General features: G+C 42.2%; 3 protein-coding genes and 1 non-coding gene across 24 annotated transcripts in view; 2 read left to right on the top strand and 2 right to left on the bottom strand.

The window, feature by feature from the left end:
- The first annotated feature begins 64,111 nt into the window (after positions 1-64,111).
- IKZF1 (IKAROS family zinc finger 1) lies at positions 64,112-165,115 on the top strand. Of its 16 annotated transcripts, none has more exons than XM_034964082.3 (9): positions 64,112-64,163; positions 79,084-79,137; positions 87,699-87,818; positions 128,035-128,094; positions 136,563-136,823; positions 142,564-142,731; positions 147,360-147,485; positions 151,742-151,876; positions 159,931-165,115. In XM_034964082.3, the coding sequence occupies exons 2-9, from the start codon at positions 79,098-79,100 to the stop codon at positions 160,638-160,640; spliced, it is 1,620 nt and encodes a 539-aa protein (XP_034819973.1). In that variant the 5' UTR covers positions 64,112-64,163; positions 79,084-79,097; the 3' UTR covers positions 160,641-165,115. The 16 variants fall into 16 exon arrangements, with proteins under 16 accessions (XP_034819973.1, XP_063462301.1, XP_057158855.1 ...); XM_055115939.2 differs by lacking the exon at positions 64,112-64,163 and adding an exon at positions 64,286-64,408; XM_057302871.2 differs by lacking the exon at positions 64,112-64,163 and adding an exon at positions 64,668-64,971 and having other exon boundaries at positions 151,742-151,846.
- A 30,262-nt stretch (positions 165,116-195,377) lies between these two features.
- Positions 195,378-195,484, top strand: LOC112440650 (U6 spliceosomal RNA). Its single transcript, XR_003028659.1, has one exon. It is a non-coding gene; the product is annotated as a U6 spliceosomal RNA (small nuclear RNA).
- Positions 195,485-204,152: 8,668 nt separating this feature from the next.
- Positions 204,153-210,421, bottom strand: FIGNL1 (fidgetin like 1). Of its 2 annotated transcripts, none has more exons than XM_008962885.5 (3): positions 210,325-210,421; positions 208,202-208,310; positions 204,153-207,319 (listed from the first exon to the last, which is right to left on the bottom strand). In XM_008962885.5, the coding sequence occupies exon 3, from the start codon at positions 207,307-207,309 to the stop codon at positions 205,285-205,287; it is 2,025 nt and encodes a 674-aa protein (XP_008961133.1). In that variant the 5' UTR covers positions 207,310-207,319; positions 208,202-208,310; positions 210,325-210,421; the 3' UTR covers positions 204,153-205,284. The 2 variants fall into 2 exon arrangements, with proteins under 2 accessions (XP_008961133.1, XP_063462305.1); XM_063606235.1 differs by having other exon boundaries at positions 208,202-209,747; positions 210,325-210,396.
- Positions 210,422-218,459: 8,038 nt separating this feature from the next.
- The window catches only part of DDC (dopa decarboxylase), a 100,570-nt gene continuing 30,671 nt past the window's right edge, over positions 218,460-288,358 (bottom strand). For 3 of the 5 annotated variants that reach the window (XM_003810535.4, XM_055115942.2, XM_055115941.2), the window contains 11 exons: positions 287,090-287,224; positions 286,019-286,162; positions 261,863-261,929; positions 257,026-257,120; positions 253,198-253,265; positions 237,617-237,693; positions 234,446-234,465; positions 227,889-227,987; positions 225,043-225,144; positions 221,038-221,256; positions 218,460-218,868 (listed from right to left, as the gene is read on the bottom strand). In XM_003810535.4, coding sequence (XP_003810583.1) covers positions 221,056-221,256; positions 225,043-225,144; positions 227,889-227,987; positions 234,446-234,465; positions 237,617-237,693; positions 253,198-253,265; positions 257,026-257,120; positions 261,863-261,929; positions 286,019-286,162; positions 287,090-287,224 — 1,008 coding nt within the window. In that variant the 3' untranslated portion in view covers positions 218,460-218,868; positions 221,038-221,055. Of the gene's footprint in view, positions 218,869-221,037; positions 221,257-225,042; positions 225,145-227,888; positions 227,988-234,445; positions 234,466-237,616; positions 237,694-250,485; positions 250,848-253,197; positions 253,266-257,025; positions 257,121-261,862; positions 261,930-286,018; positions 286,163-287,089; positions 287,225-288,358 lie in introns of those variants that run through there. The other 2 variants (XM_057302876.2, XM_057302877.1) reach the window with 2 other exon arrangements.

The raw sequence follows: 288,358 nt of genomic DNA on the forward strand, positions 1-288,358 counted from the left end.
AACAAGTGAAAACACAGCCCATGCTCATGGATAGAGAGAATCAATATTGTGGAAATGACCGCACTGCCCAAAGCAATCTACAGATTCAATGCAATGCCCATCAAAATACCATCATCATTCTTTGCAAAACTAGAAAAAAAATTACTAAAATTCATATGGAACCAAAAAAGAACTCACATAGTCAAAGCAATACTAAGCAAAAAGAACAAATCTGGAGGCATCACATTACTGGATTTCAAATTATATTACGAGGCTACCATTACCAAAACAGCATGGTACTGATATAAAAATAGGAACTTAGACCAATGGAGCAGAATAGAGAACCCAGAAATAAACAGAGTAGAGAACCCAGAAATAAACAAAATACTGATCTTTAATGAAGTATACAAACACATAAATTGGGGAAAGGACACCCTATTAAATAAATGGTGCTGGGAAACTGGTAAGCCACATATAGAAGAATGAAACTGGATTGCCATCTCTCACCCTATACAAAAATCAACTCAAGATTGAGCAAAGAGTTAAATTTAAGACTTGAAACCACAAAAATTCTAGAAGATAACATTGGGAAAACTCTTCTGGACATTGGCTTAGGCAAAGAATTCATGACTAAGACTCCAAAAGCAAATGCCAAAAAATTAATAAATACATGTGGCCTAATTAAACTAAAGAGCTTCTGTACAGCAAAAGAAACAATCAGCAGAGTAAACACATAATCCAGAGTGGGAGAAAATATTCACAAAGTATGCCTCCAACAAAGGACTAGTATCAAGAATCTACAAAGAACTCAAACAAATCAGCAAGAGAAAAACAAATAATTTCATCAAAAAGTGGGCAAAGGACATGAATAGACAATTCTCAAAAGAGGATATACAAACAGCCCACAAACACATGAAAAAATGCTTAACATCACTAATCATCAAACAAATGCAAATTAAAACCACAATGAGACACCACCTTACTCCTGCAAGAATAGTCATAATTAAAAAGTCAAAAAACAATAGATGTTGGCCTGGATGTGGTGAAAAGGCAATACTTTTATATTGCTGGAGGGAATGTAAATTAGTACAACCTCTATGGAAAACAGTATGAAGATTCCTTAAAGAACTAAAAGTAGAACTACCATTCAATCCAGCAATCCCACAACTGGGTAGCTACTCAATGGAAATGAAGCCATTATGTGAAAAACAAACATGCACATTCATGTTTGTGGCAGCACAACTCACAATTGCAAGGATATTGTACCAACCTAAGTGCCCATTGACCAGCTAGTGGATTTTTAAAAATGTGGTATATTGACACCATGGAATACTATTCAGACTACTCAGCCATAAAAAAAGGTACAAAATAATGTCTTTTTCAGCAACTTGGATGGAACTGGAGGCCATTATTCTAAGTGAGTAACTTAGGAATTAAAAACCAGATACCACATGTTCTCACTTGTAAGTGGAAGATAAGCTATGAGGATGCAAAGACATACAGAGTGATACAATGGACTTTGAGGACTTGGGACATGGGGAGGATGGGAGGCGGTTGAGGAATAAAATACTACATATTGGCTACAGTGTACACTGCTCAGGTGACAGGTGCACTAAAATCTTAGAACTCACCACTAAAGAACTCATCCATGTAACCAAAAACCACCTGTACCCCAAAAACTATTTAAATAAAAATAAATAAATAAAATATTATCATTAAAATCCCAGGAGTACAGGTATGATTTAATATCAGAAAATTTATAATGCAATCTGCAATCTTAATATACTAAGAAAAAAATATAATTATTTCAATAAATGGAGAAAAATAGCCTTTAGATAGAACAGAGCTTCATTAATTTTATTAAAAAAAACAATTTAGAGTAAACATCTACTTGATGAAGGAAATGTGGATGTATTTTATTTAAATTGGCAACAGAAAATAATAGCCATAACCATCATTACCATTTAACCTGGTTTTGGTGTAGGACTGGGAGAGAAGACATAATGGTATGCTTATTTTTGTATAACATGATTACTTTATGCAGGAATTGCAACAGAATTATCAAAGAAACTATTAAGACTAAAAATAGTATTTGCCAACTTTTCTGTAGACAAACTTAATCTGAAAAATTCAATAGTGTTTCTAAACACTAGCAAAAACCAATTACTTATACAGTCAATTGTCATTATTCATAGTAGTTCTGTTCAATAAAAGGAAGGAAGGAAGGAAGGAAGGGAGGGAAGGAAGGAAGGAAGGAAGGAAAGAAGGAAGGAAGGAAGGAAAAAAGAAAGAAAGAAAGAGAGAGAGAGAAAGAAAGAGAAAAAGAAGGAAAGAAAGAAAGAGAGGAAGGAAGGGAGGAGGAGAGAAAGAGGAAGGAAGGGAGGAGGAGAGAAAGGGAGAAAGAGAAAGAGGGGGAGGAAGGGAGAAAGAATGAAAGAACAAAAGGAAAGGAAAGGAGAAAGAAAGAGAAAGAGGGAAAGAAAGAGATTTACATAAACACAGAAATATTACACCACACTACAAATTCTACAAATCCATGAAGGGTAAGCAAAATAATAGAAACCTAGACCAATGGCACAGAATAGAGTTCAGAGGGAGACCAACGTGTGTATGGTCAATAAAGGTAGTATACAAAAATAAGTGGGAGATTTTTTAGAAGATAGTTTTGGGAAAACTGATCCATGACATAAAGAAAAATAAACTAGCTCTCTAAAATGAGTGCTTTAGGTCAATGTTACCCGATAGAAATATAAAGTGAGAGGTAGATGTAACTGTAAATTTTCTAATTGTCATATTTTAAAAAGTAAAAAGAAACAGGTGTACTAACTTTAGTAATATATTTTATTTAACCCAATGTGTCCAAAATATTATTATTTAAACATGTAATCAATATTTTAAAACTTATTGATACATTTTACCTCCTTTTATTCTAAGACTTCAAAATATGGTGTGTATTCTACACTTACAACCCATTTTGATCCATCTCTAAATCTCACTGGAAACAATTTATCTATGTTAGATTTCAGAAAATTTACAGTTGAAATTTACAGTTGATTCACATATCCAAGCTGTTCTAAACATACTTAATAAATTTTCAACAATTAAATTGTGCATGAAATAAAAATCACTTTTGTTTAATGTTTGAATCCACATTGGTAAAATTAATCCACTTATTTTTTAAAAATCGATTTAACTTGAAGAAAAAGCATATTGGTACCAATAGTATGTCTGTCCAAGTTAAATAATTTCACTAACTCATGTATCAGTAAGCATCATTAACATAAAATCAAAGAGCTTATTGTACCATAATTATCTATATCAACAAAGCATACTCCAAACTTTTCCTGTACGCTTTGCAGCCATTTTACATTATGCTGTAGATTGCAATTCTACATTCATAATACCTTTAACAGAAGTTAAAAGCTTCATGAAACTAAACAAAAGTATTTTCAATACTTACATACTGTGGAATGAAGCAATAAAGGAAATATCAGTCTCTCATTTTAAAATTCTAGTGAATCCAGATTTTCGACCTAACATAGCTGGAATACTCTGTTGTGATAGAAATTGACTTTTTCATATCTATCTGAAATCCTTCTTTGAAAAATTCAAAAGATTCAACAGTATTTATATCACAAGTTTAAATTTTTAGATTGTGAATTGGTAGTATTTCTACATAAATTTGGTAGTTTTTTGAGACAAAATATATTCAAAGCATTAGTTGAGTAGCATCTCATATCACAAGATGCATCCAGAGGTACTGACAGTTTTTAAAATGTTGAATCAGTTAATCTTTGATATTGTGAGAAAGGTATTGCACTTTATGGGCAAATTTTCTGTGGCTTAGCTACAGGTCTTTTGCTTACAGTAAAATATCTTTTTTAGTCTTTTTCTTACAACTTTCTAACAAATTTTTCATAAATTAATCATGATTTTTGCCGTCTTTCTGACTAAAAATGATTTTCCCTGTTCAAGAATTTAATTCAGTTTATAGCTAGCCAAAGTTATAAGCCCAGTTTCTGATGAAAATCATTTAAAAGTTTTGTGTTGATCATTTAATTCTGATTTCAGTTAATTATTGTCAATGCTTTTTTGACTATTGAGAGGAAGCATCTTATTAAATTCACTATGTATGTGCTGAAAACATCTGTTAATATTATCTACCTTATTATCTTTAAAACTTGCTTTTTTTACTAATACAACAATTTGTAATTGTTATTTATTATGAAATTTGTGACATACTTTTTTCCAATCTTTGTCTTTTTAAAAATGTTTCCCATTGTATTACACACATCTGCATCTGCATTTGAATCTGTAGCAGTAGTGTGATTTTATTTTAAATGTAAAAATTTGTTAATATTATTTTTACACCAAAAAAGCAAACTAAATATATCAAATAATAATATAATTTTTAATGTAATTACTGATTATAATTTACTTAGGCATCACTCTAAGTCTTGATGGCTTTGCAATATATTAAAATAAACAATCTACAATGTTACATCAGCACATAGAGAAAATCATTTGGACTAAAAAAATTGTTTGATGCCAATTATATTGGTAATGTTTATGTCTACCAACAGAAATAATGCATGTGCCCAGCACATACACCACAATAAAGCAATATCTTACATGGTGCAATAGTTAAACTCAAAACAATACATTATGTATGATTTTACACTGATTAAGTTTTTAAGTTTAAAGTAATTAAAACCAAACAAAATTAAAATTTAGTTTCTTAGTTGTACTAGCTACCTTCAAGTGTTTGGTAGCTACATGTGACTCTTGGCTAGTAAGTGAATAGCCCAGATTGAGCTGAATTAAAGATTTAAATGTAAAAGAAGAAACAACAAAGTCTGACTAAGAAAAATGTACAGCAGTATCTTAGTGATCTAGAAGGGTAACAAAAGCATAAACCTTAAGTAAAGAAAACTGCCAATGGAGCATACAAAAGCTAAATATTTCTGTTCAGTAGCAGGAACCGGGGACAAGACTTATAGGTAACAAAATTAGAAAGCAAGATAGAGTAAAGCATTTGGAGATTATGTGGAATACACATCCTCTCTTGCATGGCTTGTGGAGGTATAGACTGACTTTAGTGATTGCAGAGAGCAATCTGGTACCATTAGTTAAATTAAGTATAATCATACCCCAGATATAACCCAGGAATTCTCAACAGCACAAGTATCAAGATGTTCCCTATAGCTTTCACTATGGCGGCACAAGAAAATATACAGTTGAATACCACAATGAAATTTATGCAAGAAGAATGGATCAGTAAAATGTGGTGGGTATTTGCAATGGAGCATTACTTAACAGTTAGAAGAAACAGATTAGATGTACATAGGCAGACACAGAGAAATCTTTAAAAATAGCACTTACTACAAAAAAGTAATAAAGAAAATGAGATTATATTATAACATGTGTGTGATGCACCTGTTACCATGCACACAGTTAGCAATGCACATTTTGAAAGAACACCTCCAAAATACATGTTGAACACATGATGTTGATTGTCTACATGAGGAGAACAATGACAATGGGGTGGACTAATGGTTATAGTGTATCATAAACTTGGAAGTGTGATTAAATATTCAATTTTTGAGGTCCATGAAAATTGCTTTTAAAAACTGAATTCCATTTCTGGCATTATGGTAGAATGTCCTGAGATACTCTCCCATGGAACAAACAAAATACAATATAAAACATATTTTAAAATATATTTAATGTATTTCTCAAAATCAAATAAATAAATGAAAAAAGAATCCAATGACATAAGCAAGTACTTAAGCTGTCTTTTTCCCAGAAGCATCAGTTGAATCCTACTGAAGTGAAGTTAACTTTCTGGTTTCATGTCTACACTTGGAGCACAAGGAACAAGAAATAAGCCTAGTACTTTCCCAAGTTGGGGCACCAAAGAGATGTCTACTTAAAGTCAAAAGACAGAAGGATAGGGCAATTTAGAAACAAAATTACCTCATTTAAGGACACAAAAGTAAAAGTTGCCTACCTTGACAATGACACTATGTAAAAGGATAAATATCTCTACTGAGATTTCATTGTTCCTAGATGACATTCACATGCATTTTCAAACTCAAATTCTGGCTATCTCTATTGCCTGAAAAATTTAAAGCCAGGAATTCAAGCTGTCTCAGATTAATAGTACCCATAATTTCCTAGAAGGAAACACAAATTCTTTCCAAGAAAACCCATTTCAATTCATTTCTCCCTGAATTTTCCCACAGATAAATGTCAAAGGAACATCAAAAGCAAAAGGAAATAGGGTATCATGAGTAACAACCAGTGATATGAAAATATGATTAGGCATGTTAGAAAATAAAAGTATATCAAACTTCTAAAAATTTCTTAAAGTATGTCAATTTGAAGTACAATAGACAACAAATTATATATAGCTGAATAATTATTTATCTGATACTTAAATCTTAAGAAATTACTTAGACTATGCACATAAAGAAAATGAGATGCTAAATATAAAGAGAGGTTATTAAGAGACATGGAAAATAGATTATGATGGTCTAACATTCATTCAGATTCTAGTAGGAGAGAAATAGGACAATATCTTTTGTGGTAATGGTTGAAAATATTCAAGAGCTGATTATTCGATGTTTCTCTTAACATTCAGGTAGCCCAGATAATCTCAAACAAAATAAATAAAATAAAATTCCTACCTAGATACAAAGTGCTGATGTTTCAGAACACCAAAGACAAAGTAAAGATCTGAAAATTAGTCAAAGAAAAGACAAAAACCTGAAATTAAATGGCAATTCCACTGACAGCTGACTTTGCAACAGCAGTAATGGAAACCAGAAGACAATGGAATAATATCACGGAGGTGCTGGCAGAAAGATCTATCTAGAGTTGTACACCTAGTAAAACTCTAGAATACAGAGGAAAAATAGAAAATGTTCTCAGATAAACAAAAATGGATCTATAGACACCAACTGAAGAGAAATTCTAAAGGTGTTTTTTTAAATAAGAAATATGAACTCAGATGGAAAATCTAACCTGTAAGAAAAAATAATAAGTAAATACATTAGTAAATCTGATGGGTAAATCTAAATAACTATTGACTGTATGAAAAATAATAGTAGAAATAATAACAACATTTAATTTTTGGTGTTAGAAACAAGCAAATCTTAAGTACAGACATGAATGCAATTTATTTAAAAAATAACTGAAATATATATAACCTGTGAAATTTAAATTACACTTCCAAATAACTCCTCTATTGAAGAATATATAACTTTTGGAACATTATTAAATTGTTAAATAAACATTACTTCAAAAACTACATATCAAAACACATAGGCACATCACACCCATCAAGATGACCAATATCAAAAATAATAATAATAGCAAGTGTTGGTGAGGATGTGAAGATTTGGTACTCTTGTGCTGGTGGGAATGTCAAGTAGTATAGCCACTGTGAAAAACAATATGCCAGTTCTTCAAAAAAATTAAAAATAGAATTACCATATGATTTAGAAATCCTACTTCTGGGTTATACTCAAAAGAACTGAAAGTAGAATCTCAAAGAGATCTCTGTACATCCATGTCCATAGCAGCACTATTCACAATTGCTAAAACTTAGGAGTAACCCATGTCCATCCATAGGTGAAGGTATAAACACATGGTCTTTACATGCAATGAAATGTTATTCAGCCTTCAAAAGGAAGGAAATTCTGACATGTACTACAACACGGATGAATCTTAAGGATATTTTGCTAAGTAAAAGAAACTAGTCACAAAAAGATAACGTAGTTAGAGTACTCAAAATTTTAGCGACAGAAAGTAGAGCAGTGAATTCCATGGACTGAGGAGTGGGGAGAATGGAGAGCTGTTGTTTAATAGGGACAGAGTTTTAGTTTTACAAGATCAAAAAAATTCTGAGGATGGTTGGTGGTGATGGTTGCACAACAATGTTAATGCACTTAATACCACTGAACTACTGTATACTTTTAAAAAAGGTAAGGCAGTAAGTTTTATGTTCTGTGCATTTTATTGTAATAAAAAATTGGAAAAAAATCACATAGGATTTACCTAAAATAGCACTTAATAGAAAATGTATAGAAGTAAAACCAAGAAAGAAAAGAAAGAAGAAAGAGAGAGGAGAGAAAGAAAGAAAGAAAGAGAGAGAGAGAAAGAAAGAAGGAAAGAAGAAAGAAAGAAAGAAAGAAAGAAAGAAAGAAAGAAAGAAAGAAAGAAAAAGAAAGTAAGAGAGAGAAGGAAGGAAGGGAGGAAGGAAAGAAAGGAAGAAAGAAAGGAGGGAGGGAGGCAGGAAGGGAAGGGAAGGAAGGCAAGGGAAGGCAAGGGAAGGGAAGAGAAAGGAAGGGAAGGAGAAGAGGAAGGAGAAGGAAAGAAAGAAAGAAAAAAAAGAAAGAGAAAGAAAGAAAGAAGAAAGAAAGGAAAGAAAAAAAGAAAGCAAGAAAGAGAAAGAGAGAGGGAGAGAGAAAGGGAATCATCCTATTTTAATTGCAGAGAATAAACCCAAAGACAGTACACAGGGCAAAATGGTAAAGATAAAAACAGAAGTTAATAAAATACAGAACTAAAATATGACAGATTAGAAAAACAAAACAACAGGTTTATTTTAAATCTCATGAAATTAAGAAATCTCTAATGAAAATTTTCACATTATGAAGAGAATGCACAGAAGCAACTTCTGAAAAGGAAAATAAATTCAAACTATAGATGCTTCAAGAAATAAAAAGATGAGTATACTGAGTACAACCTGATGGCAATTTAATATGTAAACCAAACTAGAATGAACAAATTTCTAGAAAAAAAATAACTTAATGAATAACTCAAGGAGAGTTAAAAAAAAATCAAACAGTCCAACATCCATTAAATCTGTTGAATCAGTAGCATAAAATCTTTTGAGAAAAGAAAATATCATGCCTGATAATTGTACAAGTAAATTCCTGCACAATTTATTCAAAAAATTCTAACCTTATACAAACTTTTTTAGAGTACAGAGGAAAAGAATACTATTTAGTTGAGTTTATGAAGTTAATTTGCTCCAAATACTAAAACCAGATAAGAATAAACAGGTGAAAAAAAAAAAGCATAGGCCAATCTCATTCATCTGCAAAGAACAAGAGAAAGAACATGTGCATGAAATCTAACATGTATAGAATGTTATGGTTATGTAGGGTTTCATCTTATAACTACATGGTTTAGCATCAGAAAACTCATTAATAGATAAAAATATTTATATATAAATGGGGAAAAATGAGAAAAAGCGACTTAATAGCATTCATTATTCATGAAAGTATTGCTCAGAATAGTAGGAAATTAAGAAAACTTACTTAAACTGATAGAAGGAGGCTACTAAAATCCTAGGAAAAACATTGTATTTAATGGTGGGCTGTTAAAAGCCTCCCGTTTAAAATGAGTTGCATGACGACGATTCCTAATATCACACTTTCCTTCAACAATATATCTGAGACTGTAGCCAGTAATCAAATACAAGAAGAGGATACAAAATAAGAGAATGGCTCTTAAATGACTAGAACATCTAAATGACATGTAAGATGTCAAAATAAGAGAATGACATCTTAAATGAATAGAACAAAGCCATAATTATTTGCAGATAATATGATGTTCTGTAGAAAATCCAAATGAATCTGCTGATGAATTATTAGAATTAAATAATGGAATTTTAAAAGAATGTGTGATACAAAATAAATAGAGAAAAGTTAATTGCATTTGTATACCTCAGCCAAAAGTATTTACAGTGTGGAAATTTAATATTAAGTAATATGAAATTTACAATAGAAACCAAAATTGTAATTACCTAGGAATAAACATAATATTAATAGATGTACAAATTTAGAAGACCTAAACAAAAAAATTAGATATCTGTATAGGAAGACTTAATATATTAAGATGTTAATTATCTTCAAATTCATCCTTCTATTCAAGAAAAATCCAAATTTCCAGCAGGTAATTGGTTACATCAAGCTAGCTCTAAAATTTATATGTAAGAGCCAACAGTCAAAAATGAGCATTGCTGAAGGGAAGAATACATTGGAAGGATGGACCTTATCACATATCAAGACATACTATAAAAATATGATCATTGAGATATGTTTTATTTGTATAGAGATAAACAAATATACTTACAGAACAGAATAGAGTACCCAGAAACAGACTTAACAAAAAAATAGAAACCCAGTTATGACAGCTAGCATTGAAGAACATGGGAAAATGGACAGCAACAATTACTTTTACATAGGGAAGAAAATGAACAAGGATTCCTATCTCACATAATACACTAAAATCGTTTCAAGGTAAATTTATGACATAAATGTTAAAAGCAAAACTATAAAAGTTTTGAAAGGCAATGTAGTAGACTATTACCATGAATGGGGAAAACTTTCTTAAAGAGTCGAAAAACACATTCGCGGAAATGATTGACCAATTGGTCTGAAAATTGAGGTACAATGAAGACGTGAACAGATGATACACATCGGAATAAAATATTTGCAACACAGATCACTGAGCAAGTATTTTTTAAAACATATAAAAGAGTCCCAATATATAGATACAAAAACGACAATTCGATGGAGAAGTGAACAAATTACTTCAATGGGTACTTCATGCAAGAGAAAAATAAAATATGAAAAAGATGCTCAATCTCATTAGTAAGCAGGGGAATTCCAATCAAAGCCACAATTATATTACAGTGTCAAGAAGCTTAAAGATTGACAATATCAAGTGCCTAGGACATTGTGGGACAGAGGAGTAGTGAGTACTTTCTGTGCCTAACACACAGGAGGGCGGTTGTGTAACCAGTGTTACAAAGGGTGTTCCTTGACCATGAAAAGCAAGTCCAACAAAAGAGTGAAGAAGCCAAGTGGTTTTAAGTGCAAATCAAAGTCCCTCAAGTTAAAGCAAAACCAGTCACTCTGACTATATTTTCAATGTATTCATTCAGTGCACCTAAAATCCATTCAGTGTCCAAAACTCTGATGATCAAATTAATTCAAATAACAATATCACAAAATCATGGTAATGTGCAAACCAGCTGCGATTTTTGTAGCCATAGTGAGAGATTATATTTTAGATGACGATAAAATAGTCGCTAAAATGATTTTTAAATTGTTAAACTATTACAAGCATAGTCAGTACTTATTATGCTTTATTATGATCTGAAAGTCACACAAGTTTGTAAACTATCATTATTATAAGAACTGTTTTAAAACAGATGACAGGGGTTGTGTTTTTTCATTATTGTTGTTTTATTGTTTTCTGTCTTTTAAGACATTTTCTGTGAAGCAATAGATTCATGAAGGAGAGAGAACAGCATTGATAGGAAGTAACTAAAGCTTCATTTCATTCAGCTTGTGCACATGTACCCTAAAACTTAAAGTATAATAAAAAAAAGTTAATAGATCCTCCATGAGCTTTAATATCCAATGTCCTCATTGTGAAGTTGCCTCAATTACGTGTGCTACAATTTGCAAACCAGTTAAAAATAAAAATGATAAATTGCAACTAAGTTCAGCCAGTCCTGGAATTCTAAAATTCTAGGATACACCATTGATTACTGGTAAAAATACGAAGATTCTCCATCATCTTGAATTTTATAATTCTGACAGCTTTATGGAAGGAACATATTCTGCCATTGTCCTGGGCATCACTCTACAAGCTTTCTTGCTTGTAAGTAGATCTGAGCCAAGTGCCAGGGCTGCAGAAGCAAGTTCTAGGGCTTTGGAGTCAGACAGCATTGGATTCCCACTGAATTAAGTACTGTGCTTCTCCGCCTAGCCTCAGGTTTACTATGTATAAATGAAGTCTAAATACCCACCTGGTGGGCTAGTGCAAGTATTAAGCACAATAATGCCTCTGAAAGGCCCAGGACATTCTTGGAACAGAGAAGCTCTGTTTCTGCTCAGCCTGTCTCCATTCCTGCCTGATTAGCTCAGGACGCCACAGAGAGCAGGAGGGGCAGCCACAGAACAGGTTGGGGGGTGTGTCCATTGGACCAGCTTGCATATCATCTCACCTCTGACTGCACTGTCACTGCCCCTCATGTGCTCTCCCTTCTTTGTCTGCTAAGACCCTCCCAATAGTTTGCTGTTGACATCCAACCTCAGCTCTGTTCCCTAGACTCCGATGCACATCTCTCCTCTCCAGAACCTGCCTCTATGGAATGGCATTAAACATCTGCCATCCTGAGCCCTCGCTGGTATGGTCCCAAGACCTCCCACAAATGTCACCAGTACCACCAGACACCTGAAACATTCTTTCCCCAACTCTTGTCAGAATGTCCCAACCATAGGCTCTCAGCTTCAGTTCTGCCTGCCTGGTGACATGCCGGCCTGAGGCAGTAGGACAGCCTTGCATGTTTGGCAATAGAGCTGTGCTTCTCTGAATGATTTAGGAATGATCTGGGTATATTAAAAAACTAAAAATCCAAGGTGTCTATTATGATACATGATTGCCAAATCTGCCACTCTTTATCTCCCAGTTGTTCCTTGTCCCATTACAATTTGGTTTAGAATTAACCATTCCCTCCAACCGTTCTTGCTGGCTTGTAATTGTAATATGTATGCAATGGACACAAAATCTGAAGCATCTCTTCCTCAGTCCCGGTCTGCCTCTAACTTGCTTTGTAAATAGTCACTCTGTCTGTTTAAAGTGTCTCCACCCTCTTCCTTCTATCTTCTGTTAAGCTACAGGAATGCTGTTTTCTAAAATGCCATCCTTTATGGAAAGATCATGACATTCCTTTCCATAAAATCCTAAAATGTCAAACATAAGAATCATTTGGTTCTTTGTAATATGGCTCTAGCTTTACCTCCCACTATTTTTTCAAAACCTAATATGTACCTTATATTTATTTCTTCATGTATCTTACATTACAAACATATAGACCCATGTGCAATTTTCCAAATTGATCATATTCTTTCTTTTTACACTCATGTTTTCTGGAAACAATCTCAAATTTAGAGATAAGTTTCAAGAACACTACTAAAAAGTTTGTACCTTCAAATCATTGATGGCAGGTTGTGGACATAATGCTCAATCTATCCCAAACTAGAGTACATTTTCTAAAAACAAATAAATTACCCAAAAACATATTCCATAAGTCTATCAAAATGCAAAACTAAAATTGTTATATGACTGCCATTCAATCCACAAACCCAATTCAAGTATCGCCATTTGGTCCAAAATATCCTTTATAGCAAAGGGATCAAGTTTAGAAACATGCATTGCTTTTAGTTATAATTTCTCTTTAGTCTTCTTCAACCTGAAAAAGTTACTCAGTATCTCCTTGACTTTCATGTTCTTGACAGGTTTGAAGAATACAGGCCAGGTGTTTTAGGAATTTCTCCCAATTTGGATTTGCCTGGTGTCTCCTCATGATTTGCTCTGCTGTGATTTGTCTTGCTGTGTCCTATCAAGTGAAACACAGTTTTGATTTGTTTCATTACTAGTGATGTTGACTTTGATTGCTTAAAGTGGTAAGTGTCATGTTTCTTCACTGTAAAATTGTTTTTTTCCTTTTTAATTGAGGGTTTTATGGGTAGCTGCTTTGAGAGACTATGCAAATATCCCATGCCTCATTAAAGTTATAATTTGTTCACTTATTTATTGTCTGTATCACTATGAACTATTGGTTCCCTATTAAATTCAGTGGATTACAATCCATTACTATACTGATGTATTTTAATGTTTAAATTCTTCTAGATTTGAACAGTGGGACCCTCTTCAAGTTTTCTTCTGTGTCCTTTTAGTGTGTTCCTTTTCAAACCTTAACAACTTTCTTACTTTATCACATCAAAATATTCCAAGCTCATGTCATATTTTCTCTGTTCTAGCTTTGGAATCAACCATTATTCCAAAGATCCATGGTTCCCATTTGGTGGAAATGGTATTGCAAAACCAAGAGCTGGATCTAGGTGTACTCATTGCTATTGAATGTTGCTGTTTCTACTATTTCTTGGAGACAGAGCTAGGGCATATCATTGTATAAATACCTACACATAGGTGATATATGGACAAATCTACAGATAGCTTCAATTTCAATTCAGAACCATAGTTTTAGTTTGGTTCCTTTATATTTCTAACATCCTTCTCCAACAATAAGAAACTAGCTCTCATTATTCTTAATATTTATTTGATTAATCTCCTTGGCCATAACCAATCTCCCTCTCCTGCACTGATGCCTCTTTAATCCCAGTTGGCCCAGACACCTCACATCAGGCTGCATGGCACACATCCAGGTCTTGTTGCAAGCTAAAAGCCTACCAAGAAAAAGGACAACACTTACCCTATATTGTGTCTTCTTCTGAGTATCAACTCCACTGTGGCATCTGCCTATGTTCATTCACCCCGGTGCCTTCAGGTTATATTTTTGGGTTTTGTCCAGGGTTTTTAGCTGGTCTCTGGGAGGTTTGGTCCAGCAGAAGCTAACACAGCCATAGCAGAAGCTGCCATAGGATTTTGTTTATTTTATTTTCCTTCTGTTTTGTATTTGTGAATTTTCTTTATAAGATTAAGAAAGGATTCCTGGCCGGACGCGGTGGCTCACGCCTGTAATCCCAGCTCTTTCGGAGGCCAAGACGGGCAGATCACGAGGTCAGGAGATCGAGACCATCCTGGCTAACACGGTGAAACCCCATCTCTACTAAAAATACAAAAAATTAGCCAGGCGTGGTGGCGGGCACCTGTAGTCCCATCTACTAGGGAGGCTGAGGCAAGAGAATGGCCTGAACCTGGGAGGCGGAACTTGCAGTGAGCCGAGATAGTGCCACTGCACTCCGGCCTGAGCGAGAGCGAGACTCCATCTCAAAAAAAAAAAAAAAAAAAAAGATTCCTAGTTTCCTAAGAATTTTTATCATGAATCGGTATTCAATTGTATCTCATGATTTTTCCTCATTTATGGAGATAATCGTAAGATGTTTCTCCTTAATCTGTAAATGTGGAAAATTACATTGGTTAATGTTCCAATATTAAGCAAAATTAGACTTTTTGGAGTAATCCCATTTTAGTTGTCTGTATTGCTGTTTATTATATTACTGGATTTTGTTAATATTTTGATTAGGGGTTTTGTATCTGTGTTCATGAAAATAATTTGGCTGCTAATTTTCCTTTATTGTGATGTTCTTTGAAGGTTTTATATCCAGGGTATGCTACCATTATAAAAATAAATTGAAAGGTTCTTATTTTTCTATTGTTTGGAAGTGTTTGGAAAAAGTCACCAAAAAGGCCAATTAGAAAGGAGTTCTCTTTAGCGGAAGAATTTCATGACAGATTCAATATCTTCATTAGATAGAGGATTATTCAAATATTCAATTTCTTATTGTGTCAATTTTAGAAAGTTGTATTTTCCAGGGATTTTGACATTTTATCTGAATTGTCAAATTTATTGACATAAAGCTTTTAATAATATCCTAATATTAGCTTTTTAATGTCCATAGCTTCTTTATAAATGTCCTCTTTTTATCCCTAATGTTGATAATGTACGTGTTTCTCATTATTCTTTTATCTGTCTGGCCAGAGATTTATCAATCTGATTGGCTTTTTCAAAAAATAACTTCCAAGCTCTCTGCGTCCTTATACCTAAGGTATAAGTCTTATTTTTTTAAACTTTAAATTCAGACTGACAATCATAGTCCTTTTATTTGAAATATTATCAATTTTCATTATCACTACTTTTATATTTAGATTTAAATCTACTATCTTGCAATTCATTTTCTATTTGTTGCACTTGTTCTGAGCTTCATTTTTTCCTTCCTTTTTTTTATTCTGTCCTAATTAAACTTTAAAAAAATTCCTTCCATTTTTCCCTCCATTTACTTAATGGTTAAACTTTTAAACTTTTGAGATAATTGTACATTCACATGCAGTTGCAAGAAATAATGGACCCTGTCTCCTTATGCTAACATCTTGCAAAACTACAGAACAATATCACAACCATTGACATTGACATTGACACAATCCACTGATCTTATTCAGATTTCCTCCATTTCACTCATACTTGAGGGTGTGCTTGTGTATCTAGTTGTATCAATTTTATTCCATGTGTAGGTCCATGTATCCACCATAGCAGTCAAGGTAAAGAGGCATTCCATCACCACGAGGATCCCTCAGGCTGTGCTTTCATAGCACCTTCCACTTTGTCCTTCTGCCCACCCCATTCCACTCCTAACCCCTGGAAACGTAGATCTAGCCTCTACTTCTAAATTTTGTCATCCTGATTTACTTATAGTGTTTATATTTATTGGTATGGTTTTCTTAGCGGTGGCCCTGGGTATTACAATATGCGTAAGTGACATCACAATCTACTGGCATCCAAGCATATTATCAGTTTTATATTTGGTAAGTTTGGTAAAGGGTTATAGTTACCTGTTATGGTTTTTAGCATGGAAGTTCTTAGAGACAATAATATTCTAATATGTACCATCAATATCCATGATAATGACTTGATGTGTAGCATTTCATAAGGTTATTTGTTCTGAAAACCTTCATTTTTAATAGTTCAGTTAATATCTCAGGGAACTTGTATCCTGTGGATGCCACTCAAAATGTTTCAACATATCTTTTCATTAAAAAGATATGTAGTACTGGTTTTAACCATTGGCAAATGAAATCCCCATCTTGAAAATCCATCATATATTATATTTTATATTTTTTCTGGTATTTTATATATGTATAAGATAAATTATTATTTAGTTTTTGTATATCAATTATGTCGCTTCATATTTTAACTATTTATAAACTCTAGATATAAGTTTTAGTCTAGATTATCAATTGTGTTTAAGTGTTTCTAGGCTATGGAAATACAAGGGTGCCATGAAAGTGGCATATGAGTATTCATACCTGTGCACCTGAGGCAGGCTTTACAGATAGACCACAGGAAATACCACTAATCAATCACAGCACCCTTTCACTTCGAGCCGGGTGTAGCCTCAGAATCCTTCACAATTCTGCTTTCTAGGTAGCCATGGAAACAGGTCAGAATTCATATACAAGATAGGAATTTACTCTGCAGTAATGCTCATTTATATGACTGTTATTAAATTATTTTATTTTCAGTTTCAGAAATGACATTAACCTTGTATTCAACTTGAAACCAATCTTAAAATACTTAATTTTTACCTCTAATCCTTTGATATTTTAACTTTCCTATTCTATATTGATTAAATTTTGATCCATTTCTTGGATCTGTTTTTCAGATGTTCAAAGAAAATGTACCACTTATATCACTGTTATTTAATAATGGCAGTTATTGGCATCTAATAATGGCAGTTATGCCATTATTAAATATAAGAGATACATTTTCTTTGAATATCTGAAAAATGCTTTTTTCTAGCCCTTATATTAGAACAGAAATTTGGTGGTGTATCACATTCCTGAGCCAAACATTTTGTACTAAAATCCCCGTAGATGCTGTTTCTGCCTTTTCTTCCCAGAAGTACTGTTACAGAGGAAAGCTGTGAGATGATGATGATGATAGTTATTATGCATTTGTGTATAATCAATTTCCTCACTTTTTTCTTGAAGCTTATAACAGATTTTTTGTTACTATTATCTTTGTATTTGAAAAATGTTGCCAAGGCAGTTCTAGTGCACTCCTTATCACTTATTTTGCTTTGATTTCAGGGCACTTTGTTATTAGCTCAGGAATGTTTTAATCAGTCTTGATTTTATTTATTGTTTCAATTCTAATTTGCTTGTTTTCTTCTTGTGGAATACCTATAATGCTGGGTTAGTCTTTTGTCTCAATCCTTCAGAACAACCATCTTCTCTTTCATCTTTTTTACTTTTGTCCCTATACTTAGAAAGATAGTACAGTTTCTTTCTTCTACTTTTCACTTCACATTTTTTGTTTAATTTTCAACTGTGTAAGACCTGTTTTTTACTGATATAACCAATTTTTTAGAATAAGTCAATTTAACTAGATACAAAATTTAATTAGGCCTAAACCCTACCTTCAAGATATTGTTAGAAATATACATGCAACTTGGCCAATAGATTTAACAAATGGAGAGTCTCAATAAAGAAATTTAAATTCTTTCTAAAGAACCCAGTGGAAATCCTGGAGTTTAAAAGAATAAAACTGAAATGAAAAATTCTCTAAAGAGCTCGTCTGCGTATTTGAGATGGCAGAAGGAAGATTCAGTAACATTAAAAATATATATCAATATAAATTATTTAATATGAAAAACAAAGAGAAATGATTTAATAAAAATGAACAAAGCCTCAGAGACCCATGGTTCAATATCAAGTCTATCAATATATGGGTAATGGGAAACCCCAGAAGAATAAGAGAGAGCAAAAAGAAAATAAAAATTATTTGAAAAAATAGCGACTGAAAACTTCCCAAATTTGATAAAAAAAATAATAATCTACGGATCCAAGAAGCTTACTGACACCAACTTGGACAAACACTAAGAGATCCACACCTAGACACATCTTAGATAAATTTTAAAGCATGAAGAGAAAATCTTGAAAGCTTCAAGAGAAAAAACAGCCATCAGGTACAAACAATATAATTAATTCTGTCTTCTCATAGGAAACAATGGAGGCCAGAAGGCAATGGAATCACTTATTCAAACTGCTAAAAGAAGACTACCAAACAATAATTATACATCCAGTAAAACTATCCATCAGGAATGAAGGAGAAATGAAAACATTCCTAGGTAAACAAATACTGAAAGGATATGTTTGTAGCAGATCTGCTTTATAAGAAATACTTCAGGCTAAAAGGAAGTTGCACCAGAAGGTAACTAAACTCCACGGGATGACAAAAATGAGCACTAGAAATGATAAATATGTGGATAAATAGAAAACACTCTATAAAGATACTTTTCTCATTTCTTTCCTTAACTTTAAAAAACACAGGATTGTGTAAAATAATAATTATAATGCTGTATTCTTACATTAATTACCTCTGCAGACATAATATATATGGCAATTACAGCTCAAAGGAGTGGTAAGGAAAAGGAGGAAAATTTCTCTCTAAAGTTGATGTTAATAAGTTGTGTATTGAAATCTCTAACACGACTACTAAGAAAAATTTTTTTAATATAGTAAAAAAATGAATTCATATAGTGCACTAAAAATATTTACTTAACATTAAAAAAGCAGCAAAGGAGGACCAGAAGAACAATAAAAGACATGAGACAAATGGAAAACAGATTTTAAAAACCGATAATCATAAATTCATCCATATCAATAATTATATTAAATGTAAATACACTAAACACCCCATTCAAAAACTATAGATTGTCAGACTGGATAGAAAAGTAAGACCTACCTGCAGTTGGCCCTTGGTATATGTGAGTTTCACATCAGTGGATTCAACCAACTGTGGATAAAAAAATTTTTTTTAAACTGTGTCTGTAGTGAATGTGTATAGACCTTTTTCTTTTTATTATTTCCTAAACAATACAATATAACAATAGCATTTACATGGTGTTAGATATTGCAAGTAATCTAAAGATAATTTAAATTATACAGGAGGATGTGCATAAGTTATAGACAAATACTTCACCACTTTATATCAGGGACTGAACATCTACAGATTTTAGTAGTCACAGTCGGTCCTGAAGCAATTCCCCACAAAAACAGAGGGACAATTCAATATGCTATCACCAGGAAATACAGCTTAGATTTAAAGATACAATTGTTGAAATTAAAAAGACAAGAAAGATATACCATGCAAACAATAACCATGAGAGAACAGGAATGGCTGTACAAATAGCAGGTAAAATAGACTTTAAGACAAAAAAAAATATTATAGGAGACAATGACAGACACTTCACAATGACAAAAGGGTCAACACATCAGGAAGATATATAATTTAAGTGCATATGCACTTAAAAACAGCCAAAAAATACATGAAGCAAAAACTGAATTGAAAGGAGAAATATGTATTTCATCAATAATAGTTGAAAACTGTAATACCCTCTTCAATAACTGACAGACCAACTAGTCAGAAAATAGCAGGAATATAGAAGACTCGAACAACATCTCCCCCAGCTCAACTTAACTGACTTTTGTAGAACACTCCACCCACTGACATATTCTTCTCAACTGAATGTGGAACAGTCTTCATCAAATAAATCATATGCTGGGTCACAAAATATTCTCAATAAATCTAAGAGACTGAACTCATATAAAATATATTCTCTACCATAATGGAATTAAATGAGAGATCCACAATAGGAAGAAATCTGGAAAAACCCCAAGTAATTGGAAATTAAGCAGCACGTTACCAAATTAACCAGTGGGTCAAAGGAAAAAAATCATGTGGGAAATTGTAAAATATTTTAAATGGAATTAAAATGAAAACACAACATACCAAAATTTATAGGACACAGTTCAAATAGAGCTTACAGGGAAATTTACATCTTTAACATGCATACCAGAAAATAACAATGTCTTAGAGCAACAACTGAGGCTTTCAGCTTTCGGCTTTCAGATACTAGAAAAAGCAAACTAAAGCTAAAGAGAGCAGAAGAAAGAGCATATATTTTGTGCTAACACTATACAGGGCATTGGACACTCTTGCAGTACAATGTAGAATGGTACATAGAATAGAAATCAAGAAACATTTCTTCACAGGACCAAATAGTAAATAGTTCAGGCTTTCTGAGCCATAAAATCTCTGTAGCAGCCACTCAACTCCGCAATTATAGCATGAAAAAGACAGACATTGAGTATGAATGCATATGACTGTATGTCCAAGAAGTTTTATTTATGAGCACCGAAATTTGAGTTTTCTATAATTTCTACATGTCAGGAAATAGTATGCTTGTTTGGAGGTTTTTGCAACCATTTAAAAAAATGTAAAAACCATTCTTAGTTCACAATTGAATACTAACAGGGACTAGCCCAAATGTGGTCCATTGCCATAGTTTGCTCATCCCTACCTGATTGATAGAGTCAAAAAAAAAGAAAGAAAGAAAGAAGAAAAAGGAAGAAAGAAACCATAAGCATTGATCCCCACTGAGGAAGGGACTGTATCTTTTTAGTTCTGTATCTTCAGCCAGTTAATACATGAGATAACAGAGTTTAGGAGAAGTGGTGGCATCCCATGGAATCTCTAAGATGAAAGAGAAGTAGCTGGACTGACTTGCTGGTACAGTTTATAGAAATAGGATTACTTAGTTCTGGTAAATCTTTAGAGGGAAGGAACTAAAGATGAAATCTAACATAGTAAAATTTCATTCATAGTAAGTACCTAATATGTTTATTTTATTTAATCATCACAAACCTTCCATTTTACGGTATTCCGCCTCAAGATCCCATAAGTATTAAATGGCCAAAGCAGGAATAGAAGAGGCTGGTAGCTTAAAGCTCAATTCTTTTTCCAGGAAGCCGAAAATAAATGGTGGTCATGAGCTCATCCTCTGCTGTCTCCATGCTTCTCTTTCAGTATTAACACATAGAGATCACAGTTAGGAAAGCATGAGCCTGGATCCCAGCAACAGCCCTGGGCTACTTCTTGCAGATCCTCATCACTGCCACTTAATGTGTTTGAGCCTCAAAATTCCCTGGCTGTGTCATGGCAATGATAATGACTCTACCTATATCCCTGATAATTAGGAAGATCAAGTAAGATAATGAGAGTGAGAGTGTTTTGAAAAGTACAAAATATGATACAAGTAGATGGTGGAACTTTTTTGTTCATTCTTGATTGAGTTGGGCCTTATTTTTTTTTTCCAGAATGGACACATCTTTGTGAATCAATCACTGTGCTTTATAAGCATGTGTCAGCTTTTTCTACATGTGATGCGTGCCTGGATGCAGCCCTTGTTTATGGGCAGGCCTCAGTGTGGGAGAGATCTGTATCTGTGGGTATTCAGATAACTAGGACACCCTGTTCTGTTTACAAGTCAATCTTTTACTGATGGGATTTTGACTTTTTCCCTCCTAGTAGCATATTATGGACAATATTCGTTACTGGCATGACTAACTATAAAGTTAGAATACTCAGCACCCTCTTCCTAAATTATAGCAGCAATGATGGTAGAAAACACTCTTTTACAAAAGAGATATCTGACTTTCTCTGGTTTTGAATCTAATGAACATCAGAATGCTTGAAGTTTAAGGTTAGATAAGTATCAAGAAGCTGAATGCTTATCTGGAAACTTTGAACTTTCAGTGCCTATTTGGGTAGAAAATGTCATGATTATACTTTGTTGCCTGATTTCCATAACTTCCTGAATTTGAAGGGGCCAGAAATTCTTTGAAAAAAGAAAAACCACGGTGGAGTCCGACTGCCTCTGATGGCAAATAGAGTGAACCAAACAGAAGTGTTCAGGAACCATCTCAGCTTTCCATCTCCACCTAACCCTACCCCATAGATAACCCTGCACTTCCTAGATTTTAAACAATGGGTAGTTGGATGGCAGGGAGTTGCAGGATTTCTGTTTTTCATTTGTACCTGGCAGTTTTACCTCTCTGTGGAGTCGGGATAGTACAGCAGGCCACCACCCAGACCTTCCACTCACTGTCTCAAACTCCTCATCTGAAGATGTGAACAGAGATCGCCATTTCACAAGGTTCTCATGGGAACCGGTAAGCCAACGTACATTTCCTGGCACACCTCAGGCTCTGAAAATGCCCATCTCCCTCCCCTTCTTCTTCTGCCTTCCACTGGGGGGACTTGTTCTGGTAATGGGACTGCCCTCCCCACCCACAAAAAAAATAGGTTATATAATCCACCATGTGTGTTATTGCACCATATGATGAAGAACTAAACAGACAACCTGTGAATTTCTATTGAGAGCTTGCACCCCAAGATGGAGTCAAGGTTTGAGAAGGCCATGCAGGAGGAGGGAGACTACACTCACCACACCACTTCTCTCTGGAATAGAGAGAAGGCCCCAAAGAGGTCACTCCCGTCTGGTTGATTAACCTTGCTTTAAGTCAATTAACAAACTTTTTCTTTGAAAATTTCCAAGCATAATTGTGATTATCCCTGACTACAACACATTGATTCAAAAGCACAATGGGAAAAGAGGAAGAAAAGGTCCCTCCCACCTCTGTCTCTTGCCTTTCCTAGATTAGGTGAGTGAACACAGTACTGAGTCATCACTGGACTTGATTCTCATTCAGTAGCCTCAAACCCAATGAAGTTGGACAAAACAGGAAATGATCTGAAAGAGAAGATCTACAGGGGCCAATATGAAATGGCAGGGTGCTCTCCTCCCAGAGGAACTCTATATTAAACTGTGGAAGTTAACCAGATAATTGCCAACTCAGGATATTTCAGAATAGCAAATCTGATCTTTCTTTTTCAAACTGAAAATCCAGTAAGAAATGTTTTCTTACACTATTGTTTTATATTATCTTTATCCTTTTCACTTATCTCTATCCTAAATGTCTATTAAATTTGAATTAATCTCTCCTTTGATACAGTTTCTCTCTTACTATCTGGTCTGTAAGAATTTAAGGCATAGACTATGTATATCTTTGTTCACCAGCATCGTTGGTGCTGGCATAGTTCCCAGCATAGTGGAGAAACAAAATCACAATATAATGCACTTTTTACTGTGGATTAAAGCCAAAAAGATTGTAAGTGCTTGAAGAAAAAAAATCTCTCTTTTGCTTCATATGCATCCCCCTCTACAAGGCTGAGCATCTCACCTTCCACATAACAAGTATTTATTACCAAATAAATGAATGAATGAACAAAAGTATTAAACATTTATTCAGAACCTTCTGGAGGGCAAGCTAAAAAGAAACGTAATGGAAGACAGGTTCCCTGTCCTTTATGAGGATAAAATTTAGTTGGGAAGGGATGATATAGATACAGAGAGTTAGATAACATTGTCAAGTAAATTTAAGTTACCTATGATGTGTGCAGACATGGAACATGGAAGAAAATTTACTAAAGACATAATCACAGGCAGTTAGGAATGCCTTCTGGGAGATACACAGACTGGAAGCAGCTCTTACAAGAAGGACTGTAGAAAATGGAAGATGTAGGTAAGGAAACTAAAATGTTGCCATGTGTTTGATGCATATTTTCTTATTTCATCTTCACATGTCATCAAAGAGGGGGAAAAAATAAGAGCCCATGCATAGTAAATAGTGGGTCAGGATCTGAATCCAAAGCTATCTGACTCTCTGAAGAATATTTTCATTCTTCATGGGAATACCTCTCACCTGAAAATAGGAAGAAGGAATTAAATGAAGGGAGAATGGCATGAGAAAGGACCTGGAATTGGGGGGCATGCCTGGTTGCAACTGAAGCTGAAATGTTAAGATGGAGTGGAGTTAGTTTCCAGGGAGGCAATGCTAGAAACATAGATAGAAGCCAGATGAAAGCAATAGTCAAAAGCATGCTCCGCAGCTTGGACTTTGTTCTGTGCTTTGAATGGAAAACTTTTCAAAGATGTTAAAAGGTAATAAGTATTCCAGGAAAATTAGTCAAGCTCTTATATAAGGTAAAGTAAAATGGGAGGACTCAGAGGCAGAGAGTGAGAGCTATTGCAAGCGCCCAGCGGAATGATGCTGACAGACTTGGGTAAAGTGAGTTATTCATTCATTCATTCAGTCCCTTAAGTATTCTCAAGTATCTCAAGAAATACAGCAAAAGAACAGGGCAGGTGCAATGCTTTTTCTAATGGCACCTACTTTCTAGTGGGGAAGAGAGACAGTTAAGAGGAAAAAAAAATGAATATTGTTAGAGAGGAACAGCATCATGAAAAATCATCAGGATAGTGGGGTGAAGGGTCAGATAGAGGGGCTGGTGATGTGCGAGGTTGAGTGGACAGGGAAGGCCTCAGGAGGGCAGAACAAGCCCCAGGACCAGAAAGACCAGGCAGCAGAGTGGGGAGGGAGCCTGGCTCAGGGAAAGTCTGCAGAGAGGACAGAGGTCTGATGATGCAGGGTTCATATTGAATGAGGGAAGAAAAACATGAATGAAAGACACACTAGGAAGATAGGTTCTGTTGTAGGTTCTGTGTGTCTTTGAACATGGGGGTAAGGAAGAACTTCAGGGTGATTTCAGATTTGTGATTCTCTAGGACAAAGAGGTGACAAGGAGAGGTGAGGGTTTGGCTTGAGGGGAAGGGGAAGTTTTCGGTTTTATGAAAAAGAGCAGTAGGAGATAGAGGTAGCCCATGACTCATTTGTGGCTTGAAACCTCTTTCTTATAAGAGCAAAACTATTTTCTTTCATACCATTGTGGAATTTCCGAAGCTGGAATTGCTGACTACATCACAGAACTCATTTGCTCAGCTGAGAATGTTGTGTGCCTTGGGAAAGGTGGTCACACCTACCTCTACCTACAACGTGTGAATGTGGAGTGTGCAAAAATGCCAAAGGGGCAGGACTCCAGGCATTTTTCTATCAAAACACATTTCACTAGTTTTAAATTTGGTTATGAATAGCTCTCCCAATTTTGAAATTGTTTTAAAGTTGGCTCAGAGTTAAAAAAAACAGCCACATTAAGAATGAAATCAGGGAGCATGAAATATAAAGGAGTGAAGATGGTGGAGGGTATAAAGAAAAACCTCTGTTGAGAGTTGAGGGATGGAAGATAACATACACAGAAGCTTAGAAACTGATTGAGGCCTTGACTCTGAGCTTCCTTGGCTTGTCTAAGTCAGGACAAAATAGGAAAACTCCAGTTTGCACGATTCACGGTCTGGTCACAGTGGATCTTGCTGCTTTTCAGGAAAAATCACATTCCTTGGCCCCGTGCTTTAGAAAGGTATATATGCATAGGATGCAAAATTATCAATAACATCCCTGTTTTTTTAAAAAAAATGGCCACAATAACAATTATTCCATGTGGCTGTTTCTTTCAACAATCCTTAGTGGAAAATCTAAGTCTGAAAAGCTTTGTGGCATCGTCTTGAGAGGCAGAGAATTGGGTCCAGGTATGTACATTTCTGGAGGTCTGGCTTAGTCCTGGGATAAAGATTGGATAATCTTGATGAAAAGGCCATCACTACAGCCTAGGGTGTCCTGGGTAAGTGGCATCTCTGAAGGTGGTGGGTCTCGCCTAGCAGACAGGCACTGTACCTGCAGCCTGAGGGAGAGGCTCTTGCTCTGGTCAGAGAGGGTGTTATGTTGAGAGGGTCACAGAGCTGGGCTTGTGCTGGAGCACAGGGCAGGAGGGGTAGGGGGCAGGGCTGTACTGCCTTTACTGGTCTTCACCTCCTCCCTTCTGGTGGGCTCCACCAACTCTTCTTCCTGCCCCAAGTGTGTGGTCTGCATCACCCAACACTTGTGACTTTCCTGTCATTCTTTGCCCCTGTGCAATGCTACTTTGCTCCTGAGAGTCTAGGCTTTTTGCTGGGAAAGATCATCACAGCTCATCTTCCTGGAGAAACCAGAGACTATTGCCTCCCGCCCTGACTTCCCAGTATGTCAGCTTGGATAAGTGCTTCAGAGGGGGTGAATGACACTTTACACTTTGAAATCAGGAGTGTCTGTTCTCAGGCTGACCCAGAGCCGCAAGGCCACCTGTGGCACCCCTTCTCCATGCCCAGGTGACTCTTCTGAGCTGTCTCTACCCCAGGCACTTCTGCAGTCCTGCCCCTCCACCTTCATTGCCTTGGCTTGTCCTAATTAAAATTTGTAATTTAAAAAAAAAAGAAAAATCAAAAGCTGGTAATCGCGAGCCTTCCTTGTAAAAAACACAGCTTATTTCTATCATTAGCAACCTGTGCTGCAACAGAGCCCCTGACACGTGCATTTCAGGAGCAATTAGGAATCGCTGGCTGCATTTACATAACATTAAAATCACTGTCTACATATGCAAAATAAAATGAATCTCTTCCCATTGCTCCCACAGGCACTGGCCTGAGGTAGATTTCTATCTGTTTTTGCATTTTAGCCACATGGATTTATTTGATCTGCCCATTATTTGCTTTCCTGGTAACGGGAGGTTTCCCTCCACTCTAACTGCCTGGCCAGGAGCAGCAGGCTGGGCACACCCGCGCCAAACCACTCGGGAAGAGGGGGTGAGGCGGGGCCGCGGCCTATCTCATCTCCCCTCCCCAGCATGCCTTGCAGCTGCAGGAAGCCACCCACCCATATTTCAGAAACCACAGGCTCCTGTGGGTTCCAAGAGCCTCTGTCCTGGGTGTGCTTTGAAACATGCACACAGTTTAATGTCTTGTTAGTCACCTTCTTTTACATTGCTCAACTGGAACTGGGAAGGAGCACCAATTACTGTGAACCACACATGGTTTGATCTTCAGTCTTCCCCTTCCCTCAAGAGCAGCCATTCTGGTAGCAATGCCCCACTACTGCATGATAGAGTTCTAGCTCAGCTGGTGTGTAGAAAGGAGGAGGCTGTTTCTTGTTATGAACACCTTCCCACCACACAACAACGAGCTCTAAGCAAAACCAAGATGTTTTTAGCTGCCACCTGTCATATCAGAACCCAGGATGCTTCACTATGGAATGAGGAAGAAAAGCCCACCTAGTTGGAACCACGATTGAGAGTTGCTTCTCCCCTACTCCTGTGCCCCTGCAGTCTCTCTTTCCATCCAGAGCCCCTCTTCCCTCTCTCACCTGCCTACTCCCTTATTTTAGACTCAGCCCAGGGCCTGAAATGCACACTTTCCCCTCGAGCTTCTTCAGGACTTTCCTCTGGCTCCCGAGGCCCCTGCATTTCACTGCTGTAGCCTGTGGTCTGAGCCCCTGGGGGACACAGCAATGTCTATCCCCCATCCCTGGAGCTCAGCAAAGAATCTGGCTGCAGGATGCACTCAGAAGATGCTCCTCAGCTTGAAGTCAAGAAGACCCTGGTTTGCCTAGCTGAGGCCTACCTGGTTGCAGAACAGTTAAAGAAGGAATATGCTAGATCAGAGGTAGCCAGCCGAGGCCAGCAGTAGACTCTGCAGCTGACACCTTTAGGCCTGCCTGAGGCTGCAGTGAGCACCTCAGCTGACCACATTCAGCCTTCCTGACTGCAAGACTGGAGAGGCCAGCATGCCTTTGCAGCTGCAACTCCAGAGCCAATCAATCAATTGCCCAGGGTAGGAACCCCTCCCAAGGCAGTGCCCTCCAGTTTATGAGGCCTCTGCACTCTGTGACTTCTCCATCCTCACAATGCCCTGTTACATGGGCAGTGATTAGCCACAATGCACAGATGAGGAAACTGAGGTTCAGAGAGGTTACACCACTTTTTCAAGATCACATAACTCATAAAGACCAGACATATGAACCTACAAATGTTGATAAATCCAAGTCACTGTGTTTTTGGTTGTTTTCTTTTCCCTAGCCACCCACTAAGCCTGGTGACAGGAGCAGCTTCATGGGCCTGCGAGCAGTGCAGTCTCTCCGGGTTTTACAGTTAATGCTCTGTGGTTGCAGTCTTGAAACTGAATAAATTTACCTTGAATTTGTGTTTTGTCCGTGAAGTCTGACGAAGCAATGGAGCATGCATTGGGGACTCGGAGACTCTGCTCATGTGGGGCTCCCTTCCAGGTGCCTCCCCCTCCCAGGGATGGGTTCTCAGCTACCTGCCCAAGCAACCCCCAGCAACCACTGCCATCTGCTGGGAGGGGACCTGAGCCTGTGCATGGGAATGGTTGGGCCTACACAGTTGTGAACAGGGCCCTGGGTACCTGTGAGTGTCTGCAATCTCCCCATGAGTATTCCTGTGTCCAAGGGATGTGACATTAAATAGCAAGTAAAAAACACCATGACAAGAGAGAGACCTAGAAAGAAGGAAGAAATGTTTTTCCTGCCATTTGAGCAAGGGATCCCCTAATTTCAGTTTGCACTGGGCCCTACAAATTATGTAGCAGCCCTGTCTGGCAGAGGTGTGCCAGGTAACCCTACGTGTCCGCTACCTTGCAAGATGGATGGTGGGCAATTGGCCCTTCCAGTGCCCCACAGGGCCTAGTATCTTAGATTGTAGTTATTCTTAAGGAATAGGATGAAAGGAGGAACAGCAGCAAAATGCCACCTTCATGACGTGCTCCAGAGACTGACCTCCTTCCACCTCTCTCTCAAAATTCATGCTCTGCTAAGCCAAGGGCCTCATTGGCCAACAAGTTGAGTTCAGGCCACCTCCTGCTCAAAGGAGAGGATAAAAAGTATTGTTGAATATCTAAGAGCTATATTTTTAACACTTGTGTCTAAAACAAGGTCGCGATTTTGCATCTGCAATAATTTATGCCTGGAAATAAGGAAGTGAAATTCCCACCTACTGGAAAGACAGTTAGGAGGGCTGTTCCATGGGGCAAGTGTGGTTTAGAGCTGTGCAAACACACATAGCAGGTGCAGGGAGACTCAGGAGCCATGAACAAGCAGCTGCCATGAGCACTACTGCTGGATACCAGAGAGGGACCAGCCTTCTTTCCTCATTTGAAATGCGGGAAAGGGCAAGAGCGCATACTTTACAGGGGACAGGCAAGGTTTGAAGGAGACCAGACCAGAGCAGGATTTGTCTGTGTGAGATGTGTGTCCCCAGAAGGGCAGTCTGCACTGCCTGGCATTCCATCCCAGGATTCTCACTGCCTTAAGATGCTTGCAATCCTCCCCTGTTAGGCTCTACATAAAACTATGTAACTTTTTTCTGTCCTGCACATGCTGGTTTCCTCTACTGGGCATCCCTCATGTACTCTTCAGCCTTCACCTCTGCTGGAATTTCTTTCAGAAATCTCTGAGCTGAGATATGATTGGTACTGACTCCTCCACCAGCTTAGGAGTGGCCATGAGGGCTGACACCCATCCTGGTATCACACTACCTTGGCCTGTACAGGGTTAGGATCCAATCAGAGGCAAGGATATTTGCTAGGGCCTTGGAGAAAAAGAAGTTTGTCTTGTGGGAGACCTTCAAGGGCAAACATCATCCTTTTCTCTGAATGGTAGGGCATGAGAATACAAGGTCTGGATGTGAGGGCTGAGATGATCCAAGGTCCACCAAGTGCAGTCCACCAGGCTGGCACTGCAGAAGGCAGACCACAAAAGTAGAGAGAAACTGAGCCATTCATTTCACTGCCGATCCATTCACTGGATCCTGCCCCTGGCATCTGCTCTCAGCTTTTAAAATTGGAGCTGATACATTTCCCATATCATTTAGACAAGTTTCAGGTTTTTTTAATTAAAAAATTTTTACTCATGTCATAGACATTAAATTATATATCGATGTTCAATTTGCATTTTCATAAAGTAATGAGGTTAACTCTTAATTTTACCTCTTCTTGACCACATGGCACAGGAAAGCATCTCAAAGTCCTTACCAGGATAACTCTGTGGACTGGGTGATTGATGCACCCCAATGCGAGCCTAGAGCTTGCATTGTGCTCATTCTATGGAAAAACAGTCAATCTAAAGAGCATGGCAGAGTGGGCTATGGAGACTGTGGTGGGCAGAATTCTCAGACAGCCCCAGTGACCCTCACCCTTGTATAGTCTCCTCCCCTTGGGTGTGAGCAGAACCTGTTGAATGTGTTGAGATAGCCACTCCTGTGCTTATATTACAGTTCATGGCAAATGGGGTTTTGCAGATGGAATTAAGGTCAGTAATCAGTTGACTTTATCAAGAGAGATATCATCTTGTTGAACAAGAGCCCTTTTCATCCGTCTCTAGTGGTCAGAGATGGGAAGTGAGATGCTCAAAGCATGAGAGAGATAAGACGTGAGGGAGATTCTCTGTGGCTGGCTTTGAACATGGAGGGGACCACCTGGCAAGGAACATGGGCAGCAGTGTGAGCTGACAGCAGTCCCTGCTAAGAGCCAACGAGGAAACAGGGCCCAGCCTTACAACCCAGAGGAACTGAATCTTCCAATAACCTGAATTATCTGAGAAGGCGGTTCTTTCCCAGAGTTTCTGGATTGAGGACTCAGCCCAGTGAGCATCTCAATTTCAGCCTCAGGAGACCCTAAGCAGAAAGCCCAGTCACGTTGTAACCAGCCTTCTACCCACAGAATTGTGAGGTGATAACTGGGAATTGTTTGAAGCCACTAATTTCATGATAATTTGTTATGCATCAATAGGAAAGTAACACAGAGGGACAGACCACAGCAGCTGTCTGAAGTCTCACCCAAAGCTACAAGGCTATTTGTACCCTGGCCTTCACAGTTATTTGGAAAATTAGAGTCCTTTTTCGCCTAAGTTTATTTAAATTCAATTTCCATTCTTGGTGACCAAAAGCCTCCCAACATAGTTCTTAAGTTCTTATAATATCTTTTAATTTATATTTTATAATATGCTGCAAAGAATAGGACTACCTGGACCAGGGATATTCAGATTTTTAGCAACCTTGCTGAGAATTTTTAATTGTTTTCCGAAAGAGTAATGTCAATATATCCTGCCACCAAAAAAAAAACAAAAAAAAAAACTATGAATTTACCAACAGCAGCATAAATCTACCATTATCACTCCTCTTGTATTATTTGGTTAAAAGGTGATATTAATTTGTACCTGCATTTTGTTTTGTTTTTTAGCTTTCAAACTTAATATGTGTAATCAATTTGTGTGAACTCTCTGTTCATTAATTATGATCAACTTTCTATTGGAGTGCTGGTTTTTTTCTTACCATTTTTCAATGAGAATACCTATTAATTTTCTGTCATACTTAAACCATTTCTGTTTGGTTTTTTTTTTGAATTTTATTTCTATTAGGTATATTATACTTGTTTGGTAGAAGTCTCTTATTTTTATGTTTCATATCTGTTGTTTCCTTTAAGATTTCGTATATTGGCCCAAGATTTTGGAATCATAAAAACCTTCTGATATACACTTTACTTCTCTTTACTTCTATATTCATTTCCAGGATTTGTCCATGTCATTTATTTCTTCAAATACTCACGTCTTAGATTTATTTATCTATTTTGTTTTTGTGTGTTTTCTATTTTTTTCTTTTATCACATTTTTAAGGTGGCCTCAGTTGCCAGATACAGAAACTCAATTCAAATCAGCATGAACAACACTTGATGATTTATTTAAAAGACATTTGGGTAGTTCACAGATTCGAAGGCCAAGATGAAGAGTGACGAGGGTGGAGGAGGCCTAAGAGGGAAAACTGCCTTCCTCTCTTTTTCTCTCCTAACTCCAGGAGCTCAGACTATTATTTTTTCCATTGGCCTAAATTTTGCCCTGCTGAAGAGAACAGGACAGCTCAGGCCTGAAGTTCTGCAGCTCCATCACTCAAGGCAATGATGAGCCCTCTTCCAGAAGCACCCAGTAAAGTCCAGGGAAGGGCCCAACTGGCCCAGCTTGGGACCCCTGCTGGCCCAGCAGATGGAATCCTATAACAGCTGGTGAGTGTTGCCTCTAGAAGACACTTCTTCATTCTCACCTAGTGAGAAGGCACTAAAACTCAACATTGGTTTTGAGCTCTTCATGGTACAAAGCCTCCTAGAAGTCTGAACCAGGCAAAAGGCTGACCTCCAAAGTCAGGCAGTGGTCTCATCATTAAGAGGTGCTGGGAAGCTTCCTGATGACCCCTCTTCCCGCCATGCCCTGCGTTCTCCCGGAAATGACCGTGAGCACCTGCTACTGCTGGAGAGCAGGGATTTCCCAGGCTGCTGTAGGACGCAGGCTCCCAAGGAATCTCACATCTACCATTCATCTTTGGAAAGAGATTCTCTAAATCAGGACTCCTTGGTTTTATTTGACCAAATTGAAAAGCTTTTGGATCGAGCTTTCCTTTGTTATTATAACAAGAGTAGGAAGACCAAGAAAGCAGTATTCTTTACAGAATACTCTACTTTGCCTGAATATCATGGTCTGCTCATGCTATTTACTACATAGTAATGTAACAAATTTCCTGGGCTCCCTTCTTAAATAAGTATGCTTTTTTAGTAATTCACTCCTCATTGGATACCACATTGCAATACCTAATGATAACTTTTAAGACACATTCTTGGAGGGGAGGGTAACAGGCTTCTCTCTGCTCTCTTATATACTTCTGTTTCTCCAGTTCATGTTGGTTAATTTTATTTGCATCATTTGGAGCTTTGATTTTAGTCAGCATTATTAATAATTTACTCTTTGACTTAATGGGGCTGCTGAGGGGATGAGACAGGTCTGGTTGAAGCAGTGTGAGCTCCCTGGTATGGACAGCTATGGGCATCGTGTGTGTTGCCAAGTGCATTACAGAGTAATAAATGTATAACGAGTTGGGCCGTCTGGGTGTGCTAAAAATGAACTCTGAGTTAAGTAAGAGAAGCATTTCCATTGTGCTGCCTGTGCTACTAAGGAGCCCTTTCTGTGAACTGTCCTGAGCTACAGACTTGTTCAGAATCCACTTCTGAGAATGGGTGCAGTGTGTTTAAATGACTAGCCTTTATGCCTGTAAACCCTGAATTATTTTAGAAGTTGGTTCTAATTATTTAGAACTGTGTCTAAATAAGTTACTTTACTCAGGAGAGATCTGTATCCCTGTTCCTAACCATGCACCATGGAACAGGTCTTTGGGTGCTACTCAAAATCTCTCCTTTCATTTATTTAGTTAGGCGTGGCCTAAACTGCACCAGTATAGCTTGTGGATGTGAAATGGTTAAACAGTAAAACCTCAAATGTGTGCAGCTGTGGGTTGGGAGAGCTGGAGTCTTCACCAGCTGGACACAGACAATGTGGGAGAGAGAACCACATTCACAATGGGGGAGAGTTTGTTGTCTATACTCTAGACAAGTCTGGTTTCCCTCACACTAAATCCAGAGTAGTCTTCAGATTGGAGGGAGAAAACTCATGTCCAGGTAACAATACAGAATATTCTAGAAAGACTAAGCTAGAGGAAAGACTCTCCCTTACATTCAGTGGCAACCAAACAGATTTAAACACAGGAGTGGGTGACTGTCCTTAAGATATAAGTGTCAATCAGTTGCAGAGAGAGGCTGAGAATCTTTTCAGCTGGGGTGAGAAACTCCAGTCAAGAAACAGCCCCTTTGTCATGGACAAGGTGTGGAGCAGGAACAGGGGTGCTCCAAAGGGACTCAACAATGATGAAGACCTGAGAATTCCAGACAATGACAAAAAATAGGACCAACAGCAGTCCCTCCACTGCACTCAGCTGAGAGCTTCACCAGCAGAGGGGGAGTGAAGGCTAATGTCAGACACATTGAGCAATTAACTAGTTATTTTTATACACATAATCATAAGAACCCCTGAGTTACAGTCATCTATTGCAATCCAAATCGGTAGACCATCACCAAAAACTCAGTCTGCATGGAGTGCCCTGATGTCATACTTAATGACAACTTTTTAGACATATTTTTTTAAATCAAGCTTTTCTCTATTATTTTAAGAAGAATAAGGAGACCAGGAAAGCAGGTTTCTTTGCAGAATTTTGCCTGAAAGTCACTGTCTGTGCTATTTAATTTATTACAGAAATATATTACAGGATTTCCAAATTTTTAAAAAGGTGAAGCAGAATTAGCTTTGGATTAAATTTTCTGCTATTTCTATATACTTCTAGGATTTCATTGTATTCAACACAGTACTTCACCAGCAGGTAGGAAGGAAAGGGACATTTAGCCCAGCCCTCTCTGCTCTCCGCTCTTGACTAACTCCATCCGTTAGAGTGGGAATGGGTCGTGTCTTCAATGCAGCTTGCTCAGGAGGAAGTGGGCAGGAAGATCAGTCACCATTGCAGCTATCCCCTCAGCAGCAAGGCAGGAGTTCTCCTCTGGCCACAAACCCCGTGGACACTGAGGAACGGCAGCCCTCTTCACCGTGTGGGGCCGCAGTGATGAGATCAACCCATGGGCCCCTCCTGCCGATTCTGCCACAAAGGGGCCCAAGTGGCAGCCTGTGAGTGCCAAGGACAGAATTAGCCACCATCCTGGAATAGGGACCCTATCTTTGTTTGTTCATCCAGTCAACATGTATTGAGCATCTATCATGAGTCTAGATACCAGAAGGAAGCTCCAGATCCTGCTTTTGAAATCGCACACATCATGTTCACAAAATCTTGGGCATATACAGCAAGGATAGGGAGGAGATCTAAGCAGCTCCATCTTGGAAGGACGATGGGGTCCTGAAAGGGATTTCTGAAACTTACTCTTCTCATCCTGCAGAGCAAAGTTTAAACATTTGTCTGAAGAAACAGAGAAAAAAAGAACAGCTGTGCAGAATAAACCCATTAAGTTCTTACAGAACAACCTATTTAATTAAGTGCTTGACATGTGCCAGGTATCATTCTAATTACTCTACACACCTATTTAATCATCACTTTACACTGCCTTAGGCCTGTGTACCAGGCATATCTCTGTGTACTTTAAAATATGAAATAATTCAATTCTCTAAGCAATCTTATGAAGGGTACTGTTACTATCCCGATTTTACAGATGAGAAAATTGAGACACAGAGAAGCTAAATAATTTGCCTAGGGACACACAGCAAGTAAGAGGAAGAGCCAGGATTCAAACACAGGCAATCTCACCATGGACTCCATGCTTCTAACTCCAGTGCCTTATCCCAGGTAGAGAAGCAGCAAATGTCAGGCACAGCAGCAGGACTGGAGGTGTCTGTTTCAGTAAGAACCCATCCCTATTACCAGATATTCAAACAGGGAGACAGTTGTAGTACCTTCCACTGGGCTGTGGGGTTGAGGGGAGAGCTTATAATGGAAAAGGAAAAGTAAATTCATACCAGACGTGGGATTTCAAATCTTAGCTTCACAAACTACCAGCTGTTCTGAGTCTCAGTTTTACCCATCTGCAAAATGGGGATAATGATGTCTGCCTCGTAGAAGCATGATGAGAACTCAGTGATGCATGAATAACTATTCACACAGTGTCTAGCACAAATTTGGTGAGTAGAAAATACTCTCACTTCTATAGCCCAGGTCACGCCTTCCTGGATGGAGATTTACTGTGAAGCCGGATCAGGCAACGCTCCTTCCTCAAGTGTCCCCAGCGTACCTGTGGCACCTGGAAAGCTGCCGCTAACAGCTTCTGCTGAACACGCAGACACAGAGGCTGTTCAGACCACAGTGATGTGACCAGGTAAGATCTGAGGCTCTTTCTGGTTCAAACAGTTTATGCTCCAGGAATCAAGATTATCATAATTACGGTAATTATCCATAATTATGATATAATCCATAATCCATAATTGGTATAATCCATGTGGTATAATCCATAATTATCCTCTTGTCATTATCATTGACAAGCTAATCAATAATCACAGAATAAAAATATATTGACATTGGAAAATTAGTTGAAGACTATCTTGGGCAAACTTCCTTTGCCTTTGATGTAACATATTAGCAGGAAACTAATAAAGTGAATGCAATACACTTGTTGAAATACAAGGAAAAATGTGTCATTACTCAATTCCAATAAAGTCCAGAAATAAAAAGAAATAATAACTTGTGAAAAAACTAGTAGTGATGTTGGGGAAAGGAGAATCTTACTTGTTTAATGTCACCTTGTAAGACTGAAATTTTTACAAAATGCAGTAGAAGATTCAAAATTTTCAGAATGTCTAAACAGAAAACTTTATTTTAGTATTTTCTGTCTAAAACTAAAAAAAAAAAAGTTTTAGACAGGAAAAAAATACATTGTTGCTGTCCGGATAGTGACAAATGGTGTCAAATGTTAATACCTAGCAGCTACTACCACTACATGTAAACCTGCTTTAATAGTCACTATGGAAGATTATGTAAGTAAAGTGATTGGGAGAGGAGAAAGAAAAAAAAGAGGAAGGGAAGGTGAGGCAAGAGATGATACGTTTTTCTAGTCTGATTTTACAATGGCTCAATTACTCTCTTTTACACTTCATTTACTCTATGCTTCTAAATTTATACAGCTAATGAATGGGCCCCACCTCCCCTGGAATATTGCCCAACAGACTCCATATCTTAAAACACCACACCTCTGGCAGAGCTCCTGACCTTCTTTAGTGGTTGAGCTGATTGATCTCATTAATTGGCAAAAATCTATTTATTTCTTCCCTAATAAATACTTCCTATTAATTCGATTAATCTCCTTCCTAGAACATATGCTAAATTTAGAGAAGGTTCTTCAACCGCAGAGGTACCATGATGCAGGAATATTTCCGTAATAGCAAATTCATTCTTTCCAGAACATTAGCCCAGAATTTTTAATAACCTTAGGAGCTATCAGATTTGAACACCATGACAATGGCTAAGTCTCCAACCCAATTTATCCTCTTACTCAGATACCCACTTTAACTAATTCTCGTGCTAGAAATGTATCCATTTTAAACTGGGAATTTAGAGGTCTCCTTGATAGAAAGCAGTAAAATAGTACGCTCTAATTTCAGGCATGTCTAATGGAAGTCTTATTCCTAAACTGTTATTAAATTACTGGGATATTGTGCTTGTGGTTTATGTGACCCGTTACATATGGCAACATCTCTATTTAAATGTCATCTTGGGCCATCTTTTCAAAGACACATCAAAAAAATAACAAGAGCTATCGCTAATAAAGAAACTCATTTCTTAACAGTTCTCAATCAAATAAATTCTTTCCTTATTGGACGGTCAACAAATTAAATAATCAACAAATGTTCACTAAGCATCACAGGGGCAGGAGGGCCTATATATATATACTCCAATCAACTCACCCTGGCCCTCCTGGCAGAGATGGACTGAAAAAGAACTTTACACCTCCTCTTCCTTTCCCTTCTCATCCCTTTGTACATCCAATCCTTGGCTCCCGCATTATCTAATTATGTTCAATAACCATACAGAAAATGCAGCTCCTGAGTTTTGCAGGGAAAAAAGAAAAACATACTAAATTTGCTTATAACAGAATTCCGTGTGAGAGAAATTTGCATCTGGGCAGCGACTGGGTAGTAACAGAAGTTTTAGCAAAACCGAAGGACCCACTACTATGGGGGATTAAGGGGCACACAGAAAGTCTTTGGTGTTTTGGAACCAACCTGTATTCCAAAAGAAGAATCAGCCTCACAGAATGAATACTCACCCCTCTCCCATCTCACCCTCTGCCGTCTGATTCCCAACCTTTCCTTTTCTCTTGCACATTAGTTTAGCTGTCTCCTTTCTGGGCTAATCTTTGACCACACCAATGTCCTTGGCATCAAATCTTCACATGGGTTTCTTGTTTTGTTAAACAAAGACACTTTCTTTGTTTTATTTTTTTTAATTATTAAGATGCCTCAAAATTGTGTTGCATGAGAATAGCCAAAAATTGAGGAAGAAAACTCTTAAATTTACATCAATAGGGAAATAATTAAATAAAAAAGATGTATCCATTCAATGTAACACTATGCATTTTAAAAATAATGATATAGAATTGTATGTTTGAAGTTCAAAATTGTTCATGAGATTATAATTTTTTCTTAACTACTGAGTAGACACAATATTATAAAATATACACAAAGTATAATGATTAGTCATGCAACAGTCATGAACTCAGCACTTGAGAAAATACTCATCATCCTTACTCTGAAGTCCTGGGGATGTCTCTAATCTTATTCTCTTCTGTACCTACTCAGAAAAAATCATTATCCTGAATCTTAGGTTTATTTCCTTATGTTCTTCAGAAAATTATTGTTATTTTCCAACATCTATTAAATAATATATTTTGATTTTTATGTCTTTGGACTTTATAGGAATGGAAGTATAACTTTTATATTCTTTTGTGATTTGCTTTTTCCACTGAAGACTAAGTTCCTGACATTCATCTGTATTGACGTGTAGCGTAGAGTCAGCTCACTTCACCTGCTTTGTGGCCTCCCATTATAAGCATACATCACAATTTTTAAAAATATTCACTTCCCAGTGGACCTTCTGGTTTCTTAAATCTTTTGTTATTACAAAGGGTGCTACTAGAAATAATATTCTTAAATACTTCAATTTTTGCTAATTTGATAATATTCTAATACAGTTTTAATTTGCATTTCTCTAATTATGAATGAGATTAAGCATCTTTTTATGTGCTTATAAGTCATTTATGTTTCTCCTAGACCCCTTCCTTACACCTTATACAAAAATTAACTCAAGATAGATTAAAGACTTAAATGTAAAGCCCAAAACCATAAAAACCCTAGAAGAAAACACAGGCAATACCATTCAGGACACAGGCATAGGCAAGACTTCATGACTAAAACACCAAAAGCAATTGCAACAAAAGCCAAAATTGACGAATGGAACCTAATCAAATTACAGAGCTTCTGCACAGCAAAATAAACTATCATTAGAATGAACAGACAAACCAGAGAACAGGAGAAAATTTTTGCAAGCTACCCATCTGACAAAGGTCTAATATCCAGAATCTACAAGGAACTTAAACCAATTTACAAGAAAAAAAACAAACACCCCATCAAAAAGTGGGCAAAGGATATGAACAGACACTTCTCAAAAGAAGACATTTATGTGGCCAAAAAACATATGAAAAAAAGCTCATCATCACTGGTTATTAGAGAAATGCAAATCAAAACCACCATGAGATACCAACTCACGCCAGTTAGAATGGTGATTATTAAAAAGTCAGGAAACAACAGATGCTGGTGAGGCTGTGGAGAAATAAGAATGCTTTTACATTGTTGGTGGCAGTGTAAATTAGTTCAATCACTGTGGAAGATAGTGTGGTGATTCCTCAAGGATCTAGAACCAGAAATATCATTTGACCCAGCAATCCCATTACTGGGTGTATACCCAAAGGATTATAAATCATTCTACTGTAAAGACACATTCACATGTATGTTTATTGCAGCACTACTTACCATAGCAAAGACATGGAATCAACCTAGATGCCCATCAATGGTGGACTGGATAAAGAAAATATGACCTATATATACCATGGAATACTATGCAGCCATTAAAAAGAATGAGTTCATGTCCTTTGCAGGGACATGGATGAAGCTGAAAGCCATCATTCTCAGCAAACTAACACAGAAGCAGAAAAACCAGACACCGCATGTTCTCACTCATAAGTGGGAATTGAAAAATGAGAACACATGGACACAAGGAGGGGAACGTCACATACCAGAGCCGGTTGGGGGTTAGGGGGCAGGGGGAGGGAGAGTATTAGGACAAATACCTAATGCATGTGGGGCTTAAAACCTAGATGATAGGTTGATGGGTGCAGCAAGCCACCCATGGCACATGTATACCTATGTAACAAACCTGCACGTTCTGCACATGTATCCCAGAACTTAAAGTAAAATTTAAAAAAATTAAAATAAGTCATTTATGTTTCTTTTTTGTAAGTGTCTATTCAAGCCTTTTGTCCATTTTGCTATTATTTTTATTATCAATTTTAAAAATCTGAGTTGGAGGGTAGATTTTTTTCTAAAGCAAATGTTTGGTAGTTCACAATTTTATCTGTAATAATTTTATTTTAGAGAAATGGACTGAGAAAAGATTTAACTTTCATTTTTTTCCTGTGTGGATAACAAACTAGTCATACCACATAGGTATGAGTGTGTTTCTAGGCTCTCTATTCTGTTCCATTGATCTGTTTAATTTCAATACCAGACCATCTTAATCACTGTTATTCATAATATTTCTTGTTGGCTGTTAAGGCATATGGCCCCACATTTTTAAGGATTTTCTTAGCTATCCTTAACTCTTGGAGCTTCTGACATACATATTAAAATTATCTTGTCAAGCTCTTTAAAAAGAGGATGTTTGATTGGGATTGTATTGAATTTCTAAATCAATTTGAAAAAAATAACATCTTTAAAATATCAAGTTTTTTGATCTATGAACATGGTAGGTATATCTATTTAAGTGTATGATAGTACATTTACCTATATTTCCATCTTGACTTGTGTGTCCTTTTCTGTTTCTATATTATGAGGTGATTTCTTAGTTTAAAAGCTTGGAATAATTATATTTTTCTGATCAGGTTGTAATGATTCTCTTATTTTTTTCATAATATCCTTTACCTTAGAGTCTCTTTTGTTTAATAGGAATAAAGCTGCACCTGTTTTTATTTGTTTCTTTGTTGTTGGTTTTTTGTTTGTTTTTGTTTGTTATTTTGGTCTCTATTTGGCTATGATATGTTTACCCACAGTTTCACTTTTAATCCTTCTGATAACTTGTATTATATGTCTATTGTAAAAGGTACATAGCTTGCTTTGTGTTTAAAATCCACTGCAAATCTAGTTCAATCTCAACTACAGAATTTGGCCTACTGAAATTTCTTTCAAGTAAGGACATATTCTAATTTATTTCTTTTACTTTATGTTTTCTATTGGTACTGCTTTTTATTTTTTTACTCTTGCTTCCTTTTGGATTTAGTGTTTTTTCTTCACTACTGGTTTGGAAGTTATCTACCTTATTCCTGTTTTTTAGTGGTCACCATAGAAGTGTTAACATGCATACTTAATATGAAAAGTTAATAAATATTTTTACCTCAATCCAAATCATGTTGAGACCTGAGAATATCTCTGCTTCAGACCTTTTCCTCCTAATCCTGACTTATATGCCTATTGCCACAGCTGCAACTCAACAAAGACTGGCCAGTGCCTTAGATTTCATCTAGATGGTACTTTTCCTGAAGCTGAAATTCATTTCCATATTGGCACAGCCCCACCTCTCTCCTCCCAGGATCTCCCATCACCAGCTTTGGATGTAACTAGAAGGAGTTTATCCTCAGGCTTTGGTGAAATCAGATAGTCAGAGGAGAAAACTGCTATACTTGACTACGTCTTTGCCAGGATGAAGATGACCAGGAAATATTCTTGTACCATATCTGCCCATCAGTGAATCCAGTCCATGTGGGATTAGACTGTAGAAATTAAGAGTTGTGTCTATTACCTATTCTATGTTTTTGGGCTCTATTTCTGGTTGTAAGAATATTCTAAGGTTCTTTTTAGAGAGGGGAACTTTGAGGCTCTAAGAGAGGAAGTGACTGAGGTCACCCAGGAGTCAGTTGGCAGAACCAGAAATAGACCCCAGGTCTCATTCTCAGTTCAGACAAGGCAGCATGTTCTGCTCTGATGTTGAGTGAAAAAGAAGACAGAGGGAGAGAGTTTTCAACAGACCATATCTGTGAAGTGGAAGCAAGAGAATTATTTTCCTTAGAACAGACCTTTCTTCTCCCCTTCCCCTCAAGCCTGTCTGAAACTCCTCTGCTAACTGGCTTGAGCACTTGGAATATTCCAGATGTAAGAAACGCAGACGGGCAAGAGCACCAGCCACCCTCCCACAGCTGCAGCCCAGATCTTGTGATTTCCGCCAGGCTCAAGCTTGGCCTCTTGGTTTCTCCTTGTCCCGTGTGCTGATTGTGGGAAAATTCTGCGTGGGACACGTCTTTTCTTCAGCACTCTGGGAGTTTGCCACTCCGGCCTCCCCCTCCCGAGGACAGCAGCAGACGTGCACATCTGCTTAGGGGCAGGGCTGGCAGTTCCCAGACCACTCCTGGAAGCTGCAGTGAGAAGATACAGTTTACTCTGAGCTTCCGTCTTGTGCACCTCTGAAGTCCCCAAGGATAGGGCCTTCGAGAACAGAGAAAGCGTGGCATGCTCTGCTCCCAAATTCCTTGGGAGGAGAGGTTTCATTGTCCTTGGTTTCTTCGGCTTGTAAAACTTTTCTTTTCTTTTTTTTTGAGACAGAGTCTCGCTCTATCGCCCAGACTGGAGTGCAGTGGCACGATCTCGGCTCACTGCAAGCTCCGCCTCCCGGGTTCACACCATTCTCCTGCCTCAGCCTCCGAGTAGCTGGGACTAAAGGTGCCCGCCACCACGCCCGGCTAATTTTTTGTATTTTTACTAGAGACAAAGTTTCACCATGTTAGCCAGGATGGTTTCCATCTCCTGACCTCATGATCAGCCTGCCTCCTCGGCCTTCTAAAGTGCTGGGATTACTGGCATGAGCCACCGCGCCTGGCCAAAACTTTTATTCTCTGGTGAGGTTGTTTGAGGCTCTCCATGCAATCTCCCGAAAAAGAGACCGAGGCCCACACAGCATGAGAGGAGAGAAATGAGTACAAGCTAAACGCAGTCTCTTCTGATGGCCTCTCTTTCCCAGAAATAAGAGGTTATAGAGAAAACACAAATGGAATCTAAATCTGGTAAGATTTGCAGAACCTCAAGGTTTCGCTGGGTCAGGAACAGGGTAAAAATAGTCTCTGAGGATGAATCCTGGCCAGGAAAATAGAGACAAGTGAAGGACAGGGAAATACATCGTAAAATTTCACTTTTTCCAGCTTCCTATTTGGTTTCACTCTGAATTTTCTCTGAATCATTTATTTCTCCCACCGCCTTCATAGCACTACAAGGAGCCAGCTACAGTACCAGAATCCAGGAGATGGAGGCATGAGGGCTTTTCAAATGTCCAGTGGTAAAAGGTATAGTAAAAATAGATCCCAGAAGTAGGCAACATGCCCACAAAGCTGGCCAGACAAAGTCCTGGGATGCAGGAACCCAGCCACTCAGCACAAAAGACAGCCATGGAGCTCGCAGTGCAGACGCAAGGGCCCCGAGAAGAGGAACAGCCAAAGGTCACCTCGTTTTTGGAATGCTTCCAGCTATCCCAAACAAGCAAATGACGATCACATTTCTGAAAATCCTCACCACGGGGGCATTCCTGCTTCCCCTGACGGCTGGTTCCTTTCCACTGGCCAGTTGTTTCAGACACTTACGTTAATTTTCCTGGGGGCAAGCCTGTTCCATTTTCATCTAGTTCCTCATTCTCTCCAGAGGTCCCTATTATGTGCTAGGGTCACAGAGCCAAATAGATGGACTTGAAGATTCCATTCCTCTGCCATTATGGTCATAATCGTCTTTTTATAAAGGACTGCCTAAAGAAATTCAGCCGTGAAGGTCAGCAATAGCAACAATAACTCACAGTTTAACCATTTGCACTTTGGATAATTAGTCAGGTGGAGAGTAACGGAGACCCATTCAGCTACCTAAAGTAAAAATTTGCGTTTGGTTTTATTTTCTATGTTTCTTTCCAGAATGAGGTGAGTCCCATGGTGTCCAGGGGCAGAGAGGCACCCGAGGCCTTTTCAGAAGTTAGAAGGAGAAACAAGAAAGTCCCAGTGAGCTCAGCAGGAACCTCGGCCCCTCTCCTGCCTCCAGCAGGCCTTAACAGAGTCTTCTCTCTTCCTCTCTAGGGCCTCTCATTCCTATAACTCTGCAAAAGGCATGTGCCTGTTGTGTTATACATATGAACACATATGAAAGCCCAAACCTCTGTTTCACAGCCTTCCTTGGCTATCAATCAGCATGTTAGGTACCAATGCCAAATTCCTGGGGGTGAAAATCTAACTGACCCATTTGGAGTTAGGGGGCTGCCCCAGGTCCAATAAACAATGCCAAGAAGGTGGGGGGCTACAGGGTGAGATAGAGATACCTGCCCACTCTTTTAGTGAGACCTATGTAGACTCCCAAAACCTATCCATTACAGAGACTGGCTAGGAACTTTCACAGACTTAAAGTAGTTAATAAGCTTTGTCCGTCCTACCCTGTATAAGAAAATGGCAGCTCTAGAACCTTGGAGGAGAGATTACATAAGCACTTATATTCTTCCTTGGCACTGTTTACTTTTGCTGGGATTAAGCCTCAATGTGTGAGAAACTTTTGAGTGGGCCTGAGCCCTCCCTGGGTGTGGTCAATGGTAGCCCACATCCTGTCTGCTGAACAGATCAGTGTGTTAATGGGCCATGGGTTAGTTCACGCAGGGATCAGTTAGTAGTAGGTGGGTCCCCTGCACAGGTTTGTCCCCAGTACTAAACCCATTCCCACTGTGCTGCTGGCCACAGGAAAGCATGAGCCAGTCAGTTTGGACAGCCAGCCTCCATCTGTCACTTGTCAGAAGCAGATCGCAAAGCCCAAGCCCTCTGTTTCATCTTTGTAAAGATGAAATAAAGAACTGAATTATTACTTGGAGGATAGAAGACAGGTAGAATACAAAGCCATAATGATGTCCACATTTCAATAATCTCTTAATTCACCAAATGATTTATAAAGAAGCCCCTGACTAGCATACATCTCCTCCTCTGCATAGCATTTATCACCCTGAGTGGCATTTGATCTCATTTCTGTCTTCCTCAGTAAATACTGGTGTTCTTGAATGAAAGCGGCATATTGTAGCCTCTTGCAGGCTTGGGGCCCAGCCCAGGATTTGGCATGTCGCTATAAACAGTTGACAGTGGATGGATGAAGAAATGATGAATGGAGGGAAACATTTAGGGATTAAAGCTCTGAAAGAAAACAGGAAGGGACTGAAAGGAAAGCGAAGGAAGGAGGGATGGAGGAAGGAAAGAAGGAAGGAAGGAAGGAAGGAAGGAGGGAGGAAGGAGGGGAGGGGAGGGAGGGAAGGAGGGTGTTCAGTAGCAAGTGTAACAATCCCAGTGAGCACAGGGGTCATGCATCCTGTGATACGGTGCCGCACACAAATGAGTGCAACCTCCTGGACCAAACCTCCTGGACCAACACAGACCTGGGACTGGGCTTCACTCAAGAAGCAAATGAGCTTGACCCAAGGCTAAAAGTTCTCAGTGTCATGGTCTTCAGGGAAATCCTTCTTTGCCTCCTCTTTGTGTGCCCTTTCCCTCCACTCAGGCAGCAGTGCTCTTCTGGCATCTCCCCAAATCAAAAGGGAAGTCACTCCCACTAGCCATTTGCTCTTATTGATGGATTACACTGCAGTGTGAATATGCTTCATCAACTTTAGCCCAGTGGTTCTTAACCATTTTTGGCAGGAGAAGAGAGAAGTTGGCTCGGTGCATCACAGACCTGCCCTGACATCTTGATAAAAGATATGGATCCTCTCCTCAGGGAAACGCACCCCCTACCACCCCTTAAATGCACCAACTCAGTTTCAGGGCTTCCCAACTTGAGATCTGTTATCAGGGTCTACTAAACTGTATTATTTGGCTCTTTTTCAGTTTTAAGCTTCTGATCTCTAATTGGGGAAGTCTGTTACTTAGAGGATTATCAAGCACCAATAACCAGATAGGGAGGAAGACATTTCTCTGGTCAGAATCAGACTACAAAGTGCACAAATGGAACCCTGTTAGACTTCTGGGTAACTGGGAAGCAGTAAGATAGCAGGGTGACATAGGAGCACTACTCCTGTCCTCTGGGATCTCACTGGCCCTTTGTGCCTCTCTTTCTCTCTCACACACACTGGCCACTGGATGGAAGTCCCAGAACATTAAAGCCCCTGGGAAGCCGCCCTCCATTAATGATTGGCATGTGTCAACCGGTTAGCAGCCTTGCTTCCTAATTTTCTAGAGTTATCTACCTTTGGCCTTCCAGGACAAACTATCACATACATAATTTTTAATAGATCTTTTTTTTTGTTTTTGAGATGGAGTCTTGCTCTGTCATCTAGGCTGGAGTGCAGTGGCACAATCTTGGCTCGCTCCAATCTCCGCCTCCCAGGTTCAAGCGATTCTCCTGCTTCAGCCTCCCAAGTAGCTGGGCACGTGCCACCACGCCAGCTATTTTTTGTATTTTTAGTAAAGATCGATTTCACCATGTTGGCCAGGCTGGTCTCTAACTCCTGACCTCATGATCGGCCTGCCTCGGCCTCCCAAAGTGCTGTAATTATAGGAGTGAGCCACTGCACCTGGCCTTCACAGATTTTTTTTTGAGACAGGGTCTCACTCTGTTGCCCAGGCTGGAATGTAGTGGCATGATCACAGCTCGACCTTCTGCTGGGCTCAGTATTTGTGTTTTGTACAGATGGGGTTTTGCCATGTTGCCCAGGATGGTTGCAAACTTCTGAGTTCAAGTGATCTGCCTGCCTTAGCCTCCCAAAGTGCTGAGATTACACGTATGAGTCACTGTGCCCAGCTGGCTTTATTTTTTAGAGCAGTTTTAGGTTTACCGCAAATTTTAGCAGAAGGTACACATTTGTTACAATTGATGAGCCTGCACTGACATGTCATTATCACCCAAAGTCCAAAGCTTGTATTAGGGTTCATGCTTGATGTTGTAAATTCTATGCATTACGACAAATATATAATGACATATATCCACCATTATTGTATCATACACATCGTTCCACTGCCCTAAAAATCCTCTGTGCTCTCCTAATTCATCCCTCCTTGCTGCCCCCCAACACCTGGCAACCACTGATCTCTGTGCTGTCTCCGTAATTTTGCCTTTTCCAGAATATCATAGAGTGGAAATCAGAGAGTATGCAGCCTTTTCAGACCGTCTTTTTTAACTTAATAATATACCTTTAAGATTCCTTCATTTATTTTCATGGCTTGATAGATCATTTATTGTTAGCGCCAAGTAATACTCCATTGTCTGGATGTACCACAGTTTATTCACCTATTCACCTACTGAAAGACATCTGCTTGCCCCCAAGTTTGGACAATTAAAAATAAAGCTGCTAGAAATACTTACTACATGTTTTTGTGTGGACACCAGTTTTCAGTTCATTTGGGTAAATATCAAGTGAGTGATTACTGAACTGTGTTTGGTAAGAGTATGTCTAAGTTTGTAAGAAACTGTCAGCTGAATTCCACAGTGGCTGGACCATTTTGCATTCTCCCCAGCAATGAGTGAGACATCCTATTGCTCCACATTTCATCAACCTTTGGTGTTGTCAGTACTTTGGATTTTCATCATTCTAATAGGTGTGTAGTATTATTTCATTGTTTTAATTTACAACTTCTTAATGGCATATGATATTCAGTACCTTTCATGTGCTAATTTATCACCTGCATATTTTCTTGGGTGAGGTATCTGTACTTCCATGCTGTTTATTCTACTGGTAATGAGGTTTCTTACAGCAAATGCTATAACCTTGTTTCTCATGAAATCGTTGTAACCCTTCCTTGTTGGCTTTTATTTTAGATCAATTTTCTCCAAAACTAAAATTTTGTCCTTATTTTACAAAATGAAAACCAAAATTAATTTAAGTATTTGGTTTGTCACTAGCAATCCAGTTGGTTACTTATCTTATAGCTTATGAATTGAAACCACCTTATCATTTTTAGAATCATCCAGAATCTCTTTTTAAAGTTGGTGACTATTTTTTTATTTCCTCTCTTCAATGAAGAAGTAATGGCTCAGCAAATAACATCTTCCAATTCCTTGGGTATAATAGAATGTAAGCCATTGGTCCCAACTGCAATGAACAAATTCATCCTTCACAGATAATTTTTGGTCACTTTCTTTCCAATTCTAGTATACATTTCATTTCCCCACATGAAGGCTTTTAGGTTTTAGGTCACAATTTTTTAAAGAAAACAAAAACCATAAAATATCTGCACCTTCCTAATTTTACCCTAAAGCTCCATTTTCACTAAACAGATTAAGAACATGCATTTTTTTAACAACAACAAATCTGAAAACAGACATTTTAATTTGAAATATTTTGGGGAAAATATTTAAGGAAACAATCGTAGATTATAAAACATACTGAGGTTACTCTTATCAAAATATTTGACTACTTCAAAATGCAGTTAAAATGACATTAAAATATGACACGGAAAGCACACTCAACAAAATAAAAAAAAAAAGATAAACTGAACTTCATCAAAATTAAAACCTGTAGTGCATTGATGCCACTATCAAGAGAGTGAAAAGACAGCCCACAGAATTGGAGAAAGCTTTTGCAAACCACATATCTGATATGATTCTCTATACTAGAATGTATAAAGCCAAGTACATATTCAGAAGATATAAAGTATCCAGAATATATTAAAGAACACTTACAACTCAACAACAAAATGACAATCCAATTTAAAAATGGGCAAAAGACTTGCCTATCATTTCTCCCAAGATATACAAGTGGCCAATAAGCACATTAAAAGATCCTCCATGACATTAGTTATTAGGAAAATGCAAATTAAAACCACTTTACAGTCACTAGAATGGTTATAATTCAAAAAAAAAAGAAAATAATGGGTGTTGGTAAGGATGTGGAGAAATCAGAATACTCATATATTGCTGGAAGGAATTAAAATGAATTACAATGTGGTCCTGCAATTCCACTCCTAGGTATATACCCAAAAGAATTCAAAACAGGTGTTTGAGCAAAAACTTGTACATGAATGTTTATAACAGCTCTGTTCACAGTAGCCAAAACGTAGAACCAACCTAAATATTCATCAACAGACGAATGGGTAAACCAAATGTGATATATTCATATAGTGGAAATTGCTCCACTATAAAACAGAATGGAATACTGATACATGCTACAATATAGGTTAATTTCAAAAACATTATACTGAATAAAGGAAGCCACAGACAAAAGGCCAAAAAGTATATGCCCCCATTTGTATAAAATATCCAGAACAGGCAAATTAATAGAGACAGAAAACAGACTAGTTGCTGCCAGGGGCTGAGGGCAGCAGAAAATGGGAGTGACTGCTTAATGGGCATTGGAATGAACAAGTTCTGGAAATAGTGGTGATGGTTGCACAACATTGTGAATGTACTTAATGCCACTGAATTGTATACTTTAAAAAGGTTATGACGGTAAGCTTTATGTTATGTGTATTTTACCACAATAAAAGAGACAATAAATGCTTCAAAGGCATGATTTAAATTAGTTTTACTAGTTCATTTTATTTCAGAAACCGGTGTTTACATTGTCTAAAGGTAGAATTAATCCATGTTTTAAGCTTTTGTTCTATACGGGGCAGAGAGAATGTTGTAATGTTTCTCACCTTCACCCTGTGTTCTTGGAGAGTATTTAATTTGGCTTATTGGCTGCAAACGTACATTATTTTTCTTTTTCAACTTAATTTGACCTCCACAGTTATGTGTTATAGCTTGGGGTTCAAGATATAGGATAGTTTCATCATAAATGCTTTTGGAATCATATTTATGAGTTTTTCTAAACTTTGTATATGTCTGACTTGTAGTTACTGTTTTACAGTAAGCCCAGTCTTTCAATTTCCCAGTAAAGTTAATGGCTATTAAAATTGCATCTAACATTTTTGGACTCAGTTATCTCTTAGATTTAATTCAATTTTCTAAACAGTCTTTGCTTATTATGTATTTTCCTTTCCCTTCAAAAATGAATCAATTATTAGTTTCCAACATAATTTTGACCAAATTTAAGTTCTTATTAACACTTTTTTAATTCTATGAAGCAAGTCAAGTGAGTTATCTCAACTACATTTTCATAATGTACGTAGGCTTATTGATAATATTAAGTATTACTGCAATGATTAATGTTATATGTCATCTCTTTCTCTCTCTCTCTCTCCCCACAATCCCCCCATCCCCCGCCCACTGGTGCTTAAGCTTGGACATCCATCCTCTCCTGCCCTCGGATATTGACATGCTCCTGGTTCTCAGGCCTTCAGGCTTGGAATAGAATCTACACCACCAGGTTTTCTCAGCCCCCAGCATGCAGATGGCAGATCATAGGACTTCTCAGTCTCCATAATCATGTGAACAAATTACCTCATAATAAATCTCTATAGATCTATGTCAGTATCTACACCTATATGTATTCTATTGGTTCTGTTCTCTGGAGACCTGTTGATACAGTTTGGCTGTGCCTGCCCCCTTGCCCCGCCCTGCCCAAATCTCATCTTGAATTGCAGTTCCCATAATCCGAACATGTTGTGAGAAGGACCCGGCGGGAGATAATTTAATTATGGGGGTGATTACCCTCATGTTGTTCTCATGATAGTGAGTGAGTTCTTACAATATCTGATGGTTTGGCTTTTCCCCGTTTGCTCATTCTTCTTTCTCCGGCTGCTATATGAAATCGGACTTGTTTGCTTCCCCTTCTGCCATGATTGTAAGTTTCCTGAGGCCTCCCCAGTCATGCTGAATTGTGAGTGAATTAAACCTCTTTCCTTTATAAATTACCCAGTCTTGGTTATATCTTTATTAGCAGCATGAGAACTGACTAATACACCTATAATACAATTACTAATAAATGATAATGTAGCTCAGTCAGGGAATATAGAAAATTATTAAGAAGAAAATATAAATCACTCAAGAACCTCTTACCTGCTGGCAACGTTAATAGTTTAGTGAATACCCTTCAGGTATATGTATGAGAGATATGTAAAATGCTTAAAACAATCCTGCAATTTTCATTTTCAGTCTACTATGCATAGTGGATATCTTTTCATCTTAGAAAATAGACATAAGTCATCTACTGATAGCTCCAAAATATTCATTTGTGGGAATATATCAAATACTATTTCATTTGGGATAAGCATTCAGTTTTCAATTCTTCCTTCTATGAACCTCATTCTAGTGAATGTTAAACACACATATGTTAAATGTTAAATACATGTATTTACATATACAATTAGTTATCTGTGCATGTATTTCTTGAGGTTATGAAGTAAAAGGCCTCACGCCTTCTATAGTTTGAATTCTATTGATATTGATATGCAATGCTGACTTCCCTCTGATCTGTCCTAGGAATCCCACCACCAGACCCCAATCTCCATGACCTAAAGACAATCTTTTCATTGTAAATTTACAAATTACAGTTGTATATATTTATGGGGTACAAAGTGAGATTATGATTTAATAAATTTATTTAAAAGTTTATGATTTATAAATATAAAATGATTTATAAATATGATTTAGAAAAATTAAATCAAGCTAATTAACATAACTATTACCTCAAATACTTTTCATTTTTTTGTGGTGACAATGTTTACTCTTAGTGACTCTGAAAAGGTACAATACACTATCACTAATTATATTCACCACACTGTACAATAGATCTCAGAAAACACCCTTATTTCTCTTGTCTAATTGAGGCGTCATCTAACAGTTTATTTTAATTTTTAGTTTTTAACTTCTACTAAAGTTGAACGTTATTTTGCATTCAGTGGTCTTTTGTATTTTTTTATAAATTGTATAATTATGTTCTTCACCCATTGCTTATTGAGGATTTCTTTTTATTAATTTGCAAGAGCTCTCTATATATTAGGAAATGTAACTCTTCTTTCATATTCATTGCAAATATTACCTCAAAATATCATTAGTATCTAATAAGGGTCTCCTTGTCGTTTTTCTTTCTTTCCTAAAAATACTTTATCTCTGAAATTTTCAAAGAGATACATAGAGATAATTACATAAGGAATCCCCTTATAGCTATCACTCAGCTTCAATAATTATTGAAACTACTACCAATCTGGTTTTATCTTTCAACCACTCTTTTTCTTTGTTGTTTTAAGCCAAGCTCATGTTACCCATAAACATATCTGTAGGCATCTCTAATTAATATGGACATTTGGACCCATAATCACATACCATGTTCCCAACTTATCCACCTGTAATATGATGGAAATTTCACCAACTCACACAAAACCGTTTTGGATAGCATATACCCATTTTGAAACTTCTTACCATTATCCATACTCCTTTTCCTGGACCTTCTCCTAAAGTTGTTTGGCCTATTTAATCAGAAACTATTTCATCCATCTACTTGTCATAGGTTCTTGAACATATTTTCATAATGTTTATCAGATTCACTTTTTCCACAAAGGTTTTGTTTTCATTCAGATGTTCTCCACACATTATTCACTTTCTCTTTTCTGTGTATCAGATAATTGTAGGCTTTTGAACCTAAAGGCAGTTGTAATTCTTATTTTCACTGCCTCTCCTCAGTTGCAGCTCAATATTTCCAATTTAAGTGATAGTGTCTGCTGAGATGGCAAGCTCTTCCTGTTAATTTTCCATGTTGTAGGCATTTACATAGGCATTTGGGGAAGTTAAGGGTTTTCCCCAAAGCATTTCCCACTTACCACAACTGTCCACCTCACAGCAGACTTCAGGATTTCCCCCAGATCGATACACTTATTTTAGTCCCATATTAACTCATCTTCATTAAATCTCCCTTTGCCTATGCAGCAAGCAGCCTGCCCCCAGAGTCCCAGTCTTCACCAGGTGTCTCTCCTCTTTTACTCAGGAGGACTTTCCCAGGAAAACCATGCCACTAGCAAAAAAAAAACAAAAAACAAAAAACAAAACACAAAAAAACACATAAAACTTGTCAGTGAGGGATCTTTATCCCTAGGATGCTTCTGTTTTATTTCTTTTTCAGGTTAGGAGAATTTGTGACTTCTTCACTCCTACCTACACAGTCCTGAAGTCAAACCATCCAAGTTTGACCAGAGAGGGTTAGTCACTATAGGTTAGCAGGTGATGGAGCTGGTGATTGTGTTTGTGCATATCTGAGGGTGTGATAAGCCCCAGCTGGTTTTAGCACAGTTAGCTCTCAGTGCTTGAGTCCTTCTGGAATGGTATGGCATATAAGCCAGGGAGGTCAGGTCCACTTAGAGATGATGGGGCAAGAACTTTTGAAGCTTTTCCCTAAAGCTGTTCTCAGTTCCATACCAGCCTCCCAGATATATGTTACCAAGCCCAAGCTGAAGTCATGGAGTATCAGTTAGAGGGCTTCATAGAGATCATCTTGTCAACCTCTATCATCTAATGAACAAAGAAACCAAAGCTTAGGAAGGTGAACTGAATGACCTGCCCAGGATTGGAGAGAGAATCATGACCCAAACCAGGTCTCCTGAATCTTCCATCCACCAAACCAAACCAAACCATCTCTGGTAACACTCTCTAGCTACTGTGCTTTCTACTCAAGCACACAAGGCCAGTGTTGACTCTCCAAAGCATCATGTGTTACAGCAGAGCCTCAAACAACCTCGGTGGGACTAACTGTCATAATCAAATTGACTCCAAAGGATATGGAACATAACTTTCTCAATCTGGGATCTCATTCGTCGCAATTCTAGAATCCCTCATGATGGACATCAGGGAAATGGAATTTAGTATGGCCCTGTGGGATAAACTAAAGTCTACTAAACAAAAGGGAATAGTGAGCCTGGGACTAAGAAGAAAAAGAGACTTCAAAGGAGAACAGATGATGAGCTCTGGTGCTCACAGGAAGCCCCAGGACAAAGTTTCAGTCCCATCTTACCCTTGACCGGCCTCAGACCTTAAAGTAGTTGGTCTTTTGTCTGTAAAAAGACAACAGGATTGGGCCTTTAAGTGAAGAAATAAATAGTAAGTAGTTCTCCAGGTTTTCTGCAGCTATGTCTCATATTTGACAATCTTACACTCACCGACTTGACAGTCTGCTTTCACTAATCCATATGCATATAAGGTGTATATTACCCCCATGTCTACGAGATTCTCACTTAGCCAACGACATCTGTCTTTGAACTGTCACGAAATGCTAGAATGATTCTTTTTCTTTTGTGGTGTCAATTCCTCTTTCTGTCATTATTAACCTTGTTAAATACCCTCTTCCCTCCCCTTCTGAAAGGCATGAACTGAGTGCTAAGTTTCAAACATACCCCCTTAACACATCCAGATGGGGGGAAAAAAGCACATCTAGCTATCTACTTAATCAAACATCTACTTTCACTCCATCAACGGGGAGTAGGCCCTTTTGTACATTTAACAAATTCAAGCAATTTAGCAACTGGGTTAAAGTCTATGTAAAGTACTTCAACAACATGGGAAATGAAGACACTGGTCTTCTGTCTTAGAATTGGTTAATGGAAGACGTGAAGTCTCAAAACGCGCACAACAGTGGGTTCTTACGGAGCTGCCTAATGCACTGCTGGGAAAACCTTGAGAAGTTTTCCATCACGGGGGGAGGGGGGTTGACAGTTTTTGCCTTTGCTGTCAGTTCCACTGTGGGAGGCTCCTAAATTTATTATACCTGGGAAATGATTCTAGCGCAAACCCATCCTGAAAGAAGCCAAGAAGTGAGGCATGCAGAACATCCTTCTACAGGTATTATTGGTTCCCACCCCAAGTTACAGAGGCCGAGTCAAGGTGACTCCATGGGCCATGACCATGGGGCACTTTATCTAACTTGATCAAGGTGGAGCAGAGCAAGAAATTGGTCCTATTTGCCTTGCTGTGTCAATAAGTTTTCCAAGCCTTAACTTAAAAAAAAAAAAAAGTTTACCTCATAAAACAGAATTGTCACAATGGAGTGGTGGTATTTTCTACCAGCAACAATGTCTCTATAAAATGCCCTTTCTACTGAGTAGTCAAAATGCTCAATGCCACCTGTTAGAAGCTCACATGTCAAACAGTTTTTTGGGTCATCAAGAAGCAGCTGTATTTCTTTCTTCAAAAAATTAAAAATAACTCTCCTCACTTTGGGGGACTCCTTTACCTCAGTTTCCTCATCCATAAAATAAGAATAATAATGTGGTCCAACTTCCTGGGGAGGAGAAGATTGATAAGCACTTTTTGCTGATGAGCTCAAAAGCTACGCAAATATAAATTATTGAGTACTGCACATATTGCCACACTGCTACCTGAGGTGCTGGGAGCTTTCACTGAAATCAACAGGAGCTCCAGGAATGCAAAAGAAATATGTACTGGGAGAGATGGGTCCAGAGCATTTTGGTGGTGCTTATTGAAGCACAGTGTTGTAGTGGAGGGGCAACTGTTAAGTGTATGATTATCGACCGCTGCATTTGGATTTGCTCTGAGAACTCTGCTATATCAGATAGTCCGGCTCAAAGGACATCAATCATTTGGTGCAACACTCTGTGTCTTACGGGCTTAATGGCCTTTGAATCCAAAGGGCCAAAAGCTGCCCTCTGAAGTGAGCAAAGGGCTCTTCAAAGGCTGGAGGAGTACGAGGAAGATTAACTGGCTTTTGATTCACAAATAATAAATAACCTAAGAGTAAGATAATTAAAGTAGCATACAGGTTCTGACCTTCAAAGGATCAATAAACAAATGCATCTCCTGCTCTACACTTTAGCCATTGGAGCCAAATCCCATGGTTCTACCCTCAGTTTAGTCCCTCGGCTTAATCATCTTTTGATTGGCCATGGAATGTGTACCTAACTATAGTCAACAGTCTTACAAACATATATACGTCCTGTATATCTATTTGTACAAAGAATTGGATCTTCATCCTGCATATTCTCTTTTCAAAATTAGCCTTTGTTTACCATCTATAAATCAAGACAACATTATTCCTTCTCCCAAAATGCAGGGTTATTCAATACAACTTGTTGGAAACAAACCTGCTTGGCTGAAAATGTTTATGAGCTATAATCATAGAAAATAAAGGGATATTATAATGAGAAGTCAATCTTTCAGTTTAATTGCAGAACACTTTTTAAGCTACAGAAAATTGTGAATTTGAGCTCTGAAGTGGAAATAAAGTTACCAGTTTCAGACTGCATATCACAGAAAATGAGTTCTTTTTCTTCATTAGAAAAACATATCTGCAAGTAATAAGATATTATGAGTAAATATTAAAAGAATACATTGTACTGGGCTGTGTGTAGCTACAGAATGCATTATATCTTTAAATTATTTCTAAATCACAAATTTAGAGAAAGTCCTGCTCCTGGCATTACTAAATTATAATCTGTCTTCTTATCCTACAGAAATAAAGAGGTATCAACTCACTTAGGATAACTGCCTGATACAACCAGAACAGGATTAGGGAAAATTCATTATGGTATTGCAGTGTTGTATTTTAAAAGTATTCTCTGCTTCCTTTTTGAAAAATGGCTTAAAAATGAGCAGAATAATGCACATACAAGGAAAGTGTGAAATAAATTGTCAACTTTCAGTCGAAGGAAGGAAATTTGGAATATTCTGTGTTGAAGCCTTTACTGCCAAGACAGCATTAAATAGGTGAAGAAGCAACACTTCTAGTGCATGATCGCAGAGCCCCAGACAGGACAGAAGCATCGGGAGGGATGGGGGTCTTTCAGCTGTCAGGAGAGGAAAACACAGTCCCTCTGCATATTGGAAAACAAATGTGCCAACTCCTTGACATGTTACTTAAACAAAAATATTTCTCCTGTAAGTAAGATAAACCCTTCAAAAGTAGCACCATGAAATGGAACTATCTGCTGAATATCTGCTCACTGTTCTAGGAACTGTGAGGAAACAAAATAGAAAAAAAACCAAATCTCTCCTTTCAATGAGAGCAAACAAATGTTACCAATGAAAACCAGAGAGAAGGCAGGAGAAAAGCTAACGCTCGGGTGGGTCAAGGTCGTTCCCTTTCATGGAGAACAGACAATGACAACTCAACCACAATGATAATGGACCAAACACCTGAAGCCAGTAAGGGAGGTGGGCAAGCAGAAATCCAGGGGAGAACCTTCTAGGAGACAGCAGTAAGTGCAAGGCAGTGAGCTGGTCTGGAGCACTTGAGGACTATAAGGTAGGGCCAAGTGGCCAGAGACAGGCAAGTAAGTGGCAGAGTAGCCAGGCCCATGTTGTCAGGAGAGAGGGGTGAGAAGGGAGGGAAATCACACATCCTCCTAGGACTTGGGCTTGGACTGGGGGAGGAGTCTGGCCTGCATTCAGCACAGAAGCACCCCGATCTGACTCTGCTCTTCATCAAGCTCTCTCTGGCTTCTGTGAGGGGCAGGGGTGGAAGTAGAGAGACCCCTGAGGAGGATGCTGCTATTTGCAGATGAGAGGTGACCAGCCTGTCTGCAATGGAGGGAGAGGAGGTCCGACCATGGACACCTGATACCTGCAGAGCTAGTGGGATTCCCCAATGGACTGGATGGTAAGTGAGAGAGAGAGGCATCAAAATGACTCCAAGGTTTTGGCCTCAGCAATTGCCAGCTGGTATTCAATGAGATGAAGGGGTCTCAGTGAAGCAAGTAAGAGAGGAAGATCAGGGATTCAGCTGGGAGACAGTAAATATGAGTTGCCTATTAAGCCTCCAAGTAAAGGTGTTAAGGAGGTGGGAGAGTTCAAAAGGAGGTCTGAAGAGCAGATATTAATTTTTGGAGTAAGGGTACAGAGATGACATTGCAAACTGATTCTGGAGAGGCCTTCAAGGAACTGACTGTGGAGGGAGACATGTCCGGAGAGCTGCAGCATTTTAGGAAAGAGGGGAGAAAACAGCCAATGAATGGCACAAGAGAAAAGCATGGCAAGTGGGGTGTCCTGAAGATCTACCTCACTGATATCGGGGTTCAATAAAATGTTCGTGCAATTTTTGGTAAAATTTAAAGTGCTAGATAAATGCTGACTTACTACCTTTGGAACCAGATGGACTTTGCTCCATCCATTGAGATCATTCTTTCCAGCTCTTCTTAGATTAAAAAAAAATCCACTTTTAACTTAGTCAAGGTTAGTCCCAACTGAGAATCTGGAGACACATTCCTGGGAATCAGAAGCTCTGCCTACTTTTGACTTGTTAGAAAGCACTTTCTGAGAAATCTTACAGCCACCCATAAACAGGGGAAAGGGAGAAGGGCTAACTCACATTGATTACTAGGTATTACAATTGAAGACTTATGTTCATGCTTTTGTTTAATCCAAACCACAACTCCACGAAGCAGGATTCATTTTCCCTGTTGCAGAAATGACAGTGTGATCCTGAGAGAGGTGACGTAACTCAGCTGAGTTCACGCAGGGCCCTCGCCATGCACCTGTGGTCCCAGTTACTTGGGAAGCTAAGGTGGAAGGATCCCTTGAGCCCAGGAGGTGGAGGCTGCAATGAGCCAAGATCGTGCCACTGCACTCCAGCCTGAGTGACGGAGTGAGACCCTGTCTCAAAAAAATAAATAAATAAAAATAAAGAAAAGAAAAGAAAAGAGAGTTGCTATCATAATTCAAAAATAACTAGACTAAATTTCAGTCCTACTTGATAGGCTGGAAAGGCTGTTCACATATCTTACTCTTTCCTGGACAGGTCCATTCCATCTGACCTCTCTACCAAGACTGTTGCTTCTAAGACTGACAATTCGGCCTTAGGGGAAATAAAAAATTTAAAGAGAAGTGAAGGAAAACGCTTCCCACAAATTGGAGAAAGGTGTCTTAAAACAGCAGTCCCCAACCTTTTTAGCGCCAGGAACTGGTTTCATTGAAGATAATTTTTCCACAGAGGTCAGGAGGGGATGGTTTGGGGATGAGTCAAGAGCATTACATTTATTGTGCACTTGAGTTCTATTATTACTATTACATTGTAACATATAATGAAATAACAACTCACCATAATGTAGAATCAGTGGGAGCCCTGAGCTTGTTTTCCTGCAACTAGATGGTCCCATCTGGGGGTGATGGGAGACAGTGACAGATCATCAGCCATTAGATTCTCATAAGGATCATGCAACCTAGATCCCTCACATGTACAGTTCACAGCAGGATTTGCAATCCTAAGAGAATCTAATGCCACCATTGATCTGATGGGAGGTGGAGCTCAGGAGGTAATGTGAGTGATGGGGAGTGGCTATAAATACAGATGACACTTTGCTTGCTCACCCTCCCTATACTGGTCAGTGGCCCTGAGGTTGGGAATTCCCGTCTTACAGGAATCAGTTCTTGGAGAGATCTCATTTCTGTGCTGGGAAATGTGGCATAAGCAGGAAGAAAGAGGATACGTGTGGAGCCAGAGGAGGAGCCAGCATGATTCGCAAGGTAATTTGAAAAGAGAGGGCAGACGCATGGCTGAAATATTATAACTGGCCAAGATTTGTATCCCAGCCTGGTCACATAAAAACTGGATGCTTCAAAGTGCCGAACACTTACCCAGTGCTTGATATCTGCCAAGGAGCCATCAAAATGTCCTTAATGTGCACTAACTCATTGAGACCTCAAACATTTCCGAGGATGTTTGTGCTATGGCAATGTTCCCATTTTACAGAAGAGGAAACTGAGGCATGGAGAAGTCTAGTAACTTGCAGAACTAACTCCAATAGTTTGGCCCCAGAGTCTGTCATTTCACAGCCAGGTTCTGGGCTTTCCATCAACCCCCAGCGAGTGCCCTTCCCTGAGCTTCAGTGTACTCATGTGAAATGGGGACCACAGTGCTGGCTTTGCTGCGTCGTTAGATGGGAGATAATGCCTGCATGCCTGTCACAGAGCTGGGCTCAGGGTGGGGTGATAATTACAATATTACTATTAATCTTGAGTTAATTCTCTCTTTTGAGACGGATGTTTCTAAGCTCCCCTGCCAGCCAAGTGTGGAGCAGAAAAGCATTTGCTCAGACCTCCTGTGTGATCTCTCCTCACCACCTCCCTCCTTTTGTCCATGAAGCCTCCCCCAGTTCTGGCAACTCTTTAGTGCTATCCTTTGTGTTCCATAAGGCTCATGTCAGAATTTATTATGACACATTTTGCATCAGAATGAAACTATTAATTGTCTACCGACTTTACTAGATTGTGAGCTCCTTAAGGGACAGATCTTCCTTTCTGCTTTCTTGTGACTACCTGCATCTCAAGAGCCACCTGCAATGGTACATCTCAATAAATACAGGCTTTCTGAATAAATAAATGAATACATGCCACCAGAATGTTTATGCTTCCGGAAATCCTGCTCCAATCCTGTTCCTATTCAAAGAATCAACTGGGAGTGACACACAGCTCTGTTCTTCTTTGTTCTGATCTGTTCAGGTCAGATTAATCTATTATTTTTTATTACTCATCAAAAACATCTTCAGAAACTTTTCATCAGAAAGATTTTTTGTGTAAACCTATCTATCTCCTCCAAATCACTATATCTGACTCAGTGTGATTTTTAGTCTCTTCTAACCAAATGATATTGATAGAAATTTGTTGCTTTTGAGAACCTAAGTGTATTTCTCTTACAAATTTCAAAGGGAATAAAGTGAAAGTATTACCAGGAAGTGGGAAGAATTCATATGTCAGCTGCAGCCCATCCCTGATTCGAAACCTACAGGCAGAGATGTGAATGGTCAGTAGTGCTAAAGGATTTCTGTGGTTCCTGCAGAACCAGGAGACACTGAGGTGCCAAGACAGGGCCTTACAGATGTTTCAGGAAACCAAGCACCCAGAGGAGTATCTTGCCAGGTTCACCAGGTGCTTCCTACCCAGGCACTGCCAGCAGGACAGCCCTAGCTCTGCACCAGCCCCCTGCCTCTCCTCTGCATCCTGCTCCTTCACCCCCAGCAGCAGGCGGGAGCTAGTGGACTATGCTTAGAAATAGCCAAACCAACGAGGGAGCCCAAGAAAAAGGATCGAGGACCTCTCACCAGGCCAGTGATCATTACTTTTCAAAAACAGCAGAGGCAGAAGCTGGAAGTCATGAAAACTGGGAAAAAGAAACCAAAGAAACAGTGTCTTTGTTGCAACAGTTTCATCCAAGTCCTGGGTATATAAATAAAATAAAATTTTATTTTTTAGCAAAAAAAAACTTTTGCTGTTATTTAAAAATATTCTTGCTGTTTTCCAACCATCAGAGGAGACATGCACTTTTCATTGCTGTTAACAGATCTTTTTTTATTGAAGAAAAATACAATTATGATGACTTCCATAGATTATTTCATTGAATTTCACGTAATTCTATCAAGACCATTGTGAAGTAGACGTGCTCTGCAGATGAGAAACTGAAGCTCAGGCTTTAAACAACTTGCCAAACACAGTTACTAAGAAACAAAACTATTAACCATATCGTATCACCTCAATCATCCTTTTACTTTCCTTTGAAAGTAAAAAACTCACTCTCTTTTGAAAATCCCATCCAGGCTCTACCTGGACAAAAGTGCCTAGCTGCCTCTCTTTCCATAGTGAGCTCTGAATAAGTAGCCTTTGATTAATCCTATAGGTGGTCTCTATTCTTTCGATAATACAGCCTCATAAGAAGAAAAATTGGTGATTTAGCAATTACTGCCTGAATAAATTAAAGTGTTTTATTTAATACTTTAACATTATGAAGAGGGCAATATATGAATTAATATGTAAATAAAATAAAATGACTTTAGACATAATATGAAAAAAAACAGTTTTACATGTTCCAATTTCTCCCTATATGTTTTCCCATCCATTGTGCATTTTACTGTTGTCCCTAAGGGTTTGAACATTTGATTTATATCACCTCTCTGGTCCCTCTGAGTCTATCCACAGACCCCAGGTTATAATAATATAAGCTTGACTTCCTTCAACTCCACCCGGTTGGGGGCAAGGGTAAGGCATGGTACCTGCAGCCTGACTGCTGTTTTGTTTTGTTTTGTGACAGGGTCTTGCTCTGTCGCCCAAGCTGGAGTGCAGTGGTGTCAATCATAGCTCACTGCAGCCTCAAACTTCTGGGCTCAAGGGATCCTCCCGCCTCAGCCTCCTAAGTAGGTTGTTGGGACTGCAGGTGCATACCACAACACCTAATTTTTAAATTTTTAATACAAATGGGGTTTGATTTTTAAAGTTTAAAATTTTTTTGTACAAACAGGGTCTTGCTTTGTTGCCCAGGCTGGTCTGGAACTCTTGGCTTGAAGTGATCTTCCCACCTTGGGCTCCAAACTCAGGTGTGAGTCACTGCACCCAGCCAAGGAGCCTGACTCTTCACAGTGCACTCCTCATCTCATTGGGACATTGGTTGGGCTAGCAGGGAATAACTGTTCTTACTTGGAAAGTACTCCTCTCTGTCAGGCATGTGGCAAGGTCTTCCATATGTGATCTCCTTAACCCACAAACAACCCCACCAGGAGGGTTATATTATCACCACCAATTTACAGATGGGGAAATTCGGCTTTGAGAGATTAAGGACCTCAGTCAGATTCATAAGCCCAAACTATCTGGGCTCTTAGCCCCACATGCTCCCGCCTCAGTGGGCTACACCTTGGTGAGATGCCTATGTTTCGGTCCACCGGTCCACTCCTGAAGACCAAGGCACAGGTTTAGAGAGACGTACCAGGGGCTAAAGGTACTTCTGCATCCAAGAACTAGAGGTGTCCCGTGTCCCCTTTACAACATTGTTGGCCTCCCTCTGGGCCTTGTACCTTATGTTTATTGCCTCATTTAATCCAGGTAAGGAGTCTTTAGGATTGGTGGCATGTATTCTTCTTACAGACAAGGAAGATGATGCTCAGGAGTTTGGATAACCTGCCCAAGGTCACGCAGTGGAGGAGAGGACTAGAAGGTAAATCAATGGACCTTTCACTACCTTCCCCTTCTCTGGGCTGTAGCAGTGAGTTAACTGGCTCAGGCTTGCCCAGCGGAATGCCCTTCAGGACACACTGAGTACTGTAGTAAGAGCTGCATATGCGCTCAGGAAGAATGTGGATAGACGCTGTTTGTGATTCACGGGTAAAAGGGCCTTCTCCCAGAGGCAGCAGAGGCAGATCCTGTCTCTGGTGTGCCCTGGCCCCCGACTTGGAGGCCTCCTGGGCCAGGCCACGACCTTCCCCGGCAGCGATGGTCTCCAGCCACACTCAACTGCCCTGAAGGGACATTTCCTGCTTATTCCCTTGCCCGGCTGTGTCCTCCACCCGGAAGGCCTGTGCCTTCTTCGCCTGCATGTCCTACCCTGAGGAGGCTCCCTTGGTCTTTCATCGCTCTCCCTACGGGTCTTCACGCCTTCCCGAACCACCGCGCCAAAGCAGGAGCACGTTCTCGGCCCTCTTCACAGGGCGCTCCTCCTCACAGGGGTGCCCGGGATTTTTATTCTGTGCCTTCCTGGTGGCTCCTACAAGTCTGGAAGGGCAGGAGGCGCATCTCACTCCTCTGGGTCCCCTCCCCTAGCGCCTGGCGGGAGCCCAGGCTGCATTTGTGGAATTCATGCCTTTTTCTCTCCTGCTCAAGCTGAACACATTGCTGGCTCCTGCTCGGGTGGAGCCCGGCTAATTAGAGTGAGGGGCTCCCCGTAGGGCGAAGGGGTGCGCTGTCAGAGGTGGCATTCCCGTTTTACGGAGACACACGGTGTCTTACACGCCAGGGAGAGGTCTGAGACGCAAAGAGCCGTCGAGCGGGCTGCGGGATTGCTTCGCTGTCACCTCCGCCTGCAGCCACCCTTCCGCACGCACTTGTGCGTGCACCCAGGCCAACATGGAAGGCGCCATCCTAACTTCTGCCGTGAGCAGGTGGGAGGGAAGAGAGACGAGAGGTATTCCATTGGTTGTCTGGGAAAATGAATTGCACCTTCCCCTCCCTTGCGGAGGATCAACTTTTCCCACCCCCTCGGGTGGGCACTCGCATCCTGGGGCCGGAGCCTGAACCCGGGAGCCAAGGGGCCCCAGTTCCAGGGACGTGAAGCTGAGCGTACAGCGGGCGCTCCCAGACACTGGGGAAAGTGCTTTACGATGTCCCGAGTCCCTCGAGTCTCGCCAGCGGGGCGAGCGTGAGGGTGCCCCGACCGACCAGCGGCCCCGGGTGCAGGGTGGCGGGCCCGGCGGCGCGCGTCCCCCTCCCCCTCCTGGCGGCCCGCACGTGTCGCCCGCGCCGCGCCCCCACGGGTTACGCGCGGGTCCCGCAGCGCCGCGGCCGAGCCGGGCTGCCGGGCCCGCGGACACAGCGCCGGCCGCCGCATCCCGTGCGGGGCCGCGGCGCGATGCTGCGCTGGAATGAGGAAGCGCGGCGGCGAGGGGAGGGCCCGGGCGCGGTGCGCGCGGGGGTGGCGGCGGCGCGCCGAGCGGGCCCGGCGCGGGCGAGCGGGCTGCAGCCGGCGGCCGCGCCAGCAGGTACGGCCCGCGCCCGCCGCCGCCCCGGCGGCCTTTGGGGGCTGAGCCGGAGCCCGGCGCGATTACAAAGTTTTCGTGCGCGGCCCCTCTGGCCCGGAGTTGCGGCTGAGACGGGCGCCGCGCGAGCCGGGGGACTAGGCGACGGGGCGGGGACGGGACGACGCACCCTCTCCGTGTCCCGCTCTGCGCCCTTCTGCGCGCCCCGCTCCGTGTACCGGAGCAGCGATCCGGGAGGCGGCAGAGAGGTGCGCGCGGGGCCGAGCCGGCTGCGGGGCAGGTCGAGCAGGGACCGCCAGCGTGCGTCACCCCAAAGTTTGCGGGGCGGCAGGGCGCGCGCTCTGGCCACCCGCCGCTCTGGGCGGCAGCAGGTGGCAACGCAAGGGCGCGGCGGGGGCCGCCGGCGCGGAGGGGGCCAGGTACGCGGCCCGCGGGCGGCGCTGTGCGCGCGGGGCAGCCGGTCGGCCGGGAGCGCGAAAGCCGGGTCTGAGCCGGCTGGGGGCGGGGAGTGTGGCGGAGAAATGGGGAACAATGCGAGTGAGCAACTTCAGGAAGTCATTGTGAAAGAAAGCTGGGAAGAGCTCCGCGGCCAAGTTAGCAGGACACTCTAACAAGTGACTGCGCGGCCCGCGCCCGGGGCGGTGACTGCGGCGACCCCCCTGGGTCCCCGCGCGGTGCATCCCAGCCTGGGCGGGACGCTCGGCCGCGGCGAGGCGGGCAAGCCCGGCAGGGCAGAGGGAGCCCCGGCTCCGAGGTTGCTCTTCGCACCCGAGGATCAGTCTTGGCCCCAAAGCGCGACGCACAAATCCACGTGAGTGTTTTCAAATTGAATTTCAATAGGAAAACTTGGGGTAACTGGTGAATTTAAAAAAAAAAAAAAACACAGTAAAGAAAAGCGGTAAGGTTGGTAGACCCTGGTGTCGCTCAGGTCCGCCTCTCCTTTCTGAGGACAGTGAGAGTTCACTTCTGTCAAGCGTCTGTGCTCTGCACTGTGCCAGCAGGTGCAGGACCAGGCCGGCATGGGACACTTCTGAGCAGCCCCGCTGTCACCAGAAGAGGAGTTCTAGCTCCCAACCATATTTAAATTTATGTAGACCTACATATACCCACGGAAGTCAGCCTTTATAAAGTCGTGTGTAAAGAGTTTTCCTTATATTTGAGCCGAGAGCTTTCTTTTTATACTATAAATATGATGAGATCGAGTCTGAACTTGATTTCTGCAAGAGAGGAATTATCCCGGCTTTGAAAAGTTAGTCCTTTTGCTGACCGCAGGTTTGACGCTCAAGTCACCAAACCTTCTCAGGAAAACCCTTAGTAATATTAAGGCATCAGGTTACTTGCGGTTATATTTGAAATGTATTTTAAATATTTGTCAAGCATCGCTGCTGATGCCTAAGGAACCTCGTGAGGGCTTGTTTTTCCTTCTAATTTGGAGGCATCTAATGACCGAAAACCGTAGCGATTCCATAGGGTCTGACCAGGCACAGCTTTCAAATGCAGCTTCCCTCTCTCCAGGGACTGCAGCCCACCCAGACTGAATTTCAATGCGGTGCGCTTTGCTTAGGTTACCCACTCACAATTTCCCACTGCGCCGCAGGCAGTATATTTCAGCTTTGAGATACCTTGTTTTAAACTTCCAGACAAAATGGTGTTGAGGAAATGTCTCCTTACTAGTCCCATCAACTTCTGTTAAAAGAGGAAAATTTATGGAATTTGAAAATACTGCGTATGATATTTAAACTTTCATAGACATTCAAATGCTTTTAAGGCCAGGTTCACTTTGGTTATGAGTTGAGGGGTGGGGGGACCCACATAGAAATGTCCTGGGTCCTCTTGAGTTTATTTCTTTGTTTGAAGATGTTTGTTCAATGAGGTTTATTGTACTCATCTTTTATATGGAATTTTAAAAAGTAACAATTTCAGTATTATTTATATTAGAATGTGTCAGAATTATTTCCGTGACAAATCAGATCATTTGGGCTATGGCTTAAAATGTACATGAGGCAAATATTCATGACAAGAAGATTCACCTTCTTACACTGGCATCTTGTAAAACGCAGAACAAGTTAAAGAAATAATGTGTACACATACAAATAATGATGTCACATTAAAAATACTACACTATTCTTGCTTGATGGAATGTATCTGATTTCCAATTTCACCATGAACATATTTCATACATTTTTTACATGAAAAAAAATGTGACTCTAAGTCTCACAGTCAATCAGAGCTGGTGACCAGAACACTTTATTGAACTAAATGGTCATGTTTTCTTCCCCTTTTGTTTCACAGTGAGAGTTGAAGGAAGGAGTTTAGAAACTCTCCAGTACTTGTTTAATTCATCAGTGTTCTAATTAGAGTGGTACCTCTTGGAAAACTATACACACCCCTAATGCAGAAACATCATAGCAATAATCACCCACCCTCAGGGTCTCCAGGAGACCACAACGGCTGCAGATAAAAGTCTGGATGTGTTAGGTTTGACCCTTTCGAAGAGTTTTACACAGGCTCCTAAAGAGAAGATCAGCTGTGGCCGTTTGTAGCCATTTCCTTTGTCGAAAAACTAAGATCGCAGTGAATGTATTAGCCAAGAGGTCTAAAGCCCTGTTGTACTGCAGGCCACTGTCTTCCTTGTTTGACTAGAGACTTGGAGTTTGAGAACAGTGGTTCTTTGGTTTGGATACATTTTTTGTTCTTGATTTGGATGTGTGTGTTTCATGCGTGGTTAATATAGCATATTTTCAATATAAATGTCAAAAATTTTGAAAGAGGAAAGAACTCTCTATATATTAATATACGTATACACACACTTCAAGATTATGCATTTATTAACAGATACATGAAATAAATTCCATGTGCATATGCACATATGCACACAGAGCGTGCACACACACAGCATGCACACAGCGTGGAGTGAGAGGCATGGGGCAGTGTGGAAGAGTTTTAACATCAAACAGACCTGAAATGAGTATTAAAGGCCCCCTTTATTTTTAAACTTTTACTAAAACAAGATGGATTTCCCTATGTTATATAATGGTGAATTTTAGGCATAAATAACGTTTTTTGAGTGTTGCATAATTGTACGTATTAATGTAATGTAACTGTAGTTAACTAAGAATTCATCAAGGATAGCAGTTTTGTGGCATTTTTTTTTCCTCCTCTAATCTTTGGACTTGTGAAATAATTTCACTATGAAATAAATGTTGGTTCTTGTCATATTCTAAGGGAGATTGATGTAAGTGGCTCCACTCCAGCTTACAGAAGGTAAACCACGACCTTTTTGCGTTCTCTGAAAACGCTTGTCTTCCGATGCCTCTGTTTCTAAGACTGACAAGCACTCTGGGGGCACTGTGATGCCTGCTTCTAGCGGCAGAGTTGCTGCAGCTCCTGTCCTGGCTGTGAACATTGTTCTCTCTCTGGTGTCTCTATGTTCATAACTACAGAGACTTCAGCTCTATTCCATTTCATATTTGTGCTGAATAATCATTCCATTTTATGGGAGAAAACACAAGATGTAAAAGCAACAAGTGACCCATGCTTTGAAGCTTACAAGAAGAGAAACATTAATCTATTTCACGTCTTGAAAACAGATCAGTTTTATTTTGCTCAAAAAGGGCACATGTACATTTTTGATCTATGTCTTAGAAACGTAGAGTTTCAGAGGATCAGCATTATACACACTGTCACACACACACACACTTAAAATTCAGATGAGGAACAAGATAGGAATGAGGTTTTGTTAGGGACGCAGAGCACCTAAAACCAAAGGATATCGACAGTAACAAAGCTGTTTTTACTGTAGTGCTGACTGAACACTCATGCTGGTGTCTTCATGTGGACCATGGCTTTCTTGTATTTCTTTGCAGTTTAATAAATGACTTCATATCTCAGGTTACCTTTCCACATCTCCTGGAATATATGTTTATGTCCTTAAAGTTTCAGTGTCATCACTTTAGTAGCTTTAGTTTGAGTTTTTAAATGTTTGGTAACATTCCAACAAATATTTTTTAAGACATTATGAAACCTTATGAAGTGCCATATATTACAAGTGAGATAAAACAGCAAGCAAAAGAAGGTTTGCAGAAGGTTTTTAAGTGGCGAAGTGCGGGCCTGCCCATTTTGGTGTCTCCTTGGTGGTTACTCCTGAGAAGGGCCTGGAGGAAGAGCAACTGAGGCCTAATCTACAGGCAACTGCCAAATTGTTTCAGTTGACGTTTTTCCCTCTCATGTTTGACTATAATAAATAGGTAGTTGCCAGAGGAGTCTTCAGCCAACCACTTGGTAATAAACTGTTAAAAATGGTGCAAACCCTAGGTCACAGGTGTGGGGGCCATTTGTCTTGCCTGTTAACAGGCCTGGCCTTAATTCTTTTCTCCCATGGCCATTTCTGCCTTTGGGGAACTCACAATTCCTGTTGACTAAAAGAGCACCCTTTTCCACCACAAGCCTGACAAATCAGACGTCCACATAATTTCTGAACTCATTTTGGTTAGGACAGGAAGCACAGGCTCCCTTCCTGTCTGTGTTTTCCTAAGAGAAAACGGTCTTCCCTCCTTTTTTGCATATTTGGCAAGTGGTTCCACCTTTCTCTGCACCCTGGTGGAGTGTGAAGGCAGCAGAGGAACCTTTTGGAGGAGGAAGAGGACACAGAGGCCCTGTAGCCAGGCACCAAGATCCCTCCCAGGTGGCTGAGTCTGAGGGGAACTCCGAGCAGCCCTAGGTCCTCAAAGTCTGGATTTGTGTGGAAAAGGCAGCTCTCACTTGGCCTTGGCGAGGCCTCGGTTGGTTGGTGAGTGCCACACGGTTTGTGTGCTTGCATGGATTGGAATAGCCAGTGTGTTCTTCCCTCTTCCCTGCTGGTGTTTCCACAGTGGGTGGCCTGAGCCCAGAGCAGCTCCCCATATCCCTGTGCAGGCCACCTGTCTCGGGTGATGGAGAGCATCATTATGCTCCGTCTGAACGCTCTGCTTTCGGATGGCCCCATGCTCCACCTCCTGATAGCTCGTGGCGCGGGGCCACGGCTTAACGAATGGCTGAAAATGGGTCCTAATTAGTGGAAAAGTGCTTTCTTCATATTTTCTCACTCGAGTGTGCAGTGATTCATTTTTCTTCTGCAATCAGCTCACTGCTAAAGTAAATCTGACTCTCTTCCCGCCATTGCACACCAAAAGTTAACTCTAATGGGTAGGAGGTTAGGTTTGTTGAGAGAGCAATGCAGTAAAAAGAGGGGATCCAATGTGGTCTTGTCTGTCTGGTCTTCCTTTCTTCGTTTTTTCCTCCCTTGTCTTCTCTGTCATTCCCTCCCCTCCATTTGCCTTGCCTTTCCTGTCCTTCCCTTCCCTTCCCTCCCCTCTTTCTTTCTATAATTGGTGGGGGGTTTGCACAGACTGCCGAAACACTAAGAACTGTGTAAAGTGTTTTTGAATGGCCTTACACATATTGAAGTAGATTTTTATGCTCCATTTTTGAGATCACACACTAAAATCTATACCTTTAAAGCATTTTCTGTTAGTTTGAAACTATTTGAAAATGAACAATGTGGTTTAGATTAGAGTCCTGTTCTGAAGCTAGGAGTTCCACTATGAATATTGATTTATCAGTTTTTGACAAATTTTTGTTGTTATACCAGATTTTCACTGGCAAACCTAGAACAAATAAAATTCCACATAAGATACTTCCCTAGACCTAATGGGAAAAATGTTTAATTTAGAGTCTTTAGGAGAAATGAGAATGAGGAATTGACCTTTTGTAAGCTTACTTCTGAGGCACTCTGAAGTGTGTTCCAGTGCTTTTAATGGAAACTAGAGAGAGCCAGCAACCCCCTAGTGTGAGCCCCACTTTTAACTGGAAAAAGTGACCTTTTCCTCCTCCTTTGTGCTGAGTTTTGTGTAGGGCAGAAAATTAAGCTGATATTCAAAGAGATTCACTGCAAAAACATATTGATAAATCGTATATTCTATTTCATTAAATTAAAACTATACTGCTAATTATCTCAGGTTGTTAAACATAAGGCAATTAATTATCATTTTAAAAGTTGGTAGGAAGTTGTGAGTACTTTTGCAGTATGAGTGTTTTCCCGCTTTAGTATGAGGTTGTGTATGTTTGCTTGAATTTACAGAATTTTAACTTTAAGAGCAGACAATGTTTTGTTAAAGAAATGAAATTTGCTAAAAAGGAGCATGTAAAGTGAAACATTAAAAATAAATAATTTCAACTTACTTAAGAGCTGCAGAAAAATCTGATTGCTGTGTTTAAAATGAATTTTCCCACATTTTGCTCTCTTATGGACAGGAGCATTTTCTGTCAGGTTATAAATAAAGACATGCCCATTTTTGTACCCCCACAAATGAGGAAGTTGTAAGCTCTCTGAGGTTTTACTGATGAGCCCCCTCCCCCTGGGTTTGCATGAAGAGATCATAGGCCACAAATAAAGGACTACAAAATGGGGTCTAAACTATCCTGGTGGGGCCTGATATCCACGTTTCGCATGGACCTTACAATGTGATGAATGGTTTTGGCGTGAGTGTCTTAAGAATGCTTCCAGATTCGGGTTACAGGACAGCCAGCGCTGAGCTCCCTATTGCAGAACAAAATAGGAATCTAGAACTTTCTTGCTAACAGGATCCAGCTAAAACACCAAGTTAGATTCTTAAATGATGTTCTTTTCTGTCATTATTTGATTGTTGTCAGTAGCAGTAATTGTTACCAAGCCATTGATGCATTTATTCTTCCCTTTGCCCTTCTGAGACACAGCTCATTTTGACTTCAGTGGAACCCCTCGAAGGTGGGGTGATGAGCAAGGTGAATTTTCAAAGTAAAGCTACTAAGAGACCAAACTACAATTTAAGGAACCTGATTTTTGAATCAAATTCCATATACTGTGGGTATAGTTCAACATAGATTAATTTCTTATAGTTATTATGAAAAAATCTCATCTTAATTGATGATAGCTGATAATTTTGTGGGTGTCGTAAACAAAACAGAGGTCAGAATTCAGTCCCTTGGGGAAAATTTCCAATTAGTAAGAAACCAAGTGGCCTACCTTAGTTTGAAGACACCCGTCAGGATGTCTGCACCTTTTCATCCTCTCTGGAGGAAAGACTAAATACCCATTATTGTATATAGGTCAGGCCAAAGCAGCCTTTTATATTGCAAGGAATAAGAGGTAAATAGATATATGTGCAACAATGAATCCCCTAATGTGTTTACTCTAGAACACATGTTCTTTCTGTATTTATATGTAGATTTTGTAGATCTTGTCTTACCACCTGCTAATGGTAGATACTATATCTAAATAAGTTGAGGAAAATTTATAGTACCTAGGAATGTGTCCTCAGTGGGCCAATCAATCAATCATGACTTCAGGTTATTTTTAATAAATATACACGTATGGGTTCATAAACAATGGGATGTTCTTGTGAAGATCTAAATAATTTTACTTCTTTGGGACTAAATAAAATATAGCTTTTGCCAAATAAACTCACACAAGCACTTATTTTAATAGAAGTCAAATGGCTTTGCAGAAACTTCAGTTTTACAGGTGCATTGTTTGAAATGTTACAGGTATACAAGTGGATTTCTCTATTATGTACAGTGTTAAGTTTGAGTTTCAAAATGTCCGCCTGAAATGATTTACTTGTACGTTAAGATAATTTCACTGGTAAGAAGGCAAGATAAAGCATTCTTTGTGACACCATATGGCCTTGCTGAGGGAAAAACTTACTGTTATAAGTTTGTGTTTATCTCTCTTTTTTAAAAAAATGAAGAAAAAAACGTTTAAACGTTTAAAATAATGGGAACACAGCAGTTCCTGGGCTCCTCTGTCTCTTTATCTTATTATAGTAAATTACCAAAAAAATAATGACCTGGGGCATGTCTGTGTGGACCCTTCTTTTGGAGGCAGTTTCTGTGTTTTGTAAAGCTGTAGGTTCTATTTTCATTGCACTTCACATTGTTGCACAGCTCCTGACCATGCATGAATGTCTTCTGAAATCGGTAAGAGGGCAGAAGAAAATGATTCTAAACTTAGATTTTTTTAACTTAAGTGATGAAGTGTGAAACGCCATTTATATTTGAGGAAGCTACCTAGGAAGTGGCTCATGTCGATGGCCCAAATCAGAAGAGGGCCTGTAAAAGCCTCTATCAATTTTGACTGTGTATGCTTCTCCCATGGCTGCTCAATAAACAGCAGTATTAGTTTAAGAGTGGATGGTACAGTAGTATAGACGGGAAGCCTCTCCTCTCCGTGTGAACCGTGCACCCCTATGAGAGGGTAGAGACGATACAATATGCCTGTAACGTCAGGACAGACAGTCATGGCCAGCTTGAACTCCGGCCCTGGGCTTCTTGCAGCAACAAATGTGAACACAGAGGACTGTCTCCAACTCCACTTTCTCTATTTTTAAAACAACTTTTTGAATACAGTATCTGCCATCTTTTCTTATACCTCACTTTCAAACAGGTGGCCCCACTGTGGCATTTAAAATGTTCTGTTTCTTTTCCCTCTGTATCAAATACCTCTTTACCAAGAAAACATTCAAACAGCATAGTTTTTAACTGTATTTTGAAAGGTTTCCTTAGTTCCCTTTGACCCTTCCTCTTTTGCATATCAGTTCCTGGCCATAAAAATAAAAAATGCTAGGACAGAATTGCACATCTGAGCTGATTTGCCCTCAGAAAGTTTCACAGTGGAACAAACCGCAGGAGGAGTTTTCTGTGGCTCAGTTAAATGTCGGGGGAGGGTGGTGTGAAAGCCAAATTGGATTCCTGCTTTCCTGTTTAAATCTTGTTTTTCATTGTTATTTGCACCAGCAGTACTCTGTGGAATAATCATGAAAATGTGTAGATTGGCAGCTAATTTTTGAAAAATGAAAAGAATCAGAAATGAAATAAGAGTGCTCGGAAGTTTTTATGTTCTCTCAACCTGTTTTGTCAAATTGTTACAAAAACCTATAAGGTCTCTTTGACTAGATACAAAGACTTTGCATATTGCCTTAGCTTTCTCTTGAAGCATTTCCTTTTTTAAAATACAGTGTAATTCACAGTGATATGATAGATTTGCAAAAATAAAATCTACCAGTCTGAAGATGAAAGGACTTGTCTCTTAGCAGGAATAATGGGTTTTATTAAAGAGGTCTGTGACCTAAGGCATTTTAAATAAATTACAGGCTTGGTCCCTGTCTCCCCCATGTATCTACTCCCTTCAGTATAAGCATCATTGAGTATTTAAGGAAATAACCCCAAATGTAACTCTAGTGTAGCTTCACTTGTCAGGGAGGAAAAAGTAAATAGCATACATTTGGCCAAATAACCAGAACTTTACTGTAGAAGTTTTATGATGAAATTTGCCTTTATTGCAGAGTATTACAAAGATCATGTTTAGTTTCTAGCAGTATATAAGTAGCATCCATCCTTACCTGTCATGCATTTGGAGTGTGCGACCCCTGCACTGGGCTGCAACATTCTGATGGGCAAGAGTGCTAGAGAGAAAGAGGCATCACCATCAGACTGCATGGGTTCAAGTCTCAGCTCTGTCGTTGATTAGCTGTGTGACCTGGGGAAAGCTATTTCTCTTAGCCTTGGTTCTCTCATCTATAAAATGGAGATAATGATGCAGATGCCTTGGGTTTAATTGGGAGAGTTAAAGACACATTTACATATTTAGCAAGTAGGTGTTGAATCCTAGCTCTACATTGGACACTATGCCAGGTCCTCAAATAAACAAGTGGACAAGACAGACAACACCCATGGTCTTATGAGGCTTAACCATTTGCCCCTTCAATGCCAGAAACTTAGTAGGTTGATTAGATAACGCCAGTGAGTACCAGTATCCTTTTCTTTGCAGCCTTTTCCTGGCACACTCAAAGTATTCAGTACATATTATGAAATATCACTGGACAAAGAATCCCCCTTAGAGTACCAGTGGAGAAGGAAGGCATTTGCTTAAAAGCAAACCAACAGAAAGACACTGTAAGGCAGTTGTTTAAGTCTCAGAGAACTATAATTTTTTTCTTTTTTTTTCATCTCGCTCTGTCGCCCAGGCTGGAGTGCAGTGGCACAATCTCAGCTCACTGCAAGCTCCACCTTCCGGGTTCATGCCATTCTTCTGCCTCAGCCTCCCAAGTAGCAGGGACTACAGGCACCCGCCTCCACGCCTGGCTAATTTTTTGTATTTTTAGTGGAGACGGGGTTTCGCCGTGTTAGCCAGGATGGTCTTGATCTCCTGACCTCATGATCCGCCTGCCTCGGCCTCCCAAAGTGCTGGGATTACTGGCATGAGCCACCACGCCTGGCCAACTACAATTGTTTTTAAAGCTTGTAGAATTACTGTGTGCTACCAACAGACAGGCTAATTATGAGTGACCCTCAGTACTTTGTACAGTTAATTTGGCATGCTGTGTACTTAGTGGCTTTTTAACAGCTATAAATTTGGGCTGCTAGAAAAGTAGTAAAGTTGTGATTCTTGACAGGCATCTATCTGCATTTTCATTTTTACTTCATTTGTCTAGACTCAGCTTGTCAGAATTATGGAAGAGACTCCTTGTGTCAGGGCAAGCACTGTGAAGAGAGGTATTCACTGTCAGAGAAGAGAGGGGAGCTGGAGGCAGCTCAGAGGCCTGAGACCCGCCTCCACAGGAGCCCCAGCAGGTTCGGCAGAGCTCTGGCCACACTCTCCTTTGGGATGCTGAAGTCAGAATGAGTTCACTTCCCAGCCAGTCTTGCCAAGGCTCCTCACCTGGAAGCAGCAACTGCCCAGGGCTGTTGGATGTTTCTCCCCAGGGGACAGCCAGGTCCCAGTCCTGCCTCGGTGTGGAAGGAGGAAAGGCAGGGTCCAGGAAGCTGTTTCAGGACAGGCCCAAGGTCCCCCAGGGATGCCTTTCAGGGTCAGCGGAGGCTGTAAATCAGCAGGGCCCACACGGCCTGGAAGAGGCCCCTGTGCTGTCGGCTTGCCCGGCTCCTTGTCCGGCTTCTGCTCCTCCTTTGTAAAGTTATGGATATGCTAATAGTTTCCAACTGACACTAGGAAAGTAAGTCCTGCTTGACACTGTTTGGTCAGAAAGAGGGAGAGAAAGGAGAAGGACAGAGAGAGACTGAGAGAGAGACAGTCTCAGACAAAGGGAGACGGAGGGAGGGAGGGAGAGACAGAGAAAGAGATGGGAGGTAGGTGTGGGAGGAGGGAGAGATGCAGAAGGCAGAGGAAAGACAGACAGAGATTTAGACCTCCCAAGTCAGTGAGCAGTCCAGAGTTGGAGTGGAGGGTGCCTGGTGGCTTGTGACTGCAGACTCCACTCCCCGCTCCTAGAGGCACAGCCATGGACAGCTTCTGTCACGTTGGCCCTGCACTTATCTCTGCATCTATTTCCCCTTGTGCAAGATTCAGAACTGCATGCTCCAAAAAAACAATAAAAGCATTCATGTTCATAAGAATTGCACAGGTGAAAGGTAGTTTGCTGATATTGTTGTATTTTTTACTATCGCTTCTTTTAGCTCTTGCCTGAAATTGTTTGGGTTTCCCAGGCAAAGTAGAAAACTGCGGTACGTTTCTGTGAAATAATTATTCCTTCTGGCATCTCCCTTTACAGACCTACTGATCTTGATTTTTCATTTAGGTGAAAGTTTGTGAAAACATGCCATTAGCTTGCTTTGTGATTAACTCCTTTTACTGAATGTGAGCTCCTTTTAAATTGAGGCCATATCAAGCTTAAATTCCATATTTTACCCGGCACTCTGCATTTCTTCCATGTGAGAGAGGAGGGGCTCAGTAAGTGCTTTGTAAAATACACAGCCGAAGTGATGCACGTGCTAACAAAGCAGTGTGACAGGACTTAAGTGCCCTTCTAGACACTTCAGGCTCCCCTTTGTAAGCTGTCTTGGAAGAGGCCACGTTTCCTTTCCCTCAAACAGTTTCTCATTGTTTGATTATTCTTTTAGCCTTTCTCTGGAAGCAAAGCCACTTTTACGAGAAAGTCACTGCTTTTTCATCTCAAGAGATGCAAGTTTGGAGTTTGGGGAAGTTTTCAGGTGCCCGTCAAGTCATCCTTTATCATGTCAGACAAGTCAGGCCACAGAATTCACAGGGCTCAGTGCAGACCGAAAACTTGAGGCCTCTTGTTCAGAAATTATTAAAAATTTTGGTGAACATCACCCCAAGCAAAGAGATCCCCTAAGCACCAGCCCCCAAGCAACTGCACTCATAAGCCCATGAAGCCCCCTGCTGTCAGAAACAATGTGGTTGAAATTGTGTATGAACTTGGGAGTGAGATGGATTGCAAAACACAGGTCTCCATGCTGGGGCAGGAGTGGTGATAGGGCATGGAGTGGAAATGTCCAGCAGGCCCACGTGCGAAAATGCAGGGCTCTCTGGCTCTTGCAGACTTGGCTGCTGACAATAGACTCGCTCCAGGAAGGTGCTCGCTGTGGTGTGATCTGCTGCCCACCCCTAGCTCCCTCCAGGAGACTGGTGCGGGGACTGTTTGCAAATGACTGCAAAAGTAAGAAGGTTCCCACAGAGCAGAGCTTGATTTGGGGACCAGCCGAGGGCAGTTTGTCAGGATTCCGGCTTGAAACTGTTCTCACATCTCACCGCCTGAAAGGACGAGTGTGTCCAGAGGACTTAGCATTGATCACCTCTGTCTCCATGCAGCAAACTCAGAGGCTCAGCCCGCATTCCACTGGAAGGGCGTTTGCCAGTGGTGTTGGGTGGAAGAGCCTTGACTTTGCCTTAGGAAACATCTTTTTTTAAGAATTGAAAACAACTTGAGTATGCAACAATAGGGCATTTGTTATATAAATCAGTTGACTAGTGTGTAGCCAGTGAAATGATGATGGTGGTGTGTATTTGTTAAATAAAAAGATATGTGTGGTATTAAATTAAAAAATATTTTAAAACAACATATTTGTAATCTGTTTAGTGTCCTCTTTTTGTAAAAAGCACAGAAATAAATATACAGAAAAAAGAGTAGTCCTAAGTGGTAGAAATTATGAGCATTTTCTTGCCTTTAAAAAAAGTTGTAAAAGATTGTATCATTTATGTAGCAAAAAGTTTTAAGTCACCATTCTAAAAATTTCGTGTAGTTATAGTTGCTGTGACAAGATTTAACTTCTGTATGCTTCACCAATCAATACAGAGGTATTTAAGACCTGGTGTGTGATAGGCCGCGCTAAAATACTATACACATCTTCAGAAAACTAGAGAACTAACTTCTAACTTCCTATATTAGTGTGGCACGGCTGTTACAAAGATTTTTCTCATTTGAGTCTATCTTGCTTCTTTATCATTGTTTTGACAGTTTCAGAAGAATCGTGGCTTTTCCCCTTTTTTACAGTAAAGGTACCTGAGACTCTTGACGTATTGCTTTTTGGAAATGCTTGTGCTGGTCACATGCTTGCATCTGGGCTAGTGTGTCTGGCTTCCGTGTGCTGGTGGATGCTTACTCTGTTTTCTGAAATACTTTTTCTGTACAGTGGCCACTAGCTGTACTCCTAAGCCACACACCCACCTTGAAAATTCATGTCACTTTTAGAAATAGATAAAAACCCCTCCCATCCAGAAAAAGTGACTATCATGTATATCCTCATCATGACTAATACTGATATTCCTGAAATTGAAAATGCATATTCCATATGTACCATAAAAGGTATTAAAGATATATGGAGTGATAGATATATTATATATAACACTTCTACCCTCACAGTTTTCAGCCTAATTGAGAGGGTAAGATCCCTGAATCATCCATCAGTTTTTCAGGTCTCTGCTGAAAGCAGGCCACAGCTCAGATCCACACATCTGAACCAGAGACAGAGGTGGCCAAAAATAAAAAGGGGGACAGGGGGACAACCTGGTTTAGAGTCAACAAATAGACTGCATTTTCTGGTTAGTGAAGGAGCTCTCTTGAAAGTCATATACCAGAGCGTAAATGAGCTGATTTCCTTGAGGTCACCTTCTGCTGGCCATAGCTTTCTTATCTGTGGAGCTGCCAGCTGTCATCCACTTTGGGGCACCTGAGACTGCCGAGCGGCAGGCCAGGACCCAAGTGCGAAACACAGAACACCTTTTTGTTTCTACTCCACTGATGCTGGGGTTCTCTCCCTGGTGTTTGTGGCTCGTAGTACACTCTGTGGAACATTCACTATGGTCATCGAAGGGCAGCATCTTCCCAGTTGTTTCTTTCTTTTTTTTTTTTTTTTTTATTTAAACCGATCTGAGAAGCCAGCCATCTGTCAGCAAAACAGGAAGGCTCGGGCTCTCTCCTGGGCTCATTTTGCTGCCGTAGTGAGCGTCACTTCTCCCCGTGTAAGAGTGCTGGTGAAGGCTGAGGCAAGGGCCCAGAAAGATTGAGGGACAAAGACAGGAGCGCCCGCATTGCCCATCTGCCAGGCTGGAGGTGTATTCATTATTGATGGAGGTAGTGCAGTTGCTGCTCAGATATGCAGCCCTGCCTGGGTAAATGAGACATTCTTCAGCAAATTGCTTCGTTTTTTGATTGCTGATTGTACGCGTGTCACCAAGCTGACTCAAGGTTCATCGATGCATGCTCAGTAAATTAGAAAGAACATAACTATGGATCAGCCAAGAGAATGAATTCTGTGCCTACAATGACCCAGGGCCATTTAATTTTCTGCTTAATTTTGTTGCAGTCAGTTTGCATTTTGGGTTATTATGCAGTAGGAAATTAACAATAAATAACAAATTTGGTCCTCCTGTGCTTGTAATGATATTTTTATAAATCTTTGTAATGCTGTTTTTAAAAGGATCAAGGTCTGTGCCAGTCTGATACTCCAGCAAGTATGTGAGGAGGAAAATGCATTATTCTTGCTAGATAACCTTGTTGTTAAATAGCATAGGGGTTCTTTATCTCTCTCTCTTTCTCATATCTTATTAGTATTTTTGCTTTAAACTAAAATCCCTTCCTCTCTTTCTCAGATAACCTGAGGACAATGGATGCTGATGAGGGTCAAGACATGTCCCAAGTTTCAGGTGAGACCTTATGAGATAGCTGTGTGGGAAGTTCATGAGAAAAGCTTCCCTGGGGCTGGAAGTCAGAGTGCTTGGTATGCTCATGGGGGAGGAATAGGGGCTATTCTGCAAAAGAAAAGACCATGATGGAATTTGCCTGAGTGTTTCCTTCACCTGTTACAAATTATCTCACTTTGAGCTGAACAGAAAGCCTCCAAGATGAAATTAGTTTTACTGTTAAACTTCAGGAAAAAAAATGGGAAGAGTTAAATACATTTTTGTACTGTTGGAAGGAAAAATGGCTGATTGGTTTAAAACCCAAACACATGCCAATGATGGTACTTAAAGAGAGAGAGAGAGAGAAGCTTGAAAAACATAATTGTTGGGCACAGTCATGACTATTTGTGCATTAAGCATGGACACAACATTGCTCCCCTTTGCCATATATCTTTTCAAGCCGTATTGGATATAGCTCTTCTCATCCAGGAGACCCAGGAAGTGGAGAAGTCTGTAGTAGGAAAAGCCTAAGGGTAGGTCACAGACTGTGACCATTTGGCAGCACTGAGGGTAGACGGTGAGCCAGTCCAACAAAACCAACAAAACCGCACAGTTCCCCAATGCATGGACATAGGAAGACAGCTTTCTATCTGGCCCTGTATCCAGAGGCGTCAGTCCCAGTAGCAGCTTTCATGGACTTTGGGGTTTTTGGTATTTCATATTTTTGAGCCTCACAGACTCACAGCCAGCCCCAGAGGCTGACTTATATTTGAGAAAGTTCTCAGTGGCACCTTGCCTTGGCTGAGCGCCCTCGTGTTTTGAAGTTTCTATGGGATTCTACAAGTCGGTGCTCCTGATGAAGACCAGGACCTATGTGTGGCTGCTCCCCTGCTTGGTGGTTTCCCTGGGGAAGGTGCAGGAGAGGATCTTCTGAGTTCCATGGAACTGGAGATAGATCTGCCAATTGCAGGCTTCCTTCTCCACCACTCCTCAGCCGCTCTATTCATGTTTCAGGTTTTGGACTTAAACTCTCCCAGGTGCAAAGAACAAACAAAAGGCTAGCTTATTTTTCTTTTAGAGTGAGGCTTCATATTTATTACAATATAATTGCCACATTCTTTGTGTAATTCTCACATTTATATCTTAAATATAATTCTCACGAATGATTCTCACGAATGAGAATTATATAATTCTTTTTGTATATCATTGAATATTTTCACTTAATTTTTAATTTTTTTAATCGACACAAAATAATTGTGTACATAGACACAAAATAATTTGGTACATAGTGATGTTGTGATATATACAATGTATAGTAATCGGATCAGGTAAATCAGCATATTCATCATCTCAAACATTTATCGTTTCTTTGTATTAGGAACATTCGACATCTTCCTTCTAGCTATTTGAAACTATATATTATTGTTGACTACAGTCATCCTGCAATGGTGTAGAACACTAGAACTTATTCTTCCTACATAGCTGTAATTTTGTCTCCTTTAACAAATCTCTCCCTATCTTCCACTCCCCCGACCTTTCCAGCCTCTATTAGCCTCTGTCCTACTTTCTACTTATAATGATGACAGCAGCATTTGTTAGTTTCCACATGTGAGTGAGAACATGTGGCTTTTTAACTTTTAGAATGTGGTATTCAGGCACTTCATGGTACAGTTGGTAAAAGTGAAAATGTGTCCAAAAGTTTGTGATTATCTATATAAACAAAAATGGTATAAATCCAAATATCAATTTTGCATTGAAGAACTTACCTTAGAGGTATATTCTCACAAGTGCACAGAGCATTTAAGCATTTGTTCACTGCAGCATTGTTATCAGTATTTTAAAACTATGGTACATCCATGTACTTCCACATACAGCTCTTAAAAATAAGGAGGATATGAATGAACTAGTATGAAAAGAAGTCCAAATACATGTGAAAGTGAGAATAGCATGGTTCTGGATGGTATGCAAAGTATGATCTCGTTCTTTTAAAAGAAAATAAATTACATACACATACATATTTTCTATATGCTTGCCCATAACGTTTAGGAAACTTCTTGGGTGATATTTATTAACCTCGACTTCCTCTTGGAAGACTGATGGTAGAAGGAAGGGGATGAGTTAGGGAAGAGGAGGAGGAGAAGGAAACCTTTGCTTTTCATCTTCTACCTTTTAGCATTATTTGAATTTATTTTCCTTAAGCGTTTACTTTGTTTCGTAAACAAAAAAGCACAAAAACAAAAAACGAGTTAAATGCGAAAAAAAGCAGTTTAGCTCTTTATAGCCTCTCATTTGGCTTCGCCAGCCTCTCACTGCAGCCTCGGAGAGCTGGTCTGGGAAACACTGGTAGATGAGGACTGTAATCCTCACTCATGGAAGAGGATCTTATTCACTGGGTTTGCTGACTGTGACTAGAAGTGATTAGAGTGTCAAAAAACCCAAGCATGTTAAAAATTTCCAGAGGCCAAAAAAAGCAGAGGCTTTCATTGTTCTGCTCTTCTTTTCCTTGTCGCTTTCACTTTGGGTAGCTTCTAAATTGGTATTTTGCATGGTGCATTTAAAGAAAATGAGACCCCTTTGGCCAATGCAGGGGTCTACACTCTGATATTCTAGAGTCAAAGCTGAATGCTGACACCTAGGAATTCATCTCTAGAATGTTTATATAAGGAATAGCCCCTCAGTATTCTGATCTCGTATCTTAGTAACGCAACTAACAAAAGCCTGATTCTCCTCTGGTAGTTTTCTTGTCTTTACCATAATACAAAATAAGTAATTTGTTCTGCACCCTGACTGTTCAAAGGATAGGGTAGCTGGGGGCGGGGACAAGAATGGAGACCTTATTACATAAGACTTCCTGAAAAAGGAAACTCTGTTTTTGTTTGAAATGATTTGGTCTGAAATTTAGTTTGTGTACACTTACCAAAGGGATTCCTATTTCTAAAACACTCATACTGCTTTTGATTCCTGTTAACCTTTGAGCACTCTACGTAATGATGAGAGCACTTAAAGAGTCATGTCACTTTTAGTAAAGAATCAAAGGATACTTTTTCTACTTCTTCGAGTTTGATCTCTGCTTCTCCAGTTAAAACCAGTATTTGTTTTTTTCATTTCTAAAGTTGGAAGAAATGACAGTTAGTTATGGCATAAGGATGTACATTTAACCAAATAGGAGTTGACATTCTTGGTAAGAAATCTTATCAAGATTATGTTATAGATTATAAGAAATCTTATCAAGAATATGTTCCTAAATCATCCTCTTTTCCCATAAAATATTAAAGTATCAGCAATTTCACAGGATTCAACCTAATGTATGCGAAATGCTAGATAAACAGATAAATACTTAATATCTGGCTTTTTTTCAAAGCACTGGGTTATTTGTTCCTTGAGATTTATCCTAAATGTGGGCTATACCCTGGTTTACAGTGTCTCACAGATGTGTAGTAGTAGACACTCCATAAGTGTTTACTGACTTGAATCCACAGGGTACTGAGAAAATGCTACTGATAGACTTGGAGGAGAGCATATCTAAAGCAAGCTACCCTTTCCTTTAGGGCACGTCTCACTAATTCTTTGGGTAAAGCATATTTTTCTTTCTTTTGTGTTTTTGGCAGTCTTTCCAAAAATACGTGTTATACCTATGCATTATTTTTTGGTTTGGTTTCTAAAGAAAGAGTCAGCCGGTGGGAAAGTGAAGGATGTGGGAACTGAGAGACCTGCATCAGCATCCCACCTCTACCTCCCACGATGGGACCTGAGACAGTTATTTTTGCCTCTTGGACCACTATAGTATCATCTGTAACAGGAGGGACTTGAGCCAGTTGATCTCTAAGGTTCCTCTGGCACCTGTGACCCTAAATAGATATTGGATATTGGTTTAATGCTATTTGTAGTGTGGTTTTTTGGGGATATGGAAACCAGAAGTTTGTTTCCATAAACATAAACATAAACTGTATATATCTAAAGGATATGGAAACCTTTAGATATATATAATCTGCTTACGTAAATAAGGTTTGTATATATTGCAGTGTCAATGGGAATATTTTATCAAGTTAAGCATAGTAAATCACATTGATTAAATGCTTTGTATTTACCAAACATTACCCAAAGTGTTTTCTCATTTCAACCTCACAAGGACCCACAGAAGAAAATACAGTTATCATTTCCAACCTGCAGGGAGCTGAGACACAGAGAATTTAAGCAACTGACCGGAAGTCCAACAGGGAGTCAGAGATTGCTCTGGGGTGTGATCCCCACTTGGACCCTAGAGTGGAAGCTTCTCCACTACTTTATAGAGTTGAGATTCTATATTTTGAGCTTGTATTTACCCAGAGAATTATATCCTCTTGGGCAATTTTATATAATAAAACCTCATGCATTTAGGAGAGGCGGGATGACAGAACTTTGTTGAGTGAATTATAATCTACTTGAGAAATTATTTGCTTACAGTTTATAAGCTAATTATACCATATCTCATCCAGTTTTCCCAGAACACTTCTCATAGGTAATGCTTTATTTGAAACATAGGCCATAGGTAAGTTAAGTGTAAATGTGTATTTTTATAATTTAACCAGAAGTTTATTTCATTTTTCTAAATACGTGAAATTGTATTGCATCTTCTAAATTATTCTATTTAAACACTTGATGTCTTGCTGTCTCCATCTCTGTGTGTTTGCATGTCATTGTACATGTTCTTAGGAAAAGTGTGGGAGTTTGATGCAATATATGCCTTATGTTTCTATGTACATATAGTTTACCAAATAATACCATAAGTTTACTTAGCATATTAGAATCCATGCACATTATTTTTATTTTATCTTCACCGCAACCCTGTGGGATAGACCAAAATCATGCTTTTCAGCCTCCTTTTTCCACTTGAGGAAAGGAGTCTTAAAAAGGGGACCAGTCTCATGTTCCCATTCGTCTTACAACTAATTGGTCAAGCCAGAAAGCCAGAACTATGTCCTGGGTCACTAACTCCTAGTCACTGTGTGTTAGTATTTGAGATGCCTGTTGGCTTGATTTAGTCATTTATTTTTTAGTGTTTTATAATCCTTGCATACTTTTACATTTTAAATGGTTAACCAGGCAAATTGGTTTAAAATCAGTGCATAAAAATACTGTGCCTATCATGATGGGTTTCATGAAGTGATAACTTTTCATCGTGGAGATCCTCAGCTGTCACAGAAGATGAGGGGCCCTGGGTACAGAGGCTCACGTGAGGGATGAAAGTCTCAGCAGCCCGGACTCACACTTTGGGGCTTTTAGGCAAATCAGACAACCTCTTAAGAACTATCACTGAGTTCAGGCAAGGCGAGCTTGAATTAACACAGGGCCCTTGGTGGGCATGTGAATATATCTCACTTCACTACCATCCAGTTCTGACTCTTTACTAGATGCCCCTGTACATACCAAGACTGATTTTTTATTCTCCCTTCTCCCCATGTGGTTTCTTCTGCATAGAGAGTTCCTATTGATCAGTCTGACCCATGGTATTTTAGAATTGCGATCCCTACTGTTTCATTATTCCTTTTTCTCCCCCATGTTGAAAAAAATAAATGTCCTGAGATGCAAGATCAGGGACACTGGAGCACTGACATTTAGTTCAGTGCAGGAACTGAAGGCAGATGTAATTCTTAAGAAGCGTACCTGTTATTATGAACCATCCTCAACAAATTGTAGTGGATCTTGTTTTCTCATAGATACAGCAGTTAAATTTTTTAATAAAAGTAACTAAGAGTTATTTGGATGTATTTTAGCATGCACTGAGCGGAAAGTATGACATTTCTTCATTAGGTAAGTCCTGATTCTTTATGATCCTCACTTGGTTCCAGGGCCCCATGCATCTAAGGGTGTCTCAGAGCATCCTGCAGTGCTCCAGTGTGATCGCAGGGAAAAGCTATAGGAGGAAAAGAGTCAATAAAGTTTAGTTTCTCAACCTCCCACCTCCACCCCATAATAATGACAGCTGGTTAATCATGAGACACGTGCACACCCCACACGCCCTGTACATGTTTACTCATTGGGATAGCATGTCAGGCCAGAAGGCTCCATGGTCATTTCTATGAAGGTACTTTAGCAGGTCTTCAAGAAGGCAAGTGGCCTGGGTCCCTGCCTCCCCAAATTGCAAGCTCCCCGCTTTATGTAGGAGACCTATGTGTATATTATAGTTCTGTGTAAGATTATTTTGTTATTCTTACCCCCACACCCACCCCCCAACCCCCCGCTGCCACCAAAAAAAAAAACATATATATATATTCCTCTGACAACCTTCATAAAGTCCTGGGAGTTTGAACACCATTGCTCTAGGAAGTCATCTTATACAAAAATAAGAGTTGTGAGGTGGTTCATATACCTCCTGCATTCTCCTATTTGGAGTTTTTCCCCATTTATGAAAGAGGTGAAAACGCTAAGATATTTAGCAATTATTACTTTAAACATTTTCTATTTATAGGCCGGGCGCAGTGGCTCATGCCTGTAATCCCAGCGCTTGAGAGGCCAAGGCAGGCAGATCACGAGGTCAGGAGATCGAGACCATCTTGGCTAACATGGTGAAACCCTGTCTCTACTAAAAAAATACAAAAATTTAGTTGGGCATGGTGGGGGATACCTGTGGTCCCAGCTACTCGGGAGGCTGAGACAGGAGAATGGCTTGAACCTGGGAGGCCGAGCTTGCAGTGAGCCAAGATCGCGCCACTGCACTCCAGCCTGGGTGACAGAGCAAGACTCTGTCTCGAAAAAAAAAAAAAAATTCTATTTACAGCAGTGAAAATAGTAGTGACTTAATGCACATTGCCAAGGCTTTAGCATAACATGAGCACTTTCACTCAATGTCTCTCTGGCCTTTTGTTTTTCCTTGGGAAATTCTTATAATCCTGCTCCGTCTTTAACTATTCATTTTGTATTGGCTATCCAAATATACCCAATAATGCTCTTTCTGAAAATATGCCAATTGTGGTAATTACAGCTAAGCTGGAATATTAAATTGTGATGTCCGTTTTCCAGAGAATGAAGTAGTATTCCCCAGAGCATAGGCTTGGTGCCTGTGCAGGTTCTATTTTAAATATTCCAGGAAGGGTTGTTTTATATACTGAGGATGATTTTACTGGTCTTGCCAGTCTTCTGAAATGCTGGTATTACTCTTGTGGAAGGTTTATTCAAACAAACAAGGACATTTCACACAATACCAAGTCATGTTTTTCAGACATTTTAATGTTTGGTTTATCATTTGCATACACTCTCAAAAATCTAGGTTTGTCTATGTGTTCATATCATTTTGCCTGTTGCCAGCTCAGTCAGCAGGCACACTCTCCCAGGCTGTTGCTGTTTTGTTAGACTTCTTCAGGACCTTCATCTAAAATGGTCTTCCACACTTAGCTAAGTTCACATCATCTGTTTCTTGGCATGTGGGTTGTGTCTCAACTCAAGTTTAAGTTAGATTTGGAAGGGCGGAAACTATAGGAGTTGCAGCTTCAGTGGAGAAAAGAGCATTTCCCACTAGTTATGGCTTCCCAAGGAAGGTTAGATTCCTCAGAGTAGGAGTGATTCCCCAATGCTAGAACCTTTGGTCAAATATAACTCTAATCCAGTCAAAATAAATACAGGTATTCTGTAAAACCCAATTTCATTTTGTAAATCCTACTTTGTATAGTATAAGCAATTTTTGTATTTGTGTGGATTATATTTTATTTTCCTATTTCAAAGAGAAGAATTTGTATTAGCAGACTCCCTTTGCATGCGGAGAGGGGATCATTTTCCCAGTAGGCATGGGGTTCCCTTCCATTCCTTGTCCAGTCTTCTTTTCCCCACTAAGTTAAGTCAAACTAAGCAGCTGGTAAGATATTCCCTGGTTCTTGCAAAGAAAGTGAGCAGATGGCAGAATGTACAGCTCTGAGCAGAATACCTGGTGTGGTATCCTCAAACACAAATTGACAGGAGGGTGTGGTGTGGCAAGCTCATTGTGGGGGTAAATTGGAATAAGCTTACAGGGGGAAAAGTTGACAAAAGATAGGAAGAAACTTAAAAATATAGATGCCTTTTATGCAGTGATAAAATGTCTAGATATTTATACTGTGGTGATTATTAGGAATATGTGCAAAGATTGGCTATTAGGATGTTCATTACAGTGTTGTTTAATAATTATAAAAGGACAGAAAGCAATGTGGACTCAAAAATAGGAAAAGAATGTAAATAAATCCTAGTGTACCCGTTATACATGAAATTGTGGAAATATGACCCTGAGCATGGAAATATGTACATGAGAATGTCTAAAAGCTAGTTCATTTTGAAAAACAAAATAATGTCACCTCATATTATTTATAGTATATAAAGATGATTTTAAGAGTGGCAGTGTCTGGGATTATAGGTGATTGTATTTCTTCCCTTTTGCACATCTATGTTCTCTCATTTGTATTGTGTGGGGAGAAGTGACTTTTTTTATAAAAAGAAAAAGGTATATGCATCCCAGCAGAGAAGCACTGGCTCCACCCAGTACCTGCCTCCTCATGCCACCCTCTCAAGCCAAAAGCCGGGGGAAGCCCAGGCACCTTGACCATGACCGCCCGAGACTCACACTTCTTCTTTCTCATCAGGGAAGGAAAGCCCCCCTGTAAGCGATACTCCAGATGAGGGCGATGAGCCCATGCCGATCCCCGAGGACCTCTCCACCACCTCGGGAGGACAGCAAAGCTCCAAGAGTGACAGAGTCGTGGGTAAGTGGGTCACCAGCGGCCTCTGTGCCTGTGAAACCTTTATCTCTTTGTATTTTTCCAAGACAATGATGAAGGGATGCAAGTCATTTTATCCATTGTGTTCCCTCAACTGGCATATTAAAGAAATATGGCACAAAGATCAGCAGGATGGGGGTCCTCTGGTGTGTGGGAGGATGGACACTCACAGGCCAGCATGGCCGTGAGAGCCGCACACCCCAGAAAATGTCCAAGTTGAGGAGCAATCCTGCCCAGGGACGCGTCTCTGTCACTGTCCTCTGTCCTCACTGCACTTGCAGGAATATCAAATGTTATGGATTGTAGATCGTGAAAATTACACACTTACGTGTTTTGGCAACAGTGCTTTTCAGTGTTTGGGGTTAGAACAAGCCACATCTGGCCATTTTATGTTATCCCTCTAATCTCTAGTTCTTAAATTTCAGATTTAACTGGAAATAGAAAGTTTCATAAATGGTAATTTTTAAATGTTAGAAAAAAATCAAAGCACACATTTACATACCTTTTCCATAAAAAAGTGTGTGTGGAACCATCTGCAACTCCACTGGTTAACTTACACACGTGACAGTTTGTGTTTGGAAAACTTCACCCACCCTCTTTATTTCAAGAAACCAAAGACTGAGAGAAGTTCAGTGAATTAACCAAGGTGAAATGACAGAGTCAGAATTGAACTGAATTTCTGACTGAAAAACTAGTTCTCGCTCCATTATACCATGTTCTAATGAGCTAATGAGTCAACAGTTCCCTGGAATACCTGTTTTCTTCTTTAAAAAGAGAAAGAGCTGTGATACTGAGAGCTACCTATTGGCATAAAAGAATATGAAGGACATACAGGTAAAATGAGGTAGACTGGATCAATGTGGGTCAGCTACATAAGCCCCCATAGCCAAGGAGGGAACATGTATGTAAAATTCTCAGGCTTATGAGAATCACAACTGTCTGTCTATAGGACATCCTAATGCAATAATGGGAAAATGTGATAACTGAATTTTATCTACATGTATAGAAAACATATTTTGGGCCGGGCACGGTGGCTCAAGCTTGTAATCCCAGCACTTCGGGAGGCCGAGGCTGGCGGATCACGAGGTCAGGAAATCGAGACCATCCTGGCTAACATGGTGAAACCCCGTCTCTACTAAAAACACAAAAAATTAGCCCGGCGTAGTGGTGGGTGCCTGTAGTCCCAGCTACTCGGGAGGCTGAGGCAGGAGAATGGCGTGAACCCGGCAGGCGGAGCTTGCAGTGAGCCGAGATTGCGCCACTGCACTCCAGCCTGGATGACAGAGCCAGACTCCATCTCAAAAAAAAAAAAAAAAAGAAAAGAAAAGAAAACATATTTTGTATGTTTTTTATGTGTCTTAGAAACCAAGTGGACTAGGTATAATGGTTCTTTTTTTTTTAACTCAGCAGCACAGTTAATGTCACAAACAGATAAAGATGGTGGCTAAAGCCATTTGGTGTAGATGAATCCAGAAAACAAGTACATTTATGAATTATTTTACCCTATTGGAAAATGGCTACTATATGTGGAAAGTAGAGGGGAAGAGAAATGAACTTGTGGATTATCTACTCTATTCTACCAAAGAAAGATACATATATCATTTCAGGGTTTTCCAAAGTTGGGATGCAAATGATCATGTTTCATTTTAATTTATGTATTTATTTTTGAGATTGTCTTCTATGTATTGAAGTGATACTGGTTTTACCATGCACTGTACCACTACGAGGGTTCCTTTCAAAACACATTCATATAAATTAAAAAATCAGTTTAAATAAAAACATCAAGTCAATAGTAGTACATAGATATGATAAAAGTTTGCAAAAGTGGCACAGGAATAGTCATTGGGTGGTGATGTTCCCTGATTTTTTTAGTCCCTGAAGCACCCAGCACCAAGGGTACTGTTCTTCCTGCTTAACACAGGAGCAAACAGATGCTCACACCCTGCCCAAGAACACAGAGGCTCAGGGACTGAACCAGAAGAAATGATCCATTAACCATGTAAATGAACAGAGAGCCTGGATGTCAGAGTGAGGACGCCAGCTCAGGTTGCTGTGGAGAAAGAGATGGGCTCTCCCTGGAATCCCTGCAGCTGCCCTTAGAGGCTGTGAGCCATCGTGGCTGGGGCATCTTTAGAGAACTGAAAGTCAGGCCGATTCCTGGAGAGTGAAGAATAGCACACGTGCCTTCAAAACAGTGTCAGTATCCTGTCCCTTATGGATGTCATATTGTTGGTGGGTTTTCCTGGGTGGGAGATCACCCAGTATCTGGTTGGCATTACTGATGGGTTCCCAGAGCTGTCTCTTGGTTCAAAGTCCTGCCCTTGGTCCCAGCTGCCCCCAGCACAGGTGTCACCTTGGAGTCAGGGGCGGGTTTGTCATAGCCCATGGGTCCTGGCCCTGCCCTTTATCATGTTTGACATGATTTTCGGTCTACTTTTCCTTCAGGATGTAATTTAGAAAATATGATTTCAGAATTGTGAAATTTAGAAACCCTAGAAAACCTCTTTGCTTGGCTTGTAAATAGCAGTTGATGCAGCCCTGTGGACAGGCGGGAACAGCCGTGTGACGTGGGCACTGAGATGATTTGGGAGAATGAATGCTCCTCAGTGGGGCTAGAGGCCACAGGAGTGATAGGTTACTGTAAAGAAAGCAAAAAAGATGCAAAAGCCCACATGACAAACCAGGCACGACACAAAGGAGAAGCTTGAGAAGAGGAAGTGAAGGAGGGAGAGGATTCCACAAGACCGAAGTGCCCAAGGAGACATGGAGGGAAGAGAGGGCTCTTCACAGAGCTGAGTTTAGAGACCACCCTCCATGGTTCTGGAAGGAAACCAGCCGGCTTTCATATGTGGTGACAGGCTGTTCATTAATTTGTAGTGTATAGCATTAAATAAATGAAGTATGTAGAGAACATTAGGAAACAATATAAAAAGGTAGGGGAATTCGTGGATAAAGGGAATAACCTGGGTACCATATTTCATCACATTATTCCATGGGAATAAGTCATCAGTGCAAAGGACTGTAAAGAGTGCACAGCAGGAAATGAAAAGACAGAAGCAGTGGGGCCGGGAGGAGGAAATGGAGTTGCTGAAATGCAGGGTGAGCAGCAGGGGCGGAGAGTGCCCTGTGGGTAAGGCACACCTCAGAAGGGACAGGTCCAGGCCCTCTCCTCCCTGGCCTGGAGCTTCTGGCAAGGCTTTTCTTCTCTGAGCCTCACTTTCCTCTTTTGAAGGTGGCAATAGTAACTGAACCTGCATCACAGAATGGCCTTGAGGGTTAGATGGAACATATATAGACATAATTTGTTGAAGACAGAGTAGCAAAGACACAAAGTAAAAAGGACAGAAAAAAGAAATGCAACTTGTGCAAAATAGAAATTTCAAAGATTTACAAGAAGGGTAAATGAAGCTATCGTAGCTTCACTTGGGAAAAGGGAGAGAACAGATGACCAGCACCAAGGATAGAAGAGGGATTTCTTACTTTAAAAAAAATGGTCCAAATAATAAACAAACTGAAAACAGCCAAAAGAGAAAGGAAGAATTTGTTAGAATAGGGCAAGACTAAAGGACAGAGTAAGGGTGCTGGCCGCCACCTGACTCAAGTTCAAGTCGAGCTGCCACTGTTGAAATTTCAAGGAGAAATGGTGAGAGGCTAAAAGATGCAAAAAAAAAAAAAAAAAAGTGGGAAATTATTTGCTAATAATAGATTACAAGAGTGTCTGCTTTAGAAAGTGACAACACTTTTGGAAAGCTATGAGCTGTTATGACCACTGGCATCCTTCAGTTTTAGACAAATCTAATCTCAACAAGGATAACAGACCATATTAATAAACAAATTGATGGGAATGGTGGAAATCAGTTCCCTATGAGGAGGGTGCAAAGTTATACTGATTGGTGAGTCACTCCCAGAATAAACAAATAATGGTTTCACACCTCATTGCTTCATTCAGTGTGGAAGGAACATTCTAGGTTTGTGTGTAAGTTTGGGGAGAAGGAGACAGAGCCAGAGGGCAGAGCAGCCCTGCAGCCCTCAGTTGGCCTCCATTTTCTTCCCGGTCTGAAGAAAATGAAACAAAGGATTTAAAGTGTTGCTTGAAGAATTTAAGTTAGACTTAAAGGAGAGATGTGGTCTTTACTCTCCTTTTGGCAAGGAGAGTTTAGTCATCAGAATGGTCTATTTAATGAGACTGTAGCTTGTTCTTCTGAAGTGGTCTTTTTAAAAACTAGAGAACTCTCACCTCTCTGAAGTGGTTGTGTATGAAACTGTTTAAAGCCGAGGATGCACTCAGTGACCTCTTCAGGCAACCCCAGATTTACTCAGTCAGCCATGGCACACATGCTAGAGAAGTAAAAAAATGAATTGAGACTTGTTCTGAAAACTCTTGAGCAGGGGCTCTTAAAAGTTTTTCGTTTAGGAATTATGTCAGGGTTGGGGTCTGGAGAGCAGATAAGTGTTTTGTGTGAGAAAAGTAAAAGCTTAGTTATTTTCTTCCCGTATTCAGTAATCCTTGCATTTTTTTCCTCCTCCTTTATACATACATTTTTGCCAGTTACTGACTTCTCTCTTGTACACATTTCCGTGTCCTAAATTAACCAAGGGTCCTCAGCCACTAGGATTCTATTGACAAGCCCACAGGTCTGGAGGTGTGAGTAAGGGCATTCCTCCCCCATGAAATCAGGCAGCAGGGGAGGCGTTTGGGTGGGCGGAACAGAGGAGCAAAAGACCAGAGGACAGAGAAGAAAGATTCCAGGCTAGAAAACAGGATGGCCACCCCTGAGAAAGAGGACAAGCAAATTTAGGGCTTAGAGTAGAATTGAAGAAAAAACCCAGGGCAGAGGCACAGGAATGCTGTAGGACTGAATTGGGACCATGATTGATGTAAGTGGAGATGGGTTGGTTGAATCCATGGAAGGCCAAAGGATTGAGGCCCGTATGGGCCTGGGACAGGGCTTACTAAATGACTTGCTACCTGGATTGATAATCGGGACAACCTCAGGCAGTAGTTATTCAGGCGGGAGGACACATGAGTTTGAATATAGGGAGATAAGGTATATTTCTATATGCCCTGGTACATTCCAGAATGTGCTTCTCTGGCTCTGTGCACTGGAGCAGCCAACTCCTGGAGTTGTGAGGGGATCGCCATGGTTTCATGAGTGGTTTATTTCAGCTTGCATCTCACAGTGTGGTGTTCAGAGGCATAGGCTCTAGGCTCCCTGGCAGCACTGAGAGATAGAAACTGAATCAGCACAACTTAGGTCCTTCATGTTGAATAGTTTGAACAGAATTTGATTTACCCTAGCCTAATTGAAAAAAAAAAAAAAAGTAGAAAAGAAATCTAGGTATTTTCCCTCTGGACTCCAGAACAAATGATTGAGTGTGTAAAAGCATAAATCTTTTTTATTCATTCAATTGAAGTAAAAATTTCTTTACTCAGCCATGAGTTCTAAGACTGCAGTGGGAATTGTAAGAGGATTACCATATTTTAAATTGGCTATTCTGGTGCCAAATCTCCCCTTCATTTTACGGTTTCAGGCAGAAGACCAGCACGGTAGTCGGGGGAGGGGGGTGGGTAGACAAATGGTGGTAACAGTCCTCTACACTCTGGGAGGGAAGGAGCGGTGCTGGGGACAGCTTTCACCATGGAAAGAAAGCAGCCGCTCTGGTCTAATTGGAGATTGGGCAGCAGGCTTTTGAGCACGGATGCGGAGCCTGCTTATCTAATCAGCAGCTAGAGGAAGTTGTTTTTATCTGCGAAATGCATCTCTTCTGAACCGATAAACCCCATTTTAGCTGGGGAGAAATATTATCTAGCAGCATCTGAGCATTAGCTGCAGCTGAACTCAAGCATGTTCAAATGTGAGAGAAGTCTCAAGCCGAGAACTGTTTGCCGAACTTCAAGTGGCTGGAGTACTGGTTTTCAAGTTTTCTTTTTTTTCTTCTTTGAGGAATAACTGAAAGCATATTATTTGGATTCTTGTTCACCTTGCTTTTTTAGTTCCTTTCCCCCTTCATAGTTGAATTATTGTTCAGTGGTCCATGGAGCAAATTTTGAAAATTCTATGTTATTCATCTTGCAATTTACTACCACTATCTTGGAATGCCTCGTGAAGACAGCAGGTATTGTCAGCATGAACATATCCAAACCCAGATGATCCCGGTTGGAAAGCCTCCCCTTTTTCAAATTTCCCAAACATGAAATATAGTATTACAAAATGATCTGCCCACCTCTAAGCTTTTCCATGTTTGATAAGAGAGGCCATCATGTAACAGGTTCATTGCTTCGCATTTCAAAGTAAATTTTAATTTACAGTCTTCCAGATTCGTTTTGGGTAGGATTTTTATGTCTGCTAATTTGTCAAATAGTTCAAAATGTTTAGGGATCATGATGTCTTCCACAGAACTTCATGACAGTTTTGATTTTAGATTAAAGTAAGTGACTTTTGTGCTATATCAGATAACATCTTGTACTAGGTTTTGGAATAGACCGGTGAGATCAGGCAGCAGAAGTTTAATAACTTTCCTTGGAAAACTGAAATTGATGTGTGTGTGTTTGTGTATATGTGCATGTGGTACATATGTTGTGTGTGTGCAGGTGTCTGTATATATGTGGGGGGTATATGTGGTGTGTGATGTATGTATATGTATGTGTGTGGCATGTGTGTGTTTGTATCTATGTGCATGTGGTATGTTTATACATGTAGTTGTATGTTGTGTGTGTCATATGTTTGTGTGTGCATGTATGTGTGTGGTGTGTGTATATGTACGTGTAGTGTATATGTGTATGCTGTGTATATGTATATGGGGTGTGTGTGTGTGTGGTGTGTGTATATGAATGGGATGTGTAGTGTATGTGTGTGCTGTGTATATGTGTATGGGATGTGTGGTGTGCATATGTAGTATGTATATGTGTGTGAGATGTGTAGTGTGTGTGTGGTCTGTATATGTGTATGGGATGTGTGGTGTGCAGTGTGTATATGTACATGGGATATGCGGTGTGTATGTATGGTGTGTTCATGTGATGTGTATATGTGTGTGGGATGCATGATGTGTGGTGGATATGTGTGTTTGGGATATGTGGTGTGTATTTGTGGGGTATGTGTGTGTATGGGATGTGTAATGTGTGGTGTGTGTGTGTATGGGATGTGTGGTGTATGGTGTATATATGTGTATAGGATATATGGTGTGTATGTGTGGTGTGTGTGCAAGTAATGTGTATATGTGTGCAGGATGTGTGGAGTGTGGTGTATATGTGTGTATTGGATGTGTGGTGTGTATGTGTAGTGTGTGTGGTGTGCATGTGTGCATGGGATGTGTGGTGTGTATGGGATATATGGTGTGTGGTATGTATATGTTTATGGGATGTGTGGTATGTATGTGTGGTGTGTATGTGTATGGGATATACGATGTGTATGGGATGTGTGGTGTGTGGTGTGGATATGTATATGGGATGTGTGGTGTGTATGTGTGTGAGATGTGTGGTGTGTATATGTGTTGTGTGTGAGATGTGTGGTGTGTATATGTGTTGTGTATGTGTATGGGATGTGTGGTATGTGGTGTGTATGTGTGTATGGGAGGTGTATTGTGTATGTGTGTATGGGATGTGTGGTGTGTGGTGTGTATGTGTGTATGGGAGGTGTGTTGTGTATGTGTGTATGGGATGTGTGGTGTGTGGTGTGTATATGTACATGGGATATGTATGGGATGTGTGGTGTGTATGTGTGGTGTGTATAGGATGTGTGGTGTGTGGTGCATAGTGTGTATGTGTGTATGGGATGTGTGGTGTGTGGTGTGTATGTGTGTTGTATGTGTATGGGATGTGTAGTGTGTATGTGTGTTATATGTGTATGGGATGTGTGGTGTGTATGGGATGTGTGGTGTGTATGTGTGTATGGGAAGCGTGGTATGTGGTGTGTATATGTTTATGGGATGTGTGCTGTGTATATGTTTATGGGATGTGTGGTGTGTATGTGTGTATGGGATGTGTGGTGTGTCTGTGGTGTATGTGTGCACATGCATGTGGCAGCTGAGCCACTGGAGTGTTTGCTGTGCCTGGGAGCAGGCCATGTGGATAGGTAGGCCTGGCTCTATTGATTCCTAGCTGTTGGCCCTGGCAGGTGGCTCTGCTGTTCCTGCATTGTGAGGTGAGGGCGCCCCCTCACCCGATCCTGGCTGTCATGTCTGTGAAGCCTGACCCAGCAGGGCACAGCATAGAGGGCTGTCCAGAGCAGCTGCACTGATATCATCATCATCTGCATTTTGGCCTGCTCCATGTCTGACATTCCTGTTAAGCAGGTGGCTTTAGGGAGAAGCATTGACACAATGACCCCTACAAAAAGCTTACAGTTCCTCAGTGATAAAACACAGGGTACAGCCCGTGGCCAGGCTGGGTCCCCGGAGAAGACTCAGTTGGCAAACGCCATGTGGTTGCCACAGCTGGAAGCACTGGGGGAGGAGGAGCCCTGCCTGGCCCCGGCGGGGGCAGGGGGAGGGTGCAGAGGGAGGGGATGAGTCATTTTGCCACAGGCACGCATGTGCTGGTGAAGGGGCGTGCGTGGGGACCATGGGTCACATCTCGGCTGTCCCCTTCTTTAGGAAGGGGTGGAGGTGGCAGGAGTGGGGCGGGTGCAGGCTCAGAGGCACAGGAGGCCCGCACTCGCTCTGAGGCTGAGGAATAAATGGTGCGGTGCTGGAAAGGGAACCCTCAAACCTGCTGACCTGGGAATAGCCCTTCAGGGGGCCTGTCAGATAGCTCGCCCTTGGGACAGGTGGTGGCGAGAGGCCAGGAGGCCTTTGGTGCAGGAGGGGAAGAAGGGCAGGGAGGGGCGTCTCAGAGGGCAGAGAGGGGCATCTCAGCAGCCCCGTGGTGTTTGCCCCTTTGAGGCGGTTCCATCCGTTGGCTGCACTGTCCACCTCGGTGACTGGGGCCACAGTGATTCTGCTGAATGCAATGGGAACTGTACCCAGAGTAGGGGTTCACATGAGACCAAGGGATGGTGTCTAGCCACGGAACAGTCTGGAAGGTAGGGATGTAAGTCATAGGGCAAGTTCCATCTGTGGGACACTATCAGCTCAGGAGGGACAGCCAACGAAACAGCAGGACCACAGGGGCCCTGGGGAGTAAATGCCTTTAATTGTCTAAGAGAGGAGCAAAGAAGGAGACAGAGTGAGTTGTGTGATTCGGGTAAAATTTCTAGAAAGAAACATGGCGAGAGGAGTTGCTGGGGACAGGATAATGCCCTAGAAAGAGGTGTCTGGGGATTGGCAGTGGGTTTCCCACAAGCGGCTCGGTAGGATTGGGGCAGAAACCAACCATGTGAGAGGGACCGGGAGCGGCACAGGAGAGGAGGCAGCAGCTGTGGGCTGTCAGGCGTCAGGAACCAAGGGAAGAAAGAAGACAAGGAGCTGGTTGGTGTCGGGGGTCGCAGGACTAGGGGATGGTATTTACAAGGTAGTCTTTTTAGGAGAATGTTTAAATGTGATTGAAGGCCAGTAAGTGGGAGCTAGCAGAATAGAAAGGATTAAAATCTAACTAGCAGCCCCAGGGTAGGCCGGCGTGAGTCACCTATGAGCTGGGCCTGGGCCTGGACTATCCCCTAGGTTTCCTCTTGGCGCTCTTCTCCCTTCCCTCAGGGCTCTGTGCAGTGGTCTCCACACAGAGAGGTCTTCCTGGACACATGCCCTAAGATAGCGTTCTCAGCACTGTTGCTCCTTGCCCTGCCTTATAGCAGCAACGTCACCACTCGTAGATGAAGGACTCAGCTCTGATTTGCTCCCTGCGTGATCCCCAGTACCTGGGCATCCCCCGGCCTAGAGTAGGTTGCTGTCTGGTACATTGGTATTGAATGAATGAATGGGAATATGGCACTGCTTTCTCAAAGATGAGGGCAAATGGAGCATGTAGGACAGTAGAGAGAACTTTCAAAGTGAGAGGAGAGAATTTGAGGCTGCATCTGATGTTCATCATCTTATTTTAGGTCACTGTTTCTCAGTGGGCACAATGATATTTGAGGTAGGGGGCACTTCTTTGGGTGAGACTGTCCCTCCTATTGCAGGATATTTAGCCACCCACATCACAAGTGGTACCATGGTGATTGTGACACCCAAAATGTCTCCACATTTCTCAGGTGAGGACCCCGCTGGAAAAGCCACCAGTTAGCCCGGACACATTCGTCTTCACTTCCTTCAGTACTTCCCACTCGTAAGAGCTTTGAAAATTCAGAAGGGCAATCTTTGGCAGATTTGTTAAGGTTTTTTAATATAGCCAGTAATGTTCCAGAATCTGACATGTGAATTTTAAAAAAAAACTATAGAGAAATTGGACCAGAAAGGTTGAAAAATGCCAAACCTTGCATTTTCAACCATGCTTGCAGTGATGACTATGTGTCTTCAAAGGTGCAGATTAACTATGGAAAGTTGCTTATTTTTATAAACAAAAACCAATGTTAATCTTCATTTTATTTTGATGCCTTAAACTCAAGATCACATTGAACCTAATTCGTTCAATAAATAGAACCAACTTCTAGAAAATAAAGAGATCCTTAGATTAAAAGTGCTGTCAGAGTAGATAGATAACATTTTCTGTTGCCGGGTTTTTGGTCCCAGTTTTATTTTCTGCCTTGTTCCATCTGTGTTGAAAGAATAGTTAGCTCTGTGTATAAAACAACCAACTGACATTTCGTTAACTTTCCTTCTACATGGGGTTTCAGAAAGAAATGGGAAAAAAAAGGCTGGGGGGTTGAGCTGTGGTTGCCAGTTGCCACCTGTCCCCCTATCTGGTTAGGGCATTTTCTGATTTGGGAAGTGTAAATATAACCCAGAAAAAACAGCTTCCCCTCCTTTTATGCAAAAGTAGAAAGGCTTAAACAGAGTACAGCCTTAACATTGCCCCGGAAAGTTTCCACAGAACCCGTTAGACTAAATGAAAGCTCTTGCTCTGGGGGAGTGGGCCATGCCAGGAAGCTGCCCTACCAAGCCCTCTCTTGCTGGCAAGGCAGGGCTGGGCCTGGGCTACTGTCTCCCACCAGATAAGCCCAGCTTTCTTCAAGGCCCTAACAGGAACCTACATTTCACAAATTACCGCAGACATGCTCACAATTTTAAACTCTTTGCCTGTTAGGATCAGTGAGATAACAGAAACTTATAGGGAACTCAGAAAGCATGCTCCGGTGAGCAGTGAGCCACCTAGAATCAACCAACTAGTAATATGCGGAAAATCTGCCAGGCTGTTGGTAAACTTTTGGTAGCTTGAAGTCTACCGTGGTTGGGAGTATTTACACCACAGAAATCGGTGAACGCTGCAAATCAAGGCTTTTTCTTTTTGAGAGCTGGTTTATCTGTGCACCACTAGCTTAAATACACTTTTAATGTCCTGACAGCTGAAATTTGACAGTGAAATTTGAAAGGAGGAATTCTTTTGGGTAGGGTTGTGTGTATGTGTGTGTGTGTGTGTGTGTGTGTGTGTTGTGGAGGAGGAGCTGGGAAAGGGTGAATCTATTGGGGAGGACTGTGGGGTACATATAATTTGTCCAACAAAAGAGTTGGTTCCAAATGACTCTTTGCTGTTGATGTCACAAACTGGAAATGTTGGAGCAACTAGACTCTCCATATTCTAAACAAAACACATCTTTAGCATTTAGTTTGGTTGCTGGGGGAGTATGATTAGAAAAGGATTTGGCCAGGCATGGTGGCTTACGCCGTAATCCCAGCACTTTGGGAGGCCAAGGCGGGCAGATCATGAGGTCAGGAGTTTGAGACCAGCCTGGCCAATATGGTGAAACCCCATCTCTACTAAAATACGAAAAAAAAAATTAGCCGGGTGTGGTGGCGTGTGCCTGTAGTCCCAGCTACTGGGAAGGCTGAGGCAGAAGAATCGCTTGAATTCGGGAGGCGGGGGTTGCAGTGAGCCAAGATTGTGGCACTGTACTCCAGCCTGGGTGATAACTCCTTCTCAAAAAAAAAAAAAGAAAGAAAGAAAAGGATTCTGTGTCTTATTTATGAGATATTATGCTATTGCTGTTATTTGGGGCTGAATGATTTTTATTTGGGGCTGAATTATTTTTAAATGTAAAGCAAGATGTCTAAATTACATTAATATGTTACTAAATTACTATGATTTTTCCAGAAAAATATTAGCCCATGCAATATTCTTTAATTCCTGTGATTAAGTTGGTCTTCTGCAAAGAAATTTCTGTTGACTTCCTTAGATTAAATGCAGCCCTGAGATGGGTGTGCAGGTCCAGGAAGTGGCCTGTGCAGTTCTCCCTGTGCCTGCAGGGGTGGCTTCTTGAGGATACTTTCGCAGTAAGGGCTTAGCAATATGCGCATGTCTAAGGAGTCTATCAGAAAACTACCTCCACTGTGGAAGGGCTGGGGATTGTATTTTTGTGCTTTGAAGCACCTGACACTTGCTGTAACTCCATTAACTGAAGAGCCGTTTGGTGCCCTAGTTTCAGGAGTGAGTTCAGCTGCAGGGATCTCAGAGAGACAGGTCTAGGGTGTGTCTCCGCAAGGCCTGCTGCCAGGAGAGTACTTCCCCCACAGGGGATGTGGCTGCAGGCTGTCGATTTCCACTGAAATCACCAGGAGATGATTCTGGTGAAGCCCTGAACATCCGGTGTCACTCCTCACCAGGCTGGGTGTGATCGATGGAAGGCCTTCAGCATGGCCCCCTGCTGCATGGCAGAGCCCAGTGGCAGATGTGGCTGTTCTCTTTTTCAGAGTGAAGGACTGTTACCCTAGAAGTGAAATCCTGCTGAAATGAGAAAAGGGCTGTTATTATATTTCTACAGGCAGCTATATGATCATTTTTATTATGATTCTTGGAACCTGGCAGAATTTTGACTGCTTTTGCAATATCTCTGTGCTCTCCAGTTGAACTTGGTGGCAATAAAATTAAGAATCTGCCAGTGCCCCCCAAGCATTTCTACTCTGTCCATAATGTTTAGTGACAATTAACTATTACCAGGTGTAGCCACCCTTACTTAATCTTAGTGTTATGGTGCAAGTAATCCTTAGTGAAATTATTGTTCTGTAGAGAATGCTGTGATCTAAGTGAAGTGACTTTCATCCTGAGATGACAATGGAGTTGTTTTTGTCACTGTAAAGGCTGCATTTACTCGCAGTTGTAAAGCATTATTGCTACTCATATATGGTCTCAACACTGATTTTTTTATTTGACTTTGTAGCTTTAAGTGTAAAAATTTCTGTTAAGGTTTTATATGTGTTAGTTAATTTTTCCCATTTCAATAACCATGTTTTATTATTGATGGAGTCTCCTAAAAATATACCCTTAAAATCTGCTTGCCCTGCCTGCACACGTATTTTAAATGTTGGGTATGGAGTCTTTTTTTTTTTTTTTTTTTAGACAGAGTTTCACTCTGCAGCCCAGGCTGGAGTGCAGTGGTGTGATCTTGGCTCACTGCAGCCTCCACCTCTTGGGTTCAAGTGATTCTCCTGTCCCAGCCTCCCAAGCAGCTGGGATTACACGCCCGCCACCATGCCCAGCTGATTTTTTGCATTTTTAATAGAGATGGGGTTTCACCACGTTGACCAGGCTGGTCTCGAACTCCTGACTTCAGGTAATCCACCTGCCTCAGCCTCCCAAAGTGCTGGGATTACAGATGTGAGGCACCGTATCCAGGCTGTATGGAGTCTTTCTAATCAGGACATAGGCAGACAGTCCTAGCCCAGCTTTATGCCTTATGAGACGCAACAACGTTGAACAGTCATTGTTTGAGGGACAGAGGTTTTACAGATGGATGATAACTAGCATCTGTGGAACATTATTTGTGAAATATAGAAATCAGAAATTCCAGCGTAGCACTGTCCAAGGGGAACATAATTTGACCTGCATATTTACTGGTCCATTTTTAGTAGTCACATTAAAAAAGAAAAATGACACAGGTGAAATTAATTTGAATATATTTTCTTAATTCAGTATGCTTAAATATTATTTAAGTATGTACTCAATATAAGCAATTGTTAATGAAATATTTTGCTCTTTTTGAACTATGTGTTTGAAACCCCGGATGTATTTTTTTTTATCCTCACCACACATTTCAATTTGGGTTGGTCACATTTCAAGTGCTCAGGAGTCACATGCAGCTAGGGGTTACCTATTGGACAGGCAGGCAGATCTTGAGAGCTCCAAAGAACTATGTGTCATTATATTGTGGAAAAAAAAAAAACTTTTTAGATTAACCCTTGTTGAATGTTAGCCAAAGACTAGTCATTTATCAACTCTCTAAAAGTAGTTTTTAAATCAATTTGCTTTTCAAAACATTTTCTCAGTGTTGTCACAAATGTATGTGAACATCTGCTTTTTAAGTCTTTCATTTTTTGCCCACATTTGATGTAAAGAAAATCTAGGTCCAGTCCAATTTTAACATCAATTGGGTTTATTTTATGTAGCTGTGTTTTAAGTACAGGTCTTGTACTTGTAGGCATTTTGGTTAAGTACAAAGTAACGAGAATACAACAACATGTAAACATGTCAAGCAAATCAATTTTTCAAAGCTAAGTAGCTGAATTAGATGTAGAAAAACATGACATTTAATTTTTGTCTTCATCCCTTCATTGTATTCCCATGTACTCTATGGTAACTTTTTTAAGTTGGGAAGTCCTCTTTAAATTTTTGAAATGAGGTAGCTGCTTTATAGACATGAGGCAGGTTCCCAGAGAGCGCCCTTGAGGACAGGCTGTAAGTAAACTAAGCTGCAAAGACAGACACCATCACAACTATGGAATTGTTTTGCAAAAATTGTGGAGAGTGATGCCCCTTGATACTTCCTAAAAGATGCTTTTGCAACCTGATGAAGCAACCGAGGAGAGGTGGTGAAGGAAAGGCTTTTTTTTTTTTTTTTTTTTTTTTTCAAAGAGAGAAAGAGAAGCAGCAAGCTGCCTGCCTGCAGCCTGAGAAAGCAGTTCCACCTTGGCACCCATGTCCTCATAGCCCAAGCGGGGCCACCCTGGCATGTGAATCTGCTCCGCAGTGTGCAGCCCAAACCCCAGCCTTCCTGTGTAAGGGACACCTCCTGCTGCTAACCGCTGCTCTTCCTGCAGTTCAGGAGACGGCGTGTGCTCCTGTGGCGGCTGCATTTCCTGAGTACACCATGATCCAAAAAGGCACAGATTCGTCATGGAAGCTTTGATTGGGCCGTTATTGTCTTTTGACCTTTCTTGTTTGCTTGCCCTTTTGTTTCTTTCCTCCTTTTTCCTTCCTTCCTGTCTTTCTTCTTCCTTCCTTCCTTTCTTCCTTTTTCTTTTTAATTTTCCTCCTTTCTCTTTCTCCTTTCTTTCCTTCCTTCTTTCCTCTTTTTTTCTTTCCTCCCTCCCTCCCTCCCTTTCTTTCTTCCTTCCTTCCTTTCTTTCTTCCCTCCTTCCCTCCCCACCCTCCCTCCCTTCCCCTCGTCTCCCTTCCCCTCCCCTCCCTCCCTTCCTTCCTCCTTTTTCTTTCCCTTTCCTCCTTCCTTCCTTCCTCTCTTCTTTTCTCCATCCCTTTCTACCTTTTAACATTTGATCATGGGTACCATTTCATCAAGATTCTGTTACTTAGGTCCAAGGACTAGTGACCAAATTGTTTTTCCCAGGAGTAAACTTTTCTACAAGACATAGAGAAATGACTGCCCGTGCCATCAGGCACACCATCCTGTGTGATAGGTAGCCTAAAATAATGGTACAGCGGGGAGTAACTGGAAGAGTCACAACTACACAAATCTCTTGCATTTTCCTGATCATTAAATGAATTAGGGATTTCCTGGTTTGAGATTTGTGGACAAGGAGAACTACTTCTTTGTACAAGAGGCTTGTGCCAGGAGAAGACACGCTGTGGTTACAATGTTACTGTCTCTAGCTATGGTCATCTCATGTCTTTAACTGAGTGTACCTAGAGTGTAATACAGTGCAGCAGTGATGGGCTGAAGGCCTAATGCACCAGCACACATGCCTGGAAGACCTAACATTGAGAATCCGCATTTTTTTCATCACTCACATTTATTTTGCATCTCCCTGTTTTGATTACCTTCAGAGACCCAAGCACTTGCTTTTGTATATTTGAGTCTGGGTTTTATTTTCCTTTTAGAAATAGTCCAAAATCCTTTTAGAGCCTAGACCTTTGAATAAAGTGCTAACTTAACCTGAGGAATGCTGTTTTTTTGTTCACAAATAAGGCTTAATTGTGAAGTCGTGAGAATTGCTTTCTGAGCTGACTTATAAATTTACCCACCTCTTTTTCCCCAAACCCCCAAAAAATCCTCCAGAAGGTGAGCCCAGCTTGTTGTAAAAGATTTTGAAGCAGAAGTCCTGGGTTTAAGCTTCAGTTCTCTGCCTTACCAGAATCGGGATGTGTGGGGCAGGCCTACCTCCTCTTTCTTCATCTGCAAAATACATTGAATGAAATCATATTTTTTCCTAAGTATATGACATGTAAAGTGGTATTTCAAAAACTCATTAATCTGCATGACCAGGTCAGAAAAGACACACCTTTTGCCTCGTGTCTAGTGTGTGACTGTCTTCACATGTAGATGACCCAGGCCACATCCGTTGATGTTCTCTTCCTTCACTTCTTTGTCCCTTCCAATGACTCCTTTATGAAGTCAATCAGCAGTGTTTCTAAGCCAGGTTCCTTCTCTTCACACATCCCCAACCCACAGGGCAAGTCGTCCACATTTTGCGTCTCTATCTTTTGTGCTTTGGGAAACACATTTTACAACTTCCAAACTATTTGCCTAAGTTCATCTGAGCACATCTAGAATTATTCCACTCCTCTGCATCAGTGCTAAAAGTACAAACGTGTATAAGCTGTTATACTCCCGTTATTTTGTACCTCATGTGCAGGTAGATTGCAAGTTCCTTGCAGGCAGGTACTACATCTACTTGAATTGCTTCACGATCACATAACACAATGCAGTGTTAAAAGTAGAAAAGTAATTGACATCTTGACTTACAGAAACACTAAATTCAGTGTATTGTGATGATACCTTTTTAAGAGATAGGCTATAGAAATAGAAAATCATCTTAGTTGGAATTGAAAGTCAAGAAGCAACATTTTAAGTAAGAGATGAAAATACTTAAAAGGGAAAGGAGCAGTGCTTACACAGATGAGGGGAAAAAATAAAATGTATCATCTAAAAATTTAAATCAAATATATTAGGTTGGTGCAAAAGTAACTGTGATTTTTGCCATTAAAAGTAATAGCAAAAACCACGGTTACTTTTGCACCAACCTAATAGATGGGAAAAATAAGAGGAATGAATATTTTAAGCTTTGCTGTATAATTAGAATATTCTTAGAAGTCTGGAGTCTGTGAAGGTCACACCCTCTGGTCTTCTCCCAGCCCATAGGGTATAAATAATCTGAATTGACGGCATCCGGGGATCTCAGAAATTATTAGTACATCCCACAGTGAATTATCACCTTACTAAAATATTCATGGGTATATACTGTGAATTTGTTTTATCCTATTTAGTCTTAAAAACCATAAAGAAATCTGCAGGCTTATTAACATGTTACTCAGAATCATATTGTCTCCAAAGCACAAACTGAATCAGTTACAAGATATTGGACTAGAGATCATGGCAAATCAGAGGTACATAAGACCTAGTTCCGTTGTGGAGCTAAACAAACTGCAGAGACCTAAAGGGAAGCCTCGCACCACACTCTAGGTTTGGAGCTCAGGTTTTGAGTGGTGTCAGCACTCCAGAACACATGGGATCCCCGGGAGGTGGAAATTGAGCCGTCTTTGGAGAATCAACTAATGAGACAGATGCATGTTAAATGTCTGTTGTGGCCCAGGCACTCTGCTAGGCAGAGGGGTGAACCAGAAAAATGAGATTCATGGGGCCAAAGAATTTGCCTTCTGGTGTAAGAAAAGATGGAGGCAGCTTGGCAGAAAGAAAAAAAAGGTAAAAGATAGAAATGAAATACAGAATAATCTATCTCCTCATCCCACAAGCAATTCTGCCTGGTTTGTGGCTCACACCTGTAATCCCAGCACTTTGGGAGGCCGAGGCAGGAGGATCACTTGAGGTCAGGAGTTCAAGACTAGCCTGGACCACAAGGTGAAACCTCATCTCTACTAAAAATGCAAAAAAATTTAGGGCCGGGCGCAGTGGCAATTCTGCCTGGTTTGAACATCTGGTTCAGTTAAAATACTTCATGAAAATATTTAGCTTGATGCACTGAAATCCATCACTGCTTTTGTGGGATGCACTGACTGCAGTCTGACTGTTCTCCTAGTGGAAAGGGGAGCAATAGCTTCTGTCTGCATGTGCATGAAACAGATGGAAATTTAGAAGAGATTCTAGTGCAGACAACTTCATCCCACCCCCGCTGCCCACAGAGCTAGCCATGTGCACAGTGTGTTTGAACAATGTTATGTTGCTGCTGTGCACAGAGATCCCCAGTCTCATAAAACATACTAGATGGAAGGCTGTCGAGAGATCATCAGGCCCCAGTGCATAAGTTCTTCCTAAGCATCCTTAACAGGTGATCACCTTGCCTATTGAGACCCCTCAGGAGGCAGCCCACTTACGGAAGCACTGATTGTTACAAAAGCCCTGAACTAAATCTGCTTTTCTCTAAAGCCAGCCCTGCAGATGTCTGCAGTGTAACTACTTTCTCTTCTCTCAAGCAGTTCAGCCCTTCAAATCATTGACAACAGCTCTACAAAGCCCTCTAAATAGCCCGTTCTCCTGGCTAAAGTGTGTTGGTTTCCTCAGCATATGATGAAATAAACACCATGATGCCTTTGCCTTGCTTTTTCTTGCTGGTCTTACTCTTCCCTGGCATTCTTCAATGTGCCCAAGTCCTTCCTAGAACATTGCACCCAAAGGGCCTTCCTGGTCTTTCCAGGGAATGCAGAATGAAAAAGAAATCCCATCCCCTGCCTCGAAAGGAGCTCTTCTGTGTGTAAGTGTACCTTCCCCCTCAGGGCATAATGGGAAACAGTTTGCCAAAGCTAACTGTGTAATTCCACATGACTCACTGCCATTAGTCTGAGAAAGCATGGCATATTAAACTCATTTTCCATGCTTCCCAACTTTGTTTACTATTCCATTTCTGAGGGGCAGAGAGCTGAGCAGGAATAACACCTTCCTTGCTCCTCCTAATAGGGCACATGTGCACATATAAAATTGTGTTCGATCTTTGCAGCCACGACCCATGTTAACTGTCAACTGAGAACTCATGAGTCAGTTTCTCAGGAACAGCCCTGAAGACATTATCTCCTGCATCTTGTATTTGTGCCTTTGATATTTGGAGGGAAGGGTAGGATCTGGCAATTATCGTTATCTCATTTGGTTCAGTGTATTTCATTTCAGCCTGTTAAGGTCTTTTGGAAATACTGTATGTGCTAGTTACAGGGACAGTGATAAATAAGACAGCATTCCTGTCCTTGAGATGCTATTTCCACAGTTCCATGAGATGCCTAGTTAAAAACAGAGCCTTTTTTGGAAACAGCCTACTAATCTGTTAAAATAATAATGGAAAAAGATAAAGTTAGCATACCTGAGCTGCAAGGGCTGCCTCCTGGTCCGATCTCTGATAAGGATCAGATCCTAGAGCCTCTGAGATCCCTGTCCTCCCTGTCTGCACAAGCACTCGCAGAAGGAGAAACAGTTTACGGTGGTTCATCATGACTTTGAACCAAGCTTAAAGTCAAAGTCATACTCTTTAAACCATTGGAAACCAAGTTTTTGCGAGTTGCCTAAAGTGGGCAAAAATCCCACAATGCACCTGAGCACAAGCAGGAAAACATGCCATTGTCTCCCCAGGAGCCCTCCTTGACTTCTACTTTACTTTATCCATTGACACTAGTCTTATAAGTAGCTTTGTCTGTCCAATTTTTAATTGAATTTCGTTTTTATTTTCGTGAGTGGAAATATCACTTTGAAAGAAATCAGTCCTCTCCTGAAATCCAGAATTCCTGGAGCTCAGTTTACATGTTTGACCCGTGTCACATGATTCCACAAGTCACTCAAGGGCAGGAGGATTACCATCGATACGGAAAGATTTCTTAGAAAGCTTAAGTGAAAGGGAAACCAGGGAGAAAGTGTGCTTCGTGAGAATAGGTATGCGGACGGCTCTTTGTGACGCTCTGTGCAACCCTCGTGTTTGCATTGAACCAAGCTGTGCTGCAGATGGACACCCATCCCATTTCCCCGACTCATACCAGGGAGGCCCACTTTTCAAGGTACACAGAGGGGACCACAGAGCAGGGGGCCATGCAGGGGACCAAGGGACATTTTAGTGTAACCAAAGTGTGAAGTATGCCCTTTATTTCAAAAGAATAAAGAAAATCACAGGTTTTCCCGCTGATATGCCAGGGACATTTCCAAGAGAATTCCTTTTTTGAGAGAAATCTCCTTTGATATCCCATCAGTCAGCCATACTGCATAATTGTTAGATAGTGAAAGAAATTCATTTTTTAAGTTTGTCAGAAAAATAAATTCTTTGAAGTCTTAAATTGTTGCCTCCGGACATGACATATCTGGCTCTTCCAGAATCCATGTTAGTCCTAGCTGAGGAAGAAGGAGAAGGAGAGGGGCGTTTGTTGATTATTGATTTTGTAAGATGCCCCACACATTGGCTATTAGCAGAATTCTCACTTCCAAAAGGAAAATGAGTGTGAGCTATGTTCAATGAGAAACAGTTACTTTTGGGACATTCTTTGAGGTAAAACACCTCCTTAAGATGCTGCTTCCTTATTGCTATGGGACCAAGATTAGAGCAAGAACATAGTGGTTTTCAGACCCTGGACATCATCCACAGCCGCTGCAGAGGCCCTGCCCACTTGAACAATGAGACAGGCCACCATTTTGTTTCAAGAATGAACAAAGTGAACCACCATGCCAGATGTTGTTAAGTCAGCAACTCTTCTGAAGATGGACATAGTAAAAAATAAACAAACAAGGCAGCACTTGAGATGGTCATGGCAGAGCAATCTCAACAAGCGATTTGTTATTTTGCACAGTGATGTACCCACTCATTGAATAAAATGCACCAGAACCATGCACTACAGATGCTAAGGAGAGTTGTCCTTCAACAAAGGAGATAGGCCCCACTGGCCGTGGGGCAGTTTGTGTTATTTGGTCCTTATCATGGGCAGGCATGGCCCTTTCTGTGCTTCACAGATGAGGAAGGTCCCTGGCACAGGTCCAGTCTCCAGCATGGCCTAGAGGTGGCAGGTGCTACTTAGCATCGCCAGCCTCCTGCTTGGTCATGGGGTCAGCCAGTTTATAACACGAACGGAGGTTAATGAACTGATCTTCCCATCGCACAACTGGTATGAACCCACATCTTCTGATTATAAATCTTTTGCTCTTTAAATCTTAGTCATTACCACTGTCTAGTGTAGGCCTGTGTGTTCATGGCCTTTGTTGCCACCAAAAGATCAACTATTAGCTGAATAACATACTGAGACATGTTGGTGTTGTGTTCTAAATAGCACTAGTAAACTGTTAGGGAAATCTGACTATATAGCTACTATCCAGTCTAGTTTTTCTTGCGAAGTGTTTGTTGAGGGTGTAATGAGGAGTAAGGAAGGTGAATAAGAAATGGCCTGAGTCTTTACAAAATAAGCAAGGAGAGAAAACAGTTTTGATGAGAAGCACATGGAATTTTTAGAAGATAGGACATGTATTATGTACCTATAAGAATGGGTAGGATTTTAGAAGGGATGGATGGGGAAAAGGAACAGGGAGTGGGAACAAAACGTGGACCAAGGAAGAGCAGGTGTAGCCATGGAAGCCTCACCGCCGGCTTTGGTTTATCGTGGGCCAAGGGGACAGACCCTGTGGGGAGGGCTGGCAGCAGGGAGGTCTTCCAGAAGTCTATCCTGCAGGCAGTAACAGCCACCCAGCCTATAAGCTGAGTGGGCATGGGGGTGATGGGGAATGGGTGGGGAGTTATTGGGGTAAATTACCCCAAAATGATAGCTAGCTGGAACCATTTATTCTATTGCCTTTTATCAATAAATCTTATAGGAAGTGCCATCCTAGTGAAAACCCTGTCACATTGAGGGCATTCGTGCTTATGTTTTAAAACATGTTATTGGGTCTATGAAAAATAAGGCTGAAACCTATGAGCACCCTCCATGCAAAGTTTCAGTCAAGACTTTGGAAACAAGACAGTGTCTTACTCACTTTATAAATTCATTCAGAAAGCCGTAGGTTTGAAAATTCCAAACTTAGATGTAAGAAGCTCTGAGAAACACATGAAATCACCCCCACATCAGTAGAGATGTCTCAGCAGACATGGGAAGAGGGGCAGCAGGTTGTAGGGAGGTGGGGCAGCCCCGGGGTGGGCCTTGCAAGCTGGGCTTGAATCCCACGGCCACCACCGTCCGCTGTGAGGCCTGGAGCCGGCTGCCCACTCTCTGACCAGCACATGTTGATGCTGTATCCTTGAAGGGACCGTGGTCTGACATCCTGTGATGCAGACCTGAATCCAGCACCCACAGGGTCTGCACATTCCCTCTTTGAGGTGGAGCCCAGCTCCAGAGGCTGGTCCCTGACTCTGTTTCTCAAGAAGCCTGTACAGATGTTCCCCTCACCACTGTTTCCAGTCACCTTTGGCTTTCACGGTGCAGATTCTAAGTTTGACTTTCAGAGCCCATCTGGGAATTTAGTGAACTGAACAGGTAGCATTTCTGAACCCACCCGTAACCCATGCCCTCCCCACTGATTTTGAAAGACAGTTTGCTGCAGGTGACTTTGCAGCTGGGTAGAGAATCTTGGGGCAGGATTCCGAGGCAGGCAGATGAGCGAGGATAAATTGGGTTCTGACGGCACGTTACACCAGTGGACTCTAACGACGACCTCACCTCGTGCACAGATAATTCTGCCTTGTGCTTAACCGTTAGAAATGTGTCACTGAAGTGTGAACATATTATGCTGTTAGATTTCCCATCATTTCTGTTCTTTCATTCCCTCTCATTTGCATTGGTTACTCATAAATGTAGATCTTTGGTATGATTTGTACAACTGCCGGGTGTCAATCTGTGAAAGAAATCGCGGAGCAAGCTGGGCTCTGGTAGCGCTTTATCCCTGCGTGCTGGCTTGCCCGGGTTGACTCAGAGGCAGTCTCACATTCAGCTGCGCTGGGGCCAAGGACCCAGGGAGCCAAGTGTGCTTCTGTTTTCCGTATTTAGCAATTTAAGACCTGCGTTTAAATACTAGCTATGCATTCTAGCAAAAGAGGTTTATATTTTAACACAGTAACTCTTTAATTGTTTAATTCAGTTCGTGTGTTACCTCTCGGAATAAAGTAGTGGAAGCCAATTAACTATAGACTTCATTAGTTTGGATTTAAGATCACCAAAACATTTACCACATCTCAATTGTTCATTACATGCTCTCTCTTTTTTAATGTAGTTTTTATAATATGGGGAGTGGGGGTGTGGATTTAACCATTATATTTTTATGATATTGGGAGTAGATTTAACCATTATGTAAATTGGATTTTTTAATTTTAAAAAGTCACTTATCTTGATGTAAAATCGTGTCTTAGTAACCTTGATAAACTAAGTTTTGCATGATTACACCTTAAGGTTAAAACATATTTCATTTCATCATTTCCCAGAAGGGGCACTGAATTCACCCATTTCCTGTTTTTCATCTCAGAATGTTCTGTGTTTCCTCCATATCTACTTTCCCGGCAGCAGGACCCTGGAAGCAGTCACACCAACCTCATTTACCCCATCTGAGATTTGTGCGCTTTGAACATAGTTGCATCAAATCAACAATATCTTTGCTCAGAAATGGATATGTGAAGTAAAATGTGCTGCCCTGTTCATGTATGAAATCATTCAGCTAGCTGGCCAGTGAGCCCTTCATTGCAACAAAGATTTTTCTAGAGCCCCTGCACTATCTGGGGCTATGCCAGGCCTCACACTCCTGCTCACACGTTTGGAGGCTACCTTGGCCAGTATTACCTTAATCCAGCATTTAGGGGAGGGAGCATTTCAAGACTAAATTTTCTAAACTGCTCAAGCCTACCTCATTTTATTTCTTGTGTATTTTAACACTTTTGGATGAGGACTCTTCCTAGAACCTACTAACAATTCCCCCCGCCCCCATGCCAAGATTCTTTAAAGACTTTCTTGAAAACGCTTCAGTCTTTTCTTCTTAGCTCAAAAGTACTATCCTAAATACTAGCTCTGGCATTACAGGGAGTTAATTTGTGGGCACACACAGTAAATTATAAACCCCTTAAGCAGAGACGATTGTATTATCAGTTTATTAGTTTTCTTATTCATTCCTTCAGCACACATTTCTGTTGCCTCCAATGCAGCAGAGAAATTGACTTCTACAGTTTCCACAACAGTCCAGATTTCAACTGTGTAGTGCTCTTTCAGCCAGAAAGTACACTTGTGTTTCCCTGGCCATAGGTCCTGAACCTCACTTCTGAAAAGTCATTGTGCATAGAGAGCTAATAGCTGTACCCTAAATGATCCTGGCTTTGAATTCTCTTATCTGCTTGGATAGTATTATCTGTCTCTTCCTCTGCATTCTAATTTGCTACTTCTAATCTGCTGGGAATTACAATAAGAAAGAACCATTTAATCATTTTTACAACTGTGCCTAAAGAGAGTGTGTGTAAGTGCCGAGAGAGTGTATGAGGGACTTGCCCATGAGTAAATGCATGAATTTTAGGTCAAGGGTTTTTTGCTTCTCTTTTGGTTGATTACCTCAGAGATCAGTTTTACTTTCTTTCTCATTCTTGACCTATCATCACTAGCTGATATGGATGATGTGTACAACTTCTGAGTAAGAATAATGTCAATGGGACGGGATGGGATTGGCTGGTGATTCTGTTGATCTTAAAGTTTATGTATTTTAAGTTTAGTGTTTCAGAATGAGACCAAAGCGGTGACATTTTCAACCTCTTCGGTCTCTCTTCAGTTTTTTCATTTTAAGTTTTTGTTGTGCTTCTATCACTTAAAGGAAGCCTCCAAGTTGAAATCAAATACTGATGACATTTTTATCTAATGTATAAATGTGTTTTTATTATTTATTAGGAAATTTATTTTACTTGGCCCTCAGCCATGACATATCATGGCATAATCACTATCCTAAATTTGTATATCTTATCCTTGCATAAGGTAAGACTTTCTGTGAATTACACATATTTGTATTTTCCTCTCTTACATATTTTAAGAATTTTTTTATACTTTGTTTTCTGCAAATGAAATATTGCTCATAAGCAAGGTGATGGCTGTCCACGCCTCTTTTCCCCTGCTTACCCTTGCTTAGATCTTATGGTAGAATCTTTTCATAGAAGACACAGAAAGACATGAAAGAAAGAGCTGGAGAAGCCTGAGGGGCTGCCCAGTGGTCTGCTAGGATGCTGTGCCACAGCCCAGGCACAGGAGGCAGGGAGAGCAATGGGGCCCTTCCCTTCCACCAACATTCAGCAGAATTTGCAGCTCCATGTTTCCAAAGCTTCCAGGGCACTTGCATTTAGAGAGAGAGAGCAAGCAAGCTGCCTTTCCTCTTCCTCAGTTCTGCCAGCCACACTCTTGCCATGATGAGCAGTTTCAGCCAAAAGCTCCTTCCCCTGCCCTAACACCTCCTGCAAGGCCTGAGGTCTGGAAGCCACCTGCGCCTGCTGGCCCCTCCTTTCTTGTTTCTGCAATGGATGTTGTGGCCCTGTGAGGGAGAAGAGAAAAAGAAGTTGCCCTCCTCCCTCTATCCTCACCTCCTGCCATGCTGTCACCCTTATAAGAGAGAAGGGCTAACCATCCAAGCTAATCCTCCAGTGATGCAGGAGAGGACATCCTGGCCGGAAGAGTCAGAGCTTCCAGGTGAGCTCAGGTGGGTCAGCCCCCGAGGCTGTGAAGAGCCCAGGGGCCAGTAGATGCCACTTTTGCTCCAGGAAGAATCTTCAACTGTGTCCTTTTTATTCAAGGGGCTCTCTTTTCAGCGAATCTCTAGATGTACTAGTCACAAACACTCGTATTTATTTAAATGTATCCATGATCCCACAATCCTCTTACATATTTCTCTCCAGGAGCATCACATTTCTGAGGGCCCTGTGCCTGTTTTCTGCAGGAAGTTGCTGTTGTCCCGGGTCCCCCTGTCCCCAGCACCTCTGTTATAAGAAGCAGACCCTTCATGCCACACTGGGACCCAGGCAGGCCCCAAGCCAGGATGCTGGGATCTTAGTAAAGGTTGGAATGATGTCAGAACATAGAGGAGGCAGAATTCCCCTCATAGCATCATCCTGGAGGGCGCTGATTTGTGTGCTCTGCCACGTTCATCTGTAACTCAGGATTTAAAAGCCCCAGGTGTGGTGTCCCTTCTGTGCCTGCAAGGTGCGTCTTTAGCAGTTCTCCCTGGTGTGGAAGGATCAGTGGTTCTTGCAGCCTAGGCACCCTCCACAGCAAGCCCAACACAGGTGCTGTGAGCAGCTGGTTCATGAACGGTGATCCTGGGGAGAAGAGGAGGATGAAAATGGAAAACCAGTGCAAAGGTGTGTCATCCAGTTGGTCACTGCTGTGGGTGCCCGGGCTTCCATCCCACCAGAGCCCCCACTAGCCAGGGCAGCCTGGCGGAGGTGAGCATCATTCTGCTTTCTGGCTGCACCTGTGTGGACAGAGCCCGTTCCAAAGCCTCCCAGGCACAGGGCAGACATCAAGCAAGGGGCAGAGCTGGGGCAAGGGCTCTGGGTGCCCCCCTTATTGAACACAGGCCTGAAGGGAGCCTAAGAGGTGGCTGGCAGGAGATACTACAAGGCAGAAAGACAGGGCAGCAGTCTTTGTACTGTACATTTTTGTTTTTTAAGAGAGAACAAAAAGTCAAGGTTGAGAGATGAGAAATACTCTTGCCAAAAAGAGAACACCAAAATCCTGGAGTCACGGGTCTTCCATTATCCTCTCTAGCATTTCTGCTTGTCTTTTCCCTAGTATTGGTGAAGAATTTTTAAAGTAACCAACCCATACCGTTGGTTACAGGCCCTGTGGTCACCGGGCTGTCTCCCCATGATGGGGATGGAGAGTGGTTAGTGCAGAAACTTAGACCTCCCCTCCAGCTTGTTGAATGCCCTGAAGTTTATCTAGAAGGGAAGATACTCAAGCGTAGGATTTCAGTGATGCATTTGGACAGCATCAGTACTATGCTTCAGCGTCAAAAACTTCACTTTGGGTAGGAACAATACATAATGCATGGCAATGCCTTTTGTGACACCTGTTCAGGAGATTCCCATAGAAAGCTTCTGAGGCAGAGTCCTCGGGTGAGGAGGGGGACAGGCCTGGGTCTTGGGGGAAGGTGGAGATGACCAGCCTCATGCCTCTCTCCCCAGTGGCCTCAGTCTCCATCAGGCAAATCTTGAGAAGCCTCCTCCATTCTGCAGGCAAATGACTGAGATGTGTGAGCTCTGCTTCCCAACAGGCGGAAATTCACATGGGGAAGGGCACCTGTGAATGGCCTTCTAGAACTATCAGGAAGTTCTGGATTTAGTACCCTGTGAGAGCAGATGGTCCTGGGTGCACTCGGATGATCCTGCCTAGCCAGCTGGATTGCAGAGTGGTCATCATTATCAGTGAGCTATTGAGGGGTTGAGAGCAGTCAGTGTCATGTATAAGGATGGGTTGGGGTACCGGCCAACACCCGTCTTGAGGCCTGGCCGCCGGATGGGAGGCGAGAGCACAAGAGAGTCCTGGCTAGGTCTGCCCCGCTCTGTAGGGCCACACCATCCACTGGAAACCCTGTGCCCACTGGGCTGCGTGCTAAGAGGCTGTGACCAATGCTCTTGTCCAAAATTTACTGAATCTGCAGTCTCTCTTGTTTTAATTCACTCCAAAGTTTAATGTGTTAGCTTGCGAATAAATAAATAAATGAATAAATAAATAAATAAATGGAAAGAAACAGTCCTCAGAAAGTCCCAGTCAAATTTTAATTCCAACAGATGATCAGCAGTTTCCTCTAAGAACAATGAGAGTTCTGGGGCTAGCCAGTGTTTCTCTTGGAAAATAAGGAAGAGGGAAAGCGGTGCATTCATTTAAAAACCTGCCCTAGGGAGGCAGCGTTCCCTGTGAACTCCGAGGCCACAGTGAGCAGAGCAGGCTGGAGGCCTCCCGGCTGTCCTGCCCCTCCTGCCACATGCCTGTGAAAATGCTAGATAAGGACTTTTTCTCAACAACTTCCATGCTCCTTCAGTGGGGATGTCTTTGACTCAGAGCTCTGCCACTGGTTATCTCCACGAACAGAAAATGCCACAGATGGGTTAATTCACTGTGTTGTTCTCATTTTCCCTCAGTTTCAGGCTTTTCTCTCCTTGCCTGTTTTCCTCGCTTAAAAAAATGATGTGGGGATCCCTAAACGCATCTACCCCGATAGATTTATGTTTTCTTTTCCATTAGTCCACTTTGCGTCTCAGCCCTAAAATTAAGTTTTTGATTATAATGTAACGAAGTTTTACCATATTTTAACTCTGGCTTTTTAAATACAAAAGAAAAATAGCAGAATGGCCTTCTAGAACTATCAGGAACTTCTAGATCTAGTACCCTGTGGGGACAGATGGTCTGGAGCCAGCGCACTTGGATGATCTCTCTCAGCCAGCTGGACCGTAGAGTGAACTTGTTACTGTCCCTCCAAGGCTGACAACTATGAGCTCATACTCTTCTAGAAGTTTAATTTAGACCCAAGAAAGGCTGTGTGTGTGTGAATTTGTGAGAGTGTGTGAGTGTGTCTCTGTGCCTGTGTTTCTGTGTGTGTCTGTGTGTACATGTGTGTCTGTGGGGTGTGTCTGTGTGTGCACGGCTGTGTGTCTGCGCGTGTGCATGGCTTTATCTGTGTGTGTGCACACGCACTCTGCTAAGCTACTCAATGCAATTCCTTACTCTTACTTCCCTTTCTGTCACTTCTCCATAATTCTTTGTATTTCGGTTGGGCTGGTATCTCGCGGCGGCTTCCTCTTTTCCTGCATTCCTATATTTCATTATTTGCTCTTGTTCCTCTTCTAGGGCTTTTACAATACAGCCAGGAGGATGTGGAAACCCAGTTACAAGATGACACACAAGCACAGTGTCACAATCGCTGTGCTTGGGCCCTACCTCCTGGAGACCAGGGTGGGACGGTGTCTCTGGATTTGGAGGGAAGGGCGGAAGATCACGGGGTGGCAGAAGGCCCGACTGTCGGGTCTGCTGGAAGCTGGGGTCTCGTGGTCGCTGGGCTGGTGGTGCTCTAAAGCCTAGAGTAACCGAGAGCAGGATGACTGCACCCCTGACTGCCGACTCACCGGGCTTCGGAGGGCCATGGGTGTGTGATTCCACTTGTGATCCTCCTACTTCCCCAGCCCACCCTGCTGGTCTCCCACTTCTCTCTCTCTGCCTGTGGAGTGTTATAACCAACTCCTTCTTCTAGGCATCTCCATCCCAACCCCAGACCAGTTCCCTTAAACCACCTCCCACCACAGGACCCCCACAAGCAGGGACCTCTCACAGTTCCTGTTGCCTGGGGACTTCATCTCAGCTTCCAAGGCCTCTGGAACCAGGCCCTGCATCCTGGGCATGACTGTCCCCATGACTCTCTGAGCCAGCCACCACCCCCCCCCCCGCCAAGTCCACTGCTGACCCTGCTGTGGTCCCCCACCTCCACTTGTTGAGATTCCCTCTTCCTGCTTCTCATTTTGAATGTCACCCTTCTGTGACTTCTTACAACCCCCCTGCCACCCCTCCCTCCAGTTGGCATGGCTTAGTCTTCCTAAGAACATGTGCTGCTTCCCAGTACCCAGGGCTGCTGTGCACCGTGGCACGTGAGTTTCAGTGCATCTTCCTCCTGCTGTTTATAGATTGCAACATCCCTGGACAGATCTTGGATTTTCCCTCTATAATTTCTCTGGAGACTCCCTCGGGGTTTGCACACACATCTGTGGAATGCCCAAGTTAGAGATGGTCCTCCCTGATGTGTAGTGTGGGCTATTCAGAGGGCCTCATTTCATAAACTCATTAACAGCTAGGACGCGAAGACTTGGAGAAGTTAGCTCAGGACACACGGAGTGGGAGGGAGGCAACGAGTTAAGAAATGAGCTTTGGAGTGCCTCGAATTTGGCCTCCACTTTTCTTTTCTACTGTCTTACCTGGTCTTGGGCAGGTCGGGTGACCATCCGGAGTCGGAGTTTCTCTCATTTGTAAAGTGGGGGTGATATTTTTCTCACAGGGCTGCTTCAAGGGTTAACAAAGTTAATGTCTAGGAAGGACATAGCATAGCACCTTCACCTGGTTGCAAGCCCCTGGAGTCACATGGCAACAGCTGTGGAACCAGGTAAATGACTTGACTTACATGTTACACGCTCTTAGTTGTTCGATTTGTAAATGGGAAGAGTGTGTGACCCAAATTAGTCGTTTCCAGATATTTCCTGGTAAATGGTTGTTGAATCATAAAACTAGAAAGATGGGAAAGAAAGGGAGGAACCCCCCTTACTTCGAAGAAGTGTTGTTGATGTGAAGGACAGGACTTTTTGAGACACTCTCATCCTAAGAAACAGCTGATATCTACTAGGAAAAAACATGACATTTGAAGTTTCTTCCTAAGAGATGTGAGGTTTTGACAGAAGTGCCAGGAAGCCAGAGGTGTGTGAGTAGTGGGCCAATCTCGCGTGAAGGCTGTGGGACGGGGCAGGAGAGGGGCAGCCAGCATTTCCTGAGCGCCAGCTAATGGCGGGGACCTGGCACCTTTGCTCTGTGACTCTCCAGCTGTATGGTGACATGAGGCTGGCGTTTTCTTTGGTTTCATACGTGAGGAAGCTGAGGCTTGGTGATGTCCTGTGCATGGCTCGGACTCCAGAGCTACTCAGAGGCAGAGGCCGTCTGTAAACACCTTCAGGTGGTTGGAGGCAGGGTGCTGCAGCCAATGCTGATCACTCACAAGCCAAGGCTTTATTGTAAGGGCTAAATAAAATAACATATGCCTAGCATTTATACAGCACGGGGCTTTTTAGGAAATAGTGAGACGACCATGGAGAGGTGGAGGAAGAGAGAAGGGAAAGAAGAAAAAGAAAGAAAAAGCCTTAAAGAGTTTCTTAAGAGAACTATATATTACAAAGTCCTTGGAGTTTTTTTTTCCCTGGTTAGACATAAGTTTACATGAAACGTTAAACGGCTTAAAGTAGCCACATCTCCTTCCTTATGTCTTCTCACAGCCACTTGTGAGTTTCTTATCAAGATACAGAATTCTGGCCAAGTGCGGTAGCTCACACGTGTAATCCCAGCACTTTGAGAGACTGAGGTGGAAGGATCACATGTGCTCAGGAGTTTCAGACCAACCTAGGCAATATGGTAAAACCCTGTCTCTACAAAAAAATACAAAAATTAGCTGGGCATGGTGGCATATTCCAATAGTTCCAGGCACTCGGGAGGCTGAGACAGGAGGATTGCTTGAGCCCAAGAGGTCAAGACTGCAGTGAGCTGTGATTGAGCCACTGCACTACAGCCTGGGCCACAGAGCAAGATCCTGTCTCAAAAAATAAAATAAAATAAAATAAATTCTGCAACAAGTCACAATTCCTTGCTCAGAAATCTCTACAGGTGTGCTTCTTTGTTAAGAAATGGAGGAAACATGAATTTCATCCTGACTTCTGAGTCTTGTAGAGACCAGATCTGACTCCTGCAGCCTTCTGCCCACAGAGCTGGCAGGCGGGGGAATGTGCGCAGAGTGAGGAGGAGCTGATCTGACATTCCGAACAGTGGAGACTGCTGCCTATTTGGCCGCACCACTGTCCTGCATGGAAAAGTCACAGTAAATAATGGACTCTCTACCTGTGAGTCGATTTTACTGAGCTGCCTTTTTAAATATATGTGTAGAAAGGGCGATCTCTGTGTGTCATTTGCACATGTACACATTTGCACATGTACACACACGTGCACATGTGATCACTCATGTACACATGTGTGTGCACCAGTGCACCAGACCAGATGCACCCACCCAATTCCATGCTCCTCAGCCCCTTGCTTTCCTCTGCAGACAGCCAGTTCAGCTACAGTTATGCCAGATTGCCTGCACTCTGATCTTTACCATCACCAGGCTCTCAGCTTGAGCTCATGCCTGAGAAATCCACTTTCTGGGAGGAAGGCAGAAGAAACTGCCAAGGCAGGACTGAAGACTTGACCTCCACCTGTAGTGGGGTCAGGTCACCAGAGGCTGGCTGACTCCCCAGGATTTCTCAGCAGAGTATTACACAAATAACCCTTCCTTAAAGATTAGCAACCACTTAAAGACACAAAGTGTGCAGGACTGTACCCATGGCCGAGAGCGGCGGGATCAAGAGGGCAACTGAGTTGTTCTTCCCATCCCTCCTCCTCTGTGCTGAGTCACCTTCTGCTTGGAATTCTGACAGGGACCCGTTGGGCTTCTGGAAGGGAGGGACAGCAGAGGATCCACCCTCTGTGTGTCCTGGGGGAGATTACTTATCTCTGGCCTCCCTGAAGCAGGGCCTGGGCTTCTGGAATCTTTGAGGCTGACACCCTGCCAGCCCTGGGGATGAGAGGGAATGGCCGTGTCTGTCTGCAGAGCCTGAGGAGGAGCTGAGCGCAGCCTCCGGAGTTCTCTTCAGTTGATCGCTTAGGTGAACAAAGGCCACAGAAATGGATTTAAACTCCTCAGCCCTTTCTTTGCATGTTTGTTCTCATTTGAAGTCAGAAGTGATATGTCCTACACCTCAAGAACGTGTGAAATGCACATACAATAACCCCATTTCAGGAAGCCAACTCCAGCTTAACAGTCAAAACATTTCCTTCAGTCTTTAGTCCTTCACTTTGCCGAACTCCCTTTTACACCAGCAGCAACAGTTTAACCTGTTGCTTCTGTAAGAGTGTGCTACTGGGAAAACCACATCTAAAACACGTGTGCAGTTACATCAGCTAGAGCACATGCTAAACAGTTGATCAAAGGCTCTCGCCTTGTGGCCCACGCTGCAGACACTCTGACGACTGCCGAGCTCCGCAGCCCCAGGTCCCTTCCGCACTGCCTGCTGTGCCTCTCCTCTCCATGTGGCAGGGAACACAGCCAGTCATCACCATGTGGCTCTGCCCAGCGCTGCCCCAGCATGTCCTGACAGGGCCTAGATATGGAAAGGTGGCTCTCCATGCACACACCCCAAGCCCCTCCTGCCCGCCGTGTGGCCCACACTCTTATGGGCAGCCCAGTTATTTTGTAGCATTTCCCTTCCTTATCATTTTGGCCCAGTGATCCAGCACAAATCTCCCTTATTAGAATAAAATTTGGAATGACAAAATTAAATTTCATTTTTCACTTATATTGAGGACCTCACACTCTTCACCCCTGCCACGATCCCTGACAAGAGCCTTCCTATCTAATCATTGTTCCTCCAGCCCTCTTAGTTTTCTTCAGCCTTTCTTGATTGCCTGAATGTCCCTTTCCCTTCTCCTTTTAAAGCATGAACCAAGCTTTCTTACCCCGTTCTCATTATCATTTTTGCATTTTCTTCTTTGCATATGATTCTCCTTAAATTATAAAACTTGGGGGTAATTTCTAGAGGTGCCATCATAGTGCTTCTGTCTACTCAGTGTCTTTAGAATCAGCAAATATTATTTTTACAAAAAAGTAGTATTTCTTCCAAAAAAGAGTAAGCAAGAAGGTTACAACACTGGGAAAATATCCCTAAGCCTGTTCTTCAACCTGTTGAATGTTTTCCCCTAAATTGTTATATGGAGATCCTGGACCCGGAAGTTGGCTGACATGAAACAGGCCTAGCAGGGCAGCTGAGGAAATGCTCCAACCTCAGGATCCAGGAAGATTGCACATGGCACCAAAACAATCATTTAAAAGCTAATCCCGGCCAGGCACAGTGGCTCACGCCTGTAATCCCAGCACTTTGGGAGGCCGAGGTGGGCTGATCACAAGGTCAAGAGATCGAGACCATCCTGACCAACATGGTGAAACCCCATCTCTACCAAAAGTACAAATATTAGCTGGGCATGGTGGCGCGCGCCTGTAGTCCCAGCTACCCGGGAGGCTGAGGCAGGAGAATCACTTGAACCCGGGAGGAGGAGGTTGCAGTGAGCCAAGATCATGCCACTGAACTCCAGCCTGGTGACAGAGCAAGACTCCATCTCAAAAAAGAAAAAAAAAGCTAATCCCATAAAAGAACCATCATTTTGAACCTGCTGTTTCCTTTCTTGTACTCTTTAGAAGTACCCATTTCTCCCTTTCTAAGCCATAGGTGTATTAATTGGAGCTTTTTCTATCTTAATTAGTTCACTGCGAACAATTAAAATTGTGTTAATAAAACAAAAACAAAAATAGGACTGGTGCCTAGTTGTGCTACATGAAGAGAGAAAGGGCCAGACATTGGTTTTTCCTAATCTTCTGTCAAGTTCTCCAAATCATCTGCTCTGGAAGGTAGCTCCAACAGCTGGGATTTGAAGTAAAGCATAGTGACTTTGGCCATCACTGACATGTCCCATTTGAAGCAACCAAAACTGTCCCTCGACCTGACACTCATCCCTGAAACACCATGAGGGTAAGTGAGGCGCTTCGGAAGGTCCACTCAACCCCATTGCCAGATAGAGTAAGTGTCTGCCAGGGGCATTTGGAGCTGAAGGGGAGACTGTACAGACTCACGGTTTGCAGGCACTGAAGGCATTTTCCTGCCTTCTTTTTCACCTTCAGTGGACTTGCAAAGCACTAGCCCTATTGTTTTTCCCATCTGGGAAACATGGTGAATGTTGGTTGGTTGTAGCTAATCCTATGGGTCTTGAGGTCTTTGTTGACAAGAAGGTAGATGTTATCTTTATCTGCGTGTGGCTTTCTACTAAAACATGAGCTACAGGGCTCTCTTTTTTGTTTTAAAGCATTTTTCCATAAGGTTCACCCTTACTATTGCTTATCTGAATAATATTACCTGCTGAGAAGTTTATTCATTGCTCACCAGTTGTAGGGAGATTTTGACACAGGACTGGAGGATTTTTTTCTCATCGTAACAGTGCAGACCCATGGAAAGCTTGGAAGCAGTTGTGACCGGATAAGAGCAGGTTGAGGATGATAATCTTAGGGCAATGAGCAGGTTGATTGAGAGGGGTGCCTGAAAGCAAGGTCCCCATGATGCAAGCAAACAAACTCACATGCCAGACGGCGGACAGGAAACACAGGCAGGATGTGGTGCAGGCTGGGCTGCCTTGGCTGGGCAAAGGCAGGGGCTTCATGGCCATTCTGGGATGTGACGTGGTTGGAAAACAATAAGAATGGAGACCTCTCCAAAAACCTCAGACAGAATTTGGCCATGAGAGGCAAGGGTAGAGGCGAGCCCCCTGTGGGTTGGAATGTATGGAATCCAGATGAAGCACCATCAACATGCATGGGCTACATAGGAGAGCTGGGTCTGGGGGAAAAGATGGGATTTGGGTTTGGGTGTGCATGTTCCAGGCATGGAGGGAAGAATGGGCAGAATGACGAGGATCAAGCCCTGGTGGAGCCCCCAGACCAGGGCCCTGGGCATATTTCCACTTGCCTTCTTCTGCAAACTTTTGTGTGCCTGTTGGGTGGAAGGTACTATGCTGGGGCCATCCAGGATCCGGAGCAGTGTAAGACATCATGGCCTGCATAGTGTGACCCTTGACATCTGAAAAGAATGAGCTGGTGGAGTGGGAAGGAGACAAGTGGCTGCAGAGTTGACATCATCAGGACTGACTGCAGGACAGGCGGTGAAACGAGCCACTGAGGAGTTACCCAGTGCCCTGGGGAGCTTAGATGTGAGACTTACACCAGCCAGCACTCCCCAGCTCTGTGTCCCTGGGTCCCACTGAACTTGATTGTATTTTAGTTGCCTCTTTTCTAAGACTGGAGCAACAATACCTTCCTTGAGTGTGCATTTGCAGTCCATAGATGGCAGCCAGTGTTCTCTTCCCATGAGAAGACTCTGAGCCTCCTCACTAGAGGGTGGTCTAAAAACAAATGGATCCATCCACAGAAGGTCTGAAAGGTTTTCATAGAATCTTGACTTGGTAGCACTTCAGGATCTAACTCGTGCTTTCCAGAAGTCTGGCCTGTGGTGTTCTGTCTGGAGTATTTGGTCCTCCCATCCACCTCCACCTTGCTGTCCTGTCCTGTGACTCGCACTAGCTCAGTCACCGGGTCAGGAAGCCCTGCCATGAAATGCTAGATTTGGAGGCATTGCCAAGGTACCACAAACCATACTCAAACAAGGTCATAATAGACTAATGATCTCACTGTGGCTAACAGGTTCATGTGATTTAAAGAATGACAGCATTTTTTCTAAATTTTATAAATTTTATAAATTTCTCCTAAATACAAATCTGAATGTGTTTACCTTTAGACAGATTTTCCCAGAAAATTGTCAGTGTTCTCGCATTTGAAAGTAGATCAGATCTCCTCCCTCTAGTTTTGAAAATCTCAAGTAGGTTTAGCCTCTCCCCAGAGTGACAACGGCACAAGAAGTTTATAATTTTATGCACAGCTAAATGCAAACTGAAAAGTGTGGTTTGTGGGTATTTCATTTTTCCCATAATGTTCATCAATTTGGCAATTCAAATAGGATTCAGAATCCAAGGTGTTCGCAGCATTTTATATGAAAATGTGCCTGAGAGTTTGGGGAATAGAAATTCTTACCAAATAAGTTAAATTTGCTTTTGATAAGAATATATTTTGTAAAATGTAGAAAACTGAGAAAAAAAGTTTGACACCTGTTTTATCTGCACCCTTTTATTAAACAGTGGCCTGAATTTACTAAAGGACAGAGAACAGGGTTGAGAGGTAATCACTGAATAATAGCTTCGCTAATCCCACAGTGACTGCTTCTTATGACAAGCAAGAGGGTCAACTTAGAGGCAGGACTGTCTTCAGGGGCAAAAGCAAGTCAGCACCTACAAAACTCTCCAAGAGAGTGAGAAAAAGCAGGTTGTATGGCTCATTTTGCAGCTTGCCAGAAGCAATGTGGGAATATTGTCAGACTGCACAGACCTGGGGCCAGCTGGCTCCTAGAGTGCGAGGAGCTCTCAGTGACTGCTGTGCATACTCACCTGCTCTGTGACTTTGTTCGGTCCCTACCCTGGATGTGTGGTGAAGGGTGCCAGGCTTAGCTGCTGGACCAGTGAGGTCCCTGAGGGGGCAGGGCTAAGAGGTGTAGCAGTCGCACTTGACCAATCATTGATTCACTGGTTGGGAATTTGTTCATTGGGGGGACACCATTACTCCCCATGCCTCACGTGCAGGTGAGTGTGTGTATATTTGCATTAACACACAAACACACTTATGTGTGTCCCTGTATGTGCAGCTGCAGTACCTTACACATCTTCCAGTGCCTCTCAAGCATCATAAAAACAGCTTCCACAAAACCTCTACTACCCACCTGGCATCCACAGAGCTCCCAGTGATTGGCTCCCAAAAGATACTGAACTTTGGCATGGAACAGAGTGAGTTTCCACATTTGCTGTTGTACATAATTACCTGTCCAGCTAGAATAGTACACACTTCTTTTACTGAGCCCAGAAGTTTATGTGCCTGAACACGGATGGTACAGGAACAAGGGTGAGCGCTTATCAATTCAGCATTACTCTGGAGACATGAAACAAACTAATAGGTACAGCTATATTTTGTTTTTTAAACAATTTTGTGAACCACATATTTGGGACAAAAATCAACAAGTAAATTTGAATTACACTAGGCAAAGGACTGATTCTTTTGAAACGTGATTGACATTCAACGTCTAACTTTCCAAAAGAAGACATACATGTGGCCCACAATCATATGAAATAAAGTTCATCATCATTGATCATTAGAGAAATGCAAATCAAAACCACAATGAGATACCATCTCACACCAGTCAGAATGGTTATTAATAAAAAGTCAAAGAATGACAGTTGCTGGTGAGGTTGTAGAGAAAAAGGAACGCTTATACACTGTTGAGGGGATTGTAAATTAGTTCAACCATGTGGAAGACAGTGTGGCAATTCCTCAAAGACCTATATACCATTTGACCCAGCAATCCCATTACTGCATATATACCCAAAGGAATATGAATCATTCTACCATAAGACACATGCATGCATATGTTTGTTGCAGCACTATTCACGATAGCAAAAACATGGAATCAACCTACATGCCCATCAATGATAGACTGGATAAAGAAAATGTGGTACATATACCCCATGGAATACTATGCAGCCATAAGAAAAAGAATGAGATCATGCCCTTTGCAGGAACATGGATGGAGCTGGAGGCCATTATCCTTAGCAAACTAACCCAGGAACAGAAAACCAAATGCAGATGTTCTCACTTTTAAGTGTGAGCTGAATGAGGAGAATACATGGGCACATAGAGGGGCCTATCAGAGGGTGGAGGGTGGGAGAAGGAAGAGGATCAGAAAAAATAACAGGTAGTAGATTTAATACCGGATGACAAAACAATCTGTATAACAAACCCCCATGACATGAGTTTACCTATATAACAAACCTGCACATGTACTCCTGAACTTAAAAGTTAAATTAAAAAAAATTAATGTCTAATAATATATTACAGTATTCTTCATATTCAATGGCAATGTGTGAAGTGGGAAGTGTCTTGACAGAATTCGGTATTTCAAGGCTTACACTTTGATGCCCAAGACTGCACAAGGCTACATTTTCTACTGGTGAGACAAATTCCAGACGCATTGCATTCAGATCTAATCTCTTAGCTCTAATCTTCAGGGTACTGGTAAACATGAAGAACTCCCCAGTGCTGTAGTCATCATGATATGTACAGCAGGTGGCTGAGCTCTGGATGTAGACTGCAGGGTTATATTAGGAAGTTAATTCTCAAGGCAAGTCATCTTCAAGCACCATATCAGCATGATCAGCAGTATAAGTAGTATCTCAGTGCTTTGTTGTTTAGTCAGAGTTTTGTACTCTATCACCCATTGTAATGTTCCTATTTGCAAAAGGTAATACATACCCTTTAAAACATCTTTGCTTTTTCTCCCATTATCGAGATGCTAGCAGCTTCATAAAGCAGAATAACTAAGGGCAAACAGATTATATAAAGGGTTGGAGCTCAATGAAGACAACAAGAACAGCAAAGGTTATTGTAAAACTGGCTGTTTGCAGGCCAACAAGCACATCCATATGGAGGCAATCAGTTTATGCTACCTCTGTCTGTTTGATGGGATTCATAATATTGACTTTATCCATTAGATTTGGACTACCGGGGAATAAAATAAGCAGATGGAGAGTAAGGATTTGCTAGGAAATAATTCAGCCAGTCACTTTGAAAGCTGTTCAAGAAACAGCTTTCAAAGTGTCTCTCAAACTATGTTTGCCCATTATCCCAATAATTTATTTCCCAATAATTTCATGGGAAAAGAAGGAAGTTCTGTGGTCAGATAAATCTGGAAAACACTGGTTTAAGCAAAGTTCAGTAGGTCTGCTTCCCTGCAGGTCACCTCAGAGTCTTTACTCTGCTAACCTAGGAACTCATCCAACAAGTTTAATTTAACAGCTACACTGTGTACGTCACTTTAACAGTCACTGAGCTGTGACTCTTGGGGGAAAGATTGTGTGTGTGTGTGCGTGTATGTGTGTACACATGTGTGCACATGTGCAGAATCTACCAAATCTTAAGAGAAAGGAACATGCTGGGAAACTGTCCTGTGAAAGAGAATAGAAACCTGAAGATTTGAGGCAGTGATAGCATTTATGAAAGCAGCTGATAAGGACTAATCACCGAAAGGGGTAGCTCTTTTGTTGGTTGGGGAAAACAGGAATTTTTCCCCCACCCAATGTGCTGCATTTTCTAATTTTCTATGAACACTTTCTAAGAAAAAGCTGAATGAAGAACATTTGCGATGCAATCAGCTCATTAAGAAACACGCACTTTTGTGAAGATACGTGCTGTCCCAGGAGATGCTCTGCGAGGAGCCTGAGTGTTTGGACTGGAGCTGCTGAATGGTTTCTCACAGTTCTAGAATGTTTGGGGCTGCACCCTCTAAGATGTTGAACCCATCAGTAATTGCTGCAAACCACTTTATGGGATATAATGCTGTGAGTTGACACCTGAGGGGATTGTGGTCCTGTTCATGAGTAATTACTTTTCTGTTGCCTATAGAAGGGCCAGCAATAGCAGATGAGTAGCTGAACAGTGGTTTTGAGTAATAAAACGTTCTTTTTTTAAAAAAGTAATGCTTTCTGTTAAACTCTGACTATACTCTCTCCTGGTATCACAACCCAGCTTTCTTTTTGCCTTCTTTATTGCAGTTACATATGGGGCTGATGACTTTAGGGATTTCCATGCAATAATTCCCAAATCTTTCTCTCGTAAGTATATGCCTTGCTTCTGGAAAACAAAAGCATGCCTTCATCTCCTATCATGTAAATATCGTACGTGCATGTTCCTTCATCAACGCGTGAGATACATTAAATATTCACTGTTCTATTCGTTAGACACCTACCATATCATTTTTGGGTATTTATACCATAAAGTGCAAAACGAAGGTCTAGGCAGTTGTGCGGTGTCCTGGGAGCATGGCAGTGGAGTAACAGTAAGGGTTGGAGTCACAGTAGCACTGATGGGATTGTTACTTCGCAGATGCTGCTGGACAGCTTTGAGATTACTCCTGTAATCCTTTTTATTGAGTGTGAGGATAAAATGGCCATATTTTCTGTCACCAACAAAGAACTGAACATGGTTTCAAGATAATTTTTACAATTTTGTGGGACAGGAGAAGGAGATATGCTCTTCATCTGTGGTTCTGGAGTATTAATTTCAGAACTGAGAAGAGAAAATTGCAGGCCTCCAGGCCGTTATTCTGTGGTGCATCGCTGCTGGAGCCAACGTACTGTTCCTGCTTGGTGCCCGCAGGACCTTCTCTGATCTGAGCTGTTAAACCAAAAACAGATGTGAATTTCATTTTTCTTTTTTAGATATTGAGCTGATAAATGATAAATATATTTGGGTAACATCCTCAAATGAGTACTTTAAAGAACAGAGAGTGCTTTTAAAAATGTATAGAGAGCTGAATATTTAAAGTCATACAAGTTGATAATCCCCTTAGGACCTGTATTAGTAAATTCTCTAATACTATAAAGCAACATCAGAAAACAGGTCGCATGTGTTAACACTGTGACAATTATAATTATAGGCTCTAATTTGAACAGTGCCAGTAACAGTTAAAGACAGGTGTCTGACATCCTGGTTATCAAAAACTATCTGGTGTCTAAGGAATTTAACAGTATCAAAGTACATCTTTTTGCTCACAAACTAGATTGGCTACTTTTCCAGCCTATAGAAGTTACAGAAATCTTTCTTTTACTGATATTCCTTTGATTCCACTTTAAAGCAATAGCTTGATACCTACTTTTTGAGATGTATATGTATGTACATGTAAATGCTTATATATGTGTATTTGTTTACACGTGAGCTTATATGAACATATAAAATATTATGGTATTGGACAGAGAAATGATATTGATTTGAAGAATCATATTGTTGAAGTATTTTGAGAAGTCAAATGCACTTGAGAGTAAGCTAATGCATCCTAAAACATGTTTCTGTGAAGTCTGAGGAAGGTGTCAGCCAGAGCATATGTTGAAGCAGACCCTTCAGTGAAGCCTTCAGTCTGTAAGAATCGCTGCATGTGAAGATGTGTTAATGTTATGATAGTTACAGTTTTTATAAAAGAGATGATATACACTTGGATATGCTTTCTGTCTATATTTATGCAAATGTGTCCATAAGGTATTGGTGTCTCTCTTTCTCTCCCCCTCTCCCCAGTGTTGGAATTGTGACTATCCTTCTCACACAAGCAGCTACTTGGTCTTGATGCCTTCCCCCGCAAAACAGCAACCAAACTGTTCTGGGCCAATATCACCACCTTGTGGTCATGATGAAGAATTGCCCTCTTTGCCCTCAACACCTCTTTTCTTCTTGAAAATTAAAAACAACCCCTTTCACCCCCTCTACTGTCCTTATTCCAGTTTGTGTCCGTAGTTGCTGGAGGAAAGAAAATGCCTATTGCTCTTTTTTTAATTCTCTTTATCTGTTTACTCTTCTGCCTTTCTTTTCTCTCCCTGACTTCATTCCATTTAAAGGCCTTAAATTGCAAATAACGAAAAAAGTATTTTCTAATAATATACCCTAGTGGGACAAAAACAACCTTCTACATTTTAAATGATATTAAGTTATAATAAATGGTTCCATGAACTTTAAAATGCTTAAAAGTTTTATAAATCTCTTTTAGAGGCAACACAAAAATATCTATATATATATCTCCTCTTCACCTCAAATTTTCATTTAATTACCGTGATTCAAGATATATCTTAAATATTTCCATTTCATTTGATTTTTACTTGCTAGTCACCAGTGTTGCAAGAATATTTCTGTACCATTTTTCAAGTAAAATATTGAGCATTTCAAGCTTACATGGCCTAAACTCACACTAGAGTGACTACTTCGGACTATCTTTTCAATGGAAAAATGCGTTCTGAGTACCAAACATTTACTTTTTCAGTAAATATGAAGACACATTCTAAAAAGGAAAGGGAAATGAAGAGGAAGCTTAATTCATTGGTCAGGTGGGGACTGACAGTGTACATTATACCTATGCATTAAAAAATGTTTAATTATCCATGAGCACATACAGTGCCTGGCACAGATTCAGGCCTCTTGGCTCCTCTTGGCATCTGAGTTCCTTGGATTCTCCAGATTCTTCAATCCAAACTTGTCTATCTACCAAAGTCCACCTTCCATACAGGGGTGTGGGGTCTCTCTTAGTACTGTTGGGTGCCAATAACATAGAAGCCCTCTAAGATAGGTCAATGAGATTTTAATTTTTCCCAACTTTAAATAGCATCTGGGAAGGAAAGCAGCTTTTGACTAGGAGTTTGAAAACATCCACTCTTCATATTTATTGTCGCATTTATTGAATAATAAAATTGGGCTCTTGTCCATTATCTCTCAGTCAATGAAAGGGCCCACGGTGGGCATGAGCCAGAGTGTTCCGGAGAAAGAGAGGACCAGTCTCCATTTCATGTTCTATATTTAATCAGTTCAATTCAGCACCTTACTGAGTTTGACATTTTTCTAAGTAATGGGGTGGGGGGTTACAAAATATTTATAAGTATCTTTCCTATCTTCAGGGAGACGTACCATTTCACTGAAGCAATACCACAGCTAAGCAGTTCCAGCTCCGAGTAACAGAGGAAGGAGTGAGTGATTTAGGAACTCACAGAAGGGCACGGCCAGGCAACTCGGGCCCTGGCAAATGTTCCATAGAGATAGCATCCATGGGGTTGAACCAAGCACAATGCCTGCAAATCGGGCAGGCGGGTTCATGGAATTGATTCTGGGGCAGGTATGATCAGCACCATTTAAGGAGTGGCAGTTGTTAAGAAACTGAAGGGATTTCTCATATGGCATTTTCAAAAGAATTCAGCAGGAGCCTTGCATATCCCTTGGGATGGGTTCCGGGGTATTATGGAGCTGCCAGGAGGTGCTCAGCTTCAGTAAGTGCCAGTCATTCCTTCCCAACCTCCTCCTTCATTAGTGGAAGTATCAGCTGGTGTCATTGCCTTCTTCAGGAGGATGGATTTCAAAATGAAGGGCCAACAAAACTCACATTCTCACAGAGCCTCCGTCACAACTGCATGTGTTCACTGCCATCAACAGGCCAACACCCACTTGTTCTTTTCTTCTAGGTAAAGGAAAAGGTCTGTGGGACAAAGGCCCTGAACTCCTCACTCCTTGAATGGGAGGCATATTGGTGGAGGCTGTCACACAACTACAGGTGGCAGGAACCTGCCATCAGGGTTCCCACCAGCCTCCAGGGCTTGCTTCTCTGCCCTGTGTGTGGACACCTTCCACCACTGGAAACCCCTCTCTCAGAAGAACCACTTCTTGCCCTCATCTCCCACTTGCCTCTCCTCGGCACCTTCTCCACCTTCAGGGGCCAAGCTGAGGAAGTGTGCATCCTGTGCCACCAACCTTGCTCGCAGGAATTAGTTTCAGTCCCCAGTGACTGACTCTTCCAAACCTGCACCAGCCTATGCTGCCCTTTTGAAAGGAGGCGTGCGTACAGCCTGGCTGGTACAGAAGATTCCAGATTTCAGTGACTACAGGACTCTGTCACCCCTTCTGTTTGTCTTTTTTCTGTCCACATCTCTGATTGAGGGACAGATTCAGGGAAAACCCCAGAAACCTTTTTCACACTTACATGGGAAGCCAAGACACTGTCATCCTGGGCTTGTGTTTTTAAAATCTATATTTTAATTTCACAGGTCCTTACATTTATGACTAATAGATTTCAGATTTTGAGATACAATCTGTAGTTGCAACTTATGACGATAGTTTCAAGCCCTGATTTCTATCATCTATGAAAACAGTAAGCAAGTTGCTTGTATTCTCCTCCTAGCTGGATAAGAGACCCCCGTTTTCATGGACAGCCTCCTTGGGTGGACAGAAGTCTCCTGATCTTCTCTATGTAACCAGCACCCACTTTGCATTTTTCCGCAAAGAAAAGAGGAGCTTAACCCCATTTACGGGAAATCCACGCACTGCTTGAATCTTACGCGCCCCGTGGTGACGGTGTTGCCCACTCTGTTCCCACCAAATCCTGCCAGCACCTGGCAGTCATCCAGTCCTTGTCTTAGACTTCACCAACCTTTCCCGTCATAACATGGCTTAGAAGTTGTCCGAATAGTGCTAGAAGCTTTCAGCCCTGGAATGCTCAGCATCTGCCATCTAACTTCCATTAAAACGTTTTGAGCATTTGCTGATACAGGTTCCTCTGTCCTTTTCCCATTATTTTCAGTTCCTTGGCCTTGCCCGTAGTGATCTGTGGATATTGTCTGCATACTCTTTTTTAGAAACCTAGAGCATCGCAGTGTCCTTAATTTTCCTCTTCAAACTCTATATATTCCTGAGCTGATCATCCCTACTGCTGTTCCTACAGACCTATGTGACTAATCTTCTATATATGTCCCTACATCTAGCCATCTAGGTGGAGATCTAGGTACCTATCTCCCTAAAATTGTACTTGGTATCCACATTGACCTCAGGACAGTATGTGATAGGCTCTTGTGCCTTTTCGACTAGGAGTTTGAAAACATCCACTCTTCATATTTATTGTCACATTTGTTGAATAATAAAATTGGGCTCTTGTCCATTATGTCTCAGTCAGTGAAAGAGCCCAGGGTGGGCCTGAGCCAGAGTGTTTGTGTCCCTAGTTCTCTTTTGGTTCTGTTACAGCTCTCAGTGACAGTGTCATTGAGGCTAACAAGGACAGAGTACTGCTTTCAGCCACCATTTGTCCAATGAGTGGCTGATCTCCAGGCCTCTGGCTTTGAGAACATCGTGATATCTAAGGCAGCATCCATTGTGGGCTTTCCCCCATGCTTCTGTTTCCTTCCTGTCACATAGCTTTGCCTCCTCCTGCAAGCAGCCTGCCGTAGCAGAACCGGTGTTCCTGAAGCCAGAAACCCAAAGGTCGTGTCCAATGCTTCCCTGCTGTTCTGCTCCCCACCTGCAAGCGCCCACACACTGATCAACAGCACACGCCATAGAGCATGCCAAAGAATCCCAGAAATACTCATTCTTAATGATCCAGAAGAACAAGTGATAGCTTCTGGCAAGTTCTAATAGGCCATGTGTGCCCATGGGAAAGCAAGAGTCAATTCTCTCTAGTTGGTTGCCTCTGAATTTATGAAGTCAAGCCGCGTAGGGGAACATGCCAAGAGGATTATCCCAGTGCCTGTTCTGCGTGGTGTCCTTTTTCTAGCCTCGGAAGCACTAGGCCTACACCTTCGCTATAGCCCTCGTCTTAGCGCCTGTATTTGAAAAACTTGCCACACCAATCTTAATTTGCTCCATTGTGTTCTAATCTCATTTTAAAAACCACAAGGTAAATGATTAAAAATAATCTTAGATTAAGGAGTTCACAGATCTTTGCAGCCTCATTGTGTTTCCAGAGCAGGCTAGTGTAGACACTGGTGAACAAGGAGGGCCTAGAGAATTAGCTTCCTCCCGGAAAGATGCACAGCCTCTACCTGAGAGTACCAATTCCAGAGAACTCAATGGTCATTAAGCACCATTGCCTCGACAGCCAACCAGCCTCACTTGCCTGCCTATCTCCTTTATTTTCCAAGTATCTTGTCCCTGGCAGTGGGGAGAGGTTAGCAGGAGGCTGCTCAGATGCTCTCGGTCTCTGATCTTCAGGATCTGAAGGGGAGAGCATTTGAAGAATCCCCATTGCTGGATTTCTCAGGACAATCCTGCATAATGCCAGGATCTGATGGAGGAGACAGGCAGCTCTGTTAATCCTCTGGTGCATCCTCACTTCTGTGGTCTCCAAGTCCACCATGTCCCAGTTAATTCATTTCATTATTCATCTGTAAGTCATTTCCCTAAAGAGCTAATAAGAAAACACTGGCAGTACAGTCAGCCCTCCATATCCATGGGTTCAGCCTCTGGAAATTCAACCCATGTGGCTTGAAAATACAGTATTCAAGAGACATGGAACCTGTGGATATAGAAGGCAGATTTTTCGTATCCATAGGTTCTATAGGGCCATTTTAGGGACTTGCACATCTACAGACCTTCAGGAGTCTCAGAACTGATGCACTGCAGATACCAAGAGATGACTGTAAGTGGTTAGGAATTTGGATGCTGGGGCCAGGCTGCCTGCAGTTACCTTCCAGCTCTGCCACTTGCCAGCTATGTGACCTTAGCAAGTTGTTCAACCTCTCTGTGCCTTGGCTTCTTCAACTGTAAAATAGGATAATGATAGCACTTCCCTTATGGAGTCGTTGTGAAGGTTAAATAGCAGAGTGCAATTAATGTGCTGTGTGCCCAGCATGTGGTATTGGGGTTAGGTGAAAGACTGTACTGGGATCACTGGGGGTGAGCCTCCATGTGCCATGCCCCAGCCACTATCCTCAGCTAACTTCTTGTCTGTCAGTGTTAGGCTGGCGCTATAATAATTTCCATTTTCATGGATGAGGAAATCAAGGCACAGAGAAGTTACATGACTTGCCTAACTAAGATCTCAGTGTTTTTAAATAGTGCAGCTAAGATTCCAGACCAGGTATTTTTATTTCAGTGTCTGGATTGTAGATCTCTAAATAGAGAGGAACTCCCTGAATAAAATAAGCTTGGAGTGCTGTTAACTAAGTTGGTTATTTAAGACAGTTGTTCTCAGTCCTCAGTGTACATTAGAATCTTCTGGAGGGTATGTTAAAACAGACTGCTGGGCCCACCCGAGAGTTCCTGAGCCTGCAACTCTGGGGTGAGCCTGAGAGTCTGTGCTTCTAGTAAGTTCTCAGGTGATGCTTATGCTGCTTCTCCCAAATTTTGAGAACCATTGATTGAAAATGTTGATCAAAAATTATGTGGTCTAGGCTGAGCACAGTGGCTCACAACTGTAATCTCAACACTTTTGGAGGCCAAGTCAGGTGGATCACTGAGCTCAGGAGTTCGAGAGCAGCCTGGTCAACATGACAAGACCCATCTCTACAAAAAACACCAAAAAAAAAATGGCTGGATGTGGTGGTGCACACCTTTAGTCACAACTACTAGGGAGGCTGAGGTGGGAGGATCACTTGAGCCCGGGAGACAGAGCAAGACCCTGTCTCAAAAAAGAAACATTTAGTCTTGATTGTCATCTATCTCATTGATCATTTTACTTGGCAAAATTTACCTACCTACTCTTATTAGTCTGTAAAAATGGTTATTAAAATGGTGGCTTTCAGTGTAACTACAAATTCTCTTAGTCATTATAGTGTTGGATTCACCAATGTATCATCAGTCAGTGTTTCTGAAGTGTGTAAATGAAATAACTCCTACTTTCTTTAGGAAGAAAAATATTCAAATGACATAATTACCTTGTGATGTGTGACTTAAAGCTAACAGTAATGCAGAGTCAATAGTGGTCATTGTATTCAAGACACTAAAAGTTCACCTCCCACCCCCCCCCCCCCACCCACCACCCAACACACACACAAGCTTCTTTCCCTTTGGAAAAAAAAAGCTCTTCCAGATACCTACATTCATAAACTATCCCAATTAACCCTTCAGCAAGTGGAAGAAGTGTAAGAAAGGATACCTCTTCTTTAGAACACAGGGTTTGTTTTTATGTTATTTAAGATAAACAGGAATTCAAATGGTCATGTACCAAAGAAACACAAAGAACTTCCGGAAATCTGAAAGGGAACTGTGGTCAGAACTCTGAGCATTTTTATGTTTATTGAGTTTTGTCCCAAAGTTTATTAATGTTTACATGCCACAAGGAAAGGTAGCATCACAATAAGAGACGTTTTTCAGGCTTGATAACCACTTATTAGGTATTTTGCCAAACAAGTTCACACATCCTAGAGAGCTGGATTGTGTGACCCAGAACCCACCCTCTAGGGCAAGGTGCCCATCTGATGGGTAGGGTGTAGGAGTAGGCCTCAGACCACTCCAGACGTGAACCTGCTTAAAGTGAGGGCCCAGTTCTAAAGTGGGAACTATGTAAATACCTTTCTAGTGCATTTTCAGATAATCGCCACTGGGCCTATGGATGGAGAGGGCTGGCAGATCTCCCTGTAACCCCAGGTGCATCCCGAGGCCTGCCACCGAAGCCCACTCAAGGCTGAATGCACGGCGAGCTCAGGCTGCTCTCCCCTTGGTATTTGCTAAGAACTTCTGTTTAGTAGCTCTCCACACCTATTTGATTGTCTTTTTGCTGCTGTGTTGTTTTGTTGAGTTTTTTTTTGCAATGACACTGAGTGGCCTCCTGTATTGTTTCTTTCAGCCAGTAATGTTAAAGTAGAGACTCAGAGTGATGAAGAGAATGGGCGTGCCTGTGAAATGAATGGGGAAGAATGTGCGGAGGATTTACGAATGCTTGATGCCTCGGGAGAGAAAATGAATGGCTCCCACAGGGACCAAGGCAGCTCGGCTTTGTCAGGAGTTGGAGGCATTCGACTTCCTAACGGAAAACTAAAGTGTGATATCTGTGGGATCATTTGCATCGGGCCCAATGTGCTCATGGTTCACAAAAGAAGCCACACTGGTAAGGCCTGGCTCAGTTTTTCCTTTAGTGGCCTGGAGAAGGTGCATGGGGTTTGAAGGAGGAAAGCATCCTGTCTTCCTTGTGTTCTGAGCATGTTTCTAATTGACTGGTAGCTCAGTTGTTGCAAGCGATTGGTTCCAAGTGGTACCGAGTCATAGAGTCCTTGTTCTGGTACAGCCTTGTAAAGGACTTCTCAACACGTACCAATTCCACCCTATAAATAAAACAAGGGAAAAGTGAACAGCATCACATGAGAGGCTTGGCGAGGGCTGCTATTATAGTAACACATACTAAGTAGTCTCAGCTGAGCCCTCAGGGTATGTGTGCTGAGTGGTCACCCTCCACAAAACAAAAAATCCTGATACACCAAAACTTACTCCTCAAAGTTTCCACTGAGAAACCATGAGTAAAATGTGTGTTTAAATTGTATCCAAACTAACAGGGTTTGATGTTTAGAAACAATAATCAATGATGGAATAGCAGCAAAATCGAGTTTTCAGAAAGACCTCAGATGAGCTTTCAAATGGCTTGCCCTCTAACAGGAAAGACTTTGAATCAGATGCTTCCACTGGTTATCAGCTCAAATTCCTAAAGAACTTCATCCCAAATCCCCTGTCTTGCTGAAAGGTTTACTGGAAGTATAAGAGAATGTCATGTTCTGTGTCCAGAAAGGAAGGAACACGGGCACCCTAGTGTCAGCGAGTTGTGCTCAGGCTCACAGGATGCCTCCTCACCAGAGGCGTGGGAACACGGCGAGCCCCAGCTGGCCGCGCTCAGCCAGTGTTTCTAATAGCCGGTCACGTTGATGGAAGTGTCACAGAGTTGTCCAACAGAACTGTCCAGTCAGAAAACCACCACTCATGGTGCTGGAGTGTCTTAGAAGTAAAATATGAATAACACACACTTATTTAACTGTAGGCAGGAGGTTTCTTATGAATTGAAGAGAAACTTTTCTTTGCGTGGGAAGCTGTTCTAAAGTTGGGTAAAACACAATAGATCCACCACCTCTAGCAGCCACTGATAGCTGAAACGTGAAACATAGAGACCCTAAGCTATCACTGCCTCTGAGCTGGCATTGTTAGGTCATCATAAAGCTAGCGTCTCCCACTGCAAAACCCAAGAGGAAAAAAATAGTTGAAAATCCTATTTTAAAGGCCTAGCAGATTCTATAAGATACCTTGGGAAAATGATGACGATGACTTGAAATCAGACCCTCGTATGCTACTTCCGTGGGGGCGAACAAAAATATGTTCATCAAAAATTAAGCAGAAATTCAGAAAATTTTGTGAGCCAAAAAAGCTGTGTTATCAGGAAATGCAGATATTTGTGGGGTTGTAATTTTTTATATTTGAATCGGGCGGTTTTCAAAATGATCTATTCCATTTGTAGTGTATCTGAAAACCTATAAAAATAAGTTGATATCAATAGATATCCATCTTCCATAAAAATTCAACTTCTAAAATTAAGCAAACTTTGCTTTTTCTAATGGCCCCTTTATCCTCAAATTACCCACTGAAATAGACGGATCACACTCAGCCCTAAGTGAAGCAAGCGTGCATGAGAGTAGTCCCAGCCTCGCCTTTGTAATGAGGTGGAAATTAACATGAAGGTAGGCTACCCTGTGATAGACACTTAACAGGATACTCGGGGACCCATGGTAATACATCCCTGATAAGGAATAGACCTCACAAATGAACTACTTGCCTGTTAATTCATTTAAAGCCTGACTGTACAGTGAAAATTCTCTTAAATAAATATTTGATAAGTGAATCAAATTCTGGCATACTAAATTGCCAAAATATAATGACTGCCTGCCTTGATAAAAAGAATAATTACATTTAATGAATAAACCTGCCAAGTACAGATATGCCAGGTGGCACCTGCTGTTTGCTGCTCACTTCTCCCAACAAATAGCAGCTAGGTGCCACCTGCACACCAATAAGCTGAGTTTTTCACTTACGGAACAAATAACTTTCAGAAGTCAATTTTATAGTTTCTGCCTTGCCCTTTGTTAAAAAAATACACACACTTGAAGCAATGAACTCATGAATTGTTTTCATCATGCATTTCCACTTGCCTAAATATAAAGGGTCCCAGGTAGATACAGAAATACCTGGTTTGGCCAAACTTGGTTTGAATAACTAGACATGCTAGAAAAGGTTTTCATTTTCCTGGGATCTGAGTGGAATATGTTAGAAAAGGCATGCTTTCTGAATTCTCTATGCTTAAAACATTTCTAGAGCAGTGCTTCTCAAACTTGAAAGAGCATGTAAATCACCTGAGATCTCGTGAACATACAACTCTGCTTCAGACCTGGGGGGAGGCAGGAGAGCAAGCATTCCTAACAAGCTCCCAGCTTGTGGAGCACAGAGCCGCCTCAGGCAGCAGGGCAGTGCAGCTGAGCAGTGACAGTGAACAGGGCCATTCGGAGGGCTCTCCACCTGGGGCTTAGGTACGACGGGAATCCCCACTGGACAGGCTAGGACTTGCACTGTGGCCATTGTTCCTCCTCCTGCCCATGGCTGAGTCAGCTTCTCAGTCCCTTCCAGGATACACTGAGAGGATTCAGGGGCGGTCTCGCCTCTGCCCATATCCCCACGTTGGTGAAGTACCACTGGCGCCATTTTCTAATCAGCTCATCGGCACCAGCACGTCACTTCCCCTGTTGTGCAGCTCAGTTTTATATTTCTGACTCGGGTGTAATAGTAACATCTTCCCCACCAATGTCTCAGGGTTAGTGTGAGAACCAGAGAGGAGAGAGGTAGGAAGGAAGCAGGAAATGCAGGGTGCAAATACACCACATTATTATTCTAAATGATGGGATTTTTAATAACAAAGACCAAGAAGATTGTCTGTGCCTACCTAGTTCCCATCTGTAAGATAAAAAGGTGCAGTCCCCGAGCCTCCTAAAAACAGCACCCTAATGGCACTGCTCCTCCCAGGTATGATTGCAGTAGACCTACATCAGTTCTTGCAGTTCAAACACATTTTTTCACTTTCTTCTGAAATGCCCTCAAATTCTATGACATAGTATCCATGAAGACTTCCCTTTTTACCCAATGAAGTTTCTAGAGGGGGTTCAAACCTTCTTACAGAGGGTTCCTAAAATGGGAGATCTGTGGAGTCATTGGGATTAAAAATTAAATTTCAAATTCATGACATCAATGTCCTCATCCCAGTTAAATAAAAGTAAATACAACCTTGAAGAAATTTGACCTACTCAGCTGCAATAGCTGTTGACCTGCAGAAGGCAAATGATGGACCCCAGCCACGCAAGAACACACATGGCGTGGGCTGCGTTCTTGTGCCCCAGCTCCATGGACGTGTCTTCTTAGCTGCGGACCCCTCCAAAGGAAACTACTTGAGTGGAGTGCTCTGTATTGTCACTCCTGGGAATGCTCTGTTAACACCCCCATGCCTTGTGCTATGTGTTCATACCAGCATAGGCACTCAGAAGCAAAAAAGGTTTCCAGTGAAATTTGTTTGCAGGCAGGTATTAAGACACCAGGCACTGCAGGATCCAAGTGAACCCCTGCCTGCCTGCCTGCCCTGCCCTGCTCTGCTCTGCAGAAGGGCATGTGTCTGTAGCAATCTGCCCTTTCTGTCTGCGATGGACAGAGACCCTGGCTCTGCCTCCTGTTTTCCCTGTAGCCCTCCAGACCTGGGGAGAGACATGGGACTCCAGCACCTGCCCAGCACGGAAGGGGGTCTTTCCCAGGTATAAGTGTAGGGCTGGATTCACTAATTTAGGGTCATACCACAAACACTGTTGTGTCACCAGGATGTTGTCACATGCTTATTGTGAGCATTTTTGTGACATGAGCTTTCTCCTGAGAGGCCACCCTGTCCAAATGAGAGCTGTAGTTGGAGGCACGTCTGTCTCATGCTGCCTGGGTCTCCCTGCACCAGCTCACTCTACTTTTCCTTTTTATCCACTTGGAGTTAAATGCACACATTTATGCACAAGTGCACAGAAGGCCCAGAACTGTTCCTAATAGATAATTAAATGATCTCTCTCCAGTGGAAACTCTCCTGGGCTACCTGGCTGCTAGCTGTTTTAGCCTCTTCATCCAGTATTGATTTACATGCATCGGTTTGTAACTCAGACAGTATAGTTAGTTAGTTTGTTTCACCATCACCTTCCAACCTGCTTACGTTTAAACTCCTTCTGTCTGCTTAGCTAATACAGATTTCTGTAAGGATTTGGAGAAATACCAGATACCTCCTGGTTAGTATCAGGACCTCTCCATTGGCCTATAATTGAACATCACTGTAAATTAGTTTCAGCTTTTATAGTAATGCATCTAACCCGCCAGCTTAAAAAAAAGTGATGATAATCATGAAATTCAAGTGTCAATATAGACTTTTAAATCTGGTGTGGATGTTAATAGTGCCAGATATGCTTCTGTGTAATCATTTTTGAGAAGTGCTGTCTTCTTTACCATAATCACATTAATCAATCGGGAAATGGTTAAATAGACATTTTAATACATTGTTTTTTCCTGAGAAAAAAAGTGACTCCAGGAAATATGTTGTTACAATATCTCAACACCAGGAATTGTGGTCACATAGCATTCTTCTTCTAAATAAAGCATTTGTTTTACAAAAGAGTTTCATGTTTACTTAAACGTGACAAATGTATCACTCTTCGAAGTGAGAGTTAAATGAAATGTTCCCTGATTTAGATTCCAAGACCTGTGACTACTCAGTAGGACAATAGCATATTTCTTTTACTCAGATACCTGTTTATCCCTTTGTCAGCGCCAGAATGGAGACACAGGTGCTGCCACACAGAGCACAGGGCCAGGTGTTTTCTTAGTCACAAATGCAGCAGTCTCACCCCTGAAAGAATTCCTTCATAACAACTAAATTGCACCTCTTAGAATACCTGTACTTAAAATATAATTTGTCTTCTATGGATATAGACAAATAATAGCTTAAATGTTTTAGGATTTGTAAAGAAAGAAAAAGCTAGAAATCTCAATGCAACTCTGACTTGTATGTCCTGCCATAGGAAGGTTTGGGACTTTTCTTTGGAAGATGGGAGGCTTCCTTCACAGTTTCTTAACTTCTCATTTTATTCAATCTTTCTCCATCTCTCTCTTTCTTTCTCTCATCCTCACGCTCTCTGTCTGTCTCTCTCCTGATTTGCCTGCTTAGGGACAGACAGGTAATGGAGAAGAAATTGAAAGGGAAAATACAGGGAAAATGTAAATGAAAAGAAGTTATTATAACTGTTATAATGAAGTGCCTTTCATTTAAATATAAGAATGTAACGCTGAAATGAACTTGTGATCCTGAAATGCATTTTTAATGAGTTTCCTTTTTATTTTGCTGCTTCAGTGGCATATTTTAAAGACCCTTTGAAAAAAGCCACATTAAAAAACCCCACCAAATGCCACAACACGCAAAATTGGATATTGGTTTATTCCAAAACTGCTGATCAGGAAGAGTGGCTCTTCATCACAAAATGTTGCAGTCACTTTATTTAAATGAGTTTGAATTTGCATTGTGATGTGCCATTCTGATTTAGGGAAAAAAAATTAGATTTTCAGATCAAATTGACCCAGCCAGTGAAGCGTTAAGGAGCTGGCAGGTTTAGTCTGAAAGCCTCATGTTCTATCAAACCTGCAGCCGGTGGAAGTCACCAGGCCCCCGTGGGAAACAACTTTCTCGTAGCATCGTCCTCATGTCCCCACGCTGAGTTTAGTTCTCACCAGCTCTCCTCTCTCCGTCCCAGGAGAACGGCCCTTCCAGTGCAATCAGTGCGGGGCCTCATTCACCCAGAAGGGCAACCTGCTCCGGCACATCAAGCTGCATTCCGGGGAGAAGCCCTTCAAATGCCACCTCTGCAACTACGCCTGCCGCCGGAGGGACGCCCTCACTGGCCACCTGAGGACGCACTCCGGTAGGTCCCCTGGATGCAGTCTGGGGCTGTCTGGGTGTCCCGGGATTCCTCCACTCTGCCCGCCTGGGTCCCGGATTGTGTCCTTGCTGGCTAACCCTAAGTCCCTCCCAGCTCGCAGTCCTGCATCGGGTGTGAGCTGTTGCTTCTTTGACATTGCCCCATCCCCCCTCCCCATATTCTACTTTTCCCACTGCACCAGGGAGATTGGGCGCAGGACCCCCATGCACATACACACACAGAAGTCTCACCTTAGGTAGCATGTTTCAGAACAGGCTTCCTCATCCCGTTTGTCAGGCTGGTATGGTTTCCCTAAAGGATTTTGCGGGAAATGTTTTCACCAAGTGTACTGCTAAGACCCAAAACGTTTTCAAGTACAATTCTTTCTGTTGTTAAGTCCCGCTTTGGAGTGTTTTACACAGGTGTAATGGATAGCTTTTTTGCAGAGCTGGTAGAGAAGGGTGATTTAGGGCACACCCACCCAGACTGAGCCCAGTGTGGCTCTCACACCAAAAACCAGCCAAGGCCACTGTTACAGAGGCCAGTCTGGGGCTGTTACCAGATTTTAGACAGCAGCCTTTCTCTTTGAATTAGACAGTTAAAGTACAACCCACATAATCTGGAGTCTTGACAAGATCATCATAGGCATAAACGCTCTATCATTCTCAAAACAGTCCCAGCCTGCAAAGTTCAAATCCACTAAAGTTTGGTTAGATCCTCTGCCTCCTGAGAAATAGTCCTGGGTGTTTCATTATCCAGCAGTCCCATAATTCTACAGGGCAGAGGAAGAGAGGGCTCTTGGCCGGCCTGTCATGGATCATGTTTGCCTACAGTGTGGTCTATACAACATGACATGGCACAGGTCTCCTTCATACCGTCCAGTTGGGGATATTTGCTGTAGCATACTGCATGAGGCTTCGGAGGTGAAAGGTTGATGGCTTTTGTCCTTCCCCTCAAGGAGCTTCCTGCCCCAGCCAGCCACCAGCCAGGGCCCTTCTCCAAGCAGCAGCCTCTCTAAGCCGGTGCCCTGGGGGATGGCAATGCCTCAGACCAGCTGCTCCTCACCCACCCCGGGTAGCAGGATAAGGAGGAGCCTCCCTCAGGGAGGCAGACGTGTGTTCTTTGTGAAAGATCTGCAGCGGCCCAGGCCATCTCTTCCCAAATGTGATGCGTGTATTTGATGGTTGAGGGTTTTAGAGGCTGCTCATTGTGTCCATCTCTTTATCACACATTTACTGAGCACCCCTGGGTGCCCATTCTGCACAGAAGACCTCAGGTGCACACAAGGAAAGCACCAATGTGTTACAGGAGGCATGACAGAGTGTCTGAGGGGACAGTGGGAGCATAAGGAAGGGGACAGTGGGTCCTGGGGTGGAAAGTCAGGAGAGACTTCCCATAGAAGGGAGGGGCTTCTGAAGTACATGCTGGAAGGCGAGTGTCTGAGGTTTGCTTTAGAGACATTCTAAACGAGTGTGTGAGTCGGCAGTAATCCCAGAGAGGGGTGCGGCACCCATGTTGGCAAGAACTCGGTCTCACTCCTGGCAGGTGGTCCCTGCAGTAGTTCACCCAGTTGGCTGGAGACAAAAAGGAGAGGAGTCACAGGGGCTGGTGCATCACCTCCTCTCCATCCTGACCTCCTTCCTGGCGGTGCACATGGAGAAGGATCCCCACATGCTCGCCATCAGAAAATTGTCATGATTTGGGTGATTTGACTTCCTAAAAACTTCCAAGAAAGGAGCTATACCAAGCTGAGGAGTTGCTTGCCCGAGAGGGCGGGCAGGTCAGCAGGGGGGCCATGGAGTGGGACACTTGCCTTGTTACAGAGGGACAGGGAGAACAGGTGGTTCCCCTGAGATAGGAAGACAGTAGCATGACGGTGAGCATCTTTAAATGTTCACATGGGTGATGAGCATGTATGGTGGTCCCACCTGGAGACAAAGGTGGTACCTGGGCCTGATAAGCAAGGCCCATGGAGGCCTCAGCTAAGAGGACTGTGCAGTCTGTCTGCCATGCTAACCAGTGGTCTAGGAAGAAGCTTCACATCTGTTGTTTCTAAGGAGCCATGTAGACATAGACACAGTTGGCAGCAATATTGCCTTGGGTTAGTGGGAAGCACCACTTCCCATGTCAGTGGAAAACACAGACACTCATTCTTAGGTTGACACCAACCATAGGTCATCATCACTCCTAGATTACTCTGATTGCAATGGAATCTCTCATGCACATCAGTCCTTAAAAGCAGAGCTGCTCTCTTTCCTTTCTTGTTGTGGAGTTAGGAACATGTAGTGGAGTATTTTATGTTATTCTGGCTCCAGGCCTATGTATTTCATTTGAGGCATGATGGTTTCCTATTCTAAGTACCATTAAGTATTGAGTAGTTATAAAATGGTGGTAGACTTTGGACTGTGTATTTCTATTCTGGATCCACGGATGAGCAAGTGGAGAAAACCCATCATGGATGCAGGGCTGCTGGGGATCTGTCTGTCCGAAAATGCTATAGAGACACACACTGCTCTTGGGGAAAAAAACAGTGATGATTTCTTCAAAATGATTTCACTGAAGTGAAATAAGGACTTTGGCCTTGCTCTGGCAAATTCAAATGTGGCCACACTCTACTCCATTGTGGAATGGTGACTCCCCTGTCCCATGAAAAACCAGGATCAACATCACAGCTTTCTCTAGCAACTGGTGGTGGCCTGAGGTCTTATGAACTAGCATGTTAGCAGGGATAGAGTTAGGGAATTTGTCCGATGCTGACAGCAAGAGGGTGCTGGGGGAGCTGGAGGGGTGGAGAAGTGATCTCCCTTCCTGCCTCATGGCTTCCTTTGGAAGTTGCAAGCTTAGAATTTCTTTCCCAAAGAATATTGGACTATGCTTCAAGAGACACTTGAGTTCAGTTGCTTACAGTGAACATACTTCTTATGTTCCAGAGTTAAACTCAATCATATTTTCAGAAAAATAGATATTCAGACATCATGTCATATTTACAGGAAGCCATTTGATCATGGAATTTACTGAAGTGATAGCTTTTTCAGGAAAGGGTATCGAGTGGTTATCTACATCCTATTAATTTCTAAAAGCAATGCTCAATAAAATGTGCAATTTTAGGCAATATTCTGTGTTTCAACATTATTTCCTTATGTTGGGGGTACATCACTTTATATAGATAAAGATCCTTTTCATTCTCTATTAAATGGTTGAGAAGTCAAATTTTGGCTTTCATGTTGGTCTTCTTACTGTAGCTTCTGTTCACCTAAGAAAGAGATTTAACCAACATAAGCTTTGGCTAAACCATTGTACCAAACATTTCTATTTGGATGCTCTTAACTTTTATACAATACTTTGAAATGTGTTCAATAAAACAACATGAGAAAGAAGTAGAAGATTCGGCTATTAGGTTGGAAATTGATATTCCTTACATAAGTGATTAAAGATACTTTATTCAGTTTATCCCTTAAAATGGTATCTACTGAAGTCCTTAAACTTAGGCATGATATTAATTCCTGGCTAGTCTTTCTTTTTCCTAAAATATCACTCAATAAAATCCAAGAAGGACTAAAACTCATTATATAGAACTGCACTGCCCAATACAGCAGCCACTAGCCACATGCAGTATTTTTAATTATAATAAGTTAAAATTAAACAAAATTAAAACTTCAGTCCTCAGTGGCACTAGCCACACTTTTTGTGTCCAACAGCTACATATGGCTGGTGGCTGCCATATTGGACAGCACTAATAGAGAGCATTTCTATCATCATAGGAAGTTCTGTTGAACAAGGCTGATCTGGAAGCTACACCATCCTAAAGCTCTTTGGCAAGAAAGCAGAGCTTTTCCATGAGCTCTGTTTATGAACAATATATTTTGTATTTTCTATGTATATGTATATGAGAATACGTATACATAGAAATATATGAAAATACATATACATATAAATATACATATACATAAAATAGAAATACATATACATAGAAAATACAAAATATTTTGTATTACATATACATATGCATGGAAATACAAAATATTTTGTATTATATAATACAAATGTAAGATATATTATGTAAGAAAATACATTTGTGCAATAAAACGCTTATTTCATTCAAGCATATTTGTCCAGCATGGTTTCTTAGAGACTGAAGTTACCCAGTTTAGCACCTGGAACTAAATTCACTCTGGCTGTGTTAGATGTAGCACCAGCGTCATGACAGATCCAGCCCACAGCATAGACTGAGGCCTACTCTGGAGGCAAATCTGCAGACAATGTGGCCAACACATGGGCCTTCCTCACATCTCTGTCCAGTCGCTGGCATCCACGTTATAACACGGCAGTGGCTCGTTTTCTCCAGTTAAAGGCTATGCTTCTGTGATTGAAGCAGGAGAGAATTTGGTAGTCAGTAAAGTAGACAAACTAAGACAAAACAAGAGTCGCATGAGTTCTTGGTACAATTAAAGAAACCCTTGGCCACCAACGTTTTTAAATTCAGGAATTTCACCAAGTCCGTAACAGTTTTAGCTCTCAAGGGTAGAATTTTTTTTTTTAACTTTTTTGGTAATAATTGTATTGCATGCATTCCCCTTACACAGAAGGCTGGCATTTAATTGGGGTCTTGAACTCAATTGTGTTTTCTGCAGTTGGTAAACCTCACAAATGTGGATATTGTGGCCGAAGCTATAAACAGCGAAGCTCTTTAGAGGAACATAAAGAGCGCTGCCACAACTACTTGGAAAGCATGGGCCTTCCGGGCACACTGTACCCAGGTAAGCGCTGCTGCTCGGAGGCCAGCCTGGTGGGCTCTCCCCCCAGCACGGTGGGGAAGGAGGGCGCTCTGCATGCAGCCTTAGGAGCAGAGCCTTGGGCCTGCTTCCTGCCGGGGCTAGGAGGGAGGGAAGTTTTTGGCCAATAGCATCAGTTTCACCAGAAGCACGTTGTGCTTCCCAGCTTTCTAGGTCCTCATCTGACCAGAGAGAGCTTGATTTTAAAACCCTTCCCACTTCCAATCGGGAGAAACTCCTAGGATAGCAGTGACCTTGAAAGTTTTGGGGTTGTTTTTTGGATGTTGGTGGTTTTAAAACAACAACAAAAAAAACACCTCAAGTAGTGATATTTCTTTGTAAACAAAATAAAATGTAAAATATTGTTTTGAAACAATTTTTTAACAAAGTTGATCAAATAAGAACTTTCAGGCTGTGATTTTAAGCATCAGTTCAGACTGAGGGCAGGGTATCCACTCCTGCATGGAGTGTGAGGTTGAAGTTTGTTGGAAGCCCCTGGTAGTTGATAATATTGAGGTTGTCGAAGGATGAGAGGAAAGGTCGCTTCTTTCTTAGGAGCTGTGATGCTCCACTGTATTGCATAACGAGATAGCACTTGATTCAGACCCCAGAGCCTGTAGAATAAATGATGTGGAGAGAGTATTGAAAAAGGCTGGATTTATATGGGGGAATGGCAATGTTATAAACGGTTCTTCCCTAATTTTTTAAGAGATAAGCAATTTATAAAGAGATCAAATAAAACTAATCTCTTTCAAAACAGTATTCATTTAGCACTACCCCTGGAAAAATCATCACTAGACTGTGAGTCGAAATTTAACAAATGGAGGAAAATTTATTAAGCCTCATTCACCTTTCGGACTTTAACAAATGGTTCAAAAGGGAAAATTCACCAGAGTACCCTCAGATTATTAATGGCAGATGAGAGCAGGAAAAAAGAATGTTGAGAATGGCTAAAAATTGATTCCAATTAGTCTTGGCATGGAGAGGCAACATCTCACCTGGCCAGAGCTCTGCAGCCAGAGTTCTGTCTCCTCTGCCAGTCAGCCAGGGATCTGGGGCTTACAGGCGATTCCTGCAGGCCTCAATCTTCTCACCTGTGAAATGGGAAGATACCATTAAATTGTCATTTGGCTTCTTTCAAAATCTCAGGTCTAGAATGGAAAGGCATTGAAGGTGAGTGGAAGAGAAGAAACTGGATGTTAAAATAATAATAATGTAACAGTTATTAATTCACATGGCCAGACCCCAGGGCAGAAGACTAATGGACGAGAGGATGATTATGTTCCTTTGAAATAAAATGTCAACATTCAAATATTGTTTTTTTCTGTAAAAAATAAGTGAATGGGTCTTGGAAGGAAGTGCTCCTAATGATGTAGTTTACATATTAATGCTTAATAAACCATTTTATTTACTCAACAAATATTTACTGAGGACTTATAATCAATAATACCAAGCCCTATTGAATACACTAATCTAATATACGCATAGAATTGAAAAGACAAAATGAACAAAAGAAACAGACAGTATATCATTTCTGTTTCCTCCACTGTTTTCATTACTAAAGAAACAAGCTGCAGTACACAGCCGGCTGAGAGCTGCTTCCGAGGGAGCAGGAGAAGCAGCACTCATTTCACTGAGACCTGGGTTTGAGTTCTCTGTTTTTGAATGTGACCCAGAGCTCATCGCTTAAATGCGACTGATAATTCGTGCCTGGCCACCCTCATAGCAGCGCTCTGAAAGAAACATAAAGGAGTGGATCCACGTGTGAGCAGGAGCCTAGACATGTGTCAGGTACTTACCTAAACATGGATGTTTAGGTCACTGACATATTGACACCATCAAGCTAATTCTTCTCTATTGGTCTCTATGTCAGTAAGGCTACGTGCCAGTAATGTGTATTAAATATTACCCTGTGGTGAGTATCAATTTCACCCTAAAATGTTCATTTATTCCCTTTGGTGGTTAAGTTACTTGGACTACCACAGTGATGCCTCTATGTCCCCACACTCAGGAGGTATGAAAGCGTCTCTAGGAAGGAGCAGTGGTCTGGTCTCAGTGTGGCAGCAGACAAAGCCAGGCTCGCACTTAATTACATTGAATTATTTCTGTCTGGTATGGCCTCAAAAGGTGCAAAATGATCATAAATATCTTTCGACAGTCACCTTTGGTTTTTGCCCTTGCCAGCACCTGGCCCTTGTAGGTGCTGCTGGTTTAAGGAACTTGAAGTATTAAGGGGATCCATAAAAGGACTTTGACAGAAGTCTTCCTGAACTGTGCTTAGGGCCAGGAAGGCAGGCAGGGGCTTGGTCATTTCAGCTGTGCTGTACCCGGATGGGTGGAACCTGTGCCTTCTGATGCATCTCTCCTCCTCTGTTCCCCTCTAAGAACCCCTTGTCTGTGCTCAGATGGATGAGCAAGTAGTCTCTTCTCCCACCCCCAAAACCTCCTTAGATTGGGTGGATTCAGTAAAATCAAAGCCTCAGTTAGGCAATATAGGAAAAGATGAATTTTTGTGAATATAATTTTCTTTAGTAAAAGGCTTTTGGTCACCTCTTATAATTTCTTAATGTCTTTATGGAAAAAATAAGTTTCTCTTGAGCCTTTGGTGCACAAACAGAGTCACCAGCCCTTGGAGGTGCATGCATCTAATGACAGAGCAGCCTGTGACTCGCGAGCATCAGGCTCACTTGTTCCTTGCTGTGATTGACTCTGGGGGGTGGAGGCTTTTGGGAGGCCCTGCGCCATGGTGCAGAGGAAGACCCCTGACCTCTGGGAGCCCTGAGCAGGCTGTGGGTGTGGCTTTGCAGAGAAGGATGGACATGTCAGGAAGCATATTAGCTTAATAGATGAAGTGTGTGACCAGTGTAATTGGGTTTTATGGATTTATATTTATCTTGCATATAAATCAGGGTGTGGCCTATATGTTTGCCCATTTAATAAAAAACACATATTCCAAATGTTAAAATATAAAATATACCAGCAACAATAGCCAATTTGAAATATACGTTTTCAAAGTAACATTCATAATAGCAATGAAGACATAAATACTTAGAAATGAAGAAAACCAGCAAGCCATACTGAGGCAAGAAAGAAAACATGGGAGACTGCAGAGGTAGAGAGGTCTGGATGCCGTCCATGGGCCTCTGCCCAAATTACTGTATCATTTCAACATAAAACTGGCTTGTAAATTTTACTGGAATCTGGTAACCATGTATCATAAAGTATCTGGATATATACATGAGATAATTGGCAACTTTTTAAAAGAAGAATAATGTCAAGTGATGTATGAAAATGTAGCTGAAATGGATGGAACTCTTTGAAGAATAGACAAACAAATCAATAATAGAGACGGATACCCTACCGAAGACCCCATGATAAATCAGCATGAAATATCCGAGGCAGGAGGAAGCATAAGGCAGGAACGGTATTGGAAGAATTGATCAGGCATTTAAGATAATCAGTTTACATTATCATCTCCTTATACACTAGGATAAATTGCCGGGAAATGAAAGAGTTATATTTTTATAACTCCAACCACAATAACTGATGTAAATATAGATCCAGCTATGCAGGATACAAAGTTGTATCTTCAATTATGGAAAGAGATGACATAGAACAATTGAGAATGACTAGAAATGGCCCACACATCAGCATTTACCTCCATAATTTCTAAATTTTCTACAGCAGTCAGGGGTGCTTTGATTTTCAGGAGTTTGTTGTATGCTCGGGGATAAGGGGCTCTGGGTTTTTCCTCCACATTGCCCAGATCTGCTGTAGGCTCTTGGGGGCCACATTTTTGTATCTCCATTCACTGTGCTGGTCCATGAAGTCAGATGTTAGATCACACAGTTCTTTGCTTCTCAGAGGGCTGCTGTTAGGGACTGACTGAGGTAGCAGATTTGGGAGTATTATGAAAAGTTAAAAGGACTTGTCAAAGGGACATCAATACTTAATCCCAGTCCAGCCTCTGGTGATGGTGGTGGTGCCTGTGCATTTGGACTTAAAGAGGATGATGTGTGGTGAGCAGCTGTTGGAGGAAGAAGCATTTGCAGGTGGCTGGTCATTGGCATAGCTCCGGCTGCCTCTGCCTGTCTGGCAGTGTTGCTGGGAAGATTAGAATTAATCTCTAGGAAGGGCCTGGCTCTTGTAGGCACTTAACAAATGTCAGATTTAACATTGGACGCGACTGAACCCTTTAAACATAAGCCTTTCTAAACTGGCCTCTCTGTCTTTGACTTTAGTCATTAAAGAAGAAACTAATCACAGTGAAATGGCAGAAGACCTGTGCAAGATAGGATCAGAGAGATCTCTCGTGCTGGACAGACTAGCAAGTAACGTCGCCAAACGTAAGAGCTCTATGCCTCAGAAATTTCTTGGTAAGAGTTAAATGTTTGCTGTCTCTTAAAAAAAAACTATGTGGGTGTTTTAGATGCAAGTAGAAATGAGTTGAGGGTGGAAGAAAGGGAAAAAATCTTATTTTTTCAAAAGGAAAAATTGGTAAGCTTAACATTCCTTAAATATCTTAGAATTTTTTCCAATAAGTATCTTAAAAATAACAAACCTCCCATCAGTTTTTCCTAGATTTGATTTTGCAGCATCTGGGGCCTGCCCTGTGATCTGCCTGTGGACATCGCTCTTAGGGGCGGCTGCACCAGCGTGCACAGGGTGGAGAGTTTGGGCCTGGCTCGTCCGGGGGACACCACACTGCAGGACACTCCAGGCCTGGCTGGCTTCTCAGAGCTTCAGATCCTCATTTTTCATATGAAGCTCCTAATGCTCCCCTTATGGGGGACTCTGAAGGGTTAATGGGAGGAATCATACAGTGACTGACCCCTGAGAAGTGTCCAGTGAAGACAGGGCTTAGCTAGGATTGCTGTTTTGCCTAATGCTTTGCGGGATTAAAAAAAAAAAAAAGAAGAAGAAGAAGAAGACCATTCTTCTCTCTAGGAGCATTGCCCAGAGTAGGTATTAGACACACCAACACCACCATCCAGCCAGACGCTGCAGGGACAGTGAGCCAGGGTCCGAGTGGAAAGGCGCTAGGCTTGGGAACCAGCTCAGAGTCAATACAGAGCCACCGCCACTCACTAACTCTGTCAGCTTAGTAAAATGGCTCTGCCCCTAGAGCCCTGGTTCCATCCTTTAGTATCTCACAGCGTGATTGTGAATATCCCATGACTCCAAGATTGAGAAAACGTTTAGAATCCCTCGGTGTGAAGGTTAACTCTGTCCGGAAAGAGGACCAGTAAAAGCTTCATGAGGCTGAGATGCACTTTGGAAGAGGAATAGAGTTTCAGCACATTCTAGGTGTTGGAGGAATGGGGGAATCTAGGCAGATGTTTAAAATCAATGAGAAACCAGAATGCTGACCACGAGGGCTGGAGTGGGGGCCTAAGGACATGACGGAGGAGCAGGGTGTGTTCCCAGCTTAACTCAGGTACCCATGGGGAAGCAGGAAAAGTGAAGGTGTCCTAGGCAGCTCTGCCACAGGATGAATGGCTTCAGATGCCAGGTGAGCGAGGGACCCTTCATTCAGTCAGCAGGAAAGAAGCACTGGCATATTTTTTATGAGAACAAAGGCTAGGATAGTAAAGACAGCAAGTACCAAAAAATGACTGGAAAAGGGAGACTGTGGAGGCAGTGGCAGCAGGCATGGAAAGAAGGGCTTGTGAAGGGGAAGGGTTGGTGTCAGAGGAACATAGGGCTGAGGGCAGGGATTAGGTGAGGGAAACCATGAGTCACACTGATTCTAGAGTAGTGTGCCCTTGATGAAAAGGATAACACCAGGTTCTAGGAAAAGATGGGGTTCTGTTTTTGACGTGTTGATTTTCAAGGACTTCTGGTGTTTGTGACACATGGGGAAATTGTGGTGGGAGAGAGGTGGGGCCAGAACAGGGGCTGGTGAGGCCAAGGGTCCCAGAGGGCACCTGTTGACCTGCAGGATGACACGAAGGGGGAAGGACAGAGGCAAGGCCAAGTCCTGGGCACCAGCCTCCCTCTTGCAGCTTCAAATAGGGCTCCATTTTGACCTTTTGATTAATTAGAGGTTTGTCATAGGTTGGGGGTTGAGAGGAGCAAGGGAGAGAAGGATTCAGTGTACAAAAAGAATGAAAGCCACTGGCTGAGCCAGTGGGGAGTTGTCCACACACACATGAGCCTTTGGACCATGAGAACGAGGGAGGCCTTGCCTTCCTGAACGGAGTAGGAGTGAGGTCCTGTGCTGAGCGTAAGCAGTGGGATTCCCACAGCACTGGGCACAGAGCCCACGGGCTGCCTCCTGAGCAGCCAGCATCTGCCTGGGGTGGACACAGTGACAGAGAGATGGGTGGTGACTGGGGTATGGGCAGAGATAAGGCAGCAAGTGTGTGCAAGGGGAGTGAAGGGTTACTGACCTTAAGAAGCAGGGATGGCGTCCTCTGTCAGGTGAGGAGCCTGGAGAATGCTTTGGTGAATGAACGTTTGCAGCCCCTTTTAGCTTTTGGAGACTTGAAACCAAAGGAGAAATTCATCTGTGAAACTCTACTGGAGCCACTCCCCAACCCCCACCCTTGTGAGACCACAATGTGGGCGTTGGCTTGAGATGCTTCTGTGTTAGTAGAAGAAATAAACAACACAGTGCTCTGATGAGGCAAAGCGAAGATGAAAAAGGAGTTCCCAGGGGACATAGTAGGAACAGTGGACGAGGGTAGCAGAAGAGGAGTTTGGAGCAAAAGACTCACAAGCAGCTGCATAATCTGTTGGTGATTGGCAGTTCATTTGTAAAAATGATGCCTCTTCCTGCCCTAAAATACCTACCTTACCCCCGCTTCAACTTGATGAGATTTCCATCAGTCACTCCCAATGTGTCACAGCTTCTGCAGCCCTAAAATTAAAAGGTGAGTGAGTCTCTGAGGCCCCTCTCCACTTCTCGGATGCTGAGTTTAGCCTTCATGTGAATGTGGAAAGAGTAGGAATACAGCTGTTCTCACACAAGCTGGCCCAATAGTGGTTCAGTTGAGAGAGCCCCATCCTTCAGAGTCAGCTCCAGCTAGGAGTGCCTGGTGGCCTTGAGCATGGTGCTGGGCTTAGTGTTGCCATCTGTGGAATGGGTGTGGGTCTGTTGCCCTGCCTCCTCCCAGAGCTATTCTGAGGCTCAGAAGGGGTGATGGATGTGATGGTGCTCCCAACACTAGAAAGCATCTTAAGAATGTAAGATTTTCATGATGACTGTTGCTCAGAGTGGCATATAGTTTTGCTTTATTGTTCTATAACCTATGATTAAAATTTTTACCTTAAACTTTGACGTGAGTGTGAATAAGTATTTGTTTTGCCAGCAACATTCCTCACCACTGGGGCCATTAAAGATCTCCCCCTCTGAGATCATCAAATACAGGTCAACAGGACTGATTAATCTAATTAGAAAAGGGCTTGTATTAAATAGCAATGATAATTGTTGTTTTTAGTCTGTCTGGTGCTTGACTTGGGAACGTTTTTAAAATAGAGAAAAGCACAAAGAGGAAAACAACAATTACCAATATTCCTGCTACCCATTATAATTATCTAGGTATATTTTCTTCTTTTGTAAGAAAAAGAAACCCTGTTATATTGTTAAAATAACACAAAGTTAATATAAAGAATTTTAATGCAAAGATTAATGTTTTCAAATCACCACAAAACCCAACATCCAGAAATTACCAATATTAAAAGTAGAAAAGTATCATTCTAAATATTTTCTGTTGCATATGTATGTGAGTGGATAGGCTGATGAATTAGGTGGATTGATGGATAGGTAAATATGAAATAAATACTTTCATAAATATTCCAACATATCATACATGCCTTAAATTCAAGAGGTGAAAAAAGACCCAAACAAAACTAGAGAAGTGGCTTATTTTAAATATCCTCTGACATAAAGGATATTATATTTAAAGGATCCTCTAAGATTAAAAATATGTATTATGAAAAACATTAAGAAATTTGAATTTTTTTTAATCCATTTGTTTCAATTTAAGCAGCATCTACTGGCTCACTGCTTTGAAAAATAAGGACAGTATTCCAGTTCACATTCAGTGTTCCAGTGTTCACATTATCTTATTATTTTTACATTGTCCAGCTTTGTAATATTCACATTCTATTCTGTAATCATAATTCATAGTAGTTTAGTTATTTATTACTAACTCTATTTAAATAGATTCAAGGATCAGACCCTGCCCTTTTCTTCTTATTTATGTTTATTTTGATTAATCTCTTAATTGATTGGACTTTACATTCAAGCAACTTTTTTTAAAAAAAGTTTCTATAGATGTTCTATTTCTATCACTGTATTGTTTTTGAGGATGTTGGCCTGTTGCCTTTGTATTTGATGAGCATTTTGACAGAGTCTATGGTCTTGGGCCACTCTTTCTTTTTCTCCCTTGAGAACTTTTTAGATTTTGCTGATGGCATTGCTTGTTGAATGTTGCTGTGGAAACATCAAGTCTAGTGTAACTGTTTCTTCTTCAAGGTGATTTGCATTTTATTCCTGAATGCCTGAGGGTTCTTTATTTAACCTTGAAGTTAAATACCCTAATTAGGATGTATCTTGGTCTATTCATTCGGAATAAAAAATTCCTGCCATTTTGTCTAGAGAGTCCCTTTTTTTTCTCTTTATTTCTGGGAAATTCTCTTTTATATAAGTATGTTTTGTTCCATCTGTTGTGATCTCTGTTGAGGGATACCAGTTGTCCATATGTTAGATAATTTGTCTTCCATATCTGTTAACAGTTCTTAAAGTTTTTTGTTTATTTCTTTGTCTATTTTTACATTTACTCACTGTTCTCTTGTGGTTTTCCTCTGTCAGTAATTTAATTTTTAGTAGTTCCTGTTCTATTACTTGCTATTTTTAATCCATGCATTAATTTTATAATAATATTATTTTGCTCCTTATTTTGTCTCCTGAGATCCGAAATCTCTTTTTTCCTCTTATTCCGTTGCTTTTGCATTTTATTATGAATACTTTTAAAATTGATTCCATGTTATGAAGCAATTATGAGGCATTTCCTCTCTTGTTGGAATTAACGATTTTTTCCCCTAGGAGGGACTCTATGGTCTGTGTTTTACTTCCTTTCTTCCCCTGTATTTCTAGAAAATATTTTCCTAGTAACCCTGACATTTCTTTTCATCTTGCTTATTCTAGTTGGTCTGATATAGCTTGATTGACATTTCAGCCTTCTTCCCACTATATTTTTTTTTCCTGTGAGAGCTATTGAGTTTTCTAAATCCTGAAAGAATGCCAAAGATGGGGTTGGAGGAGTTTGGTGAGGCAAAGTGCAGCCTTTGTTAAAATACTTTTCCTTTGCTCTCTCTCCCTCATCTGAAATTTAGTTAAATACCCTAAGCCATCAGCACTGTACCTAGTTGGGGAATGCTTTCATCCCCACAGGAGATTCTCTGGGGCTTTGGGCCATCTTCCCCTTCAGTGTAGACCACAGAGGACTTTGCTTCTGTCCCAGGGAGCCCGCAGGGGCTCACTTCTCCATGTTCATCTGATTCTTGTCAGCCAAGGTTTCAAATGCTTTTCTGATCAGAACAGGGAAAAGATACCTATCTGAATCATGTCTTTATAGATATGAGGGTATGAGGGAAAATTCTGAGGTTATTCTTGACTCACACCTAAAGATTTGGAAATGAGATTAGCAGCAAAGCTTTGCCCTACATCTCATGTCAGAATTTTCTGTTTCTTTCTAGTCTTTGAGTGTATGTGTGTTCTCACACACGCCATAATGAAATGCATATTATATATAATTATGTGTATATATAATATTCTATGACTATACATGACATGTTCCTTTAGCTGATTGCTGTTAAGAGAAATTTATAGGTTTTTATTTTTCTTGTTTTGTTGGGTATTAAGGAAGAGAAATTCTATGGTAATTTTCATGTGGCACAGTAATCTGGCATATATGTTGATTTTTTTCCTACACCCATTTGTTGTGATACCAAGTTTGAAAACAACAGATTTCAGTGGTTGCTTGGGAAACCACAGAACCATGACTTGGGGAGAGACAGGATGATTAGGTGGGAAAGCACCCTTTTGGTGGGGCTGTAAAGACTTTTATATTTAGCAAAATTGGCTACAAAGTCCATTCCCCTCCTTTTCTTGCCTTGATTTGGTAGAGGGATAGACTTGGATACAAACTAGAATGGATTCATTCTGCCCTGGAGTTAGTGTAACAAGACATTTAGCTGCTCAACACAAAAACAGAAACAAAAAAATTGTGTGGTTTCAGCAGTGCTATACAATTACTTTTTCTGACCTTTAATGGAGAGAAACACCACTTCTTTGGTCCCTACCATCAGCTTCATAGGGTTTTCATCCTGTTCTGTTTCTGGGAGGGCGTAACTGGCCATGCACAAGTTTTTTTTCTCTAATCAGAGTATGTGCCACTTCTGACCACCAGTAGATGAAAACAAATAGAAACCAGGCTATTATACGATACATATCCATTACAAAATAAGACATGAAACTCAAAGGTACTTTATGGTATAATGGGGCATATATTCCTGGACAATTCTTAATGGTCACAGATTTTATAAAAGGACTATTAGTAAATGTATGAATTACAGAGTAATTTATCCTTCTGTTAGTAAGAACCAGCTGATGACCTCAGTGTCAGGTGCATCGTGGGAGGTGTTGGGACCTTCCCTTGCCACCACCCTCACCAGCCATCATCAGCCATAACCTGCACATTGGGGAAGTTTTGACTTATCCCTCACTTTTGCCCCTCTTCAAGCTGTTCTTTCCACAGTGAATGAGAAGGCCACTTCTTCCTTCAAACCTTTCAGTGGTTTCCATTTTCCTTTAGACAAAGTCTCTGCCTAGCTGGCCTCTGCCTGCCCCTCCTGCCTACCTCTCGAGCACTGCCCCCACCTAGGGCTCTGGTTCCCCAACCTTCACTCGGTCCTGCCACACCTCCCAGCCCCTTCTCCCTTCAGAACTTTCCTTCTTGTTGTCCCCAACACTGGGACACAAAACCCTCCTTATCAACCCTCCTTATCTGGCTGACTCTTACAAGATCAGAAACCTGTGTAATGCTCTCATAGCACGCTCCCCTTGTCTTCGTGGATTTCTCAGATGGGAAGGAATTATCCATGCAATCACGCATAAACTTCTACCTACCCTCCCCTAGTAGCTGTCTGCTGCTAAGGATGGGGACCATTCTCACTTGCTCACTGTTCTGTCCCTCTGCCCAGTCCAGATGTGTTGAAGGATGGAAATATACAGAGTAGTGGTAAAATATAAACTGTTCAGACATTCCAAGGATGGGCTCATGTGCTTTGACTCATTAATGTACCACCGCTGAAAACAGAACACAGCCGCAGTCTTGCCAGTAAGAGTGCAGTTACTGTAATTAATGAATTTGCTAATTAAGCCATGATTTCATACTGAACTTATGACCAACATATTGAGAAGGTGTGTCTTCAAGAAAATTTATTTTTTGTATGAAGATATTTACTCCAAAGCTAATTGAAGAAGCCAAATCTAGGCTCTGATTTCACCATTGCCGGGGAAATGAGCTCATGGACTCCTATGAACTGATGATGTTAGATCAGAAGTTTCTCAAGGCCAGGGCCCAATCACTGCTGAGGCGTCAGCAGTAGTTCCTTGTACATCAATAATTCTCATTACTTTTAAAAAATAACAGATGAATAGCAACTATTTTCCCTGTAGCTCCCTTGCTGTGCCTCCTACCCTCCACCACATGTTTCTGGGGAGCCCTGCTTCGGGCCTGCCAACTACAGAGAATTACTTTTGAGTATCCTTTCCACTCTCATCTCAAGACAGAGTTCATCCACCTTTGGGTTATTTGTCAAAAATGTGTCATTTTATTACAAAAAATATACAATCATCATGTATTTTGATTAAATTTTACACTAGATTATTAAAATTATTAAATACAATTATTAAAATTAATAATTTAACATATCACATATTTTAAATATATTGTATATAATGAATATAATATAATTATTGTGTATTTTAATTCAATAAATGTATAGTAAGTTAGCCAGTTGTAAATTACTGAGAACACTCTACTGAAAAAGCATCATTTCAAATACACTATTTAAAATATTAAATGAAATACAATAACATAATTAAACTAATCTTTGGTTCCCCTATTTATGTATTCATTTATCCAACAAAATCTCCTTAAGTGCTTATAATGGGTAGGTCCTGGCTCGGTGTCCCCTAGACAGAAGCATGGGCCTTCCCCCAGCCCGTCAGTATGGTGCAGGTGTGATGTGTCCGCAGGTGTGTGTGTATGTGTGCAGGTGTGGGGTCCGCAGGCGTGCTGGGCCCCCAGGCCGTGTTCCCCTTCCCCTCCCCGGTTGTAGATTTCAGCTGTTGCTGCCAGACCTGACCGGTTCCGGAGGTGGCGGCGCCCCACTCACTGTCGCCTGCTTTCCACAGGGGACAAGGGCCTGTCCGACACGCCCTACGACAGCAGCGCCAGCTACGAGAAGGAGAACGAAATGATGAAGTCCCACGTGATGGACCAAGCCATCAACAACGCCATCAACTACCTGGGGGCCGAGTCTCTGCGCCCGCTGGTGCAGACGCCCCCAGGCGGTTCCGAGGTGGTCCCGGTCATCAGCCCGATGTACCAGCTGCACAAGCCGCTCGCGGAGGGCACCCCGCGCTCCAACCACTCGACCCAGGACAGCGCCGTGGAGAACCTGCTGCTGCTCTCCAAGGCCAAGTTGGTGCCCTCGGAGCGCGAGGCGTCCCCGAGCAACAGCTGCCAAGACTCCACGGACACCGAGAGCAACAACGAGGAGCAGCGCAGCGGTCTCATCTACCTGACCAACCACATCGCCCCGCACGCGCGCAACGGGCTGTCGCTCAAGGAGGAGCACCGCGCCTACGACCTGCTGCGCGCCGCCTCCGAGAACTCGCAGGACGCGCTCCGCGTGGTCAGCACCAGCGGAGAGCAGATGAAGGTGTACAAGTGCGAACACTGCCGGGTGCTCTTCCTGGATCACGTCATGTACACCATCCACATGGGCTGCCACGGCTTCCGTGATCCTTTTGAGTGCAACATGTGCGGCTACCACAGCCAGGACCGGTACGAGTTCTCGTCGCACATAACGCGAGGGGAGCACCGCTTCCACATGAGCTAAAGCCCTCCCGCGCCCCCACCCCAGACCCCGAGCCACCCCAGGAAAAGCACAAGGACTGCCGCCTTCTCGCTCCCGCCAGCAGCATAGACTGGACTGGACCAGACAATGTTGTGTTTGGATTTGTAACTGTTTTTTGTTTTTTGTTTGAGTTGGTTGATTGGGGTTTGATTTGCTTTTGAAAAGATTTTTATTTTTAGAGGCAGGGCTGCATTGGGAGCATCCAGAACTGCTACCTTCCTAGATGTTTCCCCAGACCGCTGGCTGAGATTCCCTCACCTGTTGCTTCCTAGAATCCCCTTCTCCAAACGATTAGTCTAAATTTTCAGAGAGAAATAGATAAAACACGCCACAGCCTGGGAAGGAGCGTGCTCTACCCTGTGCTAAGCACGGGGTTCGCGCACCAGGTGTCTTTTTCCAGTCCCCAAAAGCAGAGAGCACAGCCCCTGCTGTGTGGCTCTGCAGGTGAGCAGACAGGACAGGTGTGCCGCCACCCAAGTGCCAAGACACAGCAGGGCCAACAACCTGTGCCCAGGCCAGCTTCGGGCTACATGCATCTAGGGCGGAGAGGCTGCACCTGTGAGAGAAAATACTATTTCAAGTCATATTCTGCGTAGGAAAATGAATTGTTTGGGGAAAGTCGTGTCTGTCAGACTGCCCTGGGTGGAGGGAGACGCCGGGCTAGAGCCTTTGGGATCGTCCTGGATTCGCTGGCTTTGCGGAGGCTGCTCAGATGGCCTGAGCCTCCCGAGGCTTGCTGCCCCGTAGGAGGAGACTGTCTTCCCGTGGGCATATCTGGGGAGCCCTGTTCCCCGCTTTTTCACTCCCATACCTTTAATGGGCCCCAAAATCTGTCACTACAATTTAAACACCAGTCCCGAAATTTGGATCTTCATTCTTTTTGAATCTCTCAAACGGCAACATTCCTCAGAAACCAAAGCTTTATTTCAAATCTCTTCCTTCCCTGGCTGGTTCCATCTAGTACCAGAAGCCTCTTTTCCTGAAGAAATCCAATCCTAGCCCTCATTTTAATTATGTACATCTGTTTGTAGCCACAAGCCTGAATTTCTCAGTGTTGGTAAGTTTCTTTACCTACCCTCACTATATATTATTCTCGTTTTAAAACCCATAAAGGAGTGATTTAGAATGGTCATTAATTTTCAACTCAATGAAATATGTGAGCCCAGCATCTCTGTTGCTAATACACAGAGCTCACCTGTTTGAAACTAAGCTTTCAAACATGTTGAAGCTCTTTACTGTAAAGGCAAGCCAGCTTGTGTGTCCACACATACATAGGATGGCTGGCTCTGCACATGTAGGATATTGGAATGCACAGGGCAATTGAGGGACTGAGCCAGACCTTCGGAGAGTAATGCCACCAGATCCCCTAGGAAAGAGGAGGCAAATGGCACTGCAGGTGAGAACCCCGCCCATCCGTGCTATGACATGGAGGCACTGAAGCCCGAGGAAGGTGTGTGGAGATTCTAATCCCAACAAGCAAGGGTCTCCTTCAAGATTAATGCTATCAATCATTAAGGTCATTACTCTCAACCACCTAGGCAATGAAGAATATACCATTTCAAATATTTACAGTACTTGTCTTCACCAACACTGTCCCAAGGTGAAATGAAGCAACAGAGAGGAAATTGTACATAAGCACCTCAGCATTTAATCCAAACAGGGGTTCTTAGTCTCAGCACTATGACATTTTGGGCTGACTACTTATTTGTTAGGCGGGAGCTCTCCTGTGCATTGTAGGATAATTAGCAGTATCCCTGGTGGCTACCCAATAGACGCCAGTAGCACCCCAAATTGACAACCCAAACTCTCCAGACATCACCAACTGTCCCCTGCGAGGAGAAATCACTCCTGGGGGAGAACCACTGACCCAAATGAATTCTAAACCAATCAAATGTCTGGGAAGCCCTCCAAGAAAAAAAATAGAAAAGCACTTGAAGAATATTCCCAATATTCCCGGTCAGCAGTATCAAGGCTGACTTGTGTTCATGTGGAGTCATTATAAATTCTATAAATCAATTATTCCCCTTCGGTCTTCAAAAATATATTTCCTCATAAACATTTGAGTTTTGTTGAAAAGATGGAGTTTACAAAGATACTATTCTTGAGTCATGGATTTCTCTGCTCACAGAAGGGTGTGGCATTTGGAAACTGGAATAAACAAAATTGCCGCACCAATGCACTGAGTGAAGGAAGAGAGACAGAGGATCAAGGGCTTTAGACAGCACTCCTTCAATATGCAATCACAGAGAAAGATGCGCCTTATCCAAGTTAATATCTCTAAGGTGAGAGCCTTCTTAGAGTCAGTTTGTTGCAAATTTCACCTACTCTGTTCTTTTCCATCCATCCCCCTGAGTCAGTTGGTTGAAGGGAGTTATTTTTTCAAGTGGAATTCAAACAAAGCTCAAACCAGAACTGTAAATAGTGATTGCAGGAATTCTTTTCTAAACTGCTTTGCCCTTTCCTCTCACTGCCTTTTATAGCCAATATAAATGTCTCTTTGCACACCTTTTGTTGTGGTTTTATATTGTAACACCATTTTTCTTTGAAACTATTGTATTTAAAGTAAGGTTTCATATTATGTCAGCAAGTAATTAACTTATGTTTAAAAGGTGGCCATATCATGTACCAAAAGTTGCTGAAGTTTCTCTTCTAGCTGGTAAAGTAGGAGTTTGCATGACTTCACACTTTTTGTTGCGTAGTTTCTTCTGTTGTATGATGGCGTGAGTGTGTGTCTTGGGTACCGCTGTGTACTACTGTGTGCCTAGATTCCATGCACTCTCGTTGTGTTTGAAGTAAATATTGGAGACCGGAGGGTAACAGGTTGGCCTGTTGATTACAGCTAGTAATCGCTGTGTCTTGTTCTGCCCCCTCCCTGACACCCCAGCTTCCCAGGATGTGGAAAGCCTGGATCTCAGCTCCTTGCCCCATATCCCTTCTGTAATTTGTACCTAAAGAGTGTGATTATCCTAATTCAAGAGTCACTAAAACTCATCACATTATCATTGCATATCAGCAAAGGGTAAAGTCCCAGCACCAATTGCTTCACATACCAGCATGTTCCATTTCCAATTTAGAATTAGCCACATAATAAAATCTTAGAATCTTCCTTGAGAAAGAGCTGCCTGAGATGTAGTTTTGTTATATGGTTCCCCACCGACCATTTTTGTGCTTTTTTCTTGTTTTGTTTTGTTTTGACTGCACTGTGAGTTTTGTAGTGTCCTCTTCTTGCCAAAACAAACACGAGATGAACTGGACTTATGTAGACAAATCATGATGCCAGTGTATCCTTCCTTTCTTCAGTTCCAGCAATAATGAATGGTCAACTTTTTAAAAATCTAGATCTCTCTCATTCATTTCAATGTATTTTTACTTTAAGATGAACCAAAATTATTAGACTTATTTAAGATGTACAGGCATCAGAAAAAAGAAGCACATAATGCTTTTGGTGCGATGGCACTCACTGTGAACATGTGTAACCACATATTAATATGCAATATTGTTTCCAATACTTTCTAATACAGTTTTTTATAATGTTGTGTGTGGTGATTGTTCAGGTCGAATCTGTTGTATCCAGTACAGCTTTAGGTCTTCAGCTGCCCTTCTGGCGAGTACATGCACAGGATTGTAAATGAGAAATGCAGTCATATTTCCAGTCTGCCTCTATGATGATGTTAAATTATTGCTGTTTAGCTGTGAACAAGGGATGTACCACTGGAGGAATAGAGTATCCTTTTGTACACATTTTGAAATGCTTCTTCTGTAGTGATAGAACAAATAAATGCAACGAATACTCTGTCTGCCCTATCCCGTGAAGTCCACACTGGCGTAAGAGAAGGCCCAGCAGAGCAGGAATCTGCCTAGACTTTCTCCCAATGAGATCCCAATATGAGAGGGAGAAGAGATGGGCCTCAGGACAGCTGCAATACCACTTGGGAACACATGTGGTGTCTTAATGTGGCCAGCGCAGCAGTTCAGCGCAACATACCTCCCATCTACAACAGTGCTGGACGTGGGAATTCTAAGTCCCAGTCTTGAGGGTGGGTGGAGATAGAGGGCAACAAGCGATACATTTCCAGTTCTCCACTGCAGCATGCTTCAGTCATTCTGTGAGTGGCCGGGCCCAGGGCCCTCACAATTTCACTACCTTGTCTTTTACATAGTCATAAGAATTATCCTCAACATAGCCTTTTGACGCTGTAAATCTTGAGTATTCATTTACCCTTTTCTGATCTCCTGGAAACAGCTGCCTGCCTGCATTGCACTTCTCTTCCCGAGGAGTGGAGTAAATTTAAAAGTCAAGTTATAGTTTGGATGTTAGTATAGAATTTTGAAATTGGGAATTAAAAATCAGGACTGGGGACTGGGAGACCAAAAATTCCTGATCCCATTTCTGATGGATGTGTCACACCTTTTCTGTCAAAATAAAATGTCTTGGAGGTTATGACTCCTTGGTGAAACCTTCTCACATTCTCATTGGAAGCATATGGGTTCTCAAGGAACGAAATCCCTTTGGCTGTTCCCAAAACTCATGTCTTTTCTTTTATGGCCTTACAACTCCAACACAGGGCTAGGCACAAAAGACACACTCAAGGGATTGAGCAATTGGTAAAAGACCTGGAGGAAGTTCGACAACCAAGACCAAAACTCCACGTTCCTCCAAAGCCCAGGAAATCCTTCTGAAAACTTCTGGCCTTTTCTCTGCACCAGAACCCAGAACGGGCTGGCACAGTGTTGCTGTGCGGAGCTGAAGGCAAAATGTTGCTGTTGCCTGCACAGATCTGTCTTCTCTGCCTTTTTGCAAATCATCCGCCCCTAACTTCCTCTAAGGAGGCAGAAAGGGATTCCCCGTGGCTCTTAGAATAGCAACCCTGCCCTCAGCATCCTAGGCTCCCACTGGCTTCTCCTGCCATTAAACAGGCCTGAGCAAAACCATTCCCTAGTTTTGAGCTGCCATGAGACTCCCTCACCGACTCCAGCCTTGCCCAGGCTCCAGTGCCTCCAATGATCTCCCAGGACTTTGTTTCCCAAATGCAGCTTGTAATCATCTGAGTGGCTGTTAAAAATGCAGCTTTCAGAAGCCTCCTCCTGAACATTCTGGAGCTGGAGGTCTGGACACAGCCCACCCTCGAGGTGTGGGACCAGCCACCAAGTCGTGCTAAGCAGACTCCCAGTCCATTCCTCCTAGAGACAGTTACAGCCTTGCCTCTCTTCCTGGGCCCAAACCTATTTTTGGAAGGGAGGGGAGGAACCAATAATAGTCTCTTTTTTTCCCCCTGAGTTTGAAACAACCCAGATAATATAGATAAAAGAATCAACAAGTGGGAAACCAAAAAACTAGCTTTCTTACTCATAAAACCGAGATGAGAGGACACAGCTTCACGGTGTGACCCCAGCGGGCATTACACTCGTTCTGCATTAGACAGACTTGCCCACCTGGCCACAGGTAGCAATTAAACTTAGGAGGCCCCAGCAAAGGCTGAGCCCCTGCCCTGCAGGACAGGGAGAGGGGACCAGAACCTACACCCTGTAGGCAGCAGACCCCCGTGCAGCAATAGGAAGCGCACTTGGTTCCTACGTCCAGACTCAAGTCTAGGCCACTCCTTTCCTCCTGGGGTCCAGCAAGGGGTTTTACCAAAGTCCATCCACATGGAGACAGGAGTGAGAAAATAGAGTCCACAGCCATCCCTGCATCACCCCTGGATCTCAGCCTGTTTACCCTAATGGAGAAGCCAAGCCTGTTCACCTGGCCCTCCATGGTCCACTAAGATGGAAGGCCATGCCCCAGCTGCCACTGGTCTCCACAGTGACCCTCAGTGTCACACAGTCTCTCTCCCTGGCCCTCCTTCAATGGGAGCCTCCTAAAGGCCTCCTTACCTCCCGAGTCTCCTTACTCCTACCTAGACTTTTGACTTCTCAATAGTGATTGTGTTAAACCAGGAACCTGATCAATCATTGACACTGCCCTGCACACAGATCTCCCCTGGTTTCCTGCTACTCCAAAGCCAAGTGCCATTTCCTCAGCCAGGAGCACAAGGTGGCCCTGCCTTAGAGGTGTCCCTCTGGGCATGTTAAGATGTGCATAAGGCATGGTGATTAGGAATGGGACTCTGGAGCTGCGAAGCCTGGGTGTGAATATCTGCTCTGTACATTAACGCTGTGTGACATTGGACACTTGGTCTAACCTCTTTGAGCCCCAGTTTTCTCCTCACTGAAAGCCTGGAGGGTTACAGGAAGGATTAAATCCTCAGTGTCTGTGGACCACTGGACTCAGTGCTGTGGGAGTGGCTGCTCAGCCTTTCCTGCCTCACCTGGCGTTTGTATAGCACCTTCTAGCCCCCTTATCTCATTCCAGCTGCATGACAGCCAAGTGAGACAGGGACCCATCCACATCCCCCTTAGAGATCAAACAATTGTGTCTGCGAAGCAGCAAACCTCCTTCTCAGCCATCACCATGCTGGGCATGTTCTGCGTGAGCCTGGGGAAGATGATATGTGCCCCATCGTAAAGTGAAAGAACTGCATCTCAGGGCTCCACAGAGCACCCAGAGTCCAGTGCTGCAGAGGCAGGATGGGCCCAGGCCCCTCAGGCCCATTCTTCTCTTGGCTCCTGTTCCATCTCGGCAGTGCTTCCTCCAGGGAGGATGTGGGATTTGATACGCAGGAATGACAGGGTTTGGCAATCCCATAGCTTCTGAATTCCAGGGAGGGGAGGAGAAAGATGCGGGTGAAAACCTGCTTTCAGAGGGTTTTCCCTTGGCTGCCTCCTCAACCAAACTCACCCACAAATTGCATGTCAAGTTTCCCAACCTCCACCTAGGGGAGCAGGCTCTTTCACTTCAGAGAATTCAGAGGCATCTCGAGGGCATATGCCAGGGCAGGCACAGAGTGAGGAGGTGGGGTTGGGGGTTTTTGGACAGCTCTGGTCCCCTCCAGCCCCACAGATCATGCAATGTGGCTGATGCTGCTAGAGAGCTGGTCCCTGAAAGGAGAATGCATGAATCTGAGCTAGAAACAGAAGGGCGGAAGGACCAGGAAAAGAAATGAGAGCCAAACAGAGTCTGAGCAATGAAAGGATGTTTCAGAGTGCTGGAAACACAAGCTAAGCTAAGCATCAGTGGACTGGGAGAGCTCTGCAAAATATCAGGGAGCCTAGAGGTATCTAGTCAAAGATGAGTACAATTACAACCAATAAACTCAAGACCAAGGACAAGAGCAGGGACATTTCCCCCAATTAGACAGTGCCCCCTCTGTGTCCCTGCCCCCAACACACATTGACACATTTGACTTTTGACTCCATTCTGTTCTCTCTGCACTGCATCTTGTCTCTGGCTCTTCTTAATCTTAAGATCCTTCATTGGTTTGTTGAATAACTTGAGCTGCAAAGCAGAGACTGGGAAGTTGGAAATAAAGTAAATCAATATCTTCTTGATAAAAGAGACACTCCTGACATCACATAATGACTTGACCCACTCACATCACATCGCTCCTGAGCCTTCAGTGCCTGGCTATGTGCTGGGATCAAGGCTTACAGCATCACAGGGGTTGGGGGCTGTAACCACCTGCTTGTGCCATGTGTACTCCCTGTCTGTCTCTACAAGTACCATTGTCACCTCCAGTTCTGCAGATGAAGACTTTGAAGCTTGGAAAAGCTGAGTAACCTGCCTGGGGTCACACAGCTGGAAATACTAGGACCAGCACTTGCCCCTGAGCACCTGACTCCTGTGCCTGCACTCTAGAAAGCACAGGGAGAAATGACCCAGCACAAAGGTGATTACAAAACAAGGTGCAATGAAAAGCGCTCTAAAGTGATAAAGTGCTGTAAAAGCCCAGTGGAAGGAAATATCACTTCTCACTTGAGGATTACAGAAGGCTTCCTGGAAGAGATCTTGTCTGATCCCAGCTTTTCGGAATGATTGGGATTTTGATATTGGAAGCAGAGGATTGGGGGTGTAAGAAGGGCATTCAAGACAGAACAAATGTGAATGAAATCTGTTGTATGTCAGAACCAGAAGTCCAACAGCAATAGCCCTGTTTGTCTGGGAAAGAGTACTCAAGGAGAAAAAAATAGAAGATAAATTCAGAAATGTAGATTGAGGATAGACAGGAGGAGTTTGAACAGGTGGATAGGGAGGCATCCAGGAGTCTTAGGAGGTGAGGGGGAGGCGGTGATGCAAGGAGAACTCTGGAGACAGTGAAGGGGGCCATGCCATCCAGGCAGAAGAGAGGCTTTACCCACAGCAAGGATGCTGACACTAACCAGCAGAAGTCAGGAGAGGAGAGAAGCAGAGAAGAGAGGACTGGACTCTGCCACTAGGACGCAGGCTCCATGAGCAGGGATTTTTTGTATTTATTTAATGCCATATCCTCAGTGTCAAAAAGAGTACCTGGAACATTTTAGATGCTCAATAAATATTTGTTGCATAACATCTTTTTAAGATAATTAAATCTATTGTGCTTTGACGAGAGGTAAGGAGGTGAAACCCAGTCTCAGAGCCTATATGAGCCATTACTGAGAAAAGGGAAAATGGGCAGAGGATTGGAGGAGGGGAACTTGGCTTTGTGTAAGCATGGGTGGGACAGCTGGGTCCCCATGGATGGCTGATGCATTTGGGAGTCATGAGGCATAGGCTACTATAATGGGAGCTGTGACAGGTACATGTCGCCTCAGGAAAGAGGTGGAGGGTAGGGGATGGTTCTGGGGAGCATGGGCAGAGGAGAAGCAGGAGGAATTAGGCAAAGGAAATAAGAGGGGCTTTTCCAGATAGGAAAACTCATTGGGGACAGCATCTCAGAATTGTTTTTTTAATTCAAAAAAAGAGGCCCACAAATAGGTTCAACAAAGCAGATGCAATAAGGAAGGGGGCAGAGATGAGGCCACTGAGCCAAGTGTTTAGGATGCTGGCAATGACCTTCAAGTGGTGGGTGACAGTGGACTGCAAGGGTGGGCAGAGATGGGCTCTGGAGAGCAGCCGGCAAAGAAGACAGGACCCTGCAATGCAGCCCAGGCCTCATGGAGGCCGATGCTTTGGAAAGGCCAAGTTGTTGGCTGCACTTTTCTAAGGAGAAAAGTAAGAGCCTCATGGGGATACTCCCTTGCTTTTTCTGCTTTTTGACATGGCCAAGACAGGAACAAGGCAGACATCCCTAGAACTCTGTCTCCTGTCCACGTCTGGGATCTGGGCTGCTCAAGGCAGGCTGCATCACCTTCCAGCTCCAGGAGTGGCCCTGCAGGTCCTGGAGCAACAGCCTGGCCCCTGCCCACGCCCCCTCCTCCCTGGCCGTAGGCCCTGGGCCTGGGCTGAGCAGATGGGCCCTGGCAACTCGGTGAATCGGAACTATGGGAAGCAGATGCACCCGCCATGGGTCCCCGGGCACAACTGGAACCTGCTGGGGGAGGGAATTTGCATAATAAGGATAATTTGGTACCAAAACTGTCCCCTGAAGTGAACTGCATGGATCTCGATACAGTTAACAAATTTCACTTCTTCTTTCCCATGTTTTGTCAAACCAACTAGTTGTGACGTTGAGTGTGTGAATTGTCCCAATGTTTCTGTTTCTCTGCCCATGAGTCAGCCCTGGCCTCTCTGCTTTGCTACCCCCCTGGGCCCGAGGAGGTGCCATGCACATGCATATGGGCCTCTCCTGAACAAGGCCACCCTAAGACCTCTCTCTGTGGTTGCGACCACATGTGATCCCAGGTTCCCAGAAGGCCTCAGTGGCTGCGGCCTCCTCTCCGCCACCGTCTCACGGTGCTGTTCCTCCCCAGGCACCTGCGCGAGCTTCCTCATTGTCATTCTCCCTCCAGCTTCCTGTGGGTAGAGGGTGGGCTGGGCCCCACAGTAAGGAGGGTGTGCAGTTTCAGGGTCCCTCAATTTGATTCCCCTTTCAGGGACCTCCTCCCTCTGGGCACTGCCCTGATCCCCACCCTCAGTGGGCACTGCCCCTTGCAAAATCCTCTGTAAATCCCCTCTGCCCACACCCACTTCCCACCTCTGTGAGCACCACGATTCCTTTTTTAAGTTGGTCTCTCATACCACCCCATGGGAGAACGGTTTTGTGTTTTCGTGCACTGATGGGAAATTAAAGCTGACAAGCATGGAGGCAGGGACCCCAAGAGCTGAGGGAAGCTGGTCAGCTGGTCTCCCAGGTCAGATCTCATCTTCAGGAAGGCATCCATCCTCAGTGAGATGTGACCCCAGATGATCCCCCAGCCTCCTCCCAACCTCCAAATCACACCCGATTCCCAGGTTTCCTCGCATCACAGGGCCCTGCTGGTCCTGGGAAGTCTTCCCATGCTTGGCTGCCTGCTGAGTTCTTCTGGGACAAGGCAGAACTTATTGCACCTAATTTTTGGAGCTTTCTCAAGATCTGGTCTCTGAATTCCTCAAGCCCTCATGTCAGCCGTCTTAGGGCTCTCACCCCGCAGTGTATGGGATGTCCACCTCCTCCATTGGACTGTGAGCCTGTGGAGGGCAGAGGCTGGTCTCACACATCCTGAGCCTCCAATAACAACAGAAAGAAGCTTCTGCTGGAGATTCCTTCCCAGAGCCCTGGACTCCCTGAGGTCTTATCTTGCCCCAGTCAATGACGTGGGCCTGAGGCCCATGGCTTTCCCTTTGAAGCTCTGGCCATCTTTCTACTTGCTCCACAGCCAACATCAACTGCCCCCCTCCCCTACTCCCAGAGAAAGGGCCAGACGCAATAGGGTGCTGACCCCTGGGCTTCCTGGGTGCTCCAGGAGGGTACTCTCCTCATCTTAGCATTCAGGCCCTTCTTTTGGACAAAGAACTCCTCCAGGGGACAGGCAGAGCCTCTGGCCCTGAGGTGAACTGGCTGAATCTAGAGAAGGGCCGTGGGGCAGGGAAGGCCGGAAGAGCCCCCTTTGGTCATGGAGGAGTTCAGCTGTGCAGCAGTCGGCGTGGGGGAGAGGGGATTTCCCTCAAGAAAGCTTCTGGGGCTTTTTATTTTCCAATGTAAACATGCTTTTAGTACTATGAATGTGTGTTTGTGTTAATGCTCATTCAAGTGCCGCCCTATATACATAGTTCTGTCCTGTCCCACCAGCGTTGACTAGGCCTGCCCTTGTCATCCCAGGACCAGGAGCCAGGGTCAGAGACTTGAGAATGTAAGGCCACCACCCTGGAGGAGCTGCGGGTGAAATGGGCAACCGTCAGGCAAGACTGTCCACAGACAAGCTCTGTGCTGCCGACACAGACACCCGGGACCCAAAGGTACACAGGACCCATGGGACCAAGTGCACCTCAGCTGAATCTTGAAAAAGAGAAGGCAGAGAGGGGACAAATTGAATTATACAAAATACTCAAAGCAAAGAAGGCAAGAAGAGTGGAAGACAAACACAAAACAAAACAAAAAGGCCCACACATAGAATAGAGAACAGTTACAAATGTAATCAACATGAATCCAAATGTACCCATAATCTCTTTAAACATCAATAGTCTAAGGACAGCAGTTGAAAGACAGAGTTTCAGTGGATCCAAAGATGTGACCCAACTAGATGTTGTCTATAGGAAATCCATTTTTCATGCCTGTAATCCCAGCACTTTGGGAGGCTGAGGTGGGTGGATCACGAGGTCAGGAGTTCAAGACCAGCCTGACCAACATGGTGAAACCCCGTCTCTACTAAAAATACAAAACTTAGCCAGACATGGTGGCACGTGCCTGTAATCCCAGCTACCCAGGAGGCTGAGGCAGGAGAATCGCTTGAACCCGGGAGGTGGAGGTTGCAGTGAGCTGAGATCGCGCCACTGCACTCCAGCCTAGACGACAGAGTGAGACTCCGTCTCAAAAAAATAAAAAAAGGAAAAAATAAATCCATTTTAAGTATAAAGACACATAAGGATTAAAAGTAAAGAAATTAAGGAAAAAATACCATAGTTACACTATCAAAAGAAACCTGGAGTAGCTATACTGATTGATTTCAGACACAGCAGAGTCACAGCAAGCAAAGGCATCAGGGTAAATGGGGGCATTCCATAATGACACGGGGGTCAATTTTCCAACAAGATGTAACAATCCTTAGCATGTGCATGCCTAACAACAGAGCACCAGCTCTGAGGCAAAAGCGGAGAGAACCGCACAGAAATCAATGAACCCACTCCTAGAGCTGGAGACTCCAACATTCCCCATCAGAAATGGACAGATCCAGCAGGCAGAAAATCAGTAAGGATGTAGTTGAACTGAAAGACAGGAGTTATTTGGGCAAAGAAAGGCAGCAGACAGTTTCAGGCAGAGGGGGCAGCGTGAATGCGGTACAGAGGCCTGGACACGGAATAGTGCTGAAGGAAGGCCAGGCCGTGTGGCTGGGCTGGAGGAGTGTCCTGGGGGCTGGGGAGTGCCAGACACCTGGAGAGAAGGGGTCCACCACTCAGCCAAAGAGGTGCCCTCTGAGGGTTGGGGAAGGCAGCAGGAGCTGAGCCCCTGTCCTGACCTTGAAGCTGCAGGGCTGTCATGAATGCATGGGCCCCCTGAGGAAGGGCGGAGAGGGGTGTGAGCACCAATTTCAGGTAGTGAAACTAAGGCCAAGGAAGCAGAGAGCCGTTTTCAAGGTCATAGGGAGTCACCCTCAAGCCACATTTCCTAAAGCCCATTATGCATAATGCAAAAAAGGAGAATGGGGCAAACGATTTGGGAAAAGCCACACACTCTTCCCTCTTTTGGAGATCCACAATGTGCCTTAGCATTTGAAATGCCCTGGGCAGAATAGAAGATGGTTTATTTAATCCAGCTTTCCACAAATATAGTTAAACTAAAAATGTCCCACCTCCCCTCTTCAACATTACCATTAATACGCATGTCACTGTAGGAAGGGAAACACTGTAGGAAATGGGGTCCTGGGGGAACACCGAGAGCCAGGGAGGGACCACAGCCAGCCTGTCCCTGGCTCTTCCCTGGCCTGGCCGTGTTCCTGACCTGATGCCCTCGGGTTGCTAATGTACCCAGCACTGCCGCTCCCTTCGTTCCCTGCGGTACCAGGCCCTGGATCATGGATGAAGGCACAGGCTCGGCTCACACGGTGACTTGGCCACAGTTACGCCATCCCAGGGTGAAGCAGGGTGGCCCAGAACCTGCTCCAAGGTCATCACGCAAGCTGTCTCCTGACTTCTGGAAATTACCCTTGCCCTGAGAGTGGAACTGGCTTGGTGGGAGCCTCTATCTGCTGCTGGGGGATTTCAGTGCTGAGGCTGCAAGGGAGGGAGGGGGTGCCTAAGGCCTTTCTCCCTAGAGCAGGAAGCAGAGAGGCAGGACTATCTGCCTCCTCAGCTTGCATCTCTACTCAGCATTGAAATTCAGGACCTGACATTGGGCCTGGATAATTCATAACAGATTTGGGTCCTAAGCATCTGTGTGAACCGTATGAAAAGTACCAGCTTACCATTTCTATGTGCTTTCTCATTCAGGCCTGGATGAAAAGTAGCATTAGATTCACTGTAAAATGCTTAGAGACTTGAATAAAAAGGAAGGAGGAACATTAGCATCTGCTGTGTTGGTATCATATAAGTGCTTTTGTCATTCTCACAAGGTGTTATTGTGCCCACTTACAAATATGGGATCCTAAGGCTCAGACAGGAAAAGTAATGTCCACAAAACCATACAATGTTCACAGATCCTTGAAGCCAGGATAACACAATTCACTATAACAAAATCAGTGCAATGCACCAATATTGAAGTAATATGAGATCTTAATAACATATCTGTGTTTTTAAAATAGAGAAGAAGAAAAGGTATCAGTTAAGTTAATAAATTATCTCTGTTTTCCAAATATTTCCCTACAACTGGATGCCTTTAGGTCATATTCATTTGTATGTTTGACAGTGTACAGACCTTTCTATGTAGAGCCAATCATTTGAAATCATGAAGAAGAATCCTCAAAATGGTTTCTCTTTGGTAGTAAACTCCCTTACAATACTGCATGTGAGAGGTTGCAGTGGGGAGGATAGAATAGTTTTGGGAAAGAGAAACATGATATAGAGATTTGACAATGCACTTCAAAGGCATGCGCCTGACTTTCAACAATGGAACAAGGAAAAGTGCTGAACGGGACTGATAGTTCAGAAGGAAAATCAGTAGGAGAAGTAGGCCGGGCGTGATGGCTCACACCTGTAATCCCAGCTCTTTGGGAGGCCTAGGCAGGCAGATCGTAAGGTCAGGAGTTAGAGACCAGCCTGGCCAACATGATAAAACCCTGTCTCTACTAAAAATACAAAAAGTAGCCGGATGTGGTGGCGGGTGCCTGTAATCCCAGCTACTCGGGAGGCTGAGGCACGAGAATCGCTTGAACCCAGGAGGTGGAAGTTGCAGTGAGACAAGATCATGCCCCTGCACTCTAGCCTGGGTGACAGAGTGAGATTCAGTCTCAAAAAAAAAAAAAAAAAAAGTAGGAGAAGTAGTATTTTGAGTATTTTGGGTAGAAAAATAGCACATAAAAAGATTCCGTTGTACCCTACTTGTTAATATGTAGTGATTATTTTCAAAGTCTTAGCCAGGTATCAAACAGATACACAGCACAAGATGTCACCTTCCTGGGTAAAGCAAGTCTCAATGATCTCAAAAGAATCTCCTCCACAGACCCTGTTCTATACTGCACAAAATCCTTAGCCCAATCTTGGGATAAAATTAAATCTTTCCTGTTCTTGACAATCTCCATGCTTTAAAAGCACATTTATAAATCTGCCAGTAACAACAAAGCCTTGCAGCATTAGCAGACCCCAGAAGGCTTAATGCTTAACCTAACAGCACACAGTAGGTGTGGAGTAAATGTTTGTGAAATAGTCATAATCCCTCACTTCATATCCCTGATGGCAGCTTTTCTGTTCATTTAAATATTCTTTAATATGAAGAACGGCTGCAGACCAGCGTATGAGGAATGTGCAACTTCTTTTCTTCCCTAGGATCTGAGAGGGCAGAAAGCTGCTGCACTGAAGCAGCCAGCCATCTCCAGCATTTCCAATGGCAACCAAAAAGGAAAGCCTTTCTCACTGCCAGGCCTTCCTTCAGAAGGGCTCCGGACCCAGGAGCTAACTAGCTTTCCCACTGCACAGATGAACAGAGCATTCCCCACAGTGGACACCAGCACAGTCATGGAATGAGGATTTTTATGGGCCCGACACGTAGAGAAAAGGAATAGAGGAGTCGTTATCCCCACACCTTAGAGAGAAGAATGGGGCCAGGCCAACCCCTCACTGAGGTCCCCCAGCTGCTGGATACCACACCTCTCACCAGCCCCTAGCACCCTGGGAGCAGCTCAGGCTCCCGATAATGTGAGCTGTAACTCATAAAGAGCAAGATGATGCTGAGCAACCAAAAAAGAAAACACTCTGTCATCCTAAGGAGTACTTGGTCACTGATACACACGAGGTACACACAACCCCTGCAGGCTCTACTAAGTGTATGAGAGAGTAAATGTAGTCATTGGAAAGGCACACCTCCCAGATGCACCCAGCGATCCTACTTCCTGATTGTCTTCTCAGAGAAACCGAGCAACCATTTCACACCTGGAACATCATGATGCCAGAACCTGCAGCAGTGTGTTTCTTTCTTTCCCCACATCAAGTGTCTACGTGGAATAGTGCTTTTCCACAGAGTAGCTACTAGCCACACATGGCTATTTCAATTTACATTATAATGAAATAGAATTGAAACTTCAGCCCTTCAGTTGTACTAGCCATATTCCAGGTGTTCTATCAGCAGATGTGACTGTACCCACCATATTGGACAGCACAAATGTGGAAGCAGACGTTTCCATTGTTGTAGAAGGCTCTGTTGGGAAGTGCTGATGACATGCCAGTACCTGCCTTGCTCCCTGGAGCTCCCCAAGGTCTAGCACAGTGCCTGGCACAAGGTGAGGGGGTGCCCAGAAAAGATTCAATTCCCTCTCCAAGTAAACCATTCATTCCCAGCTTCCCCAAAGAAGTCTGCCCTGGGGTACTAAATCCTGAAGGCTGCCTTCAATATTCGAAGCATGCAGCAACTTTCACTTCTTCTTTTTCGACCTGGCCCTTCACTCTGCCTGAGAGGGAAATATCAGTTGCCTGAGGACATGTGCTTTTTCTCAAGCAGGCACACTGGTCCCTTTCAAGGTGTGGGCTGACATGCTGGTTCTCTTCCCTGTATGCCGAGACATGCTTGGGATCTCCTAGCTCCACACTCTGTCTCTCATGAGTCTGAGCCCTGTGGGTTTCTGTGACTTCCAGTCCCCTCCTGCCAGTAGCAACCTACAAAACAGAAACCGAGACGTGCAATAGCGGGAGGGTGGGATTTCCAGCAAATAGGGAAGGACTCACTACGCCCTGCTGGTAGATTGTTGCAGGATCATCCTCCTCTCAGGAGAAAAAGAGGAAAAAAAGGCAAATCACTTTCCTCTTGCTTCTGCTTCTCCTAAATAAACTGCTTGCCTAATTTCCTTTGCAGTTAGAGAAATGTTCCTTGTGAAAGCTGCTATTTCCACACATTCACACACTGTGCAGATTCCGGGGCTTCTGGAAGTCATTTGCTTTTCCAGGTTCCCTCTCTCTGTAGCTGATTCTGTCCTTGTACCTCCACTTGAAAAGCAACCCCAGGGCAAGTCAGCCTGGCTGAAGTCTTCAGATTCTTTTTTCAGTGGAGGGGTGCTGGCCTCCACTGGACTCTAGGGACAGGCAAGACACAGCTCTGGAAGGTTCTATCTGAAGGCTGGGGATGTCCCTGCATGGCCCCCATAACCATGCCAGCCAACACAGCCACCTGAATGAGGCAGGCTTCTCTGGGTCCCTACTGCTAGATGCAGGATTTGAGAAAGTCTGACCACTCCTATACTCACGGACACTTAAATAAGGTCAAGTCCCTTTCCTAATTCCAAACTATGCTTGGATAGTTTGTGTATGTTGTGGTGCAGGTGGGGAATCTATGTGGCCAATAATAGCCTCGCCTGCTTCTTCTATAAAAGCATAGACTAAAAAATGCTCATTGTAAGAGGAGTAGGAAGGATTCAATGAGATAAGAGATGTGAAGAGAGCACTTGGTAAATGCCCAAGGTGATCAATTCATTATCAGGCATGATTGTGAGAATAGTTTGCTGTGTGTTGAGGCGTTATGAATACCCTTGGGGGTAACAGAATTCTCAAAAACATGTCAGCTGAAAGAATGAGTCCTTACCTCTCTCCCACATCTCCACTATTTCATTGTGTCTGGTTGATGCAAGAGAGAACAGTTCACTTAAAAGAGATCAAAAGCACTTTTCACATAGAGGCAAGCATCAGTAAAGCAATTCTGCTGGAAATCTCCCAAGTAATAAATACAGGCCAGAACATTTTTAAAGTTCAATTTATTTAGTATAAAACTTAAAAAAAAAAAGTACAATATATTGAAATAGGAAAATAGAGAGTGAAGAAACTCAAAATTTGAGCTTTTGGGCAAATGAATTGACTGAATATTTCCTAACATCTAAGTTGGAATTCCTTAAAAAGCTGTCAAAATTTAAAGTGGTTTTCATGGAGGGATGGCTAAGACCGCCTCCAAGGCCTTCAGGGAGCCGTGGGGAAACCTAAGAGATGCCCTCCACCTAGTGGTGAAGGAACGCAAGGCTGGCCAGAATGGATGTAGTTAACCAATGCCATTTCCAGGGAGGAGGCGCTGCACCACTGGCCCCTGCAGGCCTAGCCCAGCTCCTTGTGGGGAGAGGGAGAAGCTGAGCCCAGGGCCAGCAGGGAACTTACCCAGGTCACTTACCAAGTTAAGGGTAGACACAGGGGCTGCCACCCAGGTTGATTCTTTGCTTAGGGCTTGACTTCAAAATTATCCTTAAAATCAGCTATTGCACCTACTCACATCAATTCTTGCATAAACCCTGCTAACATGCAGAGCAGGGATATCTCCCATACCAGAGGGGCTGTGCAGAGACCATCACTCTGTGGCCCAGAACCCTTCTGGCCTGGATGGATGCTCCTGTCCTACTCTGGCATGTGGACCCTCCCTGTCTCAGTTGAGCTTCGCCCAGGCCTGAACAAGGGGTGTAAGAACCCTGCATGTGCTAAGAACCCAGCTCAGAATGCACTTTTTCTCCCCTGCTGGCCTCTTAACCGTGGCTGTCGCTGCTGTCTGCCACCTGCACGTGCCACAGCTTGAGAGGCCGTCCTGGAGAGGGTGGATGAAAGAAAACAGCCCTGGAAGCCAAGAGACCTGGGCTCAAATTCCAGACCTGCAAATTGTGAGTCAGGTGGGCTTGGGCATGTTATTTACTGTCTGCAAGCCCTCATGTTTGCCTGTGAAGTTAGACGATAATAATCTCGGCCTTAAATGGAGGCTGCGAATATGCAATGAGATGGCATAGGAATGACATAAGGCCCAGCACATGGAAGTCTTGGAAAAAGGCAGCTCCCTTCCCTGGGCCCCTCAGCCTCCCATTCACTCCCACACCCTCAGTGCTACTTAGATCTTGTCATCTACTTATCAAAATTGACTCAGAAGTGAGTTGGGCTCAGCTTTCAGACAGGGAGGTCCAGGAGCAGCACTGTGGCGAGGACACAACTGAGGGGAAGACAGGCATTCCTCACGGTCTCTAGACTGCACCCCTCTTCCACACGCTTTTCTTTTCCTGTTCTCTCTCCGTGAAACAAGGCATCTTCCACCAGAAGCCTTTACTTCTCTTGTGATGAATCACTTGTATCTTTGAATAGGCAACTAAATTCAAGCAAATCATTGAGCACTGTTGATACCAGTTTTATTCGTGATAGCCAAAAACCAGAGACAACCCAAATATCGATCAACATGGATGGATAAAAACCATGACACATCAATGCAATGGGACACTACTCGTCAGTGAAAAGGAATGAATACTGATGCATAAAATGACATGAATGAACTTCAAAATAATTATGTTCCATTAAAGAAGCCAGACAAAAAAGATTCTTTATATAAAATACTAATAGATGAAAACTATTGTCTAGGTCAAGAAAGCAGTTCAGTAGTTGCCTGGGTTGGGGAAAGAGCCATAGGTGGGAGAAGAGAATTTCCAAAGGACACAAAGGAATTTGGGGGTTATGCAGGTGGATTTTATTTTCATTGTGGTGATGGTTTTATCTGTGTATATATTTGTTAAAATTTATCAAATTTAAACAGGTAGAGTTTATTGTGTCTCAATTATACCTCAACAAAGCTGCTTTAAAAATTTAGGTATCTGACTGGGATGAAATCATTTTGAAACTGCACTTGACTTGAGAGCTTTTCGGAGAATGTTGCCAGATCCCCAGGAGGCCTTCAGAGCTGACTCTGCAAGGCCTGAACATCTCAGGAGAACCCTCAGAAGCTGGGGTACACAGCCATGAAGCCAGGGTAGGCAGCCAATCTGGACTCACAGATGTTGTGCCAGTCAGACCACATCTGGGGTAGCCTTTTACTCAATTGTATTTAGTTAATGTTTGAATTATGGCTCACTTCAGTTTAGAAATTCTTTGAGATTATTTTTGAATACGTAACAGTCCCCAATAGCAGGTGTGTAAGAAGTTACATTTTGGCTTTCTTCTTTTTTTATTTTAATGAATTATGTTAATTTTACCTCTAGGCCTTGTCATATTAACATAGCAGAAAATCAACCTCAGCAATCCCAGGCCCCCCAACTAAGGCTGCCAAGCTCTCAGGGCCTCACACAGGGCTGGGATCCAAGAGTCCCCTGCACCAGCTGCCATCTGTCCACTGATGATGACCTCTCCTTGGTCCTTCTGGCCTTGCTGGCTCTTTTGCTCGGGGCCATGCTGAGCCAAGGAACCCTTGGTGAGGTAAAATCGGTTCTTTCTGTTGTATTGTGGCCCCAGCTCTGAAGCCCTGTCATTCATTGCCTTAGGGCACTGCCAAAAAGCTACGACAGTGGATCAGTCCCGCTCTCCCCTGCCCCTTGCCCTTCTCTCTTCCCTTCTCTCTTCCTCCTCTCTCCCTCCATCTCTCTCCTCTCCGTCTTTCCCCCACCCCCTTTCTTTCTCTGTCTCTCCTTCCTCCAATCCAAGGAAGCATTGCTTTTGTCTGAAGGGAATCCCCTGTCCTCTCCATATTTTCTTCAGGCACCCCTTTTTCTCACATCTTATTGTCTTTATTAGATTTAAGAAGCCTGTCTTAAATATCCTCCCAGAAAAGAAACTACAGACTAAGCTATCTGTTATGGGAAGGGAAAGAAGAAAAGAAAATGGGAAAAATAAGTGAACACCTCAAAAACTATCTTTCCCCATATGTAAGAAAATATAATTTTAAAAAATCATTACCAGAGCTAATATAAAGTAGAACAAATGGTTAAAATGAGGCAAACACACACACATACACACGTTATATGTGGGTATGTATCTATATCTATAACTCATCTCCTGATTTAGGGTTCTAAGCTACGTTACTACTTCCATGGCTTTCCTTTTAGGAGAATACAATGTACACTGCACTTTACTCTGAGAGAAATGTCTTCCTTCATGGGACTTCAAATAAGAGAACTTGCATATTTGTAATGCTTTAATTCCCAACCTTGCCTGCATGATAGGATTGAGTGGTAAGCATTTGCAGTACAAAAGCTCAGGACCCAGGCCAAACCAATGACATCAGGTGTCTGGGGGAGCTTAAGGGTCTGTTGCTTCCAAGTTGCCCAGGTGCAGCCAGGGCTGGGAACCACTGACATAGGTGGTTGATGTCCTCAGCTGTCCCCCTCCCCAAGCACTGCCTAACGGGGTTCTCCAGGCTTTTACTTGTTAGACAACTCAAGGTAGCCTGAAGATCTGATGTCAAAAAGTAACACAGAGGTCAATCCTGGCCCAGACATTTGGCTCTCAGGTGATCCGCCTAGATCCAGAGATAAACCAGGAAGCCAGCCTATGGAACAGTCATCCTCCCACATGACCAAGCACTGCAGAGACTGTGGTGCTCGGTGAAGGGAGAGCAGGCTCTGGGAGCCACATCACTTCCACAGGCAGTCTGCCACCCTCCCTGGACTATGGCTTCCTTGCAGGCTCCAAGTCTCACTCATTTTTGTACCTCCACTGAAGCTGGTAGTTGTGAAAAAAATATTTACTTAATCAATGATTGTGACCAAGAGATGAGACTGATTCCATGTGAACACAGAAGGAAGAACTGGAAAAATGGATGAAAACTAGAGAAAACCTTTCCACAGTGAGAAATGGCTAAAAGATGCCTGGGAAGGTACCGAATCCTCTGTCATTGGAGATATTCAAGCCTCCTCATAATCACTGGAATTGGTAAGAATCCTGCGATTAGAAGATTCCAGCTCTCTTCTATTCTAGCATGAGTTTTCTTTTTGGAAACATGTGAACATCAAAGCATGCTGATGATCTTTGTTAATTCATGGACAAGCATGTTGCAGAATAGAATAGGCACTTGGCATTCACAAGCAATTTGGGCCAGGGGAGATTTACAGATCCCCAGCTTCACAAATACCACCACAAATACACCCTGCTGAGATCCTGAGTAATGAGGAGCAGAGATTAGAGAAGCTGACGGCATCTTTTATACTAGGCTCCCCTTTTAGGCTGAAAGACTGGCCAGCACACACAACATGCCCATAAGATCTAGGCCTCAGCACAGCTAACAGCACTTCCTGTCCTGAAATTTGGGTCCTCACAAATGGCCAAAATCTCAAATGTTTAATCAAAAATGCAAGATTTCCTGTATACATTCACTTTAAAGCCAGGAACTGAGTCATATTGTGTGTATTTCATGTTAATTCTCAAGTCAAAATGAGATAGTAGTTCTTATTTCATGATACAAAGAACTTTGCTTCTGCTTCACTCTGTGAATATTATAGACAAAAATAAATAATGAACACCTAATGCAAGAAGTCTCAAAACCAAAGAGCTGAGGAAATATATTTGGCAAAGGTTTTAGCTCTAAATTCAGGCTTGGGTTTTGAGCTTGAATCCATTGGCTGAATCACTGATATAATTATTAGGCAACCAAATCTCTCATCTGTAAGATGGGGATAAAAATTGTTAAGAAAAATGATCCAAAACAGAAAAGAGAATGATTGGGTGTGTCCTTTTAATGTCATACTGGGACACAGGCTAACAGACCCACCCAAGGACCCTTTAATTCTCTAGGACAATCTATTTGTGTTTAACCTGCATTGCCGTTGACTTGGCCCTAGATTCTGTGAAGTTGCTTATACGCATGTACATTTGTCCTGTAAAGATACAAATGATTTCTGCCCAGTAGTGAAGATAACCCCAAAAGTGACACTTTATTGACCTGAAGACATTCACAGGCTTTGTTGCTAACTTAGCAAACCTGCTCTGGCATTCCCCTCCCAGCTACATGTACACACTCAGCCTCTCAAGTGCTCTTTTCCTCAACTTGACATCCTGCTGATCCCCTCATGAACTCATTAAATAATTTCTGATGAATCCTCACTATTTTTATGTGTTGTGGATTGCACAGTGTCCCTGAAAATTCACATCCACCAGGATCCTCAGAACGTGACCTTATTTGGAAGTAGGGTCTTCGCAGAGGTTATTAAGGATATCAGGAGGAAATCATTCTGGATTTAGGGTGGGCCCTCGATCCAAAGACTGGTGTCCTTATAGGAAAAGGGAGTGACACAGACAGATACGGAGTCTCAGGGGAAGAAGGTCATGTGAAGACAGAGGCCAAGACTGGAATGGCGCTGTGGCAGGCAGAGGAGCACTGGGAACCACCAACAGGAGTGTGGCCTGTCGACAGCCTAAGGTTGGACTTCTGGCCTCCAGAACTGTGGGGGAAGAGATTTCTATTGTGCTGGTCATTTGTCACCACAGCCCTAGGACACTAGTCCAGTGTTTGTCAGAGTCAAGTTTCAACTCTGAAAATTAGACTTTGCCATAATAGTACCTGCTTCATAGGAGTGTTGTGCTGATCAAATCTTTTAATGCATATCAAGGGCTTAACACATGCCTGCAACACAGTAAGCACCCGATAAGTATTAGCTATTATGATTAATGTAATAGATGACTAGTAGGGTTTCCACCAGTGGAGACTGATGATGTGGGAGAGTGCCAGCGGTTTCTGTATTTTGTGTGGATGCTGAAATTTCTAAAGTCAACTTCTTCTTTTGCTTTGGGAGCAGTGGGGACAGCAGGTGCAGATAGGGTAGCTGTATCCATCATCTTCAGCCCACCCCCAAAGTAAATAGTGCATAACTTCAAGGCCAGTCATTCTGCAGCCTTCCCCATGGTTTTGCCTGGCTCCTGGAGTGGAAGATTCTCCTGAAAGGAGAAACTGTTTGGACTGCAGTCACCCCAAGCGGGGAGGGAAGAACTTTTACTGTGGGGTGAAGGATTCTTTGGGGGCTTGAAGCAGTTGGGTCTGGGCTCTAGGCAGGAGGACGAGGCTGAAGGTCCTGTGTTGTAAGATGAGCAGCCTTCTGTAACACTGAGGCTGGGTGTCATCTGGCTGAGATGTCCCCAGAGGCCTCTGGGAGACTCCCTTCCAGTCTGTGGTCAGTTAACTTGAGGAACAGTATTATGTCCTATATCATTTTATGGTTTCCATTGAATGCATAATAACTTATCTCTATGAACCATAGAATTTCTACAAAGTCTGTTAAACTCCACAGCTTGGTGTTGACTGTGCTTTGGCATCTCATGAGAGGGTCCTGAGCCCACACACTTGAGGGAGAATTGGAAGCAGTGCCACCCTCTTGCCTTGCCCAGAAGCTCGAAGGGGAGAGTCTGTCCTTTTTGTGGGCAAATGCTGGCAGTACAGAGTCCCTGTGCTGAACCTGTCATTCAAACAGTCTTCCCTGTGGCATGTCATATCAGGTATCATATCAGATCATATTATTTTCGCTATACAAAAGGGCTTCTTGTGACGAGAACCACCCAGGGCTCATTGTGCCATGTTTTCCTAGTGGCAGCATTCCGAGTCCATCTTTCCTTCAAATAAGAAAAATGTTCACATAGCGAGTGGCCACGATTCCAGTTGCCAAAGGGTGGGATTGCCCAGAGTCCCCTAAGACTAATAAAGGAGGCATTAGAAATATCAGTGGGGAAACGAAGATTATTCAAAAATTTTTGCTGAGATAATTGGTGAGTTATCTGATAATATACATCTAAATATTCTGACATTTAATGATATTGAGAGAGCTCTGCTGCATTTCATATCTCACTTCATGTGCCTTGTTATTTTTTCTTTTCTCTTAGCCCCTTTCAGATTCTTGCATCCTGCAAGTTGATGCTGTCCAGGAAAATTATTTGTGGTAAAAGAAATGTTCTATATCTGTACTGCCCAGTATGAAAGTCACTAGCTACGTGTGCTCCTGAATGTGGCCAGTGCAACTGAGGGACAGATTCTTAATTTTATTTAATTTTAATAGATTTATGTTAAATAGCCATACGTGGATAGCAGCTGCTATGTTAGGCAGCACAGCCACAGCTGGATCTGAAAAAATTGTTATCACCCATCTTCTAAGTAGATTATTTCCTTAATGGTATCTAATTATTTTGCTTTGCCACAGTTACTGTTCATTGTGTTTTTGCCAGAGTTTGTGCTGGTGAGATTGAAAACATGCTTAATCTTAAGTGAAACATCTCTATAGGATTTTAAACTTGGAAATTATGGTTAAGCTTGTTTGCCTATCGTGAGAGATGTGAAGCAAAGAGAATCCGTAATTTAGCTGAAAGAACTACAGTCATGCTCACATGAAGTCTGATGCTTAGAATGTCCACGGACACATTATTGAAGTGGCATTTATTATCACTGGACACATTATTGAAGTGACATTTATTATCACTTTAGTAATGTAATTCAAATAACAGTGCCTCCCTTCTTCCTGGGACTCTACTTTGTCTATTGTCATTGTTGCTGTTGCTGCTGCTGCTGTTATTTTGGTAGAGCCACCTGCTCCCCACACCTGCTACCCCCCAAAGCTCTCAGCAGCTTGGGAGCTGAGCGCCCTCTGGGGCGCAGGCCTCGTCAAGGCCCTGACGAATGGATCATTTTATTGCCATGTTCATGTTGGTTGGCAAGTATAGATTCCCACTGAGGCTCATTTTGCGGGTCGGGATCTGAGGGCCCTGCCCTCTAGATAGTACTAGATAGATCTGCAGCCACATTTCTTGAAAAGTTCCAATATAAGAAAGACTTTCCATGTAGGGTGAAAGCCTACTAATAGATCTACCAAATAGAATTGTTTTTCTATTCAAAAAAGGAATCAGATGATGTTGATAATGTATTATGCTTGTGTACAATGTTATCACTGGGGGCAAGTGGCTGAAGGGTACTAAAGAACTCCGTCTTATATTTGCAACTTCTGTGTCTGAAATTTTCAAAATAAAAAATTATTTTAAAATGAAGAAGGCAGGAGATATTTTAATCAGACAAAAAAAGGTGCATGAACTAGCAAGTTTCCAATAAGCAGTAGGATCTCTAAGTTTTCACACAAACAATAGCTATTGGAAGGACACTCAGGAATCTATGGAGGTAAACCATGTCTTTCTTTCACTATGAGATTTTTAGGGGTAAATACATATGGTTAGCAGTGAACTCACAAATAGGGCAGTATGTTTGAATTTTGGGCCACAAACTCAAGTGTGCTAGAAATATTTTACTGGCCTTACTATTTACTGCTACATAAAATTTATTCAAAAACTTAGCAGTTTAAAACATGAGATATTTATTATCTAACCATTTCTGTGGGTCAGGAATCTAGGTGCATTTAGCTTTGTTTTCTGGCTCAAGGTGTCTCACAAGGCCTCAGCTTGGGCTGAGGTCTTATCTGAAGACTCAACTAGCTGAGGGTTCACTTCTAAGCTCATTTTATGATTGTTGGGCCCGAGGCCTCCCTCTGTTCCTTGCCACATGGGCCTCTCCACAGGGCAGCTCCCATTATGGCAGCAGGTGCGAATCAGAGTGAGTGAAAGAGCAAGAGAGGATGAACAAGCCAGAAGCTACAGTCTTTTGGTAAATTAGTCACAGAAGTGAGACCCTATCACTTCTAAATTCTGTTCATTAGCAGAAAGTCCCAAGTTCCAAACACCCTCAAGGCGAGGAGATTACACAGAAACATGAACAGAAGGCAAGGTTTGCAGGGACCACCTTAGAGTCTGCCAGAGTCCACCCTCTGGCCCCCAGTGATTCACATCCATGACACATGTAAAAGACATTCATGCTTCCCAAGGTTCCCCAATGTCTCTGCCCATTCAGGTGTCGGCACAAAGTCCACAATCTTATCATCAAGTCCAGGTCCAGATAAGTATAGTTCCTGGGGCCCACCCTCCTTTGATCTGTGGACCTGGGAAACAAAAGAGAAGAATGATCTGCCCCCATCTCACCCTGTACACACAGGTGGACAAGCAGAGGATAACAGCTATACACATTCTCATACCCGGGACGTACAAAAGAGTCACCAATCCATTACAGTTCTGAAATCCAGGCAGGAGAATGTTGGGTTTCTTGATTAAGCTTTAAGCCCTTAGAATAAATGACCTGTGGCTCTCGGCTTTGCCTTCTGAGTTTTAACGCTGCCCTCTGGGTCATCCTTCCATTTTCCTAAAAGGCATTTGCAGGTAAGAAGTTTTATCAGCCTTTGTCCTGCCAGTAGAATTTGGGAGTCTGAAGTGGCCTTTTGTTTTACTCTGTCTGTCCCCATTAGTCTAAGCTTGTGATGTTTCTGCTGAAACAGTTTTCTCAAATATTCTATGGGCTTTCTGTGGATTTTAATGGGTTCACCCCATTGGACACAAGTCACATCCACAGACCTTTTTGTAATAATACCTCCTCCACCTTGGCCCCCTGGGCATGAAAGACAGATAGTGCCCTTAAGCTTCCCAGAGGCCCGCTAATTTATTGAGAGGGTCTGTGAAGCACTGAAAGGTATTTTGTGTGAGTGAATATTCTGAGCTTATATTCCTTCTAAGATTTTGCAAATGGTTGTAGAGTTACACCCTCTGCTTTTCTCCCAGAGTGCATTTTCCTGACAATAAATCTCTTCATGTTGGCATCATTGCCATTTGGTGATGCTAAAGAATTTTCAAAGTCCTCAAGTCATGGTTCTGTTTTATGCACAGTAATTCTGTCAATATACCTATGCCCTTACATTTTACTATAAGCAGCAAAAAGAAACCAGGCAGCACCTTCAACACTTTGCTTGAAAATCCCTTTCACTATATAGCTAAGTTAATCATTTACAAGTTCAGCTTTTCATGGAATTTCAGGAGACAGTTTCATTGAGCTTTTTGCCACTATATAATAAGATTCTGCTTCTTCCAGTATCTAATAACGTGCTCCCCCTTTTCTTTAGAGATCCCAATGACAGTGCCAAAGTCTCCATAGCTAATAACAGTCTGTCCAAGATTCTTTAGGCATTGTCTATTACACTCCTCAAAATTCTTCCAGCCCCCCACCATGGCCTGCTTCCAAAGCCACTGCCCCATTTGTAGGGATTTGTGACAGCCCCCAACCACTTCTAGATACCAAAATCTGTATTAGTTATCTAGTGTTACATAACAAATTACCACCGACTTAGCAGCTTAAAATCACACAGCGTCTATGTGTTTGGAGTCTAGACATAGCCTGGCTGGATTCTGTTTCAGAGTCTTACCAGGGTGCATTCAAGGTGCCGTTCAGGCTGCATTCTCTTCTGGAAGATCAACTGGGAAAGGCTCCATTTCCAAGCTTACTCGGGTGGCTGGCAGAATTCATTTGTTTGTGATTATATGACTGAAAATTTCCGGGTTTTGCTCCCTGCTGCCCGGATGTGGCCCTCAGCTCCTAGAGGCTGTCCCACCTTGTGGCTCTCACAGCAGGCAATTCACAACACAGCAGCTTGCTTCTTCAAGGCCAGCGGGAGAGTGAGAGTGAATGTTCTAGCAAGATCAAGTCTTAGACAACACAATCATGGGACTGACAGCCGATGACTTTTGCTGCATGCTGTAGTCTAGACGAAAGTCACAAGTATCCACCCCATTCAAGAGAGGGACTGTCAAAAGGCGTGAGCCCCAGGAAGCAGGGATTGTAGAGGCCACATCAAAATCTGTTCACCGCTAATCTCATCAGAAATGTCCTGAAGTATTGGGAAGCTGCTCACAATGAAAAGCTTCCTAAAATTCCAATTCTTCTTTGGAAACTTAAATTTTATATTTTGAAGAAATATTCAGTTGTTCTGCTTGAAGTGACAGGCTCATGCCATTCACTTACAAGAAAATCTTTGCCAAAAACACAAGTGTGAATAAACATAGTGTACCTGTCATTCTTTTCAGTAAAAATGGTGTTTCATCAAAGAAGTGGCTAGATTAGCTTGTAATTCAAATAATTGTTCAAGTGCTTTGCCTCGAGAAAACAGGTACTGTGATATGCTATAGATTTGCTTTATGTCTACTTCCCATTTCGTCTCACAAAATACCAGATGTTTACTCATGGATTGAGATTATTAAAAAAAACTAACAACTTCTACTGCTTCATCAAGGATATTCTTAAGTAAAACCGGAATTTTTAAAAAACTGGGAATGTGTTGCAATGAGAAATACAATGGCTACCAGCATAGTGTGGAGTCACGGTGGTGATTCAGGCACCAGCAGTGTTACCCACCACTGCTTTTTCGCCATCACTGTGCATATGAACACAGGGGAAAGCAAGTAATATCTGGGTTTTAATGTTGCATGTCCCCTGAAAGGGGCTTAAGGAACACAGAGATCTGTGAACCACACTTTGAGAGCTGATTCAAAAGAACAAGTAGATAAAAAACAAACAGGAAAAAGCATAACTATGCAATTCATGATTCTTTAAAATCAGTACGCTACTAGAAAAAAATCAATTAGTGCCTCATCATATTAAACACAAAAGATATCTAGACAAAAAGGTGGGAACTTAAATACAAGAGATATACAGGATATCTCACCCCTGGCTAGGAGAAGTCTTTCTAAATGGAAAGAAAGAAATCACAAAACACAGATTTGAAGGTTTGACTGATAAAAAATCTACTTCCGAGATGGTTATCGCTTCTATTTCAACCTAACTTTACTCTGAGTTGTTCCAAACCCCAAATCCCATTTCTTAAATTTAGCCTCATGTATTTGTGAACAATATTATGACTTGAAATGATTTCAAGAATCATACCCATAGGCTGCTTTTTGTACTATTTTGAAATATTGCTGAGAGTTTTCTAGTTACACCCTTTCCTCTGTTGCATGAAGCCAGAGCTTCTCACACTGTCACATGCGCTGGAATTACCAGGGGGATCTTGTTAACATGCAGATCCTTGAGGCAGTGGGCCTGGGCTGGGTCTCCAGTGATGAGGGTGCTGCTGATCCCTAGAAGACACCCAGGAACTAAGGTGCTAACAAAAATAAACTTCTGGAGGTCTTGTTAAGGCTATCAACTCCTTATTTCTCTTAAGCCCATATGGTTCTCTGCTGTTCTTATAAGCATTTTCTCAACACCTAAAGATCTTGTCCTCTACAACAGTGGAACATCCAGGGACCAGTTGAGAAAGCATGGTACACCCACTCAATGGAAAACTATGCACCCCTGAAGAGTTATTAGGAATGTTGAGTTCTGCATATAGTACATAGAGATGTTTTAATGATGATTGTATCTACAGTGTAATTCTAGCTTTATTAAAATATATTATGCTATGTGTTTGTGTGTGTAAACAGAAAGGATGATTAGGAGATAAATACACCAGAACATTCTGAGTTGTAGAATTGTGTCTGTTTTCTTCTCCATTTTGCACTGTGAACTTTTCAGATTTTCTTCAATGAGTATATATTACAATAATTAAACTTTTATTATATGCGTTAAATCTGTTTTAAATTAAGATTGCTCTAATCTTTAGAAGAATCTGTGGTGGAAGCATACTGCAGAGATCCATAAGGAAACTTTTCACTGTAGTCTCAAGGTGAGATTTCATAAACATAAATTTTCTGAGTTGTAGTTGTTTATTTTAAAAAGACAATAAAGTAATATTTATTTAATATGTTATTTACTTGTTATTTATTTGCTTTATTATTTATTCAATGAAATATTTTATTGACTTTATAGTAAAAAGTAGAGAACATTATCTTTATGAAAAATAAAACATAGGCTGTAATCCCAGCATTTTGGGAGGCCGAGGCAGGCGGATCACCTGAGGTCAGGAGTTCGAGATAAGTCTGGCCAACTTGGCAAAACCCTGTCTCTACTAAAAATACAAAAATTAGCTGGGCATGGTGGCGGGCATCTGTAGTCCCAGCTACTTGGGAGGCTGAGGCAGGAGAATCGCTTGAACCTGGGAGGCAAAGGTTGCAGTGAGCCAAGATCGCGCCACTGCACTCCAGCCTGAGCGACAGAACAAGACTTTGTCTCAAAAAAATAAATAAAAATTAATTAATTAAAACACAGGGAACATGAAGAAGAGACAAGGAACACAGAGATTGTTGAGTTCTAGTACTTTTTAGAGCCAGTTTGGGGTGTTTTATTTTTTGACCCTGGGCCTGTACAAAATTTTATGGTTACCTCAGAAAATGTGTTTTTGTTTCTTACGCAAAGTTATCTTTGTTCATTTATTTTCTCCCATTTAAAGTTAATAACTAATCTTAAGCTGATAGCATCATTTATCATGTTACCAGGGAAGATTTTTCCCTGCTTTTTAAAAAAATGTCATATTTTCTCTAGAACATTATATAGTACCTACTATGCTTACATCAATTAGCATTTTTAATTAAATAAAGAAAATACTATATTGGATTCCTCATTTCTGAAACTAGATATCTATGACTTGATTCCTAAATTTGGGTATAATTTTAGGAGATCCTTAGTAATAAAGTTTATTGCACAGGCTGCAAGAAAGACAAGCCTGCCTCAGTACCACTGCCAATAAGCCAAAACTTGCCAGGTTGGAAGGTATCACAGCCTTGGCAGGGTACTCAGATTGGGCTCATCATCACTGACATCACTGCCCTGTTGTCTGGCAGTGATCCCAGGTGGGGATCTCTCTGTTCAGTCTCCCTAACTTATTTTATGCTGAATGAAATAACCAACTCTACCATGTCAAACGAGCCTCACCAGAACAAAAAGGAATTTGTGAACTCCATTCAGTGGAGAGCAACTTGACTGCTTAGGCAATGCCTGACACAAAAAGGTGCTCAATAGATTATGCAGTGGAATTGAAAAAGACACTCAGAGAGAGGCTTTGAAATTAAGGCTCGACTAGGATTAAGTTTTTCCAAAGCAATAAAAAGGCCTAGGAAAAATATTTTTTTCATTTCTATGTGTACAATTCTAAAGTGGATATTATGTGCATTTTCCACTCTAATTTAGATCAGTTGAAACGAATAAATAATGAAGTGCTGACATATTTATTTTGCATCTACTAAGCTTATCCATTAAAATAGATTTATCTGCACCATTTCCCTTAAATTGCAATCATGCCCTGGTTTTACAGCAATTTTCTGTATTTTGTGAAATTATGTCTCCAGATGCTTATCATGCACTTGGGGGTTGCATTGTTCCACCAGGTCAGAAGCATGTATATAGTCATGCTATTTTTTCCAGATGTGAGAGCTCAACATTCTCTGCATCCCAAACTCCGATAAAATAGAATTTATCCACTTCTGTGGTCACAGATGTAATGTTATGCATATATGTTGCTTGCTCAAAAATTCCTTTGTAAAATGGGTTTCTGAACGTTTGGTTTCTTAACATGCAGATGAAATCCGTATTTGCCTCACAACTGCTTTTTAAAGCAATTTCAATAAGTTTGCTCAATTTGGAGTTGGATGAATGACTATTTGCTAAGGATTCTGATTCTGAGAGGTTTACTTCTAAATACAATCTTACATGTGTGTAAAACATGGAGACTTTCAATCTGTTTTTTAAAGATTCATTTTCTGTTTGGTCATTGTCTTTTCAGCCCCATTTCCTAAATGCAATGCATGCATGATGTTTTCTGAGAGGAATTCGTAATAGGGATTTTCAATTCTTAACCACTTGCCTCTCCAAACAAACCTAATGGCGCCAGTTGAAAAAAAAAGTTTAATTATTTAAGAAAGCTATGTTCAGTACTTTAAAAATAGTATTTGAGTTTTTTAAATTATAAAAGAGTAGATAGTCATTGTACACAAAACAACCATATTGTGTGTGAGTGAAGTCAAATATGGAAATCTTCCTCCCTCACACAACACATACCTCCAGAGAGGTAAACACTCTTAACTGTCATTGTATGCCCTTTTGGAGCTTTTTCACATTCCTTTACTTACATATATAAGTACATGGACTATGCGCACCTTGCTTTTTTCATTGAATTATAGAACTTGGAGCTCTTGCCCTATCAGTGCACATACATTGACTTGATTTTTAAAACCCACTGCACAGATCATAGAACAGATTCAGCTATCTTCCATTGATGGATATTTAAGCCATCTATTTTTTACATATTAAAATGTCTCAGTGAACTTATTTATGTAGTATAGATTCCTAGAAGTGGAATCACTTTTGGCGGATATTACCAGATTCCTTTCCAAAAAGGCTAAGTTTATCCACATTCCACAACAGTGGATGCCAGGATCCTACTCTCCAAATATTTGCCAACACTGGGTAATGTCACTATTTCCAAATGCTATGCTAGTATTTTAATAATTTTTAAATTTTAAATTTACATTTTTATGCTTTTAGCTCAATGTGTAAACATCTGTGACTGGTATTTTCTTTCTGTTTGGATACTTTTAGCTCAATGTGTAAAGGTTTATGATGGATATAAAGGCAAAAACTTCTTAACAGTATAAAATATTTTTCTTTATCGAGTTTATTGCTTTTTACCTTGATTCCTCTTTTTTCTGGTATTAATAATCCTGTTCCTGATCTTTGTTGGCACTTTCCTGTTTATATTTCTATTCCTCTATTTTCAATATTTCTATTTCATTTTATAAAGATAATGTAATTAAACTTTGCCTTTTTACCTAATTTAGGAGGCTATGCTTATTAATCAAGGAAGTTTTTGCATTTGTTATGAATCCTGAAATGTTTCCTCTTTTTCCTGACATCTTATTTAAAATTTTCTCTTTATTAAGCTTTCATTAGTTTCTCTTCACCTTTAAACATTTTTTTCTCAATTTCATGAATTGGGTTTCCTTTGTTTTTTTCTCTTATGATTTGGAAGCTTCATATCCTATTTCTGATCTATGTCCTATTTCTATTTTACTAACAGTTACACTTACATTTTAGACATAAACAAATACATATATATATGTTTTGTTTTGATCTTTATATTATATACACAAATTTAAATATATGTATATTCACATGTTACATATGTTTAGTTAGATGTTTTAGCAATACTGATTGAATACTAATTTTTTATTTAAATGAAAGTGAGCATGTAAAACACCTGATGATCATTTATTAATACAAAGTCATCTATCTACCTCAAGTATTAAACAGGCATAACACAAACAGTAAATTAAAAGGCAATGTTAGAAACACATTATTTTGTGAGTTTCAAACTTCAGTATCAACAACTTCAGGGACATTTTTCAGTAAAAACATCTATCAATAATAGCACTATTCCAAGCTTTCTATTTTTTTATAGCCTTATGTTCTTTTGCTCTTCAATATGTAGTACTTCTAAATTATTTGTAACTATTAATAAAATATTACTTTTTAAACTTTTCCTCTGAAAATAATTTTATGGTATAATTTGCACCACATGAGTTTAGATAATGGAATGAGCCTGAACTGCAGCAAAATGCCTAACAATGAAGGCTAAGAGTTTTTAAAGATCAGTATCCAAATCTGTGGCAATGTTGGGGTAACAGGATGTGAGGCTCTTAAAGAGCAGAAGCCAGTCTGTTTCTGTGAAGCACCAGATTCTCAACTTTTACCTTAAAGGTATAAAAATTAAATTATTTTGCAGTTCAAAAGGCTGCCTGCAGATATACAGCACAGAGTTGTAAAGGAAACAGCCTTAATTACAGACATGGTCACGGATGCTATACTGGTCTAGATCTGCCCTGTCCAACGTGGCGGCCTCTGGTCTCATGTGACTGTCTGAGCGCTTGAACTATGGTGAGGTGGAACTGAGATGTGCTTTAAATGCAAAATATACACCGGATTTCAAAGACTCAATACGAAGAAGAAAAATTTATATAAAGTATCTCATAAACAATTCTTATATTGATTACCTGTTGAAATAGGATATTAATTTCACCTGGTTCCTTTTACTATTTTAATATGGCTACCAGGTTTAAAATTTCATACGTGGTTCTCATTATTCAGAGGTAATATGCTAATTATCATTTTCTTGGAGTTCCAATAATTGTCTTGGCAACATCTGTGACAGTTCCAGGTCTGCCTAGTTTAATTCAGTCCAAAGGATTTCAGCAGTAATTTGCTGAAAACAGGAGGGAGTATCCTCTCTTTAATGAGACAAATGTCTACTGAAGTCATTTTCATGGCAAAATGGTAGCTGCCTTTTTTCGATTTAGTTATTATCATATGTTCCAACTTCATGATAGGGCTCAGTAATGGGAGCAGTGGCTGAATTTCTGAGTCTGGATTTACTTTGTTTTTGTACCATATTATTCCTGTTTTCTAACTACTCAGAGCCCTTGCAGTTGATAAATTACACTAAACTACTCCTGTGCGCCATAGATATATTACTCTAAAATCCTGACTTCTTATTGTTATTGTTGTCCTCTATGAAGAGTAACATCCAAGCCTCCTGACAATATCATCCTTTTAGGAAAAAATGTGATCTTATTGTTTGCTTAGTCACTGTTCTAAAAGATTAGTGGATGTGCTCATTTTGGCAGTACATATACTAAAATTGGAATGATACAGAGAAGATTAGCATGGCCTCTGAGCAAGGATGACATGCAAATTCATGAAGTATTCCATATAAAAATACTTTAAAAATAAAAAAATAGGCCGGGCACAGTGGCTTATGCCTGTAATCCCAGCACTTTGGGAGGCCGAGGCGGGCGGATCACGAGGTCAGGAGATCGAGACCATCCTGGCTAACACGGTGAAACCCCGTCTCAACTAAAAATAGAAAAAAATAGCCAGGCTTGGTGGCAGGCACCTGCAGTCCCAACTACTCGGGAGATAGGCAGGAGAATGGCGTGAACCCGGGAGGCGGAGCTTGCAGTGAGCCAATATCGCACCACTGCACTCCAGCCTGGGCAACAGAGCGGGACTCTGTCTCAAAAAATAAATAAATAAAAATAAAAATAAATACATAAATTTTAAAAATATTAGTGGATAAAGCACATGGCTTGAGTAGGGTTCCCTGCAATGTCCTCACCCCATGGCCTTCTGACTGCCTTCTGCCCTTGCTATTATGTGGCCAGAGCCTGACACACCCCAACCCACCCCACAGGCTTCACTTCAAACACCCTGTGCCTGCCATGGGCCCCACCTGTCAGCCTCAATGCCCCGGTCCTAAGCCTGAACCTACATACTTTCTCTCAACATCAAGACTTACCTGAATATATGCCAAACTCCCTCAAACAAAACATAACACAATAAAATGTGAGCAGCTGCTTTCTTTTTCTTATCTTTTATCCCTGTTTGTTGAAATTCTTCTGGAATTTTAGTTTTGGATTTTTTTAATGTTATGTTTTTATTTCAGGCATTCATTTTAACAGTTGTATTAAACTGTGCAACTACATTGTCAAAAATTATTTAGACTTAGTCACAGGGTTTGCTGGTTCCTTTGCTCATGGTGGCTTGGCATGGACTATAGCTTCCCTTTTGCTAACTTCCTTATCCTGATTCATTTCTCATTTGCCTAAGGCATCCTTCAGGGGACTTTTCCTCTTTCTTCCCCAGAAAGAATATATGATAATTTGGGGGTCCACTGTATCTAAACAAGAATTTACTGTAGTCGCCCATTTGACATCTTAGATCTACAATTCTAATCTCAAAATTATTTGCCCCCAGAACTTTGTGAGCACTGTTTTATTATTATTATTTTCTTTTTAGAGACAGGGTCTCACTCTGTCACCCAGGCTGGAATGCAGTGGTGCATTCATGACTCACTGCAGCCTTGAACTCCCAGGCTCAAGTGATTCTCTTACCTCAGCCTCCCGAGTCTCTGGGATTACAAGCATATGCCACCATACTCAGCTAATTTTTTTTTTTTTTTTTTTTTTTTTTTTTTGTAGAGATGGGTGTCTCACTATGTTGCCCAGGCTGGTCTCAAACTCCTGGCCTTTAGTGATCCTCTCACCTTGGCCTCCCAAAGTGTTGGGATTACAGGCGTGAGCCACTGCACTCAGCCCCGTTACTTTCCAGCATTTAATGTTATTTTGACACTTTAGTTGACACTCTGATTCTTAGTCTTTTATAGATTGCCTGTTTGGTTGTGCTCTCTTGCTCTCTTTCCCCAGAGACTTTACCAAGGTATGTCTCAGTCCATCCCCAATTCTTGCTTAACACTGTTTAGAGAAAACTCCCTCTAACCACACTTTTCCTCTACTCTCACACAACAATCATCAACACAGAAGACTTCTGTGATCAAATATGGGTTATTTCCCCATACACTCATCAGCAGACACCAGCTGGATGTCCTCTAATTCAATTCCAACACTATTTACCTAGAGATGGTGTCAGATCCCACAGGCTGAGGGGTCAGTCCCCAAGACTGCCCCTCCACACCGGTCGCCAAGTCCGGGCCTTCAGAACTTCTGACCAACCAGCTTCAAAGTTCCCATGACCCCTTCTTTGGGTTCAATAAATTTGCAGGAGCAGTTCATACAACTCAGGGAAACACTTAGTTCACCGGTTTATTGCTCTATACTGGAAAAAATACAGACGAAGAAACGCTAGGGCAAGGTATGGGGGGAGAGGCTTGGAGCTTCCATGCCCTCCCTGGGCACACCACTCTCCCGGAACCTCCACATGTTCAGCTATTGGGAAGCTCTCTGAACCCTGTCCTCTTGGAATTTTGAGTCTTAAGACCCACAATCAGAAAGGTGGGAGAATATTAGAGTGGAAGGAGGGCAGAACACCAGAGGCCTACCTGAGGCCTAACACATCCAACATTATAACAAGACTGTATAAGGGCTGTGGGAGTTATGAGCCAAAGAACCCTGGATGAAAAACCTACATATATATATAACACCACACACTCAGAAGATGCTTTTGATATGAACTATGTATTTCACTCAGAAGAATTATCTGCTCTTAATAATGCAAATATCATCTACCTCTCTCCTTTTTACTTTCTATAGATTCCCCATTATATGGATATTAGTTACCTGGAATCTGTCATACTACTTAACTCCTCACTCTCGCTCTGTCTGCTGAAGATTGTAAAATAATTCCACAGCTTATTCTTCCTTTTAACTATCTTGTTTCAGCCCTTTCCATTTTAAAAATTCAGTTCTTCCACTAAGATTTTTATTTTAACCATTAGAATTCTTGTTTCCTGGGCCTTTATTTCACAGCTGTGATAGATTCTGAAGCAGGCTCCATGATCCCTACCTCCTGGTAGTTGTCATTTTTAATACCCTTCCCTAAGAGTGGGAAGGACCTGTGTCTTGCTCTCACCCTACAGAATACAGCAAAGATGACAAAGTGTTGCCTGTGTGATTACATTGCAGAAGATAGTAACATCTGTGCTACTGGAAAGGCTCTCTCCCCTGCCGGCTTTGAGGAAGCAAGCAGCCACACTGGAATGCCTACATGGCAAGGAACTGAGGGCAACCTCCAGCCAACAGATGGCAAGAACTGAGGCCCTCTGTCCAGCCATCTGTAAGAAACTGAATGTTGCCCAACCACCATGTGAGCTGAGAAGTGGATCCTTCCCCAACAAGCCTCAGATGAGACCACAGTCCTGACCAACACCTTCATTGCAGCCCTGTGGGTCCCTGAAGCAGAGGACCCAGCTAAGCCTGAAAGAAACTACAAGGTCATTAATGTGTGTTGTTTAAAGTGACTAAGTTTGTGGTGATATTGTTATGTAACAATATACTAATACAATAGCTGCCTATTTTAATTTGGTGGCTACCATGTCTTCTGGGATCAAGACTTTCTAAAGCTCTACTCAGTCTCCTGAATCAATGGTTTTCTTTGATGGGAATCACTCTGCTTCTTCTCTGGGTGCCTCTCATGATGTTGGGTTTTTCAGAAGTCTCATGAATCTTGCATGGTTGTGAAGTGCACATAAAGTCCCTAGCTGTAAAGAACTTTCTAATGGGTGTGAAATAGGATTAGAGACAAAGACAGTAAGCATAAGTATTTTCAGTTAGTAACAGTTACCAATAAAAAATGTAGGATAATATGATAGTGATGGCATGCACGTGTTGGAAGTTAGTGGAGGCTATCTCCCCAGTGGTCAAAGAAGGTCTTGCTGGAGAAATTATATTTTACTAACTTGAAGAAGCAGCTGTAAGGAAGAGCTTTCCACACTCAAAGAACAGTGTAATGTTCCCTACCCCACATTGCTGCTGTAACAAACTACCATAAACTTAGCAGCTTAGAACCACACACAGTTATGACCCCACAGTTCTGTACATCAGAAGTATAGGAGTCTCTACCAGTTTCTCTGCTCTGGGTCCCATAAGACTGAAATCAAGGTGTCAGCCGGCCTGGATTCTCATCTGGAACCTGTGGGTGAGGCTTCCTGGCTTATTTAGGTTGCTGGCAGAATTCCCTTCTATGCAGTTCTAGGACTGACACCTCTGGTTTTTGTTGGCTATTGTCTGGAGGCTCCTGTCAGCTCCTAGAGACTTCTCTCCAGCCTCCGTGCATGGGCTCCTGATTCACAGAGCTGCAACTGCAGAGAAAATCCTTCTCATGCTCGGAATCTTGGACGTCCTCTCTGCCACATCTTTCTTCTGCCTCTTTAGCCCTCCTCTTCTCTAACCAGCCAGAGAACATTCTCTGCTTTTAAGGACTTATGAAATTAGATTGGCCCTACACAAATAATTCAAGATAACCTCCCTATCTGCAGGTCTGTAACCGCATTACCTCTGCAAAGTCCCTTCCCAGCAGTACCTAGATTTGACTGAATAAGCAGGGGATGGGTCTCTTGGAGGAACATCTTCAGAATTCTGCCTACCACACTTCCTATATGAGAAACATGTTTGTTGCACCTTAAGATCCAGTGGGATGAAGGAAAGTAAGAAAGGAGAGTGAAGAGAAATGATATTTGGCTCTAGGAAGGAATTTGGATTTTATTTTCATTTAGATGGGAATCTATTGGAGGATTTTTACAAGGGGAAGTAATGTTAAGTTATACTTTAAAAGTGATCAGTATGCTGACAGGAGAAAGCTTCCTTAGCAATTGTCTTTCATATTGCCCAGCCATGGATAGAGATGTGTTAACTGTGGCGTGAGAAAGACCTCCTCTATGTCTCGGCGTAAGCCTGCATGTGTCAGTGGCAAGGATATAGAGAAACTGTAGGAAGTGGGGGTCGACCCTTAAAAAAATGTGGAAGTAGGTAAAAAGTTACCGAGACAGGAGTTAGTTACATCAAGAAGTTCCACTGCTTCATCAAATACTTGTGCTTCTGTCTAACTTGGCAACGAAGTACCTGCCATCCTGACTCACTTCTCAGGCTGCAGGGCCCACAAAAGCCAGGCGACTGTAAATGACTCCCCCTGATTTAGGGAACTCCACTTCCCAGTGGCTCCACAAGAACAGTTGGGCATGAGCTCCGCAAGGCTTGTCTTGGCAATCCTTTCAGATACCAGACCACTGGCCCACAGCCTATTTTGCTGCCTAAGCTAGGGGTAGAGCCCAGGCACTGCTGAGATAACCAATCTCATCTGGCGTTTTCACAGCCATTATTTAGCTCAGGGATTCCAACAACCCAGTACCATTTGCCTTGTGACCTCCAGAAACACCTGTCATATTTGAAAATGGTAACCTTCTCTCTTTTCCAACATCACACTGGGTTTATTCTTAGTGTGTATTTTTTCATTTCAATGAAAATTTTGCACATACGGGCAGGAAAGGTAAATTTGTGGCTTAGGCCACTATTTTAAATGGAAAGTTTGTTACTATACCTTTTATTATTAAGCTAATATATTCTTCTGAGGGAAAAAAAATGCTGGGGTAGTTTTTTCCTAGAAGCCTTTTAAGGGAAAGTTGAGCTGCATGCATTTCTTGGATACAAAGGTAAGGTGAAACTCTGACACTAAAGCATGAGACTACCAAGCGCTGATGGCTCCCTCTCTGGGACTGCATGGCTTCATCATACATGGGGATGAGAAATGGGGCCTGACAGTCCAGGGCAGTGAGTGAAGGTGAGCAAAGGAGGAGACAAGGCCTCTGCTCTGGACTCACTGACTGCACAGGTTGTTGTAGTATGGGAGTGCTTGCCCTCACCATATCCGAGGAACCTGGGACTTAGCTACGTTTTCCCCGCCATCTCTACATTTCTGAGCAGAAATGGATTGAGAGAGCTCTAATAGCTGTGTTTCACTGGCCGTGGCAGGCCCTGTTTCTCAGCACGCACACCGCTGCTTGTTGAGATGCCTGAGCCCAGCTGTCACAAAACACCAATGGCCCAAGTGCCCTTAACCACAGCATTTGCCTTTATAAAACACCACCTTATGTGGACTTCTTAATTTTTCTTTTTCCCTTAAGTGGTTATTATATATTAAGTGGTCCATTATGCTGACTTAACTCCTTAATAAAGCCCTCTCTTCATGTTTTCCCGTTGTTTTTATAATGAGCCAAATTAGTAATAAAGTTAGCCCTTACCTGACTATACTTTGTTTTGTACCTCCCAGTACCCAGCACCTGATACTGTGTAAGCAATTCTCAAATTCATAAATTTTTGGTAAATGATAAGAGAAATCTGGATGTGTCATTAAGGAATGACCAGTACAATTTCCCTTTATCACTAAAAAAACAAATCTTACGGAGTCTGTACAAACTCTCTAAGGTTAGAATCACTGGCAGTTTTCTAATGTCCATTTTAATGCTCTTTCCATTATAAGCCATGTTGTAAAAGTATTTTTTAAGGGCAAGAGTTAAAAGTGGTGACTGCATCTTATCTATTCTCCCAAGACTCCCTCCATTCACCCAGGCTGCTGGGGCAAACCTTCAAGATGGCCTCACCTGCTTAAACTGTTTAAAATGTGCTCCCTCACCACCAGCTCCCCAACTGAGGTCAAGAACTAGGAATATAAGAAGGAAGTTAAAAGATGTTATCTTTATCCAACCTGTCCTTTTGCCATGGACCTTGATAGAATCCTTTCTTTTAATCAGATCCCTAAAGGTGGGCTGTAAAGTGTCCCTTAAAAAAACACTGGGGAGTAACAATGGAGACCAATAAATAACATATAAGCATGAGTAGAGAAAAATAATAATCTGGGACAGACCTTTAAAAAAGTTCTAAAGTGTAGAAAAGGAGAAACATAACTAAGAGATATTTCTTTGGAATTAGAATTTTTCCACAAAACTAAAGATAGATGGCATATGATCTCTAATAATATGATGCAAATACCACAAACACTAAGCAGAATGAGCTAGGACAACCACACAAAATAGCTGAAAAGATCCTTCACAGCAACAAGAGCAAAATCAAGGCAGATTCAAAGAAGATGCACAATCATAAAACATGAACCAGGCCTTTTAAATCTGTATTTTACTATTTAATCTTCTCTCTCCAACAAGACAGGTATAAACTATTCTCACTTTAGAATTGAGATTGAATAATTAAGTAACCAACAGTCACCAGTAAATGACAGAGCCAGAATTCAACAGGTCTATTTGGCTCCACAGCCCATGATCTTTAGACTATGATTCCATTAAGACCAGCTTGTCAATATGAAAGGCACACCTGAGAGATATTTTAGAATTGAGAAAATGAGTTAAAATTTCAGAAAAATTAGAAATTTACCACAGAATGAATACATATCAAAAGGATCATATATTATTATTAGATGTATAATAAAGATTTAAGAAGGCCTGAAATCATAAATTAGAATTACCATATTCATATCAAAATTGTTAAGCATTAATACCATAACCAAGTGACACGTTTAGTAAAATGTGTATTTCTGCTAAGGGAATGTAATTTTTGAAGACATTAAATATCAGGCTAGCATTCATGTTTCTGAAACAATAGCTAAAGACAGGGCAGTGCCACACTCGAGATAATTTAATCCAAGATTATTATATTCAATGAAGACAATCGCATGTGGCGAGAGTAAGCAATCTTAAAGTTTCAGTAAGCTTCCTATCCAACTGCTTCAGAAACACTCAAAATCACAAAGTGTTGAGACAAAGAATGCTTCTCTGTGGTATAACGTAGAAACAACAGTTGACTCCCCAGCTCAAATTTTCTTTCCAGCTTTAAAATATCCTGACTATTCCTTTCAGGTTTAGATTCTTATTTAACAGAGTAGACCTTAATTCAGGAAACACCATTTCTTGAGCTAACAAGAGAGACATGGGCTCTGCTTAATCCAAGATGAGCTAAACCAACTAGACTTTCTCTCCTTGTCACAATTTCTAAACTCCATAGAAAGAAGTGGCCCTGTGGCTGGTGATCAAGGGAGCTTAAAGTCAGGGCTGGCAGAAGCTGTAACTGAAAAAAACTGATAATAAATATTAAGACCAAATTTCAGAGCTAAATAAAACATTAACAGCTAGAGGGCAAATGCTGATAAATCTAAATAGCTAGACCCAAGAAGGTGGGAGTGATCTGCAATTAAACACCAAGAAAGAAAAACTAGAGAATTCCTTGACATCAATACCAAAGAAACCAAGTTTATAGTGCTGTTTATATAGAAATAGAAAGGGATAAAGACAGTAATGAATATTGTGGAATGTTTTAGGATGTTAAAAGATATAACTAAGAACTGAAGACAAGAAGTTTAACGTCCAAATTCTAATAAAAAAGGCCAGGCGTGGTGGCTCATGCCTGTAATCCCAACACTTCAGGAGGCTGAGGTGGGTGGATCGTTTGAGGCCAGGAGTTCGAAAGCAGCCTGGGCAACATGGTGAAACCCCATCTCGATTAAAAATACAAAAATTAGCTGGGTGTGGTGGTGCACACCTGTGGTCTCAGCTACAAGGGAGACTGAGGCACAAGAATCACTGGAACCCAGGAGGCAGAGGTTGCAGTGAGCTGAGATCACACCACTGCACTCCAGCCTAGGAAACACAGCGAGACTGTTTCAAAATAACCAAAACAAAACAAAAAATGAATTCTAATGAAAGACAATCACATATTACAAAGGGAAAAACTAAAAATTGCAACAATCTTTTAACATAAAAACAGAAGGCAAACCAAGAATAAAAATTTAAACTATATACACAAACTGTCTAAATTCAACAACTAAAAGTGTTTCAATTTGTCATTTCAAATTGCACTGTTCACAAGAGAAAACATTAGAACTTAAATGTAACCTCCACGAGACCAAGGATATTTGTGTTGTTCATTGCTCTACCTTCAGTACCTTCAGTTTTTTGAATAAATGCAAAAAGAATGCCAACAAATACCAAAACTGCCTACTGCCCAATGCTGCCACAGCTCTGATTCAGTGCAGATGGAGTTTTACACAGGAACTACTTTTTCAAGAGGACAATTTAGAATGGAAGCCAAAAGCTTTAAAAAGTGCATATTCTTTAATCCAAGAATTACTCAAGAAATTTATACATTTTTTAAAAAGATAACCAAATGCATCCCACATAGTTCCTTTACAATAAACAAAAGATAAACAACCTAGCGTCCTGTCCTATATGCGCTCTACCAGATGACTCAATTATAGTCCATCCATCCATGGAATCCTAGACAATCATAAAAGGGCATTTATGTTAACATGGAAAGTGAAGACACGCTTTGAAGAATAGGCTACAAGACAGAATACATTATACAATCCTACTGCTGTATAAAACAAAACATCTGGAAGAATATATGCTTAAATATTAATAGTGTATCCCGCAAAGTGGTAGAATAATAGTGACTTTTATTCTTTTTACTTATCTCTATTTTCTCATGTTTCTGTAATGAACATGTTTCATAAAACAAAATGGGTCTGTTATAAAAATCTGAAAACTTATTTTTGAAAGAGAGCAGTATTACAGGCTGTAGTGTCAAATAAAATATTAATGTTAAATATCACACGCTCCCGTGAAAATAACCAACATTCTTAATTAACCTTTCAGTTCTGTGAATCTAATACTAGATCACACCTTGCTATTTCTGAAAATGTTAGTCCTGATAAAAATTAAAAACCATAAAAGAGGTAACAAATTGGCTGAAGAAAGTAAAAATTGGCACTTTAGCTTTGAGATCTTAAATCTACTTAAATAACACTAAGCAATACTTTGTCCAAATGTAAACCATTATACTAGCTGACATTAAGAATTATGTGGCCATCAGAAGGCACTTTCTTCAATAAAAGATGAATATTATTCAGACACAACTTTATATGTAATCTTCAACTAAAAAAAATTTGAGCTCACTTTTCATGTTACATAGCTTCAAGATAAAGACTTCTTAGAAACAAAAGTTCATTCTCACTTTGTTCAAATAGGCTTACATATCAGGTAATCACTGGAAAGCAAAACTTACATTAACATACACTATGTCAATCAGATGTAAAATCTGTGCTATTATTTGAAGTACAGAATTTAGAATATATTCTTAAAAACACAATTAACACATCCCCAACTTTCTATGCTAAAAAATAAAGAAGACTGTACTACAGAGATGCCTTGATTCCAAGTATCCCACTTACTTTCCACAACCAAAAGTTTTGTTCCAGTTTTCATAAAGCTCTAAATCTTTTGGAGAAACACTAGGTCGCACAGTTCTAAAAGCATTTTCAAAATCAATATAAGCTATGGGTCGAACTTGATCCGGTGTTATGGTAGCAATGTCAGCAGTTTGTAAACTGCGAATAGGACCAAGAGAAGCCTCCCTGCAAAGCTGTGTCATGTCTGCTCCTGAAAACGCATCAGACTGCTGTACAATCTGTTCAATTTCTTCTTCACTGAGGCAACACTGCTCTTTGGACATTAGATTAATTACTATCTGTTTCCTGGCTGAAGCTTCTGGGAGGGGAATATAAAGCCTTTTCACCAATCTTCTCCGGGCAGCCTCATCAATTTCTTGTGGCCGATTTGTTGCTCCCACCACTAGGATACGATCTTCAGAAGATGTTGTTGCTCCATCTAATTGAACTAAAAATTCTGTTTTTATCCTTCTAGAAGATTCATGCTCACCATCTCCCCGTTGAGATAACAAGGAATCAATTTCGTCAATAAATATCACAGCTGGTTGCTGACACCTTGCAACAGCAAACAATGCACGGACCATTTTCTCCCCCTCACCTACCCATTTAGAAGTTAAGGATGAAGCAGAGATGCTAAAGAATGTTGCCCCAGACTGACTAGCAATGCACTTGCCAATTAGAGTTTTACCAGTCCCAGGAGGACCAAAGAGCAAAATTCCTTTAGGGGGTCCCCTTAAACCAGTAAAGATGTCTGGCCTCAACATGGGCCACACAACTATTTCCTTTATGGTGGCTTTAGCAAATTCTACTCCTGCAATATCTTCCCAATTTACTGGAGGTCCATGATCCATAATCTCATTCATAATAAGTTCAATCATCTTTGGCTCCAAGTTCTTCAGACGCTCATCAACTGGATGTGCTGGTTCTGTAGGTCCTGCCCCGTAAGGCTTACATTGCATTCCTCCATTCTGCTCCCCCCCATCTTGCTTGGGTATAGGAGGAACAAACTTTCCAAGTATCCCTCGGGATCTACTAGCTCCTAGAGACTTTTTTACACCACCATATGAAGACCCTGATGCACGCTGAGGTTGGTGGCACTTTTTTTGCTGATCTATCCATAATTGTTCTTTTGCAGTTTTAAATGTAGGCAGGTTGCTATCCTCCTTTGGGCCATTATCTTCTGTTTTACTACAAGCCTTATTCAGTATTGGATTGGAAAGTGCATCAATGGTGCCAGAACCATAAAAAGACTTCCTCTGTGGATTTTCACAGGCAGCAGGAAAACAAGACTGGTTAGATAAGAACACATTAAGTCCTATGTTTTCTTTTGGAGAGCTGTGATTTTCCTTTTTGACATTTCCAAACAACGGTGTGACATGGAATTTTGCAGTAGCTGACTCACCTACAGGTGCTGAGAATGTAGGACAAGTCCTAGCAGTGTTAGTCACCATAGGTGGCTGGGCATTCTGAAGGAGTGTCAAAGGATTGCTCTCTGGGAAGTCTTGGGTCCGGTCTCGATCATGAGCTGAGTTAGGTAATGAGTCACTCTCTTGAGAACTACCACAAACACTAAATTTAGGAAGATCAAAGACAGTGGCCTCCTTATGGATTACCACTGATGCAAGAGCAGGTTCCAACAGAGAATCTTTGAATTTTTTGCCAGCTTGCATCATCTTCTGTACACTACTCATTTTGAAAACATTATTTATTGACAATCCAGACTGCCACTTGTCACTATCTGTTTGTTGAGATCCTGCCAAAGTTAAAATGTTTTCTGCATAATTATTCAACCCAGATTCAACATTGTCAGAATCAATAATTGCAGAATATTTCTCTGCATATTTTTTGAACAGTTTGGTAGCACAGACCTGGGAAATCTCAGAGTTTGCCCATGCATACTGAATGCGTAATATCTGTGCACGGTATGCATCTGCCTTCCGTCCGGTACATATGCCAGATGTAATTGCGAAGTAATTCTTCTGCCATTCACTCAGGTGCACAGATCTAGAGCTGGAGGTCTGCATTTTAGAGGTTCTATAACAAACAATAAAAATGAAAATCAGTATGAAGGAAAACAAAGGCAATACTTTAAATATAATTTTGAAACTTCTGCTAATCTGAAGGAAGGGACACTGGACTTTTTATTTATAATGTAGATTTATAAGGACAGGTTATAAGAGAAATATCTAGTTAACTATAGATTTCAAGTATTCAAGACATATCAATATGAAGTCTTCAAAATTAAGGACTTGATTAAATAATAATTTATATGAGTTAAATTGTTTTAGTTACATAATTTTACCTGTAGGGAAAGCATTCATAAGGTTTAAAATTAATTTTAAATTTTAAAAACAATGGAACTATAGATACATAAAGCAAAACAAAATAAACAAGAGGTTTAAGTCTGATCTATAAAACTAGGTGAATGAGCTTAAGTGAGCTTTTTACTATCACTGATGGTTTATTTTTATTTTATTTTTATTTTTTTTGAGACAGTGTCTCGCTCTGTCACCCAGGCTGCTGGAGGGCAGTGGCACTCTCAGCTCACTGCAACCTCCACCTCGCGGGTTCAAGTGATTCTCCTGCCCCAGCTTCCCAAGTAGCTGGGATTACAGGCACCCGCCACCACCCCTGGCTAATTTTTGTATTTTTAGTAGAGATGGGGTTTCGCCATGTTAGTCAGGCTGATCTTGAACTCCTGACCTCAGGTAATCCACCCGCCTCAGCCTCCCAAAGTGCTGGGATTACAGGCGTGAGCCACCGCGCCCAGCTGGTTCTTCAGTTTTCCTATCTGCAAAGTGAGAGGAACCATTGGAAGAATCAAATCAAGCAATGACTATGAAAATAATCTGAAAACTATCATTATCCTTATCACACAAATGTAGAAACCGAGGCTGAGAGACTTAAAGAACTTACTTGAGATCACACAGCCAGTTATGAATGGTATCAGAAATCGAACACAAGCAGTTTCACTCCAGGTACTGTGCACTTCTGCATGTACACAATGCTCCTTGATGCTGCTATCCTAGGTCACAGATTGAACAGCATGGATCACAAATTTAAACTATGGCATATTTAAATGGTTTTAATAACATTCATGAATAAGTTCATCACCCTAAACAGAATGCCCTAGAATATCTCTGTTTCCTAATTTCACATAATTATTAAAAAGTGAAACTGTTACAATAAATGAAATAAGAGAACAAGCTAGCCTACTGGGAAAATGCTTTTACTTTAGATTTCTTCTGTCAAGTTATTCGCATAAGCTTCCTCACATTGTTACCTTTAAACAGAACTACAGATGTATCATATTGCTAGATATATAGAATTTACTTACATATCCACAAGAAAAATTTATGAAAAATTTTTTGTTTCCTAACAGTATTTCAATTAAATGAAAACCAAGAAACCCTACTTTAGGTTCAAGTATTTGAAATTTTGCCTTCCAAATTACTTGTAAGTACAACAGCCAGGTTTAATGCAGCTTTTATCTCCCATAATGCCTTACAAAGACATTTGTCACATTGTAAGTAGGTGTTCACAAATCTTTGTTTAAAAAACAATAAGAAAACTTAAGATCCAGAGCTTTAAAGACACTGTAATTTATTTAAAGCTGTAAAGCTAAATAAGCTAGAGTCAAAACTAGATCTGACCTCTTCTGTCAAGCAGTTCATCCTTTTTTTCACTATACCATTTTGATGTTAAACTCATTTATACAATACTGGAAATGAGAAACTGAAAGAAAGGTGACTCGGAAAACACTTGACACAAACTTTCACAATTAATATTATCATTCTCTTCCTCTCCATGGCTTCATTCCCCTTTATCATCTGTTATCCTGAAATTTCTACCATACCTCAGAGTTCTAGTCACTGTTCTCAGAATAAACCCCCTTCTCTTTTCCATCTTCACCTTTCCTTCAATATTCATCTTCCAAGTCTTACTTCTTCCTTTCAATTCAATCATTTAAATGGCAAATATGGATAACCAAAAACTGGCCATCACCGATCAGTGACACAACCATTGTCTTGTTTACCATTTCCAAGTCAATTTAACCTTCATGGCCTTTCCTAGATCTAAAAAGTATGATTAATTAGCACTGTCATATGAACTGCATTTCAATCTTCTTTATTTTGCCAATGTTCTGATTATTTTAATAATGTCATTATCTGTCTTCCTAGACAGTTGGCTTCTGCAGGGAGGAATTGTGTTCCATTCCATTCACATTGTCTTACTACCTAGAATACAGTGTCCTTTGGAATAATAGCTACTAAAATACTGACGGAGTGCCTACTCAGTACCAAGCACTGTACAAGCCTTTCATAGGATTCTATTCTTGATGCAAAACGGGAGTTAAGAGCACAGGGTCTGGAACCAGGCTGCCTGCTTTCAAATCCTGGCTCTATCATCTGCCAGCAGTGACTGCAGGAAAATCTCTTAATGTCTTTCTGCCGGCTTTCACCTATAAAAGAAGCGCAGCAACATCACTGAGCTGACAAGGTATTTTAATTCTGCAAAGCACTAGACAGAGGACTCAGCACTTAGAAAATACTCTATAAAATACTGCTTCTTCTGATTCCTCACAATGACCCCTGAAAGGTATGAGCCCTTCTTTCTCATCACAGAGATTAAGAGCTTGCCTGGGTCACAGGGGAACTGACTGACCCCCGCTGTGGGCGCCCAGAGCCCCGCTGGGCCCGGTAAATGCCTGCGGTAAGCGGCCCCGCCCCCGGACAAGCTCTGCCAAAGGAAGCCTCCCGCAGACCTGGCCCCGAGCCTGCCGTCCACGCCGGGCCCCAGCTTCCTAATCCTGGATGAGTCTGGTTCTGGGCTAGCGGGTCAGCCACCCTCCCGCTAAGACAGAAGCAAAAGGGCACAGCCACTGCCTGGCTCCCGCCTCCCACGGCCTCCCGCGAAGTCGCCGCCCCGCGACCCCCAGCATTCCAGAGGCACACGCCCGCCTCTCCCCTACGCCCCAACCCTGATGCTCCACAGGGGTCAGCAGCGCCCCTGCCCCGCCTCCCGTCACCGCATCCTACCTGCGGCTGGTCTGGGACGCTGGCAGCCTCCGAAAAGCGCGGGGACTGACGTGCGCCTGCGCGCTGCTGTCGCCCTCGGGATCGCGCCGTACGTGCGTGCGTGAGTGCGTGAGTGCGTGCGTGCGTGCGTTCGGCGCGCGGGGCGTGGGCGCGGCACCTGGGCCCGGGCACCGCCACTTAGGCCCTAGCTCCGACCAGTGGTGTTGTATGAACGCTTATTACATCATTGTGCATAGGCTTCATTTTTAAAAGTACTCCCAAATAAATACAAGGAGGCGATGGAAATTGAATGAAGATTCGAAGGATTCCCATAGAGCGTGGCTCACTTGCCCTCACCGGGAGAGCGAGCCGCGGCTCACCTGGGAGAGCAAAGCGTGGCTCTCCTGCGCCCACCCGGGAGAGCAAACAATGGCTCACCGGCGCCCACCCGGGAGAGCAAAGCGTGGCTCACCTGCGCCCACTCGGGAAAGCCAGCCGCCATCCTGTGCTGCAGGCAGGGAGCGGGCGGCGGGAGAGGAGCGGATCCACTTAGGTCAGCAGTTAAAACGTCGTTACAAGAGGCCACCCCGACATCGCGGGGCCTGTGGCTGCGCCCCCTCTTGAATTCAGGCCTAGCACATCTCACCTCTGCCCCTCGCACCCTGCAGTCTGCGCTCCATACAGCACGTGAGCGGGTGCTCAGCAATGTTCCCTGGCTGAAAGAACCGCATAGAGTAGCATGCAAAAATGACACGCATGTTTAAGATAAAATAAGGGAGAGGACACCTGTTCTGACTGAGTCCGGCAACTCAGATCTCCCCGCAGCCAACATCTACATTCCTTTGGACAGCTCTCTGCTGTGTAGGGACACCTCCCTGGAACTTTGAAAAGCACCCCATCATTACCTTCCACTTTGTTCTGGAGCAAGGTTTCAAAAGAAGAGTGCCGTATTTTGATTAATTTAGTGAATTGGATTTTCAGACACAAGTAAGAGCATCCACTTAGTGGCCTCTGCAGTAAATAATGATATCAGATCACATAACAAGAAGACTGGAGGTTGGCGGGAAATCTGGACCTGGTGACTCAAAGAAGTCATGAAGGACCATCTCTCCATTCTGCGACCTTCTCGCCTGTGGATTTTCCTCCCCGGGCTTGTCACCTCATTGTCGAGAGATGCCCTCACAATCCAAGCCAGGCAGCCTCACATGACCAGACCTAAAACACAAAGAGGGAGCCAAACTGAGAAAGGACCTTTTCCCTCTGAACACTTCTCTCTTGGAAAAAGAAAATGTTTCCCAGAAAGCCTCGTAGCCTTCCTCTTATATCTCCTTGACTATCTGGGACCCGGATCCCTGGATATCCTTTCCTGAGAAAGAGAGGGTCTGGGGCAGGGGATAGAGAAAATGACTAGCAACTAGCAGCACATGATGTTTAAACATAAGATTTAAATAAATGCAAGGCACAAACAATTTGAAGACTTTTTTAAAGTTTTTAAAATCTTCACAAAATAAAAAGGAATTGGACAATGCACTTTAAAAACTAGAAGACATTTCACTGAAAACAGCATCTCCTAATTCATTTAATGGCTTAGATAGTAATAGAAAATTATTTTATTCTAATTCCATACTTTATCAACTAATTTTAATTATTTTATAATTACCCAAAATATGTCATGTAGAATGAAAATAAAAGAAAATGAAAACAGTTATATCAAGGCCAAGTCAGTTGTATGTTTACTGGCTATTTAGAAATTTCTAAATACGTGTATATTTAGAAATGACTATATAGATACTATTTGGGTAATGTTAGGGATGGAAAGTTTATGTCCCCCCAAAATTTGTATGTTGAAATCCTAAGCCCAATGTGATGGTTTTAAGGGGTGGGGCCTTTGTGAGGTGATTAGGTCATGAGAGTGGAGACTTCATGGATGAGAATAGTAAGTATCCTTATAAAAGAGACTCCAGAGGCTGGGTGCAGTGTCTCATGCCTGTAATCCCAGCACTTTGGGAGGCCGAGGCAGGTGGATCGCCTGGGGTCAGGAGTTCGAGACCAGCCTGGCCAACATGGCAAAACCCTGTCTCTACTAAAAATACAAAAATTAGCCAGGTGTGGTGGGCACCTGTAATCCCAGCTACTTAGGAGGCTGAGGCCTGAGAATTGCTTGAACCCAGGAGGTGGAGGTTGCAGTGAACTGAGATCGCGCCACTGCACTCCAGCCTGGGGGACAGAGTGAGACTGTCTCCAAAAAATAAAATACAGTAAAAGAGACTCCAAATAACTTTCTAGCCCTCTTGCCACCACCTAAGGATGCAAAGAGTTGACAGCAACCTGGAAGAGCCCTCACCAGAACTCGACCATTCTGGCACTCTGACTTCCAGCCTCCACTGTGAGAAATAAATTTCTGTTGTTTATGAGCCACTCAGCATATGGTACTTTGTAGCCCTAGACAGGCTAAGACAGGTAATTAGCAATTTTAGGTGATTTTCATCATCAAAATTTTCATGATGGCATTTTGGAGAATTCATATAAACCACTCTGTTACCCTCCTAAAAGTATTGCTCAAATACTGAATTATATTTATGCTTGCCAAAGTTAATTTTTTTCCAACAAGTAACACTAGCCACTTCATTTTGTGCTTTTGATACAAAAGCATTTCCCAATCCAGCGGCTTTCATCTTCTGGCCTGGTTGGCAAAAGTGTAACTCACTTCTGCACCCTCTCTGAACCCTAGTCTCCTCCTCAAATGTAAAACAGGAATTAACCTTTCTTACCCAGGAAGCCATTATAAGGATTATAATCAACATAAGATATAATTATTTAATTATCAAAGCAGTTGCTGGCATGTGGCAGGCATTCAACAGAAACCGTGTTGCTATGTTATTTTTATTGTTACCATTAATATTCCTATTGGGATTGAAACCCTTATGTCATATCAAAACTTTTCCATCTTTGACAAATGAGACATATTAGGATAGTATCTTAATAATATGTAAGAGTTTAGTGCTTGAGCTATTCAATTATTAAACTTTGCTTCCAAGACCACAGACTGGTGGTATATACTGTGTGCGTGTGTGTGTGTGTGTGTGTGTTTGTGTGTGTGTATGAGAAAGAATATGCTGTTCTTTTCTTCTTCTGGGTAGAAGTTGTTGAGCCTTCAAGGGAAGAGGTTTTCACCTACAGCAGACAGTGCCAGTTCTCTTGGTGTGAGGGATTCTGGGAGATGGCTGCCCATTTCCATATTCATGAATTTTATAAACATGGTCTCAGATAAATGCAAGTGTACACTTCGGTGAGCTCATTTGTTTTTGAACAGAGGGGATAATACGGTCCTAAATAATGTGCTTCCCTGTCAGCCAGGAGAGTTACATTCTGGAGATGTGTGTGTCAGTGGGTGCGGGAGGCAGGTGGTGTTGAGGAGATAGGGAAGCCAACAGGACAAAGCTCAGAGGGAAAACAGCCCAATCTAAATCCAGTTCTTTCTCTGTGTGGATTCCCACTGACTTCCAAACCTCTCAGCTCCCTGACTCAGTGGTAAGGAAGAAAAAAGTACCAGGATTGAGGGGATGGTATTCTAGCCCTCCAGCAGAGGAGTAAGATGTGTGAGCCCAGGGTGAAGCAAGTGCACAATTTTAGTAAAAGATTTTCATTGGCCATACTGAATGAATCATAAAGGGATGTGAAGAGGCTACCTCTGGCATCATTGTCATAAACACAGCTGGTGAGGGGGGAGGTGGTGTTCTCCTTGTGTCAAAAGACAAAATTATTTACAGATCAAATTGGCTTTTATTCATGATTCATGAATCCAGTAGCCTCCATTCTATAAAATAGAATTAGAGTTCCCACTGGGGAATGGCAGAACAGTGGTTTTGTAAGGTGGGAACAAGGAAACAGTATTATTTTAAAGGTTGATTGGTTAGTGTCAGCTTCAGACTACTTTTCTCGTCATGGTTATAGCAAATGGGACTTCCTTATTACTCTGACTCAGGTAGACTGAACTCTTTCTGATGGGTTGCTGTGACTCTTGTTTTCAAGAAAAACTGGTCTATTTGGGGACCACCAGCTTTCTTAAAGTTTCAGCTTGGTTAAATGGCACTTAGCATGAGTGACTCCACTTTAGTTTGGTCTGTTGGGACCTAGTGCAGGAGCTCACTCTAAAACAATGCCCTCCCATAATTTTTCTATAACACCTGAAACGGGGTAGAGCAGAGATGGAAGGAAACATTTGCTTGGGTCGTCATTTTCCTCAAGGACTGCGCTACCAATTGGAGTCAACACTTCTAGGTGCCTCCAGTTTGGTACAGTATGTAAGGGGTTGAATTGCATCCCCCAAACAGATATGTTGAAGTCCTAACCCCTGGCACCTGTGAATGTGGCCTTATTTGGAAAGAGGGTTGTTACAGCCATAATCCAGTTAAGATGAGGTCCTTCTGGATTAGGGTGGGCCCTCATCCGATTGATTGGTGTCCTTATAAAGAAAAGGAAAAGAGTCGCAGAGGGAAGAAGGCCATGTGAAGATGGGGGCAGAGATTGGAGTGATGCTGTCACAAGCCAAGGAATGTCTGGGTTACCAATAGCTGGACTTTGTAGACAGCATGGCCCTGCCAACACCTCAATTTCAGTTTCTGCCTCCAGAACTGTGAGAGAACACGTTTATGTTATTTGAAGACACTGAGACTGCCGTCCATTGTTCCAGCAGCCACAGGAAACGAATGCCCTGCATTCTTACAGCACTGCGGCAGGGGTGGAGTGATTAAGAGCAGGGGCTGTGGAGTCAGCTTTCCAGGATTCAAGTCCCAGCTCCACTGCTCAGGAGCCACTACTGAGAATTGTTCAGAATCAACCCAGCTGAGGTCTGAAGATCATTTAGACCGGAGCCTGGCCCACGGTAAGCACTGCCCAGGTGCCAGGTGTTATTATGGCTGGGCTGGCCAGTTCTTCCTCTTAGGTTTCCTTGCTTAGAGTTTGGGAAGGAAAAAATAACCCACCTTGTTGGTGTTTTTTTCTACTGTTTTTAGGCTGCTTAACCTTGCTGTTTCATAAAGTAGCCAAATTCTCTTATTTTCACAGGACATTGGAATCTCAGATATACAAGGAAGCTGAAGAATTTTCTAATTTTCAGTCCAATCTCATGGACTGAAAAGTCAGTCTCATAGAAGAATGACTTTCCGATGTCCCAACTCTTGGTTTTTTCCTATCTCCATTTGAGCACCTACAAGGGAGAATTCACTGCCCTGTAAGAAAACACTTTCCACTTGCTGATAGGCTGACTTCTGAGTTTTTCTTTGTATTGAAAATCTGTCTCTTTCACTTTGTCTTTGGAGCTAGAGAGGAGACTCTTCAAATTAAAGGGAGTGTAAAATGTGAAGACAGCTGCTGAGTCCTCTTTGAGTCTGTCCTGTGAGACACCCTTCCATTTAGAACTCTTCCTGTGTGACTTGGCTCCTCTCTCACAACACCTGGGGACACATCCATCTCATAAATCCTGGGGTCTAGATCTCACTTCCACATTGGAGCACTTTGGGATTCACGAGGTCTGCTGCAATACAGCCTGCTCTGTTATCTTCTTCCTCTTTCCTCTACCATCCATTGCACATCTGTGCTCTGGGGAACCATTCACAAGTTTCTCTAAATTGGTTGCTCCAGATGTATCCAGTTTATGCAAGCAACTTACACTCACAGTGCTTTCTTATTAATTTTTTTCTACTACTTATTACAAGTGTAAGTTATGGCAAGTAACTCAGAGGTATTAAGGAAATAGATTTTGATATCAAATGCAGTTGAAAAGGCAAAAAAAAATTCTAGTGTTTGATGTTTGGATATTTACATAATTTAGAAAAGCAATGAAATGACCCCTAGATAAAAAAGCCATTAGTCAATGTTCATATCTTTCCTCAAATGTAGACTTTCTGAATTGCATACCAGCAGAATCAGTTTCTAATTTGTCATGTCTGTTGGATTTCTGAATTAAGGGGTGCGGGTGTGGAGTCAGTGGATATTAGAACTGCCCTCCCTTGGGGTCTTCTCCTCTCTTGTTTCTCTTTGAACTGTGGCACACCCTCATGATGATCAAGGGGCCACCCAGTGACACCTGCTCCCCTTTTTGTCTTGGGCTTTCCTGCAGGCTCCTTGGTGATGGGCATGTGGTCAGCAACAAAGAGATTCTCCAGGTTTAGGGAGTATTGCTGTTTGCTGGATTTTAGAGAGAAGACATGTGATTCCAGGACAAATCTTTCATATCAGCTGTTAGTTGTGTCTAGATCAATCTGGGACTTTCCCAACACTAAGCAGGAGGGGCCTGTTATCAGGAGATACCAGAGGTCAGTAAGGAAACATCTAATTCCAGCGCCAGCAGCACTTTGTGCACTCTTTTTGACAATAACTTGAATATGTATTTAAATAAAGATGCTCTGTATTGACCACAGATATTAGTCTGAATAATCCAAAACTTTAAAAACTTCCCCACATTGGATGTGGGGTCTAGGGGCCCCCTAGGGATGGTCTAGGGTCCAAGACTTTACCTTGGTAGGCAAAGACAGGGCTTTACCCAGAAGAGAATAAATGTCTTCACTGCCAGTTACCTTCAGAAATGGTTAATCCTGGGGAGCAGATGGCATCTTTTGCAGCGTAGTTTACTGGGCAAGAGCGTGGATTCTAGAGCCAGGCTGCCTGGGCTCCAATCCCAGCTTGGTCACTGATTATATGACCTTGGAATAAATCACTAAACCTTGCAATGCCTCAGTTTTCTCACATGTAAAATGAGCATAATAATTGAGCCCGCATCATAGAATTTTAAAATAAGTATTAAATTAATACTTTAAAACACGTGTAACAGTGCCTGGCATACAGCAAGTGCTATGGGTGTGTTCTTGTTAAATAAACTGGGAGGAAGTTATTCTTCCTGTTTCTAGGGCTGGGGGATTCAGATCTGAGAACCACTTTATGGAGGAACCTGGAGAAGTCAGGAGGTGGGGTGAACTGCCATGAGTTACCTAGAAATGAGCGAGAAATCAGACAAGCTTTTCTCTCTGTTCGGTCTGTGTCTAAGCTGATGTCTTAGACTCTCCATCAAAAGGATCCAGCCAGTTCAGAGGGAGGAAATCTTCAGTCACTTGCTGGCCTCCTGCCCTGCTTCTGTACAGCATCCTCGTTGGCCCCTGCCACCCAGTCTCCTCCCTCCCATCAGGTCTCAGCCATCTTTCTGAAGTATATTTGTGGATGAGTCTGGATGAGCCCACTAAAGCAGAGAGCTGGTATCAATGATGTTGGTGGCTCACACTGGAGCCCTTGCAGCAATCTTAACTCACGGGCTGAAAAATAATCTTGTAAAATTTAGACATCCCAGCCTCAACTCAACCGGAGTACTCCACACTCCACTGGTCCTATCAAGGGTGGCCCCTGGTGGGCCCCAAAAACACAGCCTCTGTCCCCACATCATGATGGAGGTCAGGTCTTGTTTGCTGTTGAGTAGAGAACAAATGACCTGACTAAATTAGATGGGGAACTACTTGGCATCTGACATATTTCCAGATTTTTGAGTAACAGATCGTATCATTCACTTAGTTCACATAGATATCTGAGGTCTTTGAAATTCAAATATGCTTGGTAATAACCCAAGGACCCTTTCTGACAGTGCCTTTGATAGTTCTGTAGTCTTCAAAGGACAAGAACTAATCTTTGGATTAAAACACATGTTTCTAAAAGCAAAATGGTTCCCAATACAGATAGTGAACTTAAAGTGAGATTGAGTAAATACCATATCCTTGTTGGAATTGATGTTTACAGAAGTACTCTTCAGTTGCTTATCAATCATGATACTACAGGACAGATAGACTTGTCGGGCCAGAAAATCAAGGCCCAGAAAGCCAGAGAATCCTTCCCATCACAGCAGAGACCTCGATCTCATTGCTCCAGGTTGACTCTTGGTTCTAATTTTATTTCCACAGAAGTTGAAGTCATCTTCAAGTAAAACCTGTGTATTGTTAATGTATCCAAAACAGTGCCTGACATATACTAGGCACTCAGTGAACATTTGCTGAATAAATGAATGCCGTTTAAAAACATCCAAGGATGCTGTATCTTTGTCTACTTTGGAGGGAATGTCTGTATCACAAGAATAAATTTGATACAACATAAAACAAGATGATCATCTGACACAATTAGTATTTCACTTGAATTGTTTATTAGGCATTTAGCCACATGACAAAAGACAATTTGAAGACCACAGATATAATTTCAAGTTGCGTGAACATCGATTGCCCTGGAAAATATGTCAGTGAGGCTTTCCTGCCACTTCTGATGACTGCAAGAACATGAAAATCTATAATGTTTTAATCAACAAAAATTACAGCTAATGAGTAAAAGCTATGGCCATGAAGATTAACTTTTTAATTAGCAAATAATATTTCTTTGTTGATGAGATACTAAGCAGACAAAATCACAACCCTCTGGATAACTTTGGAGAAAGACATGGGAAGCCACAGACAGACTCAGTTCCATGAAGGCAGGATGATATTTATTTGCTTCTTATTCCAGTTTTCAGATATATCTCTCTTCAACTTTTGATTCCTACAGGGAAAAAAATAGCATGAGCATATGGCTACATTAAAAAAAATAAAGAATAAGAATTGCATGTACTTCTTATTTGAATATAAAGAACAAACGTATAATTTCTCCAATGAAACAGACAATTGTGCAATGCCAAAGAGTTTGAACTTAAATAAAGGAATTTTTATTGCCAATCTGGCTTCTCTGATGAAAATTGTATTAGTGTCAACTAGAATCTCTGCCTAATTTTCTACCCTCTGTAAAATAAGAATAGTTCCTACTTTCTCTCAGAGCTATGACCACATGAATATGTGTAATAAACTCAAATAAGTACAAGTAAAATCAAGATATTAAGATTTTTATTGTTCTAATCTGTCCAAAACAACATACATGCATTAGGACTTACTATTGTATCACATATCTTTTTAAAAATTGAATTTCATTTTTACCTTTTGAATCTACAGCAAATATAATGACTCCAGAGGAACTGAGACTCCTATCGGAAACACACCTTTGCTGATAAATTTTCAGAGCTACACTCTCCACATATGTTCTTCTGGGCGTATGTCAATAAGATCCTGATATGATACATGCTTATGAGATAGATGCAAACGTGGTGTTGCAGAAATGCGAGTCGGGAGCGTTTGCCTGATAGGGATTTGTTTCGTATAGAGCTTACAGCGGTACTTTCCCTCCCCTCACATAGTCTTACGCTGAGAGCAGTGGAATAACTTCAACATATAAGCCGCTCCCCACTACCTTCCAGAGATGCTTGAGATACCACTTTGGAGTTGCTCTGGGTCAGCAGTTCTTCCTCAGACCCCAGGTCTCTCTCAGCTTATGAGTAGGGGAAGGCCCTGGTTGCACCAGGGAAAGGACCTGGTTCTCAGGGCACATTTTGACTCAGAAGGTAGCCCTTTGGCTTCAACTTTCAGGAGCCATGGATAGGTCTATCACATATACCAAACATGATTTTCAACTTCTGACTTGTTGAGCACTATACTTTTTCAGATATTCACAATTAAAATCAACAGCAAAGAAGATAAAAATTGTAGGCAATCAGGAAATGCATTACATGATCCACAGATTCTAAATCCCCCACGGGTTATAATGAACGAGCCATTGCAAAAGGGAGAGGGAGAGAGAGAAAGAGAAGCAGACCCTAAGGAGGGATCACAGATTCTTCCACCAAATGGGACAAAAAGACAAAAAAAAAAAAAAGAAACAGAAAAAGGTAGACATACCCCAACAGGATCACATTCTTAAGATAACCTAATGAAGAGGCTTTCTAAGGTTGTCTAGGTTCCCACAAACATAATTTTAAATACCCTCCATGTTGCCAACACTGCATTTATTTAAAATGTGTGCTTTGTTTTTACAAATTAACTGCATGCTGTCTCCAGGGTTTAACTATGAGGGGTAAACCCCTCACAACTGCAAGAAGCCCGGTAGTCAAAACATATCCTTTCTTCAAACCATCAAGAATTTGGACGGCAAGTCGTGAGTCATAATAAATTCCCTTTTTATTGTTTTCATTAGTTCTCTAAAGGTCACCAGTTTCTTATATGAGCTTGTTATGATATAAGTTATCTCAACAAATGCTGTTTGAAGAAACCTGAAGTATTATAGAGATTGATGTAAGAATAAAAAGTAAAAGTCTAAGTTTTAAAAGAATTATTACAATGTATCATTCTTTCTACTTCTCCAGAATTAACATGGTTTTCTCTTCTTCCTGTTTTTTTGTTTGTTTGTTTGTTTGTTTGTTTGAGACTGAGTCTTGCATTGTCGCCAGGCTGTAACGCAGTGGCGTGATCTCGGCTCACTGCAACCTCCGCCTCCCAGGTTCATGCGATTCTCCTGCCTCAGCCTCTGGAATAGCTGGGATTACAGGTGCATGCCACCACGCCCAGCTAGTTTTTGTATTTTTAGTAAAGACGGGGTTTCACCACGTTGGCCAGGATGGTCTCAATCTCTTGACCTCATGATCTGCCCACCCTGGCCTCCCAAAGTGCTGGGATTACAGGCGTGAGCCACCGCACCCGGCCTTCTCTTCCTTATTTTAAGGTGAGGGAAATGCACTCTGGCAGCATTGAGTGGCCAGGCTGGGCCTGTAGCTGGGTCTGGACTCCAGGAGGACACTCTTGCCACGGGACAAGGAGACAGGCAGAAAATGAGCCCAGGGCAGCCTACCTGCAGCTGGCTTCACTCCTACTCCCTCTCTGCTCGCAGCACGTCGGCCGCCAGCTCTTTGATGTGTTCCCAGGCCCGCTGCACATGGGCAGATTCCACGGTGCGAGAACAGATGGCAAAGCGCAGAACAAACTTGTCCCTGAGGTGACATGGAACCAAGTGGATTTTTTTGGCACTGTTTATTCTTTGCAGAAGAGCTTCATTCACTTTGTTGGAACCCTGGAGGGATTGAAAGAGAGGAGCTGTGCTCAGGTCTCTGAGGACTCAAAAATCAACTGGTCATGTAGGAAAGACAGTGCTTGGCAACCCTACCGTACATCAGGAAGAAGCCGACTAACCATCCCCCTTGCGTTTACGATGTTACAAAATTCAACAAAATAATAGTAATGCACCCTAAAAGACTGCATGCATCTTCTCCCCACAGACAATTTCTCTATATTCAGATGTGCCATTAAAAGATGACCCTTCCATGGTCTAAGTTTTTTTAAGGAAAATAAGGATCCCTGGATATGTAATCTACAAATATATGAGCTTAAACAGCAGAATTGGGGTTTCTGATGGCACCAGGGGAGGAGTCTCTAAATTCTCACGGAAACATAGAAGAGTCTCAGCAACCTAGAAAATGAAGCATAACGGTCAAGCTAGTGCTAGAATCTGAGAAGAATGTCCATGAACCACAGGACCGAGCAACCACTGGTGCCTCTCCAGACAAGCACGGCCCACCAGCCTGGGGTAGGGGCAGAGGCTCCACCCCTCCCACTACACTAGAGATGGAAGCCTGGTATCAATAAGCCAATGGGAAGCCCTTGCTGTCCTGCCTGGGCCCTGCTTCCACAGCAGCCGGTCTTCTGACACTTCACCTCCACCTCCCTTTGCTCCTCTGTCCTTCTTCTGTTTGCAGGCAGTGACTCCATGTCTTCTAAGCCATGGAGTCTTAAATAGAAGGAACTGAATGTGGGACACTGCATCCTAGTCACCCAAACCTCACAGGACTGCACTTCGTGGCCCTGTCTTCAGAGTGGAGAAGCAGGGAGGATGAGTGGGAAGGAGAGAGTTCTATCCACTCCATGGAACCACCTCAGACGAGCACCTGCAGGATGCTGGCACCTGGCCATAGAGCTGCACAAATCCCCTGACCTCTAGCTATGGGCCTGAGCGCCCTGCTCCTGTTGTGCCCAGGTAGACAGTGATGGGCCAGAGGAAATTTGGAAACCGTGGGTGAACACCAAGGCTGGGTGAATCTGGATGAGGACTCAAGGATGAGGATAGAGAAAAAAACAAATTATCGTACCAAGGGAATGGAATTTTACCAAAAAGACTCAGTATGAGAGCAAACATCTGCAAAGTATAGAGCACAGAAAATGGAAGCAAATTATTTAGGAAAAATGTGCTTGCCATTTTCAAACAGACTGGATAGGGCAGTACTTCCATGAAGTAGAGGCAAGAAGCCTAGCAGAGGTGGGACAATTACAATGAACAAAGTAGGCTGAGTGCACACAGATGGAGACCAAGCAAGTTCTGGCCGTAATGAGGATGGAGGGAGAGGGACCATGATGCCATAGCAACATCACATCTGCTTTAGTAAAGAGCCACATGACACACTGAAGCATTCAGCATGAGAGGACCTGAAATTCAGATTAGAGAGGATTAGACCAAGAGAGAGTGAGGCCAAGATGGCAGATATGGAGGCAGAAAAGTGAGCCACAGTGTTTGACTAACGTGCTTCCTCCAGAAACTGGATTTGCAGACTGGAGGCACAAGCAAAGTTTTACAAAAGGAAACATTTGTCAGCTGAAAAATGCCCTGGACTTCCTTCATGAGAGGACTCACTACATGGCATGAGAGAAGAATGGACAGAAACCAGTACACAGATGGGTTTGGTGGCATCTACAAATTATGCAAATAAAATAAAAGCCATAACCTTGACGACATTATGCTAAGTGAAGAAGACAGTCATAAAAGGCAATATGTTGTATGATTTCATTTATACAAATGTCCAGAATAGACAAACCTACAGAGACAGAAAACAGATTAGTAGCCCTGAGGATGGGGAAAGTGGCATGACTGGGTGTGGGGTTTCTTTTAGGGGGATGAAAATGTTCTAGAATTAGATTGTGGTGATGGCTGCACAATTCTGTAGAAGTACTAAAAATACTCAAACGTAGCCTTTTTTTTTGAGACGGAGTCTTGCTCTGTCGCCCAGGCTGGAGCGCAGTAGCACAATCTCGGCTCACTTTAACCTCCACCTCCCAGGTTCAAGTGATTCTCCTGCCTCAGCCTCCCGAGTAGCTGGGATTACAAGCATGTGCCACCACTCCTGACTAATTTTTGTATTTGTAGTAGAGACAAGGTTTCACCATGTTGGTCAGGCTGTTCTCGAACTCCTGACCTCAAGTGATCTGGCCTCCTCGGCCTCCCAAAATGCTGGGATTACAGGCGTGAGCCACCACGCCCAGCCCAAATGTAAACTTTAAATGAACAAAGTGAATTATATCTCAATAGAACTGTTAAAAAAATAGAATATAAAAGTCCTAGAAGAAAACTGTCAGCAAAAACAAGAATGAAAACAACTGCTTGATAGCAGATGAGTCTAATAAGCACGATGCCAACACTAAGGTTGGTTGACTGGACACATCCTGGACATGGATGGACTGAGGCTTCTCCCACAAACATCCAGGGCGTGTCTTGCCCTCTCGGTCCTCTGTGCACCTCCCAGGTCTCATCACTTTGTGCTCTTCCAAGGGCTCAAGTCTCCTCTCCTGCTCTGCTACCTGCAGGCTTTCCCACGGCTGCAGCTCCTCCTCGCCTCAGAGCTCCAAGAGTCAAGTGAGGCAAAAGGACATAGTAGGTGGAGTGGCAGTGCCACACTCTGACTGGCAGCCCCTTGACAATGACACTGACCCCAGCCTGCTCCTTCTCCTGAGTGCTGTCTTTAATTTGAACAAGGAAGCCTCCTGGAAAGGCTTGAAATGATTGTGAATTAAAAGCTACCTCAGCCGGGCGCAGTGGCTCACGCCTGTAATCCCAGCACTTTAAGAGGCTGAGGCGGGTGGATCACGAGGTCAGAAGTTCGAGACCAGCCTGACCAACATGGTGAAACCCCATCTCTAAAAATACAAAAATTAGCTGGACGTGGTGGCACACACCTGTAATCCCAGCTACTCAAGAGGCTGAAGCAGGAGAATCACTTGAACCGGGAGGCAGAGGTTGCAGTGAGCCGAGATTACACCACTGCACTCCAGCCTGGGCAACAGAGTGGGAGACTCTGTCTCCAAAAAGAAAAAAACAAAACAAAACAAAAAAAACCTTATAAACCAAACAGACAGAGCATTTGGTCTCACCTGGCTCTGTGTACACAAGGGAGATTACCAAGGGGCATGTGTGCAGTGCATCTTAGAGCCTTTTTGAGAACTGTATCATGATTCTCAGTAGAGATGGCTTATGCCCCAACCCGTGTGGGCCAGCCTGCCCTCACCTGGTGAATGCACAGCATCAGGCAGCAAAATAACAGCACGCCACAACACAGTATCAAACAGACTCCTGTGTGGGCATCTTGTAAAGGTGCGCAGCCAGCAGCTCTAGGGTGGGGCCCAAGACTGGCTTTTCTAAGGAGCTCCCAGACAATGCTGATGATGCTGATGCTGTGGATCCACAGAAGACGCTCAGATTAGTGAGGCTATGGACAGGCCGCTGTCCTCCAAGGAGGGCCAGTGGCAGAGGTGTGGGATGGAGCCTTGAGGAAGGAAAAATGGTAAAGATTCTGCGGCCAATAAGCTATGTAAGTTAGAAGTCTCATGGCAGGCTTGAGGAAGCGGGAACAGCCACTGTGCATGGAAACAAGGCTGTGCAGCATGGGGCAGGGCAGGCCGGTGGGCCAAAGAATGCAGGCTTTGCTCTGCCATCTCTGGAGAGCCAGTGCCAGTGTTCGAGCATGGAGGTAATGAACAACACTTTTCCCTCTGTCACATTCACAGAAAATGAAGAATGGAATAGATGTAGACAAACCTTTAGCCGAAAGCAGACAAGCCCCAGAATGACTTCCACACAGATTTCAAAGCGGGGATCCTGGCGCACCAGTGACTCAAACTCATGGGACAGCAGGACATGCTTCAAAGAGGAAAGGGAAAATCTGTTTTTCTCATGGCCATTTAATTCAGAACTTAACTACCTAGAAAACCTTATTAGACTGCCCATGTATAATTCATTTAGATGCTCTTGGCAATTTTCCTCAAGTGCTTTTACCGTTCACTGACCAGCTGTTTCCAGGCAGGCTAAGAAACTCATTCCCTACATTAGCACAGGTCTATTGTCTTCAGAACACCAATTGTCATTTTCTTCTGTTCATGGGACTATTCTTATCCCACCCAAACTGTCTTTTATAATGTTAGAATAAACACCGTGAGGAGGTATTTGATCATTCTGGAAGAGACAATGGCTAATGCCCATCGAGTTGCTCCTCTGTGCTTGCGGTGCCAGCGCTCACCACTGCGGCATCCTCGGGACAGCCCACAACACAGAGGATATCATGATTATCCCCATTTTGGAGATAAGAAAACAGGCTGGGAGAGGGTGAGCGACATGCCCAAGGTGCACCCGGAGGCCTTGGCTGAGCTGGGATTCTAAGGCAGCCTGATGGAGCTGCAGCTCTGTGGCTGCCACAGCTGTTGCTCCTCCTCCGCGTTTGCCACCTAGAGCTGGGCATCCTGTCCGCTCTGTCACATTCAGAAACGGCCTTCCTCTCATTGAATACCACACTGACCTTATTTCACTTCCAGATAGTTATAGAACTCAGAAGCTATTCAGATAGCATGTGATCCTAGGAGAAGTAGCCCTCCGTGGCGTAGGCCCGTGCCTTGCTCATTCTAAGCCCGCGCATACAGCAGGGCCCCCATGTTGCAGGTGCTGGGGAGGACCTGCGGAAACGCGGCGCCTCGCGAGCAGGGGGTGGCTGGGACAAAAACACGTGTCATACGAGCGGTTCCTCGTCATGCCACCAGAGAGCGCCAAAGACCTCGGCCTCATGGGCGATCCCGAAAGCCGGTTCCCGCCCAAGGAGACAGGCTTTGAGCATCGCTGGACTCTGCTCCTAAGGCAGGATTGGGTCCCCTTTAAGAAAGAAGTGGGGTGTGTTTTAAACAGGAGGCAGCATGATCATAACTAGCTGTCCTTGAGCTTAAAGATGTCATCATTGTGGGGGAGATAAATCCCTTATTTTTTGGCTTTCTTTCCCCAAAAAAGCTGAATTCGTCTCAAATGGGTAGAGGGGGATTTCCTACCCAGGAATTCATATACATACTCCTTTCCCAGTTCTCGCCCCCAAACAGGTCCTCATAGTGCTCGGCAGCTCCTGGAACTGTCCTCACCGAAGCTTTGGGAGTAGGCAGTTCATGGCACATCCTAGGCATTCTATGAAGCTTGCAAATGGATGTGTTTATATATGCTGTGCCACAGAGGAGGTCGCTGGGGACACCTGCCCCTGCACAGCTGGTTGTGAAGTGGCAACAGGACTTAAAATGGAGGGCTGTTACCATTACTAAGGCTGAATATCACAAGTGTGCTTGTTCCCATGAAGCCTGGGGACCTCTGTCCATCAAGATGAGGCCACAGCTTAGGAAGGACACCAGGATCAGAGAGAGCCAGCAGAACAGCAGCAGGCCTTCTGCAGCTGGCTAAACGGGTGGCTCTAGGCAGGTCCAGGCTCATATTCAGGACTCAGTTTCCTCATTTTTTTTTTTTTTTTTTGGTGAGATGGAGTCTTGCTTTGTCACCTAGGCTTTAGTGCAGTGGCACAATCTCTGCTCATTGCAACCTCTGCCTCCCGGGTTCAAGTGATTCTCCTGCCTCAGCCTCCCGAGTAGCTGGGATTACAGGTGCCTGCCACCATGCCTGGCTAATTTTTTGTATTTTTTTTTTAGTAGAGACAAGGTTTCAGTATGTTGGCCAGGCTGGTCTAGAACTCCTGACTTCATGACTTGCCCACCTCGGCCTCCCAAAGTGCTGGGATTACATGCGTGAGCCACCGCGCCCAGCCAATTGTTATTTTTTTTTTAAAAAAAAAAAGCAGGGGAGTGGGGCTTGGAGCTGATAAGTGGTTCTCAAATTTTAGTGCATAGAGAAGGTGTCTGGTTTGCTTGTTAAAACAGAGGTTGCTGGGCCCCACTGCAGGCCAGCACTGCTGGTCTGCAAGCATGTCTGAGAACCACTGGACTAGGGAATATCTACCTTATTCTGGCAATTTTGGGGGAGAAAAACACAGTCCTTATGTTCTCATGATTGCCATTGCTCAATGAACTTCATTCTTGTCTAGATGTGGCTAAAGCACAACCTATGTGATGTTTCTACTGTGACCATCTTCCTGGACCTGATAACCTGCAATCTTAACGAAAGTGACTTAACAGATCTTATAAATAACCTCATCTCAACAACCCAAACTACAGTCTGGTTCTCTTGCCATGTATTTGCTTATTAAAACATTTGAAGTCCAGGTGCAGTGGCTCACACCTGTAATCCCAGCACTTTGAGAGGCTGAGGTGGGTGGATCACCTGAAGCCAAGAGTTCAAGATCAGCCTGACCAACATGGTGAAACCCAATCTCTACTTAAAATACAAAAATTAGCTGGGCATGATGGCGCATGCCTGTAATCCTAGCTACTCAGGAGGCTAAGGCAGGAGATTTGCTTGAACCCAGGAGGCAGAGGTTGCAGTGAGCTGAGATTGTGCCATCGCACTCCAGCCTGGGGGACAAGAGTAAAACTCTGTCTCAAAAAAAAAGAAAAAAAATTTGAATTTATTTCTAAAGTCCCGAAAGACCTCCGCAATTTTACCGTGATAAATAATAAAAACAAAGTCACCTTGCGGATATAAGCCTGCAGTCCTTTGACTCCATACATCCTAAATACAAACCACATTTTCAAAGAGCGAAATCTTCTGCCCAGTGGTATCTGCCAGTGCTGAAATGAAACATGAAACAGACCATCAGTGAGGAAGATATTAAAAGCTGGCTTCCTTTTCGGCTCACCGGCTTGCCTATTTCTCTTGGAGGCAGCCGATTCCCTGGTGGCCACCCTGCTCCCATTGCCATGGCCTGTCTTGGATGGCAGGGCCCTCGGTGATGTGGGCAGAGGCTTTCTTTGCAAATCTCCAAGAGAAAGGAACACAGATGGGGACTGTTGACCTGGGAGCCAGCGATGTTCATTGTTTTCACTCAACAGGTGTTTGCGGCATGCACAGCAGGGCCAGACCCTGGGCTGTCCCCTAGGGTTCCGTGGTGAGCAAACAGGGAAGACACGGCCCTGCCCCCAGTGAGCTCACCATCCAGTGGGGATAAGGGGGTAATTTTCATTGATGTCCTTGCCTACGAGGAAGGAGGGAGCCAGAACCTGCTCTTGTCTGCCACTTCTGCCCCAGATGTTCTGGCACTGTTTTCTAGAGCAATACTGGTTCCCTCTTGGTCCTACTGATCACCATGGAGTGACCCCAAGACCCCTCATCAGAAGACACAATGTGTGTCTCCATGCTGGTGCTCCAGAGCTTTCCCTGTCCTTCCTCTGGTTTTCCCAGACCCAGTCAGTTGACTGGCCCCCACACTCTGAGGGATGGAGATGTGGTGAAGTGAGCAAGGAAGGACTGGGACGAGGAGACTGCTGGGAATTGAGCATAGCCGCACTGCGTGGTCATCTTAACAGTCATATTCTATTTCAGCTATAAAGGAGACACTGAGGAGAGCTGAGCCAGCTCCCTACTGGGCCTGGGTGACACAATGCAGCCAGGCGCGACACTCTAGCACAGCTGGGCCATCTGCCGGGTGGGACTGCTTAGCCGGAGTCCTGAGTCCCGCACCGCTCCCCAGTAGGAGGGCTTGCAGGTGTTTTTTAAAGTGTGGGTGAAGGCCGGATGCAGTGGCTCACGCCTGTAACCCCAGCACTTTGGGAGGCCAAGGCAGGTGGATCACCTGAGGTCGGGAGTTTGAGACCAGCCTGACCAACATGATGAAACCCTCTCTCTACTAAAAATACAAAAATTAGCCTGGTATGGTGGCACATGCCTGTAATCCCATCTACTTGGGAAGTTGAGGCAGGACCCGGGAGGCGGAGGTTGCAGTGAGCCAAGATGGCGCTATTGCACTCAAGCCTGGGCAATAGAGTAAGACTCCATCTCAAAATAAATAAATAAATAAAATAAAGTGTGGGTGGAATGAACAGATGGCAACTGCTTCTGAACACAAGAGAAGCAGCTCAAGGGCCCAGAGCCACGGTTCTGCAGGAGCTTCTCAAGTCAAAAGGGAAACAGGGACCCAACCTCTGACTCAGGCATTCAGTGTGGTTCCCCCCAGTTGCACACCAGGCCCTGCCCGGTGTGTTGACACATTATGTCCTTTGAGCTTCCTAGCAGCACTGTAAACAAGGGTTCAGATCCCCACTTTCTTGGAGCAAAAGCAGGTATGGAGAGTGACTTGCCCAATGTCACCAAGCCAGCATGCAGCAGAGCCTGAGCCGAACCTGCACACACAGTTGTCTGCTGGTCAGCACTGTTTGCAAGCTGTTGGGCTGCTCAAGAACTAAGCTAACTTGTCTTTTGGGAAATCTAAAAGAAGAACCCCTTATCCCACCACTAGCTGACTGACTATCTAACTAACAGTCAGTAAAACGACGCTTCCCTGCCATGGTTCAGCACGGGCGCTGTGTTCCAAAATCATTCCTCGACTGGTCAACCTCCTACAAATTAAAATGTTAGATTTCAGTCTAACATTTGGAAGAATACCAAGGTAAACTTAATTTCTGTGGTCCCGGAGTGAAAATGCACACAATCTAATTGAATGCTCACTCAAATGTGGCTCCAAATGCTGTCATGTTCTCTCCAGAGACTGAATTAGATGCACTGTCCCCTCCCCCAATATGCTCCTGGGTGCCTGCAGTAGACAGCTGTGACCCCTGTGTACCCAGCCTCACCTCCTGCCAGACTAAGTTCCCAGAGGAAAGGGACTCTGTCTTATTTGCCTTTTTAGTCCCAGCCCCAAGCCCAGCACCTGGCTTGGCATGGCGCGGCCAGCCCACATTTTGTGGAAGATTGTTGATGGACGTACTTAAATAAATCAGGAGTAAAACCCATTTGACCCTCATTCATGGGTCATCTGAAAGGATTCTTTATGTAGAAGTCAATTCATATTTGATGCTTCCCGGACATCAAATGAGCTATTTCCTGGTACTTTTTCCTCCACAGTTGATCATTTTTAAACCTGTATTTTGTCCCATTTTTGATAAGCCATCAACATCTTCCAAAAGATGCAGTTTCCTCATCCAAATAGCATGCAGGGCTGCATGGCTCAGTGGCTTGTGACCTAGGTCCGTGGTCCTGTCTTTCAATAGGTTCAGCAAACTTTTCTGAACCTCTGTCTCCTCCCCTATGAAACAGGCATAATGATGCCCACTTTACCCAGGACCGTGCAAACTGGAGGCAAATGGTGCTGTCTTACATCTTCAGTGTGCCGTTCACCATCAGAAAGAACACAGAGCTCTCTTGCCACACCTCGCGTCCTGAACAGCCTCCTCCTGGGACTAACACTCCGTCCTCGTGCCCTCATCTACTGACGGGGGATAGAACTACCAGGGTCTGCTCATCCTTTTCACTCCACACTTCCTCACTGGCCCAGTAGGCAGCCCACCATCCAGGGATCTTCTCCCCAGACTGATGGATCTTCTCCCCAGACCGCCTTAGGTTTGGGTTTCCAGCCTCTTTGAACAAAATGAGAATGTCTATGATATTCCTTCCCATTCCCTGCTGAGCCCAGCAAAGCAAATGCTCTGGGGACATTTGCCTGGAATTCACATTCAAGGTGGGAATCATAGAGGAGCCTGAGAGGTGCATGTGAGCACAGAGAGGGAAAGAGGTCACTGCATTGTAGCTAAAATAGCAGCAAAGAGAAGATGCCGGGAAATATGGCCAGGGACATCCATGGGTTGTGGCAGATGGAGAGGGTTCAGTAAAAGGCAGTGACACTTGTGCCTGCACCCAAGGGATAGAAAGAGCAAAGCTGGGCTGAGAGGTGCCCTGGGGGCTCTGCACACCAGGGGCCCTGAGGCTGCTCCCACACTCACACCTGGCCAACTTGTGTGTGCTTTCCCGGTGGCTGCCCGGGGCTGTCCCCACATGGCCACTCCTGCTTCCTGGGGCTGGTATGCTGAGGCCTAATGCCTGTGCTTCGCATTTAGAAGCCCCTCTGCTCCAGAACAGCTTTCACCTTCTGCATTCCATCTTTCATAAGGTTCATGCATTTGTCCCCTCATCAGCCATGAAACATTGGCTATGAACACATGATGTGCCATCTCCGGCCCTCTCTAGGAACACAGCAGCACAGAAGGCCAATTACCCCAGAGAGCCTCCCAAGCCTGGTGGATGGATGCCAGTGGGGCTGGGCTGCTGTTGTGCTTCCCATCTGCCTGGGTTCCTTTAGAAGCAACAGGCAGCCAAACAAGGACTGTCCCCACATGGCTCCTGACTCATGCACTGCCAGCCATAGTGCCAGGGACCTCAGCATCATCGCCTGCCACAAGCGGCAAGAGGAGAGCTGGCAGGCAGAGGACTAGCTAAGGACTTGGGGCATGTCCTCTTGGGCCACAAAGGGCAGGCTGGATGATCGAGGTGTCTCAGGTGTGTTTCAGAACAGGCATCAGGGCCTGCGTGGTCTGCGCCTCTGTCTCCCTCAGTGGCCTTGGAGTCTTGGAGGTGGCTTTGGGCCTCACTCACCTCTGAGTAGCTGCAGGAGCAGCTCATAGCTCCTGGTTGGAAAAGGAGTGCCAGTCAAGGGGCTGCCTTGAGATGAGGTGAAAGAGATCCAGGTCTCACAGTGGGACCAACAGGGTGGGGAGTACAGGGGCTGCTCAAAGGATGCTTTGAAAGTAGGGCTGGAGCACAGGTTGCTGATGCTTGACCTTTCCTTAACTGAGGCCAATGCCTTTCATTAAGCTAGTAGAGATAACTAGTAGAGATAACTAGTTGAAGTAACAGAAGGACAAACGCTTTTCAAGGAATGCTTGGCCCATCAAGGCAAGGTGAATGGTGGGCTCAAGTCTTCTGGATTAGCAGTGGGGAAAGGGCCTGAGGTGCTGAGGAGAGTGAGGCTCAGCACTAAAGACAGAAGGGGACAGAAAGACCCCATGAGGGTCAGCGACTGGTGGTGGAGGGAGTAGGATGAAGAACCTAGGGTTGGGAAGAAGGAGTGAGCCCTGAGGACTGGAAGGCCCTGGATGGAGCAGAAGAACAGGCTGGGGAAGCCTCAGGCAAGCCCTGCCACCTTCGCAGTCCTGCGGGCGGGTGCCAGTACAGATCTGTGATTCTTGGTGAACGGTAGAAACTGTCTGAGGAGATCATGTTCCCTGAGCTGCTAGATGCGGGGAGAGCTGGGCTGGTTTCTGTCTTGGGCGATGTAACATAAGCCAGCATTGCTGGGGATTGTGCCCCAGGCCTTTGAAAGACAGTGCCAAATTTATCTAAAAGGACTTTGGTTCCTAGAGGACTTGTTAGTCAATACGGAGTTTTTAGCAAAGCCTATGTTATTTTATGTGAACCGGAGATGGTGTTGTGCCTTTTTTTCTAATGATATCTAAGCTGGGAAGGAGCAACATTAAAAAATAATAAAATAAAAGGCATGAAGTGTTCGTGCCTGTTACCCCATTTTCAGTCTCATGCTGCAGGAAGCAGCTCATCCTCAGCAGAAAGCTGGATGTGCCAGATGCCCACTGCATAGTCATTTAGGAAAGCAAGGGACTTTCCCAGGGAAGTAGTTAAATAACAGGGAAATAATTATACCATATAACATGGGATTCTGTGTAGATTTTCTGTACTTACTAAGGCTGTGGAGGAGTGGAGAAGGTATTGCAATTTTAGTTTCAGTGCCATGAGAACCAGCTGCAATGTCGTTTGTACAGCACGTGGCCCTCATGCAACATGAAGTCTGAGAAAGGCCATGAGCCAGAGGAGGAGACAGAAACACAGGCCACAGCGGCGCGAGGATGCAAGGTCAGAGTAAGCTGGTCCTCAGGTTATTTTTAATATTATTGTCATATTTTCCCTTCAATAATAACTTTCTAAAAGATAAGTGAGATTGACAATGGGGATTTATATGAAAGTTTTAAATGGCATCATCCATGGATCTTCCCAGTGTGCCCTTATGTGCACACACCCTGGCCTTTCTCCCTGGGTGTGGAGCTGGGTGGTCCCAGGCAAACTTTGCCAAAACTGTCCTAGGACCAGCCTTGATGGCTTGGGAAGGTTTACTGCTGCCCCCCGCCTCCTGGCTCACAGCTGTCACAGGAAGAAGGCAAGCTACCCATGCCTTTGAGGGGCAGCCCCTGCTGGGTCATTATCACACCGGCTGCTGACAATGTTTGCTCCAAACGCACTTAGACACACACCTCTGTCGGGAAATGGCAGCCTCTGCTTTGATGATGTCTGGTGCCCACCACACGTGGACACAGGTCATTTTTTTTTTTTTTTGAGACAGAGTTTCACTCTGTCACCCAGGCTGGAGTGCGGTGGCATGATCTCGGCTCACTGCAACCTCTGCCTCCCAGGATCCAACGATTCTCCTGCCTCAGCCTCCAGGGTAGCTGGGATTACAGGTGCCTGCCAGCACACCCAGCTAATTTTTGTATTTTTAGCACAGATGGGGTTTCACCATGTTGGCCAGGCTAGTCTCGAAGACCTGACCTCAGATGATCCACCCACCTCAGCCTGTCAAAGTGCTGGGATTACAGGAGTGAGCCACAGCACCCGGCCACAGGTCATCTCTTGATGGCAGAAGACAGCCAGCTCAGTGGCCACACCTCTGTTCCCCCTGAGTTTCACCCTCCCCCTTGGGTTCTATTCTTTTGATAAGCTTCGCAGTACTGCCTTTGGTCCCAAATTCCTTTCCAGACTAACACTATAACAGCCTGGCATTTTCAAAGTATGCCTCATTCAACATTTGTTTCAAATAAAAACGAGAGAGGACCAATGCATTTGAGACTAGGCTGCTGAGATGACTGGTCCCACCTGGGAGCTTTTTCTGTTCCCTGACTCCTCCCTCACTCTCCCACTGCCGCCACTAGTGCAGCCCCAGGCACACAGCAGCCCAGGGCAGAAGGGCCTTTTCCTTCCAGAGGAATGAGGGGCAGAAGCTCCTTCCCCCTCCCCAGGAGCAAAGTCCAGGGTCCAGGTTTCCCCCTCCTAACCTGAGACCTCTGACTGGGGGGCTCAGCAGAGCTGCCCGCCACCTGGCAGGACCCCCCTAATTTGTCAGTTAGGACCCAATTAGAAGGGGCCCACCAGTGCGTGCTGTTCATGAGAGTGGGGGAGGAGATGCGTGACAGCTGTGGCGTAGCCCCCCAGCACTCCACTAGCATTTGAGATTACAGTGGAATCTCCCACTTACCCGGTAGTCAGTGATAAGCCCTGGAGAAAAGAGAAAGAAAAAGAAAAAAGAAATCGTTAGACAGGTTTGTTGATCACACGCTAATCCTTTTCATTTTCCAGGTAAATTTCTTGTGTCTTCTAAGCCAGAAATAAAACTGCCCAAAGGCTGGGTCTGGGTGTTCTTTGTGGCACTTCCCAGGGTAACATATTCTAAGGGCGTGTCCTGAGAACAGGATGCCCAAAACACAAATTGGAAATGTTACACTCTCAATAGACCCCCATTAGTTTTGCTTTCTGCAGTTACATAGCATGAACATCTGAGGTTTCATCTAGTGCCCAGTAGAGAGTTAGCATTCAGATCACGTAAATCGTTCATCATTCATTCATTCATGCATGGGAAGGTGAATTTGTGATATACGGAGTGATTGGAATATTTTAAAAAGAAGAGAATGAAACTCTTGGTGGGATTATTCATCTCTGTATCCGTGGATCTTAGCAGATCTTAGTTCAGTATCTGGGACAGAGCAGACACTCAGTGAATATCTGCTGAGTCAGTTTTAACATCCAGGAATCAGTAGCTCCACATTGGTTATGAAAAATGGCTGATTTGCTTTTGAGCCTCCCCTCATGCCTAAAGCAGCAAATCCCAGGACCATAAAGGAGAAAGAACCCTGGATGCAGGCTCAGAGACGGGAGTTTCTATTAATACAAGTGATCCTGCACAAGACATCAGGTGAGGATTATGACAACATGCTGCAGTCCTGCTGCACAGATCGGCGGAAAAGGGAGTCTCGTGCTCTGGGAGTAGATCCACGAATGTGGGCTGGACCAGGCACATCAGTTTCCCCTACTTCCGCTGTCAACAGGGGCTGTGGCAGGGCCATAGCAGGCCCTGACCATGCTCAGCTGGGACAAGCTGTCCACCTAATACAACCCACGCCCCACCCTGCACTTCATCCACTGCACAAGAGTGCCTACATTGTATTTACAAGAACATCTGAAGTCACCACTTGGTATCATTCCCTAATAGTTATCTTCTCCACTAGCACAAAAAATGGCAGTGCTGGGAGGAGATGCAAGACCTCCACCCCCTGTTTTATGAGTGACCCTGAGATGGAAGCCCAAAGTCATACAGCCTATCTCAACCCATACGCAGTACTCTCCTTTACGACACACGGCCTCTCATTAGTAAGGGAGCTTGTTAAACAAACATAACATCAATAGCAGCACTGGCAATGATTCACAGAGACCACTGCAAATGAAACAACAGCACTCAACAGAGTGCATGCAGGAAGCACTCAGTAAGAAATTGTCGAGGCCAGGCGTGGTGGCTCAAACCTGTAATCCCAGCACTTTGAGAGGCCAAGGCAGGCAAATCGCTTGAGCTCAGGAGTTCAAGACTAGCTTTGGCAACATGGTGAAACCCCGTCTCTACCAAAAAAAAAATTACAAAAAATTATCTGGGCCTTGTGCTGTACGTCTGTGGTCCCAGCTACTTGGAAGGCTGAAGTGGGAGGATCACTTGAGCCTGGGAGGTGGAGGCTACAGTGAGCCAAGGTTGCATCACTGCATTCCAGCTTGGGTGACAGAGCCAAACCCTGTCTCAGAAAAAAAAAAAAATTGTCAAAGAACCAGATGATTGTCATGAATGAAAATGAGGGAATGGCCCACCTTTTTACTTTCTATTATTGCACCATCTGATACGGTAGCTAGTAGCCACATGTGGCTGTTGACATTTAAATTTAAATTAATTAAAACTAAAGGAAATTAAACTTTAGTTCTTCAACAGATGAGCCACGTTTCAAGCACTCAGTAGCCACATGCGGACTGGTGGCTGCCATATTGGGTGGTGCAGAATTATAGAAGATTTCCCTCACTGCAGAAACTTCTACAGGAAAGAAAAACTGGAGGCTTTCAGTAGAAGAATTCAGATACAGTGTCTAATTAGTGCAAGTTCCTATCTGCTTCTCCGTGAATCTGCTTCCTTATGGACGAGTAAAGAACTGGCCCAGTTAGAAGCTTCCTTGCACAATTCTTTACTGTTAACATAAAGAAATGACAAACCTCTTAGCCAGTAGTTTCCTCTGACAATGGTTTTACTTGAACTGTGGACTACTTAATAGGTCTTATGTGCCTCATAAGACATAAAACTTCATGAGATACATGTGGGAAGGGCAGCTTGTATATTGGTAATTGGTAAGTGGTGCAGAGTTAAAACAAAGCGAACAATGCATTGAACAAGACTGGTAAGAAATACAGCAATATATTAGCAATGTTTGCATTTGAGTGGTGGGATTACGGGAATTTTCTGGCCCAGCATTGACTCTATTTTCCAAATGTACATCTTTAGTAATAAGGAATACATCTTCAAAGCCTACATGACTAGTGTAACCACTTTACCTCCTCACCAGCATTGTGACAGAATTTTCAGTTATCAAAAAAATTCTATTTATTTTGGTTCTAGTTCAACGCCTACCATTAATTGACCAGATACACTGGCCCAAGTCAAATGAGACGACATAGGTGAAGTGCAAAAGCCAAGAATTGTGCATTCCCTGCTGTGGACCCACAGCAGCCTGTGTCCCCTGATGCCACTTGATAACTGCCCACTCATCCCCTCCCTGCTAGATGTTGCAGGTGGGTGCTGAGCCTCCTTGGCTGTCACCAGCGCCAGTCACAGAGAGCAGGCCTACTGACCAAATGACTTAGGTGCACCTTTGTGTGCTGATCTGAGCCTTGGCTTCATCTTATTTTCTCTTCCCTCACCAACCCTACTCAACCTTCTTCATTTACTTTGCCCCCTCATGGTATTGGTGGAAGGTGATGCAAAGCCTTTTTGTAGACATTATGGCTGTCATTATGTTAAAGACGTTTCCTTGTCTGCAGGCGGTATGCTTGCCCATATTAAAATCCCATGGCTGTGCCCACCTGCCCCTGCTCCTGCAATGAGCCCAGCAGGTTCTCAGTGCTTCTAGAGCAGGAGCCTCCCCCAGGGAGCCTCCCCAAGCCTCTTAACCAACCCACAGGGAGTGGGCTACAAGGGCAAATCCAGGAATGCACAGCACCCCGTCTTCTCTGTGAGAGCCTCCTTGGATATGGATGGTCTTCCCCTAACTCCCAGGGACCTCCAGGGCAGCTCTGAGGGGAACAAGACCAGAAACAGTCCACAGAAAGCAGGCTCACAGCTTACCTGAATCCTGATGGCTGTGCTTCAGGTAAGTGGGGTCCAGTCTAAAGGCTCCCGTTAAGTCTGTTCTCTTTTTCACCCTGGTTTTAGAGAACAAATGAAAGGGCTGATAACCAAGTACCCTAGACTGGACCACCTCTCCCCTCTCCCCACCTGCCTCAGCTCAGGCACCTGCTCCCAGCCCTGCCGTGAACACCACTCTGCCTGCACGGCCCTGTCTCTGCTCCAAGTACCTGGGGAGGGCGTCTTAGAATAAAAAATAAATATTTGGTCTTTGTTACCAGTTCCTGGCACACAGCTCCTAAAACCCTTGAGATCTCCTAGTGATAAGAGTGCATTTTGCATGTTAATAAGATAGCTGGCAGCTGGGGTCTCCTCGATGGCTTCCAATCTCCAGGGAGGGTAGGGGGCTGGAGATGAGTTGGCCAGTGATTTAAGCAATCATCCCTACTGAATGAAACTCCGTTAAAAACTCCTAAGTGGCAGGATTGGAGAGCTCTGGGTTGGTAAATGCTTCATGATGCTGGGATGGTGGCATACACAGAGAGGGCATGGAAGCCACGTGACCTACCACCCCACTTGTACTTTGCCATTGCATTTCTTTGTTTGTACTCTTTATAACCTGTAAACCTAAGTAAAATGCTTTTTTGAATTCTGTGAGTTGTTCTAGTAAGTTACTGAACCTGGGGCAAGGGTTATGGGAACCCCCCTGAGTTTGTAGCCATGGTGGACAGAACTGTGGGTAACCTGGAGACCCAACACTGTAACTGGCATTTGAAGTGGGGGCCGGCTGATGGGACTGAGCCCTTAACCCTGTGGAGTCTGACACTACCTCTAAGTAGTTACAGTCAGAATAGGAGTGAGTTTAGGACACCCAGCTGGTGTCTGCAGAGTTGGAGAATTGGTGTCAAGAGGGAAAACCACAGAGGTTAGCATTTGCCCCTCTCTCTCTTTCCAGGGACAGCATAGTGCCTGGCCCTGCTGGCATCAGTAAGTGTGTGTGGGGTGAAAATCCCAAGGGCTAATGAGACAGAAGGCCAGGATGCCCTGGGCTGCAGACAGGGGTCCTCTTTCACCTGTCTGCACACAGAGCACTCACACTGGTAGTCATTCTGCAGAACTCGGACCCAAACTCTCACTGGGCTGGCCTTTGAAGGGCCTGTGCTTTACGGTAATTGCCATTGCTCTGCTTCATTGGCAGTGTGGTGACACCATCACAAAGCAATTTTGTAGCAAATAAAGTATCCTAAGGGCAAACTAGAGAAGAAATGTTAATCTGACAGTAGCTTAGGCTTGAAAACAAATAAAACATGAGAGTCCCTGAAAGACAGAACCCAGTGAGCACAAAATAGGATGCTGAAATGTGGCTTACCAAGGAGGTGAGAGAGAGGCTGGATTTATCTATAAATGGTCATTGAGCCTTTATTTTTGTTTTAAGGTTAAAGACAGACAAAGTCAGTAGGAATAATAAGCTGTCTAGTGTATATTCTTTCTTTGACTTGTGGAAGAAAATTGATGGCACCTAATTTTGTGTGTGTATAGGAATTTTCTTGCATCATAGGCATTTTATGGGGAGCCACTGGTTGTGGGGGCAGGTACTTTGGGTCTCTCTGCATTAGAGAAAGCTCTGTGCCTAGCCTTAAAGAGAGGGGACCAAGAGGGATGTGAATATTTATGGCTATCAGTAGAACTCTGCCCTTTGTTGGACAATCACACTTTCCCTTCTCATTCTCAGCAGGGGCCTTCCAGCTGTTTTTTAATTTAAAAAATTTTGCACTAATTAAAGCCATACAAAAGATGTAAAGAATAAATCACCACCCCCTGCTTATGAAATAAAACTTAAATTATAAGTATTAATAAAAGTTAAATATTCCTGTCCCTCACCTACTTCCTCTCCCTGTCCCACACAAGAGGCCACAAGGCTGAATTTGTGTTCCTACTCTTACGTAGTTCTACAAAATTTTCTCTCCAAATCCCTAAGCAATCTATATTATTTTGCACACTGCTAAACATACTGTAACATAAACTTAAGATGTATTATCTTAAATTTTATAATTCCATGCATGTTTCTATAATTTGCTTTCTTACCCCAAAATAGACCTATGAGTTTCACATTCATTCATGCGCAGGGCTCTTTCTCACTCATTTGTATGACCTCCTGGGATTTTAGTGCATGCACATATCCCAATCCATTCATTCTATCATTTCCCATTTATTGATAGACAAACTACACTGATGTGGACATGGGACCGTCCCTGTGCATACTCCTGGAGCCCCTAGTGGCAGTGCCCGTCGGCCATGCATCTGCCAATGGAATAGCACAAGGTGAGCTATGTTAAGGTTGGAGGAAAGCATCTATCTACGACCGTATTCAATAGCACCAAATCAGTCTCCACAACAGTTGTGCAGTCTGCGAGCTCCTCTTCCATATCCTGGTCAACGTTTAGTATGAAGAGACTATTGTAAACAACCTATAGTGTTTTACTGGGATTTCAATTTACATTTCTGATTACTAAGGAGGGTGAGTAACTTTGTATTTATTAAGCATATCTGTTTCCTCCTTGATAAAGAATTTTTTGTTCATTTTTCTGTTAGATTGCTTATCTTGTCATATTGGATTGCAACAATTCTGTAAACATTAGAAGCCCTAATTGGAATATGTGGGGTCTGTTTCTGGCTCTCTCTTCTAATGTGCTCTACCCGTCTGTGCCCGCGCTGGTGCTACATGAGTTCAGTCGTGGTTACTTTACACAAACACGTTGATATTTAAGGAGGCGACTTCCTCACTATATTTTTTTTTTCACAATTATCTTGGCTATTCTTGGCCCATATAAATATTATGCCAGGATACTTATTAGAATTCTGCTGAGGTCTAATATCGAGTCTTCTTCTTTATGAACATATCATCCTACTTAGGACTTCTTTAATGACTTCCAAAAAATTATAGAATTTTCTCCATATAAATCTGAACATGTTTGGATATGTTTGTTGATAGTAAACATATCTTTTCTTGCTATTATAAAGAGTGTTACCTTTGTAAAAATTACACATACTGTTTAATGTAGATGTAAAAAAATGCAACCTTAAAAATGTTAGTGTATCTAGACATCTTGCTGGGTTCTTTTATTAATAATACTTTGAGGATTCTCTTTTTATTGAGGTTACATCATCTGACAATGAGAGTTTTATGTCTTCCATACTGATCCTTACATGTTTACTTCTTTATCTTTTTTTTTTAAATTATTATGGAGGTTAGGAAAGTCCAATGTTGAATAGAAGTGCAGATTATGGGAATACTCATTTTTTTCTGATTTTAAAGGGAGTGCTTCCAATATTTCACCATTAAGTATAGGTTCACCATGTTTTTTGGTAGTTACCTTTTATCAGATTAAGAAGTTCTCTGCCGTTCCGATTTTACTAAGACATTTTGTCCTGAAATGTTGTTGACTTTTATCTAATGCTTTTTCTGCATCTAATATGATAACTTTTTTTCTCCTTCTCTGTTAACACGGTGACTAGCACTTTAAAAATCTTCTACTATTAAACCATCCTGCCATATCCAGATTAAACACAGTTTGGACATGGTATACTATATTTTTAAAAATCTCATTGGATTTTATTTGCTAATGTTTGACTTAGAATTTTTACATTTAAGTTTGTGAGATTGTTTATAGCTTTTCTGTCTCAGCTTCTCATCTGGTTTTAGAATCAAATTTAGACTGGCTTCAAGACATAAGAGGCAGTGTGGCCTCTTTTGCTGCTCTCTGTGAATTATACTTAGGATTGGACTGATAAGTTTCCTGCAGTTTAGGATACTCACTATTTAAGAATTTGGGTATTTCTGGCCATGTGCAGTGGCTCACACCTGTAATCCCAGCACTTTGGGAGGCCGAGGCAGGAGGATCACGAGGTCAGGAGATCGAGACCATCCTGGCTAGCACAGTGAAACCCTGTCTCTACTAAAAATACAAAAAAAATTAGCTGGGCGTGGCAGCAGGCACCTGTAGTCCCAGCTGCTGGGGAGGCTGAGGCAGGAGAATGGTGTGAACCTGGGAGGCGGAGCTTGCAGTGAGCCAAGATCGCGCTACTGCACTCCAGCCTGGGCGACAGAGCAAGACTCCATCTCAAAAAAAAAAAAAGAATAATAATTTGGGTATTTCTGCTGTAAGAAAATTTTACTATTGACATGTTGTATTAACAATAAGATTTTTCAGGTTTTCTATTTACTCTTGAGTCAGTTTTGGTATCATGTTTTGTTGTAGTTATTGAATATATGTGTTTATGGGCAATTCTTGGCATGATGTTACTCATAATGCTCCCTTACTATTTTCGGAAATCTCTGAAGTATCTGTAATTGTGCCATTGTATTTTCTACTACAAGTTAATCTGTGTCTTCTTTATTTTTGACCTATCTTTCCAGAGATCGTTTATGTAATTAGGCAGGCCAACTACCAACATCTGGCTTTGTCGATCCTCTCTGTTGGGTCTTTTTTGTGTATTTTGTTACATTTCTTAATTCTTATTGTTTTCTTCCTTTTACTTTTTGGAGGTTTATTTTGTTGCTGCTTTCTAGCTTAATTTTGATACTTAGCTTATGATTTTCTGGCTTTCCTCTTTTCAATTGATGTCTGTTTTGTAGGTGCTGCTTTAGCTGTGTGTGGCAAGTTTTGTTGCATCTTTCTTTTTGTTCAATTCTCAGTATTTGCAGCTTCCCATTATACTTTATTCATTGGCCCATGTTTCTAATGGGCCTGTGGTAGTCGCCTCTTCAATATTTAGGTACTAAATTTGCATTTCTTGTTAAGATTTAATGGATATTATAAAGAGAAAGAATTTTATGGAAACAGATGTGTATGTGTACTTGAGGACATACATGGGCACACACACACAGAGAGAAACATGCTTTTGTGGCACCAAAGTCACCTCACATGGTGACCTCACCTGCATGAGACTTTTGGTGAGGAAAGCCTCTCTCCGTAACCAGACACATTCCTGGGGGATCAGGAAAAGGACCCTTGTGTTGGGTTGAAAGCCTGGCTCCTTACGTTTTCTTTTTTAAAAAATCTACAACACTACATAGTGCTCACTGAATGAGCACTCACGTGACCTCCTGGTCCCAATAACATCCATAAAAAATTCAAGATAATAAAGGGTTCCCAGATCTAAGTGCAAAGAATCCAAATAGATAAATAGAAAACTATCCACTAAGACTTTTAAAACAAGTTCTAGAATCAAGTCTCAACGATTACTAGAATGATTAAAACTGTTTCAGAGAAATAGAATTTTTAAAAACCTCCCAATGCAACAGAAGTGTACAAACACTATAAAATAATTTGTGGCAAAATTTAACATTTTGGGAAAAAAAAAACAGGCCATCTTTTAAATGTGGATAATATATGCCTTTCGTGTGTATGGAATTTGAGTCTTTATTTGGAGATCTGATATTAAAGAGGCAATAAGCTCTGGACAGAATGGCTCACATTTACAGATAAAAGATTCAGAATATCAAATGAACAATAAGAAGCTTATGAACAGAATAATTATTTCACTATAAAATGTATTTACTATGCTTATAATGATTGCCAGTTTCAGAAACTTCAATTATTTTGTCTATTTCAGTATTTAAAGAGTACAACCAAAGTGTTTATGTTAAATTATGGACTAACCATTAGTAAAATTTCATTAAACAAAAGAGAAACACTTCTAATTTTAAAGAATACAAAGAAACCAGTGAAAGCAATAAAAAATCCATTTATATGTTGTTTACTGAATTAGTGAAATTTTAAAAGACACTTTAAAAATTCACCACTTAGAATTTTTTTGCTTAGTTTAAACTCTTAGGAATCTAGAGGAATATTTGTCCTTTTGTGAATTCTGGTTCTTACAAGTGTCCTTATTATCTGTGTTCTATTGCGTTAAGGTAGATCACGTTACTGTAATCTTCTCTTAGACTGTCAAAATATTTATTTTTATTTCATGATATCTGGACAGTGTGAAAAAGCCTCTGAGTAGAGATTCTCAGCCCTCACTCTCCCCACTCCCTGTCTCCACGTTACAAGGCACCATTCGCAAACAGGCAGGGGAAGCCAACCTCGACCAAGCATGATCAGTGGATCCTGCCTCTTTGATGGGATAATAATATAGTCCCTAAAAAGCTTATGAACAGAATAATGAATTCATTATGAAGTATACTTGCTGTACTTGTAATGATTGCCATTTTAATGTAACGGTGTCTAGAGGAAGGGATGCTGTGTTCCACCTACTTGTCTTTTGCTCTGAGGCTGTACATCCTGGGCTAAAATTCGAGACTACTTCCAGTGTTTACAGTGAAAACCAAGTCAATAACAGCTTGAACAAAAGTGACCCTGATTTTGGCTCATTTACACCAAAAAACAGCTCTCATTCTCCAGCTTCTATATCCATAAGAAGTGATCCCAGTGGGTTCTATGTGCATCTTTTTGTTTGTATTTGTATTTGTAAAACGTATGTTGCTTTGCGTGCATGCACTCTTGGTTTGCATACTGCCAGATACAGCACAGGCCACTGTGTCAGCAAGGCAATGTGAAGACTATCCACTGTGGAATGAAGAAAATAAGTTTTTGGTGGTAAGAAAATGAGGAAAAAACAGGGATGTGGGTGTTTGGGTATAGTGAGATCAAATGAAAATATAAGTTTCATAGCTATCAAATAAACAAATCAGTAAGTAGATGATCATTAAGATTATGGAGTTTAAAATAAGCTGACCTGGTTTAAATCCTTAGATATGAGGCTTATGGCTTTAACTAGTGATTTCTTGTGAGCGCTGTTATGGACCAAATTATGTCCCCCTTCCTCCGCATTCATATGTTGAAGTTCCACCTCCCAGGACCTCAGAATGTGACTGACTGTATTTGAAGATAAGGCCTTTAAGAGGTGATTTAGTAAAATGAGGTCATATGGTGGGGACTTTGAAAGGCAAATAAAAACCTGGCACCCCAATTCACTCTGCCAAAAGGAAAAATTAAGCTTAAAGCTAAGTCATGCAAGGAGTTGCCTTTCCTTTTGTTCCTAAGTAGAGAGCTACAGCTAAAAGGTTAAATATCTCCACTGGTAACTACTCTAAGTTCATCTTATCTGTTGTAAAGTGCTATTTTACTGAGTGGGAGATGAATACATAATTGACTATTCCCCTGCCTGCTCCTTTTCTCTTGCAACACATGGATTACCATACCCTCCCTCTTTCCCTCCAGACAACTTTAATAGTTTAAGTAGGAAAAAGAACATTTTTGAAAACAAGAAAATGAAAAATTTTAAATATATAAGATCTGCCTCTGCCTGGGTCTGTTACGTCTATATGTTCAGATGTGTCATGTGGAAATAATATTTTGCTACCAATTATATGAAAGAGTTCTAATTAATTGGCCTAAAGAAAAGTAAGTTTTTATCAGACTAATAGAAACTAGCTCAGAGGCTTTTCAGTTCATATAGTTTTAGTAATCTTTGGTAAGATTAATTTGGTAAAGTTAGTCTCAAAACTCTCCCCAGTAATTTGAACACTTAAAGTCATATTATATTAAATTAAGAAATCCTTGATTTTTCAGGGAGAATTAGGGTTAGTAGTGTATCGTAGGATGTGTTTTTGGTAAAGTTTATAAAACACACGAGGATGTGTTTTTTGCTTAAGAAAATGTATTTTTCTAGTTTAGAGGACCTTTCTACTGGTGTTGAGATAAAAACCACTGTTTCTATTTAATCTTTTTTTTTGTAAACTGATGAGTCTGTATTGATATATCATGGCTAGAGTTCTGAAGTAAAAGCTATAGGATCTTTATTTGCATGACTGTTTATGTGTGCTTAGGTGTGTTTATGTATACATACATGCATTTTGTTAGGTGTTGTGGCCACAAGGTACCAAATTGGCTTAAAAATAAAGGAGTACTCATAAATTTAGTAAATAATCCAAATGCTTTTCAAGTTCACATGACTTGAGTTAACTTTTAATAAATAAGCTGGCTTTAAAATTATTGGCCAAATAAAATTAGAAAGTCTTAAGTACTGTCAACACATATTATTGTTTAGATTTATTGGTCAAGTAGTTTTATATTTATGTTTGCTAAATATTATAAGGTGTCAATATTTGGAATGAGGGTTATAAAGCCATAAATGCAGCCCAAAACAGAATTATCTTTGTGTAACTTTTGGTAAGTAAGGCATTTAATATTGTTGGTTTCATAGCAAACAGTTAATACTGAATTATTTGGCAAAAAGAAAAAACAAATACATTTATTTAACCTTAAGTTTTTTACATAGGTAAACACCTGAAATTCGCAGGCTATAAAATTGGTTAGCAGGGAAATAACTTTAAATGATGACCATCAGTTTTTATAAGTAATCTATTAAAAAATTAATTAGATAAATATAATAGAGTAAATGCTTGTTAAAAAACGACATATAATTTAGAATCTAAAGTAACATTAAACAAAATAATAGATATTGCTTAAATGTCTGGGTCATTTCCAGTTTAAAAAATATATAGGAAAATGTTTTTCTGAAAAACAATGTTTTCTTATTAAAAAGAAATAATTTTTGTCTAATTCAAAGATTACTTAAAGGTCGTTTCTAAAACAAGGTAAAAGGAAACAGTAAATAAAAGAGATGCAAAATAATGTTATAAATATTAAGTGGTATTTTTGGTAAGAAAGATTAAAAGGAAAACAATTTTACATGACAAAAATGTTGTGTGATATATTTTTTGTCCTAAAATAAAATCACTGGTTATTTAAAAAAGAGGATGTTTGGGATAAAACAGAAACTCCAAGTATTCAGTAAATGGTTTGTGTAAGTCATAATAAGGTTTATAAAAAGAGAATTTATGAAAAAATATTTATGTGATCAAGTTGGCCATAATTAAAAGAAAATTATTTATAATAGTCTTTCTAGAAATTGGGCTTTGATATTAAAAATACACTAAAAAACTAAAAAAATTGTTAGAACAACTAAATTTTCTTAAGGTACTGGTTTATTCTTAATAAAATTACAAGACATTTTAATTTTCATAAACCAAAATGTCAACTTTAATTTCATCTCGCTGTTTTCAGCTTTCTCTCCCCTTCAAGAGGGCCTGAGATAGTAACTCTTTCAACTTTTTATCAGCTCCTTTAACTTTTTCCCCTCTGGTTCTGACTGATGTTGTGGCCTAATTAAAAAATATATCTTAACTTAAGGATCTAAACTGAATGGTTTTCTTTGTTTGCTTTTTTGTTTGTTTGTTTGTTTTTGAGATGGAGTCTTGCTCTGTCACCCAGGCTGGAGTGCAGTGGCACCATCTCAGCTCACTGCAGCCTCTGCCTCCCGGGTTCCAGCAATTCTTGTGCCTCAGCCTCCAGGATAGCTGGGATTACAGACACGTGCCACCACACCTGGCTAATTTTTGTATTTGTAGTAGAGATAAGGTCTCACCATGTTGGCCAGGCTGGTCTCAAAGTCCTGACCTCAAGCAATCCTCCCACCTCGGCCTCCCAAAGTGCTGGGATTACAGGCATGAGCCACCACACACAGCCTAAAGCAAATGCTTTCTTCCTATATTATTCTCTAAATTCTTCTATGAAATAGAAAACTTATAACACAGGATGCACTCTTCCTATGTCTAACTAATTAAAGTCCTACGAAAACTGAGATTTAAAAAATTAAGGTTATTATATCCATATAACTTTCTGTATTGCTTCTAAAGTCATTGTACTATTACAGGACTTTGACTCCTGGGTCTAAAAAAGATACCAAGTCCAGCTAAATCTTAAACACTGACAGCAGTTAAAAGCCTCATCTTCAGACCCAGGAGAAGATGACAATCAAAATAAACTGTGTTCAAGAGACACAGGGCCAGAAATTAAAACTATTCAACCCCTCTAGGCCCAGGGACTATCAGAGTATCACAGAAGAGGTGGACACATAGATTGGAAGAGCTAATATTGACAGATAAAATTAGTTTAGTTTCTCTATCAATTAAACACTAATATCAAAGGTACACTGATGCAAGACCAGCATCTGTGTCCCTATGCCAGATTAAAAAGGTTTTCTTGGGACATTAACCCATTCTTTAATTAAAAAATTATAAAAGGTTATAAAATGATTTATGGAAATTATATATTTTGGTCAAGATGATTAAAATTTAATAGATGTGTTTATAAAATTTGAGAGACAGATTTAATTGGCCTCATACTGTCTTTATTAGAGTTTATTGTTTAGAAAAGTAAATCTCTTCTCTCAAAGAATAAAGGTTGTGAAATCTTTGAGTTATCGCTTTGGCTAAATGAATGACTGATTTTACAATGACCTCTGTGTGATCCTGTTCTGTCATTGGTTATTTTACCAAGGCTTTGATTGGAATGACATTTTCAGATTGCCTTGAGAAAATAAGGGTGACCTACAGAGCTAGTAAAAGCCTCTTAGAAAAACTGGCCCCATACCTTGTCCTTTACAGGGTCCTGACCTATGGTAAGTAAAAAATGTCACTTTCTAACAGGGCTAGGAACCTCAAGTTCTCTTGGGACCTTGAAAATAGAAAAATTCAACCAATTCATACAGGTATCTATAGGCACAGAAAAATCCTTGACTGGGACTGAGGCTTTTAAAAAGGTCTAAATCAGCCAGGCACGGTGGCCCATGCCTGTAATTTCAGCACTTTGGGAGGCTGAGGTGGGTGGATCATGAGGTCAGGAGATCGAGATCATCCTGGCTAACATGGTGAAACTCCATCTCTACTAAAAATACAAAAGATTAGGCAGGCGTGGTGGCACGCTCCTGTAGTCCCAGCTACTCAGGAGGCTGAGGCAGGAGACTCGCTTGAACCCGGGAGGTGGAGGTTGCAGTGAGCTGAGATCATGCCACTGAGCCGAGATCATGCCACTGCACTCCAGCCTGGACAACAGAGCAAGACTCTGTCTCAACAACGACAACAACAAAAGCTCTAAATCTTAGATTCTTTATGAAAAGGTTCCAACAAAACCAATTTAAAAACAACAACAACAACAAAAAGAGCGAGAGAGCAAACCTATATGGCAAATGATTATTCTTGCTGCACTTTATCCAAATAATCAAGCCAATCATAATAGAACTAAAACTTATTTTACAAATAAATTGGCCCTATTATAATCTTGTATTTAATACAATTGGGGAACTGGAAAGAGAAAAATTATGTTTCAAAATAAACTATAGTACATCTGTAATTAGAGTCTAGCCTTGCCTAATGTTTGTCTGTTTTTATTATTTTCTACAATTTGGGCTGAATTCTAAAATTTTTCCTGGCTACAATTCTCGAAAATAATGTTGTCAGTTTTTTTTTCCTTCTTTCTTTTCCTTTTTAATCGTGATTTGAAATCACTAAATATTAAGCTATGCTTTTCTTAAAGCCCTGTAAACTGAAGCTAGACAACGTCAACTTTGGAAGAAAATAACAGGAACCTATTTATATACGTAAATCACTTTCATACCTGCCTACTGACATAGGGACTTCAGAGTAATACGGTTTATGTCAGTTTTCCAGGATTGTTCTCCCTTTATTTTTGTTTGTTTGTTTGTTTGTTTCTCTCTCTCTTCCTCCACCTATTTTTTTCCTTCATGGGTCATGAGACTTTACAACCTGCTAAAAATGAGCTTTCCTAACCACGTGGGACCTGTCTAGAAATAAACTGTCTTAGTCACAAGAGGCCAGACAAAACCCCAAGACTAGAGATGCATTTTCTTCTAAAATGCATTTTCTGAAGACTTTTTTTAAAAGGGGAGGGGAAGAAATGTGAATGGAAAATAAAAACTTGGTGCCTCAATTTACTATGCCAAAGGAAAAAAAATAAGCTGGACGCTTTCATGCAAGAAGATACCCTTCCTTTTGTTCCTAAGCAGAAAGCTACAGATAAAAGGTTAAATATCTCTACAGGTAGCTACTCTATGCTCACCTTATCTTATATAAAGAGCTGATTTACTGGGCGTGAAGACAAATGACTATTCCTCTACCTGCTCCTTTTCTCTCACAACACGTGGATTCAGTAATGTGACCATACCCTCCCTCTTTCCCCTCCAGCTTGCCTTCCCCTTTAAATACTGCCGGCCTCAAAATCATCTTTGGAGAAAGGCACAAACCACACCCTGTTTCTGTGATTCCATGTTTATTCTTCCAGGAATGTCCCTAATCTTAGCAAAATAAAACATCTGAATTGATTGAGACCTGTCTCAGATACTTTTTGGTTAACAGGCCCTAATCCAATGTGACTGGTGTCCTTATAAGAAGAGAAAATTTGGACACAGCTAAACAGAAGGAAGACCATGTGAGGACAGGGAGAAGACAGCCATCTGCAAGCCCAGGAGAGAAGCCTCAGAAGAAACCAGCCTGCCGATGGCTTTATCTCAGACCTCTGGCCTCTAGGACTGAGATAAATCATCTCTTGTTTAAGCCACTTGTCCATGGCACTTTGTTAAGCCAGCCCTAGCCAACTAATGCAGGCACAGTGCCCCCAAACAGTAAAGATCAGCAATTTCTGTGTTAAAACACAAATCTTTCAAAAATCAGATTTCATCTATCAACATTCATGCCATTTTTATAGTGTCATGGGACAAAACCTTGGGTTTTGGAGAGATCTGATTTTTCCAGGTACACAGCATCTCACCAAATTCTTTGACTCTTGTTCTGTCGAGAACGCACCGGCTCAGGAGAGAAAGAGCACATTCTCTATTGCAATTTAAAAACATATTTTGTAGCCTTTCAAGCCCATAGGAATGTAAGAGGTTCCTCAAGTATTGCAACCACCCTGCCCCACCACTGTCGCCCACTCCAGAGGATGGGAACTAACCCCATCACCCTTCTCTTGTGGCAGACTTCCAGACACCGCAGGCCTCTCTTGTGTCTTAGGGCTTACGTTTAATTCCTTCTACAAGGAATTAAACTCTGTCCTCTCTCCCTTTTCCAAATGGCCTGGCCTCATCCCTGTGTGTCCTGTGTCTCTTCCCTACATCACCTCCACTTTGTCAAATTTCCCCTCACAGGCTGGTGGCTGAACTGAACCCCGAGCGCCGGGGAAGAGTTGTCCGGGAGAGATGAGCGCACAGCCGCCAACTTGCTGGCATCAGCTCTGCAGCGTCTGCGGCAGCCTCGGGGCATCAGCTCTGCGGCAGGCACTCCACGTCCCGAAAGGCTCAACTCCTCACCACCGCACTGACTAAGCAGGTTTTCTTCAGCCTCAACATACGCACTAGTTGTCTGGACCTGAGGGCAGGACGCCGCATTCATTACACTCCTTCTTATCGTGTGTCAATATTTGCCTCCAAGATTAGGGACCCAAAATATTTCTGGTCCCTGACCGCTTCAGTTTCCTCATCTGTAAAGAGAGCGTGGCAATGTCTGTGTCCCTCAACACAGGGCTGTCGTGGGGGTCCAGAGAGCTACGAGAGGTTAGGGACTTAGAAGGGAGCCTGGATGTACCTATCCGCAGTCACTAAACAGCCTTGCTGATATCACTGTTCTATCCAGGCATTGAGGACAGCCTCAGGGCGCACGAGAACCCCTCCTCCGGACAGCCCATCAGCCCTCGCCCTGCTCAAGGGTGGTTCTAGGGCTTCCTTTGTGGAAGGCATCTGAGGACGCCTGCCCCTTGCAAAACAAAAGCATGTAGGGAGAGCCACTTGTTCCCGCCAGAGCCTGTGGATGCTCTGCCTGGTCCCTCCGAACTCCAGCTCCCTTAGAGGATTTTCCCCACTGACCAAAAACCTCAGCAGAGCGGATTTACATTTCAATCAAAGTTACCCCTCGAATAAAGGGACCTCTGGCACACGGTGCAAACTGTCCTCACTGTGTTCCACCTTGGGTGAAACAGAAAAACACAACCACAAGAATACAAAAGAATACTCACATTCATAACGGCCATGTCTTTCATAAATACTTATTTCAGACAAAATTAAGTCTGAAATGCCCACATACCAACTGGTTTTAAAATTATATAGCAGAAGTTTGGGGAAAAAGACTGACAAAAAATAATTTGATTTGTATACAAGTAAAGGACTAGAAATGTGGTTAGCCTTAAAAAAAAAAAACAGGAAAAGGTCAAACGGATATTTTGGTAACCTTGAGAGCTGACATTAGTTGTTTTGTATAAAAGCTGCTTTCCTTATGCTTAGGAGGAGAGTGAAAAGTTATTCACTTAATTACATACTGAACAATTTTGCAAAGCCTTCTGAATATTTGGAAAATTTTGCAGTTTTGCATACTGTACAAAATTCATGCAAATCCTCCTGGCCCTATGATCAATCAATCAACTTCTTACTTTAAAACTTTAGAGAAACTAGTTTCTAGTGTCCCTGTATCACTGCCCATCATCATTATTTCTTTAAACATTGTGTAGGTGGTGTAATATCACCCACTTTAATGCTTTAGTTCTTTTTCTTATTCTAAATATCACCAAGGTATTATCATGCTGTTATTAAGAATTTCCGGCCAGGCACGGTGGCTTACGCCTGTAAGCCCAGCATTTTGGGAGGCCGAGGAGGGCGGATCATGAGGTCAGGAGATCGAGAACATCCTGCCTAACACGGTGAAACCTCGTCTCTACTGAAAATACAAAAAATTAGCCGGGCATGGTAGGCGCCTGTTGTCCCAGCTACTCGGGAGGCTGAGGCACGAGAATGGCATGAACCCGGGAAGTGGAGCTTGCAGTGAGCCAAGATTGCACCACTGCACTCCAGCCTGGGCGACAGAATGAGACACTGTCTCAAAAAAAAAGGAAGAAAGAAAGAAAAGATTTTGAGCCAAGATCGCACCACTGCACTCCAACCTGGGCGACAGAGTGAGACACTGTCTCGAAAAAAAAAAAAGAGAGGAAGAAAAGAATTTCCAGGGAAATTCTTAGGAAACATGGTTACTATTATTTTTCCTTCGTGAATACTTTTTTTTTTTTTGAGACAGAGTCTTGTCGCCAAGGCTGGATTGCAGTGGCATGATCTCGGCTCACTGCAACCTCTGCCTCCCAGGTTCAAGCGATTCTCCTGCCTCAGCCTCCTGAGTAGCTGGGATTACAGGCATGCACTACCACACCCAGCTAATTTTTTGTATTTTTAGTAGACACGGGGTTTTACCATGTTGGCCAGGCTGGTCTTGAACTCCGGACCTCAGGTGATCCACCTGCCTCGGCCTCCCAAAGGGCTGGGATTACAGGTGTGAGCCACTGTGCCCGGCCTTAGCAAATACTTTTAAGCATTTGGACTCAGATTGCTTAAACTTAGCATTAGACTAAGACTGGTTACGAATCTAAGAATGAAAACACAAGCTACTGAATTAGAAGTGTGTACTTGCATTTATTTTCTGTCAATGCTGGATAAATCAAATTAAAAATTGTCCTTTTTAGGCTTCTCATTTCTTATGCCAGTATGTTGCAATGATATTCCCTAGATAAAAGTTTCCAGTGAGGCTAAGAATTAGCAATAATTCCATCAAGGGTTCAGAAAAGGCAGCAAGCAGTGAGCTAAGTGACTATTGCACCCCTTTGGCTCTGGCATCTTCCCTGCCAGCTTCTTTCACTGTCACCTCGGACAGGCAACTGACATCTGTGAGCAGGGAAACTTACCACATGGCAGAACAGTCAAAATTCACCAATAGCCATTTGTGGGGATTAAAGTTGAATGAATCTGCAAACTGCCAAAAAACAAGAGTAAGAAAAAGAAAACATTTTCTTTATAAATGTTTAATTATAAAGAAGACCCCATACATGATAATAAAAGTTTATGGCACAACTAATCCACAGTGGTAGGGGCCAGGTAGGGTTGCCCAGGGGAGTAGTAACTTGTAGTGGGTAGGGGAGTCTTCTGGAGTGCTGGAATTGTTCTACTCTTGATCTGGGTGGTAAGTACATGGGGGTGGGTATATCTATTTAGAGTTGATTTGTATGTTTTGCTATATCTAGATTATACCCTCATAAAATGGAACAAGAATTTTAAAATTAAAAGTTTATATTCCCAAATGAAAAGCATTTTCAAATTTACATAATCTAATGTGACATAAAATGTATCCATATTATATTTTAAATTACTGGAATATTTGGAAAAATCAGAATTGTCCTTCACAAGTACAACGTACAGGAATTGTACTGATTTGGCCTGTGAAATACTTCATGCTTGAAGTTCCTTCCACTTGCTGAGCTAGCAAAGTTCTCAGACTACACGTGTCATGATAGACAGTGGGAAAGAGGAAATTTTATTACTAATCTACAGTAGGTAGGGATAAACCCAGTTTTCATTTAATTGATGGGTTCTTTTGCCAGCATTGCTGTAACATATCAACAATTCTCCTCATTTACCTAAATGTTTTTCTCTCTCTTTTTTTTTTTTTTTTTTGAGCGACAGGGTCTTACTTTGTTGCCCAGGCTGGACATGAACACAGCTCACTGCAGCCTCAACCTCCCAAGCTCAAGTGATCCTCCTGCCTTAGCTTCCTAAGTAGCTGGGACTACAGGCGTGTGCCACCACACACAGCTAATTTTTAAAATTTTGTTTGTAGAAACAGGGTGTCTCATTACGTTGCCCAGGCTGATCTCGAACTCTTGGGCTTAAGCCATCCTCTTGCCTCAGCCTCCCAAAGTACTGGGATTACAGGTGTGAGCCACTGCACCCCGACCAGCTCCTTTATTTTTAAAGTTCATTGTATTCCTAACAGCTACAGGCTCCTGTAGCTGGAAGATCCTGGGTAACAACTGTGAACAACCGGCTCTGGCTGCGTGCATCAGTGTTAGGGGCTACCTTATTTTCAAGGAGAAAATAAGAGATTTCAACCACCAAGAGTGGCAGAGGAGGACACTCTGCATTTTCCCTGAGCTGTCATAAATGGTGCTTTCTTTTTCAAATGCATGTCCTGGCTTTTCAAATGCATATCCTGGTTTATCACCTGACTGGTGAACAGGAACAGGGTCCACCTTAATGGCCAGGGATTTGGCCATGCGGCTAGATTCATAATTGATATCGAAATAAAGGTGGCTGTTGCAGTGAGGCGCCAGTCTGGCCGACTCTCCTACTGGGAAACTTTTCAGTCTTCCCAAGGCCCTAGGGCACCTCCTGTCTACTTGGTTTCAGGGATGTGCACCGAGGAGGCAGCAGAAGCTTGAGGGACTTGGGGGGCATCCTGGGAGGCATTTGGTTGGTGGATGACAACTTTCCACTGCTCTGGAGACCCAGGTTCATTTCCTTCTAGGTTTTAATAAAAGTAATTTTGAGAAAAGGACAGGAAATTACAGCAAGTTTCATTTGTTGATAAAAGGAGACAAAAGGTTAAAGAGGAGCTCTGTTTGCTAGGAGTCTTATGAGTTCCCTCCTATGGGGCTGATCTGTTTAAACTTCTCTCATTACCCAGCAGTGATATTTTCCTCCTGCCGACCGGAGAGAAAGGCTCTTATCTCCAAGGGCAGGGCCACAACAGGATATTGCAGCCTCCTTATCTGCCCCACTGAGACGCACAGCCCTCAGCTGGGCATGGAAAGAGAGTCGGGAGCAATAATGCAAGAAAAATGGCAGTGACTCATTGTACAGCATGAAATCCTGTCTGTTGCTGATAGGATCTGGCTGGAAAGCCCATTGCTGTGGTGGTCTGACAATGAGGCACCCTTCTATGAAAGATGAAACCTCAAGTTGTCAGTTCATGGGGAAAAGAAGAGCAGTGGTAGGAAAAGATCACGAACCCTAAACCTGATACCCAGAGTTAGAAAAGAGCATCAAGCTCAGGCCAGCCGTGGGGAGGGCACATAAATCCCAGAGGACTGCTTAGCCCTTCCTCCCTTGAAACTGTCCCAGGACAGATGTTTCAAATAATGGAGATTATCTCCATCATGCCATGCATTTATATGATACAGAGATTTACTCTTCGTTTCCCAGCACCAAACACGCACCAAACTAGCTACCAGCAATGAACTATATCAGCTGGGTACTGGTATCACATTATGAGAACTTCTCATATACTATACCCTCTCTCCAGTGCGTACATAGGTCTTTGGAAGCTCCATTTACCCCCAAGGATCCATCATGTAAGTCCTAGGTTGTATTAAGTACTCAACAAGTAATTATTGAATGAATGAGTGAATGATTGTGATGCAGACATAAACCAGAATACTACTTCATTGATTAGTAGTAAGAGGATTATTCTTTCCAAAGATGGGGCCATTTGTATTCTATACCTCTGGTACCCTCTTTTCTGGTATTACAGCATTATGAGAATTCAAAGTTGTAATTAGAATAGTGATTAGAAAACCTGACATGCAAGCAGAGGAAGCTGTCAAGGGAAAGTTTTTCTAAGACGTAGTAGAAAATCACAAAAGCACCTAATGCAATTTCAGTATTTACTGTCTGCCAGGCACTGTTTTTAAGCCCTTAAAACATGATTAACTCATCTACCCCTGGCGACAATCCCACACCAGATGTATTCTTATAAAATCTATTTTATGGAGGATAGGGAGGATATCTAACTCGCCCAAGGGTACACAGCTAGTCTTAAGGATAAATCTAGGATTCAAACCAAGGAGTCTAATGCAGAGGACTGTGCCCTTCATCCGCCATCACACATGGGTGAGGTCTCACGACACCTCCTGCCCCTTGGCAGAAAGCATTTCGTTCTTGGCCAGTGCCACAGCTCCCCTGCTTTGCTACCTCCTTCTCTTGGACACACTGCCAAAGACTGCCTCTCAGGACCCTCTATGGCATTCAAAGCTGAGTTCTTGGGGAGAAGAGACTTCCTACCCTATGAGCCACCACCAACAATGAAATCCCACTTGAGTCTGAAATAACACACCACAGTATATCAATAAGGTCATTTTTTTGTGTTAAGTCTGTACCAATTTACATTCTGTTGCTTTTTGGAGAAGCGGAGTGTTGGTCAATAATTTTGATTGCTACTTCTCAAAAGAAGCAGGCATTTCACTTAGCATTAAAGATCATGCTTTACAATTTCCAGAAGACTGCCTAGGGGCATTTAAATGCATTGGTAGCTTCTCGTTCAATATTGGTTAAAGTGAATATCATGTTCAGATGTATGGGCAGAACATGACTGTCATATTGAACCAGATTGTATGGAATTGCGGGTTGGTATTTTAAATTACTCTTTTGAGTTTAAGTTCATTAAGATTTTATTTTGTTCCTACTTTCCCACAGTTTTATAAGCTAACATCTATTCTTTCTGTTTGGGATTTGTGTAGATTGAAATGGAACTGTAAGTGTCAGGAGTATTTCAGGAGGACAGGCTGTATGGCTGGGGAAGGCTCTCAGCCCCTATTCTGAGGAAGTCGGAATTGGTTCAAACATAATTGGCTGAAACAAACCTCAATAGCAAGAGATTGGATGTCAGCTCCTCATGAAGGGAGAGGTCAATAACAGAGCACTGTGAAAACAGCCTTAGGGAGAGCGAAGGGTGCACCTACCTCCACTCCATTCAGAAGGTGCCGGAACTCAGGGCAGATGAATGCACTGCCTGCGTAGGCCGCATCAACGTGCAGCCACATGTCTTCCTTGTTGCCTAAAGTTCAGAATCAACTTGTGAGTCCCCAGATGGATGCCTCACCATGGAGCCTGCCAGCTGACCTCGCCCTGTCTGAGCACCTTCTTGGGTAGAGCATGCCAACAGTATTTGCTAACTAATGGCTGAATCCCCAAAAGGCCCCCTCATTCAAAGGGTCTAAAGCTGAGGGCAGTGTGTGTGCTGCTGGCCCCAGACACACCAGGGAAAATGGAAGCCACTGCACCACTTGGTTTTCTCTCCTGACCCTGGCGGCTAAGTGTAACTCCAAGGGACCATCGTGTGACAGCCTCATGTTACTCACCTGCATTTCTCTCCAGTGACACCACCCTTTCCACCCACCTGGAATTCCCTTTCTGGTTCCCTTTGCTAATCCATTCTCAAGTCCTCCCCCAAACATCACCCAAGGGGAGGTCTGCACACAGTCCACGCTGACCTCTACCTGCCCCACTCCATCCCCACCACCAGGTGAAGTTCTTTACTTTACACCATCTTAGACCATCCCCTGCTTTCTTCATGAACAGGGTTCTGTTTTCCAACCATGCATAGCAGCCTTGTGGGCAGGGGCTGCCTCATTCAGGAGCTGGGAGAGCCACAGATGTAGCACGCTCCCTCAATTTTGACAGATCTGGGCTCAACTCCCGCTTCCAGTTGCTCTCCAGCCAAGGGGCCCTATCTACTTCTCCAAGCCTCACTCTCCTCCCAGGAAGATGGAGATGAAATAGTACCCACAGGCCCAAGGGATGAGCAAGGGAATATTTACAATGTGCCTGCCAGGACCCCAGCACTGAGTAGGGGAGAAATAAATGTGGCTTCCATGGTTGCTGCCTCTCAGCCCTAGGCACCCAGGAGAGTAAGAGTTGAAGGGTGAAGGACCACAGAGAGGGCGCGAGCCACCCTCACCTCACAGGGTGGATACCAGTGTCAGGGTACCGTGGGGTAGGTGTCAGGGTCAGCATCTGCATTTGTAGGGATCCATGGATTCACCGTTCACTCACCATCCATGGTGCTCATTGTGCAATGAGGCGTGAGACTCTCAGGGGCACTAATTAGTCACAGTTCCAATCAGGAGGGCTCCACTGTGCTGACCTCATTACCACTGGAAGGCCCCACCTCCAATACCATCACCTTAGGTTAGAATTTCAGCAAATGGACTTTGCAGGGGACACAAACGCAAGCTTCAAATTTACACCTATCTTATGATGTGATCTGAGGTTTTTCTCAACCTTACCGCTGATCTGAGCTACAGGCATGGACATCCCATGATTACTGAGTGACTCCTCAGGGAGAAACTCTGCAAATCCTAAGGCCTTGTGCTCTTCCTGGCTCACTGCTGCATCCATCTGGGGTTATGCAAGCACCAGGTGAGACTGATTCTGGGGGAGGTGATGAGCCCCTAAGCCTCGGTTCAGGTCCACACTGCTCTGTGACCTTTGGCCTCCCATGCCCTGGGGTGGATATCCGTGTCCGCAGGACACACTTGACCTTGATCCAACTGAGGGCTTTCATCCTGATGATTAAACTGAGTCAAAGCTTTGAAACGCCTTACGTCTTTTATCAGCTTTGTGGAGGACTGTGTTCTCTCTAAGCTTGCAGTTGGCCTACAACTCCTGCAGAAGGGAACTTACAGACCCCTAAAGGAAGTGGACTCTGAAGGGCTTCTCTGGTTTCCATGGGGATGCATGGAGCTGTGGGCATGCCTCTGCATTCTGCATTCTGCATCTCATATGTGATCCGCTAACAGCACACACTGCATAGCACGGCCCATCTAGGAACCAGGCAGACACAGAGACCCTCGGCCAGAGCTCGAGAAGTTGCATGCACCAGGGGCACACCTAGCCCTGAGGCAAGGCTGCCTCAGTGGGGAGGGATGGGACAGCCTCACACCCCTCCAGCTTCCTGCTGTCAGTGACTCTTTCCTTCTGAGACTTCCCGGGAACTTGCGGCAGGCCTGGCTGCCCCTCCAGCTGCACGTCCTCTCTCAGTTATGCTGGCACCTCAGGATGCAGCTTTGGCTGCCTGCCCTGTGCTATTCCCTTCCTCACTCCTTGAGATGGCCTCCCCAACTCAGCCCATGCCCTCGTCCTCAGTTTCCCCACTTCCCCACCGGCAACCTAACTGACTTCAACTATCCACTTTTTGTATTCCATCTTCTTCTCAGTAAAACCTGCCAGACAACTGATCCATCCAAGCAGACCAATCTGAATACCGTCACTGGCAAATCATTTCAAATGCAATAAAAAGAAAACGTCTTTCCTAAGGCAGCAATTGGAAGAAAACCATCTTCTGATTTGTTTTCTTTGTCAAATGATGGTGGGTGAATAACTTATCTGAATTATGTTAGATTATTCTAATCATACATAGAATAAGGTCAGCTCAGGATCTCAGAACAGTCCCGCTTGGAGTTGGAGAATGCTAAATATCTGGTGATAGGAAAATGGTAGCAGGAGAGGGAAAGTAGGTAAAAGGGTGCTGACTTAATTGTTAAGGTACCACCAACAGTTAGTAATATACCACCATCAATAAAAATGGAAATGTTGGCTGGACACAGTGGCTTATGCCTGTAATTCCATCACACTGGGAGGCTGAGGCGGGCATATCATCTGAGGTCAGGAGTCTGAGACCAGCCTGGCCAATATGGTGAAACCCCATCTCTAATAAAAATACAAAAATTAGCCAGGCATGATGGCATGTGCCTGTGATCCCAGCTACTCAGAAAGCTGAGGCAGGAGAATCGCTTGAACCCAGGAGGCAGATGTTGCAGTGAGCTGAGATTGTGCCACTCCAGCCTGGGCCACAGAGCAAGACTCCATCTCAAAAATAAAGAAAAAAAAAGGAATTGTCAAAACTGACCTCCCCTATGCATTCTGCCAATGGATGAAAGGGTTTTGGCATTCACCCATGTCAGCTCCTTCTGCACAACCCCAAAAGCAACCTCAGTGTTTCAAACCAAACAAATCATAAATCAAGCTCTGTCCACAGCCTCCTGCCTCTACAAAGAAGAGGGGGCCCCAGACAGCAGGAAGGCCTGAGCTGGATCCATCCAGGGGACTGTGACTGGCAGGTGACACACGCTGGCTGTCATCTCCATGGTCCAGCGGGCAGCCCACACTCGGCCCAGGGGACAGCAGGCCATGTGGGCTCTATCCAGCAGAAGACCTCGGCCCTTTAAATCCGATAGCCCTGGGGAATTACATCAGCCAGCTACTGGCCAGGACATTCAGTTCTTAGCCTGACATCTGAGTCAGAGGACTCCAAGTTGCTTGGCTGAGCTGATGAAGGTTTGCAGCTGATGAGGCCAATGCTGTGGCTGCAGTCCTGAGTCAGCCAGTTCTATCCCTTCTCCCCAGCCCGGGGCTGTGCATGACCACTTCCTGCCAGTTGTTCTTACAGCTGTGTGCCACAGAGCATAAACGGTGGAGCATAAACCCTGTGAGAGCGGGTAAGTCTATGCCAACCACCTCCCAGTAGTTCCCAGCACTGCATTCCTTGCTGTGCAGCAATGCACTCTACCTTTGGGATGGTGCATTTTCCCTGCATTAATTTATCCTCTGAATAATCGTGTGGGGAAATATTGTTATTTTATGAGCACAAGTGGGGTTTTTCTCTTCACTTTACAGACAGCATAAATGAAGCTCAGAATGTAAGATTCAGGGGTGGATCCTGGGCTGGACCCTAGCTTCCTTGTCACCAATTTCATGTCTAGCTCACACAAAGGCACCTGCACCTTGAGCACCGGCCTTCCCCAGCTGCTGACCCCAAGAAGGGAGGCCAACGCCCAGGAGAGGAGAGTCCACTCCTCTGAGTATGGACTATGGGTGACTCTTGGGTTAGGAGAGGTGAGAACTGTGCTTGGCTTGTGCAGACTAAGGATGAAGCCAATTCCCTGGTAGCTGTTGTGGGATCTGGCACAGGCCACAGGTATGTGATCTGAAGGCCCCACTTGGGCAGCTCCACTCACAGCCGAGCGGTCAGAACATTCCCATCCCAGAGGGACAGAGAAAGGGGGAGCCCCCTGAGCCAGTGTCCCTGCCCTACGAGGGTTCTTCTGTCCACAGAAGCAGCTTCAAGGCCTGCTGAGTTCCCAGAGCTACATGTCAAAGGTGAAACTCTAGAAACAGAGCTGCTCATTCACATTCACCTTTTGAAAACACAGCATCCTAATCTCAATGAGAAAACCTAGGATCTCTGAATGAGGAAGGGAGGAGGCGAGAGTGACCAGGAAAACATCTGAAGCACAGATTATTCCTTGGCGAAATCCAGTTTCATTGTGTTGATTTGCTAAACTACCTTCAGCAATTTTCTTAACTGCATTCAGTAATTCCAAAAAACGGTGAAAAAGGGATATACCAAAGAATTAAATTCAAGTGTGGACAATTCTCATATCAGGTGTATGCACGACCCACATATGAAGGTGGTTACTCTAAGACTTTGAAGAGTTTATTCTCCTCAACAGGGCCAACATAACCTGCAATTTTACATAACTTTTATGTTGCTCAGATTTTTTTTCTTACAAATAGTGTGTTGATAGAACTAAGCTCAGTTCTTTTCCAATTAGCCCAAATTCTGAGTTTGTGGAGTTCAAGCTAATGAGGTTTGTGTTATTGCAAATACGAGAAGAGCTGGGCAAACCATCACAATATGAAGTTAACGACAAGAAAGAGAGATCAACGAGGAAGGTTTGCTAAATTCCCCGTATACAGAGAACATTTTCCAAAAAGAAAATGGAATTGGATACTTACAGATAGGACCGACTTCTAAGAGATTGTCAAAGGAGCAGCATGTTGTGGTCCCCAGGGTGGCAACCATCTAGAGGGTAAAAAGCAGACAACCTTTTATTCCCCAGGTGCCAGTCACCGCTGTAACCTCCACACAAGCAACTGCTGCCCCATGGTCCAACCCGCGGCCATGAGCCGAGATCCCAATGAATGTCTGCTACATGGAAACGTAAGCCCATGGATGCACATTGAATCTTTGGGTGAAAGCATCACAACAGGTTAAGAGAAACAGATTTGCAGACAGAAAACTAAGCTCTGAGGTTAGAAACCGGGAAGTTGCAAAAGATTTTCCAGGGTGCCTTGGGGCAGACATGAAGCAATCTACCACCTGGACAATGATACCTATATTCTACTTTATTAAATATACATATACTATATTCTACTTTATTAAATATACATATATATGTATGTGTGTATATTTTTGTTAAATTTTAATTAATGTTCTATGTAACATTAGTGTAACTATGTTCTTATATTCCATATATACATTTTAATTTAATTATAATCTAATTAAATTTATAATTAAGTTATAATTAAAATATACACAAGTGTATATATTTTATTTTCTATATATATATATGTGTGTATATATATACATATATAGAGAATGTAAGAACATAGTTACTACTATGGAGCAGAAGCCTGGGATTTTTTCCTAGTTTGGGGGGTGTGTGTGTGTCTGTGTGTGTGCACGTGTGTGTGTGCATACACACATGTGCAATGCACAGAGCAGAGCAAGCGCAGTAGAGATGAGTCTCCCTCCAGCAGGGCCCAGACTGCCCAAGGCACTCATGGAATGCTTCTTTCAGAACAGACTTTGGCATCAGTTAAGAGTCACACTAGGATTTTGAGCAAGAGTGTCATTTACCAGCTTTAATCCGCTGCCTTTCTCTTTCTGAATGATACTGTTCCCAAAGATTAATTAAACCCTCAGGAGGTCATGAGAAAACACTGCTGACATTGAAAATAATTTTAAAAGGGATGTTCTGAGAAAGCATTGAGTGCTGTCAGTCACACAACCCAGAAAATACGGGCTAGGAGTCACTGTGGCCTCTCTCGAGCTCTGAGGAACTTGTGGTGCCACGATCGCACTGGCACAGCCTGACTGTGTTGTCCCCACACACATGTCTGTCTCTCCCTCCAGACCCATGATGCTCCCAAAACCAGGGACCCTGTCTCATTGTTTTGTGTTGGGCTGAGCATTTGCACTTTGCTGGACATTGCATAGATGCTGAAACCTATTGCTGAATTGAAACAGCTCTCTCCAAAGGATCAAAACGCACATTATGTTTACAAAACCAAAGGGCCTAATTGATTTATGGATGTCATGCAGTCTAGATAATGAAATTTCTTTGCAGATGCGACAAGAGTGTGGAATAGAATTAAATTTGTGTGACCTTTATTGAGCCCCCTGTAAAGTCTTAGCAATGCCATGTGTCCTGAGGATAAAGATAGAGAGGTCAGAAACTCGTATGTGAGAACCCCAGTTCGAGACCTTTCTGGCTCCATTTCACCTATGACTGCCTCGCATTTCACCTGGAAACCAACTTTTCCTTTTAGAGAGAGACAAAGTGTTCATGCCCAGGTAGCACAGAGTCAGCCTGCGGAAGGTTCATCTCACCAGCTTTGCCCTGCTCCTCTCACAGGTGGCTGGGCTGGACAAGGTACTTCTCAGACAGAGCGATGCCTGCTCAGGGACCAGAGTTTTCCATGCCAAACCCCGGGGCATGGGCCCAAATCAGGTCCTGGCTGGACTCTGGAAGGGCTCTCTGTGTCACTGAGCTATGCCCAAGGGAGTCAGTCCCCCAAGGGGCTACCCTTAGGCGCAGGAGGGGCAGTCTGTTTAAATGTAGGCTTTCTTCTTGTTCAGGATGGTGAGCCCAACAAGTCAGGAGATGACTGCCATTAAAAACAGCTTGTTCCTCACAGTCCCCAAGGGGAGGGGGACATGGGGAAGCACCAGGATCAGTTGGGCAGCAGAGGGGTGGGGGAAAACAGCGGCAAGGGCCTCTGTTGTGGTTTCCACAGGAAGAACCAGGCAGGGCAAGGGTGAGCAGGATTAGGATCGGCTGGTTTGAATAATTTCAGTGGGCTCTGGGGTCCCATTTGGTCTGCTCCAGGTCACATTTGGAGCAGTGGCTGTCCCTAGATGTCTGGTACCTAGCCCTTGAGTGGTCAGGGCAGGAGGATAGTAGCCCAGAGTGTGAGAGCCCCACAGAGGAGATACTGGGGTAGGAGCTCTGTACTGATGATTTTGCATTTCAAAGGTGAATTTACTTTTTTCTTACAAATTTGTTTGAGTTCAACACACCGGGGCCTGTCGTGGGGTGGCAGGAGTGGGGAGGGATAGCATTAGGAGATACCTCTAATGTAAATGACGAGTTAATGGGTGCAGCACACCAATCTGGCACATGTATACATATGTACAAACCTGCACATTGTGCACATGTACCCTAGAACTTATAATAAAAAAGAAAAGAAAAGAAAGGTGAACTTGCAAGTGAGTCCTTTAAGAGCTCTAGGAACCCCCTCTCCCTGAGAAGGGCAGTCCCTCCAGGGTCAGCAAGACCCAAAGGTGTCACAGCATCAGAAGCACAGATGGTAAAAAGGCACAGTGAATACAGATAGTTAAACCATGTATGTGGGGCACAGAGACCTGGGCTGGAGGCCCAACTCCATGTCACATTGGCACCTGGCTGGGCTTTATTTTTCTTACCTACGAAGCAACGTATTGCACTTACAGACCTGCCCGGTCTATCAGGTGCCAACGGGCTAACATCTTGCATACCTCCATGTTTCTCCTGGTGCTGTCAGCATCCTTTCTTAACCTCTGGATGTCCCCTCCTCATGTCAAGCATCAAGAATTCTCCGCATTTGTTTCATTTTGGCAAGATAAGTCATTTAGTGGGAATTGAAGTCAGTGTGTTGTTTTTCTCTGCTATTTGCAATTTCATCTTGACATATAATTGAATGTTAAAGCACTTTGTCTAAGACACCTGGCTACTCAGTTTGTAGAGCATGAGAGTCTTAGAATGCCTTATCTTTGTCCTTAAGAGAATAGCGAAAAAGCAAAGAATGACTTAACAATATTAATATTGCTTGAAACTTATTTTCTCAACTCCCAGAGTCATATCTTAGAAATGACATATCTCTAGTTTAGCAATTCCTTCTGTTTCATCTGACTTTCTTCAGTTAAACACTAAACTAAATGCAATAACTTTTTTTTTTTTTTTGAGATGGAGTTTCACTCTTTTTGTCGAGGCGGGAGTACAGTGGTGCGATCTCAGCTCACTGCAACCTCCACCTCCTGGGTTCAAGTGATTCTCCTGCCTCAGTCTCCCGAGTAGCTGGGATTACAGGCACCACATCCAGCTAATTTTTTGTTTTTAGTAGAGACGGGGTTTCACCATGTTGGCTAGGCTGGTCTCTAACTTCTGACCTCAGGTGATTCACCCACTTCGGTCTCCCAAAGTGTTGGGATTACTGGCGAGAGCCACCATGCCCAGCCAATAACTTCAATTATTAAAATTAATATATTAAATGTGCCCTTATTAAAATTATTTTCTCTCTATTAATGTGTGCATAGAAGAGCATCTAGAGTGATGTTCACCAAACAGTAATACTGCATTTCTCTTAAGATTTTGGTTAACATAAACCTTTATTCTTAGATTCTTATGTAATTACTGATTTTTTTTGTTCTGAGTATGAAACATCTTTGCAGAAACAATAAAACCCGGCCTTGTCCTGGCAGTGGCCTAGGTTGAGAATAGGGGCGATGTTCTTTGCGGCTAACTCTGCAGCAGGCCTAATGCTGACAGCCTTTCCTATATGATATTTAATTGCCACCACCTTATGAGTTAGATATGCTCGTGATTCCCACTTTACAGTTGACTTATGTGAGGCTCCAAGAGGTGGGTAATTGTCCCAGGACACCCAGATAGGCAGGAGCAGACCAAATGTGACCCCAGGCTTGGTTAGCTCTTGTTGTCCTGCCACACGCTGGGCAAACAGGACCCCTGGGACACCAGCCCCTGAACATCAGTTAACGAGCTCAGCACCTGGGCCATGCCAGAGGCCCCCTCCAACAAACCCAAGCACTTTGCTGTGGTAAGGAGGAGGCCTGGGGGCTGCAAGGACAGTGTTCTAAGTGGCTTGTCTACGTGGGGCTGAGCTACAAGTCAGCCTGTCCTAATTCTCAGAAGCCACTTTAAAGCCAGCACCTGCTCCGCTCCAGGCTCTGATTACTCAGGCTCAGCATTGCTCAATGACGCTAACCTGATTCCAGGCGCTCTGCAGAGGCATAATCACATTTGTGCAGGGGGAAGGAGGGGTAGGGGACAGTGCAGGCCTCCATCTCAAAGTGCCCGCAGTGTTCCTGCAGTGGCAGAGCCCAGCACGACCTTCTCTTCAGCATCCTTGCCCCTTCGACTAGCCCGCTGTGCTCAAGTAAGTGCCTCGCAGGCATCGCCCTCTGTGGCCCGACCTTATCAAGCTGGCTCATTAGGGAAGCAAGCTGTCCTGAGAAACAAGGGGAAACTTTATTACAAGCCCCAAGCCTGTTCATGGAAGGGCAATGATTCAGCTTTTCTGGTTCAAACCCTGCCAAATGTGCCCCTTGCCCTCAGCAGCAAGTCTTCAATTTTAAGGGATCTACAGCCCCTTTGAGAATATAATGAAGACCATGTGGCTACATCCCAGAAGGACGCATATAGTCATTATGCACATGCCCAGTTATAACCACAAGGGCAGTGAGACAAGGCTCAGGCTCCAACCCCTCTCCTATGAGGGCCCGGACTCTCTCCAGCTTTACAATCCTTTGGCTGCCAGTTAAAGACAACAAACAAGGTGCATTTCCTGGAATGTCCTGTGCTTTTCTAATCTCTGTACGCTGCAGCCCTCTTCCCTCCAACAAGAAAGGCACCATGCCCAGAAGTACCTGCCTGGATATCCCCTGACACAGCTCCTGTGTTCTCTCTCAGCAACAGGCTTTCCAAATCCCCTCTAGGAAGTTTATTTGCGCCCTCTACCCATGTGTACATGCATCGTTCTCATCAAATGGTGTGGAGATGGGAACATACCTGTCTTCCCCACCAAGAACCATGCTATGAGGAAAGGGACCATGGCTCACCACACACCTCCAGGGCTGGTACGGTGTCGGTGCATGGGGCAGTCTACAGCAAAAAAGTGATTCTCCTCTCTGATCCGATACCTACAATTGGCCCACATCTGTGGCTTCTGTCAGCAGAATGTTCTGGAATTTTGGTCTTTAGGGCAAAATTCCAACAGAGGCATATTAATTTGGTCCTTCCATCTTCCTCAAAGAAAATAAAATTTGATTTTGTTTCTCTTAATGAAATGTGTAGTCTTCTCTTTCGTGCTTCTGCCTCCTCCACCAGCTCCTTCACATGCACAGATAAATCTCTCTCTCAGCACATCTCCCTCGGCCCAACTTGCTCCAGCAATGGCACTATTTACTCTTCTTTCCTTCACAGGCAGACTTCTTTATAAAGGAATCCATTCCCACATTTTTCATTTCCTCATTTGCCCAGTGGAATCTGAATTTCATCCACGGACACTCTAGTAAATAAACTCCTAAGAAAATTGTAAATTACTCCCTCTTAGCAAATGAATGAATGAATGAATGAATCAGTCATTTCTTAGTGCCTGTATTACTTGGCACCTCCAGCAGTTTCACCATTACATTTCTTTCAGTAGAAGTCACTATTTTAACATTATTTTTATGTTTAATAACTCTTTATAAAGAAACTTTTGGTATAAATTGGTACAATGTTTTTGAAGTAGAATGTGACAGTATGTATCAAAGTCTTGGGGAAAAAAAACCCATCTCTTTCATTAAGTAATTTCAGGGCTATAAATCATTCCCAAGAAATTCTGATAAGTAAATTTTCTCATTTACTTATCTTACTTATATAAGATACTTACGTATCCTTTTTTTTTTTTTTTGAGATGGAGTCTCACTCTGTCGCCCAGGCTGGAGTGAAGTGGCGCCATCTCAGCTCACTGCAAGCTCTGCCTCCCGGGGTTCAGGCCATTCTCTCATCTCAGCCTCCCGAGTAGCTGGGACTACAGGTGCCTGCCACCATGCCCGGCTAATTTTGTTTTTGTATTTTCAGTAGAGAAGGGGTTTCACTGTGTTAGCCAGGATAGTCTGGATCTCCTGACCTCATGATCCGCCCACCTTGGCCTCCCAAAGTGCTGAGATTACAGGTGTGAGCCACCGCACCCGGCCACTTATTGTATCTTACTTATTTACTTTGTTTACATAAGTTATTATAGATAAGTAAATAAGTAAATGAATAAAATTTTTAAGTGCACCAATTACTACAAGAAAGAATGTAAGTAGGCCGGGTGCTGTGGCTCATGCCTATAATCCCAGCACTTTGGGAGGCCAAGGCTGGCAGATCACTTGAGGTCAGGAGTTCAAGACCAGCCTGACCAACATGGTGAAACCTCATCTCTACCAAAAATACAAAAATTAGCCAGGTGTGGTGGTGCACATCTGTAATCCTAGCTATTTGGGAGGCTGAGGCAGGAGAATCACTTGAACCTAAGTAGCAGAGGTTGCAGTGAGCTGAGATCACACCACTGCACTCCAGCCTGGGTGACAAAGTGAGACTCCATCTCAAAAAAAAAAAAAAAAAAAAAAGTAAGTAAGATGGCAGGGCGCGGTGGCTCACGCCTGTAATCCCAGCACTTTGGGAGGCCAAGGCGGGCGGATCACGAGGTCAGGAGATCGAGACCATCCTGGCTAACATGGTGAAACCCCATCTCTACTAAAAATACAAAAAATTAGCCGGGCGCGGTGGTGGGCGCCTGTAGTCCCAGCTACTCGGGAGGCTGAGGCAGGAGGATGGCGTGAACCTGGCAGGTGGAGTGTGCAGTGAGCCGAGATAGCGCCACTGCACTCCAGCCTGGGCAAAAGAGCGAGACTCTGTCTCAAAAAAAAAAAAAAAAAAAAAACTCAAAGGTTTAACACTAGCTTATTGCTAGGATATTAGGATATATATATATATATATATATATATATATACACACACACACATATATATATACACACACACAAAATAATATATAATTTATTTAATAGGAGTTCATAAAATATGAATTTTATGAATACATAAAATACAAATACATACATATATGTATATATATGTGAATTCCTATTAAATAAATTACATTTATATTTATTTATGTTATATGTATGTGTGTACATATATGTATATATCAGAGAGATAGCTGGGAAAGATAGAGATATAATAGAGTACTATGCAACTTTTTTAACAAAATTATACTTTTATATAATATATAATGACCTGAAAAAAATGCTTGTAATATTTGATGTAAAGAAAGAAAATCTGACTAGGCATGGTGGCTCATGCTTGTAACCCCAACACTTTGGGAGGCCAAGGCAGATGGATCACTTGAGGTCAGGATTTCGAAACTAGCCTGGCCAACACTTTGGGAGGCTGAGGCAGGCAGATCACAAGGTCAGGAGATTGAGGCCATCCTGGCTAACACAGTGAAACCGTGTCTCTACTAAAAATACAAAAAAATTAGCCAGGCATGGTGGCACACGCCTGTAGTCCCAGCTACTTGGGAGGCTGGGGCAGGAGGATTGCTTGAACCTGGGAGGCAGAGGTTGCAGTGAGCCAAGATTGCGCCACTGCACTCCAGCCTGGGCGACAGAGTGAGACTCCACCTCAAAAAGAAAAAAAAGAAAAAGAAAAAAAATTGATTCACATACTAAGAGAGAAGAAAAGATGGAATTCTATAAAATGCTCAGTTAAAACAAGAGAAGGCAAAGAATAGAAGACCAAAAATGAAACAAAGAATAAGAGCAGCAAATAGGAAAAGGTAATAAATATTGTAGATATTTATCCAACTACATCAATAATTATTTTAAATATCAATGGTCTAAATGCACTAATTGAAAAGGGTAATGGGTGCACCAAAATCTCATAAATCACCACTAAAAAACCTATCCACATAACCAAACACCTCCTATTCCACAAAAGCCTATTGAAATAAAAAATTAAAATTAAAATAATTAAAAATAAAATAAAGCACACAGACCGTCAGAATGGATAAGAAAACAAGACCCAACTATATTTTGTGTATAAGAAATGCACTTTAAATGTCAAGATACAGATTAAAGGTATAGCGATGTAGAAAAATATACCATGCTAACACCAATAAAAATAAAGCTGGAATAACTATATTAATTTTAGACAAAGTGGATCAAGAAAATTGTAAAAGAAAATTGTCAGGGATAAAAAAGAACATTACAGATATAGGGTAAAGAGGAGATGAAGGAGTAGGAAGCACCAGGAAATCTGTCTCCCAGCTAAACAAAACTTTTACCTACTGGCAGAATCTGTTTGATGCAATTATTTTGAAACTCTGGGGTCTATTGAAGGCTTGCAACTTCAATATAAGGGTTGGACAGTAAAATACAGTTAATTTTGGTCAATTTTAGCTCTAGTACAGTAGTACCTACCCATCCACCACCCCCAGGCCCATGGCACATAGCTGAGCATGTGTCCCTGGAGCAGCTTGCACAGAGCTTGCAAGAGCCAAAGTGAGAAAAAGGAAACTGTCCTCCAAATATTGGGAGTCTGTACTTTGATTGTTGATTGTTGATTACTGATCCCAGTCACAGGTGCAAAGAGGTGGTGGCCATTGTTGTACACCCTGCCCATTGCTGCAAGACCCACTTTATCCAACTGAAGTGACTTCTGGGGGATAAAAAGGGCCAGTGACTTTTTCCCCCCTTATTTTCCTCTTTTCCCTTTTTAAGGATACAGACAGTGTGAAGACTTGGATATTCAAAGACTAACGCCTATGTAGGGGAAATTAGAAAGTCATCACACATACCCAGAAAAGACACAGGCTCAGAAAATAACTGAAAGAACCTTACATTTATACCTAAGGCCAATCATCATGGCATATGGGAGGCAGGACTAGATTGAGATTGCAGCACTGGACAGAGCAGCGTGTGGAGGCTCACATTTGTGAATTTTAGCTCCAGGTTGACTGCAAGAACAAACCAGCAATCCCGAGAGGACCCACAGACTCTGTGAAGGAAGTGAAATGCTCCTGCAGGTCTCAGGAGACACCCTAAGTACTGTGAGTGCCCCAGCTGCAGAAGTGGGAAAGGGAGACCCTCCTCTCCTGAACACACACCCCCCACTAGAGAAAGTGAAGGTCTGTTGCGGGAGAAGTTTCCGACTTTACCTGGATCTGAGTCAATTTAGAGAGTCGAGCAAAATATAGGGGTAGAGGAAGCAGCAGAAAGGCCCTGGGAACTCACTGGGTTCCCAAGTAGGTCATTCCTGCTGGCACCACAGGGATCCATTGGGAAGGCAGCCAGAGGAGCAGTGGGTAAAACTTCACAGGGAGAAGGAAATCTCCAGCTGAACATTGTAACAGTTTGAACGGATGAGAAGCCTCCTGGCCAGAACTCGGGGACGGTGCAAATCTGGTGTGCAGGCTCCAGAGGGAGGGGAAAAACCAAGCCCTTTTCTTTCATAGCTGGGAAGTAGGTAGCCTGGGGCAAGTTTTTAAGCCCCTCTCGCCCATGCCCAGAAACAGACTTGGGGCTGTTGGCAGGGGCACGGTGGGAGGGAGACAGGCCCTTTGGTTTGTGTGGGAGCTGGGTGAGGTCTGTGACTGCTGGCTTTCCCCACTTCTCTGACAACCTGCATGACTCAGCACAGGCAGCCATAATCCTCCTAGGTACACAACTCCAGTGACCTAGGACTCTCACCCCCATCCCCCACAGCAGCTGCAGCAAGACCCACCCAAGGAAAGCCTGAGCCCAGACATGCCTAGCCCCACTCCCGCCTGGTGGTTGGTCCCTACCCACCCTAGTAGCGAAAGACAAAGGGCATATAATCTTGGGAGTTGTAGGGCCCTGCTCACCACTGGGCCCTCTCCATACTACTACAGCTGATGCTCTCTGGAAAGCACTACCTCCTGCAGAAGGCCAACCAGCACAAAATCAGAGTATTAAACCACCAAAGCTAAGAACCCTCACAGAGTCCATTGTACCCCCTCCCCAACTCACCTCCACCAGAACAGGTGCTGGTATCCATGGCTGAGAGACCCATAAATAGTTCACACTGAAGGACTCTGTGCAGACAACCCCTAGTACAAGCCCAGAGCTGGGTAGACTGCCTGGGTGGCCAGACCCAGAAAAGAGACAACAATCACTGCAGTTCAGCTCACAGGAAGCCACATCCATAGGAAAAAGGGGAGAGTACTACATCAAGGGAACACCCTGTGGGACAAAAGAATCTGAACAACAGTCTTCAGCCCTAGATATTCCCTCTGACAGAGCCTACACAAATGAGAAGGAACCAGGAAACCAACCCCAGTAATATGACAACACCTGGCTTTTCAACACCCCCCAAAAAAATCACACTAGTTCACCAGCAATGGATCCAAACCAAGAAAAAATCCCTGATTTACCTGAAAAATAATTCAGAAGATTGGTTATTAAGCTAATCGGGGAAGCACCAGAGAAAGGCAGAGCCCAGTGCAAGAAAATCCACAAAACAATATAAGAAGTAAGAGGAGAAATATTCAAGGAAATAGATGCATAAAGAAAAAACAATCAAAACTTCAGGAAACTTTGGACACACTTTTAGAAATGTGGAATGCTCTGGAAAGTCTCAGCAATAGAATTGAACAAGTAGAAGAAAGAAATTCAGAGCTTGAAACTTTGGACACACTTTTAGAAATGTGAAATGCTCTGGAAAGTCTCAGCAATAGAATTGAACAAGTAGAAGAAAGAAATTCAGAGCTCAAAGACAAGGTCTTTGAATTAACCCAATCCAACAAAGATAAAGAAAAAAGAATAAGAAAATATGAACAAAGCCTCCAAGAAGTCTGGGATTATATTAAACCTAAGAATAATCAGTGTTCCTGAGGAAGAAGAGAATTCTAAAAGCTTGGAAAACATATTTGGGGGGAGTAATTGAGGAAAACTTCCCCAACCTTGCTAGAGACCTAGACATCCAAATACAAGAAGCACAAACAACACCTAGGAAATTCATGGCAAAAAGATCTTCACCTAGGCACATCAGATTATCCAAAGTTAAGATGAAAGAAAGAATCTTAAAAGCTGTGAGACAGAAGCACCAGGTTACCTACAAAGAAAACCTATCAGATTAACAGCAGATTTCTCAGCAGAAACCCTACAAGCCAGAAGGGATTGGGACCCTATCTTCAGCCTCCTCAAACAAAACAATTGTCAACCAAGAATTTTGTATCCAGCTAAACTAAGCATCATATATGAAGGAAAGATACAGTCCTTTTCAGAAAAACAAATGCTGAGAGAATTCACCATTACCAAGCCACCACTACAAGAACTGCTAAAAGGAGCTCTAAATCTTAAAACAAATCCTGGAAACACATCAAAATAGAACCTCTTTAAAGCATAAATCACACAGGACCTATAAAGCAAAAATACAAGTTAAAAAGCAAAAACAAAAAACAAACAAACAAAAAAAGTACGCAGGCAACAAAGAGCATGATGAATGCAAGGGTACCTCATATTTCAATACCAAAATTGAATGTAAATGGCCTAAATGCTCCACCTAAAAGATACAGATCCACAGAATGGATAATAACTCACCAACCAACTATCTGCTGCCTTCAGGAGATTCATCTAACGCATAAGGACTCACATAAACTTAAGGGGTGGAAAAAGGCATTTCATGCAAATGGACACCAAAAATAAGCAGGGGTAGCTATTCTTATATCAGACAAAACAAACTTTAAAGCAACAGCAGTTGTAAGAGACAAAGAGGGACGTTATATAATGGTAAAAGGCATTGTCCAACAGGAAAATATTGTAATCCTACATATATATGTGCCTATTACTGGAGTTCCCAAATTTATCAAACAATTACTACTAGACCTAAGAAATGAGATAGACAGCAACACAATAATAGTGGGAGACTTTAATACTCCACTGACAGCACTAGACAGGTCATCAAGACAGAAAGTCAACAAAGAAACAATGGATTTAAATTATATCCTGGAACAAATGGACTTAACAGGTATATACAGAATATTTCATCCAACAACCACAGAATACATATTCTGTTCAACAGCACATGGAACTTTCTCCAAGATAGACCATATACTAGGCCATAAAACAAACATCAATAAATTTAAGAAAATTGAAATTATATCAGGCACTCTCTCAGACCACAGTGGAATAAAACTGGAAATTATCTCCAAGAGGAACTTTCAAAACCATGCAAATACATGGAAATTAAATAAACTTCACCTGAATAAGCACTGGCTCAAAAACGAAATCAAGATGGAAATTTAAAAATTCTTCAAACAGAACAACAGTAATGACACAACCTACAAAAACCTCTGGGATACAGCAAAGGGGATGCTAAGAGGAAAATTTATAGCCCTAAACACCTCATCAAAAAGACTGAAAGAGCACAAACTGATATTCTAAGGACACACCTCAAGGAACTAGAGAAACAAGAAAAAAATGAAACCCAAACTCAGCAGAAGAAAGGAAATAACTGAGATCAGAGCAGAGCTAAATGAAATTGAAACAAAAAAAAATACAAAAGATAAATGAAACAAAAAGCTGATTTCTTTGAAAAGTTAAATAAAATTGATAGACCATTAGCAAGACTAACCAAGAAAAGAAGACAGAGAATTCAAATAACCTCACTAAGAAACGAAACAGGAGATATTACAAGTGACACCACTGAAATACAAAAGATCATTCAAGGCTACTATGAGCACATTTATGCACATAAACTAGAAAACCCTTAAGACATGGAGAAATTCCTGGAAAAATACAACCCTCCTAGCTTAAATCAGGAAGAATTAGATACCCTCAACAGACCAATAACAAGCAGTGAGACTGAAGTGGTAATTTAAAAATTACCAACAAAAAAAGTCCAAGATGAGACAGATTCACAGCAGAATTCTACCAGACATTCAAAGAATTGGTACCAATCCTTTTGACACTATTACAGAAGATAAAGAAAGAACCCTCCCTAATTCATTCTATGAAGCCAGCATCACCCTAACACCAAAACCAGGAAAGGACATAACCAAAAAAGAAAACTACAGACAGATATCCTTGATGAACATAAATGCTAAAATCCTTAACAAAATAATAGCTAACCAAATCCAAAAACATATCATAAAGATAATCCACCATGATCAAGTGGGTTTCATACCAGGGATGCAGGGATGGTTTAACGTACACAAGTAAATAAATGTGATACACCACAGAAAGAGAATTAAAAACAAAAATCACATGATCATCTCAATAGATGCAGATGCAGAAAAAGCATCTGACAAAACCCAGTATTCTTTTATGATTAAAACTTTCAGCAAAATTGGCATAAAGGGACATACCTTAATATAATAAAAGCCATCTACAGCAAACCCACAGCCAATATAATACTGAATGGGGAAAAGTTGAAAGCATTCCCTCTGAGAACTGGAACATGACAAGGTTACCTACTCTCACCACTTCTTTACAACATAGTACTGGAAATCCTAGCCAGAGCAATCAGACAAGAGAAAGAAATAAAGGGCATCCAAATCAGTAAAGAGGAGTCAGACTGTCACTGTTTGCTGCCAATATGATTGCTTGCCTTGAAAATCCTAAAGACTCCTCCAGAAAGCTCCTAAAACTGATAAAAGAATTCAGCAAAGTTTCTGGATACAAGATTAATGTACACAAGTCGGTAGCTCTTCTATACACCAACAGCAACCAAACTGAGAATCAAATCAAGAACCCTTTTATAATAGCTAAAAAAAAAAAAAAAAAAACCTTAGGAATATACCTAACCAAGGAGTTGAAGACCTCTACCAGGAGAACTACAAAACATTGCTGAAAGAAATCATAGACGGGGCTGGGCCTGGTGGCTCACGCTTGTAATCCCAGCACTTTGGGAGGCTGAGATGGGCGGATCACAAGTTCAGGAGATCAAGAACATCCTGGCTAACATGGTGAAACCCCATCTCTACTAAAAAATACAAAAAAAATAGCCAGGCGTGGTGGCAGGTGCCTGTAGTCCCAGCTACTCAGGAGGCTGAGGCAGGAGAATGGCATGAACCTGGAAATGTGGAGGTTGCAGTGAGCCGAGATCATACCACCGCACTCCACCCTGGGTGACAGAGCAAGACTCCGTCTCAAAAAAAAAAAGAAATCATAGATGACACAAACAAATGGAAACACATTCCATGCTCATTAATGGGTAGAATCAATATTGTGAAAATGACCACACTGCCAAAAGCAATCTACAAATGCAATGCAATCCCCATCAAAATACCACCATCATTCTTCACAGAAATAGAAAAAAACAATTCTAAAATTCATATGAAACCAAAAAAGAGCCAGCATAGTCAAAGCAAGACTAAGCAAAAAGAACAAATCTGGAGGCATCACACTACCTGATTTAAAACTATACTATAAGGCCATAGTCACCAGAACAGCATGGTACTGGTATAAAAATAGGCATATAGACCAATGGAACAGACTAGAGAACCCAGAAATAAATCCAAATACTTACAACCAACTGATCTTCAACAAAGCAAACAAAAACATAAAGTGGGGGAAAGGACACCCTTTTCAACTAATGTTGCTGGGATAATTGACTAGTCACATGTAGGAGAATGAAACCGGATCCTCATCTCTCACCTTATACAAAAATCAACTCAAGATGGATTAAGGACTTAAACCTAAGACCTGAAACTATAAAAATTCTAGAAGATAACATTGGAAAAACCCTTGTAGACATTGGCTTAGGCAAGGATTTCATGACCAAGAACCCAAAAGCAAATGCAATAAAAACAAAGATAAATGGCTGGGACCTAATTAAACTAAAGAGCATTTGCATGGCAAAAGGAACAGTCAGCAGGGTAAACAGACAACCCACAGAGTGGGAGGAAATCTTCACAATCTATACATCTGACAAAGGACTAATATCTAGAATCTACAATGAACTCAAACAAATCAGTAACACGAAAACAAACAATCCCATCAAAAATTGGGCTAAGGACAGGAATAGACAATTTGCAAAAGAAGATATACAAATGGCCAACAAACATATAAAAAAAATGCTCAACATCACTAATAATCAGAGAAATGCAAATCAAAACCACAATGCAATACCACCTTACTCCTGCAAGAATAGTCATAATCAAAAAATCAAAAACATTAGATGTTGGCATGGATGTGGTGATCCAAGAACACTTCTACACTGCTGGTAGGAATGTAAACTAGTATAGCCACTATGGAAATCTGTGTGGAGATTCCTAAAAGAACTAAAAGTAGAACTACAATTTGATCCAGCAATCCCACTACTGGGTATCTACCCAGAGGAAAATAAGTCATTATTAGAAAGAGATACTTGCACATGCATGTTTATAGCAGCACAATTCACAATTGCAAAATCGTGGAACCAACCAAATGCCCATCAATCAACGAATAAATAAAGAAACTGTGGTATATATACATACAATGGAATACTACTCAGCCATAAAAAGGAATGAATTAACAGCATTTGCAGTGACCTGGATAAGATTGGACACATTCTAAGTGAAGTACCTCAGGAATGGAAAACCAAACATTGTAAGTTCTCGCTGATATGTGGGAGCTAAGCTATGAAGACGCAAAGGCATGAGAATGATACAATGGACTTTGGGGACTTGGGGGGAAGAGTGGAAGCGGGGGTGAGGAATAAAAGACTACAAATGTGGTGCAGTGTATACTGCTCAGGTTATGGGTGCACCAAAAGCTCACAAATCACCACTAAAGGAATTTACTCATGTAACCAAATACCACCTGTACCCTAATAACTTATGGGGGAAAAAAAGTTTACACCTAAGGCCAATTTTCAGCACAGAGGTAGTCTACAACAATCAAAACCAAAACAAACAAAAACCAGTAAATCCTGAAGATGGGCGAGAATCTACTTTTCACAGTTACTATATTATTAGTGATAGAACTCTAAGGAGAAACAGATAAACTCACTCTTATAGTTGGAGACTTTGTCACCCCTTTGTCAGAAATGGACAGGTCCAGCAGTCAGAAAATAGGTAAGGATATAATTGAATGGAAAAGTACCATCAATCAACTGGATCAAATCAATATTTGTAAAATATTTCATCCAATGACAGCAGAATATATATTCTTTCTCACGCTCACAATCAACATTCACCAAGATATACCACATTCCAAGCCATAAAATACATCTCAACAAATTTAAAATAATGGACATTATACAAAGTATGCTCTCAGACTGCACTGGAATTAAATTAAAAATCAATAATAAAAAGATAGCTGGAAGACCCGAAAACTCTTAGAGATCAAACAACACATTTTAAGGTCAAAGGAGAAGTCTCAAGAAAAATTTAAAAGTACTTCAACTTCAATGAAAATGACAATAAAACTCATCAAAATTTGTGGGATGCAGTGAAACAGTACTTAAAGGGAAATTTACAGAACTGAATGCATACATTAGAAAAGAAGGGAAATCTAAAATCTATAATCTAAGCTTCCACCTTAAGAACCTAGAAAAAAAGGCAATTTAAATGCAATGTGGCCAGGTGCAGTGGCTCATGCCTGTAATCCCAGCACTTTGGGAGGCCGAGGCAGGCGGATCACCTGAGATCAGGAGTTCAAGGACAGCCTGACCAACATGGTGAAATCCCATCTCTACTAAAAATACAAAAATTAGCTGGGTATGGTGATGCATGCCTGTAGTCCCAGATACTTAAGAGGCTGAGGCAGGAGAATTGCTTGAACCTAGGAGGTGGACGTTGTGCCACTGGATTCCAGCCTAGGCAACAGAGTAAGACTCTGTCTCAGAAAATAAATAAATAAATAAATAAATAAATAAATAAATAAATGCAATGTAAGCAGAAGAAAAGAAAAGAAATAATAAGAATTAGAGCAGAAATCAATGAAATTGGAAATAGGAAATGAAGAAAAAAGCTGACTCCTTGAAATGATAAATAAATTTTAAAACATTTATACAGGTTAAGAAAAAAGACACACATTGCTAATATCAGAAAGGAAAGTAGAACCATCATTACTAATCCTATGGACATTAAAACGATAATAAAGAAACAAAATGGATTCCAAGGCCACAAATTCAAAAACCTAAATAAAATAGACCAATTTTTTGAAGGATACAATTTGCCAAAACTCAGACAAAGAGAAATAGATAACCTCAATGGTGCTACATCTATTTTAAAATTAGATCAATAATTAAAAACCTTCTAAAACAAAGAAACCATGCCAATTGAATTCACTGCTGAGTTCTGCCAAACATTTAAGGAAGTGAGGATTACTTACAGAAAATAGAAGCAAAAGGAATACTTTCTGACTTATTCTATGAAACCAGTATTACAAAGACATTGCAAGAAGGAAAACTATAGACCAATATCTCTCATAAATAGAGATGCAAAAATTCTCAACAAAATATTAGCAAATTGAATACAACAATGTAAAAAAAATTATATATCACAACCAAGTGAGATCTATTGCAGGATGGAAGGCTGATTCAACATATGAAAATAAATTAATATAATCTATCATTTCCACAGGCTGAAGGACAAGAATCTCATGATTATGTAAATAGATACAGAAAAGTGTTTGACAAAATTCAACACTTGTTCATAATAAAAACTCCTAGCAAACTAGGATTCGAGCAGAACATCCTCAACTTGATGAATGACATCTACTCTTAACATCATACTTGATGAATGAAAAACCTACTCTTAACATCATACTTGATGATGAAAAACTAGATGTTTTCCTACGAAGATCAGGAATGAGGCAAGGATGTCTGTTCTTACTACTCCTATCAACATTGTACTGAGAGTTTCAGCTAATGCAATAAGACAAGAAGAGGAAATAAGAGATATACAGATTGGAAGGAAAGAAAAAAAGCATCTTTGCAGATGACATGGTTATCTGTGTAGAAATCCCAAAGAATAAACAAAAACAAAACTCTCCCAGAACTAAGTAAGCAATTATGGCAAGCTGTAGGATAAAATGATAATATCAGACAAAAGTTAATTGTTTTCTTATCATCCAGCAATTAAAAAAATGAAATTTGAAAAGAAAATAAAAACCATTCCCATTAGCACCAAAAAAAGTAAAAAGAAAAAAAAAGAATGAGCTTTATATGAGGAAAACTACAAAACTCTAATGCAGAAAATTTTTTAAAAGATGTAAATAAATGTAGGCATATTTCACATACATGGATAGGAAGTCTCAATATCATCAAGATGTCAGTTATTTCAACAAAATGTGTAAATTCAATGCAATCCTATATAAAGTGCCAGAAAGTTATTTTGTGCATTTTGCTAAACTGATTCTAATGCTTATATGAAGAGGCAAAGGACCCAGAATAGTCAACATAACGTTAAACAACAGTGTTGGAGATCTGACATGACACTACCCAAATTGAAGACTTAGTAGAAAGCTATAAATCAAGACAATATGGTATTGGCAAAGGAAGAGACAAATAAATGAGTTGAACAGAAATAGATCCGCACAAATGAAGTCAACTGATCTTTGACAAAGGAACAAAAGCAATTCAATGGAGGAAGTGTAGTATTCAATAAAAGGTGCTGGAACAACTGGACATCTGTATTAGTCCATTCTCACATTGCTATAAAGAACTTCCTGAGACTGGGTAATTTATAAAGAAAGGAGGTTTATTGTTCCATTACAAAGAAAGGAACTATTGGTTCATAGTTCCACTGGCTATACAGGAAGCATGGCTGGGGGGGGCTCAGGAAACTTACAATCATGGCAGAAGGTGAAGGGGATGCAAGCACATCTTCATATTGCCAGCAAGAGAGAGCAAAGGGAGAGGTGCTACACACCGTTTAAACAGCCAGATCTCATGAGAATTCACTCATGATCATGAGAACAGCAAGGGGGAAATCCATCCCCATGATCCAGTCACCTTCCACCAGGTCCCTCCCCTAACACTGAGGATTACAATTCCACATGGATTCGGGCTGGGATACAGAGCCAAACCATATCAACATCTACATGCAAAAAATGAATCTAGACATAGACCTTACACCTTTCACAAAAATTAACTGAAAATAGATCATAGACCTAGATCTATTTTAATGTTTTAAAGTACAAAACTATAAATTTCTGAGAAGATAATATAGGAGAAAACCTAGATGACCTTAGGATTGATGATGAATTTTTGGAGACCACACCAAAAACATGATCCATGAAAGAAGTAATTGATAATCTGGACTTCATTGTAATTAAAACTTCTGCTCTGCAAAAGACATTGTTTAAAGGATGAAATGACAAGCTAAAGACTGGCAGAAAACATTGGCAAAACATATATCTTGATAAAGGATTGCTACCCAAAATACACAAAGAACTCTTAAAACTCAATAATAATGAAACAATCCAATTAAAAAGTGGGCAAAAGACCTGAACAGACATCTTACCAAAGAAGATGTTCATGTAGCAAATAAGCACATGAAATAATGCTCAACGTCATATGTTATTAGAGAATTTTCAAGTAAAATAACAATAAGATACCACTACACATCTATTAGAATGGATAAAATAAAAAACACTGAAAAAATTAACAGCTGACAAAGATATTGAAAAACTGACACTAACATCCATTGTTTGTGGGAATGCAAAATGGTACAGTCTCTTTGAAACACAGTTCAGCCTTTCCTTATAAAACTAAACACACTCTTACCATATGATCCAGCAATTGTGATCCTTGGTATTTACCCAAATGAGTTGAAAACTTATGTACACACAAAAACCTGCACACAAATGCTTATAGCACTTCATTAATAATTGTCAAACTTGGAAGCAAACAAGATGTCTTTCAATAGATAAATGCATAAATGAATTGTGGCGTGTTCATATCAGAAAACAGCATTCAACAATAAAAAGAAATAAACTAGTACAAAAAACATGGAGGAAACTTAAATACATGTTAGTGAAATAAGTCAATCTGAAAAAGCTACATATTGTATGATTCTATCTGTATGACATTCTAAAAAAGAACAAATGATGGAGACAGCCAAAAAGATTAGTGGCTGCCAGTGGTTCAAGTGGAGGGAGAGAGGGATAAACACGTGGAGCACAGGGGATTTTTATGGCAGTGAAACTATTCTGTATAACACTGAAATGGTAGATACTTGTCATTATACACTTGTTAAAACATATAGAAAATTCAATAGAAATAGTGACCCCTAAGGTAAATTATGGATGTTATGTATTGGTGAATCAATTTTAATAAATGTATCACACTACTGCAGGATGCTAATAATGGGGGAAATGAAGGATGGGATATAAGAAGGTATATGTTCTTTCTACTTATTTTTCTGTAAGCCTAAAGCAACTCTTACAAAATTAAACTTATTCATTTAAAAAATCAATCCATCATCCAATTAGAAAATGGGCAAAAGACATAAAGACACATGTCATTGAGGAGGACATATAGATAGTGAATAAGCACATGAAAAGATGTTCATTAGTTATCAGGGAACTGCAAATTAGGACCATGATAACATATTAATGCATATCTATCAAAATGGATAAAATAAAAAATAGTGACAATACCAAATGCTGGTAAGGATGTAAAGAGCCTGATTTTCTCAAGCATTGATAATGGAAATGTAAAATAATACAGTCACTCTGGAAAATACCTTGTCAGTTTCTTTTTTAAAAAAATTAAATGTAACAACTACCATAGGACCCTTAATTGCACTCTTAGGCATTTATCCCAGAGAAATAAAAGCATATGTCCACCCAAACACCTATACATTAATGTTCCTGGATGCATTATTTGTAATAGCCAAAATATGGAAACAACTACAATGCCCCTCAACAGGTGAATGGGTAAACAAACTGTAGTATAGATAATATGGTACCAAATCTCTGTGGTGCAGCAACGAAAAGGAACAAACTATTGATACATGCAACAACTTGGATGGATCTCAAGACCATTATGCTGAGTGAGAAAAGCTGATCTTGAAATGTCACATATTGTATAATTCCATTTATATAACATTCTCAAAATGACAAGAGTGTAAAGGTAGAAAACACATCAGTGATTGCCAAGGGTTGACGATGGTAGGAGATCAGGAAGGTGAGAGTGACTATCAGGGAGTAGCAGAGGCAGACCTTTGTGGTGCTAGAGGATTTCAGTATTCTCATTGGCATGGTGGCTGCATGAATCAACACTTGTGATAAATGACATAGACCTATACACACACAATGAACCAGTGTCAGTCTCCTGTCTTTGATATGGTACTATAGTTATAAAAGTTGGAACAATTAGGGGAAATTGGGTAAAGGGTTAGTACGCAGAATTTCTGTGTGCTAACTTTGTAATTTTCTATGAATCTATGATTATTTCAAAATAAAAAGTTGGCCAGGCACAGTGGCTCACTCCTGTAATCCCAGCACTTTGGAAGGCCGAGGCAGGCAGATCACCTGCAGTCAGGAGTTCGAGACCAGCTTGGCCAACATGATGAGACCCCGTCTCCACTAGAAATACAAAAATTAGCCAGGCGTGGTGGTACACACCTGTAATCCCAGCTACTCGGGAGGCTGAGGTAGGAGACTCACTTGAACCTGGGAGGCAGATGTCGCAGTGAGCCAAGATTGCATCACTGCACTCCAACCTGGGTGATAGAGTGAGACTCTGTCTCAAAAAAATAAAATAAAATAAAATAAGTTAAAAATTTTTAATGTTTAGAATTATGAACATGACATATTTATCAGCTAGGCATAGCTAAAGAGATTAATTGGTAAATTGTAAATAAGTTGATGAAGCATGGAGATTAAAAAAAAAAGAAAGTGAGACATGTAAAAGGGCATAAGAGATATATGGCAGTCTGCAGAAAGATTTAACATATACATAATCAGAGTCACAGAATGGGAGGAGAGAGGAAATGAAGAGAGGCAAACTTTGGGAAGATAATAGGTTAGAATTTTCCAAAACTGAGGAGAGACACCAAATTACAGATTCAGGAAGTTCTGTGAAATCCAAGAAGAGTAAATAAAAAGAAAATTATCCTTGTATCACAGTAAAACAAAGACAAAAAGCAAGCAGCACCTCCATTAGCGGCACAGAAGGAAATGTCATATTTTTATATGTTCTTCATCATCACAACATTAAAATTACAACTGACATCTCAACAGAAATCATGGAAGAAAGAATTCAATGGACTTATACAAAGTACCAAAAATAAAAGTAGCTACCAAACACTCTAGAATTCTATACCCAGAAAAAATATCTTCCAAAAGTGAAGGCACAGTAAAGACACTTTCAGATTAACAAAACTGAGATAATTCATTGTATCAAATTCACACTAAAAATTTCTAAAGGGAATTCTACAGACTAAAAGAAAAGATGCCGAATGGAAATAAGAAAATGCAGAGATAAGAAAATGGAATAATATGAAATAATTAATCCAAGAAGAGGCAAGAACATAGAGAAAAGCAATCATATAATAGTTGGGCCAAATAAAAAACAAATAGACAGTAGATAACATTTAAATGTATCAATAACTACCTTGAGTGTAAATGAACAAAATAAATATCAATCGTCACACTGGATTTTAAAAACAAATTTTTAAAATAGCAACAATCAATGCTGCTTTCACAGGATATATCTTAAATATAAATGAACAGGGAGGTTGAAAGTAGAATGGAAAATGTCTATATCATGCAAACATTAGCCAATAGAAAACATATGTAATTATAGCAATGTCAGACAAAGTAGGCTGCAGGACAAAATGCATTACTAGAGATATAAAGGGCATCTCCTAGTGATAAACGATCATTCACCAGGGAGATATGACAATTCTAAATGTGTATGCACCAAATTAATATGCTTCAAAATATGTACACAATTTAACAGATATAAAAGTGGAAATAGTCATATCTACACTCATAGTGTGAGATTTTTAACATACCTCTCTCGGCAACTAATTTGCATTTCTTTGGTTATTAGAGGATCAGAATCGGTTTTGTGTTCTTAGATTTTTGTGGTTATATATGAAACTGACTTCATATATTTCGCATGTTTTCCCACTGGAATGTTGCCTTTTTGCTTATCGATATGTAAGCCTTCTTTTTAAGATTTACTTTACGACATATGCTATAAGTGGTTCTTGCCAGCATTTGTCTTTTTATTTCATGAGTTTTGAAATTTTTGTAAAATACAATCTTCTCAACATTTTAAGTGATGTTTCCTGCATTGTTTTCATTCCTGAAACCTAAAAGAGTGTGTTTTGACAGATTTATTTTTCCCTAGACAGAGTATTCTGAGTCTTAATATTGACACTATAGGTTCAAAGAAATTCACCTTATTTAAATAGAATCTATTCAAATTGTACTGAAATTGTTTGTGGGAATTTTAAGGGAGATCTTTCTTTCTACCTGAATGATCTTTCTTCCAAATCTTTATTTGTTTGACAAATATTTATCGAGCTTCTGTTCAGTGCCAGGCACTGTTTCAGGAGCTAGGGATAAGGCAGGGATTCAAATGGACCTTCCCTCCCCGCACATTCTGTTGGGAAGAAGGAAGCAGTAAACACATATAGGAACAAACCTGTATGGCCTGTGGAGATGAACGCAACGGAGAAAGATAAGACTTTTGGGATAAGATGGCAGGTACACCTTGATCCACTGGCAGACTCTTTTTGCATCCTTCAAAATGTCTTGGCTGTCACCTTGCTCTGCGTGCTAACTTTGAGCCATGTCAGTTCTTCCACATTACACTGTGGAATTGACTTGAATTGACAAAACAAAAAAAATGGAGGTAAAAAGCGTTTCTCAAAGATTAATTCTTTTTTTTGAGACAGAGTCTTGCTCTGTCACCCAGGCTGGAGTGCAGTGGCGCGATCTCGGCTCACTGCAACCTCCGCCTCCCGGGTTCACGCCATTCTCCTGCCTCAGCTTCCCGAGTAGCTGGGATTACAAGCATGCGCCACCATGCCCGGCTAATTTTTTTTTTGTATTTTTAGTAGAGACGGAGTTTCACCTTATTGGCCAGGAGCCACAAGTGCTGCCGAACTTACAAAGAAAGGAATCAGGCCAGCCGCTTTGTCTCTCTCCAGGGCTTCCTGCAGGGCAGACGCACGCATGGCGAAGTTGCCATCTGAGGGGATGGCTTTTAATTTCACTCCACCAATTAACCCAGCTCTTTCCACTGAGGAGTGTGCCTGGAAAGAAGACAGCAGAGTTGGATTTGTACAGGTGTGTGCATGCAGTTATTACCAGGCCCTGGATCCGCAGAGAGCAGCCAACATTGCAAACACAAGGTCCCTCTTAACGGCACAGGAGGCAGAACTGCTCCTGACTGCTCCCTCTCCCCTGCACCTTCATGAGACCCCTTTTTTCCTGGAGTTGTTTCTGTTCCTGTGGAATCTTGCTTTTAAGTTTAAAGTATCAGGCACTAACAAGGGTAAAGTGCTGGGTCAATATTTATGAAGTTTTTCATTTGTTTGAACTCAAGGATAAGTGGCGAGACCCTGGAAAGTAGATCCCAGAGGTGGACTTAGAAATCCTAGGCTCAAATCTGTGACCTGCCCCTGACTGTGGAGCCTTGGGGAGCTTGGTGGCCAGGCTCAGTAAACAGTACCTGGAGGAAAGAAACCAGCCAGGAGGCATCACCACTGTGGCAGATCCATCCTGTCTCAGAGATTCTCAGGAAAGGCAATTCTCATGAAAGCCGGCCACCTTTTGCCCTGCAGCCCCCACCGCCACTGTCTCCTGCTTGACCCTACCCAGGGGCCTGAGATCACAGAATAACAAAGCTGCAGTTAGGGCCGAGGACTTTGATCCCCATATCTAGTTTCTCTGCAATGGTGCTCGGAAGGCCAGATAATCACAACAGAAGTCCGCACTGATAGAAAAGGTGACAGAGCCAGTCGCGGTGATGTCTCCACACATTTATTTCCTTCTTAACTTGATCTATCCAGTTCCCACCCAAGAATCCACCCCTTCCCTGTAGTTCAGGTCTCTATTTAGTGATACCTGAGGAACTGTTCTTAGATTTGGAAGGATGCTGTTTGGTTTGGTTTGAATTTGACATAAAACCAAACATTCGGGTCTTGAAGTCTTGGCTGATACCCCCACAACACACTCACCTGATCGGATGAGTAAGCCACCAGCTTCTCCATGATAGCGGCCTGTGTGAGCTCTGGGGACGCTGCCTGCAGCCGATGGATCACTTTGGTCCGAGCGGCCAGCAGGGCCACCAGGGTGGCTTCACTGGCACTTCCCTAAATTCAAGAGAAGGTCCAAATGAAATCCCAAACATAGCAAAGGCATTGGTACCTACACTATTGGAAGACATATTGTTTTGTGTCCATAGTTTTCTTAAAATATGAGTCTGAAATGGCAACATTCACTCTCCTTTGCTTAGGAGAAAACTAATATTTTTGACACCTGAGACCACCACTTCAGCTGTTAGTATGAGTTTGCCATTGGTGGGTCTATTTTGTGTAACAGCAGCAGCTAACATTTCTGACCACTTCCCTGCACCAGGTATTGTGAGAGCTTCTCCTCATGGACTGCCCCCAGCCTGGCCTAGGACGACTGCTCCTGTCTCTATCAGAGGAGAATGGCCCAGGGCACCAGCATGCAAGCCTGACTCTGCGTTCATATTCACTCGGACAGAGCGATTTGCATTTGTTTATAAAATAGGGGTGCATTTTCCTTGAGACTAAGAGATGCCTTAAAGGGTTTCTTTTGATTCCTAATGACACGGGCTGAATTGTGTCCCCCCAAATTCATGTGTTGAAGCCCTAACCCCCAGGACCTCAGATGTGACCATATTTGGAGATAGGCTTTTTAGAGAAGTAATTAAAAGAAAATGAGGTCACATGGCTGGGCTCTAATCCAATCTGACATGTTTCTGATAATAGGAAATTTGCCTATAATCCCAGCACTTTGGGAGGCAGAGGAGGGTCGATCACTTGAGCCCCGGAGTTCGAGACCAGCCTGGGCAACATACCGAAACCCTGTATCTATAAAAATACAAAAATTAGCCAGGCATGGTGGCATGCCTGGTAGTCCCAGCTACTCGAGAGGCTGAGGTGGGAGGATGACTTGAGCCTGGGAGGCGGAGGTTGCAGTGAGCCGCAATTACAACACTGCACTCCAGCCTGGGCGACAGAGTGAGACCCAGTCTCAAAAAAATAAATAAATAAAAAGAAGGGGAAATGTGGCCCCCAGACATGTGGGTGCACAGAGGGAAGACCATGTGAGGACACAGGGAGAAGGTGGCCATCTGCAAGCCCAGGAGAGAGGCCCCAGGAGAACCAACCCTGTGGATACTTTGATTTTGGACTTGCAGCCTTTGGGACTGTGAGAAAAGAAATTCTTCGATCCACCCAGTCAGTGGTATTTTGTTA

Source organism: Pan paniscus, chromosome 6, assembly GCF_029289425.2.
Source record: "Pan paniscus chromosome 6, NHGRI_mPanPan1-v2.0_pri, whole genome shotgun sequence".
NCBI lineage: Eukaryota > Metazoa > Chordata > Mammalia > Primates > Hominidae > Pan > Pan paniscus.

Coding starts and splice junctions, on each gene's coding strand:
- FIGNL1 (XM_008962885.5), bottom strand. CDS start 207,309: ATGCAGACCTCCAGCTCTAGATCTGTGCACCTGAGTGAATGGCAGAAG.
- IKZF1 (XM_034964082.3), top strand. CDS start 79,098: ATGGATGCTGATGAGGGTCAAGACATGTCCCAAGTTTCAG. Junction 128,095..136,562: donor AATTCCCAAATCTTTCTCTC/GTAAGTATATGC, acceptor TGTTTCTTTCAG/CCAGTAATGTTAAAGTAGAG. Junction 147,486..151,741: donor TCCGGGCACACTGTACCCAG/GTAAGCGCTGCT, acceptor CTTTGACTTTAG/TCATTAAAGAAGAAACTAAT.